Source organism: Mesocricetus auratus, unplaced genomic scaffold, assembly GCF_017639785.1.
Source record: "Mesocricetus auratus isolate SY011 unplaced genomic scaffold, BCM_Maur_2.0 Super-Scaffold_100013, whole genome shotgun sequence".
NCBI classification, from domain to species: Eukaryota; Metazoa; Chordata; class Mammalia; order Rodentia; family Cricetidae; genus Mesocricetus; species Mesocricetus auratus.
In genome coordinates, this window is record NW_024429196.1 from 62,774,618 (window position 1) to 63,039,708 (window position 265,091).

The window sequence follows — 265,091 nt, forward strand, 5'->3', positions numbered from 1 at the left end:
TTTCCTCTTATGTGATCATTTTATTTAAAACAAGGCAGGTTACCCAACATCTTGTAGGAACTCTGGATACTATCCCTTCCCCCTGAATTCTTATTCTTTTATTTAGTTGGCTTTTTTTGTCTAGTAATTTAACTGAACTGCTTCAGGGAGCTCTATTCCCTCTGCCATGTGCAACTGTAATATTTCTCTTCAAAGGGCCCAGCCAGGCATGCATACTCATCCTAGACTGACATTCGTTAGTGGGCTCCCTTTAAGAGTCTCTTTTCCATGGTCTCTCTGTTAAGTTTCTAGCTTGCTTCTGTTGGTATCACAGCCCCATTTCTAGCCCATGTCTCTTGTCCTCCACATGCCTTAGATCATCCAGGCTTGGATTCAGACCTGCTTGCAGAAATGATCTCTGAGGCCAGCAGGCAGTGACATGTGTTTTGATATCCAGTAATGTTCTTCTTGGCCAGTTCTCCGCACCCCCCACCCTCTACCCCCATCTCTTAAACTTCTACCTGGTCTATAGTTTAGCTTGCTGTTGGTCATCATAGGACATCCATCATGGGATGGATGTAATCACTTATACCAACTATTTCAACTGTGCTCTTAGGCTTAAACACTTCCATATTCTACCCCAGATTAACTAGGGTCTCTGCAGAGTGCTTCTGCTCTTATGATCCACCTCTCTTCTCAGCAGAGCTATACAGTGGGAGATGCACTTCATCAGGGGCAGACAGTGGCACATTCCCTTGGAATGGCACTCCCGCCTTACAAGAACGGGACTGGATGCAAGAAATTGTTTCTCAGCTTGCTTTTACTAGCTGTAAATTTCTAATGTAACAGGTTTGCATTCTTTTTTAAATATTTCTAGAATGAGTCAGGGGCAGTGAATGAGTTCAAGGTACCAGTGCTTTCCAGAAACAACAGGACTGATTCACATGTAAACTGAGACTGTGGCAGTGAGAGCCCCTTTCTCAAAAAATAAGATGGAGTGCAACAGAGGAAAATACCTGATGTTGATCTCTGGTTTTCACAGATGTACATAAGAGGTATTCACACACACATACACACACACACACACACACACACACACACACTGTGGGGTGGGATTGTCAAAATACGTGCAAACAGCCAATAAAAACATGAAAAATGTATCAAATCAAAGCTATATTGAAATTCCATCTCACCCCTGTCAAAATGGCTACCACTAAACGCTCATGCTGCCAAGGCTGTAGAGGAAAGGAACACTTATACACTACAAAGTTTCCTGCTCAACTACAATTCTCATTGTGTCTAAGAATATCAATGAATCCAACAGCTCACTCTGTCAAACATAAATCACATTTTATTTGCTTTGGTATCCTATTGTCTGGACTGCTAAAAGTAAATCACATGCATACATTATAAGACCCCAGGAAATAAATAGTAATCAACTATGGTAGGAGTTGAATGTATTGGTGAGTTATGTTATGAATACTGAAGAGGCCAACATCCTGTTGAGCCATGCAAACCATGACACAATATATCATAAGAGGGACTCGGCACATGTTGAGTGACTCAGCACATGGTGACTTATAGGTCATCTTCACAATAGCTGTACTGACAGCCCAACCTGGAGGTGGTCCAGGATGTGCCCAGCTGTGAACAGTGCTTCCTTGGCAGTAAAAAGAAGAAAACGGCTGATGAGACAAGCTTCCTGCCAGGTATGTGATACCTTGAATAAAATTGAACATATAGGCAACTTCATTAATTGGAGATTATAGAAAAGAGTAAAAATTTATAGTAGAGAAAGGGCCAAACTGTAGTTATCTCTGAGTGTAGAGGCAGCGACGACCTGAAACAGGCATAAAGAAAATGTCAGGGGGGGGCAGTTATGTTCTGTCACTGTGATTGTTGTGGTTGGCGATTTGTAGATGACTCAGTGGATAAGACAACCTGCTATATAAGCAAGAGGACCTGAGTTCAAATCTCCAACAATGAGAGGCAGACACGGGGATCCTGGGAGCTTGCTAGTTAGGCAACTTCGTCAAAACAGATAACAAACCTTCTCTCAAGGGAATAGGCAGTGTGCAATAGAGGAAGACATCTGAAGTTCTCCTCTGGCCACCACACACACACACACACACACACACACACACACACACACACACACACACACACACACACATGCAGAGTTGTGGCTGTGGCTATGTGGGCATGACCGTCAGTCAAAACTTAAAATATATTCAAGGGGGAAGAGGGAATCATAGGATCAAATACAGATCAGGCACCAGAGCGACCTCGAGTGATCTAAAGGGATAACACCAATTGGCAAGCTAAGCAATAGTGGAGAGACCACCTCGAATGCCCATTCCTGATAATGAACTTGATGTCTATAAACATCCGGGAGCCTTCATCCTGTGACTGATGGAAGCAGAGGCAAACACACAATTAATCACTGAACTGAACCCAAGGAACCCAGTGACAGAGAGAGAGGAGTGATGAGCAAATTGGCAAAGAATGGGCTGGCAAAACCAGCAGAGACAGCTGATCTGAACAGGGGGGAGCTCTTGGACCCCAGACCGACAGTGGGGAGGCCAGCATGGGACTGATCTGGACCCCCCAAATGTGAGTGTCAGCGAGAAGCCCTGGGAAACCTATGGGGCCCTGAGCTGTGGATCAGTGTCTATCCCTGGTATACAAACAGTCTTCGTGTGCCTATAGCACAAAGAGGGATGCTCTCTCAGCCTGGACTCTTAGGCGAGTGCCTGGACCCTACCCAGAGTAAAATGACAGACTCTGATATCCCCTATGTGGAAGGATTTGGCAATAGGGTGGGAGGGTGGGGGGGAAGGGGAGTGCGGGAGGAGGGGAGGGAGAGGGAACTGGGATGACATGTAAAACAAGCTATTTAAAATTTTAAAAAATGATAAAATAAAAAAATATATTCAACTGATAGTTACTTTTAGAGCAAAAGATATTGTTAACTCCAATGAACCCCAATTCTATTTAATATTTATTGGCACACTTGGGAGGAAGTCATTATTGTCTATAATTTCATGTTAAATCTATAAAATAATGGATGATTGGTGAACAAAGACATGGCTCCAAGATAAACACATGATAACAAAATCAAGCCCATTAATGCGCTAACAGTGAAATCTTGGAGGCATGCACATGAATGTTGACCATATAAGACTTTTAATTTCATAATTGTTTTGAGTTTTTAATAACTCATCTGAAGGCACAGGCATTGGGCTCAGGGCTTTCAGAAAGATATCCAGATAGAGGACCAGAGTAGTCCATAAGCTTTATTCTGGTGAAGGACATAAAATATTTTAAATAAGCAGAAGTTTCATGTCATGTATTTCAATAAAGCTATGTGGATTCGTCACAGCTCAGGCTTTTGTGTTTGAGAGGATTTGACTGAGTAGAGGGACAGCTTTGCGGTGTCAACCAGAATTTTGTAAACAAGTAATCGAGATGATTATCTAATATTAAGCTAAAATCATACACATTAGGAAATTTACAACAGGAGTAAATGCTCATGAAGTCTTACTGTCAGTAAAATTTTACATGTGTAAGTTTAACATATATCTTCAAAGACAAAACAAAGCATCTGACTCATGAAAGAAACTGAAAGTGTTTGAAGCATTAAACATTTGAAATGAATCTAAATATATAACCAAACTGAATTTTTTAAAATTCCTTTAAAATAACTGATAAAACTTGCTAGATTTAACAAGGGAGTAAAATTTGGAAGCTGAGCATAAAGCCTAAAAACCACACTTAAACCCCCCCCTTCAAGGGTTTTGTCATCGTTGTTTTTCTTCCAAACGCTCTTATCTGTGGAAAGAAGCCTGTCTCCCTAAATATTTTTCAAGGAATATTTGGTTCACTAAGATATGATGGCAAGTTGCTTTGCAATGATTTCTCAAAGTTCACAGAAGGTAGCCATCTAATCCTCAGGCAGACTGTCTTTTAAAGCAGTAGATCTGCATTTTATAACTAAGATGTCCCAGGATTTTTATGTGGAATTTAACTCTGCTCATGATAACCAAACCTAGCAGTGGCCCAGAATGCACCCATATATGAGTGGATAAAACAGTGGCGTGTGGCACGCATTGTTACGTGCTCACTCAAAATGAAAAGAAATGATCTACTGTCAAGGGCACTATCAACAGCTAATCTCAGAAGCACTATGGCAGGTGGAAGGCTCTTCATATGGAACAGGATGTGCTAGATTACTGAGAGAAAGCCCTAGGAGAGGCAGCCTGAGACTCCCCGCTGGGCAGTGTTGTCAAAAGACAGCATGGTCTACTCTCTAGTGATGCTGTCTGCTTATTCTCCAGGAATAAGCCGAGGAAGAAGCTGAGCCCCACTCGTTTTCCCATTTAGCCACATTTACTTTCCTTCCACGGACTTTGTTGTTGCTGTTCTAGTAGATTACAGCCGTAAGTCTGCATAGATGCCGGTCGTGAGATACATGCCCATGATATTTGCTGTTAAGCAGTCTTTTTGCTCTGAGGACCTTTGCTTCTGCTTCCAAAGTAGTTTTGCAGAGAATCCAGAAGAGGAAATACTTTTAAAAATATGATTTAAGTAAGCATAAATGTAATGGATTTTATGGTGAAGTTTTCGGGTGGGTGTCATATTCTTTTTTAATCCATCCCATCCCCCATCCACACTGCCTTCACCTTTGCCCTCTCGTGATCACCTTTGGAGTTTCATGACCTGTATACGAATACACATGCATATATACTATATGTAATTTTAAATCTGGGTTCTTTGCCTGAGGAAAAACACATATGGTGTTTGTCCTTTCGAGTCTTGCTTATTTTATTTTGCATAACATAATGATTTCCAGTTCCAACTATTTTCCCTCAAGTGTCATGATTTCATTTTTCTTTATTGCCGAATAAAATTCCATTGTGTATATTTTCTTTATCCATTCTTCTGTTGATGTACGCCTAAACTGGCTTCATCAACTGACTGTCGTGAATAGTGAAGCAATAAGCATGAGTGCAAGTAGCATGAGGGAGAAAATTCTCTGAGATACAGTGAAGGTTGAGTACCCTTTGTCTTAAAGCTTGGAACACAAGGGATTTCGTACTCATGGATTTTTTTAAAATTTGGGGCTACTTGCATAAACATAAGGAGTATTTTAGAAATGTGATCTAAACAGAAACTCCAATTGCAGTACAAACATCCCCTATATACATAGCTTGAAGGGAATGTCGAATAGTAATTTCAGTACACCCATATTTGTCTATTTTCCATTATGCAAGACAGGGCTGGGGATTTTCCACTGTGTCATCATAATGGTCTCAGAATGTTTCATATTTTACAGCATTTTGGATTTAGGAGTTTGGATTGATCCTTCATGAATACTGGGTCTGCATTGGCAAGAGCTGTGCCTTGAATTATGTTATGAAGTGATTAAGCATTACCTTAGTGGTGGCTGTTAGGGAGTTCAAAGCCACATGTGCAAGCATCAATGATCTCTGTGACCCAGGAACCGTGGACTGGGCTCCATTATTTTCTCAACACTTATCCTTACTCACCCAGACCACTTTCACTTCTTGCCTTGTCCTAACAGGCAAAGGCAATTAGACCTCCTAACATTCTTAATATAATGAATAGAGATCAGAGAGATAAGCCTACCTGTGGGAGTCACCGGCAAGGGTCAAATACGAGCCATGCAGAGAGGGAGAGCTGAAAAAGAAAACGGAGCCTTATTTTTAGAACATTCCAAGGAAGCATTGTTTTGAACTGTTTTCTGGAAACAGTTTGGGGGCTGGGAAGTTGAGGGAGTAGGGTGTGTGGTACCTCTAGACACAGCTTTCCTTCAGTCAGTAGACACGGCTCGTTATTCTGAGCACAGTCCACGTGATAAAATGTCCACAGCAAAGCCAATTTAGATTTGGGGGGGGATGCTAAGTACAGGAAATCTTCAGTTATTGTAACTCCTATCTCCTGTTAAATTTAAATCAATCCCACATCTGCTCAGGGAGGTCAAAACCAAGTTATAGTATTGAATCGTCAACCCACAATGCTTTGCTTCTCTCTTCAACATTTTTGTGCAGGAAAAAAACAAAACAAAACAATAAAGCCCCTTGTGGTAGCTGATGCTTTTAATTCAGTGTGTTCCAAAGCAATACCTTTGCAAGTCCAGAGTACAAAACACCTTCCCTTCCACAAGGTTTGAAGGCCTGAGAAATTAACAGTTGTGCCTGTTTGAAGCATCAGAACAGAACCTACTACTGCCTTACACACAGTCCAGCTTAGAGTTAACTATAGCGGAAAGGTGACAGGAGGTACTGGGGTGCTGGCTAAAGCCCAATGTGAGTTGTGACTAACGATGCCTTTGTCCATACATAAGCCTGCACATAGTCAAGTCATTACATTAATTTTTGAACACTCTCTCTCTCTCTCTCTCTCTCTCTCTCTCTCTCTCTCTCTCTCTCTCTCTCTCTCTCTCTCTCTCTCTCTCCATTGCTGGACACAAAACCCGGGACCTTATGCATGCCAGGCAAGTCCTTATCACTGAGCTACATCACTAGCTCCCAGAGTTACACTGAATTTTTCCTTGCTGTCTGCCATTGTCTTTTGTTTCTCTACATCTCCTCTCACTGAATATCATCACATCATACTCAAAATATTTCCTTTATACTCGTATCTCCACCCTTTCAAACATTTGAAACCTTTAAATTAAATCTCTCTCCCGTGTGTGTGTGTGTGTGTGTGTGTGTGTGTGTGTGTGTGTGTGTATCAGGAAATCATTTGCAGTTGTCTTGGAAGAGCAGGATCCTGTCTGCAGTAAGTGTGGCTTTTATGGTTCAGGGTTGTCAAAGTGTGATCCAGGGTCCCTTCATATCAGGATTGCCGATGGTGCACACCAAAACTCTCCTTATCCCTCCCAGCTGAAACCCTCAACCACGGAAGATTCATGTGCATCAAAGTTTGAAAGCCCTTACCCTAGATTGACCCCACCAGTAGTAGCAACCAGAAAATTACCTATATGATGTTTTCTAACCTTAAAGACTCTATTACCCTAATTTATGGGTCACAAGGCTGCTTGTAAATGTAAAAGTCATGTAGGTAATTGCAGTGAATGAGACATGGGGGACAGCAAAGGAATTTCAAAAAACACTTTGTACTTTACTATTCATTTTGAATGTTTTTCTTTAAATTGAGCTTTCTTCATCTTGGCTTCATGTTAGCTTCTTTAAAATACCACCATCTAGGCCACACTCCAGAAGGATGAGTTTGGTGTCTCCCAGGAAGCAATGCAGATATTGGTATAGAATCTTTGGTATAAGAGGGATTAATGGAAGCCACAGAGAGGTTTTTTAAAATTAGAAACAAACTTCTTTTACATGTCAATCCCAGTTCCCTCTCCTCCTTCCCTGCCCCCCCACCGGCCCCCTATTCCATCCCCTTTCTGCTCCCCAGGGAGGGTGAGGTCCTCCATGGGGGAATCTTCAAAGTCTGTCACATCATTTGGAGCAGGGCCTAGACCCTCCCCCGTGTGTCTAGGCTGAGAGAGTATCCCTCTGTGTGGAGTGGGTTCCCAAAGACCATTGTGTACTAGGGATAAATGCTGATCCACTACCAGAGGCCCCATAGATTAACTAGACCTCCAAACTGACATACTCTTTCAGGGAGTCTGCAACAGTCCTAAGCTGGTTTCCCATGAGTAACCCCTGGTTCAGGCCAGCTGTTTCTGTGGGTTACTCCAGCCTGGTCTTGACCCCTTTTCTCATCACTCCTCCCTCTCTGCAACTGGATTCAGTGTTTATCTGTGGGTGTCTGATTCTTCTTCCATCAGCTACTGAATGAAAGGCTCTAGGATGGCATATAAGGTAGTCATCATCTCATTATAGGGGAAGGGCATTTAAGGTAGCCTCTGGACTATGTTTAATTAGTTGGGGTCAACCTTGTAGATCTTTGGACATTTCCCTAGTGCTAGATTTCTCTTTAAACCTATAGTGGCTCCCTCTATTATGAATTATGGTATCTCTTTTCTTGCTCTCCTCTATTCTTTCCCTGACTCGATTTTCCTGCTCTCTCCTGTCCTCCTCTCCCCTCCTCTTCTCCTCTTCTTTTTCTTTTAACTCCCTCTCCCCTCTCCCCATGCTCCCAATTAGCTCAGGAGATCTTGTCCCTTTCCCCTTCTCTGGGGAACCATGTATGTCTGTTTCTTTTAGGGTCCTCCTTGTTTCCTAGCTTCTCTGGTGGTGTAGATTGTAGGCTGGTACTCCTTTTCTCTGTGTCTAAAATCCATATATGAGTGAGTACATACCATGCTTGTCTTTTTGTGACTGGGTTACCTCACTCAGAATGGTTTCTTCCAGTTCCATCCATTTGCCTGCCAATTTCAAGATTCCATTGTTTTTTTTTTTCTACTGAGTAGTACTCCATTGTGTAAATGTTCCACATTTTCTCCATCCATTCTTCAGCTTAGGGGCATCTAGGTTGCTTCCAGGTTCTGGCTATTACAAATAATGCTGCTATGAACATCGTGGAACAGATGTCCTTGTTGTATGAATGTGCATCTTTTGGATATATGCCTAAGAGTGGAATTGCTGGGTCTTGTGGTAGGCTGATTCCCATTTTTCTGAGGAATCTCCATACTGATTTCCAAAGTGTCTGTACGAGTTGGCACTCCCACCAGCAGTGGCAGAGTGTTCCCCTTTCTCCACATCCCTTTCTCTCCAGCATAAACTGCCATTGGTGTTTTTGATTTTAGCCATCACAGAGAGTATTTTGTAAGCAAAGTTTGTTATCAAGAACTGAAAATAACACAAAACAAGACAAAAAAACATGAACTGGGATTCTAGTTCATCTTTGCTCAAATTAGTATCTTCACTGTCATACATTTTTTGTCATTCCTTTTTACTTTTACAATCCTTCCCAAATCCAATTTCTGCAATATATTAATATGTGTGTATTTAATTTGCCATACTCATTATAGTGGAGAAAAATCATAGGAAAAGAGCTACCCTTTCTTTTATATGCATTATGGAAGGCCTAGGGAGTTAGATGGATAAGAATCCTGACAAGCTCCTAATGACTTTAATGAGATCAGCAATGAAAGACTTCTTGGGTAACAATATTGCACAGAATACGAAAGCAGCTCCTTTCCCTTAGTGGCAGAGTGTCACTGCATCAAAGCCAAACTGTGGCTGGGTTAATCGATTCAGAATGATTGTTGTTGAGCAACTGTCATCTCTAAGGGAATATTGATGTGATTTTCTTGCGTCTGTCACTTTACATCAGGTATGAATTATGCTGTATAATGGGTTCAGGTGCTCATCTAAATTGACTGTCATAAAAGCCTCATGTGTGAGATTTCAGTGAACTCATCTCATCCCAGGGATGAAAATAAAGGAACAGAATGGTGTCAAGAGTATGAAGGGGACACTCTACACTGTCACCCTACGCACCTCTGACAAACGTCACAAGCATAGTGAGGAACTAACGAGAAAGACAAGATAGCACATGGTAGTGGCCTATCAGTGTTAAACTAACTGCCAAAGTGGAGTCAAATACACATCAAGGTGTAACACTATATATGCCTCGACTCAGTAATTTCTATTTTTCGAAATTCAACTCAAAAGAGACAATACCAGGTAGAAAAATATTACATGCACATGTAAAAAAGGAAAAGATTATATACACAAGTCTTCATTGTAGCACTGATTCCATTCATAAAACTTGAGAGATGACATAATACAGCAAAGTGTATCTAGGGCACAGATTATGAAAACATCAAAAATGTTGATGAATATCTAGCATTGAGAATAAGCTACCCAATACATCTAACTGAATACAAATAAATGTTACAGAACCACGTATATAGTCGTCTTACATTTTGTGAGATGACATACATACACACCATATACTTATGTAGATCAGAAAAAACCTCAGAAACAGTTTGTTGAAAAGACAGGATCTTGCTCTGCATCCAAGACTAGACTCAGATTCCAGGTTACAGATGTGTGCCAACATGTCTGGATCTTTGTTGTACTTTTTCCTGATGGCTGATTTATTTTCTTTTTAGTCAGGTATATTCAGCAATTTCATAAAACTAATAAAGCCATTTTTTAAAAATTAATGTGATAAGAAACTTTGAATGAGTAAAAATGACCGAGGGATTGAAAAGGTTCTTAGGATTGTGCTACCACTCAGAGATGATGATAATGATGATGATGAGTGAATGGTATAATAATCATGCATGACCAGAAAACACTAATTTACAATTTGGGAGGAGAGGCAACAGCAACACTCAGTGCCATGGAGACAACAGTAATAAATGGAACCGAAATTAAATAAACAAGCACAGGAAAATTTGCAAGCAGATCACATTGGAAGCCTGGGAAAACACTATATGACATTTGAGAAATGTAACATTAAGACTAATGCACAGGATTTAACACCATTATTCGGGGGAGTTTATGTTGGCCCGCGAAGAGCTTTCCAGAGGAAATGAACGTGAGAGGTGATTTTAAATGTGTGAGGCAGACAGCTTGTTGGAGAGGAAGTCAAATAGAATATTCCACAGAGTCCAAAGGAAGGAAGAAGACTATTTTGGCTTGGGAGCTTCAGAGAGGAAATGTGAAATGAGTCTCCATTATCCTATTGTTACTGTCAGGGCCTATGGATGGGCTCTGTCAAATAGTCACACGTACCTTAAAATGCTTTGGCAGGTACACGGTGCAGAAACAACGGTCGAAAAAGATCACCTCCAGAAAAATCACACTGGCGAATGCCCAGGGAAGCCTATGCTATCTTTCTCCAACCACAGAGACATTGCTGTGTCCACAGCCAAAGCCGGCAGGCATGTTCTCAGTTACAGTGGGGTTGTCTTACAGGAGGCAGACGCTGTACCTGCTAGTGTGATGTTACATTATCCATGTCAATCAATTCATTCCCTCTGCACCAGTGTGCTCTCAGCCCCTTAGATTTTTCTTTTAAATATGCCTCTCTGTGTTGTGTGGCAAAACTGCAACTCTAGACAGAGCATAGGAAACTAGTTCCTGGAACTGAGGATGCAACCCAGCCAGTAAGCCCAAGTTGAGCAAATGAGCAAATAGCCAGCCAGGCATGTTGACTGGCTTGATTTTGTGCAGGTCTTAAATGGGTAATCACAGGTGTGAATGAAAGAGGGGGGTTCATAAGGTCCCACTCCTAGCTGAGAAGCTATGGCACTTGATGATTACAGGGGGACGGAGAATCATTTTTCTTCAGGGGATTGGCTCTTGGTAGCTGGCTTTTGCTCCAGTGGATAGATCCACACCCACACACATATAGGGGACAGTAGACCCGGTGGTTTTTTTAAGCCCAAAGTTAAAAGGGCATTAAAGACAAAAAGTTAGAAAGGAGATGATTGGGATGGTGTGTCCCAGAGCAATTGGGTCAAGGGAGTAGGCATGTATATGTTAAAAACGTGTATACATCTATACATTTTCAAAGAGTATTTTTAAGGCCAGGCATGGAGGGATAATGACAGGAGGAAGCCTGGTGATTATTGGCCAGCCAGTCAAGCCTAGCCTAATTGGGAAGCTCCAGGTCAGTAAGAGACCCTGACTCAAAAAATCTATGTGGATGGGTCCTGAGGTATAACCACACGTGCGCGTACACACATAGACGCACACACAGACACACACACACACACACACACACATACACGAGAGAGAGAGAGAGAGAGAGAGAGAGAGAGAGAGAGAGAGAGAGAGAGAGAGAGAGAGAGAGAAAGAGAAGGCGAGCAGCTCTTTTCAGCCAATGATGAAATGGTGACCATTCACGGCTCCCCTATCAGAGAACAGACTACTGATGAATGAAGACAAAGCAAAGTCATCGGAGTGTAGCTCTGTGATAAAAGGCAATCTTTGGGCTAGGGCTTCACACAGAACAGAAGCAGCAAAGGTGTGCATTTCAATAGGCAACAATTTAATGTTATATTCAAATGTCAATAACAGACAAATTAACAACTTGTATCCGAGAACAATGCTTTTTGTTATTAAAGGCATAATTATGCATTGTTGACCTTCCAATCTGGTTAATAAACTCCTCCACAAGGCTTGAATGACACCCATTTTACTTTGGCAAACAAGGGTATACATGAATGGTGCTCAATACACTCGGTAGATAACGACAGATGAATAAGACCCTTTGCAAAGAAAGAGGAAGTATCCAAGGAGTAAAAGGAGGAGCTGAGAGGCAAGTGTTGATGAAAAAAGGGATAGACAGACAACAAAGTGGTGAGTTAATGCTTTGGGACTGCACTTATGAACACACACACACACACACACACACACACATACAAACACACACACAGAGTGTGTCAGCCACCCATACCACAAGTTCTGCAACTCATGCCATGAATTCAATTAATTAATGATTAGAAATGCTCAAGGAAGTACTACACTAGCTATGCTCAAAGTGCTTTAAAAATAATCTTGTAGAGCATGCCATTATCCCTTAAAAATGCAATACAACAAAGAGTTACAGGCATTTCTGCTATATTAACTATTCTAAGTCATTTTAACATGCTTTAAAATTTATGAAAGGTTAGAGGCTCTGGTGCACACTTGTAAAACCAGCACTCAGGATGCTGAGATGGGAGGATAGTCATGAGTCTAAACCTAACCTGGACTACGTAGTGAGTTCCAGGCCAATTAGAGCCATATAGTAAGAGCGTGTGTTGATATCAATGAATGGATGAATGTATTAAAGTATATTGGAGGAAGTGTCAAGACTCTAGGCAAGTACTACATCATTTTCTAGAAGGAATTGAGTGGCAACATGGATTTCAATATCCTACAAGGGTCCCAGGTCAAGCCTCCATGCCTATGAGGAATGGCTTAGAGATATTGTCCTAACCACATTATTTCTAGTTTTCCTGAGATGTAACTTTGAGATGATAGTTGAACTTCCTATACACAAAGCCCAGTAAGCTAATTGATTTACAGATTACAATTTTCAAAGCTCAGGGTTATAGTAAATGTAAGACTATCCAAGATTGACGTTTCCTTTAGACTTGTATTGGCTATATGTATGCTTCAAAATTAACCCTCTTTCTATATTTTTTTACCTTTATCCTAGATTTGGGGGGGGGCTTTTCAAGACAGGGTTTCTCAGTATAGCTTTGGAGGCTGTCCTGAAACTCTACAGACCAGGCTAGCCTCAGACTCACAGAGATCTACCTGCCTCTGCCTCCTGATTGCTGGGATTAAAGGTGTGAACCACCCCCACCTGGCCTTTATCCCAGATTTTAAGTTTATTTCCTGAATGTCAAATGATGTAGGTGTCAAGTTTCTCTAGACTTCAGGTGACTCAACAATACCAGAAAGCAACTATTTCTGTTTTCTTATTATGTATCTTTATTTTCTGCTACATTATCTATAAAATTGGATGGGGTTAGAAAAGAGGTTTGGTGGGTTTTAGCCACACTTCCCTAAACACACATTCATTTAATTAATAAATATATGTGTGTGCGTGTGTGTGTGTGTGTGCTGAATAACACACATATGCTAATTTACTTAATACAAGTATATACACAGACACACAGACACACACACACACACACACACACACACACACACACACACACACACTATAACCCTGCCTCTTCTGGTACTCTAGATTCAGTCCAGGCTGGTCTTGAACTCTCAACAATGTTCTTGCTTAGCCTCCCAAGTGCTTGCGATTACAAGTGTGTACCACCACATCCAGCTAACAGATATATATTGAGTGCTGGGTGTTTCCTAGATATTGGTACTTGAAAACATTTGGGAATAAAATAAATCCCCAGTCACTAACATCCCAATACACTGTGAGCTAGTTTACACCAAAGTTTACTTTAAGTAAAAATCTGCTAAAATGTGAAAAAGAATACAACAATCGTTTCAATATATACCATATCAAGGTGTTCTTACTGTTTCTTATTGCTGAGATGAAGACATGAAGATCACATCTAAGTTCTTAATTACCTGGCTCTGGATGACTCACCAAAACAGCCATTATAGTAGTTGCATACAACATGTACCATTTCCCCAAAAGCCCTGCAGATGTTTAGTACTGACCATTATTTTTCCAAATATTTCTAGTCCACAATTAGTGGGATTTACTACTATAAATTTGAAGTTCCAACTATGTCAGATTTAGTCCTCATGTATCTCAGTTTAGTTCACCCAAAGTCAGACCCAATATTGTGAAAAGACCTCAAGACACAGTGGCCACCATCCACCAAGCCCGTAGGTGGGGGCCATTCCTCATCATGAGAAGTGAGCTCTCCTCCTTCACTCAAACCCAGGCTACCTTGACATGCTCAAACTAAGAGAAAGCTGCTGAAGTAACACCTGGACAGTTTGTGTTGTTATTTGAAGTGAAATGTGTGTTGATGTTCAGACCCAGCTGTTGCTGCTGTTTGAGGTTCCGGAAACCATAGGATGTGGGGCCTTATTAGAGGAAGTAGGTCACCTGGGGTTTATTCTTGAGGGCTGTGACTTATTTCAGCTCCCTCTCTGCTCCGATCTCTGCTTCCTGTTCATTACAAGGCATACAACTTCTGATGCAACTGTCCCCTCCCCAGTGACACACATGCCTCGCCACAGGTCCAGAAACAGCTGAGTGACCAAGGACTGAGACCTCTAAAACCACAAGCCAACACAGACCTTTCCTCTGGTTTTAAACACAGCTCTGCAATAGTGGCTAATACAGTCAGATGCCCTGAGGCCAACAACCACTTTGTAAAGAATCTAGACTCGTGTACAAAAGAATAAAATAAATTAAAACAAGTATAGAAATAAAGGAAAATGAGGCGCTACGTAAAAAGAAAGAGATCACATCGAGGAACTTCTAAGTGTCAGACAAAGCAGGCATTTTGGGGGCTTCCAGTCCTCCAGCTGACATCTGAAAGTAACTGAGCAAGAGACCTAAAGTCACACAGCTCTAAAGACTACCAAGGCCAACCCTGTTGGAATTTCTGACCTACAAACTAAGAGAGGTAATCAACCATCCACCAAGTCACTGCACATGCATTACGGAAGCAGAGCCATCCAGTCCATACACCAACAGTCAGTCACTGGGCATCTACTGTCTACAGTGGTAAGATTTCCTAGGGTAGCGGGCTCTCTGACAGTTGAAGGGAAGGTTAGTGTGTAGCGAGGAGACAAAGTCACAGGCAGGCATACAGGTGGGCTCAGAGTGCCAGAGCTTCCAGAGTCTGCTGCTGACATCCCTTTAACTGGCCTTTTGTGGTTTGTGTTCCAAGGCAAATCTTTGCATCCCTAGAGGTTAGAACTGTGTTTTCTCTGCACACTTGATCCGTTGAAACCTCTAAGCCACACATTTCTTTCCTAAAACATTTAATCTGTTCATGCCATTAGTCAAAGGGAAACAAATCCTAATAGCATAACACTGTGTGTGTGTGTGTGTGTGTGTGTGTGTGTATGTGTGTGGTGTGTGTGTGTATGTGTGTGTGTGTGTGTGTGTGTGTGTGTGTGTGTGTGTGTGTGTGTATGTGTGTGTGTGTGTTTTCTGGGAGAGAACGAAAAGCATAATCCTGTGTCCCAAATCCTTCAAAATCTGTAAGGAGGCAACAGCCAGTATGGGAGCAGCAAGCACCCAGCAGCACTAAGAATGCTTCTGCAAACGTGCCTTGTGCGATGAAAGCACTGTACCAGAAAAGGAATGACTGGGATTTTCTTTGTTTTCTCTTGGTGGTGATGAGGTCACCCAGAGGACCTCCCCTTGTTACCCTGGTAATCAAAAGCACATAATTAAAAGCTGGCTGGTGACAGCAACACATGTGATTCTGTGACCCAAGAACAGTTTTTTTTCTTCTGAGCAAAGCTCATTAGAACATATTAAATTCAAAATAGCTTTCGATTCACACAGCGGGCACTGGAATGATCCTAAGTGGAGGGTTTTAACCTATGAATTCGGTAATCACAGAAGAGGTTTGTAACCTGAGGTTTTTGTTTTTTGTTTTTTTTTTCAAAGTAAAGAACTCACTCAAAAAGGGATTGGGCTCTAACAATCACAGAGAGCCAGGAGTGGATATCTGATGGGGAAGCCTATGATCTGGGATGAGGTTGGCAAATGGGGAGAAAGGAGAAAGAAGAGGAAGCTCTGAGAGGGAGGGGAAGAGAAAAAGGAGGCAATGGGCAGAAGGAGGATGGAAAAGATAGGAGGAGGCAGGAGAGAGGAAGGTTGGTGTTGTGGGATATTGGTACACTGTGTGAAAATGTATAGCTATGATTGGTGTAATAAAATTCTGATCAGCCAATAGCTAGCCAGGAGGTATAGGTGGCACTTACGGGCACACAAAGAGGGAGTAGGAGGAGATAATTAAGACACAGAGAAACCTGGAAAGAGTCAGACATACAGAATGAAAGAAAGGTAAAAAGTCACAAGGCAAAACGTAGATGAATATAAATGGGTTAAATTAAGTTATAAGAGCTGGTGGACAAGCCTAAGCTAAGGCCAAGCTTCATAGGTAATGAGACTTCTCTGCATAGTCATTTGTGAGCTGGTAGCTCAAAGAAAAACCCTACTATGGGCTACGGAACACAGAAAAGGGAAGGGGAGGGAGGGGAGGGAAGGGAAGGGAAGGGAAGGGGAGGGAAGGGAATAGCACTTGACCTCTGGCCAAGGTTGCAGTGAGGCTGGATCACTGCTCTTTGGAAGAGCAGAGCCACATCACTGATGGGCTCTCACCTCAATGACTGGCTCTGGTCACTTCACCAACCATAAGCTGGGACTTATTTTATTTTATTTTATTTTCTTACAGTCCTGCAATTCCAAGACTTATTCATTCACTTCTGTGTTAAGAGAAGCTTTTTCCTTTGCTAGCCGCTTTGGTTTATCCCCCGCCAGTCGCCTGGGCTCTGCCGCGCCAGCCTGGTTCTAGATCCGCATGAGACCCAAATAAACACACAGGAGGCTGTATTAATTATGAAGCTGTTGGCCTTGTTTGTCTCTTACTGGCTAGCTCTGCCTTAAGTAATTACCCCATAATTGTTAATCTAAGTATGTTTCTTACCGGAGAATAGTTCCCGGCGTCCTACCCCCATGGCGTCACATGTTGACTCTCTTGTCTTTCTCCTTCCCAGAATCCTCCTGGACTCCTAGTCCCTCCTATCTAGGTTTTCTATTGGCCAGACAGTACTTAAGGACTTCCCCAACACTTCTGTACCCATCTTTTCTTCTTTAAGAAAATTCTGAAAAAAATTAAAAATAAGTAAAATAAAATAAAATTCTGAAGAAACTGGAGTGGTGGCGCATAGCTCTTATTTCAGCGCTCAGGAGGCAGAGACAGACAGATCTCTGTGAGTTCAAGGCCAGCCTGGTCTACATAGTGAGTTCCAAGAAAGCCAGGGATACACAGAGAACCCCTGTCTCAAAAAAAAAAAAACAGAAGAGAGAGTGAGAAAGAGAGAGAGAGAGAGAGAGAGAGAGAGGGAGGGAGGGAGGGAGGGAGGAGAGAGAGAGAGAGAGAGAGAGAGAGAGAGAGAGAGAGAGAGAGAGAGAGAGAGAGAGAGAGAGAGAGGGGACAATTCTGGGAGAAGTAAATAGCAAATCTCTTGTACTTTCTTAAAAGAAGAGGGGATTGAGTGGGTGAGTTTGGTTTTTGCTTTTCGGTTTTCTTTGTTTCTTTTATTTTGATGTTTTGACCCAGGGTCTCACTGTAGGTCACCCTGGCCTTGAAATCATGGTCCTCCTGCTTCAGGCTTCCTAGTGCACAGCTGGCTCGCACATGGCCAGCATGTGGCTTGCACATAGCTTTTGAGACATGGATCCAAACTCCTGCCCTGGACAGACCTTGGGGTATTCTTTACTCACACTCCTTTGAGGTACTTTGGGAATAACAGTCCTCAGCTGGACCTAGCAGTGCAGTGCAGGTCTGTGACAGACACTACAGTGTGAGCTCAAAGTCGACCTGGGCAACTTAATGAGATGCTGTCTCAAAATCAGAACTTAATATTAGTCAATAAAATAAGCACAGTGATTTCAAAATAAATGTAATTAGTGAATTAGTTACTTTTTAAGAAGTGAAAACTGTGCTCTGGTAGAGACATACGCAAGGCCCTGGTTTCAATCCTCCCAAAAGAACAAAGTCTCTCAAATCCAAGAGGTTACCTACTGCATAGACAGAGAGGGCGCCTATGCATAGAGCAGACGCTGGCAGATGCTCCAGGAAGCCTTTATCCTACATCTGTGCACAGAGGGTGATGGCTCCTCGGGGAGTCAGCAAAGGGAAAGGTGACTTCCTGCTTCTTGTGCTTGACATTGTATGACCTTCTGCCAATTTATTTAGATTCAGCCTGTACCATAGTCTCTGGTTTCTTATACATTGCCCCTTATTTCAGCTGCAACCTGGAGCCTGTCCGAGAACCTTAGCTTCTCCCTCATCTCTAGCAATGATTATGTTATATTCAAAGATATACCCATCTCTGGCAGTGTTCTGGGCTTCTCTCTCCCTTCCATGTTTTGGCAACATGTGCACATGATGTTGGCTTGTGTCTCAACCTTTTTAACCTGTGGGCCCAAAACAGGGCATTGAGAGTTCTGTGAGTCCCATTTTATGAAATTAAATTCAAGTCCATCTTGATGCATTTGAAGGCTTTGGAGGGCAGATGTCCATACATTGAATGCTGGAGTCCCAAGTGGTAAAATGGCTGAAGAGAAACCATGGGGACAGCTTCTGGACACCAACACCCCATACCTTTCTTTGAAGACAGCCGGCTTGCTGAAAACCTGTATTTCAGCTTGGGAGGAGAGGAGGGAGAGGCAAAGGGCTGACAATGGCCATCAGGTGACCCCAGTGGGCCCAGTGGGGAGAGAGTGGGAGCAGCAAACAGGTCTAGATAGCCAGCTGACTCAGCTTCTTGCTGCTGGCCTGGACAAAGCACCTACTTGGAGGTTCTGGCAGCAAGAGTGGGGACAAGACTATCGTCAGAAGCCAAGGATGACCCAGGGGAAAGGAGAACCACTGGGCTCTCAACCTTGCTATGATCCTGGACCTCAGCAAACTGAGTTCTAGACTCAGCTGTCAGTCAAGTGTGTGCCCAAACCTCTGTCCATTATTCAAAATGTATTAATATACTTAGAGTTTCCTCCCAGTTTTAGAATAATAATTCTCTTGATTCCCTGAGTTTCTCAGAGTCTTTCTTACACAAAGAAACAGTTTTATAACTTGTTAGTAGCTATTGGAGAAAGTTACTGATTTCTAGTTAAATTGGAATTTCAGATGGTAAGCAGTAAGTAAATTTTAACATAAGTTCCAAATATTATTGTGGAAATATTTATCTAGACAGTTCTTATATTGCTACGGTTTTACTTAACATCTATTTTTTCTTTTAGATTATTGGAAGGTAGTAGCTAAGTCTAATTTGGATCGTATCTTGGGGGGAATGATATATAGTTAACCTGAAAATAGCATTCAACTGAGTCTTTTAAAATTTATTAGCATATACCCATTGTATAAAGTGATGGGCACAGTGTTGCATGGCTATAATGCCAACATTTGTTGGGCTGAGGCAGGAGGATTGCCATGAGTTTAAGACTAGCAAAGGCTACATAGAAAAACCCTGCTTGGAAAATTGACACACTAAGAACAAGCAAAGTCAGAAAGAGTGGTGAGTTGCTTTGTGATATTCTAATTCATACCACATTCACCTGGCGAGCCTCTTCTGTCCCGCTTCCCTCCCCTTAGGCTCTCTTTCCTTCACAAACAGTGCTAATGTCTAGAACATATAAGGAACCCAAGATACTAAACACGCAAACAAACAATCCAATGAGTAAATGGGCAAATAAACTGAACAGATAGTCCCCAGAAGATGACCACCACCAACAAATGGTCAGGAAATACATGAAAAGCTGCTCAACACCCTCAGGCATCACCAACACACAAATTAAAACTGTGTTGAGACACTATGCGGGCCAAACATTAAGAAAATAACAAAAATGCTGGCCGGCATATTTCAGGGGGAAAACTGTGATATTTTTATTTACTAAATCTGGTCCTCACATTTGTGTACTGTGAGTAAAAAAGGGGTTTGGGGGGTAACAAATTCTATACAAATTTGAAGTTTCAGTATAATGGCAGTCTTGGATTTACAGAGGTCATCTAAACTCTGAAGTTTCAGAAACCCCAGCCCACAGCGTGTCTCCAGCCCATGCCTTATAGGCATCTCTGCCAACTTGGGTCTGTTGGGATTTTGAAATCAGTCAGAGATTTTCTTTTCTGTTTATTTCCTTGGTTTCATATGGTCTTGATGGCAATCTTTCAAATGACACTATTGGGTTGGTGAGCCCATCTCTCCAGCTCTCATTTTAAGTCCCTTTGCTTGCTTTGTAGGGGATGGATTTTTAGGTCTCTGATTTCATCTAAAAATAGATGTTTATAAAAATGTATAAAGTTCTTTTGGATTAGACTGTTTTAGAACCCATGATACTGTTAATTACATAGGTTACTTCACTTGTTTTCTGCATGTTGTGATGTAGTTCTGGAAGAAGAAGCAAAGAATAGCAAATGTTCCGTTCACATAAGAATCCCTTTTAATATTTTTATTTGTTCTTTGAGAATTTTGCAGATGCATGCAGTACATTATAATCATGTCTCATGTCTCTCCTCCAACGTCCCCCTAGAAACTCTCAGGACATCCCCCGCCCAATGTCTCATCTTTTTATACATACATGCTCACAGCAGCTGGAGGTCCATGAGTGGCTACAGCCCCAAAGGAAAATGACTCTCCCTTCCCCAGCAACTACCAAATGGTTAGTGTCTTTTCAGCTAGTGGTAGGGTCTTTGGATCTCCATCCCACTCTACCCTACCCTTGTCCCTGCTGGAATTCTAACTGGCTTGATTCTGTGAAAGTCTTATGCAGGTAACCATAGCTGATGTGAGTGCATGGTTGCACTACCCATGTCCTGTACAAAAGATAACCATTTTACATAGCGCCCTTCTTGTTTCAGCTCTTAGAATCTTTCGACCTCCTTTTCCACCATGTTCTCTGAGTTTTGGTGAAAGGTTGATAAAGATGTCTCTTTAGTGACGAGGACTCATTCACTTATTCTCAGCATTATTTCTAATTATGTGTCTCTGTTGTACCCTTTGGCCACTGCAAAGGAGTCTTCTCTGACCAAGGCTGAGAGCAGCTCAGATCTAGGGAATAAACAAAGTATTTAGCAGGAAATTTGACATACCATTTATCAGAATAGCAATAGTAGGTCTCCTCCCTCCCCGGGCCTATGATGTACCAAGCCATAGGCTTTTGTTCAGATTATATACCAGGCCCCTTTCTGTGAAACAGCCTCAAATTAAACTAGAAACCAGTTGGTTACATCATAACATTTACACCATATTGCACCAGTGGGTATATCTTGCCTGGCAGGTTGGTATTGTAGTATCCAGGGTCCAGCACTTAGTAATAACAGTGTTCTCTTTTCTCCCTTAGTGGTCTACATAGAATCTTCTGGAACGAGGAAAGCTAGCCAGCAGCGAGAAGAAAGATGCCAGGTGAGTGTGAGATTGAATTCTTTTTTATGTTCTCTACCAACAAGTGTGTAGTGTGTTGGACAACAGGGTCCTGTCATCTTGTTATGGTGTACATCCAAAAGCAATGATAATGGTCTGTTATTTTTGAGACCTCTGGACCTTCCTGACCAATAACTAGTAGAGAATTATCCCACGGATTGCACTGTGATCTTCATCAATAACTGTTGTCTTCTTGGAGAAGCCTCCACACATGAACCCTTAGAGAGTTCTTTCATTTTGACTCTACAGGTCATATATATGTACATGTAAATTTAGTATATTCCCACACTCTATGCACAATTATTCTAATAACACAGTCATTTCCATCAAAATTGGTGACTAGTAGAGAAATCTGAAAAATTAGCCTTGGCATGGTGATACATGTTTATATCAAGGCCAGTCTCAGTCACATGAGCTCCCATCTAAGAAAGCATAAAATCAGGAAAATTAGTCAAAATTATTCTGTCTTAGCATATATAAAAATTTGTGAATAAAATGTGGGCATGATTTAAATATTCCATGAAGGACCCACTGAAAATGTTTATTTCTGATTTTGAATTTAAAACTGTAGGTTTACTAAGGATTTTCTTTTACTAAGGATTATTACATAGATTTTACATTAGTGTGGTGTATAGAGCTTGGGGCTTTGTAAATCTCTTTCTAAAAGTGCTAGAAATTGACTTGAGATGTACTATGATAGAAAATAAAAATGATTATAAAAATAATATATCATGGATAATGCCAGTAACAGAGGATGAGGGAAAATGTTGAACAGAATAAGCAGAAAGAAACAGAATGAGCTTTCAATAAGTGAACTCTATTTAGCACTTTTTGAGAACTGAATGGAAAGAAGTTACACAATTTATTAACGGATTTATGATTGTAACTGAATAAACTAGTTAATCATACTGGATATACTAGTTTCTTAATAACATGATGCATGCATTCATCTGCTTGGCTTTTTCTCTCTAAAATATTTGAGATGCCATACATATCACACTCCATATGTGTGTGCAAATAACTATTCAGAGGTGGTGTACCTGTGTGCTGCAATGTGTATCTATTCAGGTATATGTGCAAGCAAGAATGGTAATCTCTCTCTCTCTCTCTCTCTCTCTCTCTCTCTCTCTCTCTCTCTCTCTCTCTGTGTGTGTGTGTGTGTGTGTGTGTGTGTGTGGCCAATAGTGAATGCTATAATCATATCCATCATGGTTTGTATTGTATCAATTAATAACTATAACTAAGGAATACTAAAACTAAGCTGGTGTATACAGGTGCAAACAACAACAGAAGAGACCCTGTCTCCAACAGGTTGGAGGTGAGGACCAGCGCTAGCATCTATCCTCTTACACACACACACACACACACACACACACACACACACACACACACACAGCATACATACACATCATACAAAATTATATTTTGAAATTTCAATTTTGATAGTAATACTTCTCTGTTAGTTTATGAGTTTGTGATTTGGTTATATTTCTTTTCAGACCTTTGTGTGAAGATGCCAGCTGCCTCCTCCTACAGGTGTTATTTCACCACAAACAGTGGTAAATACAAGGAGATGATGACACTTACTGCTCTGATCCTCCTTCCAGTTTCTTCTTCTCTGATGCCCTATCCTGCCACATGGACACTCTACATACAGTCTCCTGATCTAGAATTTCCAAACCCTGACCTACCATGACACCTACCCTGGGTGACACACTTCAACTTTCTATTTTTGCCCATGTACCTTTCATTCCTCCTTTCTCTGCTACCCCTGTCTTCCACCATCTGCACCAAGTCACCTATAGTCAAAGACTCCTTGGGTTTCAATACCATGTGACTCTATATCCATAGCCCAACAGTCTAGCCACCTCCCCCTACTTCCACTCAAGGTGTGTATTAATTACTTGTCTCATTGCTGCAATAAAATACCTCTCAAATAGCATTTAAAGCTGAAGAGTTTGTTTTGGCTTACAGCCAGACAGGATACGGTCCATCATGGTGCAGAAGGTGTGACATCAGGAGCTTGATGACTTTCTACCCAATGGCCTGCTAACACCCTCTAGCACTGTTAAAGCTACACAGCAAGGAGGAAGCTCACACATCAGTTTTCTTCTTGGTTTATTAATGCACTGCAATGAAAGTTCAGTAACAGAGTCTTTATCAAGTTCTGATAGGTAACCAAGAATAGTTGTGGTAGGTAGCCTACAATTGTTTTGGGGGACCTCTGAAGCCTTCCTGATCAAGAACTCAGCACCTGGTCTGGTATTTTCACTTAATAGCTTGTGATTTCTGGAGGCAGCAAAATCTACCCATGGAAGGTATTTTTTTCAGACTCGCATTCTTTATTAATATAATTTTTAGAATGAGATCTTGCCATTATTTTAATATACACTGATTGGTTGATGAGTCGATTGCTTGACTGATGAGTTGGTTGGTTTCTGTGGGTTGTGAGGGTGTGAGTGTGGAGGGCGAAGGAGGACCTGAAGGATACTACTGTCTCCTTCCACCATGTGGGTGCCAGGAAAAATCAGGGTTCTCAGGCTTGGCAACAAATGCCTTTACCCATTCAGTCATCTCACCTTAAGTCATAATTTTAAATTATCTTACAAAATAAGGGGTTTCTGTAGTGTTTTTAATTTATCCTTAATATTGGCTAATCTTCCCATCCTTTAGTGGGAAACATACTATCAATGTTTTGATAAGTGGTCACACTGTCAAACTCTGAAATATTTATATTTATGTTCATATGTTAGTGCCCTTCTCGGCCTTGGTCAGAGAAGTTTATGTTTGCAGTGGATAAGACTCACCAACTGGTCAAAAGTGCTGAGAATGGGAGACTACAGAACTCTTATTCCCAAATGGGACATCTACATTACCCCCTCCAAGGCTTATGGAACTTTACCAATGAAGGGTAGAAAGAGTGTAAGAGTTGGAGGATGGGGAGGAGAGCTGTGAAATGCCTGCTTAACATGACATGGCTACCATATCCACAAACTCTCCAAACTGGTGTTTACCACATAATACCTGTTCAATTTTGAGCCCATCAACATTCCTTCTATCATAAATGGGCCCCACTCCTACCTGAGGAGCAGTTAATTGTTGCTATGGGATAGGGAGTTACATTCACCAGTGTTGTAGTCACTGTTAAGTGACCCTTACTCAGGCAAATACCTGCCCGCCTCCATGCTCATGAAAACAACTAATTAAACATAGTGGGGACACACGCTAAGCAAGATATGAAAGTACAGGGGGACTTGGAAAGAAGGGTTCAGCAGGAATGCAAAGAGGACGAGGGGGGAATTGATAAAAACATACTATACTATATAGATATAGATTCACACACACACACACACACACACACATACACACACAGGGAAAGAATAATTTAACAAACCAGAGTTAGTCTTTGGCTAGTGGTAAATCGACAAAGGCACAGGTGGGATCTGTTGAGTGTACACGCAGATATTAGACAGTGTGAGAATGAGGTGAGAATGAGGGAGCACACAGGGTTTCCAAAACAAACTGGCACAGCCCCTGAAAACACGCTATGCAGCCCAAGGCCATGACTCATTGTTTCCAAAGGAGAAGAACTGACTGGGTGTGGTCAGACACTAGCCTAGGCCAGTGAGAACCTGATTCTAGTTCCAGGAAAGGAGGTTCTTAGTTGAGGCAGCCTTTTGCATCCTAGAATGTCCCAAGGTCAGTATTCTTATTAGGGAGTGATGGCATTCTATGTTTTTATAGAATTGATTATTGTGAGTTTAGAACTGCTATTAAAAATAATGTGTGTAGTGTCTGAATTATAATGGCCCCTATAGGCTCATAGGGGGTGGCACTATTAGGAGGTGTGGTCTTGTTGGAGGAATTGTGTCACTGAGGGGAGGGCTTTGAGGTTTCAGATGCTCAAGCCAGGCCCAGTGTCATTCTGTCTTCCTGCTGCCTGAGGATCTGTATGTAGTACTCTAAGCTCCTTCTCCAGCACCATGTCTTCTTGTATGCCACCATGCTTCCTGCCATGATGACAATGTACTAAACCTGTGAACTGTAAGCCAGCTCCAATTAAACATTTTCCTTTATAAGAGTTGCTGTGGTCATAGTATCTCTTCACAACTATAGCACCCTATTTAAGACAATGTGATGAAAAATATTTGAAAATGTCTTACGTTTAGAAATAAAATTGCTTAGAACCAAGGAGTTTATTTCATACCATAAGCTTTAAAATCAAAGTAGAGAAAGATGATCATTAGCTACAGAGATTTGAATGGCCAGAGTTACAACAGCTGAAGAAAACATCTGCATGCTCACTTGATAGCATATATACATTCCTACTGTTTTTCCTCACAAGAAAGTGAATTCACTTTTAATTTTATTATTACTTTTAATTCTATGGATACAGGTGTTTCATCTGTGTACCATGTGCGTGTCTCGTGCGTGTAAGGCCAGAAAGAGCATTGGATTCCCTGAGACTGGAGTTGCAGATAATTGTGAGCTGCCATGGGAATTCTGGGAACCAAATCTGGGTCCTCCACAAGAGCAGTCAGTGATTTTAAACTCCTAAGTCATCTCTTTCAGCCCCATGAGTCCAATGTTAACCCAGATACAATGAAAACATTAACAGCACTACTGGAGAATGGTCATCTTATTTAGAGCTTAGTTATGTCCATGTGTACATTCATGCTCAAGGTGTATTTGTTCTCCAGACCCTGTCCTGACCACATCACGAATGAGCACAGTACCAAATCCCAAGACCTCAGACCCCTTCGCAAGAAGACACAGTGACATGTTTTCATATTGCAAATCTTATTAGCAAATCTTATTAGTGACAGATGCTAGAGCATAAGTCAACCTGACCTGAAGAACTGGAAATATCATACAATAGAGAGGTGTATACCTCAAAACCAGCAAGTTATCTCTTCAGAGAAAGCAGAATAAATGTTTGCCATGTGCATCTCACTAATGTTGCTGTGATTTTATAAAATAAACAATGTCTTTCCTTAGAATCAATGTGTTTACAGCATAAAAAAATGTTATGTCATAATACTATGGAACCACATTGTCATCTAGTATGAATCTATATCCATATAGGTATATGCACACACACACACACATGCACACATACATGCGTGCATGCAGAGCCATCTATTTTCATGCAGTCTTTCCATTACTCACATGATCAGTGACAAAAGCATTTGATCCCAAGCAGATTTCAAATGTGCAGTCCTCCGGATTAGCTTTCTGGTGGCTGGGGCTGCAGGTGTGATTACAGGTTGCTATCATTTTGTTCTTTATGTGTGTATGACTGTGTGAGTGTGGATTATGTGTACAGTGTAGGCCAGAGCAGGACATCAGGTGTCCTGGCCTACCACTCTGTGACTTATTCCCTAGAGACGGTATCTCTCACTGAACCTGGAACCAGACTCATGGCCAGCAAGCCCTGCAATCCTCTCGTCTTCACTCCTTCCACAATACACAGGAGGGCTGCAACTCTGCCAACACAGGTTTGGGGAGCTGTCATCCTTCTGCAGCACACATTCTAACCCACTGAGCCATCTCTCCAGACCCATCATTTTACTAATTTGTATCAGCACCTATGTAAGGAATATTCATCTTCATTCTGACATTTATTTCACTAGAAAGGTCTAGCTGGTCTTCCACAACCCCCGACTCCAGTTAGTTCTGGCAGTGGTTAGTATCCTTAGTGTGCCCATCATTTTTCTGCCATCATCTGTACAAATCCACAAATTCCTTCTTTTATTCCTAGGCAGTGAGGTTGGTTTGTTGCCATTGTTTTGTTTTTGTTTGTTTGTTTGTTTGTTTTAAATAAAAGACTGCCCTTTTAGGAATAGCTGTGAGATTAAATTCAGTTTATGAGCACTATTTGACATATAAATATTTGCAGACTACTATATTTATGCAGCTTTAACATATGTCTTCTAAAGCCCTCATAAAAATAGTATTAAAAAAGTGTTGGGGAGGTATGTTTATATGAATAAATATTCTTCTCTATAACACCCTGTCCTTATGTGAGCCATTAAAAAAAAAAGGAAGTGAGGGTGTAGGGCCTGGTACTTCCCCAAGCTTGGCATGTTTAGGACCCCATGACCTTTCCATGGTTAAGCTGTTCAACAATAATGTCAAGATTTTATGTACTTTTGTAAATTGCATTGTTTCATGGGGTCTAATGCTGTAGTCTAAAGCATATTTGACCAAGTGAACTACTGAATATTGAAACACAAGCTCTCTTCTCTCCAGCAAGACAGTGGAGGGATTTGTAGAATGTGAAGTCATACTTTTGTTTTGGTTTTGGACATTAATTATCTTTCATGAAAACACATTGCTTATATTAATCCAGTGGTTTATTATTGTTTTAAATTAATTCAATGCCTATTGAAAACATGTCTCTGGTTTAATTTCTAGCATAGTAAATTTTGATAGACGGTGACTTGCATTGTCTTTGGGATGTCCATTTTTTTAATTTTTAAATTTAAATTAGAAACAAGGTTGCTTCACCTGTCAATCCCAGCTCCCTCTCCCTCCCCTCCTCTCATGCCCTCTTAGCAGCCCCCCAGGTCCTCCCCCCAATCCTGACTCCATTCCCCAGGAGGGTGAGGCCCTCCATGAGGGATATACAGAGTCTGTCATTTCGTCCAGGGCAGGGCCTAGACACTCCCCCAAGAGTCCAAGCTGAGAGAGCATTCCTCATTGTGGGATGGGCACCCAAAGTTCATTTGTATGCCAGGGATAAATACTGATCTACTACCCAAAGCCCCATAGATTGCCTAGGCCTCCTCACTGACACCCACATTCAGGGGGTCTGGATCAGTCCCATGCTGGCCTCTCAGGCATCAGTCTGGGGCTCAAGAGCTCCCCCTTGTTCAGGTCAGCTGTTTCTGGGGGTTAAACAAGCCCAGTCTTAACCCTCACTGTCACTGGGTTCCAGGAGTTCAGCTCTGTGTTTAGCTGTGGGTGTCTGCCTCTGCTTCCATCAGTCATTGGTTGAAGGTTCTGTTTCCCAGACTCTCCGTCAGTGGGATTATAGGCTGGCACTCCCCTGATCCATGTCTAAAATCTATATATGTATGAGTACATACCATGTTTGTCTTTTTGTGACTGGATTACCTCACTCAGGATGGTTTCTTCTAGTGCTGTCCATTTGTCTGCAAATTTCAAGATTCCATTGTTTTTTTTCCACTGAATAGTGGGATGTCCATTTTTTTTTAAGTCGGTAGATTTTCTGAGATGAAAACCTTGGAAGATTGTTTAACTACACAAATAGCTGGGGATATTCCTGTCAATTTGGAGATACTTTTAAATACAGATAGCTTTTTTTCTAAACACCATTGCAAAAAGATATCCTAGATGACTCAGAGGGGGAATGTTCCCTGTAGAGGCTTGTAGATTGGTTATCAGATCCATGCACCTGGCCTTGTTTCCTCCTGAGGTTATCTTCAGCTTCTCCTCCAGCTGCCTTGGGGGCAGGAGATGCTGCAGGGGTGAGGGCTCTTGGGTCTCTCGGAAAAGGCTTGCCTAGGTCCTGAGCCCCTCAAACCTTCATCAGTTTTAGCAAGCCTTCCAAAGAAGTCCCACTGTCACCATCTGCCTACCTAAAACCAATCATATTCGATGAATGGAGTAAAAGCAGTCAGTTCAAAAGACATATCTGATTTCTGATTTCGTAAGTGTTATCTGCAATGCATTCTAAATGTAGAGAGATTCTCAGACCCCACCTTTGACCTAAGGAATCCATGACACAGAGATTAGAGCAAACAAGCTCTTCCAGGATTCTTGATGCATGCTGTCTTCAGGAGGCCACAGTCAGCACACAGGATTACAGGGAAAGCCGTGACCAAGAGAGCATCTCATCCCTGCTTCAAACTCAGGTCTGGAGGAGCCCAAGTAAGCAAACCACTGAACAAAGGAACATGGTTCAGGAGCTAGAGCACCTTGGGAGAATCTTTTACAGGGATGGTGACTGAGGGAAGGAAAGAACATGAAAAGGAAGTAAAGAAATGAGAGAAATCCCAAGCTAATAGGAAGGTTCCAGAAGTAAGGGGTCTAGAGTGCAAGATCATCGTTATTTCTGATCCAAGAATTTACTGAGAGTCATTGCTAAGCTCAATATAGATTAGGTAAGTATCCCAAAGTCCAGCATTAGTGAAGAGTCCGGGGAAACATAATAGAGGGAAACCCTGAAAGCCAGAAGGAGAAATCAAATAAACACAACCTAAAATGGCACGTAAGTAAGCACGGAAGGGACCATGGGAGATCTCGGCTAGAAGATCTGAACTAAACGGAGTTCTTACCTGCAAACAGTGCTCAGAGGCAGAACTCCTGTGTAAGTGCACCCAGCCTCCTGACCTGGCAGTTTAGGAGTCAGAGAGCTGGAGGGAGATGTCTCTGGATCTGGTCCATCAAGTACCACCCATTGCTGAGCAACTTACATATCTAAACAATAGCAAAACCCAACTCAGCCAGGAGCAATCTGGGGGCATTTGTGCTCTCTATAACTCTCTTCTTTGTTTGAAGTACCACAGGTTAGTCAGTGGTGTTTGATGAAAAGGAGTTAAGGCACAGACAGGGCCTAAATGGAAAATCAACCCTCATCTAACTGTATTTTATTTTATTTTTTTTTAGATTTTTTATTTTAATTTTAAATAGCTTGTTTTACATGTCAATCCCAGTTCCCTCTCCCTCCCCTCCTCCTGTACCCCCCATCACCATCCCCCAGCCTCCCACCCTATCGCCATGTCCTTCCACATAGGGGATATCTAGAGTCTGTCATTTCACTCAGGGTAGGGTCCAGGCATTCCCCTAAAGGTCCAGGCTGAGAGAGCATCCCTCTTTGTGTTATGGGCACACGAAGTCTGTTTGCATGCCAGGGATAAACACTGATCCACTGTCCAGGGCCCCATAGGTTGTCCAGGCCTCCTCACTGACTCTCACATTCAGGGGGTCTGGATCAGTCCCATGCTGGCCTTCCAGCTGTCGGTCTGGGGTTCAAGAGCTCTCCCCTGTTTAGATCAGCTGTCTCTGCTGGTTTTGCCAGCCCATTCTTTGCCAATTTGCTCATCGCTCCTCTCTCTCATCTAACTTTAAAAGCAAGTTGCTTTAGGAAGGGTTTGAGGTGGTAGCGCTCCCTGTTCCTTGGTTCCACAGAGCTGTCTGAGTTACAGCGTTCACATACCGGCAGTTTTAAAGCTAATACTATTGCATTTCAGTGAAGGCCTCATGAATTTAAGCGAGGTGGTAAATGGTAACATTTAATTTAATGAGTTGACTTTTGGTCGCCAAAATATTTTCAACTTTCACATATTTTTATTGCACAAACAAGATTAGGGTGCTCAAGCGAGTCTTACGCAGATTTTCCAACACATTTACAAGTATAGATCTGTGTGGCAAAGAGCACTTTGAGCATCTGTAGGCAGATATAGTTGGATTCTCAGTCTTTGCAAAGCCCTTAACAAACCTCACCCCACCGCACCCCCAACCTCCGATTCTGAATATAAGAAGGAAAAGAAAGAAATACATGATGCAGTTTTCAGAACCTAGACTGGCATTGAGCTGCAAGTCCTTCGTCACGGATTTGCTGCTTTGAGAGAGCTAGTTCATTTTTTGGAAGCTGGGAGATGCTGTTCACCAGGTCAGATCTGTTTAAGAAATAACCTTCCCCATGCCTTCAGCGGTAGCTCTTCTGAAAGCATGACATCATGTCTTCGATACACTTTTTCTCTCTTTAAATCAATGCTTAAAGTACTTTATGTATTTGTAAAGGCATCTGCTATTTCATAAAAGAATGCAGTGTCAGCTAACTGATTGGTCGGAACCATTGGCATCCTACTTTCCCCCTTTATCCTTTGTATCTACTACCTGAAAGGCCCATGGCGGTAGACACTAAGCAGCAGAGGAAGGGATGTGTGCTGGTGACCTACATGAGAGCCTGCTTGAACTTGAATGTGACTTCTGAGAATGAAGCCCTCTCCAGATCATAGGCTGCAGGCGAGGCCTGTAGCATAATGGGACCCCAGCCTGGGTAAGAAGTGTGAGAGAGAACACCGCAGCTGCTCTGCCTGTGAGCCGAGGACCGACTCCATGACCTGTCATGGAGAATTAGGCCTTGAGAACCGACTCCGTGACCTGTCACGGAGGATTAGCCCTTGTTCGCCCTGGACTGAATTTCCTTTAGGGTGTATTTGTATTTGATATATAGTTTTATATCAGGCATTTGTAAGGCAGGGCGCTATCCCTCTACCCACCCGTCCCTCTGAGTTCCTGTGTGAAGTCTAGAACTTTGTCACTACGAGGCTGATTATCAAGAGAAAGCACATGAGCTTTGTTACATTTGCATTGACATGGATTTCTCTTCAGAGGAATGAAAGCCGAAAAGACATAAAGATTTTCTCTTTTATACTGAAACAATGACTGACACACTTAGGAAGGAATGACAGGGTAAATGGGTCTGTGGGTAGAGTTATAAATTCTAAGGATGTCACCAAAGCTGGAGGGAGATGGCAGTTACTTCGTCCAGCTTCATCAACAGTGAAGCTTCATCACAGTCCCAAGCTGTAGCCCTTGGTAATAAAAGCCACTCTCCCAAGTTAATACTGGAGGACATGCCTCCCAAAAGAATCTTGCTTGCTTCACGTAAATGGTCCTTTTAGAAGTTATAGCTGAAGTGACTTCACTCAAGTTTATTCACTGAAATATCTGTGGAATACCTAGCCTGCTATGCGATCTGTTAATTTTATAATGAATGCATGTTTGATTCATGGAGGGGTCTAGACACATGATCACAGCTATATCTACACTGTGTGTATGCATTTTATTCGCTTATTTGCCTATTTGTGAATTTATACTTGGCTGGAGGGTAAAGGCTGTTGTGCCAGTTAACTTACCTTTGCATTCCTAGACCGCATAGGCAGAGGAAAATCAATATATGTGGAAAGAGTATTAAATCGTACTGACTTCCACAAGGAACTGGAGCAAATTTTAAGTAAAGCATATACACCATCAATCTAAAATTCAAAATATCAGGGAAAACCTTTCAGAAGAAATGGAGAGTTTAAGACACAGCCGAAATAAAGTAGTCTGTAAATTAGACATTGAACTTCTTGCAAGGCAAGGTAAGGAAAATCTGCCTGCGTGTCCTGGTCTAGGTCTGGTGATAATGGTCCTAGATTTTAATGTTTAATGTTTAATTTTAATAAATAGCCATGACTGTGTAATTTCACTATATAACTTTTCTATCTACAATTTTACAACTTGGAATAACTAATACACAGACAAAACAATTTTTGTTTTTATATACACCAGGGACATAAGATAAACATTTCTAAGATTCAAGAAAATAAAAGTTTGTCTTACATACAGTGAAAATTTCACTTATATACAAAATAGATTGGGTTATTTACATCCTTGTTTGAGATTTTAAACTTTACATCCCAAATGGTCTTGAAGAAAACCAAAAACCTACCTCCATCTTCTACCACTGAAATCAACTTACTATCAAAATCGTGGAACTCATGTGGTTGAGTAGGCTGATGTCTTTGGGAAAGTGTGGGCCCTCTGCACAATCTCCCTCAAGCAGTGTTGTAGATAATTCCTGAGTGAGTAGAACCCAAAATGAGCATTTCACTGAACTGAAAGCTGCAGTTGCTGATAAAGAACTGGTGTGTAGATTTTGTTGTTCTTTGTTTTGGAGTTTGGTGGTGGTGCCAGGAGTTGACCCCAGGGCTCAGACATGCCCGACAAACACTCTATAGCTGAGCTACATCTCCTGCTCTGACATCCCAGTTTTTAATCATCTTTCCTTGAACCTCTGAAATGTGTCCTGGTGGGCTTCAACCTCATTCAATAACTGAGTGATTCCACAGAGAACCAACCATACGAAACCTGTTTCTTAGCCAAAAAAATGAAGACCATTATACCTCTCCCATAAGAACTTAGTGCAAGTAAGTGAGATTGTGTATGTGGGCTATACAGTAAGACTACACAGTTATAACTCTGATCTTATAGATTCCAGTGAGGGCATCCCCTAAATCTGAGTTAGAAAGATGTTTTCTTATAATCACACTCATGTGATTAGTCAAACCCATGCAGGTGTGACTAAGGACACTGGCTGCTGAAATCCACTTAATATTTTATTTTTTGCTCTATAATTTAAAAATGCATGTAATTTTAAACTCTCCTAAGTTCAGTGGCTCAAATAAATCTATATTGCAAGACTTATTAAGCAACTTGATATCATCATTTTTTAAAGGTTTCCTTCAATAAGAAGCATGAACTCATGGGAACTATCCATAAATCCAATATCCAGCTATATATTATCATCATAGAAAATAGGTCTATGGGTTTTACTACATTTTCCAGAATATTCTTTTATTATCTTTATTTGCATTTTGTCACTTAATGGTTTAAGTGATCATGCCGTGTTTTTGAGGTTTTCTGAGGATAAAAATGTATATATAATTATACTTTTAAGCCATCTGGTTTGCCCATTCTCAAAGCCAAACCAAACCCCTCCTTCTCACTAAATTTTTCAATGACTGCATTAGCATGTTTAAAAACAGTTAATCAGAAGCAATCAGGTTTCAGATTAAGCTTGAGGCTAAGACAAGTCAGCGAGGTAACTGGAAGAGAATGTTTGGCTTCAGACACTGTGAACAAAACAAACTTTCTAAGACAATGGTTCTCCACCTTCCTAATGCTGCAACCCTTCAATACAGTTCCTCGTGTGTGGTGACCTAATCAGAAAATTATTTCATTGCTACTTCATAACTGCAATTGTGCTACTGTTATGATATTTATCTGATATGCAGGTGATCCCTGTGGGGGTCTCGACACCCAGGATGAGAACTGCTGTTTTAAGTGAAGGCGAAAATCATGGAGTCCTGCACCCATTCTGTCTGTAATTCACAGTAAAGAAGGCTGGTGACAGCTGGAGGACCGCTCTAAGAGGAGTAACCTCTCCCCTCTTGGGGTGCCCTGCTGGCATGCTCAGAGCAGAGGAGCTGCTGGTGAGATTGGGGAGCCATCGATGAGGAAGAAGGCCTCAAGGACTTGAGAGTTTGTAATACCAAGAGGGAGAAGGAATGAAAACTTTCCCTGCTGTGATAGAATCTAAGTGGACCTCGCCTCTGTTGGAAGAGGAAAGTCGCGTGGTACCTGGGCACCTTGAGCTATGAGTCCTGGCCAAGACTCTTTCCTTCCAGGGTTTCCACTGCCCTCTTTGCTTAATTATTCCTTCTACAAGATGTGGGAATTGGGCCAACACTCTACTGAACCAGCATCTTCTTCCAACAAGAGGGTAACACCTCTGGTTGCCAAGGTTTCTGTTTTATTTTTTAACGTTTGCTATTTTATTTTCCTTAATCTATTTATTGACAAAACATCCCACTTTCCTTCATAAAAATAAAATAAAATCTTACCCAAGGTATATTTCTTCCTGTATGTTTAAGTAAAGTGGGGGTCCTGAAGAGCTGGATGCCATCGTATATGTGTAAAGGAGAGATTAATACCAGCGCTTAACCATGCTTACAGCCCATTACTAGGGTGTGTGATGCAGATTTATATTTCTTAATTGGAGTTATTAATCTTGATACTCTGTAAGTCACAAAGGGTATTTCCTTGGCAATAGCAAAGGAAAAAAAACATCATTTACAGTGTTTACAAGTCTTAGCCTCATTTATAAAGATCACAAGCTTATGAGTGACTAATATTCCTAAGAAATCATCTCATTAAAAGTGATACCAGTTACCCTTCAACATCTTAACTATGAGAATGTGTGTGTGTGTGTGTGTGTGTGTGTGTGTGTGTGTGTGTTTCTAGAAGTTACTGGAATGCAAATCTTAAAGAATTAATACATTATCAAAGTATTAAAGTATTAGTATGGTAGATACAGAAATATTTCAGCTGTTCTGCTCTTTTTTTCAGCCTCTATAAAAATAATCATGGTAAAGAAACATGGTGAGAATCATGGTTTGTGGCCAGTGGGTGTGAGGGAAAATGAAACATGCCACTTGCAGTCAAGGTGGGAAAAGCTTTGAATGATTCTCTAGCCTTTCTGAATCTACAAAGTTGACCAAAGTGTTCCAGGGTGGCAGAGACTGAAGCTGCATCCATGGCAACCGCACCAATAAGCAGGATCTCCAAAGCACATAGTGGACAACACAAGAGTAAGAAACTAACCTTAACTATGTTAAAAGCCTGAGATGTGGGAGATGCTTGCTACCACAGCAAAACCTAGCCTGTCCTGATTAGCATAGCCACAGGTTAAGAGTGGCTTCCCAGTATTGAAAGCCACCCAAAAATCCATAGTCTTTAAAGGTTTTCAACTGCATATATTCAGGGTCAGCAAACTTATTATATAAAGGTCAGAAAATAGCACTTTAGGATTTGTAGGTCTGATATTCTCTGCTACAACTTCATCTCTACCTTAAGAGATTGCAAAGAGCCTTGATAATTTGTAATTAGCTAGTGGCATTTGATGTTCTCATTCTATTATAATATTGTGTTTATAAACCAGGTAATGGGCAGGATTTGTACATGGGTCATGGATCCCCTGGTCTCTGTCACATAGCACTTACTATTAAATGTAACACAGTAGATTTGTTTCTCATGTTTTATTATCAAAGTACTACTAGATAGTTTGATATTGGATTTATTTTTTAATTTTCTCATGGTTCTGGAGGCCAAAAACCCACTTTCAAGTCATTGGTCAGTCTGTTCCACGCCCTGCCAAGCACCTCTTGACATCCCTTGGCTGGTGGATGTGTCTCTCCAATCTCTAATTCTCACCAAGCTGTAGACAAATGCTCTATTACCAGCCCTCTGTTTACCATTTGTTGTCAGAGAGGGTCTCCAAAGTTATACAGGCTGGCCTTGAACTCACCCTGTATCCTAGGCCTTGAATTTACCATTCTCCTGCCTCAACATCCGAGTGTGTAACATGTAGTCTTCCAGCCTGCTGCCTGGGCCCTGCCGAGCTGTTTGAGCCCCCAAATAACACACAGATGCTATATCAATTATAAGCTGTGGGCTATTTGCTATGATTTCTTATTGACTAGCTCTGACTAAATATTTTACCCATAATTGCTAATCTGAGTATTTCCATGTCTCTTAGCGGAGAAAGATTCTGGACCTCTTACTTCTCTGGTGTCCTACATTGTGTCTTACTTTGCCTCTCTTTCCCAGAATCCTTCTCAACTCCTAGTCCCACCTATCTTGTTTCCATATTGGCCAACAGTGCTTTATTCAATAACCAGTAAGAGAGACATAGTTACAGAATGACATCTCCCATCACAAGTGTGTTGAATTCAGACTTGTACCATGTTGACTGGCTTTCCCTCTTCTTCTTAAAGAATTCAGACTCCTGGATTAAAAGTCAACCTCATTTGATTCTGGCAATTACCTTATTTCCAAATAAGGTCCAATTTTGAGGCACTAAGGGTTAGAATTTCTACAAGTCTTTTGGGGCATATAATTCAATCTGTAGCCCTTGGCATCTTTCTTTCATGCTGGAAATAGAACCCAGGGACTCACACATACTAAGCAAGTATACCACATCTATGAGCCCATCCCCTAACACTTAGCTTCTTAAGCAGTATATTTCACTTAGTAAATCGACAATATTATAAGTGGTTCTCATATAATCTCGTAGGTCTTGTCTTTCCAAGACAGGTCAATTCATCAGTTTTCTTGATAAAACCTCAGGGTCTAAAAGATCAGTTAAATTAAAAACCATGCTCATAAAATAAATAGACATCACTTTGCCATGCACATTTACTATTCAGCATTATTTCTCAGAATCCTACTTTCTCCAAATCATTGATTGATGCTTTAGATGAGAAAATGTGATTTGATTTACATATGTTATTTCTTGAGATTGTTATTAAAGCACAGCATTGATGAAATGATTATTCCCTAGCGTTCGAATGTAGACGTCTATAAGAATTTGTTGAAGGGAAAAACCCACAATTTCCTTGACAGATTTTGGAACCTTAAATTCTGAAAAGGCAGGCAAGCAATGACACTAAGGCCCAGTGAGAAGGGAGAGGTACCTGAGCTGGGCCCATAAAGGTGGCTGTGGGTTGAATGGAATACATGGGGACAACTGAAATAACCATAGGCAGGAAACTATGTAGATGCATGAGCTGTAGCTATTTCCTGGGAACTAAAACAGTCTGCCCTGCAGGGAAGAGGCGGGCTCCTAAAACTCAAGAAGCTAAGAAAACTCAAAGGCCCTGGAACCTTCCATAGTTACAAGTCTTAAGCCTGAACCTCAGGAGTAACAGCAGGTCCTTAAGGTTAGAGAATCAGTAAATAATTGTCCAGCAGGAGGAGGCTATCCTGTAGAGCTGCCTGCAAGTTACTCAGGGAGCACCTGGAATGCTTTTAGGAATCAGCTGCCTTAGAGCTAAACATATGTGCGAGTAATCTCTGCTCGGATGAGTAATCCCATCGCTGGTTCACATAGCTAGACCTGGGCTTGTTTCTTTCATCTTGTTATCAGTGCTTTATCAGAAGTGAATAGACATCTGTTCCATCTCCCCAGGAAAAGTCCGGCAGCAGGGTATCAGCATGACGTGAGGCATCAGGAAACACATGGACCAAAACAGGAACCATAATTGCAGAATGGCTGAAACAACTATAAAGTACTTTGAGTATCAGCCTGAAAAGAGTTCGGGTGTCAGTCATGAGCTTCTGAGCAAATGGCAACATGCAATCATGTGGCATGATATACAAGATAAGTAAGGCGGTGAACTGGGGGGACATTACAGAAAATGCGGTGGGGAGTGTGGCCAGGGCATGCGTTCAAATTAGCTCTTCACAAGACAATCAAAAGAATTTCAGTAAGTCTTGGCAACTGGCATCATAAGATAACGCAGTGCACTTTTGTTGCTATAACAAAACACTCGAGGCTCAGGTTTTGTGTAGAGAAGAGGCTCATAATTTTGGAGACTGTACATGCTACACCAGGCAGCTCCATCTGTTTGGCCTCCAGGGAGGTTGTTCCATGGAAACTGGCATCATATGGCCGGAGCCTGTGTCCGAACTGCAAAATGTGGAAAGGCCAAATACATGGTGGCCTCTTTCTAGAAACTAGTCTGCTACTCTAAGAAAAGCATGGGTCATTTAGAGAGTGGGTAGGTATCTTAGGGTAGTAGTCTCATCACCTAATTATTTCTTTTTAAAGCCCCCCCCCACTGCTCTTCCCTTACAAGAGGGACAAAGCCACCAGAACATGAATCTCTGGAGAACAGACCACATCCAAACCTAACAGAGACAGACAGTCCCGAGAAATGCAATCCACGAGTGAATGGTAGGAACAGCAGACACAAGCACAAGAAAACAATGTGTATCTAATTCTAGTTACAGAGAAGGCTAATTTGTCGTTTGTCCCTGGATCCGATGTGCTAGTGAGCTTCTACTGCTGTCAGAAATGCCTGAGAAAAATCAACTTACAAAGAGAAAGGGCATGTGTTGGCTCTTAGTTTTGGAGAGTTCTATCTCCAGTAGTTTGGGCTGTTGCTGTAGGGTCTATGGTAAGGCAGGAAAATGTGGCAGAGCAATAACACTGTTCCCTTGGTGGCTGGAAGGTGAAGAGTAAATAGGAGGAAGCCAAAGTTGCAATAACCCCTGAAGGATGACCTTTGACCTCCAATGTGTCCTACCTATGGGATGCACAGGTGACACAGAGATTTGAGGGAAAGGCCAACCACTGACTGGCTCAGCCTGAGACCCATGCCACCAGAGTAAGCCCATCTTTGACATTTTCTGGAGCACTGGGACCCAGAGAATGGATGACCCAAAGACCTAGGATGGAACCAAACGTGACTGAAGAAGAAAAAACTTCAATGTAATCATGCCTAACTATATTCTGCTATACTCACAGATTGGTGCCTAGCCCAGTTTTCATCAGAGAGACTTCATCCAGCAACTGATGAAAACAGATGTTTGACCCATGGCCAAAATGAGGCCCGGTTTGGGGAATCCTGATGAAGAGAGGGAGGAAGAGGGAGCCAGAGGGGTCAAGGACATCTCAAGAAAACTCACAGAATCTACTAATCTGGGTTCATAGGGGCTCACAGAGACTGAACCCACAACCAGGGAGCCTGCATGCGACTGACCTAGGCAGTCTGCATATATGTGATAGGTTAGTCTTCTTATGGGACTCCTAACAATGGGAGCAGGGACTGTCTCTGACTCTTTTTACTGGACTTTTGGGATCCTACTCCTCATACTGGGTTGGCCCTAATACAAGGAGAGATGCTTAGTCTTACTGTGACCTGATATGCCTTGTTTTGCTGATATCCATGCAGTCCTGCTTTTTTCTGAACAGAAATGGAGGGGGAGTGGGAGGGGGGGAGAGGGGAGGTGGGAGAAGGAGAGGAATGATGGGAAAACTGTGGTCAAGACATAAAACAAAGAATAGCCTAACTTCTCACCACAAGTTCCTTTTTAAGTATCCCACAAGTTTCTGGTAATCCCAAAGAAAGGAGGCCTGACTTTAAAGCATGTGTACCTTGGAGGGACATTTAGCATTAATCAGAATAGAATAAGATGCCCATGTGTACAGATGAACTGAATGTCAGGCAGGCAACACAACGCATGGATCCATTTTGTGTCCGGCTTGCACATCTAGTACCCACCAGAAGGAAGCTCTAGCTGCCATATTTGCCCAGGGATCCAGCATAATGGCCATCTTTTTGCAGAGTTGCAGGAGGAGAGAAAGAGCAGAAGAACTCTTAGACATACCCTCCATCCCAAGACTAACCACATGGCTCCAAATCCCCCCACACTAGAGAGAAGGAGGAAGGTAGGAAAGCCTTCAGAATATGCTCAATTCAACCTGATCACAGGGAGGAAGAGAAATCACACATTGACCGAGTAATCAGGAACTCAGCTGAGAAGGAGGAACATTTTCCCGGTGACTGACAACTTGCCATTTTGACCAGGCGGGGATGTCTTCCACCTGAAAGACTCTCAGGCCACTTTTTCTGAGTCACGTAAGTATTAGTGAAAGAAATAGAGGATAGTCCATGATTAAGAAGACAGGTGGTGCTGGGTGTTGGTGGTGCACTCCTTTAATCCCAGCACTCAGGATGCAGAGGCAGGCGGATCTCTGTGAGTTCGAGGCCAGCCTGGTCTAGAAGAGCTAGTTCCAGGACAGCCTCCAAAGCCACAGAAAAAAAATCCGAAGAAGGAGAAGGAGGAGGAGGAGGAGGAGGAGGAGGAGGAGGAGGAGGAGGAGGAGGAGGAGGAGGAGGAGGAGGAGGAGGAGGAGGAGGAAGAAGAAGAAGAAGAAGAAGAAGAAGAAGAAGAAGAAGAAGAAGAAGAAGAAGAAGAAGAAGAAGAAGAAGAAGAAGAAGAAGAAGAAGACAGATGGCAATGCTAGCAACATGGTGTCTTCTTTGGGAAGATCTAGACAGCTTCTACAGAAGGTATTTAAGCTGGTATTTGGGCTGTTAATGAATGGAGCTCATTCTTAGAAACAGAACAATTAATGCAAAAGCATGCAACAGATCTCACTTTGCACACAGAAAAGTTTGTTTTGAGTTATCTACAATTCCACCATCCAGAGAGAATCATTAACTATGTTCTAGGGCACAAGCATTTTCTTTTATTATTTATATATTTATAATTCCTAACTTACTTCAATTTTGTATCCTATATTTTTATTGTTTGGAGGGAAAGTTTTTGCTTTTTTAAGTTTTTTGGTATTTGGCTTTTGAGGCAGGTCTCACAACATAGCTCAGGCTGACCTTGAACTCATTGTACATCTTAGACTGGCCTTAAAGTCAGTATTTAGCCCAAACTGGTCTTGAACTCACTGTGTAGCCCATGCTGGTCCTGAACTCCCAATTTTCTTACCTCTGTTTCTTGAGCATTGGGATTACAGATGTGTGACACATCACAGCACTGTATTCTACAGTGCTTTCCTTGTCTTATTCTCTATCTTATGAGGCCATTGAGGAATTTTGGATAATATAATTTCTAAATGGTGAGAAATAGTAGAACAAATGCCTCTGCCCATCTTAACTCTTCCTTTAGTGCCAACAGAGAGAGAGACACACACACAGAGAAAGAGAGGGGGGGATTATGTGGGGAAGGAGGGGGATAGAGGAAGGTGGAACAAGAGAAGATAGTTAAAGGGAAAAAGGAAAGATAAACCTCACATCTCACATATGGATACACACACAAGACACTTTAACATAGGCAGGGACCTAGGGTAGAAGAAGAGAACCAGTGATGGCAGGGTGATGGGGGACAAATATGAGCTAAGGAAAGTGATATTTGTATATAGAAATGTCACAAAGAAACTGAGCACTTTGTACTAAAAAATTAATGAAAGCGTAAAACACCCTGTTCATAGAAGATATTGCATTCAGCAAGTCACATCTTGAAGATCAGTCAACTACCTTATGCAGCTTACTTTTCTATATTGTGTAAAAAAGATGAAACACACTACCACAAATTCAGAAAATTCTCAACTTGTGTGTGTGTGTATGTGTCTGTATGTATGTGTCTGTGTGTGTGTCTGTGTATGTGTCTGTTTGTCTGTATGTCTGTGTGTGTGTGTGTGTGTCTGTGGTGGGTAGGTGGGTGTGGATGTGAGTGTGTGTAAGGGGCAGGGGCACACAGGGGCACACAACTCAAAGCAAACACTGGAAGGTTAAATACCAACATGTTCCCAGTCCTTAGTATAGGAAATAGAGTTAAATGATCCAACTTCTTCGCAATTTTCTGTATTCTTCACCATTATCTTCAGCAAATTTTGATTTTTAAATATTTTTATCAAAAATTCAGAGATTATTTAACAAATGTTATTTCCAAGAATACCAAAATTTATTTAGCTATAGTATTCAGCAAAGAAGCTAAAAAACCCAAACAATTTGCTGTTAAATATATATAGAAACAATATTTTATAGTTATACTAAGGCAAAGTATTTTAAAATAAATTTAGGAAGACATGCAATAGTTTTATAATAAATTATTATTTTAACATAGCAATGCAGTATATTAGAGTCTACTTTTAAAACATTTGAAATGTGTATGAACATAAATACTGCCTACTTAACTAATACTCATACATGATATAGACTCATACATGTCATATTTGAAAATGGATGTTCCAATGAGAGGAAATGTAATATATGTCTTTCTGAGTCTGGCTAGTTTTGCTTAAGGTGATCTTCATTTTCATCCATTTCTTGCAAAAGAAGTGCATCCAGTTTATCCCCTTTATAGCTGAATAAATTCCATTGTGTGCAGTGTGTGGTGTGGGGTATGCATATGAGTGTGTTATGTATATTTAAGTGAGGCAGTATTTGTAGGGTGTGTGTGTGTGTGTGTGTGGTGTTATATACATGTGAGTGATGTGTGTATGTTGTGTATATGTGAGTGGTGTGTGTTAATGTGGTACGTGCATTATATTACTTCATGCTTTTGTCTGTTGATGCACATCAAGCCAGTTCTGTTTCTTGGGAACAGTACTGCCTTATACATGGATGCCGATTCTATTTAGCTTTTTGAGGCATCTCCATGCTGATTTCCTTAGTGACTGCACTAGTTCTGTGCACCATTCCTGCCTGCAGTGTATACAGGTTCCTTTACCCCCCTACCCTCATGAATTTTCTCTTTTATTTTTTATTTTTTGATAATAGCCATTCTGAAGGTGGCTTCTCAATGTGGTTTTAATTTGCATTTCCCTGACCAATGATGTCGAGCAACTTTTCATGTACATACTGGATACTTGTATCTCTCTCTTAGAACTGTTTAGTTCCTTTGCTCATTCATTACTTTTATGCATTTTGGTATCTTTCTAGTTCTTTCTAAATTCCAGATATTAATCCTCTGCTAAGCATATGGCTGGGAACATTTGTCTTCCATTCTAGGTTGTCTGCCACTCTTCTGACTGTTTATTTGTTATGCAGTAGTTTTATAATTTCATGCCACCCCTGAACGGCTCATTTTCAGTAACTATCCATATTTGATACCTGAGTTTGGTCTTAATTTTTCATCTTGCATTAACATCCTTGTGCATATCTCTGATCAATCCCTTCAGCTAGTTCTTAAAACAAAATGTCATATATAAAGATCTGAGTTCTTTTTACTTTTAATTATTTTGCACGTCAGTATCTGTAAGTAGATTGGGAGAGAGGACTTCACAGAATCGGGAGATTGTCAATATTGTAACATTTTTCTCTTTGACAGATAACACTTTAATTCTAATTTGCCTTGCTTTGATTATTTACCACTGTATCATTATACATATCACTGAATGTCAAAAAGGCAATATTTTTGACAATTTGGTTCCATTTTTGTTGCTGTTAGAAATATTAGGTAAAACTTTAATGATATAAGTATTATTAATAAAAACTATTATTAATCAATACAATACTTATTTAGCATACTGTTAATTTTAATTTTATATAATACTTATTCATCATCATCATTATTATTATTGGGTTGAACTCAGGTCCGTGCTAGGCAAGTTCACTGACTGGACTGCATATCAGTTGACTAAAATGATCTAACCTTTATTGGAACTACCATTTCACTCTCTGTCTTCGTTGGTCCTCGTTGGCTGTCATGCATAGTGAGTCAATCTTTAGAAAGCATAGAGACACTTTCTGAGCCTGTCCACATGTAAAGCATCCAATCTCTTGTCACTATTACTTCTGAGTACCATTTTATGGTTTACAGAATTCTCAGACGACAACCCCATCCCAGAAGATCTGTCACTACTGTTTTGTGGTGTGCAGAGTATTGGTGAAAAACTCTGAGGCTGGTCTTTTTAATGTGTGGAGATTAGCTGTATGTGTCAACTTGACTGAGCCACAGGGCACCTACGTATTTGGTCAGCTGTTATTCTGAAGGTGTAACTCAGTGACAAAGCACTCACTTAGACTACAGTTCCATCCTCAACACTCACACTGACAATGAGCAGGACGTTGAAGCAACTGCTCACATGAGGGTTAGTCCCTCTGTGGAGTATAGACATGGTCACCTATGAGGAGAAAGAAGAAAGGTAGTTGAGGTTTTAGTTGCTTGATTCAATGCTGTGTCTTCAAACTTTATAGCCCCAGGGCAGGAAGATGGCTCAGCACTTACTGCCAAACCTAACAACTTGAGTTATTTCCTCAGGTCCCACAGGGTAGAAGGAGAAAACCAAAATATGTCCTCTGATCCCCTCACACATTCAAGGTACTCATGTGTATGGGTACACACATATAAAAAAATAATATAATTGAAAGTAAGTTCGAGTTCAAGGTCAAACTCTGGACTTATCTCTTCACTGTGGTGGCTGCAGCTTTCCTACTGGCTGCAGACAGCACTGACCGTGGCTGCAATGGCTTGGATTCAGGTGCAATCTAGGTCTAAGTCTAATATGAACATGCTGTACCTTGAATTTAGAAATGATATACTATAGGGACTGGAGGAAGCCATTGTGAAAAGTCTTGGGTGAGTGTGTGCTGTTGACATGAGCACAGCCATGTAATGGACCACAGGGCCTTAGACCCAGGGAGGAACAGCACCCTGACCTGCAGTCCCAAGGGGGTGAGGCTCAAAGAGAAATTGCAAAATCTTCCTCTGGTTCATGTGTGGATGTTGATGGTGTTCACAGAAAGTGTCCACTGTAGCTTTCTCCTCCTCTAACCAAGATTAGCTAAATTGTCTCCTTGATACAGCTGTATACCATAAGTCCTGACTCTGTGTTTGTCAGTATGCAATAACCCCACCTCCTTGTTCAGTGGTATGCAATAACTCCTCCTCATTGTTCAGTGGTATGCAATAACTCCTCCTCCATGTTTGGTGGTATGCAATAACTCCTCCTCCATGTTCAGTAGTATGCAATAAACTCCTCCTCCTTGTTCAGTGGTATGCAATAACTCCTCCTCCTTGTTCAGTGGTATGCAATAACTCCTCCTCATTGTTCAGTGGTATGCAATAACTCCTCCTCATTGTTCAGTGGTATGCAATAACTCCTCCTCCATGTTTGGTGGTATGCAATAACTCCTCCTCCATGTTCAGTGGTATGCAATAACTCCTCCTCCTTGTTCAGTGGTATGCAATAACTCCTCCTCCTTGTTCAGTGGTATTCAATAACTCCTCCTCATTGTTCAGTGGTATGCAATAAACTCCTCCTCTTTGTTCAGCTGTATGCAATAACCCTGCCTCCCTATTCGACTCTATATGATAGACACACTTTGTTTCCGGGGTGTGGAGGTTTCTTCAGTTTCCTGTTCAAGTATCTGAAGGCCTATCTTTTCTTCATTCTGTCACTTCCCCAGTCAGGCATGTCCCTACATGGCAATATACAAATGACTTCTAAGTTGTAATGGCTGTATTAATACACATTCACATTCATCAGAAACCATAATTTGGATTCTGAATTTGCATCTCTTCTGAGGCTGGCAATAGATAGACTTTGCATTTCTTTCTCATGACATGGTGCAACAATAGGCACCACTACTCAATCTGCCATATGACCACAGGGACATAACCAGCAATCCGCAATATTCTGTGTTGCTAAGTAATGATATCTTGTTTTGGTTTTGTTTTTTCAAGACAGAGTTTCTCTGTATATTCTTGGCTTTCCTGAAACTTACTCTGTAAACCAGGCTGGTCTCAAACTCACAGAAATCTGCCTCACAAGTTCTGGGATTAAAGGCATGTGCCACCATATCTGTAAGTGAATATATTCTTAAATAGGATTTATTAAACGTGTTTCAAATTGGGATATTTTCAACTTATGAATTTATTGACATATAAATTCATTAAAAGGTGACATGCACCTGTACTCAAATCCTTTACATCCAGAAACTTGAGCATAAGAATTATTTATAGTGTGTGTGTGTGTAAGTATATTTATATGCAACATGCATGTACATGCAGAAACCCATGGAGGCCTTAAAGAGTCTCTGGAACTAGAGTCACAGGCAGTTATGAGCTGCCCTATGAGGGTGTAAACCTGGATCTTCTGTAAGAGCAGCGTTCTGATTTGCTTTTCTGTTGCTGTGATAAAACGAAAGCATTTTGGAGGGGAACATTCGTTTGACTTATTCTTTCAGGTCACAGTCCATCACTGAGGGATGTCAGTGCAGGAACCCAAACAGGTATGATAGCAGAAACCCTGGAGAAAGCTGCCTACAGGCTTGCTCATTGGCCCATGCTCTGCTGACTTTCTCAAGCAGCCCAGCCCCGCCTGTGAATGCCACCCACAATTGACTGAGGGCTAATCAATCATCAGTTGAGACAGTATCTCACAGACTACCCAGTATAAGCAATAAGTGCTTTTACCTGCTGAGCCAGCGGTCCAGTGCCAAGATACGTACTTATAATTAGTATAAGGTAATCGCACATACACGTGGGGTACACCAAGGCACTTCAATACATTTGTACCCTATGTGGTGGTTAGAGCCTCATATTTGGCATACATTAGAGATGTAACATTTCTCATTGTACTAATCCTTTCCATGTTAGTCAGCTGTCCATTACTATAACAGCATTCCTAATGTAGCCACCTTAAAGCGGGGAAGTGTTTTGGAGGTATCAATCCACATTGCCTTTAGACTTGGGGTGCATCACCACATCTTAGGGAAACACATGGAAAAGAAAGCTGTTCACCTCATAGTCAGATCCCACCTCAGTCTCCACCACTTCCCAATAGCATCACGTGAGGGGATAAGCTTTTAACACACAGGATTTTAGAACCAAACTAAAGCACCGTTTACACACTATTGTGAAATAGTCAAATGATTGTTGTCAACAGTAGTTATCCTACTGTGTTAAAGAATATTTGATGTTAGTATCCTATAACCCCCTTCTTTCCTTCCTGCTGAAGTAATTTCATATACATTTCCACTTAGTAAGTTTTTGTTATGGTTTCCTCTGATTTAACTTCATTAAAAATATGATGTGGGCTGGTGATTTAACTCAGTGCAGAACACTTTCCTACCTGGTACAAAGTACTAGGTCTGATCCCCATCAATAAAAATGTGTTATGTATGTATACCTATATACATAGACACAATATATACATACATGTATATATACTTGTATATACAAGATATACATGTACATTTGAGACTATTCAGCCTTTTAGAAGATGGAAAGTCTGCTATTTAGGCTAGCATGAGTGAACTCAGGGGGTATTATGATAAGCAAAGAATTCATAAGGAGAAACACAGAAACTGATGAGTATACATATGTGTGGAACATAAAACCATCCAACTCGCTAAATGTATGGTAGAGGATATGGAAAAATATGGTAGAGGAGATGGAAAAAGTATGGTAGAGGAGATGGAGAGGTATTTCCGTGGTTAAATGAGGGTATTGCCTTTGAAAATAACCCGAGTCTGGTTCCCAGCACAGACATTGGGTGGCTCATAACCACCTGAACTCCAATCAGGGGATCCGACATCTCTGGCCTCCATGACTTTCTGCATTTATGGGTATATACTCATACCCATACACACACATGCACACATAATTTAAAATATGAAAAATCAACTAATTAATTAAAAAGTAGACAGCCAGGCAGTGGTTGTTGGGAGTAGGGAGCTAATTGGTCAGTCTTGTAGGATAATCAAGTTCTGGAAATTTAATGTGCAGAATGATGACTTATGTGATGATATCTTGCTTGTACAAATAAAGCCTGTCTGAACATCAGAGGATGAAGCTTGCCACTAGCTAACCATAGAGGTCTGGAGGTCTGTACAGACAGGAAGAGATGGCTAGGCACAGACAGGAAGTAAGATGGCTGGGTGGAGAGAGGATATAAGCAGACAGAAACAGGAACTCGCTCTCTTGTCTGCTGAGATGTTAAGGAGGTAAAGGTGGCTTTGGCTTCCTACTAGTGGCACACTTCATACTGTGACCTTCAGACAGGCTTTATTTATACAAGCAAGATATTACCACAGATTATGGTTTTTAACATTTTATATGTAACACTGCTGTCTGGATGACTTAGCACAATTTTTCTGTAAAATAACTGAAGGTCTCATACAATTTTGGAAAGAATTCTGGGAGCCTCTGCTCAGCCACAATGCTCTGGGTGGCAGAGATGCATTTCTATTTGTTTCCTAAGTACTTAGCTTAGCTCTGTCTATCTTATCTCCACTTCACTGCTGAGGGCTCTTAGGCAGCATCCAGCTCCCCGTGGCTTACTTTCATTCTGTCCCGGGTTGTTGGATAAAGCAGAAATAAAAAGAAATATTTCATGTAAACTATGCCCCATAAAAGTGAACCTTGAGAGATGAACAAAGCAAAGCCTTCATGTCAACATCCTAGTTTCCCCCCATCTTAAAGGGCTGATTCAGGGTCCTGGATGCTATGGACAGAATGTCTGCATCCCTCACAACTCCACTATTATAAGACCCAACCAACAACCTTAGGGACGTGGTTAAGTCATGAGACCTCTGCCCTCAGGGATGGGATTAATGCCTTTATAAAAGAAGCTCAAGGGTCCAGCCAGGGCAGCTAAGGGCAGGGGCTTGCAGGTTTGACTACATCTTTATCAGACCCTGCCTCAAAAACTAGAGCAAACAGAAGCTGGGAGAAGGCTCAGTTGAGAGTGTTTACTAAGTCATCATGGAACGTTCACATCCTCAGCACCCGTGTAATCATTTGGGTGTGGCCATGCATGCTCAGTAAGGTCAGTAATGAGAAACTGAGGCATGAGGGGCCCTGAAACACATTGGCTAGTCAATATAGCGAAATTGACAAAACTGACAAGCTTCAGGGTTGATAAGATCCTTTGAAAAAATAAGGTGAACAGAGTAGAAGATACTCAACACAGTAGCTTAGCCTACACACACACACACACACACACACACACACACACACACACACACACACCTGTCCACGGGCATTTATATGTATGTTGGGAGATGTCATTTTGTAAATATGTATATGTGTCTGATTGGTTTGACTAAAGCACTGTTGGCCAATAGGGAAGCAAGATAGGTGGGACTAGGAGTCTGGGAGGATTCTGGGAAATGTAGTGAGGAGATTCATTGAGATGTGATCCCTAGAGGAGAGAACACAAGTCTGGCATTCTCAGAAAGATAAGTCAATATATATATATATATTGGTGATTATGGGTCAATGATTAAGTCAGAGCTAGCCCATTAGAAACCATAACAAACGGCCAACAACTTCATAATTAATATAGTGCTTGTGTGTTATTTGGGAGTTCAGACAGCTGGGCAGGGTCCAGGTGGCTGGCGGGAAGACTAAACATTCCATATGTACACATGCACATATGAATATATACAAATAAAAATACATAGAGAGAAGAAAAATTATAAAGTGATTTGAGTTAGCCCGCTTACTCCTTCAGCCATTTGAGGAGATGTATAGGGAGCTAAGTTTGGGGAATGAAGCCTCAATGAACATGGAATCTGCCAGCCCCTTGATCTTGGACTATCTCCTTCCAGAACAGTATATAGTACCCCTCTGCTACTTGTAAGTGACCCAGGCTAGGCAGTTTGTTACAGCCTCTCTCATGGATTAAGACACTGCATATCCATGGACTTGAGGCACTGATGAAATGAGCACTGTGGAAAAATGTATATGACATCTACAGTAATAATGCCATGCGACAAGCATTATGGCTTTGACTGCTGAGTCTTAGGTGGGAGAAGGAGAGAAAGTGTTAAAAGAGATGGCAGGTCCGGTGTTTGGGAGGAGGGGAGGGGAAAATCTGGCCAAGTAAGAAGGCTTCCACAAGGCAAGGAAATCTCCAAATCCTGGAGCTAGAATGGGAAAATAAACAAACAGACTAAATATTGAGCAACATCTCTAGACTGTCGTCATTTGTGCTAACACTCTTACAACAAATCCAGCTGGGCAAGCCCCAGGGAGAGCGAGGGAGGGCAGATGGGGAGAAACTGATTTCTCCTGACATCCACGTCACTGTACAGCAAGTCGTGGATAAAACTTGAAGCCTTTCCTGTAAGCAGGAGTTGTATGATTTCCCAGATAACAGATGAAAAACATACGCACAAACACTATGTTACTAACCTAATATTATTTTATCAAGACAAGTCACTCATTATACATTTGAACAGACCTAAAACAAGGGGAGCACATTCGGACACACCTGTGATCCTAGCACTAGGGAGGCAGAGATAGAGGATTGTGAGTTTGAGGCCAGCCTGGGCTACCTAGGGTACACAGTAAGACCCTGTTGCAACGGAAAAGGTAGAGACCTAAAGTGAGAGCAACTGGGAACTGATGGTAACGGAAGTACCTTACGTTCATGGAACTGGGACACAACAAAAGCCAGAAATTCAATGAATTTGGAACTTGACATGTATCAGGATATATGTATTCTGCATGAACTCTGGATTGCTCACGTGCACAGAAAAGCTGAATCAAATATTTTTACATCACAGCCAGAGCTGGAGGCCAGCTGAAGATACTGCTAAAGACAGTGTGTGGATCTGCTCAGTCAGCCACAACCAAGTGCCATAGACCAGGTGACTTAGCAGAGGTCCACGATGGAGTTTCAGGCTGTGTGGTTTTCATAAGGATTTCTTCTTGACCATAAGCAGCCGCCTTCTCACCAAGTCTCCCCATGGCAGAGACGGGGGGTGACTTCCTTTCTCCTTTCCTTTTCTTATAAGACTACTATCCTACAGATTTGGAACCCACTCTAAGACCCTCAATGAATCAGAAGTACCTGCTAAGAATCATATCTCCAAATACAGCCACCTTGGGAATTACTGCCTCAGCATACACACTGGAGAGAGCCACAGTTGAAGCCCTAAACAATTGAGATCATTGCTCCATACCCTGGCACAGCCTGGTATATCCACAAAACATCTGGGGCCAGGTAAGACTCTGGATGATACCAGGGATGCGGCTCAATGACAGAGCATTTGTCTAGCATACAAAAGGCTCTGTTTTAATTCTTACTAGGGGAAAAAAATAGACAGGAAACCCCTAAGATGCAAGACAGTTCCTTCTCCATTAATCTTCCGTAAATACTTAGGACAGAGCGTAGTAGCTCAGTTGAAACTGTCTGGTTTCCTAGTCTATTCAGGAACTCCGAAAGCTGTGCCACCTCTTGTTCAGAGTTAAACAGTTTTCTTGAGCCAGTGTATCCCATGGGATGTCAGTGATCCTGGGCCGTCAAGAAGACTCAGATCACCCAGGCTTGTGATTGGCTCTGGTGTACATCTCTGACTGATGGGCTCACATCCTATAACAGGAAGCAAGAACCATTACAGGTAATTTACTTTATAGGGAAATGTACTACAACCTGTCCACTTAGCCATGGCTAAGTCCACTTGGGGATAGCAAATGTACTGTGGGTGCTGGATTCAGCTTACTATGGGCCAAAAAGGCTGGGAGAGTTAATGAAATAAAATTGAGTGGACTTAAGTCATCAGGCCAACCAAAGAGTGAATAAATAATAAATATATTAATGAAATATATATGTATATTCCTTCAAAAATTCTCATGCACTTCATTGTTTGCTGAAATTCTTTTCATTATCCTATTTACATATTTATAAATATGAGTATATATGTGTATATATATACACACCTAACGTTTCTATCTCAGCTCTATCTATATAGCCATAAAAACAGCAATTGAATACAAATAAAAATACACTGTCAATAAACTGAAAATTAAAGCAGACCTTCCAGATAGCTCGTTGTGTGTTTACATGATTATACAAGGTGATAGAGGATTGCCTTTATTCCTCAATTATGAACATCTTACTCCTTTCAGGTTTCACATATTCATAAAGCACTCAATTATATTTTATATAATAAAGTAGGTATTAAGTAACATTTAAGATAAGATTATATGCACTTAAAATATACTTTATCATATAAACTAAAGTATAATGTTACAACTACCTTTTATGACTACTGGTTTCTTTAAAAACAATGAAATACAAAAAAATATAAATGTCAAAAGGTAAATCTCAGAGACCAGTTTAGTGTAATTTTTCTTGTCTCATTTGTAAGGGTCTTTCTATGAAGGCTGGACTGTCCTGGAACTCACTCTGTAAGCCAGGCTGGAACTGAATTCTGAATTCTCCTGTCTCAGCTTCCGAGAGAAAACAGGTGCACACCACCACATGAGGCTTTCTTCTCTGTCTTTTATTTTCTTGGTTTTTAAAATTAATATTGTTATTTGACAATTTCATAAGGTATATAATGTATTCTGATTACTTCCCCCCTTTTATCTCCCTTCCTGTCCTTATGATACTCCCTTTCCCTCTCTCCTACATGTCCTTTTCTCATGACTATCGGTACTCTTAGTGACCTATTTAGTTTAACCAGAGTCAGCTATGTGACAATAGGATTGGAACTTGTCATTGGAGCCTGGTTGGGTCCTCAGTGGGTACACAACTAAAGATAATGATTTCCCCATCCCTGGATCTGTCAATAGATCATTGGTGAGGGGTAGAGGGTTCTAAAGCCCTCCTCATCCATGCCTGACTATTGACAGGCCCAACCTTGTACTGATCGAGTACAGGCATCCAGGGGGGCTGTGAGTTTCTGATTGTAATTGGCTGCCTTGACCCAAAGTCGTTATTTCACAGTCCTCCCCTTGTTTTCCGACTCTCACATCCTTCCCACCTTCCCTTCCCAATGTTCCCCCAGTCTTGGAGGGGATGGTACTAAAGACTTGTTCAGGGATAACACTCATCTATCACTTAATTCAGCACCCTGCACAGACACAAATATCAGCATTCACCACCATTTCTGGAAAAATGAAGCTTCTCCATTTAAGGCTGAGAGTAGCACTGATCTATAATGACTAATATCATTGCTCTATAATGACTATTGTCACTGATCTATAATGGCTATTAGCATTGGTCGATAATGACGGCAGTGGCTGTAACTATAATATTTTGAGAGAGCCCCAACACTATGTCCATTTAGGTAAACAACAGTATTTGGTTCCCCACTAGAGACTATGATCTTCTCTATCATGTTTTTGCTGTTTTAACCATGTTTCTAGTACTGTGCATGTATTTCCGTCTACCGAGTGGGTCTCAGACCCAACCAGAGAGCAGTTGGCTGCCCCCACATCAGTAGTGCCACTATTGTCCAAGTGAGCCCACACTGCTTAACAGATTGTTCCCAAAGATCGAAGGAGCCACGGCTGCGGACTTTTGTTCTACTTTGCCATCTGTTGCCCTGGGAAACTGTGACCAAAAGCAAGTTGGATTAGAAAGGGCTTATTTGGCTTACACTTCCAGGTTGCAATACATCATTGAGAGAAGACAAGGCAAGAACTCAAGTAGCAACGGAAGCAGAAACCATGGGAAGAATGCTATTTACTGGCTTGCTCCCAGGCTCAAGGCCAGCTACCTTCCTTACACAGCCCAGGCCCACCTGCCCAGGGAGAGCACCGCCCACAGTGGGCGGGGTTTTTGGGCATCAATTAGGCAGCAATAAAATGCTGAACAGACTTGCCCACAGGCCAATCCGATTGAGGCAATCCCCCAGTTGAGACTCCCTTAGACAACCAGGGACTGTGTCAGGTTGACAGCTGATGCTAATTAGGAGGCTCTTCTAGCACCTTCTGGGGCTCTTTTAAAATGACAATTCAGGAGGGATAAAACGAGATCGGCAGGTTTGTGAGTTTATACCTGGTACCCTAAGGTTTTCAATTGTCTAGACTTGCCTGGGGGTGTGTGACTTTCAGCATTAAAGTTAAGAAGGTTCCAAGCAAGCAAGGTAGTTGACTTACTCACAGTTTTCTTCTACTCAAACATGTGTACATTTTATTTTAGGCAGTAGCTTCTATTGTGTTCCTTCACTATTCAAAGTTCTTCACCAAGTTTTTCAAGAACCCCTGAGCAAATTGGGAGCAGGGGGAGGGAGGAAGGAGGAAGGTGGGAAGGAGAGAGGGGGAGAAGGGGAGTGGGGAGGAGAACAGGAAAGAACAGGAGGATTGAGACAGGGGAGGAATAAGGGAGGGCAAGAAAGGAGATACCTTGATAGAGGGAGCCAGTATAGATTTGAAGAGAGGTCTGGCACAGGGGAAAAGTTAGGCGATCCACAGGGATGACCACAACAAAGAATCTAGGCAGTGATGGAGAGGCTGCCTTTGATGTCCTTCCCTTATAATGAGATTGATGACTACCTTGATTGCCATTCCTAGAGTCTTCATCCAGTAGCTGATCAAAGCAGAAACAGGCACCCTCAGCTGAGCACTGAGCCATACTCCTGGAATCCAGTTGCGGAGAGGGAGGAGGGATGAGCAAAGGAGCCAAGACCATGTTGGAGAAACCTTCAGAAACAGCTGACCTGAGCAAGTGAGAGCACAGAGTTACTAGTCATAAAGCTTGGAAACCAGCATTGGACCGAACCAAGCCCTCTGAATGTGGGTGCCAGCTAGGAGGCCAGAGCAGTTTATGGGACCTCTAACAGTGGAGCCAGTGTTTATCCCTAGAGCACAAATGGACTTTTGGAGCCCATTCCCTGTGGAGGGATTCTATTGTCGCCCAGATACAAGAAGGAGAGCCTAGGCCCTCCCCTAAGTGATGTGATGAACTTTAATGGTCCCCCATGGAGGGCCTCACTATCCTTGGGTAGTGGGAGGGGGTGGGTTGGAGGGTTCGGTGGGGAGCATGGGAAGATGGAAGTATGAGGGAATGGGGATTGATATATAAATAAGAGTGCTTCTAAAATAAAAGGGGGAACAATGCCCCCCTCTTGTCTTCTGTAATTCTCTGGAGTGAGAATGACATCTTATTGGAAATCCATTGCCATTTCCTGGGTTCTGAAGAGAGAAGTTACGAGGAGGTGGGGTTTGTTCATGTTCTTAGGGCAAAGGTAGGGAGGCTGTCTAGGGTGTCACATGTTAGTGTCCTGAGGACAGTGAGGATGCTGTCCTGATACTTACAAGAAGCCATGCTGTGTGCAGCATGGGTCCCACACATCCTTCATGACTTGTATATCATCAGGTTGGTTTTCATTAGCTTGACACTAGAACTTGTTGGAATCAAAGAGCTCTGGAATCATATAAAAACACCCGACAGTTATTAAAAATAAATCATCCAGATGATACAAATAGTTACGCTAGAATATCATTAAAAATAAGCACATAAAATGTAGTGCTCCTTTAAAAAAATTCTCTTGAGTCCACAGAATATACATCTGCCAAGCTGAGAGTAATTTCTCATAAACCATCTAGGCCTACATAGTTATTATTATTTCCAAAGAACTGTTTTAACATATGGAAAAAGTAGTGATCTTGAGTTAGACTTGACTTGAAATATGCTGGAATTTTAGCTACTCAATTAAAAACAAAAAACATTAATGGTGTAGGAACTAACCACTTAGGAGTTTTGGAGATCAGCTTTTTAAACAAGATCATAACAATGAATAATCACCTGTCCCCTCACACCCAGGAAGTCAGCACCTGTTTTCATTTTACAACTTGAAATACCCTCTATGTTCTCCTGAATATTTTCAATTAATTATCCCATTATATAATCACATGTTCTTGCCATAACATAATTTTTGTTTTGAATATGAAATTCATTCAAAAGGAGACGATTGGCAGTGCAGGAAAGTTTACAGGACCCATTTCAGATAGATTTAGACAGATGTATGGGGACTTCAGTGTTCCCATTCCCTGTGAAGCTAAAGAGAAACCTCAGCTTAATCAATAGATGTGAAAAGAAAACACCAATGATGAAAATCTACTTGGAGGATAATTTTCCTCACTCTATTATTATTGTAAATTTTGTGTTTCAATCAGATCATTCCAGGGCCTGGAGAGATGGCTCAAAGGTTAAGAGCACTGGCTGCTCTTCCAGAGGTCCTGAGTTCAATTCCCAGCAACTGCATGGTGGTTCACTCTCAATCAGATCATTCCAAATCTTCATAGTGCTTTTTGGTTGATTTTTCAAAAGTAATAGGATCTGGGTTTATTTTTGTCTTAAATTAGTTTATTTCTTTTATTAAAAACACTTTTAGCTGGGCGGTGGTGGCACATGCCTTTAATCCCAGCCCTCAGGAAGCAGAGGCAGGTGGATCGCTGTGAGTTTGAGACCAGCCTGGTCTACAAGAGCTAGTTCCAGGACAACCTCCAAAGCCACAGAGAAACCATGTCTCAAAAAAACAAACAAACAAAACAAAACAAAAAAAACTTTTATTTTCTTGGATTGAAGCAAAGAAAACCTTTTTTTTTTGATAAATAGAAAAGATGATTCAGTAGCACAGCAACCATGGAGAATTAGTACTTTTCCTGGAAAATATTACTAATGTCTTCTGCAATCTGAAGGCCCCTTCAAGAGATGAAGATCCCATGGTAAGAACTCATTTCTACATTACTTAAGCAATGGCTCTTTGATGCTTTGAGAGACGGCACTTTAATGGGTCTTTTTTTTTCTCCTTTGTTTTTGTTTCTTTTCTTTCTTTTTTTTTCTTTTTGACAAGTTCTCACTATTTAACTCTGACTGTCCTGCTGGAACAGACTATGTAGACCAGCCCTGCCTCAAACTCACAGAGATCCACCTGCCTCTGCCTCCTGAGTACTGGGCTTAAAGGTGTGTACCTCCAGGCTTGGCATGGTTCTTATTTTTAATCAAGAAACTCAGGTGTAGTTCCAAGTCCCTTAAATCACAGAGTTCTGCCATCTCTAATTTTAATGCCTATAAATGTCTCAAGTCAGGATAAAGACTTGGGACTGACTCATATCCCCAGAGAATAGTCTTGGTTATAATCACCCTTTATACTCATCTCCACTTAAATATTTTATTATAGCTGGCAGGAAGTGAAAAATACATGGCAAATACAAATGGAAGCAGAGGACAGCAGTGAGTCAGAGGCTGGGAAGAAGCAGTCTGTCTGAAGGACGGGCAGGTAATCCTTGTACTTGCTCTAGGAATGCAATGTCTTTGGAACTTTCCATGGGTGTGAAAAGCTCCTGTCTCCCGAAGAATCAGGCTCTATCCACCAGCTTTGAAGTGCTCCTCAAAATCCAAGGCAATGGCCCACTTCACCTTTCATTAGGTCTTTATTCTGCCGGGGTGAAGAACACATGAACTCCACCAAGCATCCTGGATAAGACTTAGGAATTAAACATATTATTATACAGAGGGGGATAACTATCATATGACAGAGTTATTGAAATTCTACAGACAGATGAACCTAAAGGGGGGTTACAGGAACCAGTGAGTCCCATTCCAAATGATGGTCTGCAAATATTGTCCCTGTGTGATTTAGGCTCTAGCTCACAGCATATATGGATGTTCGTAACAGCTACCCATCTCTGAAGGTCACATATAGCATCATCTTACAGAAAACTAAGGCTCATGTTTCAGTGTCCAGACACTTGTAGACACCTCCCTCCGTAGCCACAGTGACCATGGGTTCAGTTAAGCTTCTCCTCTTCATCCCAGCACTGGTCTTCTGAAAGAGAAGTATATCCCAAGTGGTCATTAAGGGCCCAAAGCTCTCCATAGCAAGGGGGAGGACACAGAAGGGGATGCAAATCAGTGTTTCAGCATGCTGCATAATATTGCTTTTCAGACTTAAAAATAAATTGCCTTGCTGGAGGCTGACTCTTCTGTTCCTTGTAACTATGGAAGTTTCAGGTTCTGTGGTCGCACCACAGCCATGGAAGAGGCTGATGACGCTCATGGAAGAGGGGTGGGATGGAGACCACCTGTGGTGTCTCAGGTGGGAGACAGAAGCAGGATTTCCAAGAGTTGAAGGACAGCCTAAACAATGAGTCTGTGGCCAGCTTCAGTTATAGAGCAAGACCTGCTGTGAAGAAGAAAAGGAGGAGGGAGAGGGAGAAGGAAGAGGGAGGAGGGAGACAGAGATAAGGAGGAGGAGATAAAATATTCCCTTTATCTATATTTCTTGTAACAAGCTTATAAGTGCTAGTAATGGCTGGGAAAGCAATTGTATCCGTAACTGTAGACATAAAGCCTGGTAAGGAAACATGATGGTCTTCCATCTTCTAGCTCTGTCCTGATATCACATGCATAGTGTGTGTCTTTGACTGGCTCTGGGTCCTGTTACATACATGAATCATGGTGACTGGATGCTTGACATTTTTTAAGCACAAAAGACTTCATTTATATTGAACAGTGGGTGGGTACCTCTTCTCAGCAGTGACCTGACCACATTTCCTGTCTATGATAATCATACCTGTGACATGTACAATATTAAATTTTTAATCCTGACACCTATAGTTTTATATTTCCATCTAGTAATTAGTTTCTTCCCTTTGGCAACTTAGGGTCCTGGATTTTCTCATTTATAGAATATAGGAATTCAAGAAAATAATATCCAAAACTTTTTCTAACTGAAATAATTCCACAGAGTTATTTGTCACCCTATTGGGTTTGAAAACATGTAAATATGTGACAGCTGAGACTTGAGCTGTTCATCTTTGTAGGAAAGAAAGTCACCAATAAGGGGGAAAGAAGAGTAGAATGGTCTCTGTGGTACTGGATGGATGCTAAAGGGAAAGAAATTAAGAAGGATTAAGATTCTATTGTAAGAATTCTCCCTGTTAGTTGACTAAGTATGGAATTGTGGATGCTTAGTTTGTTTATAAAATCCATACAGCATGTACATTTGCATAAACTAGTATCCAAGCCTCTAGTTCTAGCTATGGAGAAGTTCTAGAAATAGTGACAATCCAGTAGCAACTGGCAAGCCAAGAAGAACACAGATGTTGGTTCTAAGTATCAGTTCCCGATAAAAAGACATCCAGGGTGTGGCAGACCATAGAAGGTGAGCCCAGAAACCCTGTGATGCCAAAAAGAGCAAAGATAATGATACAAAGAGAAAACACCTTGGAGGGGTGCCCATATTTGAAGTTTATGAGTGCTGAAACATGTGATGACTGTCAGATGACAACCCGTTGAATCAAACAAGTACCCACTAGTCCATGTTTAATCAACCAGCAGGGAGTGGAAAATACTCTTCCTCATGATAGAATCTCAATTAGTAATGTGAAAGAAATGGAAATTGGAAATGTCCTGAAGGCATACAGAAGAAAATTTTAAAGATGTTAAAATTAGTGCACAAAACCATAGGAGGGACAAAAATTGACATTTAACTAATTAAGAAGGGAAAATCCCATGTTTATAGTGGAAAAACAGTAAACACCAACTTAGCCAAGTCCTAGAAATTCACACCAACAAGAATACACCCCAATACATAGCATTGACTTACATGATGCCCAAAGAAGACTTAGTGCTTCTGCACTCACTCCAGAAGTGACTAACACCTCTATCTCAACCTTCCCCACCCCTCACCCCCTCCACGCCTTCCTCAAGGCACAAGGGAGCATCATGGAAAAAGGCTCAGAAATAACACCAGAGCCAGAGCTGTGAAATTCAGTCTTCACACACAACTCTCATCAGCAGTGATCAAGTGCACATGATCCACACAGGATCAAGCCAGTTAAATTTCCAACATGGATAGGGGAGGGGCTCCAGAGATGCCACAGCTAGCTGACGGGTCACTGACAGTTGATATCTGCTTCGAGATGGAAAGTCACTTTGTGAATGTAGTTTGACCACTAGTAAATTGTCTATCTCCCAGAAGGTTGCTCCTACCACCAATGAGCATGTGAACAGCACTAAAAAGACTCAATGGCTTATTTAAAAATCTATGGGAATTCACAATCTATTTTAAAAGAACAATAATAAAATGCATATACTGAATAAATAAAAAGTAAATCAACATGGGAATACTTTCACCAGATTAGCAAAAATGTTCTAAGATTATTAACATCTGATGTTGAGAGTTGTTTGTATATAAAGACAAGAATTCACATAGGTTGTATACTAATGTTGACAACACAAATTAATTTCAATGACTGTATCAAACATATACAAACGTGTACAAAGAAAGTATACATATGAAAGATTATTTGAGTTGTTTGCAGTAACAAAATATTAGAAGTAACCTCAATAATCCTTGAAATAGGGATGCTTAAATATTGCAGAACATCCAGGTATGATTAAAATACTGACCAATAAATATAGCAATCTAATGGGAGGTAGGGGAATAATGGAACAGGAAGGGTTAAATGGGGTGGGGATCTGAGGGCAAAGTAGAAGAGGGAATGTGGAGAGGGAAAACTAACTCTAAAGGCTTTTTTTTTAAGTTATATGGAAAGCTATTACTATAGAAGCATGCTAAATATGTATGCAGGTTTTTTTCTTTTCCTCTTTGGTGGCCTACCAGCCAGTTCTCAAATAAATACATGGAGACTTATTCTTACTTATGAATGCCTGGCCTTAGCTTGGCTTGTTTCTAGCCAGCTTTTCTAACTTAAGATATTCTGTTTCTCTTTAACTACATTTTGCCTCTGGGCCCTTTACCTTTCTTTATTCTATATAGCTTTCTTTCCTTCTTACTGTGTGGCTGGGTGTCTGGCCCCTGGTGTCCTCTTCTCCTTTTCTTGTTCCTCCCTTTTCTCTTCTCTAGATTTCTCCTCCTATTTATTCTCTATGCACGCCAGTCCCATCTATTTCAATGTCCTGCCTGGCTATTGGCCATTTAGGTGTTTTCGGCAGGCAAAATAACACAGCTTTACAGAGTTACACAAACGCAGCATAAAACGATGCAACACATCTTTGCATCATTAAATATATATTCTATAGCATAAAGAAGTACTACATCTTAAACTAATGTTCCACAACATATATACATATACACAAAGTTTAAATGGGGTTATCTTATAGTAATACAACAGTATCACCACCGCAGCCTAGCAAATGAAAAGCCAGGTACCAAGAATGGGTCACCTCTTTTAGAGTTGTTATCCAAAGAGGTGCCATAGACCCCTCAACAGTGCATCCTGTTACCTGTGCTCTTGGTTACCTTCCAGAATTTGGCAGTAAAACCCTGTTGCTGAAGACACATCAATTAAGTCATAAAACACAGAGAAATCAAGCTGGTACTAACCCCAAAGCTTTATTTCTACTAGCTAACATTTATAGTGCTAGAAGGTCCTATGCATGCTAGCAGGGGAGAAAAGTCATCATCAATCTTAAAACAGCTGTGAACCCTGCAAGCTATAATACAAGTAGCTTAGCAACTAGCCGGTATGGTAGTGGCGCAAATGTTATGAGAGTAACCAAACACTTTCTGATTGGATTTAGGGTCCACTCCACAAGATGGAACCCACACCTGGAACTATTACTGAGGCCAAGAACGAGTAACAGCATGAACAAGACCTGCTCAAGCTAGTCAAGATCTTAACATGGAGGAGGTAGGTGGGTATGAAATCCCAACCCTAGCTCAGGAGCTGTTGGAAATTAATAGATGCTGGGAGAGGAAGAGTTAGCTTTCTTTAAGGAAGAGACCCCTAGAAGGACAACCACATTCTAGGTATTGGCCTCACACCTAAGAATTTTGGGGCAACACAGATCAGGCTGTCACTGTCACTCTTCTCTCCAACTCTTAAGGCCGAACTTAAAAGGGGAAAAGCTAGTTTGAAGTAGAATATGCAGCTCAAAGTACATATTCGTTAGAGTAAATGAAACATTTGTTTCTTTTATACAGTTCTGAAATGTGAATGACCTCTTTTGAACACATTCAGCAAGCACACATCAGGTGAAATTCTGAAAGGGATATCTATGCAAGCACAATACAACAAATAAGTACATAAAAATAAACCTCTTAAAAAAACTAGGGGAATGTTTGACAACCAGTGAGCCAACGATGGACCCACTGGACACAATTTTTAAATGTGCATTTGAATTCTTCAATACCTATGGGGTAGGGGAAGCCATGCAGTCATAGCACACAACTTTATTCCCAGCACTTGGGAGGCAGAGGCAGGGGGATCTATGTGAATTCAAGACCAGCCTAGTCTACAGAGAGAGTTCCAGGACAGCCAGGGGTACTCAGAAAAACGCTGTCTCAAAAAAACAAAAAATAATTTAAATAAAATTTTTAAAAAATAATTAAATAAACATTTAAAAAGGACCTATGGGGGAACCTAGAAACTTGCAGTTTTCCACCCATCTATCAATTGCTCAAATTAGAGAACCAGGAGCCATTTTTGCTATTTCTCCTCATTTTCCATCACTTTGAGAAAAATTATGTCATGAATTCAACCTTCAAAATATCTCTCAAATCTTCTCCCTGCCTTCTACTGTCAGTGGCAGCACCAGCGTCCTGCAGTGCCCACTTGTCACAGCAAAGACACAATGAACTGACTTCTCAGTGCCACGCCTGCTCTGACCACCCAACCGCAGGGCATCTATGTGATCATCAACGCTGCTCACTCTGTATTCTGGGTGTGCATTCTTTCCCAGACTGTTTAAGGGTTCTGCCCCACCATGCCCTTCAGGACAGACTTCCCTGCCATGAAACACCTTCACTTCTCCAGCTCCCACACAAACCTCTCCTGTTTGCCGAGATAGCCTTTCTTCCTGCCCCTCCTTGCATCTGGACTCAGTGTCCATGTTTCACCCACCATTTTGTCCTCATTGATTCTTCTCATCAGCCGGACCTCAATTTAAATAACAGTTGCTAATCAATGCTTCCTTGACCACAGTGTCAGCATTTTGATCTCAGGTAGCAATTACAGAAATGTGTATTTATCTACTCCTTCGAAGATGTGCCTGTTTAATATAGATTCCCCCTATTATATAGACTCCAAGAAAATAGGGAACGTGTCTGCGTGGTTCACTACTGCACTCCTAGTGCCCAGCCTTGACATATAGTCATTATACAGTAAATGAAGTGATAAATATGCTTGTATAATTGGGTCCACAAATACTTCAAAAGGATGTAAATACATACTAAGGAGAATATCAATAGGAATAACTGTTGTTTGTGCTGTTTAAAGACAGAAGCAGTGTTGTATGGTTAGATATTAGAGCCCTCTATGAAGATTGAATGGTCCCAAGCAACACAGCAGAGTTGCAATGTGTCTTTCTTTCTTTCTTTTTTTTTTTTTTTTTGGTTTTACGAGACAGGGTTTCTCTGTATTGTTTTGGAGGCTGTTGGTCCAGCCTGTCCTCGAACTCACAGAGATCCACCTGCCTCTGCCTCCCGAGTGCTGGGATTAAAGGTGTGCGCCACCTCCCGGCGCAATGTGTCTTTCTACCATGTCTGCTCTATTAATGGATAGAACAATGCCTTGTATATGCAGTCACTAAGAATAGCAACTGATCAATACTGAATAAACAGTATGGTAGATTTATGTGTTCATTATAAAATATAACATTTAAGTCGATTTGATCTGTTGTTCTTTTTTTCAGAAGTATGTGCCTTTGAATCTAGAGCTTCGTGAATATTGGGCAAATTCTCCAAGTTTTATCCTTTGACCCGTTTCTCAGGCTGGTTTGAGCTTACTCTCTAATCCAAAGAGACACTGAATTTATGATCTTCCTGCCTCAACCTCCCAAATAGAAGAGATCTGTGGTATAGACACCAGAGCCAGCTTAATGTGAGCTTTGGTTTTTTATTCAGTTTGGTTGCTGCCTACATGAGCAACATAGATAACTAAATTATATGATTAAATAATTAAATGCACTCACAGGGATTTCTGGTCACACATTACTTATGCAGCCAAGGTACCAGCATTTTAGACTAAGCATTCCATCCTCACAGAGTTCCCTCATTTGCTCTCCAGAACTCTACACTCCTGTTTCTTCTCTCCATCCTGTAACAACCACCTCCCTGATTGGCTCCAGTTCTTCTTTAGAACCATCCCTCTTAGAGGCCCTCCCCTTCATCCATAACTCACTCCATTGTTGATCCCATCCAATCTTGCAGCTTCCCTGTACACGATGGTGGTTCCTGCCAGCCTGATTCCAGAAACTGATTATAGAAAACGTCTGCCTGACTTCATTATCTAGATGCTGAAATCATCATATCCAAAACTAAATTTCTGATACCAACACAAAGCCAGCTCTCTCCTAGCTTTCCTGTCTTAGCTGATAATTCCGAGTAGAAGCAGGGCCCTCTTCGTGACAGGCTAGAGTGCATGTTTGATTTTCCCTGATATTTCCTGAGTAGAAGACGATCTGAAGTTGCTGCTAAGACACCAAGTAAATAAATCCTGGTAAGTCACAGGTGTAGTTAAAAATGTGGAGGTCCCTGGCAACCTTCGTAAGTTTGGGGTTGTGATTAGAAGGCTGATTGGACAAAGGAAAAAAAGCAGGAGGAGACAATGGAAGAAGTGAATACTGTTATGGAACTTGTCCCCTCAAATGCTCCATTGTTATGTAGTCAGCCATCTGGTTTGCACATGTCTTTGTCATGAATTTCTGAGCAAGACAAGTGCTCACACATTTCTGCCTCAGCTTCCCAGACAGATTTCTCGGTGATGTTTCACCTAAACCCTCTTCTGTTGTTATAACCTACTAACCCCATCCCCATGAAGCCAACCTCCTGCCCTTTGCCTTCATCTCAAGTCAAACACTCATCATCTTCTTCACTTAGAAATGTCCCTTGGATTGTTTACAGGTTGGATTTCAGTTGTCCCTACTGACTTGTACAAATATGGCCTCCCTTAACTCCTGGAAACCCTGAGCTGCACAAGGTTCTTTACACTAGTTCTTCAGCATCCATGTCTGACTCTAGCTAGTTTGATTAATGCTATAACCTGGATTCTCCATGATATCACATACACAAAAAGTTGATATGCTCAGCTAAGATCTGTGAGAAACACAAATTCAAAACATTAGTGAGTACTACCACAAATGATTTTTTTTCTCGGTTTACAATAGCTTTGGGTCTTCATAAATTCCCCATACACAAAGCATTTTAATCTGATAGACATGGAGACAGGATGATAGATGACAGATAGCAGGGAGGGAGGTAGAAAAACCACAAGAAATTGCAATGGAGAACTTACATGTACCAAGTACTTATATAGTACCAAAAGTCATCACATGGATTTTCTTCTCCCAAATTAGGTGCAAATGTCTTCATATTTAAACTGAGACAGCTGAGAGTGGGAAAATGTCTCTTTTCTTTGCATACCTCGTAAAGTGAAAATTGGGGCTAGACATCAAGCAACTTCAGTTCACATACTGTTTGCTGGTGTTTCCCTTCACTTAACTGGACTCCAGTAACAATTGTGTTCAAGGGAAATGTCTTGAGGATCTACCGCATGCCATATGCTGCTTGTGAATAGTGCTAGAGCTCCCAGCCTCTGTCTGCTGTGTAGCACACAATCCAGGGGGAACTCATCATGGAGTGGCAACCTTGGAGCAGGGATTTCTGCAAGCATTAGGAGCATGGAAGCATCATTCATGAACAGTCAGACTTCCAAATACCTACTGAGCTTCATGCTGTATGCTAAATGTACACAAATGTAATAGATTACAAAACAGAACATTTATTTTATGTATGCCAACTTCTGGACAGTTCTTGTGAAAACCTCAAGAGTAGCCCTTAACAGTCTAACAATGTAATGGAGGTCTCCTGAAGCCTTGCTTGCATCTAAAGGGAAAGTAGACCAGTTGGCTCAGATGGGATCAGCAGAAAGAAGCCAAGGGATTTCCAGTAAGTGCATGGCTTGAGATTTTGGATAAAATCCAAGCCCCAAATACTTACATCAGAATCATCTAAAGAAAGTAGGGAAAGAATGAGATTGTAACTAACAAAGGTCAAGTCTAATCAATATATCCCCATTCAAACAAACATGTTAAAGGAAAGAATGGTTTGAATAGAGCTTTAAAAGAGATTTAGAAGAATAGCGGTCTAGTTTTTACCAGTGCTAATCCAATATTGTCTGACCCAGCACCAGACATAGCTATGGAAGGCAAAGGTAACCTTTCTCCCTGTTTGTAGGAATCTCTCTTAATATTATCTCAGATCCTTTCCTTTGAATTCCATGTATGTATGTACTCTCCTAACTACTAATACGACTTTGGCATCAGAAATTAGTATCTAGATTCCAGAAAAATGAAATGATTAAATTGGAAGTCTTAACACAGGCATCAATCTTTTATAAATCTGAATAACATTTATCTCTGAGAAGCTGAACTATCACTGAAGGAAAAATCCTACAAGATGCTTAATATCTAGGCTTAGTCATTTTCCAGGACCCAGTACATAGGCTTAGAATAACAGAAAGTGGAAAACTGGGTTATAAGGAAATGGATACCATGCTCTTAGGGGACACTCTGAGGAAACTATTCTGTGATGTCTTTGTAACTGTATTAATAGTCTTCCTAAGACAGGGAAGGTGAAAGAGATGAGGGGAGGAAGAGTTGAGGGATAGCAAGACGGAGTACAGGAAAGGTGGACATGGTGAAAGCATGACACATGCGCATGGAAAAATGTCACAGTGAAAGCCATGCACAAGTACTATTACTGTAATATAGTTTAAAAATCTACAAGAGATAATGCTTAGAAAATGGCATTAGCAGTAAATAATGAGCAACAACTGATTTTATCTCCTTGTTGGCCACTGGAGGAAGATAGGAGAGATATGGAATATTTCTTTACACTGTGTGAATACACTGTGATTGGGTTAATAAAGAAGCTGACTGGCCAATAGTTGGACAGGTAGAGGTTAGGCAGGGCTTGCAGACAAAAAGAAGTCGCAGACAAAAAGAGACAAAGTCGCAAGGAGGTGTGGAGAGAAGGAGATGAACTTGTCATACTGAGAAAAGGTACCCAGCCACATGGCAGAACATAGATAATAAGTATGGGTTAATTTAAAGTGTAAGAGTTAGCTAGTAACAAGCCTGAGCTATTGGCTGAGTATTTATAATGAATAATAAGTGTCTGTTGGTTATTTGGGAATGGCTGCTAGAACATAGAGAAACCCTGCCTACAAGAGAGACTCTTTTTGCCTCCTGGAATATACAGGTAAAAAACAATTGCTGGGACTTTGCTGCCCAGCTCAGCTTTGGTACAAAACCAGCTTCACTGGACTTTGCTCCGGTCATTTTATACGTCACCTTTTCTTTAAAATTTTTACAAGTTTTGTCTTTGTTGCTAAAGAACCTTTTTTTGCATAATGAATTTGCAATGAGAAAATGAAATCAACCTCCATGGAGCTGAGGCACCTGTGTGGATCTGGGATGCCTCTGAAGTGTGCTTCTCTTATGGTGGTGGCTTGATGCAGATGATCACCTGTAGGCAGCTATGTTCATTTCTGTGGCAGGGAGTGACAGTCTCTTCCTATCTCTATCTCTCACAGTGGTTAGGGGCTTACCTTAAGTAGCCAAAATGAATCATTCAAGTGTCACATAGGCTCCCTGAATTTGGTTGTTTAGTAGACAAATATAAATCTAATATGCAAATGATGACCAAAGGAATTTTGGAAACAATACAGTTTTCAAGGAAACTTGGACTTTTTAGTCACTTAGTTTTAATTTCAAAGGAGTTTCTCTGTAGCCAGGCTGGCTTCAAATTTACCATCTTCCTGTCTTTTTTTCTTTTTTTTGAAAATTCACCTTGCTCTTCTCTAAGTCCCTCCCGCAGCCCCTCTCTGTTACCCCACCCCCCAATCCTCTCCTCCTTCATTTCTGTTCAGGAAAGGGCAGGTCTCCCACGAATATCAACAAAACATGGTTTTGTTTGCAGTAAGACTAAGCATCTCCTCATGTTTTAAGGCTGGGCAAGGTGACCCAGTATGAGGAGTAGGGTCGCAAAAGCCAGTAAAAGAGTCAGAGACAGCCCCTGCTCCCACTGTCGGGAGTCCCACAAGAAGACACAGCTACACAACTGTCACATAGGTCAGTCCCATGCAGGCTCCCTGGTCATCATTTTAGTCTCTGTGAGCCCCCTATGAGCCCACGTTGATTCTGTGAGTTTTCTTGTGGTGGCCTTGACCCCTCTGGCTCCTGAAATCCTTTCTCCTCCTCTGCAGGATTCCCTGAACTCCACCTAGTATTTGCCTGTGGGTCTGCATTTGTTTCCATCAGTTGCTGGGTGAAGCCTCTCTGATAAGAATTAGGCTAGGCACCAATCTGGTCCCAGGAGAAACCCCAGTTCAGGCTTATATCTATTATTGTTATGAGCTTTAGCTGGGGTCAATCTTCCTGTCTTTACTTCCTGATACGAGTACCTGATGTGACACATTTCACGTATGTGTCAGCAATGTTCCATTTTGGTGTGTGTGTGTGTGTTACCACAATTAAAAGTAAAATGTTTTAGTCTGGTGTGGTGACACATGTAGTGTAATTCAAGTACTTGGGAGGCTGAGTCAAGAGGATTTGTGAGTTTGAGGTCAGTCTGGGCTACATCAGGAGTCTCTGTCTCAAAACAAAATGGAAAACTATTTCACATAACATAACTAACTTTCTTATTCATTTTAAACAGTAGGGTTAACTGTACTCACACTGTTGTACAAGTGATCGCTAATCCATCTCTTCCATCTTGTAAGACAAAATTATGGACCCGTTAAACAACTCTCCCTGTCCCGTCTCCAGACCCTCAGCTGACACCTATTTTCCATTTCTTTCTGTTTGATTACTTTATGTACCTCATGTATTAGCAGAATCCTACAGTGTTAGCCTTCTTCTGACTGGCTTACCCTGACAGATCCTGCTTCCTCAACTGCATCTCCCTGTGGGTGAGAAGGAGATGCAACTGTGATGATGTCATCATGATGGCAGTTCACTTTCATGTTCATATGCCCATCAGCATGCCGAGCCTCCTTCCGGGGACCTCAGCTGGTCTTCACAACTGTCTCATGCTCAGTCCTTTCCAAGTGAGGACCAGGACTAGAGAGGCCGAGCAACTCTCCCAATGCCACACCAGGAGTAAGTGTTAATGTTTTGTTCGCCTCAGGCAATCAAATCAGACCTCTTAACCACTTGAGCACACTGCCTCTCACCGACATTTGTAATTCGCCTGTAGTAATTCTCTCCCAAGTTAGCTAAATATGCCTCAGATGAGAACCCTGGTTAGGTAACTTCCTGTTTCACAGTATCTTCCAAGCATTCGCCCTCAGAATGTGCATAGGCTGCCGTGTGTTTCTACAAAGAAATTTGATGCAGTTAGTATAGTAGATGCTCTTGCAGCCTCCCTCATTTTGAACTCATCTCCATCTTCCAGGGATAATTTCTAGGTGCCTGATGGTGTCTCACTCAGCTGCTCAGAGTCCTCAAGTACACAACTGTGTCAGCTTACCTAGCCAGCATGCCAGGCGTCTGAGAATACCCGTGGGGGATGCTGTCATCTCTGGGATGGGGGTGGGAGGTAAATATCCCACCTGCCCTGGGTGCAGCTTCTCCTTTGCATTCCTTCACCAGAAATGTGGAGTGTCCCTGTGTCCCAGGATGACTCAATAAGCTTCTTTCCCAAGAAGTTTTCCCTTTGTGTCAAGTCCACCACGGATCAGTCAACAAGCACAAAATGGAATTGCAATGCCGGCCACTCCTCACATTATTATTCCCAGCAGAAGTGTGTCCTCAGAGCAGATGTGTGTTTGGAACATCCAGGGAGACACCATCTTGTGTGTGTGTGGGGGGGGTCCTGGGTAAACACGACTCCAAGTTAAACGCCTAATCTGCTGTAGCATGGAAGCTCTCTGTTCCAAAGGAACTTGCCAGCGTTGTTCAACAGCCCCCTGGTAAATGCTGCAGACACTGAGTCATTTGAAACAACAAACAGCATAAATTAAATTTGAACTGCAGCATACATGTCATTGTTGGCTCTTTGCAGAATAAATGCGATACAAGCTGAGCAGACCTAAAAGGCAAGTCATTTCCTCTGTTTCTGAGGAAGCCACCTGTGGGTCTCTGTTTACGGGTCCTAAGCGTCAAACCTGGAGCACCCTCAGGGGGTGCACAATGGGTCTGCATGCCTTTCCCATTTATACCACTATTGAGATAAATGAGGCATTCATGGGAAATAAAACAGTAAATGCATGTTACACATCGGTTTATAAAAGAAGCACAGCTATTCATCCAAAAGAGAAATGCCCACATTGAACTCATTAGAAAATGATGAAAACACCGTTTTGTCGCAGTCCTAGGCAGCTGGTTCTAGTCGAGGTGAGGGAAAGTTAATCAATCAGAAACAATCAAGCCAACGCCTCCTCTTAGCAAGCAGCAGTCTACAGTGCACCAACAGAAACATGGCAGACAGACCTCATGGACATTAGAATGTGAGAGGAGGGGCTTCAGTGGCCTGGAAGCCCTTGAGTACAAATGATGCCCTGTCCATGAAGACTCACACAAAAACTCAAGAGAGACTTAAGCCTTGTCCAGAACAAAGGATTCCACAGTGAATGTTCATATTTTTAGTTCCTCTAGGAAGTGCACTTCTGGACGAGATGTGCATAACATGAAGGGAGAAAAAGAGAATTTGACTAGAGGATGCTTCTAAGTGATAAAGAAGTTGTTTTTAAGCCACAATGGCTTGGAAAATTACCATGCTATCATCTGCACTGATAAATATCCCTTCAGTGCACCCTTCCATGGCAACTATGGAAAGAAATGTGATAGGGAAACCATAAAATGAGCTCCAAATGAATGATTGCCTCCCATTTCACAAAAGGAAGGAAACCTTGAGAGAAGGGAAAGTGGGGGCTTTTTCCATTTAGTCCGGACTGTCTCCATCTTCAGAATGCTAAACCAACAACCCATTCTGCTGGTCTGCCTTATCTATCACTGGATGTGGCTGTGATGCCTCATTTTAACATGGAAGATTCTGGAGAATGAAAGTATGATTTAAAAATAAATATGATTTAATCATAGAAACGCAGTGATGTTTGTGGGACCGAACTAGAAACAAGTGTCTTTGTGATGACATGAGGAGGGACAGGCAGTTTGCCATGTTATGTGATGTGCTGTCACCATCAATTGCAAGAAGCCTGCCAGAGAACATGGATGCTGGGTAGCCACAGGTAGCCACAGCACCCTCTGCAGGTATGGATGACAGCGTGGGATATTTACCTGTTAGTGAGTGTTGACTCTGGCCTGCCAGTGAAGCCCAGTGCTATCATTAGAGGATACAAATATAAATAAATATAAAAATAGATGCCAGCTTTGTCATCTTACAATACCAATGTCTTACAATTTTAACCTTTTTAAAAACCCAAGTTGAAAATGGTCAAACAGCATGTAAATTATATGGCATATGACCAAACCTTTTTAGGATATAAAAGTATTGTTTCAAGTTAGTGCTTTGTGTTTTGGGAGCATATGAAACTTTGGATGGATAAATATGGCAATAATATTTTCTCAATGCGCTCATACGTTGTATAGGGATATCAATTACTTTTACAGAATGTGGTAACTAAACATATAAAACTCACCTACGAATCAGTATATCTTTATGTACAGTTATGTCTAATACAAAAAGTGTGTGTCCATCCATCTTTACTTTGAAATAACCTTGAACATGTCTGTTTCAATAACAGCAGTATGTGTAGCTATGTGAAAGGTACACAAGTCCTCTGCTTTGTAGAAGAACAATATATATGCAGACATGTTCATCTGTTAGTTACTTTTCTTGATGCTCTGGCCAAATACTTGACACACTGGATCTTGGTTTGTGAGTACAGCCCTCGTTGGATCTCAGTTTGTGAGTACAGCCCTCGTTGGATCTCAGTTTGTGAGTACAGCCCTCGTTGGATCTCAGTTTGTGAGTACAGCCCTCGTTGGATCTCAGTTTGTGAGTACAGCCCTTGTTGGATCTCAGTTTGTGAGTACAGTCCCCATTGGATCTCAGTTTGTGAGTACAGTCCCCATTGGATCTCAGTTTGTGAGTACAGTCCCCATTGGATCTCAGTTTGTGAGTGCAGCCCCCATAGCAGCAGGAGCATACTGGTGCTGTAGTCAGGAAGCAGAGAGAGGAATGGGTACTCTGCACGCCACTTGCTTTGTTTCTTTTTATTTAATCTGGGACTCTCAGTCATGGAATGGCACCCATACTCAGAGTGGCTATTCCACCGTTCACTAGAGTGAAACTCCCACTGGAAATGCCCTCACAGACTCACCCAGATGTTTGTCTGCTGGGAAATTCCAAATCCCATCAGGATTAACCATTGCAATCTGTGTCTTTTTATTTCTTACTTCCTGTAAGAATTATTAACACATCTACTCTGTCAGAGTATGAGTTCACTGAGCAAGAGGACCCTTTTCTCATTTTGAGATTATGCATGTGACTACGTGTGTGTAATCAACTTTTGATGTCTGCAGTAAATACTTGGCATAATTATTTTGTTTAAGAAGAGTTTATTGGACCGGCAGCCTCCAAAACAATACAGAGAAACCCTGTCTCATAAAACCAAAAAAAAAAAAAAAAGAGTTTATTTTCGATCTCGGTTTTGAAGATTTAAGCCTGTGGTTGGTTAAGTCTGTTGCTTTTGTTCCTGATGGGAGACAGTACATGAAGTGAGCTCTTGGAGGTGATTTTGTCAGTGTCATTTGCTGAGACCCTTGCTGAAGTGAGAATAGAAATGTCCTGCAGAAATAAGGATTTAAATATGGAAATGAGCTCATTTTTCATAGATAATAATACAGATAATGTTTCATAAGCTGCTCCAAGAGTGGCCCTAGAACTGGATTAACCCAAATCAGCACTGTTAGAATGTATCTTTGGTATCTGGCTTACTGTTATAAACACAGAATGAAATCCTCACTCTCATCTCAGAGAACATTTCTCTGTGGTTCAGCACAGGTGGCTGAAGGCACTGTCAGAGTAGGAAGCAGATGTGCTGAGCTCTGTGCCTTTGTCAAAGGTTGTTAGTTCTTCCATGGTCAGAACACCACTGTGCCTATGACCTCAGTCAGCTTGCTGAAGTAATTGCCTCCCACTTCAGCTCTCCACAGAATTCTATTTCCTTGACCGGCTTCTTAATGAATCTTTAATGTTTCTTGGCCTCGAAGTTAGAAAGGCAAATAAAAGTTGGATTCTTCTCATCATGAGCCTCCACTAGATATGCCTCCTCTGACAGGCCAAGGAGCCGGTACCAGCCACAGGTTTAGCTCTGCTCAGTGGGTTGAGGGCTCTGAGTCCTGAAGACCCCATTGCTACTTTCTTGCCTCAAGAGAGGGGTGGGCTGTGTGGTTTGTGTTCTGGTCCTTTCTAACTTAGCCATTTGCCAAGACTGAAGTGTTCAAAGATGTCACCTTCCGAAACCTATATTTTTAATTACACGTTGATACTGAGGATGGTGTTTTTAGCGAAGACAAGTACATTCAGATATAAGTTATTTTTCAGCCCTAGTTTCTGCCAAGAAATTCATGAAAATGATTGCTTGCATGCCAAAATAACTCTAGCAAATGGCAAGTGGAGATGGTACACCGGTTTTGTCTCACAAAGGAACATGTATGTGGGGTTTAGGATGCTGGACAGCATTTGGATAGCACACAAGCCCCAGAAAGTCTTTAAACAAAGATCGTGGACATCTTCCCTTTTCCTTGTTCTCTTCCACTCCCCAACCAAGACAAAAGAAATCAGTTAAGGAAATCACCCCCCAAAAATGAAACACTGTGTGCCCGCATCTCTATTTCTTTGAACATAATCTGAGTGTACCTGTGGTTTCTGAGGACGTCTAGAGGCGACTCCTCTAAACAACAGTGACGTTAGCCCTTTCTTTTGGTCCCATCTACGCCATCTCTCACTAAATACACTAAGACGCTCCACTACTCTCTGTTTTCTGCCATTACTGTCATTCTGTCATTTGCCCATCAACCTCTTATGATAGATATGTGACATCCCATTCTTTCCCTTGAGGTCAGCTATGGCCCTTGCTTTCCCTCAACTTCATTGTCATATAATCGACTGGCCATATCCTTTGTAGTCATGCACCATTGTTACTATCCTGACCAGCTCTGTGAATCCCAACATACCAGCAAAATGGGAAACTCATCTTAGATTCTCTCTAAACATCCATTGAATGGAAGACGTATCAGTTACTTTACTCTTTGCTCTTACCAAATTCATGGCAGACACAACCGAAGGAAGGAATGACTGGCTTCAGTCCGTGATCTCAAAGGGTTCTTCTAGCCACCCATTGAGAAAGGCATGATGAAGCAGCTCCCATCATGGAAGACAATGCAAAGAGAAGAGGAATATATTGGGGGCTAGAGCAAGATACAGTCTGAGAGACACCCTGCCCCCCCTCCCCCCAGTGACCTACTTCCTAGAGAGACCCCACCTCCTGCCTTTCAGCACAGTCAATAATATCATCCTATTATTGTATCAAGGATTAATCAGTTGATTAGGTCAGAGCCTTCATGATCAAATTGTTTCTGGCAGTGCTCCCTCAGACACATCCAGAGGCATGCTTCACTAGTCTCCATGGTGATTAGATTCTTGATATCATCAAGTTGCCATCAACATTAACCATCCCAGGAAGGTGATCTGAGTGGCACTTCTTTCTTCAGAGCATTTCGACAACTTGTGAGGAGAGGTGGCAATTTCATCTTCAGACCAGAAAAAAAAAATGCTAACAATGAACACACGTGTGCCTCTTATGCAGAGGGAAACACATATGGCCAAATAGCTTAACCCCAGATAGTATGCAGTAGAAAGAAGGGAAAAAATTAGTTCAGGAGGCTGAGGCAAGAAGATCTCAAGTTCAAGAAGAGCCTGGACTACACAACAATGAGTTGAAGAGAGCCTGGGCTACATAGTCAGACCTTATTTCAAAAGAAAAAAAAATAAGAGGCAAAACCAGGAAAGAATTGGGAAAGTGGTATTTAAATATCAATTAAAGGCAAAAAAAATAAAACCATCCACTTACACCAGGTGAAGTCTGATTACCTCCCTGCCCTCATTTGCCTTTAGGTTTGCAGGAGGTTCTTTCTCACTGGGATGGCAGGAAAACCCTTGGGGCAGCTGAGGCCTCGTGTCAGGACAGAAATGACAGCTATGTCAGTCCAAGCTGGAGCAGACACAGATGAGTTTGGCTGTTTGTCTCTCCTATCTCAGTTCCATGCTCACAACAGTATTTTCTGCATGACCCTGAAGCACACTTTCTGTGCCTTGACAAATTCCTGTCCTCATCTACTATGCTGCTGTCCATGTGATCAGCTTTATTTCACGCTGACCAATTAGAACACACAATAGTCTTTTTTTAAAGTTACATTATATTGTGTGTGTATGTGTATGTGTGTGTGTATGCATGTGTATGTATATGTGCATGTGTGTATATATGTGTATTTGTGTGTGTACATGTGTATGTTTTTACGTATGTGTGTGTGCGTGTGTGTGTGTGTGTGCGCGCGTGCTTTCAGCATGTTCTCCTTTCATGTGGGTCCTAGGAATTGAATTCAGGTCATCAAGTTTGACAGCCATTCGGTACTTTCTATGCATCATTTTGGACAGTGAGTTCAAACATAATGACAGCAGGATTTATCTTTCATTTATACATGCTGCTTAAGAAAAATTCAAATTACTAATAACTCATGTAATTTTATACTCTAATGGCAATTGTATCTTAGCACTTCTTGAAAAGGAAAAATTGTAAGTAATTTTAAGTCTTTTCAGTACCAGAGGGACTTACTTAAATGTTTGTCACTGATAATCACACACACACAAATACCTAAACAATGGCATCAATACTAAAACTATTCAGTCATTTCTTTTGCCATCACTCCCTAGAGAGTACAGTATGACAACTACACAATTCTGCCTTGTATTGAAGATCTTAAGTATCCTACAAATGACTTAAAGTCTAGAGCAGTGGTTATCAACCTTCCTAAAGTGTGACCCTTTAGTATAGTTCCTCATGTCATGGTGACCCCAAACCATAAAATTATTTTTGTTACTATTTTATAACTATAATTTTGCTGTTAAGAATTGCAATGTTAATATCTGATATGCAGGATCTCTGATCCACGACCCCTGTGGGGATCATGACCCACAAATTGAGAATTGCTGGACTCAGCTTGGTATCTGTTACTGTTCCTGAAACCAGTCCCCACAGATACTCAAAAAATATAATCAAACTGAAGAACAAAACCAAGAATAATTTTGAAAATCCTGTATGATGTAACTATTTTTCCTCATTAATGTTAGTATATTTTATTCAGAGTTGATCAAGCTCTTAGATAATTGAAGCCTCTTCCTCTTTAAGTATTTCATCTCAGGTATTAAGCTTACTAAAATTGTACTGATTTTTCTATTTGATGATTTCACCTGTGTATATAATGCACTCTGATTACTCTACCCCACACACTCTCATCACTACAAGGCTCCCTTCTGGGTTGATGACTCTCAGTCCTTCTTCTGACCCCTTTATAACCAAGGCTGTCTGTGTGATCACTGAACTGAAATCCTTTGGAGCCTGCTGAGATCATCAGTGGACATGTGACTGAAGACAATGACTCCGCCTTCTAGGGAGTGATGGCAAAAGAAATGACACTGAATGAAGGCTCTAGGATGGCATATAAGGTAGCCATCAATCTCATTATCAGGGAAGGGCATTTAAGGTAGCCTCTCCACTATTACTTAGTTTGCCAGTTGGTGTCATCCTTGTAGATTTCTGGAAATTTCACTAGTGCCAGATCTCTCCTCAAATGTATAATGCCTCCCTCTATTGTGGTATCTCTTATCCTTCTCTCCTCTATTCTTACCCTGGGTCAACCTTCCTGCTCCCCCATGTCCTCCTCTCCCCTCCTCTTCTCCCTCTCTCTTTTCCCCAGCTCCCTCTCTCCTCCCCCTATGCTTCCAATCCACCCAGGAGGTCCTGTCCCATTCCCCTTCTCTGGAGTACCACGCATATGTTTCTAAGGGTCCTCCAATGGTGTTTTGCTTGCATGTATGTCCTTAAACCACTGGTATGCAGTGTCCACAGAAGTCGGGAGATTCCCTAGAACTAGAGTTATAGACAGTTGTGAGTTGTAATGTAGGTACCGGCCATCCAACCTTGGTCCTCCTACATGCCTCTTCCAGAAGAGCAACCAGTGTTCTTAATCAATGAGTCATCTCTCCAGCCCTGCTACCGTAGTATTGCCATGAACTTTTTGCTATATACTTAGTAAAAACTTCCTTACATTTCACATGCCTTTTAAAACTTGGAATGCATACTTGAGTTACAGTCATTGATGATACTCATGCTGTTTAACTGGACAATCTTGTTCTTCATTGCCTTGCTTTCACATCTAAGGAAAGAATTTACTGATTTCTGAGCTCCAGGGATTCTCACTTACCTGGGCCCTTCTTAGAGTTTTGGAAGGAACTAGTCATGTGCTACCCTGTCCTAACACTTGCTAAAGTAGAACATTCCAGCCACCCTCAGCTTCCTTTATTCTTACTCGCTTGCCCTTATGCCAGACTTCATGCTCAGTGCTGTCAGAGGGCAGTTAAGGTTCTAACTAAAGTTGAGGTCCAGATACATGGGCTTTGCTGAATAGATTTCTATGCTTTGCCCTCATTTCTGACTATAGATTACGTACTGCTAACTGTGTCTCTGTAGGAATACTTCCCAGGAGTAAGTGCACTCTGCTTGAAATACGTTTATAAATACAATACGTTTGAAGTATGATAAAACTGACTGCAACGTTGTAAGCCCAGAGTGTGGTTCTCATCATTGCATAGTCATGAATAAAAGCTCTAGATACTGATATGTAATTCAGCTTTCTAGTACCATAAGCAAACATTTGAGATAACATAAAAAGAGGAAACATCGCTGGGATACCATTCAGTGGGAGAGCATTTGTTTAGTATGGTCCAGGCCATGGGTTCAATCCCCAGCTACTCTAGAAGAGGGGAGGAGGAGGAGAAAGAAAACAGAAGCAAGAAGAGTTTATGGTAGCAAGAGAGATCAGAGTCCCAGATTGCCAATCTTGTTGGAAGGTAGTTCCCCCAGTGACTTCAAATCACCCACAGGTCCCCACCTCTTTTTTTTTTCCCGGTTTTTCGAGACAGGGTTTCTCTGTGTAGTTTTGGAGGCTGTCCTGGAACTCGCTCTGTAGACCAGGCTGGCCTCGAACTCACAGAGATTTGCCTGCCTCTGCCTCCTGAGTGCCACCAATGCCCAGCTGGGTCCCCACCTCTTAAAGGCCTGCGCCACCATCTTTAATAGTACCAAACTGAGGACCAAGCCTCAATCTCAGGGCCTGTGGGAACATTCCACACCTAACCACAGCATTAAAAAAGTGATAATAACCTTTGCTAGATTAAACATTCATACCATAAAACCATTTGCTGTAAATATTTATAGAATATAAAATATTTGGGCATTAAGAAGCAAAATCTAACCAAAAAAACTTACCTAATACTGAAACATAATTTATCAAAAGGAAGAGGTAAATGACTGATAAGCCACAGGATTGTTAGATTTCCCAGCTAATAAAAGGAGTGATCATATTATCAAAGTGAAAAAAAATTTTCTTACTACTTTGTCAGGAACTACAAACATCAGGGAAGATATATGTTTCAGTACCATTGAGGACACGTTATTGAAATAATGTGTGGTTTCAAAGAGTGTCTTAAGGCTAGAGTACAGAAGACAGCCTGGAATGCCCAAGTCTTGTAGTTCATGAGGGAAACAAACATGTGAGGAATGTTTGCAGTTCAGTCATGTGACTGCCCACAGAGAGCTGTGAAGTAGTGGGGAACTTTATCAGTCGGCACAATGACCCCACTTAGGGCAAACAGGAAGTCCAAGGCTGCTTTGTCTTTTTATGAAAGTAATTTAAAACTCCGTTGTCATATAAGGGAAAAATCTCATGACAAGTAACAGAATAAAGCACAAGAGTGTGTTTTTGTAGACATTTAATTTGGGGGAAATGTCATGATGCCTGTGTTATTTACCAGCTTCATTTTCTCATTTGAAATAGAGAAATTATTATTATGTCTCTTCTTCTGCATTCTCGTTCTTCATGACTTTGTTAAGAGCTAGCTCTAAAGTTCATTGAACTTGGTTCCCAGAAAAATCTAAATGCAACCTTGTATGTTTTTGTTTGTGTGATATGTATCGTGTGTGTGTGTGTGTGTGTGTGTGTGTGTGAGTGCGCGCACGCTTGTGTGCGTGCAGAGGCCAGAGGAGGACACACAATGGCTGGAGACATTTATGTTGTATGCCCTCCTCTATTGTTCTGCCTTGACACACGGTCTCTCACTGAACCTGTAGCTCACCACTTCTGAGGTAGGCTGGCAGCATCATGCCTTCCATCTCTGCCATGACCCAGTCCTCACCAGCACTGGCATGACAGGTGTGCTAGGCTTTTAAAGGGGGTGCTGGGAGTCAACTCTGGCCCTAAGGCTTGTGCAGTGCCTAGTCTGACTGATTCATCTCCCCATGATTGGAATATATGGTTGGGAAATTGCCAATAGTTTCAACATCACTACAAAAAAATAAACATCTCCTGTTGCTAATAAAGTTATTGTAGAATGTATAAAACTCTTGAGAATGCCTTCTAGGCCCTTCCCTCCTCCACTGTACTTGTTTTAGTCATTGTATTTTGAAAGCTATTTTTAAAATTCCTTTTCATTATTAGTTTTTTTTGTGTTTTTTTTCTGGATTAGAGTTCATTTTCCTAGGTAAGCTTTGAAATCACCTGATGTACATAATTAAATACTGTACTAGAGGGGCTAGAGAGATGGCTCACAGGTTTACAGGCCTCGGTTTGATTCCCAGTACCTTCATGGCAGCTCACAACCATCTATAACAGTATCTATATCTTCCTCTTCTGGCCTCCTTAGGTACTACATGCAGGTGGTAACCACCACACATGCAAATGAAACACCTATACACATAAAATAAAATTTTTTAAAAATCTAAAAATTTCTGCTGGAAGTCTGGTAATTTGTAATTAATTAGCAAGAACTGCTATTTTATTTTTTATGTACATTGGTGTTTTGCCACAGAACTGGAGTTACAGTTGTGAGCTGCCATGTGGATGCTGAGAATCGAACCTGGACCCTCTGGAAAAGCCATTTCTCCACCTCCCCAAGAACTGTTATTTTAATAGTGCTGAATCTTCTTACCTGATGGATTCCCTTTGTAGCTGTTTGCATTGCTCGGAAATGTTCCAAATCTCTTCTCATAAAGTCTGGGCATTTATGATTAAGAGGTAATCTATGCCATTTATTTTTGCTTTGAACTGTTCTATAAGGAATGGGTCTTTATGTTTCATAAATGGCCATTTATTCAACTTTCTTATTTAAAGAATAATATTGGTATATTATTTGATGATTTCTTTTCTTCTTCTTCTCCTTCTCCTTCTTCTTCTTTTGTTTGCTTTTTGAGACAGGGTTTCTCTGTGTAGCTTTGGAGCCTATCCTGGAACTTGCTCTGTAGATCAGGCTAGGCTCTAACTCACAGAGATCCACCTGCCTCTGCCTCCCAAGTGCTGCCATTAAAGGCATGTGCCACCACCACCTGGATCAATGGCTATTTTTTAACTTATTTTTCATTATATTGACTAACATTTACCAGGCTGTAGTAATTGTTTATGCTAAGTATTTCTGAATTTGATAGTATTATCCCTTAAGAATGTAGGAAGTGAAAGGCATCACTTCCTACATATATCCAAAAGATGCCCATTCATACAACAAAGATGTCTGTTCCACTATGTTCATAGCAGCTTTATTTGTAATAGCCAGAACTTGGAAGCAACCTAGATGTCCCTCAACCGAAGAGTGGATAGAGAAAATGTGGTACATTTACACAATGGAGTACTATTCAGCAGAAAAAAACAATGGAATCATGAAATTCGCAGGCAAATGGATGACACTAGAAGAAACCATCCTGAGTGAGGTAACCCAGTCACAAAAAGAGAAACATGGCATGTACTCTCTCATATATGGATTTTAGACATAGATCTTGGGAGTGCCAGCCTACAATCCTATGGCCAGAGGGTCTGGGAAACAGAAACTTCATTTAGTGGCTGATCGAAGAAGAGGCAGACTCCCTCGGTTAAGTACTGAGCTGAACTCAAGAAAGCCAGTAACAGAGAGGGAGGACTGATGATCAAAGGGATTAAGACTGGGCTGGTTTAACCCCCAGAAACAGCTGACCAGACAAAGGTTAACTCTTGAATCCCAGGCATCAGCCTGGGAATCCAGCATGGGACTGATCAAGACCCCCTGAATCTGGGTGTCAGTAAGGAGGCCTAGGTAATCTATTGAGCCTTGGGCAGCAGATCAGTACCCATCCCAAGTATACACACGGACTTTGGACTCCCATAGAACAATGTGAGGTGCACTCTCACCCTGAACTCTTGGGGAAGGGTCTAGGCCCTGCCCTATATGAAATGACAGACTATGGACACCCCCATGGAGGGCCTCACCCTCCCTGGGGGAATGAGGGGATAAGGGGGGGTTGGGGGGAGGGCATGGGAGGAGGGGAGGGAAAGGGAGAGGGACCTGGAACTGACTTGTGAAGCAACCTTGTTTCTTATCTAAATTTAAACTGGAAAAAAAAAAAGAATGTAGGAAGTGAGGGAGAAAAAAAAGGGAGGAAGAGAGGAAGAGGGATAGATTTTTATCTTTGTAGCTATGTACTTATCTATGTATATACATATATATATAGTCAATATGAACACATTTTCTTGAGCTTCCCTAATACTTGACTAATCCGGGATAATGAACTAGACTGTGTGTTTGGGAGGACACTTATTGAATGATGATATTTTTAAAATAATATGTATCTATTTTAGTAAGTAACAGACTTCTTAGCAAACCACTGTTGGTTCTGAGAATAAACCTTACTATGGTAGTGATTTGTTATTCAGTTATTATATCTGGGCTGATGATTTTATTTAGGGTTTTTCCTCCTCTGTAATCACCAGTGAGATTTAGCTGAAGTTTTTCTCGAACTGTGATAATTTTATCAGGTTTTAGTATGAGGTTAAAATAAACTGGGAAGGTTTCCATCTTTCTTTCTACTTGCATATTTTAAATTGCAAAAGAAATCTGTAATTTCAGAGTCGAAAATAACATCCATAAAATCATCTGGGTTTGGCAAATTTGGGGGGATAATTACCATCTTTTTCAATTTTATTCAGGGTGGATCATCTACATATTGAGCCAGTTAGGGTTATTTATATATTCCACACAAACCATCCACTTCATCAAGAGTTTCAGAGGGAAGTAGCTCCTATTGTTCACCCTTGCAGCACCATCAGTTAAAATGTTTGAGTAAGAACATCCATTGCTTATTCTAACAGCGTGACTACAAAATTGGCTGGCCTGCACTGTAGCTTGTGATACACGGACTGTTTATTTTATTTTATTCTTTGATTTGTGCATGTGGATGTGTGTGTGTGTGTGTGTGTGAGAGAGAGAGAGAGAGAGAGAGAGAGAGAGAGAGAAAGGGAGGGAGGGAGGGAGAGAGAGAGAGAGGGAGGGAGGGAGAGAGAGAGACAGAGAAAGAGAGAGGAGAGAGGAGAGAGAGGGCATGTGCGTGGTACACAGAAACATCCTGCAGGAGTTGTTTCTGTCTCTCCAACATATGAATTCTGGGACCAAAGTCAGCTCATAAAGCTTGGTAGCAAGAGCCTTTATCTACTGAGTCATCTCACTGGCCCCCAGTTTCATTTATTTTTAGTTTTGTTTCTTAAAAAGATAAAATCTCAATATATTCTGATTATTTGAAAAGACCAACTGGTTAGCATCCAGGAGGGTGAACATTCCTTGATCTTCCATAGCTTGACAATTGTGCATGTGTGTAAGACATAGGTGGCAGTCTAACTTATGCACAGATTGTGTGAGGGTCAGGGTCGTTGGGGGCAATTAACATATGTATCATCTAAAACATCAATCATTTCTCTGAGGAGAAATACTCAAACTCCTTCTTTCTAGTTATTTTGAAATACACAATGCACTGTTAGTGACAGTGGGGTGTTATAGCTTTGCACTCATGAAGCCATTTCTCCTCCTCGTCCACCCTTCATCTACTCTTCTCTGACGGCTCGTGTCAATTGCCAAGTAGACAGAATCTGATCAAGGTGGGCCGCTGTACGCCTGGAAGAGATTATCGCGCTTGCCCTGAAGTTGGAGGACCGAGGCACCACTCCCTGGCTGGGATCCTGGCTTGTGTATAAGGAGAAAGAGGGGTGGGCAGCTGCCTGCACACATCTCTCTACTTTCTGGTTGTGAATGGGCTGTGGCCAGGCGCTTCCCACACATGCTGCCTTGATTTCCCCATGGTGATGGGCTGTACCCAGCAACAATGAGCTTTTCTTCCCAAGCTTCTCTTGTTAGAACATTTAAAACAGCAACAGGGAGAGAAACTAAGGCATCATTTCAGAATTTAGTAACCTTTATTCTCTTCCCTACAGCAATGGTATTGGCTTTTTGAGATTCTGTAAATAAGTTCATGCAATATAGGCCATTTTATGCCTACCTCACTTTGTTTAACATGGAACCTTTTCAGGTCTATCTGTGTTGCCTCAAATGACAAGATACTGTCCTTTTTAATGACTGAATAATATTCTATCTCTTCCTGTGTGTGTCTTTTATCACATTCCACTTATACATTCATCTATATATGAGCATAGGTTGATTGCACATGTTGACTGTTTTGAATGGTGAATCCAGGAAGGCAAACACCTCTGACAATTTGACTTTATTACCTTTTGGTAAATACTTGGTAGTAGAGTTGCTGGGGTCATATGGCAGTTATTTTTTGACGGAATTTCCAAATCAGCTATATTACTTTATGTCTCTACCTATAAGAGTTCCCATGTCTTCACCAGCATTTACATCTCATCATTTCCATCAAAATCACTAGGTACAGTGGCATATATCAGTAATTCCAGCACTGGGGGTAACCTGCAGAAACAGGTGATCCCTGAAGCTCACTGGCCAGTCAGTCTGGCCAAATGCAGGAGTTCCAGGTCTAATGAAGGTTCCCTGTCTCAAAAATTAAGGTGAAGAACTAGTGAGAAAGACACCTACCATCAATGTGTATTTATATATATACATATATACATATATATGTATGTATATGTATATGTATGTATATATATGTCTCTGCGTATGTATACAAGTGCACATGTGTAAGAATACAAATACAAGCCAATAAGTTTATAAATATGCAATTTGTGTATTCAGTAATATACTACTGATATTAAAAGTTATCTTTAAGTTTCATCAATACCATCACAATATCATAGCAATTCAACACCATCCTCCAACCGCTCTTAGAACTATGAGTCACTTTTTAATAATCAAAAATTATATTTTAATCCCATTTTTGTTCCTGAACATCTATCCCCATTTCATTTTAAACAATCTTCCCAATATTCTTTTCAATATTTATTTATTATTTGTTTTTTTACAAAACTATGAAATAATGTTTTCTATAATAAGGTAAGCATATGAATTAAAAGCTAATTTTTTAATTAAGAGTGAACATGAAGCTTTATGTGTCAATTGCCTCTTGGATAGAGCTATTATTGCTATTGTTAGTATGTAATTAGTCAAAATGACATAACCATGTCACAAAATTTTATAAATAATTACTAAACAAAACTCAGTGATTAGAAATAAAACATGTTCAAATCAAAACAACTCTGAGGTACCATCTTACTCCTGTCAGAATGGCTAAAATAAAAAACACCAACGACAGTTTATGCTGGAGAGGATGTGGAGAAAGAGGAACACTCCTCCACTGCTGGTGGGAGTGCCGACTCATACAACCACTTTGGAAATCAGTATGAAGATTCCTCAGGAAAATGGGAATCAGCCTACCACAAGACCCAGCAATTCCATCTGGGTCTTAGGCATATATCCAAAAGATGCACATTCACACAAGGACGTCTGTTCTGCTGTGTTCATAGCAGCATTATTTGTAATAGCCAGAACCTAGAAGCAACCTAGATGCCCCTAAATTGAAGAGTGGATAGAGAAAATGTGGTACATTTACACAATGGAGTACTATTCAGCAGAAAAAAAAAAAAAACAATGGAATACTGAAATTTGCAGGCAAATGGATGGCACTAGAAGAAACCATCCTGAGTGAGGTAACCCAGTCACAAAAAGACAAACAAGGTATATACTCTCTCATATATGGGTTTTATACATACATCAGGAGAGTGCCAGCCCACAATCCCACTGACAGAGAGTCTGGGAAACAGAACCTTCAACTAATGACTAATCGAAGCAGAGGCAGACTCCCATAGCAAAACACTGTCCTGAACTCAAGGAATCCAGTAACAGAGAGGGAGGACTGATGAGCAAAGAGGTTAAGACTGGGCTGGTTTAACCCCCAGAAACAGCTTACCTGACAAGGGTTAGCTCTTGAATACCAAACTGATGCCTGGGAATCCAGCATGGGACTGATCAAGATCCTCTGAATGTGGGTGTCAGTGAGGAGGGCTAGGCAATCTATAGGGCCTTGGGTAGTAGATCAGTATTTATCCCTGGCATACAAATGGGCTTTGGGCTCCCATCCAACAATGAGGGATGCACTCTCACCTTGGACTCTTGGGGGGAGGGTCTAGGCCCTGCCCTGGATGAAATGACAGACTATGGCCTCACCCTCCCTGGGGAAAGGAGGGAGTATTAGGGGTGGGAGGGCGTGGGAGGAAGAGAGGGAAAGGGAGAGGGACCTGGGACATGTGAAGCAACCTTGTTTCTAATTTAAATTTAAATTTAAAAATAAAAAAGGCTGTTGGGGAAGTCCTGTTATTTGCCTGTTATTTGTCAATAAAGCACTGTCTGGCCTATAGGGAATCTAGATAGGAGGGACTAGGAGTCCAGGAGGACTCTGGGAAGGAGAAAGACAGGAGAGTCAAGATGTAATGCCATGGGGGTAGGAAGCCCGGAACTATTCTCTGGTAAGAGACATACTTAGATTAACAATTATGGGGTAATTACTTAAGTCAGAGCTAGCCAGTAAGAAACAAGCAAGGCCAACAGCTTCATAATTAATACAGCGCCTTGTGTGTTTATTTGGGACTGATGCGGCTCTAGAACCAGGCTGGCGGGAAGGCATTCTCACAAGAAAAAGCTTCTTTTTACAAAAGGCAACAACAACAACAAAAAAAGAAAGAAAGCATGCTGCGATGAATGGGGGTCACATTACTTTACGTGTGTATAATCATCATTTGAACAGGATGGGACTCACATCAGCTGTGCTCGTGTATTCCATATTGCTAAGTGTAAGCCCTGAGAAACCTTGATCTGTTGGCAGACATTTCTTTCCCATATACCAGTTCCCAAATAATCATCATGGAGACTCAATACTAATTATAAATGCTCTGTCAGTAACTCAGGCTTGTTACCAGCTGACTCTTACATTTCAAATTAGCCCATATTTCTTATCTAGGCTTTGCCATGCGGCTCGGTACCTTTCTCAGTATGGCAGGCTCATCTTGCTTCTGTCTGCACCTGCTGGGGACTCCAGACTCCACCCTTCTCCTTCCCAGCATTCTCAGTTTGGCTCTCCCACTTAACCTTATTCTGTTCAGCTATCGTCCAGTCAGCGTCTTTATTAAACTAATCACAGTGACAGATATTCACACAGTGTAAAGGAATATCCCACATTGCTCTTAAACAAATGGAAGTTCTGCAGCAGCAATGTTGCTGATCAGATTAGACACTTGTAGATCATAAAGTGTCTAAACTTTAGAAAGTGTCATAAACTGTGGGGACACCCAGGGATGAAAGCAGTTAGAGCCTATCTTGATAATGCTAACTCAGTTTTCAATTTTGTTAATGGCAAGGTTTTGATGTGTCACCTGGTCATTAGAACTCACTCCTTTAGGGCTTACTGGTATCTATGAAATGATTAACATATTGGTCAGGTATTGCTGTGTAACAACAAAATGTTAGTAACATATCACAAAGACATCATTTGCAAATATCAAATAGGGGTCTTCTTGGTCTTCAGTGTTTGGGGACATGGAGACATATTTGGTCTATGTATATTTAGCTAAATGTTATTTAAAATAATAAAGTCATGATTCTTTGAATTGAGATGAAGATGGGGAATTACCATGAATATCTTTTATTTTCAAAAGAGGTTTTAAAGCACTTTTATTTTAGAAATGTATTTAAAAGTTTTCTAAACCAATACCATTTAAATGGAGCTAAAGAGATGTTCTTTAAACTATATAACGAATCTTTTGGTTTTTTTTATGGTTTTTCGAGACAGGGTTTCTCTGTGGCTTTGGAGGCTGTCCTGGAACTCGCTTGGTAGTCCAGGCTGGTCTCGAACTCACAGAGATCCGCCTGCCTCTGCCTTCCGAGTGCTGGAATTAAAGGCGTGCGCCACCAACGCCCGGCTTATATAACAATTCTTTAAGTTACATGCTATGGATAGTTTAATGTACTTGCTGTGCACAATACAAGTCTGTCACATAAGTACTTCATGACATATGTGACAATTCGGAAACACCCTGATAAACCCAGTGTATTGTTTTTTCTCCCTAGCAAGTGCACGGTAAAGGGAAGCATTCTTGATTTAGATGTCAGGACAATCCAGGGGTCCAAAGTGAAGCTGTCATGGTTCCCTGGTGACATGGTATCATTGCTATGGACAGCAAGCCATCCATTCCAAAGCCACATTCCACTTATGCCCATGAAACTGGCCAAAGAAAGTCGGAACACCAAGCCCAGTGTCCACAGGACAGGATGAATGAATATCCGTGTCACAAAAGGCTGGAGTGGGGGTGCTTCTTGATCAGTCTAGTGCACTATACCTGTTGGTTATGCTAACATGAAGATGCATATCCCATCCAATCACTCCCCTCCAGCATCCCCTTCCTTCTTGCCTTGGAGATCAAGGACCTTCCATTCAGAAATGACCTGAGTCACAGACTGAGGGCAACGTGATACCAAGATGCACTGGCATCACAGGAGAAAAACGTCTGCCTCTCAAAGCACTGAGATGTTGTGAGAACCTGATCAGTTCACTGCGTTTTGTTTGGCTCCGCTTTTCTAATGCAGAGTAAAGTTTTTTCGACATTTTTTAAAGGAGGAGCCTAAGGTGGATTTCTGATTTCTAGGCCAGCCTGGTCTACAGAGTGAGTTCCTAGACAGTCAAGAACACACAGAGAAACCCTGTCTTTAAAAAAAAACAACAAACCAAACAAACAAACAAAAAAATAAAACATAAACACAGGAGTGTAGGAGGAGAGGCAGACCGCCCTGGTCATCTAATGGTTTGACTTACATGTTTGACAACGGTGAGTTCATTCCATTCTGAGTAGGAATTATACTTCCAGTTTTAATCTGTTTCTGATTAGCAGTGCGAGCTGTGACCCAAAGTCATGCCTGTGTGACACACTTCCCACCAGGACTTTCGTCAGTAATGAATTTACTGCCTTGGTGTATACACGGAGCTAAACAGCTGACATGATCCAACTTCGTGACAGGTCCACCGTCTTAATCCCAGGTCACCCGTCTCCAAGCTCACCTCAGCCTTTGGCGAACAGTCATGTTGCCGTTTCCAATTCCTGACTTTGGCTTTTCAACCTTTCATGCGTACACGCTTCTTCCACATGAGGGGCTCTTCCACAGATGAGTTTGAAAAGTTCTTTCTCGTCACCTTTCATAGACAAACAATATCTCCAAACTTAAATTAATTTTTATCTTATTTTCAACTTTGCTTGAGATGTCTTGCAGATAGCAAAACAAAGACATGTTTAATTCAGTTTGGGAGTCATTTTTCCTTAGTTTTAGCATCAGATATAAAACACCCATGTTTGATTTTTTTTGATTATTTATTCATTTGGTTTACTGGGAAAGGCTCTCACTATATAGTCCAGGCTGGTGCTCAGCACAGGTTCCTCCCGCCTCAGCACGGAGTGCTAGGGCCATAAGCACACAGCACACTGGAATTCTGATATAACAAGACTGCACTGGTTGCTGACATCTAGTTTTCTTTCTTCCTCACATATGACATTTACCATTTTTCTAGATTGTTCTTGTGCTGAACAGCTTTCTATTTTCCTCCTTGACCAGAACTTCCCGATACCAAACAGCTTCTAAGATTTTTTTGCTAAATAGTTGGGATACACATATTCCATACACACTTTAATTTCATGAAGTTACTTTAAGGGTGAATATATAGTCATCAGTGTGGATGAGGTTGGCTTGTGATTTTTATTCTCCTAGTCTATTTGTTGCTCTTTCTCAGGGTGGAGAGGAATGAGGTTCTCAGGGCCTAATGAAGGGAGAAATAGTCCCCTTTTCTGCTCCTTTTTAAAGTTTGATAAGGCTAGTGCTATCTTTTTAAATATCCCAAGGTTTTACTTATAGAACAGATAAGAATGTGTAAATGTCTATGTCTTCTTATGTATATTTCTTCTCTAGACATTTGGATATTTTGCCGACACTTTTGAAAAGCATTGAATTGTTTCCATTAATGTTACTATGATTGTTGTCATTTTCAAGATGAGCTGTGCTACTCTGTGATTCTTGCCTTATTGATATTATTTCCACCTTTGATTTTTCTTTTTTTTTCTTTTTTTATTTTTATTAAAATAAATTATGTCTTAGAAACATGCATGTATGCTTCACATGTCAGTCCCAGCTCCCTCTCCCACCCCTCCTCCCTTGCCCCTTCCCCAGCCTTCCCCCAGCCCTCCTCCCAATCCCCACATCATTCCCCAGGGAGGGTGAGGCCCTCCTTGGGGAAATCTCCAGGGTCTGTCATTTCATCCAGGGCAGGACCTAGGCCCTTCCCCATGTGTCCAGGCTGACAGAGCATCCCTCCATGTGGAATGGGCTCCCAAAGTTCATTCGTATGCCATGGTAAACACTGATCTACTACCCAAGACCCCAGAGATTTCTGAGGCCTCCTCACTGACACTACATTTATGGAGTATGAGTCAGTCCCCTGTTGGCCTCTCAGGCATCAGTCTGGAGTTCAAGAGCTCCCCCCTTGTCCGGTCAGCTGTCTTTGTGGGTTTCACCAGCATGGTCTTGATGCCTTTGCTCATCACTCCTCCATCTCTGTCAGTGGGTTCCAGGAGTTCAGTTCAGTTTTTAGCTGTGGGTATCTGTCTCTGCTTCCATCAGTCACTGGATGAAGGTTCTAGAATGACATATAAGGTAGTCGTCAACCTTATCATCAGGAAGGGGCTATTAATGTAGTATCCCCGCTATTGCTTAGTTTACTAGTTGTGTTATCCTTGTAGACCTCTGGAAATTTTACTAGTGTCAGATCTCTCCTCAAGCTTATAATGACTCCATCTATTATGGTATCTCTCATCCTGCTCTCCTCTATTTTTACCTCGACTCAACCTTCCTGCTCCCCCATGCCTTCTCCTCCCCTCCTCTTATCCCTCTCTCTTTTTCCTGGTTCCCTCTCCCCTCCCCTGATGTTCCCAATCTGCTCAGAAGATCTTGCCTTATTCTACTTCTCTGGGGTATCATGCATATCTCTTGGAGACATCCCTGTTTCCTAGACTCACTGACACTGGGATTGTAGGCTGACAGTCCCCTGATCCTTGTCTAAAATCCATATATGAGGGAGTACATACCTTGTTTGTCTTTTTGTGACTGGGTTACCTCACTCAGGATGATTTCTTCTAGTGCCATCCATTTACCTGCAAATTTCAGGATTCCATTGTTTTTTTTTCCCACTGAGTAGTACTCCATTGTGTAAATGTACCACATTTTCTCCATCCACTCTTCAGTTGTGGGACATCTAGGTTGCTTCCAGGATTTAGCTATTACATATAATACTGCTATGAACATAGTAGAACAGACATCCTTGTTGTGTGAATGTGCATCTTTTGGGTATATGCCTAAAAGTGGAATTGCTGGGTCTTGTGGTAGACTGATTCCCACTTTTCTGAGGAATCTCCATACTGATTTCCAAAGTGACTGTACAAGTTTGCAATCCCTCCAGCAATGGAGGAGTGTTCTTCTTTCTCCACATCCTCTCCAGCATAAACTGTCATTGGTGTTTTTTATTTTAGCCATTCTGACAGCAGTAAGATGGTATCTCAGAGTTGTTTGATTTGCATTTCCCTAATGGCTAAGGATGTTGAGCACTTCCTTAAGTGTCTCTCAGTCATTTTAGACTCCTCTATTGAGAATTCTCTATTTAGCTCAGTCCCCCACTTTTTAATTGGATTCTTTGGTGTTTTGGAGACTTGCTTCTTGAGTTCTTTGTAAATTTTGGAGATCAGCCCTCTGTGAGATGTGGGGTTAGTGAATATCTTTTCCCAATCTGTGTATTGCCTTTTTGTCTTGCAGACTGTGTCCTTTGCCTTACAGAAACTTCTCAGTTTTGGGAGATCCCATTTATTAATTGTCGATCTCAGCGTTTGTGCTACTGGTGTTATGTTCAGGAAGCCGTCTCCTGTACCAATTCGTCAAGGGTACCTCCCACTTTCTCTTCTAACAGGTTCAGTGTGGCTGGACTTATGTTGAGGACTTTGATCCATTTGGACTTAAGTTTTGTCCATGGCAATAGACATGGATCTATCTGCAGTCTTCTACATGTTAATATCTAGTTATGCCAGCACCATTTGTTGAAGATGCTATCATTTTTCCATTGTATAGTTTTAGCTTCTTTGTTGAAGATCATGTGTTCATAGGTTTGTGGATTAATTTCAGGGGGTTCAATTCGATTCCATTGGTCTACCTGTCTATTTTTGTGCCAATACCAAGCTGTTTTCAGAACTATAGCTCTATAATAGAGTTTGATAAAATGGAAAGATCTCCCATGATCTTGGATAGGTAGGATCAATGTAATAAAAATGGCAATTCCGCCTTTAATTTATTTTTAAAGAAATTATCTTTAGCTTTGTTGATATCCTTTATGTTAAGTTTTTATTTCACATCCACTTTAAAAGCTCTTTCTATTTTCAGGATTGGGGCTTAATATATTAACATCAGTCTCCCTCATTTAATTAAAGTATTTGAAGCCACACTGTTCTCTGTGCCATGTTTGTAAGTTGAAATGTGTGCTGGCTAGCTTGTCAATTTGACCAAAGTATAGTCATCTGAGAGAGCTTTGATTGCAAAAATGTTCCCATAAGATGAAGCTGTAGACAAACCTGTAGAGCATTTTCTTAATTAGTGATTGATAGAGGAAGGCCCAGCCCATTGTGGATAGTATTATCCTTGGGTTGTTGGTCCTGGGTTCTGTAAGAGAGTAGGCTGAGGAAGCCATTGGGAGTAAGCCAGTAAGCAGGGCCTCTCCATCGCCTCTGCATCAGCACCTGCTTCCAGGATCCTGCACTGTTTGAGTTCCTGTCATGACCTCCTTAAGTGATGAACTGTGGATGTGGAAATGTAAGCCAAATAATCCCTCCTCCCCAACTTGCTTTGGTCTTGGTGTTTCATCACAGCAATGGGAACCCTAACACCATATACCATGCCTTATTTTTATTTTCTAACTTTCTTCGTAGTATCAACAGGGTCAGTGTGTTATTTTGAACTAATATAGTAGATTTGTTTCTGAATTTCCTAATTTTCAATTGTATGAGGCTTTGTTTTTGTTTTTATATTTTGAGGGGTGTGTTACAGTTTGTTCACATAGAGTCAGAGAAGAGTCCATCCCAATGTGTCAAGTCTGACCTTGTGGCCACTGCCATGTCCTGTTCCAGTGTGTTTGAAGGAGAGTCCCACACAGTGTTTGCACATTAAATCCTCCCCTTTATTGTTAATGTTCAGCTTCCTACACGCAGCCTGACTTTTAGTCTGCTGGTTCTAACTATTAAGAGACATGCTAAAGCCTGGTGGTGGTGGTACACACCTTTAATCCCAGCTCTTGGGAGGCAGAGCAGGCAGATCTCTGTGAGTTCAAGGCCAACCTGGTCTATAGAGTGAGTTCCAAGAGAGGCTCAAAAACTACATAGAGAAGCCCTGTCTTAAAAGACATGCTAAAACCAAAACAAAACATAGGAGCAAACAAAAACCCCTTTTAGCATGGCTTAGCATGTGGAGAGATTAGCCTGTTTTTCAGTGGTCTGCTTACTGTACTTTACATATTGTGAGGCAATACTGAATGGTGAGTTTAAATTTACGTTCTTCCTAGATAATTACAATTTTATAATTGAAGTGTACCATTTCACATCTTCTAAGAAGGACTCGTTTGACAGACAAGGGCCTAGGAACACAGGTTTCAGGAAGCTGACAGTTGTATGGCATATTTTTCTGTTGTTTCATTTTCAGTAACTGAATGTGTACCCTGACATCGTATGTCTGATTTAGGCTGCCTGCTGCCCCACTTTATTCAGACTGATGTCTTTATCTTTTAATTGGGCTGTTCAGTCCATCCCTACTTCATGTAGCTATTAATACTCTGTTTCAAAATCTCCATCTCATTGAGTGTTGGACTACCTGCTTGGTCTGCTTCATGTTCCTTTTTCCTGTCTTTTCCCTCCCTTGAGGCTTAGTCTCTGAGCCTTCCTCTGGTTTCCCCTCTGTTAGTATGAGTGTGTTATACTCATTTGATTATTCTTCTAGTGGTTAGTCTCGAGAAAGAAACAAATATACCTAACTTATCAAAGTCTAGACCCAATCACTCTATTCTCTTTAAGGGCAATGTAAGAAATTACAACACAACACTCTCATTCCACTTGTCTTAGTTTAGGAGTCTTCACTTTTGATTGTTACATGTTTCTGTAATAGGTATGTCTGCTCAGAAAGCTATCCTGGAGATGTAGGTTAGAGATTTTTTTTTTGGACAGTCTATTGTTTCTTTCAATAAACAGAAAAGTGAATGATAAAAGGAGATTTCCTTTATTGCTCTACCTCAGTTGCCTTTTTCTGAACCAAGAACTCATTTCAGGAATTTTTTTTTCAATTGGCTCTGCCCTATCATTGATTGTTATGATGGGTTGCTTAGAAACTCAACCACATAATGCTGAAACAGTGTTTCTCTCACTGAATGCATAGCCTTTTGTTTGCATTAGTTTTGATTCCTCCCATCAAGGTTTAGGTCCTGTTTTTCTACTTGGTTCTCTTGTGACTTGCTTTGACAAACAATATTATAGTCAGGCTTGCACTTTCTACAGGGGAGAGACTAGAGGAGGATATGAGACAATCCTATTGAAGCCATCTTATGCTAGGCAGGCCCAGCCAAGCCCACAGCCAACCAGATAAACAAATGAACTCAGTAGAAAGACCAGAAGGGTCCAGAGAAGTTCACTTACAGTATTAGCCTGCATCGTTGTAGGCTAAGCAAATTATTATTTTAGGCTACTGAATTTTGATATTGTTTGTTACACAGCAAAGGCTGACTGGTAGATAAGTCCTTTCTTATTCAAAACTTTTATTCTCAGAAGAAAGGAGAAAGGAAAAGTTTAGATGGTTTTCAGATTTGGCAAATTAGAATTCTAGCAATCTGGGGGTAGGGAGGGAGGCAATGGCAAGTGTGGGGAATGTCACCAACATGCTAAAGCTGCCCTGTGTTAGTGAACCATTTTCTCAACCAGTAATTCTTGGAACAAAGCACTACAGCATTTTAAATCATTAGTGAGTCACCATGGTGGTTTCATTTTGTGGGATTTTTCTGTTCATTGTCTTGTTTTACTTAATGTCAAGTTCTTGTTTGGCAATGCAGTAGCCAATGATAACACTAAAATTCCAGAAAAAAATATGATTTATTTACAGTTCTGAGGGGCTGGAGCTCTGTGTAAATAAACCAGAAGCTTTAAGTATTAATAATCTGTGGAGTAGAAATTTGGAACGTATGCTTGGAGGACCTAGGTTGTTATAAATTATCAAGAGGGAGGAAAAAGCTCCAGGGAGCTGTGTTTAACTACTGTGTGTGGAGGGGTGGGGTGGAGGGAGGACGAATGAGGATTATAAAAATGAAAGCTGATACTTTGAGTATAAAACTGAGATTCTAGAAACAGGAATGAGAGAAATGGAAAAAAAGACATTTGTGTGATGTTTTGGTTATGCTGAAGACAGGAAGTTTCAGGGCTTATTAGTCATGGTTAGTTTTGCCTGGATAGAATAAAATCAGAAGGAAGTGACACTTTGAAGTCACTAAGAAAGGCCTGAGGTCTGCCTGCCTTCAAAATTAATTCACAATTTGGTCTCATTGCACTCATCTACAAAATCATAAAATACATTCCATTAGCATTATCCAGTACAGTAATGTTAACATATTTCTGGTATTTCCGAAGATGTAATTTAAATCAACATTTACATGAAAAAATATTTATGATTTAGTTAAAGGACGAAGCACTTAGCTAAAATAATGATCAATGCAACAATTTTCTCCAGAGACTATATCTAGGTATATAAAGTCAGCGTAAATATTCACAATCAAGTTTCATATCATTTTACATGTGACTTGGTCCTCAGCCTTGACCTATATTTTTTTTCTTTTGAATGACGGGTCTATTATTAAAGAATGACAAGTTAAAATGTTGTCATTTCACATTAAAATGTAGATCACTGACCCTTCTTCCTTCCTTCATTACCATTGTCCCATATCCTAAGACAGAAAAGGAATCTGTCACCAGGCAGAAGAAAAGAGGCTAAATGAAGCCTATATTTGCCAATTCTATGGTGAGGGAAAACCACAGCTTAACTAACACATAATTGGGCAAAGGCAAATTCTTAGACTAGATAACCTAGACACAGCAAAGTATTACACAAAGCGAATTTCCCCCACCCCTTTTTAAATTCATGCAGATAGTTTCCCCATCCAAATTGTATGTGTATCTGCTGGCAGGCAAGTTCAGGTAATTGCCTCCAGGTGTTTGCCTGCAGGAAGTCATTGAAATTCAGTGCCAGCAACAGCAGATTTCTCAGCAGCAAAATCTAACCTGCAGGAACCTCCCAGGCACAGGTACATTTCAGAACAGCAATGGTAACTGGTTGGCAGGCCCTAGACCCACAATGCCAGACTTAAGAGAGAACAGACAAAAAGGAGGAAGGACTCATTAACTAAAATTTAAGGTTAAAAGCAGATGTTCCCTGGCTGTTAGAAAAGTTTTTAAAATGTTACTCCTCTCCTGGAGAAGATATAAACTATGAACGTAATTACTCTTCTCTTGAAATCTTGCTTTCACACACAATCACACTTTAAAATAATTTCTTGCTGAACAATAAACCACAGCCTTTGGGCACTGTGCCTAGATACTTCCGGACACTCAATTAAAGGTGGTAGACCAGTAGCTTTTAGCTTAATTCCCCCACTCAGAGGACACAAAGCTACAAATGCAAACCAAATATGAGTATACAGTGTAATAAAAACTTAGGCGTGAGGACCAGATCTGAGAAAGAATCTTCAGCTGACTGTGGGGAAAGCTAAACAGCTTCCTTCTCTTGTCTTTTAAAAAAGAATGTCAAAATAGAGATTCAGCAATTAGTATCAGGGTTACCTCCAAAAGTTGCTTTGCAGCTGGACCTCAGGACCCTCTTCTGATCTCTTGGAGTCAGATCCTACCGGAGTTGAGATATTAACTTCCTGGAGTCAGACACACAAGATGGTACTATGACAGGGAGGTAGAACGTTTAACTACATGCTGAAATATGTCATATTTTTCATCCCTTTGTCATCTAGACATCTCTCCCTCCCTCCTTCCCTCCCTCTCTTCCTCCCTCCCTCTCTCCCCCCCCTTTCTTCCTCTCCCTCTCCCCCCCTCCTTCCCCCCTCCCCACATATACATGCACACCAAGAAGCCTTTTCTGGGTAATTTGACCAGCCCATGAGGATGAATCTGAAAATACTGACCATAAAGACTTCAAAAGAAGTGTAAACCAGGCCAACTTTCAGGGAATCTCCTGGTCAGTGCAGAGCAACCACACATAGGGAAGGCTCTGAGTCAGCTTTTTGGGTGCTATTCCTAGTGAGATGGAGGTTACCAGGATCTCAGATGTGAGGACAAGAATTGGAGAAACAGCAACAGGAGGAAGCAGACAGTCTATGGAAGAATAGGAATGGAAAACTGCCCTTAGCATTCCAGAGTAAGATGTTAAGAGGTAGAAGAAAGGGATTTTTAGAAAAAGATTACCGGGGTGTCCTTAGATATTAAAAATTGAGTTGTGAAAATGAAAAAAAGCAAGGAAAATGTTAGAAGACAATGTAGAGAAATTTTCAGATGAGAAGTGAAAGTAAAAAAACAGACAATAAAAGTTAAAAAGACAAGCCAGGTGGTGGTGGCATGAGGCAGGTGGATGGATCCCTGTAAGTTCCAGGCCAGCCAGGTTTACAAAGCTACACAGAGAAACCCTAAACAAAACAAACTAACAAACAACAGAAAGAGATAAGAGGCAGTGGAGATGCCTAGGCAGTATAATGTCTGAATTGTTTTCTGAAAGGGCTCAGAAAAGATAAATAGGAAAATGATGGGGCTATCACTTGAAAAATATTTTCCTCAAATGAATAACATATTTTAAGCCAAAATTTGACCAAGAGAGCCCAAAATATAATAGTAAAAAGAATTAGATATGTCACTGTGAAACTTAGAATGTAGGGATGAAGAGACCTGACTCTGAGCCCCGAGAAAAAAGACATCTCACACAAAGAATGAAGATTCAGAGCATCAGGAAACTCCTCAACAATCTGGAAGCTAGAGACCGTGGATTTAGTGCCTTCAAAATTCTGGGCAAAATGTCTTTCTGTTCTAGATTCTCTCTCCAACTGAAGTGTTAAGTTAAACCTAAGCATCAGATGAAGGAGATATGGAGTAGAAAGTCTCCAAGAGCTTTGTTTTTCACAAACCCTTTCCGGGAAGCCTCTGGAGGGTGGACACACCCAAAATGAAGGGATAAACGCAGAAAGATGAAGGCATGGAATCCAGGAAATGACTGCCCAGCAGGGGAAAGGAGAAGGTGATTGTCAGGATGGCTGTGAAAGGGTATCACAAAACTAGCAAGTCAAACCTCAAAAGCTTGGACAGAAAATAGGCATGGTGGCTCACATCTGTGACCCTAGTCCTCCAGAGAAACTGAGGCAGGTGGAGTACAACTTCAAAGCCAGCTTGAACTACAGAGTGCAATTCCATCACAAGTAAAATCAGAGATAAAACAAGACTAATATTATATACAGTGAATTTAAATGTATTGATATGCTTAGCTAACAGGATGAATTAGTAAATGCACACATAGCCAAGTGAATTTATAAATCGAGGATTTTCTTTAGGGAGCTGAAATCACAGTATGATGTTCAGGTTGGCTTTGAACCACATCCACAGTGACATTCAGGGTCATGAGAAGAACACTAAAAACTGACTGATTACTCAATCGAATGCTGCTCCTCCGGGGCACCTGGGATGCGTGCTGTAGATGAAAGTGAGGTAAAAGCAATCTGCTTGCCAGTGTGATGTCACTATCACTAATATTCAAAAGTCAAAATTCAGAAGGATGCTTGTATTATATTGAGACACTTGCAAATATACAGTGACTGGCTTTTTAAAGAACTGAAGCTATTGCTCCTCGGAATGAGAGAACAGCTGCTAAGAGAGCATTTTGTATCATACCTTACTACCATCTAAGCCTCTAGCCCAACCTTCCTGATGGGCCACCTTTTAATACAGTTCCTCATGTTGTGGTGACCCCCAACGGTAACATTATTTCATTGCTACTTCACACCTGTCATTTTTCAACTGTTATGAATCATAATGTAGACATATGATATGCAGGATATCTGATATGTGACCCCTGTGAAAGGGTCATTTGACCCCTGAACGGGTCAATACCCACAGGTTGAGAACCTCTGCTCTAACCCTTCAAACTTATGAGGACAGGGATGTGGAAGGCACAGGTGTAGAATATTAACCTAATCATCTTTGACACGTCTGAGTTGAACTTGAATAAAGGAATACATATTTACTTCAAAATACCTAAGGATAGAAAAAGGTACAACAGAATGAAAAATTCTCTCTGGGACAGCAGGAAGCCTTTCTGGGATAAAGAGTACAAACAAGAAATGAACAAGATAGAAAAAAGTCTTGTATTCTGCCTTTGAAGACTTTATTGGGTCAAACTGCATTGAGAGTCAACAGTTTTATAAACATCTTTTTAAATGGGGATGGGGTGCGGGTGGCTCACTCAGTAACATACTTGGGTGTAAAACCTTCAGGACCTGAGTTCAAATTCCTAGCACCCATAGTAAAAATACAAGTACGGTGGCACACATCTGCAACCCCAGTGTAGGGTGAGCAGAGACTAGTAGATTCCACCAACTAAATGGTCAAGCAGCCTAGTCACAACAATGGACTTTTCAGTGAGAGACTTTGCCTTAGAAGGTAAGGTAGAGAGCAATTGAAAAACATATTCTATGTGACCCTGACACACATGCATGAAGATAAATGTGCATTTGAACACACATACACACAGAGAGAGAGAGAGAGAGAGTGTGTGTGTGAGAGTCACACAAACACCACACACAGAGAAAAAGAAAATAAATCAGGCTTCATTGTTTCAAGCCGTTTAGGTATGAAAAAACTGAGAATCTAGCAGGGCGTTGGTGGCACACGCCTTTAATCCCAGCACTTGGGGGCAGAGACAGGTGGATCTCTGTGAGTTTGAGGCCAGCGGAATCTACAGAGTGAGTTCCAGGACAGGCTCCAAAGCTACAGAGAAACCTTGTCTGGAAAAACCAAAACCAAGTCAAGCCACAACAAAGGAGAAAACTGAGAATCCATGCATACCCCTTTCTTCTAGCCCTCATTTCACCCTGTTGCTAGCAGTTTTGAATGGATATAATTGATGGGGCAACATTGATCGATTATTACCACTAGTCCCTGGTTTAGACTAGAGTTGACCTCTGTGTTACACAGCCCTACCCAGTGCATTCCAAGTATCTTTTCCTGTTTCATCTAGAAAATGGTTTTGATTCATTGATTCAGCACATTAGAAAGATTAAACCAACAGGTAGATTTTTGAATTTGTAGTACTGTTTCTATATAAGATTCAAAGCAATCATTGAAAGGACCACTTGTTTGTGTGGGGTGTGTGTGTGTGTGTGTGTGTGTGTGTGTGTGTAAGAGAGAGAGAGAGTGCACACGTGCACAGGTATGCAATACTTTTGAATAGTTTCCAATCTGTAGGTGCTAGTCATGTCTCAATGTTTCCTCAAAAAAGCAATTCAAAATAGTTTTTCGTATTCTTACTAAGATTTAATGCTCTGGAAAATATATCACATGCTTCTTGAACAGATAAAGTAGAAAGGGACAAAATGCACATATTGCGTTTGTTCTCAGATTGATGGCTTAAGTGAAAACCAGGGCATCCAGCCTGTGCTCTAGGATAGACAGGGGCCTAGGAAAAGAAAATCTAGATGCTGTGACTGAAGCTTTCCCTAGATCAGAGATGCTATGTGGTTTTCTTCATACCACCTTAAGTGGGAAAACTATGAACCAATGAAGGAGCCCATAAGAAAATGGATTAAAGACTGCCTAAAAACTTGAGTTCTATAATTAAATTTTTATTATCACAAAGTACATGACCAGAAAACCTGTCTACAAACCATAGATTGTACTCTACATCAGGTCCCAAGTAATCTCCTCAGAAGTAGGTACTGAAGAGCAAAATAATTTCAGGGTCAGGGTAGGTGATATACAATGCATATTTCTCAACCAATCAGACAAAATTACATAATCAATTGAATATGACACATTTTCTTAGATGGAGAGTTCATAGCTGATATATATATATATACATACATATATACACACATATATATATACTTGGTTGTTAATTAGTTAGTAAGGAAGACATAATGGGAGTATCTATAATAGAGACATGAATTATCTATACCAGAACAGAGAAACAGAATATGCCAGTCATAGCAACATTGAAGTGACAGGTATACCTAGTTACTGCTACAGTCTGGACCAGCAACGACTACTAAAGACCCCTGTGCTGGAGTGTGGTTGTCAGTTGCATGACTGGGAGTGGGGGAAACCTTCACAGAGTGGGGCTTCCTGTAAGGAAGTTAGGTCACTGAGGGGGGCTGCCTGGAAGGAAAGGAACTATGGGACCCAGCCGTCTCTCTCCTCACCTCTTTTGCTGGACCACTACGAAGTCAGCGGCTTTAATCTGCCACGCACAGTCCACCATGATGCCCTGTCTCACCACAGGCTCTAGCAACAGGCCAACCTTCCATAGAGTGCAGCCTCCAAAGCACTGAGCCAGCTTGAACTTTCCCTCTTTTTATTGGCTGAATGTCATGGTTAATCATAAGCCATCCAATCAAGGGGGAAAAAAGAGATTCATCATCTGCTGGTTGTTTTCTTGAGGTGTGTGTGTGTGTGTGTGTGTGTGTGTGTGTGTGTGTGTGCTCCAGTGTATGTGCGCGTGCGTGTGAAATAGCGGTAAATGCTACTTTATACTACTAACATCTGTGTGTCACCATGCCTTTGCTGCTTTGTATGAAGTGACTTCAGGCTACTGTAATCCATTTGAAGTTAAAGAATCTGAGGTTCTGCTTCAACAAGCAGCAGTAAGAGTCACAAAGTGGATGAGTGAAACTACCTATCTGAGGGGGCCGCTTTCTGCATTGCCATATAAAGCATGAAGGAAAGGCACAGAACAAATGTAAGGGGTGGAGGCAGACATTGGACACAGGAGCAATGTGGAGGTGGAGTGAGTGAGTGAGTGAATGAGTGTGTGAGTGAGTGAGTGAATGAGTGAGTGAGTGAATGAGTGAATGAGTGAGTGAGTGAGTGAGTGAGTGAATGAGTGAATGAGTGAGTGAGTGAGTGAATGAGTGAGTGAGTGAGTGAGTGAGTGAATGAGTGTATGAGTGTGTGAATGAGTGAGTGTATGAGTGTGTGAATGAATGAGTGAGGAGTGTGTGAATGAGTGAGTGAATGAATGTGTGAGTGAGTGAGTGAATGAGTGAGTGAGTGAGGAGTGTGTGAATGAGTGAGTGAATGAATGTGTGAGTGAGTGAATGAGTGAGTGAGTGAGTGAATGAGTGAGTGTGTGAGTGAGTGAGTGAATGAGTGAGTGAATGAATGTGTGAGTGAGTGAGTGAATGAGTGAGTGAATGAATGTGTGAGTGAGTGAATGAGTGAGTGAGTGAATGAATGAGTGAGTGAGTGAATGTGTGAGTGAGTGAGTGAATGAGTGAGTGAATGAATGTGTGAGTGAGTGAGTGAATGAGTGAGTGTGTGAGTGAGTGAGTGAATGAGTGAGTGAATGAATGTGTGAGTGAGTGAATGAGTGAGTGAGTGAGTGAATGAATGAGTGAGTGAGTGAATGTGTGAGTGAGTGAGTGAATGAATGTGTGAGTGAATGAATGTGTGAGTGAGTGAATGAGTGAATGAGTGAGTGAGTGAGTGAGGAGTGTGTGAATGAGTGAGTGAATGAATGAGTGAGTGAGTGAGTGTGTGAGTGAGTGAGTGAATGAATGAGTGAGTGAGTGAGTGAATGAGTGAGTGAGTGAATGTGTGAGTGAGTGAATGTGTGAGTGAGTGAATGAGTGAGTGAATGAGTGAGTGAGTGAGTGAGGAGTGTGTGAATGAGTGAGTGAATGAGTGAGTGAATGAGTGAGTGAGTTAGTGAGTGTGTGAGTGAGTGAGTGAATGAGTGAGTGAGGAGTGTGTGAATGAGTGAGTGAATGAGTGAGTGAATGAGTGAGTGAGGAGTGTGTGAATGAGTGAGTGAGGAGTGTGTGAATGAGTGAGTGAGTGAGTGAGTGAATGAGTGAGTGAGGAGTGAGTGAGGGGAGAGCGAAACACAACTGCAGGCAAGATGGATGGAGCTATGCAGGGAAACAAGGATCTTCAGAGAAAAGCAGCTGAAGAGAAGGCTGGACACAATCTGCTGGATCACGCTGAGGTTTGAAATCTAGCTACAGAGGGCTTTGCACTAGAGGGAAGGGAGTTGCAGGATCAAAGCATCATTGTAGGAGATAATTACGGTGGTGTGCCCGGGTAAAAGAAGCCAGGCATGTTTGGACTCTGGCCTTCTTTGCCAAGTTGATGTCATGGTGGACAACTGCCTTCTCCCCACTGACACCCTTAGGTGTTAATATTGGCAGCCCCAGAGGGTCTTGGGAGCAACCTGCTACTGAGTCTTCTATGAAATGTAATAGAGATGTGTTTGCTTTTCATCTTTATCTATCTTTTGAAGAAGACTGAGGGAAAAAAATTTACAGTGTGTCACATTAGGCCTGTACAAATTTTCTAAATGCCAGAATAAAGCCTAAAGCTGGGGGGGGAGGGGCACGTGAGAAGAGAGGGGGAGGAGGGCTGCTTCTGAGAAAAACCAGACTTGGAAGACACTGTTTGAGCCGAGGTCAGAACTGCAGGATGTAGGCAGTTGCAAAGAGATAATTCTGATTGCAATTAGTCAAGAAATCTAAATGCAAGAAGCCAGGTGTTGGGGCAATAAAGTAAAGGAAAGTAGTATTTCTCATCTGAAGATGAGAACACTTGTAAATATTAATAGAAATAATTATAAGTGGATTTGAGGGCAGATGTCTCATCACGTTCATATCATCTAATGTATGTAGTCATTCTTGGGGTTTGGAATAAGCCATTTACTTCAAATGAGGGAGCAAAAAGGAACACAGGCATGGCAAGTAGGTACAGGTGAGAAAACAAAGGCTTACTTACAAGGGTCTGGGCACTGGAGAGATGGTGTAGCAACTAAGCAACTCATGCTTACAGGGAATGTGAGTTCAAATCCCAGCTCTCATGTTGGGTGGATTGTGGTTCCAGCTCTAAGGGATCCAACCCACACACACACACACACACACACACACACACACACACACACACCAAAGGCTAAAGGGAAAGGTCTTTAATTAGCTATTTATTGAAGTAGGTACTTCCAGATCACTTAAGGAGCACACATTTCTCTCCTGCGGAACATCTCCAGGAAGCAGGTCATCATCACGGTCTATTTTACCCATGAGGACAGTGTAAAATGTTTCTTAACATATTTAAACTTAGGTAATGTATCTGGGTTGGAATTTGGTCATGGAAGTGACATTAAGATATCTTTCTCCTTTTATAACCTCTACATTAGCATAGAAGAATGCTCCTTTTTACTTGATTGCTATCCAACTGGCCAATAGTACATGCCACAGTCTCAACATTGTCATATAGACTGTCACCACAAAAGCAAGGAAGCTTCCAGAAGTTGTCGGTATCAAGAACTCCAGACTGTTCAACTCCATCCAGTATTTCGGAAGCACCTCAGAATTTCTCAATCGTTTTATAATTTTATTTTTAGTCTGTATTCATATGTTTGTTTTTGTAGTGTAGTGGCACAAACCCCATGGTGTGCACATATTAGGCAAGTACTCTACCCACTGAGCTACAGTTCATGATTTCTCAGTTAGACACTTGTCATTCTCACTCAGGCTCCCCATGAGGCGATATACTTCGAGGATCATGAGCCACTATCATAACATTTGTTTTCATCATTTTTCACATATGTGTTTGGTTGCGTTTTAGAAATTAAGACAATCTGAGATTTCTTAAGCAGAAATCTTATAGGTTTTAATGAAGAACAACTTTTGTGAATTTGTTTTTCATTGTATCTAAGTACATACAGGTTTATCAGTTGCTCAGTAGATATGTCCAAAGAATGCCGTTATTGCATCAGTAGAAGAGATGGTTTTGGAAGAACTATTCTCCTCCTGTACATCAAGCCTTGTTAAAAGAGAAGTATACTTTTAGAGTTGTAAAAAACCATGTGAGACATTGGTAGACAGCTTTTGCCTTACTTTCTTGCAAGTCGCTTTATTTTGTTTCATGTGGTGGACTATGGGACTTCCTGAGAGAACACTGTTTCGAAACTCTTGTACCATCCCAGCCCTGGAAGGGAGGAGTACTGTTGTGATTCTCCTGTTACCATGTGAGCCATGGAATTTTAGGACCAGAAGATTCCACAGCAGGTGGGAACCACAGCTGTATTAGTAGCAAGGAGAAGACAAATGTGTGTGTCTTGTTACTCCAGCTCTGAACACTCTGCACTGAGACTGTGCCAAGATTTGCTGTTTGCATCAGTATCTTTTATAATTACCAACCCTTGTGTGTGCAATCCATTAACAGCAAAAGAAGAAGAAGAAGAAGAAGAAGAAGAAGAAGAAGAAAGAAGAAGAAAGAAGAAGAAGAAGAAGAAGAAGAAGAAGAAGAAGAAGAAGAAGAGAAGCCCTTTCAAATAAGATCTATACTGTTTTTAGGTTAAATAACCATCTGCCTAGATGACCTCCTGCTCCAACCTTATTTACATGTCTTATTTTAACCCTTGTTCCATTTATTTTTATCATCTCTCATGAATAAAGTTCCACCTCCTCTTGCAGAAATTAAAATAGTTGAAAATTTTGAAAAGTGTTAGAAACAGATAAAAATTGTCCATAAGCTAGTACTGTCTTGTCATTAGTGGCTAGCCTGTGTTTTTCCTCCTCCAGCTCATCTCTCTAATGGTGAGTTAACACTACCTTTCCATAATATTCCAGTTTTCCCACAAGTTGGACTTTGATTTTCTTGGCTTCCTTTATACCAGTACCCAAAGACATTTTGGCATAATAGGAATTACCACGGTGGAGAGAGGTGGAAGCAACAAAAACACAAAGATGCCAATAAACTCAAAATCACAAATCCATAACCATGGGCTTCTATAAGCAGAAAAATTGACAAACTAGTACAGAATAATACAGTGGGGAATTTAGGCAAAGGGAAAAATTGGTGGCTGAATGGTTATTTGCCAGAAGCAATTCAGTTGCAAAAATCTGATTCAGGGAGCAGGCATGTGAGAAAGGTTGTAGAACCCAGTATTACGAGTTGGAAGCTGCTGGCCTGGGAGGTTTGGGAAAGCGCCATCTCAAAGATGTCCAAGACACTGGGAGTCTTACCTACGGATGAACATTCTAGCAACAGTGTCAACTTTTCAGCCAACCTGAGCGGATCTTGTCTGCTGGACCTGGGATCTGAGAATCTGGAAGAATGGGGCAGACCAAGGTTTAATGCTGTAGATGATCTCACTTCAGTTTTAGAGAAAGCGTAAAGTTGAGTTCAGAAAGACACGATGATCAGAAAAAATACATGTAAAATAAACGTCACTAGGCATATACTAAGTATTAACAGAGCAACCCTTTCCCAGAACTTTCCCAGGACAGATCAATTTAAACAAAAGTGCCTGGCATTTACTATAGATTATATCTGGGAAAGCACAAAAGCAAGGCCATATCCAGATTCAGGGCACATTGACCAGACTGGGCTCTATACTGAAATTCTCACATCTAATAAGAATAAACATGCCTTATAAACTAAATGAAAATGTAAATGTCTGTCACAGGAGGCATGGAATCACAGCTGAGGACAACCCAGTGAACAAGCTGCAGCTGAGGTGAAGACCCTCTGCCTTTCTTCCTGGAGCCTCTCACAGTTCCCCAAGCATCATTCACCATGGGTCGTTCCTTTGACCTTATTCCGACAGAGCAGTACAAGCACTCAGGTTCTCTTCCATTTCTCACTAAGAATGTGTATGCTTTTTAAACCTCTTTAATCCGACAATTACAGCAACCCAGAGAGAAAAGGTGAGACACGTGGGTTGAATTAGGTGGAATTACTTGACATGATTTATTTTTATTTTTATATGTATTTTTTAATTTTATTTAACTTTTTACACATATTACTCTCAGTTCCCTTTCCCTCCCCTCCTTCCCTGGCCCCCCATTCCTCCCAACTCCCCATCCCACTCCATCTCCCTTCTGTTCCCCATGGAGGGTAAGGCCTTCCATGAGGGATTTTCAGAGTCTGTCCTATAATCCTGGGTAGGACCTAGGTCCTCCCCCATGTGTCCAGGCTGAGAGAGCATCCCTCCATTTGGAATGGGCTCCCAGAGTCCATTTGTACACCAGGAATAAATACTGATCTACTCTCCAAGGTCCCATAAATTGCCGAGGCCTCCTCTCTGACACTCAGGTTGGGGGTGGTGGTGGTCTGGATCAGTCCCATGCTGGTCTCTCAGTCATCAGTCTGGGGTCCATGCATTCCCCCTTGTTTAGGTCAGCTGCCTCTGTGGGTTTTGCCAGCCTGGTCTTGATTCCTTTGCTCATCACAAAAATAAGTCACTTTTAAACTTTTACTCCACGGTATTTTTTCTCACTTTTTAATAGACAGATACTTCCTTCATTCCCTCTTTTGTCTGTCTTCCATTTCTCTTCCATTCACACAAAATGCTAAGCTACTGGAAGTCTATTAGACCACGGTAGATGAGAACTTTTGTTTCTAAAATGATAAATGAAGACTATGAGCAGGTGAAGACAGTGGAGCGACTGCTGAGACCAGGGAAAGAGTATTGAGGAGAGCATTTGGGGGTGGGGGACAGTCTGAGAGTTCTCCACGCATGCTCTCTCAGTAGTTTGCTGGTGACAGCATACAGTCCGTGGGGCCATTCCGAATTCCAGCAGCCTCCTCTGTAACCTGAGGAGATCTCTTTAAGCTCTGTTATGCAACTTTGAGTCCAGAAATGAAAGTTTGGAATGATGTTTGTAAAAAATGATGAACTAAGAAAGGAGCTCATTTATATTGACATGGGAGATGAGTAGGATTCAGATTCCAATGTTCTTTCATTGCACAAACATTGTTCCCACATTGTTCTATGTAGGAACAAAAACAGTGGGAAACAAACTAGGCCTGCTTATCCCAAGCCCTGTATTCTATTTTCATTTATTTATTTATGTTTGAGACAGGGTTCTCTGTGTAGCTCTGCTCTACCTGGATGGGATTAAAGTTGTATACTATTATGCCCCTTTTTTATTCAAGGGTTGAGGAATAATATACATGGAAAACAATTAGATAATTTGAGCATGTTAGATGTTATAAAAGAAATGAATGGAGTGACAAGACAGAGTTTGTATGTGGGGGGAGACAGCAACCTATAAAACAGATTTGTTTACCACTGTATCTGTGTACACAGATGGATTTCTATGGGAAGTTTGATAACTCTTCCTAAAAATGTATTTTAAGAGTAAACTGGGTATTGTGGCACACTCCCTTAATTCCAGCACTCAGGAGGCAGACACAAGAGGATCTCTGTGAGTTTGAGGCCCTCCTGGTCTACCTATGGAGTTCCAGGGCAGCCAAAACTACATAGAGAGACTGTATCTCAAAATAAACAACAGAGTTATTTAGTAGTAATTTTTCCTAGTTGCAGAAATCTAGAAGAAAGTCAGGATCTTTACTAAGGCAGGCAATACCCCCTTCCCAGGTTGGCACAAATTCCACTCTTCAGGATGGCTTAAAAAAGCAATTCATTGTGGGCTTGGGTTAAAATTTCCTTAATCCCACCCAGCACTGGGACAGAGGCAAGCACATCTCTGTGTGTTCTAGGCCAGCCTGGGCTACATAGTGAGAAACTGTCTCAAAGAAAACAAAAGAAGCCCCAGAGAAAACTCTTGCAAGACACAGGGCTGATTGTGCCCCCCCACCTCAGGCTACTATATATGGAGTTAGGGACTTCAATAGTAATTGGAGTTAAAATGATGTCATAAATGGAGCCATGGGATTAGTGTTATTTTATTTCTCAGTTTGAGGGTATGGTCCATCTCAGATGGGAAGACACCGAGGCTGTGGTAGGGACAACCAAGGCACCTCGCCATCTTACTACTCCCAGGAAAGAAGCCAAGAGAAGACAGGTAGCAGGGCCTGCTATGAAGCCCTGAGGCCTGCCTTTGGTCACTCACTTCTGCCAGCAAGGCCTTACCTCCTAAGGATTCCACAAGCTTCCCAAACAGAGCCACCAGCTAGATACCAAGTACTTAGGATCTTAAGCCTAAGGGGGTTATTTCACCTTCCATCTACAGAAGCATCCTTATAGGGAGAGTGACCAGAGCCTTCCTCTCCCGTGTGTACAGACCACACCCAGAGAGGCCCTGTGAAGACTCACCAAGCAGGCAGCCGTCTGTAGACCTCAGTAGAAAGCAATCTACTGCAAACTTCATTTTGGACTTCCACACTCCAGAACTGTGAGGGGGATAAATGCATGCTATACTGCCTGATATCTTCAGCCAGTGGCCGTTTGTTATATCAGCCAGAGCAGACTGATACCGGGGCTTGGACGGTTGTACTTGTTTCTACATAATTTCATCACAGGTCAGTAGGGATTGGTTTTGTAGAATGCTGTTCACCCACTTCCAGGTGTTTCTCAGTGTGCCACCTAGGACATGGTTTGCAAGGAATCCTTAGAACTGCATGCAGCCCATCTGTCAATCATAACTACCCTTCTTCCAGACTGCTTAATAGGCAGTACAGCAAATAATATTCATGAAACAGCCATACTTAACATTGAACTAGGTATTTTCCAACTGAGCTAGCAGCATGGAATTAAAGAAATGTGTGTGGGGGTCTATCCTTCTCAAAATTAGATACATTCAAACCCAAACACTTTTCTCTTTACTCCTCCTAGTCTCAAATATCCCAACAATTACACCTTTATGCCACCATGCACCAATGTCTCAGAACTTGAATAGCTTCTTTCCCTCTCTGCTCCACAGATGAGGAATATTATAAAGTTAGTATAGCCCATTTCCCATAAAATACAGCCTTTATGCTTTAGCCATCCGAATCGTCTCTGGATCCCAGTCGTGAATGCACCGTGCACTAACTCCATAGTCCTGGCAGATTATTTAGCATTCTAGAAATGGGGTGAAGGAGAAACGGGAGCAGGAAGCTGGGGCTGCCACCACTGCCACCGTCACAACAGCTAGTGTTACTATCGCTGTAGTCTGTGTACTTCAACCACAACAACTTTGCTTAAAAAGACCATTCTCCGTCCAGATGTCTCCAAACGACTACCAACTGCTTGCAGTATCATGCCGTAATTCCTTCCAAACGATGAATGAGTTGGCTCTTCGCTAACTGCCTGGTGCCAGTTCACTCTGACAGCTACTATTAGAAAAACCAACCAGGACAGCCCAGGTGCATGACTCCCATCTGGGTATGAATAGAGCTCCCTTCCCTCTCTCAGTACTGGCCAGTTTGGGTGTCAGTCACTCCTCTCTCACCTGGGCTTTCTCCTCCAGGGAGAAAATAAGCCCTTAGAGTTCTCTCCTCACTTAGTAGCCCCTTCTCTGGGTTTGAGAACTGTGCTTTATCTTATTGGCAAATCCCAAACGTTCCCTCAAAACACTACCGAGGACTCACCCTCTTCTGGAACTTTCTTTTGGACAGATTTTTTCCCTCCACCCAAAGATCGCTCAGCAGTCATATAAATAACTCAGAGTAACTTTAATTGGCTCTGTTTATAAGCTGTGGCATATATCTATTCTCCCTCCAGGTATTTTTCCATGTGTTTGTGCTGTCTCCATTAATTTGTAAACTCCCAGAGGGCAAGGCCTACACACAGCCTGGCGCTGTCATTAAGGGCATGTGCCAAAGAGGATGGATGAGAGACCGTACCTTTTCCTTTATCGCTAACCTGTTCTATTTCTGATTTTCAAAACATCTTCCCTTAGTAATGGTTCCGAGTCTGGAAACGTAATATAAAATATATATCCAGGTTGAGCTAGTGTGCAGATAAATAAAATAAAACCTAGAGTTACAAGCTTTTCATAACAGAAGGGGGAGGGTGTGCAGGTATTTTGACCCATAGGGGAATCTTTAGTGTATTATTATAGTTTATCATCTTGGAAGTTGTATTCTTGTCTCTTCGAGGCTGCAGGAATCTCTGAGAGAGAAAATAATTCCAAGCTTCCAAAGCTGAGCTCTATAAACTGAACAGAGCCTGGAGAAACATCCCGACGATCTCATTACAAGTTTGTACTGTGAGTGGAAGGGAAAGAATGTAATCCGGAAGACCTCCTTCTCTGATTCCAGCAGGAAAAGTAGCTCAGTTCCAAGACCAAGATCACTAGCTGGGAGAGCCTCCTTCAGCTCAGGTGATGACGGAAGTCCGCAAAGGTCCTTCTTTTCCAGCCTGGGTTAGGCCAGGGATTCCATCTTCTGGCCACCTGCTGCGCTGGCTGCTAGCAGCACCCACAGGGGAGAATATCCGACTCTTACCAGGCTCTGAGCTCAAGGTATAACCCATGTAGGCGGTTCACTAGATAACATCAAAGCTACGAGCAGGGGCCAGAAAGGGGGTGGGGGGGGGAGAGAGCAGCTCAGCGAGGGAACCAAGCGCCTCCCCCAGCGTTTCCTCTCACGCCCACTTCCAACCTAGGAGGCTTTTGGTTTCTGCTTTTGTTGTTTTTAAAATGAAAAGTTGAAGCCAGGAAGCTTGGGAACAGACTTTTTGCCTTGCAGTTCGGTAAGTTTTCTTCCCTCGGTTCTTTTGTCTGCTTGGCTTGGAAAGAGCCCGGTACTAGGGGACAGTTGCTGCGGAGCTTGCGGGGAAGGGCTTGGAGTCGGGTCGCCCCGAGTGGGAGGTGAGGGGGAGGGGAGGGGACTCGTTGGTGGACGGGAAAGCCCAGCGTGCAGGGTGGAGGGGAGGGACTGGCGGCGTGACCCAGGGCCAGCGGGAGGAACCTCCGGGATCTCCGTGTGGCGGTGGCGCTGCTGGCCGCACGGGGCGGAGGGCCGGAGCCGCGGGGCCGCGCCAAGGGGGAGCCCGAGCCAGGCAGCACCCGGCGGCCGCGTGGGAACCCGGGGTGGGGAAGGAGCGGGCGCGGCCACGGCTTGGATGGTGCTCTCCCCAAACCGCTCAGCGGGAGAAATGCGATCAGAGCCCCCACAGGACTCTACTTCTTCCAAGGGGTGCAACATAGACATTTCCATGGCCCGCTGGATAAGAGAGGGGGGCTGGGAGGCTTGGAACCTCTTTGCTTAAATCTAGAACCATCACCGGGATCCCCGTTGTTCCAGGATTTTTGACAGTTCAAGCTGAAGTTTACCACCCACAGGCTAATCGGGATCACACATCCAGTCCCGTTTATTTGCTATATAGTCTGAGGACCTATTATTTACTGTGTCACGAAACAAGCTATTTATATATAACATAGCTGCATCCCCCCCTCGCATTCTGGCATGAAAGGAATCGCATCTAGGGAATTAAGAAAACTTATAAGGAAAGTGTTTTGTATTATCTGTCTCAGAGACAGGTTTTAATATCTGTTTGCAGCTCAAGAAAATATAGTGAAATGACGATTCAAAATCAGATGCAGTTTGTTCAAACGCTCATAGCATTGCTATACCCTAAAGACACACTGGGTTCGTGGATGTTATTTCTGTTGTGTTTAGCAACTATCGCGTTAAAGAATGCACCTTGGCACTTAGCTTTTTTTTTTTTTTGTCCCAAGTAGTACAAACTCGGCTTACGAAGAATGTGTCTTTATCCTAATACATTAGCTATAAGTTCACATCTGTGTGCATGTTTAGCTTTAGATTCAAACAGCCCGACTGGGGGAGGGGCGCTACATTATATGCTTTGTGAATCTGACCCATTGGGTGTTTCATTTAATAAAATAGATGCTATCCCAGTGTAAAATTAAAATGGCACTATTTTATTGTAGGGCTAACATAGCATGTTACCCACCATCGGAACTTTCTAGTTGCATGATCTTTGCTCCTATGACCAAATTTACTTTCTCGTAGGCATATTTTCCCCTTTGCAAAACATTATTTTTGGCTCTAGGCTTGTCATTACTGCATATTCCATTTTTAATCATTTCCATTCTGGGGCTTTGAGCTTTTCTTAGCTCGAATGAGCTCGAGGTAGGACTTCCTCGGGGGATTTTAGGGGTCAACCGTTAGCAGGAACGGCCTGGACATCTTTATGAAAGCCTAAGGGAACAAAACAAGTTTGCACAGATGGTCAGCAGTTAGTAGGCGTATGGTCGTTTAGCAAAGAATATTTTTGTTTTGCGTCTCTCTCTCTCTCTCTCTCTCTCTCTCTCTCTCTCTCTCTCTCTCTCTCTCTCTCTCTCTCTCTCTCTCTCTCTCTTTACACATTTTTCTTTCCAGCTTTGAGGTGGCCCGCTAAATCAGTCACTTCTGCGGACTTTTTAGCGGATGTGTGGAACTTTTAAATGCAGACTGCTAGTGTTCTTTATGTCTAACCTTGAAAACCTGCCTCCTTCCTCAGATTCAGCTCTCCTGATATTTCCAGAAGTTTCCAGTCCCCTTTCTCTAACACTTTCTAACAGCCGGGGTCAAGCTCTGGTTTGTAGTAAATTAATCTGTCTTCCCATTTCACTCCCCCAGAGTTCCAGAAGCCCGCTGGGCGACTCCGCCCCGTACCCCCTCCTCGGCTCCCAAAGTTCCCTAGCGGGTTAGTCCCCCAGCTGTCAGGCAGGCTAGGAGGGGTTAACTGCGCTCGGCTGCTTAGACTCTGGGAAGCACCGGCTCTCTCTGGAATAACCTTGGCTTTCCTCGGTCTTTTAATAGAACATCCGCCACCAAAAAAGTGGTTTCATTTCAGGACTTAATAACACATCCCCTCCGACCCTCTAAACCAACACCCCGCCCCCTTTCTTTCTCTTTTTTTAAAAGTTATTTTTCAAAGTTAATGAGTTTCAAGTTTCACAATGATTTCCCCTTCCCTTTACTTGGAGCTGAGGAAACCCCCTTGGGGTCCCCCCTCCCTCCCGGGTCCTCCTCCTCCCCACTAGGGCCAGGGCGAGGGGCGGGGCTGGGAGACACCATGACGTCACCGGGCCGGCCCACATCCTGCTCTAGAAAGTCAAAAGACGGTAAAGAGAATCGGGCGCCGCCCGGCCCCGCCCCTCCTCCCGGGCCAACCGCCCCCGACTGCGGCCCGGCCGGGCTTCCCCCGGCCGCGGAGCCCCGCCTCCTCCCCCGCCCCGCCCCGCCCCGCCCCTCGGGCCGCGCCTCCTCCCGCGTCCTGGGTCCCCGCGGCGGGGCCTGCGGCGGGCGGGCGGGCGGGCGGGCGGGGCGGCAGGGGGCCCCGGGCCGGCTTCACGCGAGCCCGCCCTCCCGCCGCAGCCCCCGCCCCGCCGCCCCCGGGGATCCCCTGCCGCCCCGCCCACGCGCGGGGGAAGCCGCCGACCTTCGCCCTGGTCGCCCTCGCGCTGCCAGCCGTCCTCACGGACACCCGGGAGAGGTAAAGGCCGCTCTCCCGCCGGGTCCCACCCGGTCCCTCCCGCGCCCCGCTCGCGCCTTGGTGCCCGTCGGCTGCTGGAGCGGGCTCGGCGGGGATTGGGCCGGGAGAGGAGGTTTTGCTTGTGTCCCGGTTGTCAAGTGCAGCGCGGCTCCCGACGGGTGCGGGCGGGGTGCGGGCCGGGCGCGGCGGTGGGGGCGCTGCACCCGGGAGAGCGCAGCGCGGGGGGCGGGGGCCGGGACCACCTCCCCCTGGCGGGCGGGTGTGCGTGTGAGTGTGTGCGCGTGTGCCGGCGCCGACCTTGCGGAGGGGATGCTGCGTGCGGGAGCCGCTTGCCACTTCGGCGGGTTCTGGCCGCACGGGCGGCGGGAGCTGCGGTCCTGCGAGTCCAGCAGGTACGGAGGGCCGGCCTCCCGGTCGCCACCGCCGCTTCTCGCAGGAGGACTCGGCGGAGCTGCGGGAGACCAGGCCGCGGCTTCCGCACCTCCCGGCTTTGTGGCTCGCTTTCCCTTTCGTTCTTTGCCCGGAGTGCCTGTTTACTCCGGGCCACCTGGGTAGTTTCTCTCCGGGTAGGGCGCGCGCCCGCCGCTGGTGGATCGGGGGCGGTGGGCAGGGGCGCGGGGCGGCTCGGGCTCGCCGCGGGGTCGGGCTCCGGCAGGAGTTGCGGCTAGAGAGGGAGGGGGCGGCGGCGAGGCTGGTGCGAGGAGGAGTCTCAAGGCTGCCGCGCTCGCCTGCTCTGTCCTCCTCCTCCTGCTGCTCTCCGCATTCACTCCAGGCTCCTTCCGGAGCTGGCACTTCCATTCCCCCCTCCTTCTGGCATGCGAAGCGCTTTGTTCAGTGCGGCGTTGCAGAGGGGTTTTCCCAGGCTCCGCCCTCTACATTCATTCATGTTTTTTCTCTTGCAACTGTCTTTACGCTTTTTGATCATGTCCTGTTTTTGCACCTTGTAGTATATTTTTCTTTCCCGAGAAAGAATGGTTGATCACTCCTCCTAGTCGGTACAGTGCTGTCGTCTTTGAAAATAACCACTTCTCCTCCTTGGATTTAAATATGGGCTGGACAGCTAGGGACAGGGGGTGGAGGCTGCAAAACCGGGTCGCCCAAAGCTGTTACAGGTTGGGAATTTGCATATTCTACATTTGTGCTTGGGAGCTGATGGGGCGTCACGTGATCGGCTTACAATCAGAGTTTACGCTTTAAAAACTTAGTACTATTGTGATCGCTTAGAAGCTTTAGTTTTTATAAGGAACGGAGCATTCATATGCTTTTTCAATTCTCTGTGCAGTCAAACCTTCTTGAATTCGGTATCTGATGCCTCTGTGGTAACAACGGGAGTTGAGGAGCACTATCTTTTTGTAGGTCATTAGCTGGTGCTGCAAGAGACATCATCCATCGTTCACCGTCGTGTTTCATATTCTTCCTCCTGCATTAGGTTTTATAGTTTGCGCTGTGCCTGTGCTGACTAACAGCTGTGTTAGGAATACAGCCGCAAGCACGTTAGTTGTAGCCCCCTTTTCCTTATGCGTTTTTGCTAAAGTGAAAGCACACATTTCTAAAACCTTATTCTGGGATAGTTAGACACATTCTTTCCCTTAGAGGCGTTCTTCCCTGGAATTAATATTTCAGCATTTTCGTGTGACTTAGTCCGTATAACAACCCTTCTGAGGTGGATAATGTTTCCCGTTTTAAGGCTTGGGAAATCTGATCTTTTCAGAGAGGTTAAGTACCTTGAACAAGGCACTCAGTATGGGATAAAGCCTGGCCTTGAACCCAGTCTGGTTTGATTCCAAAGTATGTCCTCACAATTTGCTGTGTCATTCATCCCTTTGGGAGGGGGTTGTCTAGGGTTGGTAGGTGTTACCTTCTCTGAGGAAATGGGCATGGAGTCATGTGGGGCCACATTCCATAGTTAGTGATCTGAGGCAGATTTCCCAACCTCTTCTAAAACTTGGTTTGTTTGTTTGTTTTGTTTTTCTGTAAAATGGATGAATTGGAACTCTTGTCTCAGTTGTTAGGATTAAATTGTGATAGGTAGAAATTCTACAGTAAAACAAGTACCCATTACCCACTAAGTGTTCTCTTGTGCCCTGTGCTGTAATAGATATGAGAGGTTTTAAACAAAGCGACCTTAGTCTGTTCCTTATGTTTGCTTAGTGATTAAACTTTGTTTCACCTTTAGTGCCAACATAATGGGCTTTGCTTATTTATCAGCATTGTTGCAGGAAGTGAAAGCTAAAATTTGAACTGATTGTTGGGAAAGAATCTAATGGAAGAGACCTGGGTTGCTGATTTGGGCATATGGATGGTTAAGTTTCAGGCACATTCAACCTTCTGACATTGCAACATAATGTCATGGTTCACGAACCTTGCAACAGAGTTACAAAAAAGAAAAAAGAAAAAGAAAGAAAGAAAAAAGAAACCTTGTAATGTTTTAAGTAAGTTTACTATTTTTTGTTGGGTGACATACTTAGAGATCCCCAGTCAAACTTGGTTACTGGCCATGGGCCGTGGGTTGAACAGCCTGATGGATAATTACATAATGGCATGAGGAATTTCAGATTGCTTTTGAAAAGACACAGTCAGGACAGACTAGGTAACGCTGCCGTAACAAGTAATTCCCAGGCCTCAGAGACTTAAAAACAACAAAGGACTGCTTTTTGTTTAGACAGCGTGATCATATTGTGTAACTGGCATTGCAACCCTTTAGTAATATACAGGACTGGAACAGTGCCTGGCCTGTGCCAGAGGGGACAGAATGCTCTGGAAGATCTTTCTTTGATAACTAAGTGCAGACTGCATGGATGTGAGGCATGTCTGTGGTCTACTCAAAGGTCAGCATGCAGCTGCAGATCACAGGCATGTGCAGTCCTGCCTTGAACCTGGAATGGAGGCGTGCCATCACTGGGGAGCAGCCACCATAGCAACTGTGCGTGTTAACTGAGTCAACTGAAATGACATGACCAGGACATTGGGCTTCCTTTATAGATGGGACATGGACTGTGTACAGCATGCCTTTTTGTCACCGTACACTACTATCCTTCATTGTAATTCCAGTAATGCTATTTTCACTCTAATTTATATCTAGTGACTCTTTGTTTCCCTAGTTTTTTTTTTTTTTGTTTGTTTGTTTGCTTTTATTTTTCAAGACAGGGCTTCTTTGTATAGGTTTGGAGTTTGTCCTGGAACTTGCTCTGTAGACCAGGCTGGCCTCGAACTCACAGAGATCCGCCTGCCTCTATCTCCCGAGTGCTGGGATTAAAGGCGTGCACCACCAACGCCTGGCTTTTGTTTCTCTTGTTTATCAACAAGGGGGCCTAGGGAGTGGCAAGATAACCTGTCCTGTGCTTAGTTAGAAGCAAATGATGTTCGCAGAGGTTACTTTTTCTTGTGGTTTGGTCAGCACTGCACTAAGTGCTTCCAACTTTTTGGCATCACCTTTTCTTTTGATAGTGAGATTTACTTCTTTTATCTTTTTCTTTCCAGCACTTGGATTAACTGAGGTGGGACAAGTACATGGAGTCATCCTTTTGTAACCTGCTCTTCCAGAAATTTCTAAGAAGAAAAAGGAGCTCTTAAATCTCAGAAAATGCCTCGAACAAAGCAGATTCACCCCAGAAATCTCCGAGGTAAGGCTCTGTGTTCAGTGAAGAAAGTCTTCCAGTGACCTCAACATCAGTGGCTGTGGGTTCCTCAGACACTGAGCCTGCTTCATGGCCAGCTCCATTGGCTTCAGCCTTCCTTGTCTTACGTAGTAGCTGTCCTTTATGTGTTGGATGAATTAATTCCACAGAATTACAGTTTTCCAGCTCAAGGCTGAGATAGATCATTTCTTAGCAGGAACTATGGAATCTAAAAGGGATGGTTGCTATTTTCTGATAATCGAATTGCTGTGATTTTATCTTCATGCAATAGAAAAATCCCTCTGTCTGTTTTGTGTCTATGAACCCTGTCCTTCAAACGTGTTAGGCAGGTGCTGCATCAGTGAACTTTCTTTCTATATTCCCTTATCTAGCAGAGATTTACTTCTGTAAATTGTATCAAGATGAAGGAGTGGAGAAAGCTGGAATTGACATTTACACAGTATATTGTTTGCAGGTGTCAGAACAAACTGACTTATTTTCAGCAAAGAAGTATCTCATCAATATTTGTATTGAGGTCTAGCTTGAGGTTAGGATGTGGGCTTAACATGCTTGAGGCCCTGGGTTCTATTCCCAGCATCTACAAAACAGCAAAGGATGCATATAAAACACATTTTATACAAACACTAGAGGGTAAATGTTTTTCCTTTAAAGGTAAAGATATTTATTATCAGAAAGAAACAATTTTACTGTATCTGTGAAATGATTTGTACTGTTTTGATGTGTTTCATTCACCCAAAGTAGAAGTTATATTTTCCATTTGACTCCAATATATAAGAATTCAGCATTATTGGACTTTAAGATCTTTCAGTTGGCAAAATGCTTGCTGTGCTATCAGGAGGACCTGCGTTTGGATATCTAGAAGCCGCGTAAGACCAGAAGCGGTAGCACAGGTCCTCTAATCTCAGTGTGTGGCAAAATGGAGGTGGAAATAAAATGCCCGTAAGCTTGTGGGCCAGACAGTTTAGTGTAGCTGGACACCAAGAGGTCTGGTCTCAGAAAGGTGGAAGGTCTGTGGCATGTGCAGACCCCTATTCACACGTACATGCAAAGAGATAGGATGCGTATGTAAAGATTGTAGCAGTGTGAAGGGAAGAACTGCTCAATCAATAATCTTAAGCACAATAAAACACGGTGGGAAATAGATTCATCTCTTAACATTACAGCCACACACAGGGAAATACACTGTTGGTGGTTCTATTATACAAATGTATCCATCCACACATCTTACATGGTCTAGCCTACTGCACACCTAACCTATGTGCTTTAACGTATTGTTCTTAGGCTGCAAACATGGGAATGTGTATTAAGTCTGTATATAGGCAAGGGCTGATTAAAACTTTTCCATTCATATCCTCTTTTCACTGAAGAAAGTTTAATAAGCTCTTGGTTATTATAAGAATATAAAATAGGTGTATAAAGTAAGCATCTAATAACAGTCACAATTTTTAAAAATACTTTGTTTGTATATGTATATGTATATGTGTGTGCAATTACCTCAGCAGCCAGAAGAGGGTGTCAGGGCCCCTGGAGTTACAGACAGTTCTAGGTACCCAGTGTGTGGGTTGGTTGGCAACTGAACTCCAGCACTCTCAGAGATTAGCAAGTGTTCTTAACTATCAAACCATCTCTCTAGTCCCAAATCATAAACGTTTAAAAAATAGCTTCATTAATTTTGTCACTAAGATAAGAGAAAATTTGCATGCTAAATTTGATATGCTTATTTATTTTTACACAAAATAATTAGGTCTCAGATGATCATTTGATACTACAGGATGTGGAGCACCTGTAGGGTTTTCAGTTGATTGATGCTTTGAAGTGATGCTGAGAACACTGTTTCACATGATACATGGTACCAAATGGCAGAAGTATGGTTAGGGCCATGTCAGAAGTCTTTGGAAATTCTGTCCTAACCCCCAAAATTTTCTATTTACTTATTTGTTTTAGCAAACTCAAGTCAGAAACTGAAACAGCAATGTTTACAATCAAATATTTTAACACTAGCAATACAGCACTAAGATCAATACTAATTTGATACATGCATGCTATGATTGGAAAATTTTAAGTTGTCACATGTTTCTAGAGGAGCAGAAAACTTTGGACAGTTTAACAGGGAAGTCTATAACATATAACTGTTTGGAATCTGAGCCCAGATGCTTCCTTGATTGTGTGATGGTGGGTTTGGTACAAAGCACACTTGTTTTGTGGCCAGAGCAAGGCTGCAGTACAGTTCATGCTGAGCACTGGCCCCCTCCCTCCACCCCTATTTTGCGTTCATCATGTATTTGGTTTCCTGTTAATTTTGGTCTATGCATGTTTAGAAATCTTTTTACTGTTGCCAAAGGTTTTTTTTTTAAACCCCCCACATTCAGTTATTAAGAATTAAGCAAGTGACCTACAATTTAAGAATCTAAGCTGAGGGAATTGTAACACAGTGGTGTTTGTATATCAAAGAGAGTAAAAAGTGCAGCATAAAAGGTAAAACTGCTACATTCATCCAAGCCCCTTGCTGTGTGGAGGCTGCAGGCCTTGAAGCTGCCTTGGGTGATGAGAGTGTGGTGAGTGACCCTGATGGCCTGGGGCATGGGCACCAACGTAGACTTCTTACTGTGGGTCAGGCTATGCTTATAAAAATAGGTTACCCTTTAATCTCATAAATGAAAAGAAAACTTGACTTTTTGGCTCTTGTAGTAACAATTAGCATAAAATAGAAATACATTTTACAACTGTCCAAAAATATTTTGTCTTTATACTCTTTTTGTTTTCCTCATGCAAAAGCCAACTTTATTCAGAGCATAAGACAATTTATACTCTGAGTAAGAAGAGTCACCTGAGTATATAATCATAAGGATAAGCTACACATGTCAAAAACATGTTTTACTATGGAGGCAGAGGCGTGTAAACAAGTAACAATAGCCATATGCAGTCTTTAGACTCTTATTCCACCAGTTCTCTACGTGTCTTTGCTTTTTTTAATTATTTATTTTTGTTTGTTTAAAAACTGAAAACACAAACCTGTTGGTGATGCCACACCTTTAATCCTGTCACTCAGGAGGCAGAGGCAGGTTGAGCTCTCTGAGTTTGAGGCCAGCCTGATCTCCAGAGTGAGTTCCAGGACTATACAGAGAAGTCCTGTCTGGAAAAACCAAGCCAAACCAAACCAAACCAAACCAACCAACAAACAAACGAACAAACAAAAACCAAACTGAAAGCACACTTTAGCTGAGACCTACCTAGTGTTAGGAGCATCAGTGGCTCAGGTTTTTTACCTTGTTCACATGGAAGGTCTTTGGGGATCTTTATACAGAACTGTCTTTCTTGGAGCAGTCACCTCCTGTGATGACAGTACTCCCTTCAGGATCCTGTCTTAGGGTTCACCTGAGGCCACTCTACAACTGTGTGTGTGTGTGTGTGTAATAAGTGCATGCGCCAGTAACATTGTTTATATTATTGTTATTCCATAGTCTGTAGTATCTACTTCTGCACGCCTGCTCTGCAGCAGGTTCTCAGTACCAGTGTCCTCACAGTGATGAGACTTTTGCTGTGCAGTTGTTGGGTGACAGGGAATCTTCAGCTCTGTTATAATAGGAAAACGAACCTTATAACACACTTTCAAAGTCAGAGATGTCTTAACAACTAGACAGTTAATTGTAAATGTTCTCGGCAGAAGTATATTTGGCCAGGTATCATAAGGTGATGTTTTGGACATATGATCAATTTTCTGAGCTACTTGAATCTTGAAACAGTGCTTGTTTGCTGCCTGAAAATGCACTAGAACTCTGTGCTGGCATAGGTAACCCCTGGGCTCATGTTGGAACTGATGAGTGTAGTGCAGAGTTTAATGAGGTGGGGACTTAGGTATAGCACATTAAATGTAGCATTTGAGAGTCCGATGGCTCAGAATCACAGAGAAAGCATGGAGCTTGAATATGTGTGCTTCACTCAGAATATGAGCCTTTTGGAGAGGGGACTTTATCTTGTTTACAGCTACAGGCAAGGCTCTCGGGGTAGGGATACTTGCCAAGGTGGGCATTTGGAGGCCTGCCTTTAGAATTTATCTGTCTAGGGAGAACCATGTTCCAGTTTCTATGAGGGCTCAGATAGGCTAATAGCAGCCTTAGCTAGCTAGTAGAACCCAGAAATTTATTAATGAATCCTAGACTTGTAGATTAATTTGTGATTTCTTAGCTTTACAATTGCATAAAGTGATACACAATTAGTAGCGCCCTCTGTAGCTGGTATTGGTGACTGTGGCCTGCACCTGTACTTGTAGCTAATTCAGGAAGCTGTGGTCTAAGGATTCCTGAGGCCAGGAATTGAAAGTTAGCTTGCCGGGCAACTTGGTGAGACACTGTCTCAATCAATGAAGAAAAGACATTTATTTTCAGTAGAGACTGTTGTCGATAGTTGGTTATTAGGATGTACTGCTGGACAGTGGCAGTGAACAGCAGCAGCTAGTCAGTTTGCCATTAGGAAGGACACAGTGGACCCTGTGGTGCCCTGTGCTGCTAGGGACGACAGAGTGGTCATTGTCAAGTATAGTAAATGCACTTTCTGTGTCTTTCTTTCCTGTCTTTTTGGACTGAGGATTGAATGTAGAGTCTTGTACCTGTTAGGCGGTGCTCTACCACCGAGCTCTGTCCGTACCCTTCAAACTCACTTTTAAATTAAATTTGTTCCTCGGTGGTTTCATATTTATATCATGTAATCTAATCACACACCTCCCACCCTCTCACCCCACTTCTACCCTGTCAATACTCCCTGCTCCTAACAGATCTCTCTCTCTCTCTCTCTCTCTCTCTCTCTCTCTCTCTCTCTCTCTCTCCTCTCTCTCTCTCTCTCTCTCTCTCTCTCTCTTTCTCTCTCTCTCTGTCAAACACATTTTCAGTTTAGACTGTTTTTGTTTTAAGATAAGGCTACAATTCTGCTCTGTGTCAAGGTGTATCTGTGTATTATCAATCTGAAGTATTTCCTGGCTCATAAATATTAAAAGTATACCCTCTGTACTATTCAAATATGAGTAAGTGAGAAATAGAAACTTGTGTCTTTTTAAGTTAGGATATTTTTCACTTTTTGAAGAAGACTTGAAATGTTGGGTCCTACCCATCACAGTCGACAGTTGCTTAATTTGGGCTGTTTAGTAAAGGACAGACTGGAATTAGAGTAGCATAGGAGGCCCCGGGATGAGAGCCTTCTGCAGGGCCTGCTTCCTGTTGGAGGAGTCGAGCCCTCTGTGCTCACTGGGCAGGGGCCTGCATGAGGGTGAAGCTCACAGTTGTGCTGGGAAAGGCTGAGTACAGAGAGGCAGATAGTAGAGAGTGCGGAGTTCTCACAGTACGCTCTCTCTCTCTCTCTCTCTCTCTCTCTCTCTCTCTCTCTCTCTCTCTCTCTCTCTCTCTCTCTCTCTCTGTGTGTATGTGTGTGTGCACGTGCACACTTCTGTCCTCAGGAAAAGTTTGGGATTGCAAATATGCTGATGATAGAAGTTACCAAAATTAATTTTTAGGCCCACAAATGAGTATTAGAAGTACCAGATCATTCTGAAACAGCATGTATGATTGCATGGGTCTTACTATTAGGCCAGTGTGGGCCGTGCTTCCCAAAGGGACAGGCCTTGCACATTTTTGCCTTCAGAAATGCTTTAGTAGACAAATCTGAGAGGGCGTGGTTTGGCAAAGGTAGAAAGTAGGTTTGAAGCACGCATGAGGCTGAGTTGTACAGGTGTCTCTGTCCACTGTGGGAACTAGGGCTCCACATCCTTGTCACATCACGTCACGTCACCCAGGTAGGATCATTGTCTCTGCCCTTCTCACTTGCACAGCCCAGGTGGTCCTAGCGTTCTAACACTGCTCTGAAGTGATGGGGAGCTGTGGAACTGTGGAAGGGCACAGGAAAGTTTCCTCTTGAGAGGAGCTGTTCAGAGTGCTGCCCTAGCCTGCCGCCCTCTCTGGAGAGGGTCCCTTCCAGCCTTGTGCTTCACCGACCAGGCTAGGGGGAAGAACAAACAGTGGTGTGACAGATGTCAAGGCCCAGGATCCCACGTGTGGTCCCAATGAGGTGACAGTGAAGCAGGGCCATCTGGGCCACAGTCCGTCCTCTGAGGATGGATGGGCCATCCTCATCACCTTCCGGGAGTCAACAAAGTATGGCATATCAAGTTGAGGCAGGACCAAGCACCTTCCAAAGCTGTGGAAAAGCAAAGCGCTGCTACCTGTTTTTGTTCTGTTTGAGTGTAAGGTTTCAAAGCCTTGCCTTCTGTAAGATTGGAAGTCAGTGTGGAAAATGGAAGATATTAGCCTGCTTTGTTTTGGAAACCATAGTTTGAGAATTTGGTGTGGTCGTTTTTCACTATTATTGGTTGCATGCATTTGACTGTGAACACCTTAAAAAGAATGACCCCTTTTTACCCTCTGCAAATTAACTTACTAAAATATGGTTGGCAGCATTTGGGACTTGAGATCATGAGCGTCTTGTTGGCCATCTACTGCTGGGCATATGGGATCTGCCCTTAAGTGTGGTTTGTGTGCCCAGTGAGACTCCATTGGAAGAAACTTGTGGGTTAGGGATGGGGCCTGTGTCTGTTTCTGCTCTCAGCACTAGGACCCTGCCTGGCCCTGTGTATGCTGCCGCAGTCCCTGAGTTCATGTGTGTCAGTCCTGTTGTTCTGGAAGACACTGTTTCCTTGTCTTTTAGCCCCACCAGCTCTTATAGTCTTTGTCTTCTGACTAATTCCCTGAGCCCTGAGGGGAGGGGTTGATGGAGATGTCCCATTTAGGACTGAGTGTTCAAGGTTTTTCACTCTTTGCACGTGTCCAGCTGTGTGTCTCTGTGTGTGTTAGTTCCCGTATACCAAAGGAGGAAGAAGTTTCTCTGATGATGGCTGTGCTCTGTACTTTTCATTGGTGGCGAAGACAGAGAATTGGGTTTCTTGATATGACCTGAACTGTGTGGTCTTGTGCAAGTTGTTTTCCTGTTCTGTAAAATGCCATTAGTGGGTAAAGGCTAGACCTCAGGGCTACAGCAGTGCTTGTCACATGTCTGGTACAGGGTAAGCACTTGAACCAGAAGTCACCTCCCAGAACTGGCTGAATCAAGCCTCTGGATTGCATGTGTTTCACACACAGAGGACAGGAGAGTCCACAGGGAACCCTTTACTGGCTGCACTTGGTGCTACACAGGTCACTTGTCTGTGCCCATGGAAGGTTATTCTCGTCCAAACTACAGGAGACTGGGCATCTAGAAGATGGCAGCCAGGACAGAAAGTCATCTGGGAGAGGAAGTCCATGCTCACTGCCACCCCTTGAACTCACTCAGTCCTTACCTTTGTTTTGTTTTGTTTTGAACATGTTAAAAGTGGTTAAGCAACATTAGTCTCCATCCAGTATGAGGAAACTGAAAGGTCTCTGATTTTTATTGTACTGAAGTGTTATAAAGTATTTCAATGTGACTCATCACATGGAATTGGAGTGCTATATTATGTTTGGAGATAGGTGCCATTTCTGTCCCCTTTTCCTCTCCAGTGTAGGACAAGAAACCCAACCTCCTTTTCAGGGTTATCTCACTAATGAGAATATTTTCTCTTGTTATCAGTTCACAGGCCTGCTCCAGTAGTGGTTTTTATAAAAGCTTCTATCATGAATGCATGCTTGCCTTGCTAATGTAAGGATTATCTTACTGAGTTCATGAATGGAATTTGTCTAATTCTAATGATTGTCATGGGGAATTCTGTTTACACATTGTTTTACACATTGAAAGTAAGGTCAGCCATTCCAGGCTGACAGCAAATGATTTTCGAGGTCAGGAATCCTGTAGGGAAAACAACCGCTTGGCTTATTTAGAATACTTTTCTGTATGTGACTGAAGCTAGAAAGGAAGGAAGTAATAATTTAAAAACTAGTTTTAGATGATATATATATGAAAAAAACCATTGGTGTTTTTAGGAGCTGTCACATAAATGACTGACATTACTTAATTTGACTGGGATAATATGGGAATAGACTTAATATAGAAAATTGCCCACTTGAGTTTAGAGGTAATTATTTTTCAGTTCATAGTGAGAGGACATGTGATGCTTCTGAATGCTTTTCAACATTAGTCAGGTGTTTCCCCCTTTGAAGGAAAATAAAAAATGTAATAATGTAATCAGCCACAGTAATGATTTTATTTTAGAGCATCTTTGCACACAGTGGTTATGGTGAGGTATAATTTTTTTTTAAACTGTAGACTACAAGAGTAAGTACTGGGAATAAGAACTCCCTTTGTACAACTATTCCAAGCCCCACAACTAGAATGCAATGATTCAAGCAAGTTTGAGTAACATTTGTTCTTGTGTTCAATATTTTATGACTAGATGAAGTGCTTTAATTTTGAATTTGTATTTAAAACATGTGGCAGTGTTTTTTGCATATTAATTTAGGGTGCCCTTCTGAAATGTATTAAAATGCCAATTACAACACATCACTTCATTAGAGCTAGAGCTAGCACTAGAGATTGCTCACTCACTGTGCATGAGAATTTATATCCACAAAGGGTCATTTCACAAGAATGCTCAGTTCTTCAGAAGGCCTCTTGACCATTAGATTTCTAGACCCATACTTTACACAGTTGTACAGGATAACATTATTGTTATTATTTAAACATAATCTTAGTGTGTAGCTCTGTCTGGCCTGGAACTCAGTATGAAGACTGGATGGATTTTGAACTCATGAAGAGATTCCCCTGCCTCTTCCTTCTGAGTGTTGGGATTAAAGTCAAGAGCCACCATGCCTAGCACAATGCATTAGTTTTTTACTCTTTTCATTGCAAAAACTTAGCCATGTTTTGAGTTGATTCTATGATATATTTATTCTATTTTAGAGAGTACTGCAAGACTGTGCTGCTGTGCAGAAGTATTTGAAGTTAGAAAGCACTCCCAGTATGGCTGGATACAATCAGAGTTACACTGTAATTAACTCAGGAGTCCCTAAGTATGAATGGAACCATGGTGGTCTAGACATGTGCAGACCTGTTGATTTGCTATGAAGCCTGATTTGTCTGGTATTAAATGATGAGTATAAATTTAAGGGATTTGCTATTTGGAAGTGTGCTTCCTCCTTCTTGTCCTACAACTTTGAGATTTGTCAGTGAAGAAAAATGTAAGACCAGCACATACCTGCCTAATACATACAATATTCAAATAAAAGTGGCCTAGACATACAGTTAGGGGAGTATTCTACATTACAGAAGTAAATGAAAAAGCATTCATAGCAAGGAACCTGGAAAGTAGTTTCCCAGTCTCAGTGTTCTTCAGATAGCTCACGTTCAAAAAGAGTGGGGGAGATCCTGTCTCATGTTTGGTTCATTCAGCCTTCTTGTACAGATGCACCGCCTACTGGTTTCTTTAGATGATATTTGTGGAGTGTTCTTTCCAATAATTTGGTTTATTTTTGTTTGTATTGAGATGCCCAGGATGGCCTCAAGTCGTAGCCTCAAGTGATGACTCTTGAATGGGTAAGACAAACCAGGCGCCCTGGCTCCAATTGTTTTTAAATCATATGGCTTCCCATAGCTATGGCTGTCATGGGCTGATGGCAAGGAAGAGGCTATTCAGATGGTTTTCTGGTGTTCAGCATAGCTACCCTTTCCACAGGTCTGTTACAGGGCTGTGTGACAAGTGCCTTTTTCACGTGTACTTGTTTCAACTACATGAAGTAGGTGTGTTAAGATGTGTTATTAGCATGTTTTATAGCTGAGGGAAGTGAGGGATGGAGAAATTGTCACTTGCCTAGAGTGTCAAAGCTGGGATCTACATAGCCACCTCATAGCTTCCAACATGCAGAGTCATGCTCACCCTGGCTGATGTTGACAGTGGATAGGTCTTTCCTAAGTTTGTGAATGCCCTCCATCTGTGGAGTAGCAGTGTTAAGAATAGTATACTGGACCAATGCTAGGCAGGTCAGAGTTAGAAGGAGGATGATAAACCTTTTTCCTTTTAAGTCTTTGCTTGTTGAGAATCCATTCCAGAGTTGTTTGTACATATGACTTCAAGTTGAATTTGCCATCACAAACAATCCTGGAAATTTGCAAACTTTGTCTGAGACTAATCAATCCTTATAGATGTTTGTGTATGTGGTTTGCTTTGCTGTGCATAGTTGGAACTAGAGATGTCTTGCCCAAAAGCAAGAAGGGCAGTATTTATGTGAAGGTTTCAGCAGAATACCTTGAATTTCAGAGGTGAACCTATTAAATATTTAACCAAAATGTAACTGCCATTCTAACCTTTCCCTTGTATGCTATGTATCGTGGAAATGAGAACAAGCAGACTTGGTTCATTGTTGGAGGGTCTCCACATTGCAGGTGCAGGTAAAGATGGCATGAAGCACTGGTCACAGGGGACCAGAGTTTGTGGGTGTTGGATTCATTTTCTATTTTACTTCTCGATATAGTGAAATAAAACCTAGTTCCTGCCTTCCTAGTTTTCAGTGGAGCATGTCTCCCAAGTCTGAGAAGAGGTGTAGGAGTGCTGCCACACACAGCTGCAGTGGAATATGTACATGCATTAGGGACACCAGAGGAAAAATTCAGAAATGATGGCAGTGCTGGAGCAGTGTGGCATCCCTGCTTGGAGGTGCCCCCTTCAGGTTTTTGTCTGGTGGGAACTTGACTGAGGAAACAGCTTTGACATAGCTTTTTTTTTTTTAAAGAAAGGAAAGACACACTGGCAGAGAAAATAATTCTGTCAAGTATTGGTGGAAGAAAGAACGTGGTGACAGGACCAGTCTGGGATCCTGGGATTGTTGGTTTTTTAGTTATAATATATTTCTTAATGAAGTTGAATTACAAGGACCCAAAGGGTAAAGACTTCTTGGATTTGATGTTTATAGTTCCTCTTTTTTTCATTTTGGTAATGATAAAATTAAGTTAATGTTTTTATGCTACTAGGGTGGGTGTACTCAAATTTCCATAAGAAGTTAGAGATCAGGTGTTGTTACACACTATGACATTAAAATAAAAACGGAGACTCTACCTTCCATGTATGGCCAAATGGTTTGTTGATACCTAGGGAAGAAGATGAAAGGCAGTATTTTAAAAAATATTAGAAAAGCATCCTGCAAATGAACAAGACAGCAGAAGTGTATTACTTTGGTCTCCTGTTTATGAGTAAGAATGAAATGGCCAAGGCTGAGTGCATAGAAAGCAGATGCCCTGGTTCACTCTTGAGTAGCTGTCCTTTTAGAGCAGGAGTCAGAAAACTACTGGCCAAATCCAGACTCTGTCTGTTCTGAAATTGTTTCTTTAAGACATCCGTGTGTATGCTGCCTCATGTTCCATCTAGGGCCGTTTTCATGGGGTGGCAGCAGAGATGAGGAGCTTGGTGTGGTTGACGAGGCTGAAGTATCTGCTTCTAAGTAGAACCCATGTTAACATAGCTTGGAACCTGTGCAAATCAGTTAACTGCTGATGAGGTATTTTCTTCTCTGGCTTTAAAGTGCGATGGCAACAAATGGCCACACTGACTTCCATCCCCCAGAAGGTTCTGTGTGGGCTTCTGTGGCCCTTCTCTGCCTTGTGTTAGTTCTGTGCAGACTGTGGGGTTCAAGCATTAAAGTGCAAACATCAGTGCTACTATCTGACCAGAGAACATAGCAGACCTTCAACTGACAGCAAGGCAGTGTGTGACTGCATAGCAAGGGGTTTGGGTGCCTTGCTTCATGTTGCTCCTGGCTTCAGTTGGTCTTCTGTGCTTCCATAGGATAGGTAGTGTCCAGTGTGTGATGATCCACATTCTATGCATACAGTATCTTGGAGGAGCTTGATTTTGCATGAAGGATGGCTTTGATGTGAAGCTATTCCACAGGAAAGTTGCATCTTCCAATCTCCAGGTATTAGAGTTGCTGGCTCAGCTACACTTTTATGTAGTCTGTATTTGTGTTTTAGTAAAGCGTGATATATAGTCAGTGAAAGCCAGTGTAAGTGCTGAGTTCAGTAATGGCCTGGTAAGTTTAAAGAATGGGCGGCCTTCAGCACAGTTCCGTTTCACATCATGTGTACGTCCACCTCCCATGTGACCTTCAGCCACTGGCAGTCTGACCTCATCCCCAGCTCCAGCCTAGAAGATGGCTGCCCTGCTCTACAGAGCCTTCTCTGGAAATCAGGTAAAGGGAATCATAAGAGAAATTGTCTTTGTAATACATTTCACTTATATCTGACATAATGTGTTTAAGATTCTTCCACACAGTAACGCCCACCAGGATTTTACTACCTTTTGTTGTGAAGTGGTACTTATACAGTCTGCTTGTGCATTCCTGAGCTGATGGACACGTGGGCTTGCCCATTGTGGTCTCAACTCTGCAAGCCCAGTGGGATTTAACCTCCACTATCCTCAGTGTTACTGTAGCTCATTCTTTGGGCTACCGTTTGGTGTATTCTTTAGCTTCTTGCTTATAGGAACCTAAATTAAACCCTTAGTGGGCAGCCCATTTCTGCAGCTGCTTCCTCATACAGCCTGATGGTAGCTCTGCAGCTTCACATTCATGAATTGTTGTGTTTGTGGCTGCCATTTTGCTGTTCCATTTCCATTGACTTTGAACATTTATTCCTTTGTATTTTATTGGTGTCTGCTAGTGCTTGTGTTGGTTTCCATTTTATGGTCTTAGTGAGTATTCTGAGAGCATCTTGATGCATCACTGTCTAGAAACGATGCCAGCCAAACTCGGGTACAGTGCAGAAGTGTTGCCCGGATCTCCGCTCTTCAGTCTGTGTGCTCTGCCATTATCACCAGTGTTTGACCCATGTGTTATAGAGCCAGCTGGACAGTGAAGCGACTGCTTCTGCAGCCTGATTTTAAATACATCTTAAAGGAAGAAGTGAAAAGAAATACTCAAAAGCCTATGTCTGTCTTCATAGCGGCCATTCTTGGCTCTGTTCTGTGAACTCAGGCTGTGTCTTGTGTCCCTTCAGCTTAGAGTAGGTCTTCCTGAAGCTAGGGCTCTTCCCACACATCCTCTGAGCGTCTTTATTTCCCCTTCATCTCTGAAGCACTGGGTTTATGGACTTGGGTGTTCCTCTCTGTGCTCCAGGCTTCCTATTGTCTGTGATAGGAAGTCACCTGTTTGTCTTGTCATTCTCTTTTTGCTTAATCTCTGGGAGACATGTCAGGCTTTCCACAAGACATTTCATTTCCTTTGCCTTTCAGCAGGTGAGTGTGATGTGTTCAGATGCAAATCTCAGTGTCTCGTCCTTAGATGTCTAGATTATTATTGCTATGATAACTTTATATATTTATTTACTGTGTGTGTGTATGTGTACATGGGCACACACATGCCAACCATACACAGATAGAGGTCTCTTTAGGGAGTCAGTTCTCATCTTCCATCATGCGGGTCCTAGGGATTGAACTTAGGCTTGGTGGCAGGTACTCTTACCTGTGGAGTCATCTCACTGCCGCTACCCCTTTTACTTTGAAATAACTTTAAAATTAGCACAATGTATATATATATATATATATATATACATATATATATATATATATATATATATATATATAGTATTTTTTCTTGTTTTTTTTTTTCCTGGTTGTCCTAGAACTTGCTCTGTAGACCAGGCTGGTCCCAAACTCATAGAGATCCCCCTGCCTCTACCTCCTGAGTACTGGGATTAAAGGCTTGCACCACCACCACCACCCAGCATGTTGTTGAGATATTTTCAAAGGCTTTAGTAGATTTCCCCACCCCACTTGCCCCCCCATTACCCCTAATCCCTTTACCACTGTCTTTTCCTTATCCATATTCTTTGTGACCTTTTGTCCCCCTTCATCCTTCCTCAGGCTCCATTTTCTCTCATCACTCATTCAGTTGTCCCTTGATATATGAAGGAGACTTTTCAGGACTCTGTCTGCAGATGGCCTAGCCCATTGGAGGGCGTGGCATTCCTGCACATGCCTCCTAATTATCTCCAGATTGCTTGCAGTACCTAACGCAATTGTTATGCTGTACTGTTTAGGGAGTGATGGTAAGAAAAACTTGGTGTGTTCCTGTATTGCAGAGCTGCTGATGGCTTGTGTGTGTCCTTGCACACATGCCTGCTGTGGAACTCATGTAGCAGTCAGAAGACAGCATTGGTGTTGGCCCTAGCTTTCCGCCACGATTGAGGCAGGGTCTCTTTGCTGTTTGCCTCTGTGCTATTTTCAGCAGCCCAGCAGGCTAGCTTGCCTGGGGGCTTCCAGGACTCCTGTCTCTGCCCCCATGTTACCTCAGGACCACTGCAATTACAGACTTGCGCGGTTTCTGTTGGGTAAGTGTTCTTGGGAAGGAAAGGCAGGATTTCCTTCATCCGTGAGGCAAGTGCTTTCACCTGCTGCCTAGCCCTGTGTTCATATTTGTTTGCTTTGTTTTCTAATTGATTTCCTTTTAAAGCCAAGGTTCCGAGGGTTGCACTGTATATTTTTGTGTTTGGCCAGACATTGGTTCCTGAAGCGTTCACTGTCCTCAGATGGATCCATGTGAAAACCAGGAGCACTTTCGATTACATGCAGTTCTGATGCTTAACTGCCTTGGCTTTTCCTTTTTGCCAGACATTCTGGCATCTTTGCATGTGCCCATGGTAGCACCGATACACCGTCTGCTATGCAGAGCATCACACAAGGCTTCCTCTCCTCCCATAGCTTCCTGGGAATTCCTCGGAATCTTGTTCATGCTGGACTGGAGCTCACCCTCAGAAACAGAGAGTCTCTGGCCTTCCAGGCTCACTTGTTATGGGATTGCCATTCACCTGCCTGTTTGCCCTGTCTTGGCAGTAGCAGCTGACTTGCTGGTTTTGCAGCTGCCCTGGGTTGAACTGTGGTGCTGACTGAGCTGGTGTTAGGGGACCAGGAACAGCCAGCTTCAGGGCAGAAAGCTCCAGACCCCTGCTGTGCTGATCTTACCCAAGAGGTCAGTACTTGCCGTGAAGACGTGCATCTGGGTTTGCAGATGATGGTGGTAGATTCCCAAAGTGCAAGGAATGCCTGACTGGGACCATTTTCTCCCTCTGGCTGTGCTTCAGGGAAAGGATCTGTGACCTTACTTTATCTGTTCTGGATTAGCCAGGTGTATGTTCCAAAGAACCCTGTGGCAGACAGACAGCATCCTGAACTTTAAGGGCATCCATTGTGTGCAGTGTGTTCTAATAAGCCTCTTGATAAAGGCTCCTTGCAGAACCCCATTAAGTCAGCAGCAAATCTACATGCTGTTTGAAAGATGGAAATTATGAGGTAAATGTGCTGTAAGATACTTGTAGGCATTTCTGATATTTAAAATCCATATGCAATACCAGTATTAGCCCACTAAGAACTTTAAACACGAGTTGTTGTAACTGAAAGAATGATTGAATTGGGGAAAAAGAAAAAAGGAAGGACTTGGAGTTTGGGTTGTGGGTTTGGAAGCAAATGCTAGGTCTTCAGTTTATAAGCTTCGTGAACAACACTGTGCTACTGTCTCTCACTGAGCCTTAAGCTGTGTAATAAAAGTAGCCTTACGGGTTATTTTAGAGATGACCTCCCAGCACACAGTGGGGTCAGTCAGTCCTTGGACTTCTCAGGAGATGGATTCTAGGACTACACAGATCACAGTCTGAATGCTCCAGTACCTTACGTGAAGTGTAGTGTTTCTACGATGCACATCTAAGCTCTGGTCAACTTGAAGCTGTCTGCACATGGACTGGTGTTGCACACAATGCAGATGTAACTAGCTATTATGCTATGCTATTCAGGGAGTAGTAAGGGACAAAAAAGGCCACAAGTGTCCAGTAGTTTCTGTTTTGTTTTTCCCCCACAAATATTTTCAGTCTACTTGTGCTTGAATCTGTGGATATAGAAACTGTGGATCAACCACATATGATGAAGGCTAACATAGCCATGTGATCAGCTTGTGGTTGGGTGGGTAGTTTTGGTGGAGTTTCACTACCTGATTATCTCCTCGTTTTTAACCTGGCCTTGCTTCTCTCCCTTTATAAGTTTTTATTTAATTATTTTTATCTTTATGTGTGTGTCTGTGTATATCTGTTGGTCAGGATTGTCACTTCCCTTCTATCCCAGGGATCCGGGGATCAGTGATCAGGCTTACTGCCCCACCCCCCTCTCTCCTCAAAGCTGTAATTCTGTTTTTCATATACTACATGAAACACACGGTTTTTGTTAGAGTATGTTTTGCTTTAGTGCCCTTTCTACACATTGAGGAATTCTTATTATTCATAGTGACATCTCTATGTCATGGTCATGTAAGTGCCGACAAATTTTTATGCGATTGAAGTCTTGGTGATGAGTCAGCTCATGTAACATGGTTGTTCTGGGGAAGGTCTGTACTGGGGAAGTGGATTTGTAGTTGGACATTCTCAGGCCATCTGTGGGAAGGAACAAAACAAACGCTGTGCAAAGGTTGTCAAGAGTTCACCACAGGCTCTGTCCTATGATGAGTGGTTACTGTGGAGGAAGTATAACTCGCTGATGGCTCTTACATCATCTTTGCTTTTAGGAGGACAGGATGGGCCTTGGCTCATTCCAATCTTCCTCTTAGCATTTGATTCTAAGAACTGAGCAGAAAGCAGTTCCTCTTAGTGTTGGACAAACTCTGGCAGGACATACCTTGTTCCAGGTTATTTTATAATGCTTTTTAATACATTTTTGTCATCAAGTTTCTAGACTTTACCTCTTCCTTGGAAGCCTTTAGTTTGTCCCAAAGAATGTGTTTGTTGCATAGTGTGTGTTTCAACGTTGTTCTTGGAAATCTCGTATTTGGCCAGGTACATGTTTTACAGTGTAGCCATTGACAGGATGTCTGACTCTGAGAATCAGGGTTCAGAGCTCTTTCATCTTCAAGTGAAACCAGGAAGCCCTGGCTGCAGGAAGAGGACAGTAATGGCCATACTTGGGTAGATAGGGTCAACTTAACAATTCACATCTGCCACTCAGATTCAAGCTGTAGTGAGGTGCAGTAGTTAAGTATGAATCTCATAGGTGCTAAATGGTCTTTTGGCACCTACATTTGATGTAGCAGTGAAGTATGGAGTTGTGTGGGTGTGTTGATCTGGATCTCATTAAACCCTGATGTCGGTGTGGCGTGTGAGATGGTTTATAACAATGATTAGCTTTTCTTCCTAAGGCTTTAAAACGTTCCTCTGGTGATGTCATTTGTGGAACAAAAACTTAAGAGACTTTATTATGTGAAGTGCAAGGTTCAACTTTGCATTCATAATGATTGGATATTTTTCTTGTTTGTTCACAATATTGGATAGTCTTATGAGACCCTCTCTGTGCCCACCAAGAGCTATGGAGGGCACCAGAGTGTTTCTGACATGAATTGAGGCCTCAATGATCCTGCAGTTCAGTAAGAGGGATAAGACCAGCTATGAATTATACAACCTCAACTGATCACTAATTGTTCTAGAAGACTTTGCAAGGCTGCTTGCAGAGAAGGTGACAGGCATGAGGAAGCTACTCCTCAACTCCACACACTCTAATTTTTATGTCCTTATTAAACCAGGTCTCCAAGTCTCACTTTTGTGAAGCTCCAGCGCCTGTGTGCGGCCTTATTTTGTGGATGTTCCCAAAAGTAGGAAAGTGGAGTTCAGGGAGTGAGTAACTTGGTTAAGTGGATGATTTCTCAGCTTTTGAGACCAAGCTAGACCGGGCTGCACACTCCTGCAGGAGGCATTCTGACCTGACATGTTGCTAGAACAGCCCGGAAGTGCAGAGGGCGAATGAAAATACATGGAAAAGGTAACTTGCGTAGTTTGGAGCTGAGAATGAATATTATATGAAAGAAGTATGCTGTGAGGGAATCATGCACCTAGTAAATCTATGAGGAGCTATTGACACTCACATGGATGTGAATATCAGTATTCTTATTATAGAAAGCAGGCGTGTATGCATGCTAGGGCTTGTACATGGATGTGAATATCAGTACTCTTATTATAGAAAGCAGGCGTGTATGCATGCTAGGGCTTGTACATGGATGTGAATATCAGTACTCTTATTATAGAAAGCAGGCGTGTATGCATGCTAGGGCTTGTACATGGATGTGAATATCAGTACTCTTATTATAGAAAGCAGGCGTGTATGCATGCTAGGGCTTGTACATGGATGTGAATATCAGTATTCTTATTATGAAAGCAGGCGTGTATGCATGCTAGGCTTGTACATGGATGAATATCAGTACTCTTATTATAGAAAGCAGGCGTGTATGCATGCTAGGGCTTGTACATGGATGTGAATATCAGTACTCTTATTATAGAAAGCAGGCGTGTATGCATGCTAGGGCTTGTACATGGATGTGAATATCAGTACTCTTATTATAGAAAGCAGGCGTGTATGCATGCTAGGGCTTGTACATGGATGTGAATATCAGTATTCTTATTATAGAAAGCAGGCGTGTAGATGCATGCTTTATTATAGAAAGCAGGCTGTATGCATGCTAGGGCTTGTACATGGATGAATATCAGTATTCTTATTATAGAAAGCAGGCGTGTATGCATGCTAGGGCTTGTACATGGATGTGAATATCAGTATTCTTATTATAGAAAGCAGGCGTGTATGCATGCTAGGGCTTGTACATGGGTAAGGGTCATTTGAGTTCAACACATGAACATGAAAGCTCTTCATTATATTTTTATTTCTATTTATTTACTGTGCAGCCCTGGCTGATCTCAAACTCCCAGTGGTCTGCCTACTCTGTTCTGTCTCCCTGGAACTGGGATTAAAGGTAACTAGAATATATCTTTTTAGTGAAATGTCAGGCTAAGTGATAAAAAAAAATCTTAGTTTAGTTTATAGAGCCCTGCTAGTGTACTTTTGTGAGTAAAAACTAGGTAACCTTTAATAGGGACTTGCTTTTCAGGGTTATGGGGAATGACTGGTACAGGAAGTATCTGCCACCGAGATTTTCTGTTTCTAATGAGACACAGAGAACCGTTCAAAGAGGCCAGGACTCCTTAGCAGGTAAATCCAGCAAGCCATCGTCCATGGGCCCTTTCACTTAGCGTGTGTCTCAGCCTGCACAGATACTACTAGTCAGTGGTTTCCAGAATCTTCTAAAGTGGTTCTTCCCTTCTAACATTTACAATTGCAGAATGAGTCTTAATCTTACATAGGGCAGGGGCTTTTTGCAAATAATGCAGAGCTTTAACTGAGTGGGTATTTGGAATAAGGAAGCTCAGCCCATCATGTAAGGCCAGGGCATACAGAAATGCAAGACATAGAAAGTTGGGGAGTGTAGAACATCTTGAACCTCTGTAGAGGCTTGGAGATTCAGAACTTGGGCATAGAAAGCATGGCAGATACAAAAATAGAAGATGATCTTCATTTTCATTGATAGATGAAGGTAGTATTCAAATGTAGCTTATTCTATTACATTAGTTAATTGCAAACTAACCATAAAGTAACACAAGTAATGAAAAATTATTCTCTGTAATAAAATGCATAAATGAGAATAGTGTGAAGATAATTTCACTTTTCAAAACTTTTTGCTAGGTTATTTTTATTTTATGTGTGTGTTGTCCGCTTGAATGTGTGTGCACCATGCAGTGCCCATGGAGGCAGGGTGTGGGATCCCCTGGAACCAGAGTTTAGGGATGGTTGTGAGATATGTGTGGCTGCTGGCAACCTAATGTGGGTCTGCTGCAAGGACATCAAGTCCTTTTAACCATTGAGCCATCTCTCAGTGAATTGGAGTCTGGGCTACTATGGTTTTGTGGAGTAGGTATGGGTCCCTTGTGGTGGTATGAATTTAAAGGGTTTATTTACAGGTTCTAGTTCTTGAAATTTATCCTAAATTGAAGCTAAGACGAGACTGTCCAGAGATTTCCATTTCAGTGTTGTCTGTAATGGCAAGTACCTTGTGATGCTGTAAGTACCTGCCCATTAATGCGGTAAAGCATGTGATCCTGTGTGCTAGCTGACACACACATGAGAACTTCTAAAAAACCATGGAGACAGGAAAAATGTCTTCCGGTTTCTACTAGGATGGCCCATTAAACTCTACTTACTGCATTCAACCGAGTCTTCCACAGTCCACCCAAAAACCTCATGCTTGCTTAGGTCTGTCACAACAACAGCCCACTCCTTGCTACCAACTTGTGCCTCAGTTACTTTTCCATTGCCTTGAGAAGGGAGCTCCAGAGGTATAAGAGCCTGTCACTGTCATGGCAGGGAAGCATCGCAGCCAGCACCAAGCATGGCAACCGGAACAGCCAAGAACTCACATCTTAAAATGTAGATGGGAAATGACGAGAGTACATGCAAAAATGATGCCAGTCTCTAAGCTTTAAAAACCTACCCCCAGTGACATACTTCCTCCAGTAAGACCACACCTCCTATGCTTCCCTAGATAGGGTCACCAAGGGCGGGGGTGGAGGAGTGGGGAGTGGGGGTGGGCACAGTATGAAGCTTTTAGCTTATTGCGGAAACAAGTTGAACATTTGCCAGTTGGTGAGGCTGGGTCCATGCCTCAGGCTACATGCAGACCTCCATAGGCAACTTCATAAGGGCATGTTAATGAACACACACACACACACACACACACACACACACACACACACACACACACACACACAGAGTTGTACAGCTCGATTCAGCATCTTTCTCTAGCAGACTGCCTGGGACCTGGGACTTGAAGAAAGACTCTGAGCATCTAGGTAGATGCAGCAGTGCAGACAGGTGGTGATGTGTGTCATGGCAAGGGGAGTTACAGGGATGGTGAGGTACACGTTGTGGGGATGGGGAGTTACAGACACATGGGTGGGGTGCATTTAGCAGTGAGGAACTTTAGGGGCCACACAGTGAGTGACCAGGCTGGGTTATGTAGTGGACCCGGTGGAAGCAACTCTCACATGAAGCTCTTTCATCTTTTGGCATCCTACCTGTACCATTTATCTCGTCAGAAAGGCCCTGGTCTCCCGATTGCTGAGCATCTTTGGCTGTCTGCTAGTTAAACGAGGTGTAGAGTCAGACAGTATTATTGGCATCAGTGTCTTTGTTCTCACTATTGTGCTCACTCACCCCTAATGATCAATGAATGTCTTTGTCAGACTATAGAATGAATTAATGTCAAAAATTAAAGTTTTCTAACTCTTAACCCATGAAACCATACTCTTTTGTACAGTTTATTGCTGTATGGAAGGTTATGCTCAATGTAAACACATTTGAACAAAATATTGGTTGGTAAACAAATTGGAGAATTTGGAGTCCAAAATAGCTGTAAGAAGTGTTTTTGCTCCATTTTTAAATTTTCTTGATGTGAAGAATGAATATATGATAAATTCTGTTTATTATTTCTTCTGAAAAGCATCCTGGGTGGGAGCTTAGGAAATGTGACGGTGTTGGAGAACATGATGGTGTTTGATTGATAACATATATCAGAAGCTGGCTGTAAGCTCTGGGAGAATTACTGGCCGTTTCTCACATATTTATCTACACTAGTGGTGCTTTCATTTGTCTGTTTTGATTTCAGCTGAAAAAATCAGCTATAATTTCATAATGCAGGGCTGCCCTTATGTAGCTGGAAAGCTTGGCTAGCTAGGCTGCAAGAAGGAGCCTTGGGCTTTTGCCCATACTCATCTGGCACCTCTAGATGGTAGGAGGCAGAGACCCCCATTTGGTTAAAGGCATAGACACACATAGCTTCATCCAGAATGCTTGTGACTCGCAGTGTCATCTCAGTCTTCCCTGGAGCCTGGGACACATGCCTAACCTCGACCACGTGTGTGTCACCCAGTGCCAGGCTGTAACTGCTCACTGCCTTTTGTTCTGGACCACCTGTCCTTTCTTTACCAGGTTCTTTCATTAAAGATTTGTCGGTCATCTTTGGTAGAGGCCTTACCCTTTATAAACCAAAGGTCATAGCCTGAAGTGAAAAAGCAATTTACTTAATTGTTGTGGCTCCCGTGGGGAAACTGTCTTTGTAAGTAAGCCTCCCTTTGGGGTTAGGTTGTAGGAATCCTGCTTTAGTTTTGATAAAAGTGAAATTCTTTCATTTTGCCAGTCTTTCTCCTGTGACAGTCTTCATGTCCTGTGGCTCTTAGACTTCATGCCAAGTTGGATAAATGACAGGAAGTGCTGGTTTGTAGTGTGGACAGGGCTATGTTGGCAGACGTCTGTAACAAAGGAGCTGGGTGGCTTGGGGTTCTCTTAAAATGTGTATGGATGTCTTGCTTGCATGTATTTCTTTGTGTGCCTGGTGCCCACTTTCATGACTCCCCCAAGGCTGGAGCTAGAGATGGTTGTGAGCTGCTTTGGCTCCTGGGAATCGAACCCAGGTCCTCTGGTATTATATTCTTAACTATTATCTGCTGAGCCATATCTTCAGTTCCTAACTCAGTGTTAACTGATTGTAAAAAGTCTGGGATTTTAAACAGGTAAAGAATTTGTGGGAAAAAAATCCCAATTTTCCCCACAGGTGGCTGTCTGTGTTTAAAGATAGCGAATGACCACAAGGCGCTTTGCAGCCAACACATGCAAGATCATTGCTAAGGAATAGCTGGGATCCTTGGTTGGTACATAGGTAGGGAGCACTAAAGTACTCAGTCTAGCATGTGGCCTGGCCTGGCTGTGCTGATTGGAGGTGCAGGGAGAGAGCTTGGCTTGGCTGTCTGTGAGACTCATGCAGCAGTGTGTTCCTTGGCTGTGAGGAGGGAATCCTATTGTTGGGCAGGCATGGGGATACAGCCCCAGGTCGGACGAATGTTTTCTATTGCTGGGCTGTGGGGATCTTTAGACTGTGCTCTCTCTCTCTCTCTCTCTCTCTCTCTCTCTCTCTCTCTCTCTCTCTCTCTCTCTCTCTCTCTCTCTCTCTCTCTGTGTGTGTGTGTGTGTGTGTGTGCAGGCGTGCTCACGCGTGCGCTGCACACACATTTGAATGTCTTCCTGCTTCCCTGCCGACCTGCCTGCCTTTGGAGGGCTAGGCCTCCTTTCAGCAGAGTTCTAAAGGACCTTTGATCAAAAGGCACTAGGCTTCACTCTGTATGAAGAGACCTGGCTGTGTTTGGGGCATTGCACTTCAAAAAAAAATTAATTTATGTTCTTTATTTAAGACAGTTCAGCCACAAAACTGTGAAGAATTGTTGATCTGATTCTTGGTTTTGTTCTGACTTTAATAATAAAAAATGTGGATTATATGTATATTAAAATATATTTACCTAGTATTATAAATCATTTATTGGTTTTTGGGCTCTTGAGACTGTCCACTTTCTTTGCAGGAATAAGCTGAGGAAAGCGTAGTTGATAGATTACTGCTGCTTGACTCATAATATGTAGGTTCTGAAAGCAACCCCAAGCGTCCATAAATAAATGTGTCAATAAACTGATACTTGATTTATATACTGTAGATTATACAAAGACGAAGCTCTGCTGCATAAATTGGCTTGGATGCATTACAAGGGAATTCTGGTGTCCAGAGGAAACAGGATGAACAGTAGTATGTTCGTGATGTTGAGGAGCAGGCAAAACTAAACATAGATGTTGCTGAGAGTGGCTTGCCAGTACCTGCCAAAGCTAAGTATTCTCACAGGAGAGTCTGTCCAAGCACTGATGGCCATGTCACAGTCTACAAAGATACAGTCAAGGGCGCTTTATTTTGCCCCAAGTTGAGATCAACTCAATCCTATACCAGTAGGGAAATAAAAATAGATTTGGTATAATAATCTAGTCTATTCATACAGACTACTGAGGCACAAAATGAATGAGTGCTAGCTGTGTGCAACTAAATGGATAAACTTCACTAAGAAACTGACACAGAGGCCTGTGCACATGATTCCACGTACATACAGGTCAAGAAGAATCTAGAACAGTGGTGATGCTCGGGAATGAATGTTTGAGTAGCAGAAAGCCTGGATGTGATTTCCGTAAAAGCAGGAAAGTGGTCAGCTGGGAGCATGGATGTCAGCAACTAGAGCAGGCAGAAGATGGGCTTAGGAGCTCCAGCATAAACCTGTGTCCATCAAGGCGGGGCCACGCAATGGCTTGGCTAAAAATTAAAAGAGTTCTATGTTTTTACATGCACATTACTATATGTAGCATTGCACAAAAAGGCATAATAGAATACTATTCCATGCCAAAAAATATAAAGTCATTATAAAGAAAAATCTTCTAGGAAACTGGCAGACAAGTGTGCACAGTGCACTTTGGAGCCTTCAGTGGGAGTTGGTTTGTAGAGGTGGAAGGAAGTGCATCCCCTTTGAAGTCAAAGGTTCTTACATTATGTCTTCTTCATACACATTTGAAAAGTAGTTAGTTCTTGGCAGCTTCATACATGTATAGAATGTTCTTATTGCTTCCCCAACCCTGCTCTCTCTGATGTCCCAATAATGCCATATTCTCAACCACCCCTTCCTTTCCCAGATTCATGACCTTTTTTTTTTTAACTTTTAAGGTTATTTTTTCAGTGTTTGTATTGATTTTTCTTATTCTTGAGAATTTGATATCATGTATGTAATAAAACATCGTCATCTTATTCATTCTCCCCTTTAGCTTTCTTCAAGTCCCTCCCATCACTTCCCCTCCTAACTTTATGTCCCCTTTTGCTTGTGTGGCAATCCACTAAGTGCTATTAGTGCTGTCCATATGTGTATGGGGTTCAGTTTCTCATTGAACCTTGAGAAATCTACCAGGGATGACACACACACAAATAATGATTTTCCCTTCTGCAGCGGCTACTAGTTGTCAGTAGCCTGCAGTAAGAAATGGGGCCCAGAGAACAACATCTCCATCTATACAGGACTGTTGGCTGACTTGATCCTGGTCCTTACAAAGGTACTTGGTGGCTGGTGTGAGTCGTGACCCATTTAGTGTAAGTAGGGCCATATGTGTGACAATTGGACTGAGAGTGTCCATTGGAGCCTGGTACAGTCACATAACTGAAAATGGTGACACTCTTTTCCCTGAATCTTTTCATTACCAAATAGTTCATCAGTGAGGGATGGGATCCCCTGACCCCTGGCCTGTGCCTGGTTTGCATACAGGGGATCAAACCCTGGGTCTCACACATTTTTAGGCATGTGCTGTACTATTGAGCTAACTCCAGCCCCCTTGCCTGGCTTTTGCTCCCTTGTTCCTTTGTAGGCTTATACATCTATTAGGACTTCATGATTGCAATCTTTGTGCTTACCCAGAATGCATTTCACAGCCCTTCTTCTTATCTTCCAGCTCTCACATTTTTTTCCAGCCCCTCTCCTATGTGTTCCTTGAATCTTAGAGCTGAGTGAGCATTCGTTTGTCCTTTATTCTTGTTAGCTTATCCAGACATGGGTCTCTGCATTCACTTCAGATCACAGGAGGCACAGCCCCAATCTTTTTCATTTTTAGTATTTTTTAAAATTTCATTTTATTTTTCAGTATGGTTCTTTTGTCTACATGCATGTCTGTTTGTACACCATGTGCCTTTCTGATTCCCAAGGATACTGGAAGAGACGTGAGATTTCCTGGATCTAGAGTTACAGATGATTGTGAGCTGCCATGTCGGTGCTGGGAATGGAACCTGGGTCCCATGGAAGAGCAATTGGTACTCTAAGCCATTATCCTGCCTGTTTCCTGAGTGCTGGAATCACAGGCATGAGTCACTAGCTCAGGTTGTGTTAATCCTCTTACTGGAGTGAAAAAGACCCCTTTTTAATAGCTTTTCTTAATGCAGAAAGCATAAGTGGTTTTAAACTTTGGAAAAGTAATGCCATAACATTTTTATTGTCTTGGGATATGACTTCTGGGACAAGAGGGTCGCTGTGATTAGCTAATGGGGGAATGCTGCTGAAGGAACACAGCTTTTTCATCCCCGTTGTATCCTAACAGCTTAGTGTCACATCCTTGGGAGTGAAGTACATTTCATGGCCAGGATAAAGAGTGTTTTGAGTTCAGGCATCTTCAAGGATAACTTGTACCTCTTTTCTTTTCTCTCTCTCTCTCTCTCTCTCTCTCTCTCTCTCTCTCTCTCTCTCTCTCTCTCTCTCTCTCTCTCTCTCTCTCTCTTTTTAGCTTGAAAGTATTTTGAAAATATTGGATGCACTGGCCAAATTTAGCTACCTACTGACCACTAGCAGAGTCTCTGGGTATCTGTTGCTTAATTTGTGCCTTGCCTGCATGTATGTCTCTATGGTACTGGAGTTACTAGATATTTGTGAGGCTCTCTGTGAGTGCTAGGAATCAAACACAGGTCCTCTAGAAGAGCAGCTGGTGCTCTTAACCATGGAGTCATCGCTCAAGTTCCCTGTTCAGGCTTTTGCGAACTTACTGAGTAAGGTCTTTTGGGAATTGTTGCAGTACCATTTAAGTGAGTTATAGACCAATACTTATCACCCTTTTTGTTATAATTGCTCTTGGTGGAGAAAAAGTAATTGTTTAAATTTCTGCCTTTATAAGAAAAATTAAATACTAAAGAATCCCCTTTTGTTGATCAGGATTATCTTTGGAAGGCCACACACCACAGAACTAGGTAAAAAGTGTTTCACCTTTGAAGAGGTAGCTTTTTGTAGGATGATGTTTTCCTTGTGAAAGAATCCTGATAGAAGCTCTGTTGGGCTGGGACCATTTTTCCATGTGCTGCTGGCCTGTAATAAAGTGAATGGCTCTGCCCCACTTCCAGAGCATGGTGATCAGGTTGTCTAGAGAGATGCTGACAGGAGTAGGTTTCCTGCTTCCCAAGCCCAGTGTTTCCCTAACAGTTTCTTCTGGAGAGAAGTTTTCTTTGGTTACCACTAGACAGAGGTGAGTGACTTCTTGTATTTTCTTGTTTCAATTTTGCATGTTGTAGACTTGCCTGGAAGAAGAAAATACAGTAAAATCATGGTGGCATATATGTTGTCTAAATTGTGTTCAACAAAATCATATAAATGACAGCAAGATTGTACTTTTTTCTTGCAGTTTTATGAGAACAGGGTAGAGTAGAATATGATATGAAAGTAGCTATCTAGTGAGTTCCTTCATTTTTAAGTTGGAGCAACTCAAACTCAGCTTAGCTCTCTGATGGGGCGGGCTGAGGGGTAGCCCCTTGAAGAGGCAGAAGAAGGGATTCCCATTTCATTTACCTGGAAAAGGCGTCCAGTTGTGGGGCCAAGGATCTGAAGTTGTTTAGTCCCCATGTTCTCTCAGCTGAAAAATGGCAGCTCTGTCTTCCACATTTTTGCTTCTAGAAAGCTAAGCATCCAGAGAGAATTCAGATTGCCAATTATTTTGTGCAAGGATGGCCTACCATATACATTACCCTTTGCTTTGTCTCAAGCTAAACCTTATGTGGACTTGCTATAGATCTATACATAAATACATGTATAGACATAGGTATAGGAATTTATATTACAAATATACCTAGTTTGTCCATCTATTTCCTTGGTGGAACAAAATAATTGTGTTTGTTTTCTTTAAAAAGTGCTGCTGTAGTAATTCACTTTGATTATTCTGTTTATTGATTTTGTATGTGTGCATGTGTATGATATGCATGTATAAATGTGTGCGTGCATGGGAAGGCTGGAGGGCAGCCTTGGGTTCTTGCATGTCATTCCTCAGCATTGTCTGTTGGATTTTGTGTGTCTCTTTTATTTGTTTTATAAGGTAGATCCTCTTGCTGCTTTAGAACTTGGCAAATAGTCTAGTCTGGCCGTTGAACCCCCGTGGTTTGACTGTGTCCTCTTCCTCAGTGCTGAGGTTGCAGTCACGTGTCTCCATATCTGTCCTTTTTGTCATATGACTCCTAGGAATAGAGCTCAGGTCCTCATGTTTACAAGACAAGTACTTCACTTGAGTTGTCTCTCCAACTCTATTAACATTTTTATGGTTTTTGAAGACTCAATAGGATATACTTTATTCAAGCTTCCATTGTACAGTTGCCAAGATTATATCTTAAGCCATAAAATAAAGCACAACAAATATAATAGCATTTGAAATAAATGTCTGGGGAATTTAATTTGACCAGAAAGCTATCCCTCAAACTACAATTCAATAAAAGAAAGGCAATATAAATGTTTCTAAAGATAAGTATATTAGCTACATTCTACCATGTAATTCATTAAATAGAATTTTCAAGTAAAATTAAAAAAAATAAAAGTACAATGTATTTTGACATGACATGTGACAAACCAGAGCAGATGGGTAATTAAATACTTACATTAGACATGAAATAAAATCTTGCCTCCTTCATGCAAGAGAGTGTCCAAAATTATTATTACTTTTTCAAATGTTTGATAGACTTCTCCAAAGAAACTTTTAAGAGTTGGAAATTACTCTCAAGGGCACCTAACTTATGAGCTTAATTTCTTTAATAGTTATAAGATTCTTTAGAGTATATAAATTAGTTTATTTAAAAAAATCAACATGTATGCATTTTATATAATGCCGTACTTCATAAAGACAATTCAAGCCTATCATATACATAATACACTGCATACTTACTTCTTTATCTTCCCACCATTTCCACAGTCTCTTGCTTCCCTGTCACCTTCCTACCTCCCTGTGTGGGTATGCATATGTCTTTGTTTTTACAGGACAGGGTCATATGCTTTTATTTTTATAGGACAGGGTCTCCACGCTATAGTTACTGAGGCAAAACATTCCCACACTGTTAGTTTTAGGAAACATAACTCCCTCCTTCTCCCCTTCTCTCCCTCCTTCTCCCTTTCCCTCACTCCTCTTCCCCTTCTCTCCCTCCTTTTCCCCTTCCCTCCCTCCTTCTCCCCTTCCTTCCCTCCTTCTCCCTTTCCCTCCCTTCTTCCTTACTTTTTTCCCTCCTTCTCCCTTTTCTTCCCTTCTTCCTTCCTTTTCTCCCTCCTTTGGGTTTTCCTGTATGTGTACTCACATGTGTGCTCAGGTGTGCCGTGGCATGCATGTGGAGATCCTAGGACCTTGGGTGTCACCCCTCACCTGCCTTGCTTGACACAGAGCCTCTTTGATATTCAGTGTTACATATGCCAGGCCAGCGTGGCCTGCAGACTTCAGGGATCCTCTGTGTCTACCCTCATCTCACTATAGGAGCCCTGGGATTAAGTGCACATTAACACATCTGGCTTTAACATCAGCTGCGGATTTGCACTCAAGTCTTCACACATTAGTGGCAAGCCCCATATTCTGAGCCATCTCCCTAGTCCACAACTAATTTGCTTTCTTTTTTTCTTTCCTTTATTTTATATTCTTTGAGAACTTTGTACAATGTGTTGATCATATTTACCTCCATCCCTCATCTCTTCCCAGATCTACCACATACCCCTACCCACTCAGACTTATGTCCTTCAGTCCATGAGATGAGCCATTGTTAGTGACACATCTTTGTCCTTACCCAAGCCTCACAGTTTTGTATTGGGTTAGGTAAAAGATGGTGTCTTGTGTGGTGTGTGTGTCCTAGCTGGAATGGTCTGCTCCTCCTTGACTCTGAGTGTTGCCTGTGCATGCTTGTCTTGCTGGTGGCTTTCTCACTGGCTGGAAGGGTGCCTCCCCTTGGTGATGCAACTACCCAGGTCTAGAGCCAGGGTTATGAGTCGATCCATCCCAACATTCACCCCATCTGTGATCTGTTGGATCACTTGAAGGGACTGGTCCTGCAAACCCAAAGCTTCTGATCTCTAAAACACGGGCAGCAACAGAACAACCAAGAGGAGTCCTAGTGAGGGACCAGCATCCATGGTATAGCAGAAAGCAGAGACCTTGAGCCAGACCAACAATTCTTTACAATGAACAACTGCAAGTAAAAATACATGGATAAAATGATTTATTGTGTGATTTACTGTGTCACACTACAACTTCCACGAGATTGGCTTTTTTTTTCTCTCTTAAGTTTTGTTTTGAGAGGGAAGGTTGCAAGGATGGAGGGCAGATATGAAGGGGTGGGGAGATGGATGGGATGGAGATGCATGATGTGAAAGACACAAAGAATAAATAAAAAGAAAGACCCCCTAAAACCTAACCAAACAAACACTAAACTCATGTAGCCTTTGATTGAGGGGCGTGTTCCCGGATGGATGTATCCATATAGATGCTGACAGGGTGGAGCCTGGCCCTCAAGTACTGTGGTACATTGGAGCACAGTGAGGATGGTGGTACCTGGAACTGAGCAGCCTGCTCTGCCTGGAGCTGGTCTATTAATTTCTAGAGTAAATTTATGTTGTGTAAACTTGTGGTAATGAAGGGTACCCATCTGTGTTAAGGGAATCTTTGCTAGTAGTGATTACCGAGGAGGGATTGTTAGCGTGGTTTGTAACACGTAAACACCTTTTTATAACACATCTCCAACCTAATTTATTAACAGTTAAAAGCAGTGTTATAATTTCAGCAGCACGTGCCTGTTGAAATGCTCTCTACCTCAACTGTGGTGGTGCCAACATGCCTAACAAAAGTGTGGTCCTATTTCCAAATACTGGGAAGTGTGGAGTACAGCTGCCTTCTATGTTTACCTGTTTGAAATTGAGCACGTAATTTGTATTTTTCGTCCTTGCAGGTTTTTTCTGTGAAGGAATGCGACCTTGGGATGAATATTGAGTGTGTTTTGTGAAGCATCCCTCCCCAGTGGTTACCAGAGGGGACCTCTCACAGTGAGGCACTTCTCACTTTGAAGGATCGTTTTTTTCCTCTCTTTTTTAATCCTTCAAAATACATCCTGTGTCATGCTGGTCTGTAGGAATTGGAAGCTTTAGGCCTTCAGTCAGTGCCTGTCAGAACGGGGACAAAGTTAGTATTCTTGCTGCCTGATCTCCATAGCCTACTACACATCTTGCTGCTGCTGCACTGTTTAAGCTGTGGACATACCATGTGAAGACTTTTAGCTTTAATTTGTAAGTCAGATAAGAATGACACAATTCGGAGTGCTTACAAGGTGTAGGCTGTAAATTTTCACTTTAGGTATCGAAGCAAGGCCTTCTTAGCTACAGAAGGGCTGCATGGTTTTAGACAATGGGAGGCACTTTGCCAGGCCCTGGTTAGAGGACTCAGAGCTGTGTACTTTCCCAGCATGTGCAATAGTGTTTTGGGAAGGCATCCTTGGGGACATGGAAGAAACTGATGTAACTGAATGCTTAACTTTACGACAAGCACCATGATGGGTGCCGTCATGGGTGCTGCTACTTGGCAGTCCTTAGCATGCTGGGAGATAGATTTAGAGTAGCCCTAGGTAGCCTGTTAACTTGTTAGGGCTCCAACAGCCACGAAGGCAGAGCTGTCACTCAGTAAACACCACCAGTTTCCCCATGAGGCCGGAAAGAGCATAGTCCTGGCGTGGGGGCTCATGGTATGTGTGCACTTAGAGCAGTGGCCTCTTGCTTTCATGGGTGAGCACTGAGCAGCATCGAATTCGGGACCAACCCAGAGATCTTAAGTGGCCTGATTGCCCAATGTTAGCGGTTAGGCTGTATCCACACAGTCTAGAATAACTGCTTTAACACTGTTTTGCCCATAGATATTTCTAGACTTTCCTTTATCTAGGCATCTCCATTTTATCCAATTCTTCAGCCTTCTTTGAAGGTCCTGAGTTTTAGGAAAACAGGGGATTCCAGGAGAGAGCAAATGGGACATAGCACTGTATGAGACTGACTTAGGGAGGGCTCCTCAATGGTGTTCACGAACACACCATATTCTAGAGGTCTCCTGAGCTGACATTTTAGATAAAGAAAGGAAACTGCTTGAATAAAGAACCTTGTCTCTTAGGGATCAGAGGATCATTTAGGATTGAGAAGAGATGGCTTATACCCAGCTCTCCAAACACACTGGCTTTCCAGTCCCCCAATACCAACATCTTCTGTCAGACCTTTCCCTGCCTCCCTGCCTCCCTGCCTCCCTGCCTCCCTGCCTCCCTCCCTCTCTATATAATCAAGTTGTTTTTTTGTGATTTCTGGGATATTAATACACTAATACACACACACAAAGCTAACCTGGTATTAGTGGTACCTGAGTATGTACTATTTGGAAATCTGATGTTAAGTTCTAAGTTGCAGTGTTTGTTTTTTAAAAATGCCTGTGTAGGCTGGATGTGGTAAGCCACACCTATAATGCCATTATTTGGTAGTATGAGGCAAGTTTGAGACCACTCTGGGCTACATAGTAAATCTCTGTCTCAACAAATCAAACCAAACAAAAAGAAAATATTAAAGAAAAAAAAGTGCTGTTGCAGTTCATTAGAACAGCTTTAGGGACTGAAATCAGGTATTTTCATTTTGAACATTATTTAGGAAAAATGGTCCTCAGTGTTTCTGAATTGACATCAACTTGTTTTGTGACATCTTCAGTTCTAACTCACCTCTGAACACAGTGGTGATGCTGTCCTTTGTGTGTGTGTGTGTGTGTGTGTGTGTGTGTGTGTGTGTGTGTGTGTAACAGGACTGCTGAATTCAAGAATATCAGGCTGTATAATGTGAGTGTAGTGTAGTGAACATGTTGACTGCTCAGCACATTTTGATGTGTTTGTAATGTAAAATGTAGAAACTGTTCACTATGTTGTACAGCGTTAGACGATTGTCTAACCAGCTCCAGGTATCCAGAGGACCAGGTAGCTGTGAGTGAGGTGTGGTGTGGGGGAGGGCACAGTTTATTGTCTCAGCCTGTTGTGGCTATAGCATCTGTTTTAGTTTCAGGATATTCAGTATCATGAGTACTACTGAATCCAGTATTGAAATGTAAAGATCGTTTAGAATATAGGAGTTTATGAATTTGTCATGGGAGACCTTGCTTCTCCTTAAGGTAAAAGGTCATGCTGGTCCATACCCTCATGTTGGCATCTAGCCTCCTCATTCCTCTGGGATGGGTCATCATGTGCACCCCCACATCAGCCCTTACTGTTTGAGCTTTGGTTGCTGGGTATTTTAGAGCTCAGGGTACCAGTGTGGGGTTCTGAGTTTTGTGTCACAGTTCATCCTGATGGTAATTCTGCCACAATCCATTGCTTATTTGAATGACTTCATTTTTGAAATCTAATGCCTGGGATGCTTCTGTCTCCCATTGTTTCTAACAGGTATCACCGGTAGCAAAGAAGGCATTTTTGAGTCTGCTGACTCTGGTGTGTGCTTTTGTGGGTGGGTGGAAGTCAGGGAAAGGGAAGGTTTACAAGTAACTTGAAGTTGTTTATAGACATTCAGTTAGTGGATTCCTAATTAACAAATTTATTCTTCCTCAACAAAGTAAATAAGATTTTTCTGGAGTGCATTATTTGGGGATTCAAAAATTTTTACTTTGCAACGAGGGAATGTTTCTTTTGTGACATTTTGCTCCTTTTAGATGTCACTAATAGAGTTGGAATTTGATGAATTGTTTGTAACATTAAATGAGGGAAGAAAGTCAGAAGGCTCTTTTTCACCACAAGAATGCTTGAAACTGATTTTGCTGGGCTTTAGTAGATGCTGTGTTGTAGGCCTGGGACTCAGCATGCTCTTGCATGGACCACACTACTTGCAGAAAGTGGAGACATTCTTCATCTACTTCCCTAGTGAGAGCAAGCCATGGTGAGGCTTCAGATTTCACCGTTGCATCCTCTGTCTGCATGTTCCATGCTAAACATTGATGCTCTCACTTGGGAATGAGGAGGGCTCTGATGTCTGCCTCTCTTGCTCTTTCGTGGGCACTGGAAAGATTAAAGCTGACTGGGAGCTGGAGGTGGAGCTGGCAGCCAGGCGGCATCTTCTGGGTCCATTGCTTCTAGTCACCATTGTTTCTGGGCTGGTTTGGTCCTTGTGTTTCCCCCACCCCATAATTTTTGATCCTACAACTGGATCTCCTTTTTCTCCAAAGAACAGTTTGCTCCTGGTGAGGCTTGGGATGACCAGTTGACTCACTCACTAATGTATTTTAGTATTCTGCTGTTACCCACCCCCATTCTGTTTATGTTACACTTTAACACAATGACAGGTTTTTTTTATAAATCATTTTAAATCCGTATTTTATAATTCTTTAAGATACTTATATGGTTCCAAAGTATAATCTAGAAAATAATATACTGCTAAGGAAGCTCGCCTCTGTCTTTGGTTTCTCCCCTCCAGTAAGTGTCCACTTAAAATTTGTGGTTTATTTTATTTTTTCTAATCAAAACATTTTGAGAAAGGTTACACTCCGTAGCCTTATCTGGAACTGACTTACATTTGTTATCTACCTGCCTCACCTTTGAAAGTGCTGGGAATACCCATGTTTAGTCTACATCTGGCTTACTTTTGTCTTTACTTTGTATGTTAGTGTGTATACAAACAGATATGCTGTTTATATAGGTAAAATATAAATGGTGTGTGTGTAGGTCTTTCTCTGTGAGTGTGTCTTTCATATGTAATGGGGAGGAAACCTCTAGCTACACTCATGTACTAGTGTACACACTCAAGCTGCTCTTTCTCTGCAGGCAGAGAGGAATTGTGAGAAAGGGTGGTACATGCCTGAATATTGCTAAAATTGCTCAGATGGATGGAAGCCTTTGGTGTTACTTTTTCACTTTTGTAAACTCTTAGTTAGCTGCTTCCCAGCTCCTCCCCCCACCCATAATTCCACTTGCTAGGCACAATACTGCAGCTGTCCTGGGAGAGAGCCCTGTGGCTCTCTGAAAAACTGTCCCAGATGAGTGACAGGAGGAAGTGCTGTCTCTGGCTTCAGAATGAGCTCTAGCCCTGTGTGGGACTTTCCAGATGAGAAGGTGTTTTAAGGGGCGGTTCTCCTGGAGAGCAAGAGTTCAGCAGCTGGTGCAGCCTAAGCAGACCTCTAGGCTGAGAACAGGGTTTGGAAGTTGCTGCCTCTGGCTTGTGCCTAGCTTGGGATGAGTAAAAAAATGTCTTTCAGGTGGCAGCAGAACTGGGCTTTATCCAGGGACTTAAGGATTGTGTTCTCTCAGTTTATGGTACTCACTGCAGACACATACCTAAAAATCGACGAGCCGCTTCTGCAAGCATGAGATGTGTGTGGAAGGACCTCAGGTGGCTTTGTGCAGGCACTGTCACCATTGAGGGTTTTAGTCTTTAAAGTATGAATGTCTTTTCATAAGATGACCATTGAATATGAAATAAGTGCAGTTATCTGCTATCTGTGCATGAGATATTATTTGATCAGTTTTTAACAGCATTTCTGAAGACAGTAGCAGATGGTAATACTCATTGTGTCTCCTGTGACACATCACTTATCTCAGGAGTCAGAACCAGCTTTTGGAACAAGCCTAAGATACCTTTCTTTGTCAAGAACCAGAATGAGACCCCGGTTATCCTGGCACACATCCTTATGCTGTGTTGCCTGAGCTTGCTCTCTCCCAGTAGAGACACGCCCTGACCATTTCTGCCCTCGTAGCTGCTAGTGCTGTGCTGTAGCCTTTGGTGCTGAAATGGCTGGGAACACTGCCCCGAGAAGACCCGGGCTCAGAAAACGTGACCTTGTGATCATCCCCACATCTTTGGAAAAGAATATGGTTTTCCTTATTAGAAAAGCTGTTCAATTTCTGTAGCTGGACTAAATGCCTTTGTATTTAACAGTTATAGAGATTTATTTCATCTCTCTCTCTCTCTCTCTCTCTCTCTCTCTCTCTCTCTCTCTCTCTCTCTCTCTCTCTCTCTCTCTCTCTCTCTGTGTGTGTGTGTGTGTGTGTACCTGCACCTGCATACCCAAGGAGGCCAGAGGTGTCAGATGCGCCTGGAACTGGAGTTATAGGCGGTTGTGAGCTGCCTCATGTGGGTGCTAGGAACCAACCTCACTCTTCAGTCCCTGCTCTTAGCCACTGAGCCCTTCCTGCAGCACCCACTCTGCAGTTTACTTTCCCTCAGATGAGAAGACTTTCTGTGCAGCTGCTGTAACCCAGTCTCCTGTGAGGTGGAAAAGACCCGCAATGTCTGTGGTGACTATTTCTCTTGTATTTGGTGTTTCAGATCAAAGTGTGGGAGAGCAAGGTAGATAGTTACTGGTCTCCCAGTGTGCCATGTACACAGGTGTGTTTGTGCCCCGCCTAGTGAAATTGTACTCATTCTTTAAAAAATTGTGTCCTAAGTGCCAGTTTCTGGCTCCTTTGATAGTGGAGTTTCCTACCATCAGGCTTGTGAAAGGTCAGAGCAGCAGCAGCAGACAGATGTGAACAATGAGGAAAAGAGGATTATGGGAAGGGAAGTTCAGCAAGTCCACCAAGTACTGGGTGCTGACAGCACTCCGCCTGTCCCCATGGCAAGAGACCTACAGAAGAGACAAAGCACAAAGCATTAGTCCATGGAGTGATGAGGTTCCATGGAGAGCAGGAAGGGCAGAACCAGGTTTTGACTGAAGCCAGGGTGGCAGTAGGTGCTGCAGCTGAGGGTTATACTTTCTTTAGCTGATGTATGTCTGCAGAGAAAATGGCTGTGAGTTTCCCTTCCCAACCCTGTTGGCTCCCTTGCAATGAAGAAGGCCATAGGAATACAGGAGGGAAACGATGCTGGTGGCTGTGTCTTTCAGCTTCAGCACAAAGCAGTTTGAATGAATATCTTGATAGCAACCCAGTGCTTGTTGCCTGTTTAAGAGTAATATTATTTTTCCTCTGATCAAGATTATCACCAGAACAGTAACATGAAGAAGGTGTATGTTTTCATCGACTTTCATGCAGAAATGTGAGCTCCCCATGGTTAGTACCAGAAAAATGGGTCATCTTGCCTTTCCCTGTTTCAAGTAGAGATAACTACACTTGAAAGCTAATAGCTTTCGTGCTCTTACAGCCCATAGCTCTCAGAAGTGTATAAAAAATGCCTACACTGAATTCATGTACTTTAATCTATCAATTTTGGAGGCAATCTGAAGTATTCTGTAGTGTTACACTTGGTTCGATCATTTGCCTAAGGACCCTGTAAATAACTAGCTTGATAGGAGGGTTCATGCCTTAGGAAGAACAGTGTGCTGTCCCTCCCTCTCTCCCTCCCTCCCTCTCTCCCTCCCTCCCTCCCTCCCTCCCTCCCTCCCTCCCTCCCTCCCTCCCTCCCTCCCTCCCTCCCTCCCTCCCTCAGTAGATGTAGAAGAGATTATACTATTCTTCAGCCTGTGCTCATTGAAGAAGAATGGAAAGATCGAATACTGAAAGGATTCTCGTCATTTATAAATGCATCATATAGAAGAAACTGCTAGTGATTGTAGTTCATGTGTGTGTGTTCATGTACATGCACATCTAGACATAGCGTTTACACATTTGTATGTGCATAAATGTGTAAAATACACATGGTATGTCAAGTATTTTTATAATTAATATCATATATTAAGCATGTAAATATATTAAATAATAATATAATTAATATTTTATAATATTATGGATTACTAGTATTGTCAATGCCACCACAATGGCTGCACTGTGTTATCACATGACTGTTGTAACTGGCTTTGTGACTAGATGGCTTCTATTGTATCTACTTGATACTGTGGAACCTTTGTCATTTTTTTCCCTGTTTCTAGTTAAAAAGTATGATTTACTGAAATGCATTTTTTTTTATAAAAAAAACACTTTTTTCTTCTTCATTAGAAGTCTGAGCATTTGGGGCTGGGCTGTGATTCTTTGGTACAACATACACACACGATGCCAGAATCAAATCTCCACAGAGGCTGAACATTTTCTTTGAGAACCTAATTCAAAATTGTGCATTCCATTTTTATTTTGATCTTTCGAAAGTTGTAAGATACCAAGTTTTAGGGATGTGTCTATGTTTCCTTTGTAGAGTTGGGGATGGAGTCCAGGGCCTTATGCATTCTAGGTAGGTTCTGTAGTGTTGCCTACGTCTCCATTTGAACACCATCCTTATGAGCCTGTATCTTCGTGTTTCGCTCACTTTTTCACGGTCTTGTGTCTGTTAGGGCGGCTGTGTAGGGCAGGATGGGAACTTCTGCAGTGCTTGCTGCCTCTGAGCCTTGTCCATGTATCTCTCCTTCGCTACAACCTGATGTTTTTACTGTCTCCATAGGTTACTTGTTCCAAAATGCTACATAGCTCCCTCCTAGAATGATGTAATATTTGATAATTATATAAATTGTTATAGAATCATACTTAAGATGGACACTGATAAGCAAGGTTACAGTGTGCTGTGGACTATTATCTATTTAATAAATCTGGAGAGAAAAAGGAAAAAGAAACTACAGTTGAAACATTTGTTTTTGGGCTAGAGTGATGGCTCAATTGGTATCCTGTCTGGCAAGTATAAGGACCCTAGTACCCATGCAAAAGAGCGAGGTGTGGTGAGTAGTCAGTCAGGCTGATCTTGGCGCTCATTGGCCAATCAGTCTAGCCAATATATGAGCACCCAATTCAGTGAGAGATCCTGTCTCAGAAGACAAGATGGAGAGCTATGGAGGAAGATATGCTATCTCTGGCCTCCATAGGCACGGGCATACAATGTATACATATACCCACACATATCAAAAATTAATTCTTTGGTAATAAAATCTATTATTCACTCATTTACTTATTTATAAATAACACCACCTCTCTGTATTGCTCCAGGAGACCTAAAATTCACTGGCCTCCTGTCTTAGCCTCAGAAGTGTTGAGATTGTTGTTTCTAATTAAAGTAGAAAATATGAGTGTTATATCTGAGGCGTTGCCACAAATCAGAAGACACAGCATGGGAATATGTGTAAAAATCATGTAGTATGGAGGCCTGGAGGGATGACTCATGCTCTTCCAGAGGAACTGGGTTCTATTCCTAGCACCCACAAGGTGGCTGGCAACCATCTGTAACTCTAGTCCTAGGAAATCTGGCACCCTCTTCTGGTCTCCACAGGCACTGCATGTACATGGTGCATAGATGTGCAAAACACCCATTAGCACAAAATGAAAATAAAACGAAAAGTAATACAAACATGTATAATGAAGAACAATCACTAATTCTTTTGTTTGAATATTTGACTTCTAGATTGGACTTTTTAAAAAATGAAAATAAAACGAAAAGTAATACAAACATGTATAATGAAGAACAATCACTAATTCTTTTGTTTGAATATTTGACTTCTAGATTGGACTTTTTAAAAAATGAAAATAAAATGAAAAGTAATACAAACATGTATAATGAAGAACAATCACTAATTCTTTTGTTTGAATATTTGACTTCTGGATTGGACTTTTTTAAAAAAGTCAAAATTTCCGGGTATAAATTGAGTTGTTTCTGTCAGCATCCTGGCAGGAGATTTTAGATGATTTCAAGGCCTTCCTGTGCTTACAAAACAAGTTACCCAACATAAGCAAAATGGCCAAAATCAATGTGTCCAGGCCATAAAACCCAAGACAAGACAAGACAAGCATCCTCTAAGGCTCTGCTGTTGGTAAGTGGACAGTATGAGTGGAGCAGTGAGATACTGTGGAACAGTAGTGGAGAAATGAACCTTTGTTACACATGTGATTGCCGAAGTCATATGTAAGGCCAAGGAGACTGGGGCCATTGTTCTGGGAGATTAGATTAAACCTTGGAGGAGTTTCAGGAATTTATTGCCCATGCTACAGTGGAAAGCTCTATACCCATTTGCCTGCACACAATATTAATTTGACCCCATATATTTACATACACACACACACACACACACATACACACACACACACACACACACGGATGCACATATGCACATGTATTTTTTAAAGAGGACACGAATGTAGGAGGGGAAAGACCCAGGGCTTGAAGGGTGGTAGTGAAGGGTGGATTTGATCAAAATAAAATGTGTTCTTATTTGCAAGGGAAAAAAATGAAGAAATTTGAATACCTATTGCTGAGTGGAAGATGCCAATTTGAAATGATTACAAGCTGTGAATCCAGCTATGCAGCATTTTGGAACAAGTAACCTATGGAGACAGAAAAACCATCAGGTGGTGGAGAAGGAGAGATACATGGGTGGGGCTCAGAGGATGTTGGGTGGTATGACGGGCACCCTTGCTGCCCCAGTGCTAGTGTATAGAAACCTTTTTATAATATGTAGACTGTACACCAGGAAGTAGTGGGAGTGCCAGTTCTGGCTTTGGTGATGGTGACACTTGAGTTTCGGTTCTTTGGCAGGTGGTCCTCTGTGGTGCTGGATGTCTAGATCCCGACAGTGGAGGAAATGCTTGTAGGATGGGGGTGTAGAAGAACTCTACTTTCCAAATGAATTCTGCTGTCAATCTGAGATCTGAGATTCATATTTGATGAATTTCTGATTTTTGGGATGCTCAGCATGTGAATATTAAAACACCGTCTTTAATGGGGATACTCCCATAGTTCACAAGTATACAGTGAACACAGTTCATGTCTTGTGGATACTCTTTCTGTACTTTTGGAAATGATCTGTTTTTACCACAAACAGGTTCTAATTTCATATCATTGTTTTGCTTTGCTCTATCTGTATTGTGAGTATATACCGTGTATATGTATTTTTTTCTGATGTCAAGCCATCCTTACATTCTTTGAGAATGATGCAACAGTGATACTTTAATCATGCATTTTAAGTAAGCCCACTAACGTAGCTGTTTTTATAATTGACGAAATGCAGGTAGATTAAAAATATTAATTTTATTATTGATATGCTTCCCACATCAGTGAAGCTACTGTCACTCGAAGACAGGTTCATTGCTGAAGAGAAAACCTTATGCTTGAGCCAGCAGGCAGTCCACTGCCTCAAAATCAAGTCTCACCTTGTCCTCTTCCACAGTCTCTGTCAGAAGATGGCCTTGCTGCTCGCCCACGTGTCCCACAATCCAATGTGAAAGGATTGAGGGTATCTCACGTTTTCTTCCCTTTCTGTCATCAAAGACTTGAAGGTAGGAGGTCCATGGGACAGCTAGTCTGCTGCTTCCCTGTCAGCAGTGGGCCTCCTGTCCTGGAGTCTCTGTACCATGTGACTAATAGTATTTCCCATTGTGCTCAGGGTTGTTTAGGATTGAGCATTTGGTACTACAACTCTGTCTGAATTGACTAGAATGATGGATAGAAATGTTAGTTCTTTTTGTGGGGGGAAAATGGGAAGAGAAATCTATTTTTCTTTAGGACCCTTTTTAACCATCAGTAGTAAGATGTGGTAAATAGTGAGTTTAAAGTTTGTAAGTCCCTAAAGCCAGTGTATTGAATTGTCCTGTCTCTGCCTCTTTCATGTGTGCAAGAGGGAAGGAATCTAGCACGTCAGACATGCAAAGATTCAAAATAGGAGGTCATTGTACATTGAAAATGACGCTGTAATGGGGAGCACGGTGTCAGTACTGCCAGAGACTTGGAAAATGTGTACAATATCTGTATTAGCATATGAATGCAATACTTAGTGGGAATACTGAAAATGTAGGTTTCTTAAAATAGCATTCACCCAGTCAGTCACGTGCTTAGAGAAACTGATGAGGTCCAGAGAAGGTTTCAGAAGCAGATGATGATGTTGCAGGCCATTTTCTGTCTCTTTTAAAGTTGACTCATAAATAAAATCCAAGAATTATTGACTTTCTAATTGAAAGGAAGGATGTAAAACATCATTTAGAAAGGAGTTTTTTAGGGGGGTATCTCTGATAGTAGGTTTATAAAAATGAACAAAATCTAACTTTTGCCTTTAAAAACTAGCTTGTAATATAGTATATGAACAAATACCCTGGTTTTGGGTATTGAGTTCTGGAAACAGAGCCTGTGGGTAGGAGCTGGATAATCCCTGTACTCTAGGCCCATGTATAGGCTGGGCCTGCAGAGTAGTTTCCTCCAGCTCTCTGAGGTGGCTGCTGCTGGGACGAGTGAGTTAACAAGGGCCATCCTGAGTGGCCTTGTTAGCTCTACAAGGAAGAGCTTCCTAGCATGCATGTGGCATGTGTGCATTTAGTAGCTCACTCCATGCAGTTAGCAGCCGTTTCAGTTACACAGACATTCAGAGTCTCGGTCTTACTTCTGGGGGGCCATGTAGTGGGAGGGGGGGGATATTAGAAGCGAAGCAATTAGTAATTTCTGTGGGTTTTGATCTGATCATGTCTCTGTCATCTGAACTAATATACACTTGCTCTGGACTCAGGGAGAACGTCTGGGTCATTTCATTGTGCTGCACCCGACCTCTTTGCCACTTCCTTCATGTGTCCTGCTTTGAACTTGAACTTTGGAAATACTGGCCTTCTTCCCTTTGGTTTTCCTCACATCCTGCTCCATTTCCAGCAGTCACATTTCACTCTGGGTCTCTTGATTCTGTTGTGGTCTGATACCTCTGGTCACCACAGGTGTCCTCCTGAGTGCTGATAGGCCAGGCTGTGTTTACCTACTTGAGATGCAGCTCCCATGGCCCCAAGTGACCTTCCTGTCTGTCCCTAAGCATCAGAGTGCCCAGCATGTTGATAGGACTTATGAAATGCTTGTGGAATAACTAAATGAAAGTTTTATTTCCTAGTCCATTTTTACAATTTTTTGTGTGTACATATGTATGTAGATGCAGGTGTGTGTGTGTGTGTGTGTGTGTGTGTGTGTGTCATGGGGGAGGGTGGTGAATTCTTCCCTTCCACCATGTGAGTTTCAGGGACGAATGTAGATCATCAGGCTTTGTGGCACATGCATGTAACTGCCGTGCCATCTCAAGGGCTCTGAATAAAAGTTTTAAGTTGTCCCTTTTATAGGACAGTTGAGAAAAGTGTGTGTGTGTGTGTTTGAATAAATAAATGAACTCTTCTGTTGTGTTGATTTCCATGTATATATTCCAACTTGTTTTCTCTTAGGGAAACATGCTTTGTAAAGGTTATTAAAGCCACTATTTGAGACTGCCTCATGCTTTTTCAATTGTAATCCTTAGTTTTAGACAACCCAATATTCAATAACAATGTACAGAAATAGATATTTTTGTTATAGTATACGGGTTAAAGCATATCCTAATGTGAACATTAATGCCTGTCGTTTGTTAATATGATACTGTAGATTAGGACCCTCCGATTGTGATCCCTGTAGCCGTACATATTCAATATGGTTGGTTTGCGTTCATTCTGATGGATGATCAAGTTCTCTTGTCTCTGTCCCTGTAGCCAAATTGCAGGCTAGCTAAGCTCTTAAAGGACTCTTATCTAGGAACCCAGATACAAAGGGTCTTTCTGACTGAGATACTGGATCGGGAATTGGGACTCAGTAAATGCAATTGTCTGTGGATCTTCTGTATCTTCTGTCAGGTTATGTAAGTGGTCAAACAAAAGGATTTCTCTGATTTTCCTAAGTTCATAAAGATGTTCTGGAACATGGAACGAGGAATGCACAGCTGTTACTTTAAGAAGGCAATTAAGTCTGGAGGGAAAGCAGGCTGTTATGACTGCTGACATTTGTGGCCTCCTTTCATTTGCGTAAGAGGTGGACTGGCTTCTCTGTGGCTGCGGTTGCCATGGAGAGCTAGTGGGGGAGGACTCCCAGGACCGCAGCCTGCCAGCCAGTGAGCAACAGAGCTGCTTCTGAGTGTGACGTGAAGGGGCTGGGAGCTCAGGTGTGCCAGCACAAGATAATGAGGATGGCTGACCTGGCATGGCTGGTAATGTGACTGTGCACATACCCCTGGGTGTGATGTGTGTATGCAACTGCCTGAGGTTTGCTATGTGAATGGAGAAGATTGTGTTGTGTGTGTTCCCACCTTTTGATGTGATTTCCTCCACTTGATGTGAGTTGATGAAGAGTTGAAACAGTTAAACCAAATGTGAACCCTATTTAATACTAAGAAACTAGTTAACTTCACCCTGGCTTGTTTGCATCTAGATAGCATCTCTAAGCAAGGCATTTAAATAATACATACACTCAGAAAAATCTAATATGGTAGTCTGGACGGTAACCAGGAAGGAATGTGTTACTAGCTGGGAATATTAACACATGGGCATCTAGAGCAGTGCAGCTCGGTAATGCAGGAGTGACAGCGAAGATAGAAGACATCACAGAGCATGCCCATGGGAAGATGCTGGCTGTGCTGCATCTGGAGATGAGTTTTGATCATTGCTATTAATGTTTTTGAGGGAATAATTTAATGTCGAATACAAAATCATTAGTGGGATGAGTTTGTAATAGGTACTCATAATGGCTTCTATTGCTTTGATGTAAGATGTCTGTTGGACAGAAAGCTACGTTAATTTTAAGTTTGTTTTCTTGTGGGTCGGCAATTTCTTAAAGATTTTATTTTATCTTTAATTATGTGTATATGTCTGTGGAGGTATCCATGGGATTGCACGTGTCCAAGGACACTAGAAGTGTCAGGTCTCCTGGAGCTGACGCTACAGACGATTGTTAGATACCCAGTATGAGTGCTAGGGACTGCACGGGTCCTCTGTAAGAGCAGTGTGTGCTCTTAACTGTGGAACCATCTCTCCAGCCCCGACTCTGAAGTACTGTTTAGGAAAATATTTCTACGTAAAAATAGGCTTCTTCTGAGCAAACAGTCATGTATTAGTTTATCAAAGACAGTGAGCTTCATTTGACTTTTAGTTGTTTGAAGAAATCTAAATGAGGGCTGAAAATTAATTCCGCTTTATAGTAAAATAATTGAAATTGTTATAGATGAGAAAATAAACTTACTCCTTAACACACACTACAGTTTGGTTTAAGAGTGATAACTTATTCTGCCACAAATAGAAAGGAAGGGATGGGTAGTGTACATCTCTGTAGCCCTCAGTAGGTAGAAGCAGGACAGTCATGAGTTCAAGCCTAGCCCATGATATTTAGTCACAGTTGACTGCATAGTCTTTCTTAAAACCTAAGCTGGAGATGCAACTTTGCAATGGACTTCTTACCAAGTATGTACAAGGCTCACTGATGCCCATTATCACCTATTATAATGGAAGATTTGTAGAATGTAAAAAGTGTATCATCTACCTAGAAAGTATTGTTTCAACTTACAGTATCTCAGAAGCCTCAGAAAATATTGAGGATTTTATATATGTAAAACTCTTCTTTAGATGACAGTCTTCCTTGTCATCTTTGGAAATTCTGTTTTATGTTTTTGGTTACTTTTGCGTGCACAATATTGTATCATAAAGCATTTCCTTACTTTTAAAATATGTTGTAAGCATTCTAAATTATTACATGCAGATGCTGATGAAGTCTGCTCTAATTTTCTTAATTTTAATTCTGTGATATATCTTTGAAATTAAAAAGGAAACAAACTGACTTGTTTTCAATTGGGAAGTATAAGAAATAGCAGAGTTTTTATGTAGGTCATCGTTGATGGCACCAACTACTTGCTAAGTGCTGTTCTGAATGAGCCTATGCTTTTGGAGTCTCATGCAACTCTGTGAGGTAGATGGTATCTTCTTTCCTGTTTTATCAAAGAGGGAGCTTGAGTTTGTTCAGTGTCACAAAGACAAAGAAAGGTGCATGAAAATTTGCAGTTAGAAGTCCTTACTGGCAGTGGGGAAAGCTTTCTACTTAGGGGTCCATTCTGTTTAGGTGCCTCCGTTGTCTTTGCTGAGTGAGAAAAATAGTTTTCCTCCTCTGGTTTAGTTTTCTCAAACTTGTGCCAGTGAACACATGTGAGCTACTTTAGTGTTGAGCAGGAAACCACCTCCAGCGGATTAGCTGTTGTTAGCATGAATTGTTTCAAATGATAAAATTCAAGAGACTAATCTCCTCAAATTGTCTAGCCTTCTTTGAAAACAGTTAAAAAGAGGACTAAGAGAGTATGGTAATGCCACACTGAACCTTTTCAGCTGTCACTCACCACTAATTCTCAACACGGTTTCCGTCCTTTGCAGTCAACCGTTGAGCTGGGTTGTCCTTCTGGAGGCTGTCCAGTACCTGGTGGGATGTTGAGCAGAACCAATGGCCTGTTCTCATGGATACCAGTTACAGCTTCTACTCCTCAGCTGTAATAAATAAAAATGTCTCCAGACATTGCCACATGCCCTTTAGGGGACAAACTCCTTCCTGGCTACACCCACAATTTGAGTTATATAGGCAGCATGGATCAATAGCATCACAAGACAATGAGTTGGGATGAGGGCATTGGCAAAGATGGGGCAGATGAAGCTTTCACATGAATGGCATGAGAGAGAAGACTGGCTTGCCTGGCTGGTGTGGCCACATACAGTGTGGAAAGTAGGGCAGCTCAGGGCATGACTGTAGCAGAGAGACCCAGAGAAGTTCTACTCAGGAGGTGGCTGTGAACCAGGGAACTGAAGAGGTCTGGCTTGCAGAGACATTTTGGAGGTAGAAGCAGAAGACTTGGGGTTTTCCATAGTGTTGTCCTCCTAAGAAGGACTAGAGAATGTTGAGCAGTCTATGGAATGATCAGCTATTGGAGGGAAGACTGCTGGCAAGTCTGCCTGAAGCTTCCAAGTATTTTGTTGGATTATAAACTACTGTATGTCTCAGACCTTCATGAGTATTGAAACCTTGGTCTTCAGTCACTGACTGCTGTGTTTAAAATTAAGTGTTGATTTGTCAGGTGGCAGATTAACTGTGATCTTGGGAAATGAAATAGACATAGCCTCTTCTTGGATATCTACTTAAAGTAAATAACTTGTTGGACATCATTAAGTATTTTGTTCTCAAGTCATGACAGTGAGGTTTATAGGTTCATTAAAAAATCTTTTTCTCCTGGGCTTATGATTTTGTTTGCTGGGTTATTTATGGCTCAGGGACTTAGGGCATAGTGAACTTTATCAGTGACACTATTATCAAAGTGATACCATCACATCTCTACTTCCTGTGCTGCCCAGCAGTTGAGTTTCATGGCTCCCCATGCCTGGGCATTTGATAATTCATTTTCCTCATGATTTGCTTAATGTGGCCTCTGTGATACAGTTAGACTCCCAGACTGGTGAAAACGGCTGATAATTGGCTGGCAAGCCATCTTGGGTTTGGCTAGTTGAAATGGGCACATGCATATGAAATTCCAAATCCAATTACTGTTACTTGTGACTCTGAGTTGGCCAAGTGTGTCTTTTTGTGAGCCATATGAAAGAAAGTTCCTCTTGCGGCTGTGATGACTCTCGAAGCACATGAATCCTCAGAGGTCCTTGACCTAGGGAGACTAGATCGAAACTTTCATGCATTGCAAATTTTATCACAAACATTTGTTTAGAGGCACTTAAATGCACTAAAAACGTTCAACACTCATAATTTTCCATGAGCTGTTATGTCAAGATAACAGAGAAGATACACAGAGGCTGTACATATGACATCAGTTGGGATAGTGGCTTCATTCCAAACAAGGGTGTATCCATATTGTATATAGAATATTTGTATATGATACATATACACATACAAGATATATGAACTGTTACTAATTATTTAGGCTAATGGCTGGGAAAGATGATGTTAGTAGATGCAGAACAACATATTTTCCTTAAAATGTGACTGCGTGCATTTTAGTAGGCAGATTGGTGATAATGTTTTATACATATTAGTTTTCTGAAAACCAGTTTAGGGGCTTTGTCAGAGGCTGGTCAGCAATAAAGAGCTGGTCTTTTATTTAACGATTGACTGTTAGTATTAAGAACACATGGTTGAAACTTCCGAGTTTCTGAAGCTTTTAAAACAATTTTCTGTTTTTAATAAAGTGTATCACTTAGTAGCTTACATTGTTTGCATTTGAAGCTATGGCATTTGTAGAAAATTAGTGATTAGAAATAAACATAATCTATTTATAGTCGTAAACAAAAGAATGAAACCCTTGTGACCGTTCCCTTGTGCCTCCCGTGGCAGTCCAGCTGTTCGCTCATTTATCACACTGAGAGGTGGCAAGGGCTATTTAGACACTAGTTAATTTTAAACTTTTTCAGTTTGGATTTTGTTGTTGTTTAGTGTGTGCCATTCTTGCTATAAAATTTTAGTTATTCCCTGCTTTTGAAGAGTCACTTCATTTGTCTGATGCCGCTGTCTGGTTTATTGGGCATGCCGAGGTCCATAGGTCTGTTGGGGTGCTAGGGACAGTGGTGAGAAACACTGCCTGGCCTCTTCCCTTGGGGACTCCGGGTCTGGTGTGGGTCCTTGCAGTAAAATGAAATGGCCACTGTAGAAAAGACACCAGGTCTCTGGAGCTGTGTACCCGAGCATGACCGTTGATCCTGTCTTGGAGAGCTCTGAAGGGGTACAGTGTTTCGGCTGACTGTGATCACAGGTCCCACATAAAAGTAACATCAGTAGCTGATGACTGAAACTGCTAGACCAGCCCGTTGTTTTCGGTTTCTTCCACTTCTACCACCTACATGCAGTGTTTCACATCCTCTCTGCTTCTCATGGTTGAGGGCTTAGCATTCGGAAAATATGCTGATTGGGTTATGTTGAAGTAAATGAACATAGTTCTTAAATGACCTTGGAATGTTGGCTGACATTTTGATTAAATTAAATGAACATCTTACAATAGTATGATGATGGGTAATCTTGTTAACTTGCTGGGGTTTAGAATCACCATGGAAACAAACATGTGGCCATTTCTATATGGGATTTGCTAGATGAGTCCAATTGAGGCAGGCCTACCCATTGTAAATGTGGGTGGCCACAATCTGTGGTCTAGGGTCCAGGATAAGAAGGAGATGTTGCTGAGTGTCCTCATTTGTGTCTTTCTTTGCTGCAGCTGCAGGGTGACCAGCTACCTGACACTCCTGCCACCAGGTTCCACGGTGCTCCCCAGCAGAGTGCACTGTGCCCTGAGCTGTGAGCCAGGACAAAGCCTTCTTCTCATCCATTGCTTTTCTTCATGTATTTCTCACAACGACAAGGAAAGTGACTAATGTGGGTGTCTTAGCTCTTAGAAATTAAAATACCACTTTAACCTGGAGGAGGAAACAGATACCAAATAGATAGTAAAAATGTCTCTTCTCAAACACCTGCAGTTCTGTGGTTAAAGTGAATGTAAAAGCCATACCCAGGAAAATATTGTCACCCGATCACTTATGAAATTTGACTTTATGAAAACCTGTGTGGTTTTAGATGATTGTTGAGTCCCATGCATCTAGTCAGTACCTTTTGAGTTTCTTGGTGATTTTTAAATTTTATTGTAAGACTATTAAAACAATAAATAATTTATAAACATGTAAGTTCATACAATAGAAATACTATTTTAAACAGAATACACATTTGAAATAACCAAACTTTCAATTTCTGTATTAACCAAATATGACATGTACGAACTAGAATCCATTAAAATAAATGAGAAATTTAACTCTCATTTCCCAGTCAGCGTTCAGATGCCCAGCTGTGTCCTGTGCCTGGCGTTCTGTATTGGTGTTCATTCTGGCACCTTGCCCTTGTCTTACATTCCAGGTTCATTACCATGGGTGAGCTTGGCTTTACATACATAGCAAATCCCTGTGATTTTAAATGCACTTTTCAGTTAGTTATTAACCTATTGATTCCAAACGCTTGCAGTTGACCCCAGCCTCCTCTCCCCGTTATCCATAGTACATGACATCCCAATACCCTAATTGGATGCCTAAAAGGTAGTTTCGAACCTTCTGCATCCTATGTTGGTTCCTATACATACACTTACCTATAGAAAGTTTTAAATTGTAAATTAGGGGCAGTATGGAATTATAATTACTAATAAAATAGAATAATTATAACAATACACTGTAATAAATTTAGGAATTAGTTCTGGAATATTCCTTCTGATACTTGGTAACTGAAGCCAGACGAGAGAAAGAGAACCACAGTTAAGGGAGGACTGCTGTGCTCTCCAGTGTGTGAACTGTGTGAAGTTCTGAATGCAGTGCTGGGAACAGGCCACCTTTCTGCAGAGCCTGTAGATGGGCAGCCTTGGTCCTTGGCCTCTGGCCCGAATCCTGCCTGCGTGCTGTGCTTCCTGTCTGCTTAGTTCCCAAGACCCTCTCCTAGTCTTGCTTGCAGCCTTAGGCTTCCCCAGTGCTGTGTTCTCTCCTGCTGCACACCTTCCCCCACTCTCCTGCGGGAGCGTCTGCACTGCCCTGACAGCCTCTGTGTCCAACAGAAGAAAGGAAACTGAGAAATGCTTTTGGGTTTTCTAGGGTGTCCCATGGCAGATAGCTGATTGCTGTATGTAACGTGTATTAGAAAGCAGAAGCTATGGCTAGCCTCTAAACAAAACGACAAGAGCTATGCAAGGGAGGACAGATTTATTTTGACGGCTGGTTTTGGCAGCTTCAGTTCACAGTCGTTGGCTCCTTCCCTTCGGGTTCTACGCTGAGACAGAGCATCCTGGCCAGGGCCATGGATGGAGAGAATCTGCTCTGCATGATGGAGAGGAGGCAGAGTTGCCTGTGCTGACACCCTTCCTCCTCCTTCCACTTTTGTTCCATGTGTGACTCCAGCCTAGTGAATGGCGCCATCACATTCAGGGAGAGTCTTTCCTCAGTTCAGTCCCACATTCCAGTCAACTCTGGACACACACCTCATGGACCCACCCAGAGTTATGAGGCATACCCGACTGATCTCCTGGGTCTAGCTGGCAATGAAGATTATCCATCATACAGTATATTGTAAGTGCTCACACAGAAATCTATTTTATTTTGTGAATATTGTGTCTTTTGTATTAGAGCCCAGGTTCTTAAGGGAAGTCGCTGCCTAGCTCAAGCTTTGTGTACCATAGGCTCTGAGGTCCTGAGATGAGTGATGTCTTCTGTCATGTCTGTTCTCTCCTACTGGCTGGGATGGCATGCTACAAAGGGACAGATATGTATTTCACTTTCTGTTTCTTTCATATAGCTAAAAAATAGTTTGTGTTAATAAGATTTACATTCAGGGATGAATTTGACAACCAAGAAAGATGAAAACAAGCAAAATCCCTAATATTTTTTCAGCTTACCAAGCAGGGTAAGGTGGCACACACCTTTAATCCCATCACTTGGGAGGCAGATGCAGGTAGATCTCTATGAGTTCAAGACCAACTTGGTCTACATATCAAGTTCTAAGTAATCCAGGGCTACACATTAAGCTCCTGCCCCCAAAGTCCCAAATAAACAAATAAGATCTCAGAAAAGAAGGATGACAATGTAGCTTAGGTCAGTATTGGAAGATCTTAGCCTTTCTTGGGTCTTTGTAGGTTTCTGCTGCAGCCGCTGAAGTTGCACAGAGTAATACATGTTTGTGTCTTTGTATGTGGTGCATCGTGTGACTTCTTGAGACTAGCTTTACACTGATTAGGACTTTTTAGTAGGGATGTTCCTAATCCCATCTTGGTTTTTAAATGAGCACTTACTTTAATTGGAATAGTGATAGATGAGTATGGTAGTAAATGGATGTGTTCTTTTAAACCCAAAAGGAAGAGTGTATCTGTGTGATTCTGTATGGTCTTACTTTTTTAGGTATTATATATGCTATAAATATTTAAGTAAGAAAAATAAGTGGGAATGGATATGATAACTGAGACTTAAGAGTCACCAACTTGAGTTGACATGTTTTTTTTCTTGTGGCATATATTGTTTAAATTTCAAAAACAAGTTAAATTTCATAGTTTAATAATTCAGAGTCAATGACAGAAAAAAGTACAATAACAAATGACTCTTTTCTCAAGTTCCCTTCCCCAGATAAATGTAAATGCCACAGCCTGTATATCCTTCTGTGTACACACAAACACACTCAGCATACACATCAATTGTGATATTCTTACCCAAGTAGAAATGTTCTAATGTATTGACCTACTCCTTGCATTTTGTTTTTAACCTTTGTAGCTTGCAAAGTCTTCCAGTCTTCAGGTTCTTAAGTAGAGTCTATGACCCTGCTACCTACTCTATTCATCCCAAAGGAATTAAGAACATTGGCTAGTACACTTCTAGAAAAAAATTTCTACTTTTTGCTGTCTTTCTTACCTTGGTGCATGCAAATCTGCCTCCTAGTGGCAGTTCAGAGGTTATTTCCATGCTTGTTGCCCCAGAGTGTTGGGACTTTTTGGGTGGGTGGAGCTGGGGTGCTTGTTAGGTGCCTGCCATATGCTGGGCTGTGGACATTGACCCCTCAAACCATTTGTACGTCGTTTCTTGCTTAATGTTTTAAAGATAATGATTGTGTGAATAGTGCCTTGCCAGGAGTTTCTGAAATCTCAACAGGCTCCTTCTGGTTCTTTTTAAGTTTGGCATTATGGAAGTTTCTAAGTGGTCACAAAATAGACAGTGATGGTAACTGTGCCCTGGCCTGTTGTCCAGCATGGTGACTGACAGCCCTGGGGCCAGCCCACTTCCACTCACTCCCCTGGCTACTTCTGCCCTATGTTGGCTTCAAGTTAACCTCAGATGTGACATTTCCTTCTTGTTCTTCCATAAGCACTAAAACATTAAGACTCAAGGATTCCACCAGGGGAATTTCTTCATGTGCTCAGACACCCTGGCAGAGCTTTAGTTTCCTTTTGTCTCTAAATAGCTTTTAAACCCTTCTTTGGGATAATCAGATTTCATATATTTTGTCATCCTTTTGTGCCATGAGCACATCTTCCAGTTTCCTCCGATTTCTTTGCAGATTATTTGTTAGGAAATTGGGCTGTCTGTCCTGTAACTTCCACCACTGGGGCTTTGAAAAGTCAGATATGTGTCATTAAAGTTGTTCCAATCAGCACCTTACACTTTGAAGCTGTCTCTAGCTGTCTTGAGGCTGTGGTAGACTGTGTCTTCAGGTTGTGGCTCAGTATAGCTCTGTTTATGACTGCAACTTGCATGGGTCACTGGTAAATGGTCATAGATTCAAAATAGAGAGTGCCCTTTGGATAAAACTCAAGAATAAAATAACGCAGCATGTTAATCGAAGACACAGAGAGCATTGTCCTTCTCTTGTAGGGCAATACCAGGCAGTTAGCAGGTGATTCATGAAGATAAAGGGTATGGGTCTGACAGCTCTGGAGTCTGCAGATGAGGACCAGGTGTTGGCACCTGCGGAGGCCATCTAACTGCACTGTAGTCCACAGGGGCCCTTCTGCATGTCTCAGAGAAGTGGGAAAAAGCACACCTACTCCTGCAAGCCCTGTTTGGTGGCTTGCATGACATGAATAAGCTACCATTAGCCCCCACCTCCTTCTGCTCTTCATTGAAGATTATTTCAAACATGAATTTCAGAGGGGGGCAAAGATATTCAAGCCATAGCAGATACTAGCTCCTAACCATGGTAAAGGTCATATGTACATTGGCTCAGCCATTTGTGAAAGTGGTTCAGGAATGGAAGTGGTTTTTAATGAGAATGTAATCAGCTGCTCTGTGTCCTGTGGAGAGAGGCCTATTGAGAATGTCAGATGTGCACATGGAAAACTGGGACTGTAAATTCTCCATAGATGGGGTTCTTGTTCAAGGGATCCCAGGTATCAGTGAGGAGGCCAGAGCCTAGGAGGAGCCCAGCTGGCTCTTACTGGCAGCTGCTTTTCTTCAGGTCAGTTGTCTGAAGTATTGTTAACCAGACTCACATGTCCTTGGTCCCAATACAAGCACATCATGAGGTAAATCAAGTTTCACATCAGTGGTTTGCCTCTCAGATTATTTTCCCTCTTGGTTGTAGTGGCATCTGTCAGGTCAGGGGTCCAGGCTAGCCCACAGAGATACTGTAGTCTACTGTAACTGGTTACATAGAGCCCATTCTGCATGTGCTGGCAACAGGCCATGCAGGACACCACAAGAGAAGGCATGTTTATTGTCATAGCTCAGGATATTAGGTGGCACAAGAACCTATGTAGATGATCCCAAGATACCTCGTCATGTCTTCTCCTAGTGGGTCCGATGGGGGCAGAGCTTCCTGAAGGAAAGTGTGCCCTCATCACTGCTAACACAGGGAATAAATGCTAAAAATGCTCATTACTAAAACAGAAAACAAATGTCAGAGTATTATTTGAGACCCACATTTCATTCAACTAGTTCTCGAAGGAACATGGTTGCCTTCTTCCCTACACAGTCTTCCATGTATGTGGATTCTGTTTTTAAACCCCAGGGAATGACCACCACATTTCTTCTTGCGCTCTCCACCTCTCCTTCCCCACTGACAGATGTAGGCTCTCTTGAGTCTGTGGTGATGTGGAGTCCCCTTGTGATAAGAGGCTCTTTGCTGCTTGCTGATATATCCCCCATTGAGGGTTCTCATCCCAGATAAGGATCCCACGACAGAGCAAAGTACAGGCACCATCAAAGTCCCAACTTGGTGAACCAATGTGTTTTATTGGGGTTACTCACAGAAATGTGGGTGAAGGGTTATTTAGAGGAGCAGATGATGCAGACAACTGTATCACCAGAGCCCACAGCAGCACGGGTGACAGCTCACAAAGCTGGGAACCTGGAGCACACTGCAGTCTTCAGGTGTGGAGAGTGAATTTTTAGGTACTTCGGGTGGTCTAACCCTCTTCCAGGCAGCTACTCAGTTGGTGTCCTCTAGTTCCAGACGGTCTGCAGCTTGGCTTTGCTGAGAGTTTTCTTTGCAGCTCAGCTTTCTCTTTTCTGAGGGGGAGTCGAATTTTATTATTTACTCTGGCTCTGGTGGGGAGGAGCCTAGAGAACCTGGTCAGTTTCAGGGATCCCTGAGGCTATTTTGAGTAGTTTAGCTTCCTGCTTAAGGAGCTTCCTCTGGGATGGAATGTTTTAGTCTTGGAGGAAAATGTTACGCAAAAGCCAGGAACTTTGACCATAGGCAGTCTGTTAGCCAGCCGGCCAGGTACACACTACTTAGTTTACTATATTTTCACCTAAGCAAACAGACTTTATCTTAGTCTTTTACCTTTGATTCTGGGACATTTTCAGGTTTATCATAGGGGAAACATATGTATTACTTGCTGACAAGAACTGAAGCATACGGCCAGCCATTCAAAAAAAAAAAACAAAACAAAACAGAGCAACACATTGGTAGCTTTGTTTAGTGTTTCAGGTCCATACTTCTCGAATCTCTGTATCCTTAGGTGTGTGTGTGTGTGTGTGTGTGTGTGTTATACATGTACATACATGTAGGCATATATGAGTGTTCAGGGGCTCACATGCATGGTCACATACTTGTTGAAATCCATCCCTGACTAGGTTAGTAACCCATGTGCCATGGACCCAGGCATTAGTGATCAGAGTGAGGATGGTCTGGCTCCGTATTCCTTTTCCGTCCACTGTAGTTACCATGACTACCCCTTCATTTGCTGCGTCAGAGATCCTAGCAGTGAAAGCAGAAATGAGTGTTGTCATACTCTAACCCTGTCCAGTGCACAGTGGGCAAAGCACTCATGATTATTGAGAAGCTGATGGAAGTATGTATTGGAAAACATGTTCATTTCAACGTCTTTATGCAACAGTTGACTGTTTAAATGATTTCTTCATGTTTTAGACATTGTGTTTTCAGCTACAAAATGACTGTGTATAGGGTTGACACTATACTGAGAATTACGGAATCTGTTTTAGTATAACATTACTGAGATTGTATAGCTTTGTGTTTTAATTTAATTAGTAATCCTTAGCTTTTAGGAGCATGTGGCACTTTCCCTCCTCCATCTCCCTGAGCATCCCCTGGCCTCAGTGTCATCATCTTTGATAATGCAGATAGATGGCCTACACAGCGACCCCTGCACCTGCTAACATGTTGTTCACAAAAGCCAACTAAGAAGACTTTTCCTACAGTACCTGTAATTTAGAGCACATTACTTTTCAATGCTGGTTTATTTGGTACAGGGTACAGCCTTGGTGTTAAGATATTTTCTAGGATAGTAATATTAAGTGACCTGAATGTGCACTATTGGGGTTATGTTTCAGGGCTTTATGAAGAGTTGCCAACCCAGGACCTGGAATAGTGGCAGGAAGGCTCAGTCTTGGGCCGTTTTGCTCTGGCTTTGCTCTGACACATGGTCAAAAGTAGCCTCCTGGCATAGCCTCTCCTCTGGGCTCCCGTGAGCACTGAGACAGCTGGGATTGGGGGAAGCTGACCTGACTAAGTGTGTTTTAGGAAACTCATGCTTAGCCCTAAAGTCTCTTCTTAGTATCCTCTGTGGGGTAAAAGGTGCTTGAATTCCTTGCCAGTGCTATACCGCATGTCTATTGAAGACCTCTCAATAGTTGGGGGGCTTCCTCCGGATCCCAGATTAGTCACAAACCACTTACAACACCTGTTTTCCCCAGAGAGGTCATTTTTAAGAAGGGAAGAAAAGTTTTAAGTGGCTGTTTTCTGACTCAGGCAGAAAAACAGCAGCAAATGACCTTGCAGGTGTCATTCTTGGGAATGTGGAAGGGGCGGAGAGGTCTGGGTTAGAATGATCTAGGATGCAGTGGTAAAGGAGATAGAGGATGAGGGAGAAGAGGAAGGGGACAATGGAAAGAGGACAGGGGTATTTGTCCCAGAGGGACAAAGGTCTGCCTCTGATAGAGAGGACAGATGTGGTCCACAGAGAAATGGTGGTTTATAAAGGTAAAGGGGAACTCATGTTTGGATGAGGTGTTAATTTTTTTATTTTTTATTTTTTGTTTTTATGAGACAGGGTTTCTCTGTATTGTTTTGGAGGCTATCGATCCAGCCCGGCCTCGAACTCACAGAGATCCGCCTGCCTCCCGAGTGCTGGGATTAAAGGCGTGCGCCACCACCGCCCGGTTAGGTGTTTATTTTTTATTGGGCATGTTAATTAGGTGAGCCAAAGGGGCTTCTGATTGTTGAACCTTGGCAACCAGCCTCAAGAGGAGGGATTGGCCAAATACGGTAAATAGACCTTGGTGGCTACCTTTAGGAATGTCATCTACTTAGGAAGGCAGAAGGAATGGCAAGGCCTGCCAGAGCCACATGCTCCAGTGGGCTATGATCCTTCATCTGTAATCTCAGTTCTTGAGGAACTGAGGCAGAAGAGTGGAGAACTCCAGGCCAGCCTTTTCTACATAATAGTAATATAATAAACAAATAATAAAAAATGAAAATTAATTTAAAAAATCAAAGAATGCCTCCCCCACACAGTGTTAATGGGATATTTAAACACAATAGCCTCCACAGTTCCTACTCTGCTGATTAAGGCCACCGAGGGGAGAGAGTGATTGCAGTCTCCATAGGAATAATTAGATGTTTATCAAGGGACAAAAACAGTTAGGTGGCTCACCAGAGTATGTTTGCTGTCTGTGTGCATTTTTACCTGTCCCTGACTGGTTTTGATAGCAAGGTAGTCAGGCTTTGCATTTAGCTTACCTAAATTTGAAAGCATGCTGTAGCCCGCCCATATCTGCTTTTCCTCTTGGGATTATTTCAGGGTTTCCTTAGCGCCAGCACTCAGGCAGATTTGGTAAAGGATGTATAAGCAGACAGATGATGTGGTGTTTCTGACAAGAAATTTCAGGGCAGTGTGGTTCACAAAGAATATTCTTTTCTGTTCTACGACTGTTTTTCACAGGAAAGGCAGTTTTGTGCCCACTCAGCCATCTCTACTTCACACAGTCTGTCTCCATGTTCACAAAGCCTTTGAACCCTTCACTAGAAACTGATAGATCTCTGGGTCTACCCCACCTCCTTCCCTTCCTGCCCCAGAAGCCTACATCTCCTGCCCAGATGTTCCTACAACTTCCTTCCCAGATGTTGCCCATCATGTGCAAGTGTAGTCATGGGAACCTGGTAACTTCACGTCACTGAATTCTTTGTCCTTCATGTTGGATAAAGCACCCTCTTCCTTTATTCTACAATGTTCTTCAGGTATGAAGCTGTGTCAGACTTAAATGTCATCACCACAAACTGGAGTCAGCAAGTATTCATGAACTTTCTAGTTGCAGAGCCCGGGGTCTGAGACCCAGTTCCTTTACGTCCTTAGAATCTCTCAGGTCTTGGCTCTCCTCCCCAACTGGTCTTGTATTCATTGCCTCCGAGCCCTTGGGACACTTACTAGGCTCTTTCCCTCTGTAGACACTTATGGTGAGGCAGCTGAACAGGAGCTCCTTCCTGCGGTGGACTTTCCCTTCAGCACCTGGCTGCCCTCCATCCTTCAAGTGGCCTCAGAGAGGAGCTCAGGTGTTCTCTGCTTATGCACAGTTCCCGGACTCTTGGGTTTTCTCTCTTCAGCTTCACCCTCCCATTCTCATGTCCTTTCTCCTGGCCTGGATCCTCCCTGAGGACCTCCAAACTGCCTTGGCAGAGCAGAGGGAGCGAAACAACCTTCCCTTGAGCCTGTGCCTCACCCCACCCCTTACCCTCCTCCTCACTCCTGCCCTGTGGTTTGAAAGGCATTTCTGCCTGGCCACCTTTCTTAGCTCTCTTGTGCCCAGCTTCTTCCCTTGCTATAACTTTCCATTCTCTACCCTGCTATAACTTTCCATGCTCCTTGGTGTCCCACGTGTTCTGGGAAAGTACCCTTAGTGCCATCGTCAACTGTGCCATCCTTTGGGAGCATCTCTAAAAGACTGACAACACTCCCCTGTGATGTCTCTGGACAAAATCCCTTCAGATTCTCCTAACTTTTTCTGGCCAGTCCCCTTTTGCCTCCATCGTGAAGCTGAGGTCATCTTTCTCTTGCCAGTGATTCTTAGCTGAAGTATAGGTTACCCATAAAAATCATTTTCCAAAGTTTTTAAAATGTGCACACCTGGAGTGACTGAGTCAGTAGTCTTCTAGAAACCTACAAGATGGTTCTGCAGTATTGTGCCTTTGGGAGGTAACATTTAACCATTGATTTAACTACTTAAGCATTCAGTAGGTATTCACCGAGCACCTACTATATATCACAGTGGCACTACTAGTTATTCAATTATAAAATGCTTTCTTTGAACAAATGGCCCTTGTTTTTCTCCTTCCCAAGTCTTGGCTAGTTGTTGTTTTTTTTCTGAAAGGGGTCTTATTAACAAGTGGTAATTTCTAAGATCTTGTGGTTAGTTTGAGTCTTAAAGTGTTCTGTTTCTGCATGGAGGAACTCTGTATTGTTTTAACTACCATTTCTCTAAGAATTCTCTGAGATCAGTTTCTTTCCATTTACTTTCTAGATTTCTGCATCCAAACTTCCACCCCCACCCCCAGCAGAATGTTTGCATTTGCAAGCCCTGGGTACTGGCCAACCTGATGTCTCCCCTGGGGACATTGTCACTCCCACAGTTAAAAGCTTTTCATGTGTCTCAGTTTCTTGAGTGCAGCACTTGTCATCCTTGGGCATCCTTGCACTGGTACACAGGAGCAAATGAATGCATTCTGCATATGTTGAGCCATGGATAATAGTTAAGCATCCTTTATCCAAACAATGAGGGCCAGGAGTGTTTCAGATGTCTGAGGTTGGAGATATTTGAATATTTGCATGAACTTTACAAGTTGAGCAGTCTGAAACCTAAGAAAGAAATGTTCCTAAAACTTGAAACTTTTGAGCACTGACATTTCAAGTTTTGTAGCATTTTAGATTTGAAGATTAGGGCTGCCCACACTGAACTGAACTCCTGGAACCCAGTTGCAGAGAGGGAGGAGTAATGGGCAAGGGGGTCAGGACAGGGCTGGTGAAGCCCACAGAAACAGCTGACCTGAAAGAGGGGAACTCATGGACCCCAGACTGATGGCTGAGAGGCCAGCATGGGACTGATCCAGACACCTGGAATATGGACGTCAGTGACGAGGCCTCGGCAATCTATGGGGCCTCTGGCATACAAATGGACTTTGGGAGCCCATTCCATGTGGAAGGATGTGCTCTCCACCTGGACACATGGGGGAGGGCCTGGGCCCTGCCCTGGATGATATGACAGACTTTGGAGATCCCCCATGGAGTGCCTCACCCTTCCTGGGGAGTGGAGGGAAGATGGGATGGGGGGACTGGTGGGAGGCTGGGATTGACATAATGAAGCAGGCTTGTTTCTAATTTAAATAAATAAAAATAAAAGATTAGGGCTGCCCAACATGTAGTATTGCTACATTTTAGAAATTATCCTGCAACTTTTCATGTGATCTATAAATTTGTAATTTAGGATCTATGATCATTGTACTTTAGCATTGTTAGGATTCATTTCTATCAAATTTGTTTGTATTTTTATATTCCTACTCATTATAGGTAATTTAGTAATTGAAGAAAATATAAATGGTAAAATGAAAAAAATTAATAGACTCCTCTCAGATGTGTATGTCTTGGTGTTTATGTGTGGTGGGCCTGCTTATGCGCTGACACCTAAGTTCACATTTGTCTTTGTGGCACAGCATCTTCTTTAATAAGACATCTTGAGTATCTTCCATGAGTAAGTATTTTTAAGGACCATTTGTAGAAGCTAAGTGATGGCATGTGCTGTGGCAGGTTTCTTTAACTAGTCTCCTGTTATGCATGTGAGCCCTCCCCCATGTCATTGTTAACACAGAGACTGCAGTAAGCATTGTTGCAATACTTCATGTGTTACACAGTTGGGACTGGAGGGTCTAGTGACTCAGGGTCTCACTGTACTCTGCTGAGCAGGTGTAGTTTAATGAGGAAAACAGGAAGGCAAGCGTGGAGGAAGAATGAGGGAAGTTGTCCCAGGGTAAGAAGGGAGTTGGGGGTGTGTGCGGGGGGAGCCTCCAGACAGACTTCCTTTAAGGGCTTTGGGTTGAATGGACATCATGTTGAGACTCATTTCTTTGACTATGTCTGTTAATAGTATTTGGTTACTGTGATGCCAGATACTCATTTCTCCAGTATTCAGACTTTTGTTAAGAGTAAGGACAGATGTGGCTTAATCAAGAACCCTTTGGATATTATGCAAGTCATTTTCTGTCCTTCTTGTCCTGCTACTGTTACAAAATTATTTAGCAGTTGAGCATGTCAAGTGGGTCAGAACACCTGTGAATCTTCTTTATTGGAATTCTTTAGAAAATGTTATTTTCTTTAAATTTTGAAAGAATTTGATATCAAAAGTACCTAGGCCTACGGCCTTAAAAAAAAAAAAAAAGCCAGTTCTCTGTTGTAGTTTTCTCTGTGATGTCGTCTAGTCAGGCTTCCTTCTTGTGTCAGTTTGGATAACTGCATGATGTTCTGTGTTTTTTTTTTTTCCCGGTTTGTCACATTTGTTACAGAGTTAGATTTGTGGTTTTTCTCAGTTTTTATTTCACAGTTCTGTAATATGAAACATCAGTAATCTAGAATTCTATTTTCATCATTCCCACGGTGGGTTCTCTTCCCTACAGACATAAGTCAGTCCTGAGGTCATGGAGGTACGGAGCTTGTAAGTTAAGAGGGGTTGCGTGTAATGGCACGTGTACTAGGTTAGGGGTTAGCGAAGACGAAGAACGCTCCTTGTGTTGAAGAGTGCATGCAAATGGTTAAGTGTGCCTTATCATTTGATGATGCTACCCCATGGGCAGTCTGGTGTCACTGAAGTACCTGTGGCAGTCTGCAGATGATATCAGGGCATGTTTTGACAGACGTCGAAGGATGTAGGAGCTGTGCTGCATCCAGTAGTAAAAACTGCGCTCACATCGCTCTTTCTTTTGCTTCTCTTTTTCTTTTCAGTCAGATGACAGAAAGCAGGTGCCTTTTTACAGTTGATTAGGTTCTACCTTTTAATATCTTACTGGTTTGTGAGAGAGGACATTGCGGTCTAGAGACTGTAGGGTCAACCCAAGTAGCAAGAACTGAGCATTAGAATGGATATGGACAAAACTAACCCTGAATGTGTCACTCTATGATGGTTCCGTCCTGTGTCACCACAATGGTGGTGAGGTCAGGTTGGGGGCTATCTTAGAGTCGAATACCCCATCTTTCCAACCCTTTAAGATGTTATTGCTGGGACATTGCATTGGATGTATTTTTGTTTGTTTGTTTGCTTGTTTTTTCCTTTGCATTGCCACCAAAACCTGAAAGTAGCAGCTGACAGCTGAAGGGAAGAAAAGTTTGCTTTGTCTCCTGGTTGGGGAGAACCACAGGCCTTCATGGCTGGGAGTGGCAGGACGGTTGGTGGCATTGTGTGGTCAGGAAGCAGAGAGAGGGGATACTTTCTCTTTTTTGTTTTTAAATTAAGCCTGTGACTCTAGTCCATGAGGTGATGCTGCACACCTTTGCCTAGTTCTCCCCACCCATGAGGTGATGCTGCACACCTTTGCCTAGTTCTCCCCACCCATGAGGTGATGCTGCACACTTTCGGCTGGGTCTCCCCACCCCAGGAAAGCCTGTCACAGGTTTCCCTCCTTTGTGGTTCTAAGGTTCATCATTGACTTTATAAGGATGTGGTGAAGATGTGTTAGCAGATGCGCCCTTCATCATGGCACCAAGCTGTAGCTTGACATCCAGCAGTGACTGTGCTAGGGACATGACTTCGCTTTTAGTAGTGAAGGATGCAAAGGAGAGAGATGTGGAAATGTTTGTCGCTGAGTTATTACTGTGCTCTCGCTCTTGCTCTCTCTCTCTCTTCCCCTAGATAGAATTGTAAAGCTGTTTCCTGCTCTGAGTCGTAGTGAAAAGTATATATTCCATTGTATTGGCAATTCCAATATATTGGCAAATTATCTTGTATAGACTACAAACACAGAATGCTATGTGAAATTTCAGACACTGTTTTGAAAATACATCATGTTTATAAGGAGAATTATAAAGCACAGGTTAAATGTGAAGAGGATAGTGTGTGAAAATTGACAGAAGCTAAAGCTTTGCTAGCTCCCCAATTCAAGATTTTGTTCACCTATTGAACTGGGTGGCGGGTAAAAGTTTACTCTACTGAATGTAGTTGTTCTAAGTCATACACAAATTCATGTAGCATTATTATCAAGAAAAAAGGCAAACTGAAAATTGAATAATAATGACTAGTATTTTATGATAGATGCCAAGGTCATTTTTATAAGAAATTATATGAAATACACATGGGGTGACCAACCTTGGTATCCTAAATAACCACACAGAGGTGGCCAGCCTCCGTTGCCTAAATTACCATTCTTTAAGTATTTGTTAAATCTTAAGTTTTTGTTGCTTTGAGCTACAGTTTAGTCTATTTTGTTTTTCTTAAATAATGTCAAGTTATGTGTGCATAAACTCTAGAAACCACAGCCATTACTACAATGAATAATATAATATACACATTATTATTTATTACTAAGGTTTAGATGGAATTGCTGGCAGAGTAATAATAATTCTTCAGTTAAAAAACAGGTTTTTATGTTTCTTGAGGGCTGTGTATTTAAGTCACATGATTTATTTATTTATAGTTTGAATATCAACATTGTACTTAATGCTTAATTTTGTTAAAAATAGCCTTTATTCTTTTGTCACTTGTATTTATATAAATTTCACTCTTTCCTTCATTTTGTTTGTTTGTTTTTTTATTTTAAAGAAAAACCAATGCTTAATTCTGGGTCTACTTTTTCACACCATTCTAAAATTTATTTATTTTCAATTTTAGCTGGTACATAAAGCTATATAAATTATATGTTTGTGGGGCAACATGCTGTTTCTAGATATGTGACCATTGTGTAATGTTGAAAATCAGGCTAAAAATATCCATTTTCCCAAATGTTTATCATTTGTTTGTAGAAAATTCTCAAAAGTCATTTTTTTCTTGTGCTTGGGGTATGTGAAGGGTCTTGCATGCATTAAGTGGGCTCTATCCCCCAGGTCTATATGTTTTGCAGAGAGAGAGAGAGAGAGACAGACAGACAGACAGAGAGACAGACAGAGACAGAGAGACAGGCAGACAGAGACAGAGAGAGAGACAGAGAGAGACAGACAGAGAGAGAGAGAGAGAGAGAGAGAGAGAGAGAGAGAGAGAGAGAGAGAGAGAGAGAGAGAACGTATAGATGCATGTGTGTACAAGGACAGTCTTCTTTCATCATTTCTTGACAGGTGACTGGTCTGTAAATGAGAATAGTTGTCCTATTTTACAGGTTTCCAAAGCCCTCTTCAGTTACATTCTGAGTCTGATAACTAGGGGAAAACAAGCAGGACATGGCTCTGGGGGATGAATTTGTTTCTTTATTCCTCAGGATAGAAAAATAGTGTAAGGCCTGACGCACACACTAGTTCCTCCTTCCTTCTGTGGCCCCCACTGTGCCTGGATTACCAGTGAGCAGTTGTAAGAAGTTTGGTCAGTGAATTAAAGATGGTTTGAGTTCTGCCTTTCTGAACTCAACAGAGTGTAACAGACGTGAAAGGCCCTCAGACGTGAAAGGCCCTCAGACGTGAAAGGCCCTCAGACGTGAAAGGCCCTGTTGGGGTATGCTCCTGTGATTTGTGTGGAGGCCATTCCTGTGCCAGAGGCCTGTGCTCCTTGACTAGTAGTGATGGGGTCAGTGTTGGTGAAAGTTTTAGGGCTAGTGGTGTGTGGCCGAGGACAGAGGCTATCATACCCTTGGCCCAACATTGTAGAACATTTATCTAAATTATATCTAAAGTCATATGGTTGTTGGCACCATGTTCAATTGAGTATAGAGTAGTAAGTACCCTGGGCATTGTGTGCCTTCTAAATAAACACCAGGACTGACATTGTACTTGAATGAATTACCACCACCATCAGATTTGTACAGCCTCACAAAATTCAAATTAATTGTTGTCAAAGCTGAACATGGATACATTCATAAAACCTAGTTTTCCTAGAGCCACAGATTGATGAACAGCAGACCCTGGGGACACACTTCTCTTCCTTCCTTGTCCTGAAACCACATCAAGTCCATTTGTTTGGTTTTGCAGTGCTGAGGATCGAACCCAGGAGCTTTGTCCAGGCTAGGCCAGCACTTTATCGCTGAGCTACTTCTCAGTCCTACCTACCCCAGCGCTTTTCACTCTGGTCCAGTTCTGCCTGGCCCAGGTGCTCTGCTTGGGCTCTCTTCCTGCCCTTCGGAGCGCTGTGCTTACTCAGTAGCTCCATGGTCTTGTCTGTATGCCAGCCGTCTCTTTGGCATTTCCGATCTGCTATGGCGTTATCAAGGGACAGACAGTATTCTGTCCCGTCCTCTTCAGTTCATCATTGCCTTCAGATTCTCATTAGCTTTGTCTCTCATGCTTGTCTGAAGTCTTGGTATTAGTTCATTTTCTTTTACTGTAGTGAAATACTTCAGGCTGATACTCCTAAGTGAAAAGGGTTTTATTCAGGTCACCATTTTGGAGACTAAAACTCTAAATAATATAATGCTGGCTCTGCAAGAGCCAGTTTGGCCTCAGCCAAATCAGCCCAGGAGCTAGCACCTCATGGCAGATCCCACCTAGGTCGGTCTTTTCATGGGGGGTCACACATCAAAGCAGAGATCCCATGTGAGACAAGTCAGTGCTAGGGAGAAGCCAGGCTTTTCTTTACTGACTCAGCTCCCGTGAGAGCCTCCTCAGTCCCTCTGAGGGCAATTGCCTGTGTTTGAAAGATGACCCCCACCCCCCACCCCCATATTCCCACTTTTTCACTTTTCAGGACCTTTTAACACTGTCCCACTGAGGGTCCTTGGGGGACACTCAGACCATATCTAATCCACAACACCATCTGGCATAGTCAATACTGATCTTAATCTAGTAAGCATTTGTTTTTAGCAAATCCCAGGTGGGTTCATTTCATATGTATGGAAATTATTATTTTTAGATATACTTTTAGCCCACAAAAATACTTATGAGCCATAAAGTTGAGTATCTAGAATACAGTAAGAGGCTGGGTATATCTCAGTTGGTAGTTGCATAAAACCCTAGGTTTAATCTCTACCACCAAATAAAGTGAACGGGGAGGTGTGTGCCGGAAATAAGCACTTTGGAGTGGAAGCAGGAAGCAGGAGGATCATAAGTTCAAGACTGTCTTCCACTGCTTGAGACCAGCCTGGGCTACATGAGACCTTGTCGAATGAATGAATGAATGTGAAGTAATTTGTCTTGAGACATTAATTAAAAGAAGCTCGTCTAACTACAGATTGACTGAAGTTGCAGTTTTTAAGGGAAGTATCCTTAGTTTAAGAGTAAATTTTTCACAGATAAATTGATTGTCAGTCCTTATAAGTAATGTGTTTGTTTTACCATATTCTTTATTTGTTATGATTGATGTGTGCCTTTTCTGTTTTACTTCTCCCAGACAAAATTGAAGAAGCACAAAAAGAGCTTAATGGGGCAGAAGTTTCCAAAAAAGGTAAGTTAAAACCTAGCCCTGTGTAGATTTCATTATTGCAAAGATGCCCATACAGATTTCTCAGCCTCAAAGCCTTTCTTCCAGAAGCTGGTGCTGATGTTGTGGACTCCATGGGCAGTCTCAGCACCTCTCCCTGCACTGTTCTCTCCTACCGGTGTCCGGATGCTGGGAATATGAAAAGCAGATGCAGCTCCTTTGAGAGCGCTGCTGGACCCTGCCTTGTAATAGCATAGACCATGTGGACACCATGACCCATGTGCGTTTCCTGGTGTAATGACAGAAAGCAGTGACATTTCACACAGTCTGAGGCTGAAGAGCAGTTGAACATTTGTAAGAGGCATATTTGATTAGAGAAAATCATGCAGCTTTCTAACAAAATGTTAATTATTTCAAAGGATAGTGATGACTTTGTTAAGTAAGAAGTAAACCTGTAATATAGCGTATAAACTCTTATTTTTTGTGAAAGCAGTCAAATCAGGGCTGTGGCCTCATATGTGGACATGTGTATGTATAAACTCACTTATGGAATTGGAAAGTTTGGAAGGGTTTATTTTTGTATATGTGCTTATGAAGTGGGAGTAGAGAGATCACTATATTGTGTTTATGTTACTCTCAGTTATACATTGGCCATAATTTGTGTTAAAAATCAAAACAGTATGCAAATGTTGGTCTCATGTCAGAAAGTATCTTGTCTTCTAGGTGCTAGAATCTACAGGACAGGAGAGCTGCATGGGCAATAGTGGGATGTGTCCATCCAGCACTGTTAGTGAGATGGCAGCTAACCTGCAGGACAGGAGAGCTGCACGGGCGAGGATAGGATGTGTCCATCCAGCACTGTCTCCTGGAGAGATGGTGGTGTTTCTCTGATGTTGGGGAAAGTGAGACAAGGTTCTCTTAGTATTCATTTTCATGAATTAGTGTTTACATTTCCTTATTATATTTTCTAATTTGAGTAGACTAGTTGACAGAATAATTTAGCTAACTAAGACCCCAGTGGAAGGCCCCCCTCCCTCCCCCTCTTCCTCTCCTGCATGCCTTCTTCCTCTCTTTTCTTCTTGTTTTTCTTTCTTTTAAGTCAAGACTGATTACTGACTGGGTAATTTCAGAGAAAAGAGTTTTGTAATCTCTCATTCTTCATTCCTTGGAGCAGCTTTGTGCCTGTTCTTAAGCGGCCATGTAGCAGCTTTAGTGTTCTCCTTAAACCCTGCCCCCATTCCTGTTCCAGGATAACTCCGACAGGAATCTGACCCTTGGTGATTCTTGCAGAAAAGCCAGACCAGAACGGGTACAGGTTGCCACAGCCAAGGTGTCTCCTTGAAAGGTTGCTGACCAACTTTGCCCACATTGCCACAGAGGCCTCTTCAGACATTGTTAGCCAGTTCTGCTCACAGCCAGGGGCAGGCTGCGCAGCTCCATGCAGAAGAACCAGTATCACATGTGTTCTCTGCTTTTCTCCATACCAGAAAGTTCTCACAAACGTGAACTAAATGCTGAGAGGAGGGAGGGAGGAAAGACAACAAAGGCTGGAGGAAAGAGGCTGGGTAATGAGCCTCTGAGTAATTGAGCAGCTCTCCCTGGCAGGTGGCTCTGAGGCCAGACCCAGCATGAATAACAAATGAGGGCGTTCCTTCTCTTGGATGCTGTCTTCCGTTTTTTCCCATACAAGTTCTGAGCAAGTGAAAGAGAACGGCTTCCCTTCTGCAAGGAAGTAAGAATACCAGTTCCTCTCTGTCACCCCATCACCCCGAGGGGAGGCCTTTGTGTAAGAGCAGTGCTGAGGTCTCATTTCTTGGTGGCTTGTCTGTTTTTCATGAAGGAACTCCACTTCTTCCATGAAAAGAGGCCGTAAAAGCACAGACTCACTTGGTTTTAGTGATGGTGAGCCATCATGATGTGACTTTGTCTGTGAACTTTTGACATGAAAAGCCGTTTTTGTTTTGACCTTTTTGTTTGTTGCTCCACGTGGTAAATGGTCCTGAATGCTTCGTGTGCATTGAAGAGCCTGTGGTCCTCACCTGATCATGGCTTCTCCCTCCTGCACCCACCACTGTGCTGCTGGCTGGGATGAGTCACTAACTGATGCTCAGTGGGAGCCAGGGTAGCTGCAGCTCTTTCAAAACAAAACCCAACAAAAACTTGTTCATTGACCAAATTACAATTTTTTCTACTTTTTAGTGTATTAAGCAAGGGCAAGTATGTTCAACAGAGACCATGACTTTGCCAGTCATTAATCAATAGAATAAAGATGTGACTTAAATTGGGCTGGAGGGATGGGGTTCAAGGTTAAGAGCACTGGATACTCTTCCAGAGGACCCGGATTCAATTCCCAGCACCCACATGGCAGCTTGTAACTCCAATTCCAAGGGATCTGGCATCCTCATACAGACATACTTGCAGGGAAAATACCAATGCACATGAAAAGAAGTAAATCTTTAAAAAAGAGGGATATATATATATATATATATATATGTTCAATATTGACCCCGACTTTGTCAGTCATAAGCCAGTAGAATAAAGAAATGGCTTAAATTATGCTAATGTACGTATTTTACTCTTTTCTATCTGCCTATGGATAAAATCTAAGCCACTTTGATTTATTTTGATTTTGAATCAGTTAGTGGTGGGTATGTGAACGCGACATAGTCACGCCATCCCCATGATCCTTATTTCCCACCTGACAGTGAAGCAGATTCCAGAGAGATTGTATTTAATATGTGCCTACTGCAGAACAACAGAGAAATTCAGGTGGTCGATGAGAAGGGAATTATTTCCAAGTGTAACATTTAAATTAGCTATAAACTAAGTCTGCTTGCTCTTAACATGTCAGACAGGATTTAAGTAAAATGCTCTCACGGACATGGTAATGGAACATAAGAAACAGATCCATTAGGGGGAGGTGTATCCTGTTTCTTTGCTTAGTTAGATGTTTTGTGTAAGTGCTCGATTCTGTTCTGGAGCTAGTCCTCGATGTGACCAGTTGACTTCAAAGTTGTGACCCTCCTGCTGGTCTTCTAGTGGGGTTTCAGGCGTGGATCAGCACACCGTTTGGTTGTATGCTGTTTCTTGAATCACCTTTAATACTTTGTTTTAAAATAGTGTTCTGTGGTATTTGTCACGCGTATGTAAAACATGTAATCATTGATTGTAAAGCCTAAGCAAGGTGTGGTAATCCCAGGCACTGACACCCGCAGGAAGATGATCTTCCCATTTCTTCTCACTGCCTCTCTCCCTCCCTCCCTTAGTCTCTCTGTCCCTCCATCTTTTCTGTCCTGCTCTGTAGCCAAATCTAGCTTCTAATTCACTAGGCAGTCTTGCTGTCTTGGTATCTCAGGTGCCGGGATTACAGTTATGAGCTTTTGCCTTTGAGTGCACATAAATTCTTGATTCGGTTCCCCTTCCTCAGTCCCTGCCCTCCAAACCCTGGGTCTATAGGCCAGCACCCATGCCCAGCTTTGTCATTTGGGTATTTGGTTTCTAGGAAGACACATTTTCCCTACCACAAGATCTTACCTCCTTCTCCTGTATTTTTCTTCTAGATTTCTACATTTCAGATTAAAAATACTAATCAGAGTTGATTTTAAAAATACATTTAAACAACTCTGATTTGGCTCAGCCGGTAAAGGCATTTACAGCCAACCCTGATGACCTGAATTCAATCCTCACAACCCATGTGACAGAAAGAGAGAAGTGATCCCCAAAAACTGCACAGTCCACCCTCCACAGCTGCACTATGGGGCACAGCCCCACACCCATACTAAGTAAATGTAAAACTATTTTAAAATGTGTTTGTTTTTAATAATGATTTTCAATTTATTTTTCCCAGATGACTAACCATTGCTGATATTTTTCCTTTTCACTACCTAAGATTTTTAAATTTAAAAATAATTAATTTTTTAAATTTAAAAATAAATAAATTAATTGAATTAATTTCCCAGGTGGCACATTGTTGGGGTAGCTTGTGCTTTGATAATGCGTGTAGCATTTAAATCAATTGGGCAAAGGCACCTTGTCACCTGCAGCTGTCTTACTATGTAGGCAGTACCCCGCAGAACTTGCTACTCTCCACAGCCTCAGAACCACGTTCATTTCTCGATGTCTGTGACATCTACTTCTTCAGATTTCACATTCGAGTGATGGTGAACAGAAATGACCTTTTCTGTGCCTGGCTTACTTCACTTAGCACAATATTCCCCCTGTTCTGTTGAAGTTATTACAAATGCAGGCTTTTCTTTTTATTGTTGAATAGTATTCCACTATGTGTATACTACATTGTTCACATTTTCTTTATCCATTTACCCAATGCTCAAAGCTCTGGCGCTTTCTTAGCTGTTTAAAAAAAAAAAAAACTCCTGTAATAAACATGGAAGTGCAGATGTCTGTGGTTATAGTCCAGGAAACATTTATTGGATTCTCCGTCTCTGTGGCTTTTCAATTTTGATGTATAACTGGGTTCATTAGATTTTGTATTCTGTTTGTCTGTGTTGATAATGAAGTGTGTGTGAACAGTGTTGGGACCGTCAGGCTTTGTTTTCAGATTGCTTTGACAGTAGAAAGAAGTTTTTCACACAACTATGTACATTTTTTTTGAGTTAGGAAAGGCAAACTAGCCATTTTTGTGGACTGGATCTTGTTCTTAAAGATGGGCACAGTTTAGGGAATTTGGTAGTCATTAATGTCTTACACTTTCTTAATAAAGATCTCATATATATATATGTATATATATATTGTTGATTTTGGGGAGAGGGACTTTATGTAGTTTTTTTTTTTTTTTGCCCATTCATTGAATTTATCGTATTACTGAGCTGTATTACCAGCCCCACTAATTTGACTATTTTTTAATTAATTGGGTATTTATTTAGTTCCACTTTACTAAAAATTATGTTTTAGTTCTTATTGGAAAATAAATGCCAAATAATTCTGTAGATATCTTTCTATCTAATCATTCACTTGAATTCTTTCTTATTCTGGTAATATATATATTGGTATGTTTTTGTCATGCTAGTTGGGAATAATCAAAGTTTTATTTTGCTTTTTACATCATTGTCACTTTTTCGTTTTTCGCCTTCTTCGCTTGGGTTAGAAAAAATGATGACAAAATAGTAGTGTGTAGGCCAGTGAGATGGCTCAGCAAATAACAGTGGCTGCTGACCCGTGATGCAAGCCTGGTGGCCTGCATTGAGTCCCCAGAGCCCACATAGAAGAGAAAGGAAATAACAGAATCCCACAATGCTGCTCTCTGACTGCTACAGGCACACCCCTGTCCCACCCCCACATTAATAATAAGTCAAACACATTCCAAAATAGTGATGTAGTCTTCCTTGTCCTTTAAAGAAAATGTACCCACATCTCACTGTTAGATTGCTTGCTGTCTAAAAGCAACCTTTCATAAAATAGAAACTATAATCTGTGGTTTTTATTCTTTCATTAGAATATTTCATTCTGACTTGTATTTATTAGATGTTTAGTCTTTTTTTTTTGTTTTAATCATACTGCTAGATTCAATTTCTTTAACTGTCATACTGAAGAGTTCTACCCTTGATCAAGACATACTGGTTTATACTTTTTACAGTTTTTTTTTTCCCTGTGAGATTTTGTATGGGAATTGGGCCTAGTTCAGGAACATAATCTGAAGACTGTATATTTCTGCGTGTGTGTGTGTTTGTGTGTGTGTGTGTGTGTGTAGGGGCGGGGGTGTAAGTGTGTGTGGTGTTTGTGTGTGCGTTTCTGTAATGTGAATGTTTCTTGGCCTGGCTAGGTCCTGCAACCCTTCTCTGTCCCAAAAACTCACACATATGCTATATTAGTTACAAAGTCATTGGTCGGTGACTTGAGCTTCTTATTAGCTAGCTCTGTCTAAATTATTAACCCATAACTACTAATCCATGTATTTCCATGTAGTCTTCTCTTACTAGAGATTGCTGGACCTGCAGCTTCTTTGCCTGCTACATGATGACTGCTCCAGCATCTCTGCAGAGAAGAGAACAATTTCCGGTTTGTCCCTGCTTATATTCTGATTCTGCCCAGCTACATCACTTCCTGTCTGGCCAATCAGCCAATAAGTGTTTTATTCATTAACCAATAAGAGAAGCAAATATACAGAACATTCCCTGTGTGTGTGTGTGTGTGTGTATTTTATACTTAAGTGACTCTTTAATGGGGCTTCTGGAAATATTCTGACTTTTCAGAGCAGTGGGGTCAGAGTATTTTTCTACCATGTTAGTTCCAAGAAGCTGCATTTTCTTCGGATCTATTGCTGCTCTCTGAACTTTTACACTTGTTGGCAAAATGAATTCACAGCATCTCTTGTGTTGTTGCTGGTTCTGTAGTGATGGCTGCAGTTGCTCAGGAATGCAATGTCATTTACTAAGCCTTTCCTGAACATCACCAGAGATTTGTATGTGCTTTATTCTTTTTAATGTTTCAATTTCCAAGGTTTTTTAAATATATCCTTTTATTGTCATTGTTTCATTATGCTTTATTTTTACTGTCTTTTTCCTTCTTTTCTTCAACTGGGAAAATTTTTATTCACATTTTTGATATTATAAATGGGGCTCATTGGCTTTTATGCCCTTGTTATTTTCTGTTGAAAGCATCAAAGCTCATTACTTCAAAGTGTTGTTTTTGATGATTGTAAAGAATTTGATGTTTGCTAGTTTTATAAATTTATGTTGTTCTTACCTTCACTCTTTGCTGACTTTCCTTTTCCACATAGATTGGAATTTCATTCGCTTTTCATGATTTCTCACTTAAACACATTGTAATATTCTTTTTTTCCCCAAAACTACTCACAATATGTAAAGTTACTTTTTGTGCTTCTTAATTATGTTACAACCAATATTTTCTAATAGTCTACAAAACTATTTCCATATTCCTGTGCTAGAAATTTAAAATTAAATTCACCATTTTGCAGAAGTGAAACAGTTGGGCTGTATGGTCCTAAAATGCATGTTTGAATCACTAGAACTCCTAAGTCACTCCTAAGTACCTTCCAAGTGATGAAACTGTGGCAGCATCCACCTTCAAAAATGTAGTGACTGAAGAATTAGGATTCAGTTACCAGTGAGATGGGTCAGTAGGTAAAGGAACTTGCTGCCAAGTGTGAAAACTTAAGTTCAGAACCCACTTGGTGGAAGGAGAGAACCAACTCCACAAGTTACTCTCTGGCTACCACATTTGCACACAAACAAACAACAACAACAAAGAAGTAGTTAAAGTTAAGATCCCGATACGGGTATAGGGAAAGGTGGATTTTCTTGGGTCAGTGTCTGTCTTGTATTTTTTCTTCATGTGATTCTTTCTCAGCATCACCGGGGTTGTCCCCCCATGTCTGGCAATCTTTTCCAGCAGAGCTGTATTATTTCTGACACTTTGGAGTCTAGCTACTGGAGGGTTTTATTTTAAAAATAACATCCACAAACCACCTTTCTGTATGTGAGCAAAAATAGGGTTGGCAGGGGCGAGTGATTTGTGTGAGTGAGCAAAGACGGGGAATGGAGGTGGAGACTGAGTGACATGCAGAGGCCCACGGCTGGTTGACAAGCAAGGATTTGGTTTGGTTTTGTTTCGTTTCCTTTCTTTCTTTTTTTAAACATGGCCAGAATTTATGTACTGGAATATTCTTCAGTTATCAGGGAGCTTGGGGCAAGGTCACATATCTCAAAAGTGACAGTGGCAGCCAAGCAGAGAACAGGAGACTTGTTCCCGGGCTCCAATTAGTGTAAATAGGAAAACAAGAGTTTCCTTGCTTTCCCAAATGCTTTACGGTCTTTGCAGTATGAGTGCCTGTTTTGGGGGAGTAAAAGATTGGTAATTTGCTTGTCATGTTGTTTTCTAAACACATTGTATGTTTTTAAAGGTGATGGCTAACCTGGACCAAGTGCACTTTAGTGTCAGTGCTGATGTTAATAAGGACAAACCATAATGGCGTTCTCCTTAATGAATGTGCGGAGTGTAATAATTAAGATAACTACACAAGCTTTGCAGACCCCGCCGTCCCCTGTCGCCTCTCTTTGCAGCCATGGTCAACCCCACCGTGTTCTTCGACATCGCGGCCGATGGCGAGCCCTTGGGCCGCGTCTCCTTCGAGCTATTTGCAGACAAAGTTCCAAAGACAGCAGAAAACTTTCGCGCTCTGAGCACTGGAGAGAAAGGATTTGGATATAAGGGTTCCTCCTTTCACAGAATTATCCCAGGATTCATGTGCCAGGGTGGTGACTTCACACGTCATAATGGCACTGGCGGCAGGTCCATCTACGGAGAGAAGTTTGAGGATGAGAACTTCATCCTGAAGCACACGGGTCCTGGCATCTTGTCCATGGCAAATGCTGGACCAAACACAAATGGTTCCCAGTTTTTTATCTGCACCGCCAAGACCGAGTGGCTGGATGGCAAGCACGTGGTCTTTGGGAAGGTGAAAGAAGGCATGAACATTGTGGAGGCCATGGAGCGTTTCGGGTCCAGGAATGGCAAGACCAGCAAGAAGATCACCATTTCCGACTGTGGGCAACTCTAATTCTTCTGACTCGCCGGCCTATTACCCACCAGACCATTCCCTCTGTAGCTCAGGAGAGCATCCCGCCTCCACCCCATCTGCTTGTAATGCCCCGTAATCTCTGCTCTCACTGAAATTCTTTGGGTTCCATATTTCCCCTCAAGTCTAGCTGGATTGCAGAGTTAAGTTTATGATTATGAATAAAACCTAAGTAAAAAAAAAAAAAGATAACTACACAATATTGTGTCAGCAAGAATGACAGAGTCCTCATGTAGGGCAGACATTTGGGTGACATAATGGAAAAGTTGGACAGACCATTAAATTAAAACATACAATTTTAATACAGCTCATGGTAAGATGAAAATGATTTAACCATTCTAGGGAAAGTATACACAGTAAAAACACTTGAAAAACTCCATTTTGATGTTGTAAATTGGAAGGACATTAACAGTTTTCATAGTAAATATTCATATTCATAGTAGAAAGTAGTATCTGACTCATAGTAGAAAGTAGTATCTGGACTCCAGAGTACTTTCAAAGGTTAAGTCTGCTTTTCACTTTTAGTGTCTTACTGAGGCTAACACATGTCTAGATATTGCTGAAAAGCTGTGGCCTTTAGGTTTACAAATAACTATTAGGAAAAAGGAATTTTTACGCCGGGTGGTGGTGGCACACGCCTTTAATCCCAGCACTCGGGAGGCAGAGGCAGGCGGATCTCTGTGAGTTCGAGGCCAGGCTGGACCGACAGCCTCCAGAACAACACAGAGAAACCCTGTCTTGTAAATACAAAAAAAAAAAAAAAAAAAAAAAAAAAGGAAAAAGGAATTTTAGTGAGCACCTTTGATGAGAATTTTAAAAAAAAAATAACAGTGGTTGCAAATCCTACTCTTTTAATGTTAAACATTCCCCCCAAAATCATCCATGTTTCTTATGAAGTTGTTAGTTTCTTCCTTTTAATGAATGTTTATTTCGTGTCGGCATTCTTCTGCCTAAGTCTTTGCAACCTTACAAGAAAGGACCAAGTCTGAACCCTAAGGGAACCCTATGGCCTTTACCCAGGGCTTGCCCAGATGTTGACATCTGCACTGCTGCAGACATGGTTTTCTCTATGAGCCTGCTGCAAGACACAGTGCTCAGAGAAAAAAGCAACAGATAATGACATTTTTATGGAAAAGAGAGTCTTTCAACTTCCTATGTGCACTACACAGACACTTCTCCTGTGCACTGCACAGACACTTCTCATGTGCACTGCAGACACTTCTCATGCGCACCGCACAGACACTTCTCATGTGTACTGCACAGACACTTCTCATGTGCACTGCACAGACACTTCTCATGCGCACTGCACAGACACTTCTCCTGTGCACTGCACGGACACTTCTCATGTGCACTGCACAGACATGTTCACTGTACACACACTTCTCATGCACACTGCACAGATACGTCTCATGCGCACTGCACAGGCACTTCTCCTGTGTACTGCACAGACACTTCTCATGCGCACTGCACAGACAATTTTCATGTGCACTGCACAGGCACTTCTCATGTGCACTGCACAGACACTTCTCATGCGCACTGCACAGACAATTTTCATGTGCACTGCAAGGCACTTCTCATGTGCACTGCACAGACACTTCTCCTGTGTACTGCACAGACACTTCTCATGCGCACTGCACAGACACTTCTCATGCGCACTGCGCAGACACTTCTCCTCTGTACTGAACAGACACATGTCATGCACACTGCACAGACACTTCTCCTGTGTACTACACAGACACTTCTCGTGTGCACTGCACTGATACTTTTCATATGTGCTGTATTGGTTTCAAACCAGAAAATCAGGTTCATGATCTCTTCTCCTATATAAAATATAATGCAGTGATCTTGGGCTATAGGAAATTACTATTGGTTTAATATTCTCTGCTGTATTTATAAAGGTATTGTATGTCAAGCCTGTCAGTTGTTTCGAATTTAAAAATAACATGTCACAGATCAGTACAGATGAGGTATATAATGACAGGAACAAAGCATTCTTGGTACTTTCAGTATAAAATAAGTGTCTTTAACTGTTCTATCCTCACAGTCTTAGAGTATAAAACCATGAAGTTTGTGTGAAATACAGGAGGTAAAATCTTCTTAAGGGTTTTCTTTTAAAAAAATTTTTAATTCTGTGTGTGTGTTTTGCCAGCATGTATGTTTGTGTTCGACATGTATAGTGCCTGCAGAAACCAGAAGAGGATGTTGTATTCCCTCAGGTCCTCAGAAAGAGCAGCTTGTGCTCATAACTGCTTAACCATCTCTGTAGCCTCTCCCCCTAATTTCTAAGGATGCCACTGGGTGTCTGTGAAGCTGGTAATTAAATTGGAGATTTAGGTAGCTAACATGATGTTAATTTCATGAAGTAGTTCATTAAAAGATGCAGTTTGTGCATTTTACAGCATATCATTCAGCAAAGTGCTGTTGACTATAAATTGCACAGTAACTTTGTTAAATAGGAGACAAGTCACTACCAATTTCATTATGACACAGTGCTCTTATGTTTGCTTAGCAGATGTATAGAAATGAAAATGTTTGAAAATCCCGTCTGCCTTATATTCTATTACATAAAATGTTTATTACTATGGCATCAGTTTTTTGTTTGCTTGTTTTTTGAGAAGAGTAATTAAAATAAGGATGCATGGCCTGATGGCAGTATCCCTGAGGATTATAGAGTAGCAGATCTTACATTCTCCCTAAATTCCTGGACCAATGATGGGGCAGCCACAGTTTGTTCTTAGATATTTAAGTTCATGCCGCACACCTCAGTATTTTTTAAATAAATGTTATAGATTAACTCAAAGAGATTGTGTGCTGCTCTTTATCAACTTAAGCTATTCTCTATCTTTGTGAGTGTGGCCTCTGTAAATAGATAAAAGAAAAAGCAAGCTCAGACCTGGGTTCCTAAATAGGGACTCGTTTTTGAGTTTTCCCAAGAAAACAACAAGAAAAAAAACTGCAGATGTGTGAGGAATACAATTCAAGGAGGGGAAAGAATAGAAATGAAGGAGGGAGATGAACTGAAGTCAGATAACTAGAGATACAGAAAGTAAACTTGAAAAATGCAAATAGCGGAATATGTTGGGAGTAAAGTGCCATTTCAACAAAGCCATAGTACTCTTTCTCTGTTCTGCTCCACAGCATCCCACAGGCTCTGCTGTTTGTAGGAAGGTAGCATATTGGAAGGATAACTTGAAATCTGTACTGGCCACCAAGGCTCTGGTATAAAACATTTCATTCTGGGAAAGGTTGGGAAGCAGCAGATGCAATGCAATTGGATGGATGACCAGGATGGCAAGAGGTAGATGAGGATCTGGGAAGCCAGTGTGTGTTACAGCATCTAGACAGTGCCCGTCCCTACAGGCCCAGTACACAGTGTTGAGTCCCTCATTTGTTGTGATTTTCCATGTCTACATTTCTATGATGAAGGTCAACAGAAGAAATTAAGACCGATCAATAATAGAGTCCTTATAGCAAGGTACTATGACTTATGCAGTGTTCATTTCTAGAGTTTTCTAAGTAAAGTTTTCAAGTGTGGTTACTCACAAATAGCATAAACTAGGGAGAGCAAAGCTGTGGATAAGCACTATACTCTATGGGGACAGAGACTGCAGGGGTTTAGCACCCCCAGTTTCCCCTCTCATCCCATTCCCCCTACCCCCAGCACCATCTCCCACCCAGACTTAAGAGGGATGTGGCAGTTTCAGCTTGTGGGGTATGGCTTATCAGGCCCTCCATTGAGCATGCCCTTAGACTCTTTGGGACTGCTTAGAAGACCTTTCTCCTGTCATGGCAGAACTCCCTAAGGTGACCCTCAGGTCTTCATCTCGCTGTTCTTTATCCCTCTGCTTATGGGCCCCCTTCTACCCTACCCCTTCAATAGGTATCTTCCTGTAATCCCTCCAGCCTGAGTTTGCCCGTAGTCTATCCCAGTGCCCATAGATACCTGTGCATTGGGAAGGTCCTTGGCAGATGCTGAATCAACAAAGATGGATGGGGAGTGGGAGAAGATGGATTCCTTTTCCCTAACAGGCAGGGCTTGTAAACAGTGTACACTATTGCTTTTATTTCTCTAGTGTAGTTAAATAGCTATTTATTTCTCCTGGTACATGTAACCTAGATTGCTTATCTAAAGCAAATTGTTTCTTTTAGTATCTCCAATTATCTGGCACAGTGATGCATACAAACCGTTGATGTTTGTCACACTAACAAAAAGCTTTGTTCTTTAACCTCTAATAGAGTCTATGGACAGCTACAAATTGTTCTTTCTCAAGATTTCATTTAATCATGAAGAATTAGACTCTTCTTCTGTACTTGTATTGTGATATTAACATCTTTTTAGCCTGGTGGGTGTGAAACTATCAAGTCAGGATTCCAGATTTGTGACAGTTTAGCACTAAATATGCAGGAAATTCTGCATCTTCCCATCTTCATAAGAGATGGTATCATACAGTTTATAACTTTCCTGACCCTAGGGGTCAGTATCAGCATTATCCTGATAAACCACTGAAAGTAGGGGAGCGAACACTTTTTAGCATCTGTCAAATTGGTAGACATAGCCCTGCTGTAATAAATGTCAAGCTACCAACTGTTCTGAGCTGAGGTTTCCCTCAACTATGTCATCTGATATGAGTGGTCCTGAGCACATGCTACTGGGACAAATGACCATCTCATGTTGCTCTTGTGGACTCGTCCATAGTGTGATGATTCCTGGAACTGGATGAAAGCAACCCTATAGTGTAGAGATCGTTGGGCTTTCTTAAAGAAATCACCAAGGTTTTTGAATCTTTCTCATGAAAGCAGAACAACCAAAAAAACAACTGCAAAGACTTTTGGGACAGGGAAATGCAACTTTTTCCTTACAGTTCATGTCTTAATCAAAGGTAGAGTCAGCCTCCTGTTAGTATATTTTGTGAACCTGTGAAATACATGAGGATATTTTGGCTTAGACTTCTTTTTGTTTCTTTTTAAGTTGTCCATCTGTGTGTATGTATGACATGTGTCAGTACTCATGGGTTCTGGAAGGAGGGGTTGGAGCTTTTAGAGCTAGAAATTCAGGCCCTTGGGAAGTACCTGACAGGATGAACTTAGGTCCTCTGGAAGAGCAGGGCATGCTTTTACCTGCTGATTCATGTCTCTAGTCTCCCTCCATCCCTTCCTTCTTTTAAGAAAAGGTCTCACTATCTAGCCCTGTCTGGCTTGGAACTTGCTATGTAGATCAGGCTGGCCTCAAAATCACAGAGATTCACCTGCCTCTGCCTTCAAAGTGCTAGGATTGAAGGTGTGCACCACACCAACTTCATTTGTTTCATTTCTAATTTGTCTGACTCATTATTCAGAGTTAGAGCCTGTTAGAAAAAAAATAGAAGATAGAGTTATCTCATTACACCTGGTATTAGTGCTTGTTGATCTTCTGTTACTCTCTTTACCAGCCTTGCTGTAGCATAGTCAAAGAACCTGTCTCTAGAGGCACAGATGTATAACTTTCTCTTTGGTGCTTCTGGAAAAGGTGAGATGGCTAGGACCAGCACTATTGCCAGCTCTCCTCTTTAAAAGGTAGCTGGATAAAGTAGTACCCATGGCAAAGTATTGTTAGGATGCAACATATAGAGATATGGTGAGTAGCAGAAATTCCAACAGGGACAAAAGAGAATGCCACATTAACACAGGCATAAGTATTGATCCTGTCACTACTTCTCTCCTCCTTTCTGGGCTGATCCGTTCACCTGCCTTTGACTCCCCCATTGTTATCCTGTGTTTACATTCTTTGTCCTTGATTATGTTTCATGCAGTTTGTATAAGTTGCATTCTGTCATGTGGACAGAATGTCATAGATAATAAACATCAGGGAAAGTTTTCTTTTAATCCCTAGTTATGGAAGATTCAGGTCATGGTTGATTGGCTCGAATGGTTTGAGTCGGGGAGGCACATCATGGTGGTAGTGTAGAGCAGAGGAAGCTGCTCTCTTAGTGGCAGCTGAGAAGTTGAGTGTGCACAGTCCCCTTTGGAGGACATGCCACTGAAGACCTAAGACCTGTGTCCTTGGAGATTATACCACCACCCAGTGCCAAGCTGAGGACAGCCTTAGAGCACCAGTCTTTGTTAGATTCAGTATGTACCATAGTTTTGGCATCTTGGCTGATGCACCCATGAGTCACTGTTTTGCTGTTGGTTTGCCTTATGTGAGTTTCACTCTAAAACTTCGCTTTTGTTTGAAGAACAATGTTGGATTTCTCTGTTAGTGTTGAATTTCTCTGTTAGTGTGTGTCTGTTATATTGAATTCCTGTGTGTTGTCTGTTGTGTTGAATTTCTCTGTTATTATGTCTGTCGTATTGACTTTCTCTATTAGTGACTGTCATGTAGAGTTTCTCTGTTAATAGGTGTCTGTCGTATTGAATTTCTATTTGTTTCTGTTGTGTTGACCTGTCTACCAGTGTGTGTCTACAGTGTTGAATTTCTCTATCAGTGTGTGTCTATTGTGTTGAGTTTCTCTATTAATATATCCCTGTTGTGACAAATTCTCTAAAGTATCTCCTTCACCTTCAGTGTGAAGAACTCTTGCTGGGTCAGGAAGATAGGAATCTGGCATGGAAGTTCCTTTCCTTTAGGGCACTTTGTAATGTTACATGTCAGCTGTTGGTCCTTAAAAGCAATCTGCTTTTCAAAATTATCAGTGTGCTTTTCTCATGAAGAATGTTGTCTTTGACTTTTACAGTTTCACACTCTTAAGTGCAGGTGCATTCTCTCTGTTTATCTTGCTTGTGTTGCATAGGATGCTTTTAAAACTACAGTGTCTCTGCTATAGCCTATGGTCTCCTCTAGACCTTTAGTATTCTTTTTCAACAGAATAAACATATACAAGTCTTTACTTGTTCTGGCTTACTGGCTCTCTATCACTCCATTTTTGCAAATGGTTTTTTCTTGCAGAATTTTTTTCTCAGGTTACTGGTTATCTTTGAACTCACTGGACATTTTGTTTGAAAACTATGGAAGTATTTTGAAGACTAAATTGAAATCTTTTCTCAGAGAAGATTGGTTTTCTTCTTCCCAGGCTTCTGAGAGAATAACAATCTAAGATGATCTTCATAGTTTCAGGTCTATGATTTTGGGAGCCATGAATACTGATCTGCAGGATATGCAGAGCTTGCTTCTCATACAGTTCATTCTCAGTCCTAGACCAAGAACCCTGAAGCTCCCAGATAGGAGGCCATTCAGGACTTAGCATGCACACCATTCCTAGTGGGCCTATAGTCTGCCTTTCTACTGTTGTTTAGACAGCCAGAACTGCACAGCCTTATTCTCCCTCTTTGATTATACCAGCCTGTCCTGGGGGAAAGGATACTGGGATTCTGAGTTGGGAGGACTTTAATCCCTTGGGGATCTTGACTTGGTAACTTCATTACCTCCAAACTAATAATACTGGTGTTTTGTTTAGCTAACCAGCTCTCAGAGAAGGTCTTCATTATTTAATTTTCCTTTACCAGAAATTCCACATAAAAATTGTTTATACATTACTCTATCTACTAACTTTTCATCTACTACAGATACATTTCTCAGTTTTTATTTTTTACTTTGTATATATTTACATATATTACATACCCAGAGACTGCAGTTTTAGTATATTCAAATCACTTTTCTTTTGTTTGCTTTTTAAAAAACTTAGTATGTTTCCAGCATAAGATAAGCCAAGAATTCACCTGTGCTTTTCTAGCAGTCTCTCTGCTATTGGGTTTATTGGGTTTATTTTTTACACGATGTTCGCTTATAACCTACATTTATTTTATCATCTCATATGTGAGATCAGAATCTTATATTGAAAATGGTGCCATTCTTTTTCTAAGGTTTTGAACTCTGGCTTTATAACATATTAAACCTTTATAAGTTTCCATTTCACCACTGATCTGATCTTGGGGAAAAGTGCTGTGTCATGGCCATGATTTGTCCTTAAAGTCCTTTGCAGACCGCCATTGTCTAATTTAGGTTTATTTTCCTGAATAAACACTGTGGCTTGTCAATTTAGAAACTGAAGAGTTTTTTTTTCCTTGAAATTTTATAAAATTTGAAAAGAATTGAGCTGGCACCCTCACAATATTGATATATTGATATTTGCCAAAGGCATGGTGTGCCAGCCCCCACCCCCAACTTTTTTGAGACTGGTGTTTCTGAACTTGCATACACCCACTCCTCACCTCCTACCCCACCTTCCATGTTCCAGGTGCATCAAACATAAGACTTGCATTTTCTGCATGTTTTTAATACTTAGCATAAAATTTACTTTTAAGAGTTTCCAGGTTTCTGTTATAGATTAAGCATTTTCCATTGTATTTTCTACCTGCTTTGGTGTAAGTAAAATGGTTGATGTTTGTTAAGTTGGTAGGGAGGTACCAGTCAAGACTTTTGGTCAGTTCTTTGGGGCTGTGTGGGAGACTGTCCCCACAAAATACTGCTCGTCCCTATCATCACTCTGACTTATTGCAGAAGCTGGATGGTCTCAAGAAGTGCTTAAGGACAGCAGTAGTTCTAGCAGAGTTCCTCTTGTTCCAGTGAGATGTCATTGGCCTTTGCTTCTGAGTGGTGGTGCATGACATTGTGGTGGTCTGTGACATTATGGCTGTGCATGGAATTGTGGCAGGGCGTGGCATTGTAGCAGTACATGGCATTGTGGCAGTACATGGCATTGTTGCAGTATTATGGAATTGTGGTGTGTGGCATTGTGGTGGTGTGTGGCATTGTGGTGGTGTGTGGCATTGTGGTGGTGTGTGGCATTGGTGTGAAGCAAATACTCATCACAGTTTCCTAGTTTGCAAGTTTTGTTTTGATTTTTCTCGTTTCCCTGGTGACATCGTTTTCCTCTCTAGCTAGTTAGAATTGCATTGCTTAATTTCCATACAGCTGGAGATTTTCCAGTTATCTCCTGCTATTTATTTCTAGTTGAACTTTGTTGTGGTTAGAAAACATGCTGTGCTCAGTTAACTTTCAGCAGTGTAGTTTGGCCTTAGCAGAGACAGTCTGCTTCTATTGCTCTAGACAGTTAATTTTTATTTTCATTTGCTAAGATTATTATTATTAACATTGTGATGCAGTGCATTGAACCCAGTGCCCTGATTCTTGTGAGGCATTTACTCTACCATTGAGTTACACCCCTGAACAAACTAAGCAGTATAAAGTACTCATTGTCCTGTCGTTATATCAATAGAGTGGACTCTATCAAGATATCAGAGGTTTGTTTCTTTCTAGAGGTGTAAGGATAATCTGTTTTCTTGCTCATTGGTCCTGTTGGCAGGATTCAATATTGTGGCTATACTTCTTAGCTCTTCCTAGGTTGATTTGTTGTCTCTCAACTAAGGGCCCCTCCCAGTTTCTTCAAACCTCTCCATTCATTCGATCAATGTTTCTTTTCTCCATTTACTCATTCATTCATTTTTTGGTGTCCCATTATTTCCTTTTTATTTTGGAGGAGAGCAAATTGAACCCAGAAATTTGCCTATGCTAAGTACATGTTGTTTCAGTTAGCGATGCTTGCTGCACAAAATACCCAAGATCTAGTTTAGAGGACAGAACGCTTGTTTTGGTTCACAGTTTCTGGGTGGTCCAGCTCCATTTCTTTGGGCAGGAGCTAAAGCAGAGAATCCTGGAGAGACTGCTTACCTCATGACAACCTGACACCAAGGGCAGAACTGTCTCTGCTCTCTGAAGCCCTGCTGTGCCATGATGCATCTCACTATGTGCCCATTAATTGACCAGTCTCCTGATGGAACCTGAGACCCCATAATGCAGTTGATTCTCCAAAGTTCCACCTGGGTGTACAGTTGCCCAGACCTTCAACACAGGAGTCTGAGGACACTCAGGGTCCAAGTCTACCATGTGCTTGCACTCTGAGGGACTGCAGCTCTGTAGGCATCAGGGCCAAGTCAGGTCTCAAGGTCCAGTCTCTTTCCTGGCTGCTGTTTAACCAGAGTCTGCTGTGAAATTTGAAAGGATCCCATTACAATTCAGGATACTCTCCTCATTGCAAAGTCCATATCTCATCAGGCTTGCACAGCCTCTCCATCACTGAAAGAAGCCTGCTCTTGGTCCCAGGGATTTGTGGCCATTGTTTTGCTTTCCACGTGGCCCTGTGGAAAATAGAGCTTCATGATAACATCTTTAACATGGTGGACTTCAGAGAGGTGGCGGCTTTGCCAATCTCTTGAGGCTTCCTTTCCCTGTTCACTTCCAGAGCTTGTTTATGTACTAGATGCAGATTAACGGCTTAACATTTCAGTATATGTCTGCAGGCAAGGATGTCTGTTTTTCTTTTGCTGATTAAGCCTTCCTTTGTATGGGATGGTATAGGTAGATGGACATGTTCATGTGTGTGTATTGCATGTGTGCGTTGAGGGCAGGGCCTATCACTTTGTTTTCTTCCTCTATCATTCTTGTTTGCTGAGACAATTTTTTTCACTCACGGAACATAGAGCTCATGATTCTGCAAGACTATCTGGCCAGCCCAGAAATCCTCCTGTCTCCACTTTCCCAATGCCAGCATCACAGACATACATTGCCACACCCAGGTTTTTTCTTCTCTTTTCTTTTCTTTCCATCTGTTTTCTTTTCTTTTCCCTTCTTTGCCTTCCCTCTCCACTCCCTCCTTCCCTCCCTTTCTCATGTATGTGGATTCTGGGGATCCAGATTCAGGTTTTTATTCTTGAGTGCTAAACACCTTATTGACTGAACAGTAGGATCCTGTTCCATGTTTAACCTTCTTTGCTGAAAGCTGAAGGTTTCTCAGTACCAACTTTTTGGGTGATAGTTTGATTTTCTTTAAGCATTGTAAAACTGGAATAGATAGAGGTTGAGGAGATGGGTGAGATTTAAGAAGCCACCACCACATTAATATTTCTCAATCATATTCCTGGTGGGAAGAAAGGGATTGGCAGTGAACCGCTGTGGTTTCCTGTTTCCTACTGTGCAAATTCCCACCTCTTCTGTTTTGTATTCAGGGCTGAGCAAAACCTGCTGGCAGAACCCCTTCCCCACTGTGTCCTCCTCTGCTCTTGACATGCCCCAGGCCTTGCTTGCTGTTTCCTATGTGTGTCCTAAACACTTTTCTGCACTCCGTGTTCATGAAACCCCTTGATTTGAAAGGGCTTCCCTCTGCCCCCTTCAGGCTAGGAGTGAGTCAGAGATGTTCCCCCTCGGAAACCACAGCTGCCATTTCTTTATGTCCAGCACAGTCAGTCAGTTTTCCTCAGTACAGCATATACTGTATATGAAGTACACCTCTTCACCATGCATTTGACGTTCTAGTTCCCCATTTTGCATTTCTGTCTTCTCTCCTCCGAGGGTAGCTTTCTATCTACAAGAATACTCAGTCCTCTTACCCTGAGAAATTTCTTTTTTTTTTTTTAATTTTATTTTCCAGTTTAAATTTAGATAAGAATCAAGGTTGCTTCACAAGTCAGTTCCAGGTCCCTCTCCCATTCCCTCCCTTCCTCCCGTGCCCTCCCCTCCCCTCCCCCCCCGTTATCCTCTCATTTCTCCAGGGAGGGTGAGGCCCTCCATGGGGGTGTCCATAGTGTGTCATTTCATATAGGACAGGGCCTAGACCCTTGAGAAATTTCTTTTCTTCTGCCCTGGTAATAACACCTGGAATTTTTCCTTCATAGCTGTGTTTCCTGGAAACAGTCTGCTTTAGCTGGCCTCTGTGCTCTCCCTCCGCCAGACACACACCCTGTGGAGGAGATGGGTTTGACCTCTGGAACCCACTTAACATGCTTTTGGACATAAGGACATCCTTTCCATTCCCATGACCAGCAAGCCTGGTGCCCTCTCCTTGATACCATCCTGTATGTTTAACTCTATTGGCCACTACAGCTGCTGTGTGAAAATTGTCTAAACTCTGCTCCCCAAGCACTTTCTCTATCGTGGTTTTCATGTCTTTTGAATTCCTCCTTGTTCCTTCTTACTCCTAGCTCACCCTTAACTGCAGCAATTACCTAGGCCTCTGATGTCAGACCTCTCTCTCTCTCTTTGGCTGGCCATTTATTTACTTTTACAAAAACAGCTCTCACTATGTATTTCTAGGTCTCTGCCTCTAGCCCAGACCACTCTCTAGGGAAAGAAAAGAATATGCATGTATACTTCATGTATCATAATTTTCAGATTGCTGTGTAATCTCAGTAATTATTTTAAATGGTTCCGTAATATTATGTTAACTGGCTCTGCCATAATTAGCCTAACCATTTTCCTACTAAAAATGACTTATCCTGAATTTCTAGCTATGGATCCCAGGCCATAAATGCATATTGAATTTTGGTTCTGAGGAATGCCAAGTGAAATGACCACCCCCCCCGCCCCAAAACTAGCTCAGTGCTCCCATATAAAGACAGGAAATCTCTGGGAACTTTTAGCAAACTGTTTATAGGCTTTGCATTCTGCCTCTGTGAAAAGTCCTGAGATGCAGGCAGCTTTTTTACCCCGACACAGCCCAGGAAGAACCCCTCTACACATCACTGTCACCGTCTGCCCTCCGAACTACCTATGATAGAAATATAACAAAACAAGAATGGGCGAATGCACCTTGAAAGGAGACCTAGAATGTGTCCTTGAGTAATAGCCCCTCTCCGTAGTTTTAGCCAGAGAAAGGCTATGAGAATGTGAAAGACAGACCAAAAACAGTTTTCAAAATAACAGAAGTAACTTTAAGTTAATGACATCATAAATATTGTAACAAAAGCTGGGACTTAAGAGAATGAAATGGGAAATAAAAAACTAAGGGAATAAAACAACAACAGCACTCCAAAGCTAACAAATGAAATCAAAAGCGTTAAGAGCGTAATGGCTTGAAAATGAAATTGTTGGCATAGAGGAAAAGCATTAGGGAATTATAGAGAAAGACGAACAGAAGAAACCAAAGAAAGAAAAGAGTAGAGGTGAAAGCAGTGTAAATCATTGTGAGGGTGATCACAATAAGTGAGTTGGCATTAAAGAAAAGAACCTTACCCCAAAGAAAAATGTTCTAGAAAGTATGTTGGGATATATGCCAGAAGGAAAGTTTCCTTAGGTAAACTAAGCTACCAGGGGACAAAGGAGAGCTTTGAAGGGAAGAAGTGTTTATTAGATGCTAAGGTAGATGCAAGTGGAGACAGGCCTAGGGGCACATACCTATAATCCTACCACTCAAGAGACTGAGGCAGGAGAATCACTGAGAGTTCAGGCCTGAAATACTGAGACCATATATCAAAGCCAAAATGGGCCAGCCTAGTGGCTCAGCATGTAAAGCAGCATGTAAAGGTATTTGTTTCCAAGCCTGGTGAATTTTATCTCTGATATACACATAGTTGAAAAGAAGAACCAATTCCATGAGTTGTCCTCTGAACTCTACATGCTTCATGGTACATAGATGTTCACAGACAGACACACACACACGCACACGCACACATAAGTCAATGCAATACATAAATACAATACATTTAGAAGGAGGGTTTGAAGAGATGGCTCAGTGGGTTAAGTGCTTGCTTTGCAAACATGAGGACCTGACTCAGTCCCCAGCTACCATAGGAAAACTGGGCATGGTGGCACATGCCTCAAATACCAATGCTTGTGGTGCAGAGACAAGAAGATCCTAGGTATTTGACAGCTAGTCAGTGTAGCTCAAATGACAAGATCTGATTCAGTGAGAAACCCTGCCTCAGAAATTATGGTGTAGAAGTGTAGAGGAAGACCTAGTCAATGCAAACTCTGGCCTCCACATTGTACTTATGGGTACACCTACACATAGAGGCATACAACAACTCCATCGAAGGTCCGAAAAGGAAACACTATTGCTTGAGTAAGCAGGAAGTTCAAGTAAGCGATTTCCAAAAAAATGTGAGAAATGACAGAAACAGCTGGCTGTGTAGACAGTCAGTCACCCAAGGTTCCTCTAAAATGTTGGGGCATCCATCTTTGGCCTTCAGGCCTAGCATATTTGACAGACTTTTCTGTGAAACAGGATGTCCTGAAGGGCTGTCCTTGTTTTGGCAAAGTTTGGCAGTCCTTTCTTTTGTATCCTGTTTGTTCAGTTGGGCAGCGTGCTGTCAGCAGTCAGGGCAAGAGCACTTTCTTGCACAGTGGCTGACCTTTGCCACAAAGAAAGTAAACTCCATGTGGAGTTTCTTTGATGCCCATCTTCTTCTCTGAAGTAGACTAGTGCTGCTAGGAGTAGACATGTCTTCTTGTCATAAAAAAAAAGAAAAGAAAAGATTATCTTGTTATAATCTAACAAATAAAGCATGTCTGAAGATCAGAGTGCAGAGCTAACCACTAGCTAACCATAGAGGTCTGGGGCAGTCTCTACAGACAGGAAGTGAGATGGCTGGGCAGAGAGAGGAATATAGGTGGGAGGAGACAGGAACTTGCTCTCGTTTAGTCTGAGGGATTTGTAGAGGTAAGAACTCCAGTGGCTGGCTGCTCTGCTTCTCTGATCTTTCAGCTTTCACCCCCTATTATATGGTTCCAGGCTTTTATTGTTAAGATCTATTAGAACTCATGTTACAACTCTTATTTAAAAGCAACATAATTTTGACTATTTACCTATAGGTTGATTCTTTGCAATGCCAGGCACCATTTAACTAAAACAACAGAACAGTCTGACATGGTAATATAAATAAATAATCCCAGCACTCAGGAGGCAGAGGCAGTAGGATCCCAAGTTCAGATCTACATAGCAAGATCTTATTTTAAAAATATGAACACTTGAAAACAGTATTTATTATTTCACAAAGTATATGAAATAATAAAATTATCATACACACCAGTGAGGACTTTGATGAGACTTTGTGTAGGCAGGGTTTCAGCTCCATGGGCCACCCCTCCTGAGTGACTTCTCATCCTTTCTTGTAAAGTTATTTTTAGAGCCTGATGACTTTCTCTTTTGTGACAGCTCATCTCCTGGCTTTTGAGAAATGGGTGAGGAAACTACTGCCTCTTAGGGTGATCATTACTTCTCAGTTTGTCACCCTTATCTAGTAGCTCAAAGAGTTCCACAAGCAAGTCATGACTTGTTTGTTGTATGTATTAGGAGAAGCCCATGAGGAAAATGTCACTTCGTAACAAGAGTGCCTAGAAGAATACAAAAAGCTTGCTCTGTAGACACCAGCTGGTCCTTCCATGCTGCTTCACTGCAGTGCTTCAGTGATGCTCCTGCCTTCCCATCATGCCCCTGGGGAGGAAAGGGGTCTACAATGAAGTTGGTATCTTCCCTTCACTCAGTGTATCTATGAGTGCTCATACATGCATGCCACAGCAGGACTAGAACATTTTATGTAAACTTTCATCATCATCAAAGGCAAAGTGGGTATTACAGTGCAATGTTTTGGTCCAGTATGAATTTCAAGTATGTGCATTATAGAAATTATGTGAAAGTAATGAATTAAAATATTTGGCTTTTCTAAAATAAGTATACATGGCAAAATAATTTCTGGTTATATGCCCAAGGATCCAACAAATCAAAATCAGACTGAATCATAGTGAATGATCATTACGTAAATGCGTAATAGTTTAGAGAAATTGTGGATAGTTTATGCCATTTAAATTGATTTGTTTCCAAAGCAGTTTAAAATGTAGTCAGTCTCTTCTTTACTGCCGTGGGTTTTGTCTGTCTGTCTCTCTATGTCTACCTGACTTCCTTTTCCTCATACATGCAAAGAAACATATGCAATGAATAGTTTGTTCAGTTATATAGATAATTTTTATTAAACCAAGAGCCGTCACAATCTTAGGGCTTTCTCATTTCTTTGGCAATAAACCACAAAGGGATGTTTATTTTTGTAACTTTCATTGATGCAATCTCTGTGGCCATCATACTTCCTGATCCCACCAGAGGTCTGTCTGTTCACTAATTCATTCCTATACCCATTTCATGCATACAAACATGAGCATCCCTTGTACAGAAGCTTCCCAGAGCTTGCAGTTAATGGTTATGAGGGCAGTAAGTTAGATACCCCCATAAAAAGGCTAGGTTTTCTTCTTTGCCTGGCCAGCCTTCTCAGAATGTGGTGTCAGTAGTCCCCAGGTATTTGAGCAATGGGGAAGGATTATCTCCTTGTGAAAGGTCTAGCTCCATGACGTAGGTTCCCCCAGAAACACTCAGCATGACCTTTGTATTAGTGTTTCTGTAGGTGTTGCCTGGGAACCTTCTTAAAATGTCCACAGTGTGAACATGACTCTGTTAAAGGAGGCTCTCACCCTCTTGATAGTAACTGCAGTTGTTAAACAGTCATGGCACATGTACAATTTTAGCAACCGGTTTTCTATTTTGTCTTAACAGAAATCCTAGAAGCTGGCATTAAAGGAACCTCTGAGTCTCTTAAAGGTGTGAAACGAAAGAAGATTGTTGCTGAGAATCACCTGAAGAAAATACCCAAATCCCCCCTGAGAAACCCTCTCCAGACCAAACACAAGCAAAACACAGAAGAGTCGTCGTTCAGTGTTGTCCAGAATGCTTCAGAGGCTCATAAGAAACACAGCTGTGTCCTTGCTAAAAGCGGGAAGCAATGTACCAAGCAAAATGGAGAAACACCTGGGATGACTGCTGACGCCTCAAAATCTGAAGACTCAGTCTCTCCAAAGAAGGTGTCATTTCCCCAGCACAGGTCAGAGCTGCGGAGATGGAGGTCCGAGGGCTCAGACCCAGCCAGGCTCAGTGACCCTGATGGACAGCAGGACTCCAGCTCCTCTCCTAGTGTAACCAGGACTGACAATAGTGAATGTAGCTCTCCTTGTTGTAGCACCACGCCCCTCTCCTACACAAGTACCGCGTTCGATGTCTTATTGAAAGCAATGGAGCCAGAACTGAGCACCTTGTCACAAAAGGGCTCATCTTGTGCAATTAAGACAGAAAAACTGAAACCAAATAGAACTGCCCGGCCTCCTTGTAAATTAAAGAGCAGTTCCCCAGATGCCCCAAATCCTACATCTCAAGAATTGGTGGCCGCGTCACAGTGTTCTCCGTGTACCTCATACCCAGTACATGTGGCCTCTGCTCAGAAGAATGAGCAAGTGGCAACTCAGTCTCTTTCTCACCTGTATAACCCACACGACCACCAAGTTTCTAAACCTAGCCAACAGAATCAGCAGCTTCCGGGGCGTCTGGGCTTAACAGGGTCCCTGACAAATCTGCACACCCATGAGAACACTAAACTTGAACCGATTCATAATATAGCAATGACATCCACTGTAGGTCCCCCTCCTCCCTCCAGTAGAACTCAGGCCACTCCTCCACACCAGCAAATGGATTCCATGTCACCTTCGTCAGTAAGCCCCGGCAGTTCCACACAGTCGCCCCCAGGGCCAATTTACAGTTCAACTCATGTCGCCTCTGTTGTCAGTCAAAGTGTGGAACAAATGTGCAATCTTCTTCTGCGAGATCAGAAGCCAAAAAAGCAAGGCAAATATATCTGTGAGTATTGCAATAGAGCGTGTGCAAAGCCCAGCGTGCTTCTAAAGCACATCCGCTCGCACACTGGCGAGCGGCCCTACCCCTGTGTGACATGTGGGTTTTCATTTAAGACTAAAAGTAACCTATATAAGCACAAAAAATCCCATGCGCACACTATCAAACTGGGTCTTGTCTTACAGCCAGAGGCTGGTGGCTTAGAGACTGGTGGCTTGTTCTTGTCCCAAGAATGCCCCAAAGCACTTAGTGTCCATTCAGATGTTGAAGACAGTGGGGAGAGTGAGGAGGAGGGGCCTGGAGATGGGAGGCAGAATGACCCAGGGGTCATGGATCTACAACCTGTGCAAATAATGAAGAAGATATCAAATCCCGAAGCTTTACCCAAGTCTGTTTTAGGCAACTCAGATCATGTGGTCAGTGGCTTCTCTTCACAGGACAGACCTTCAGAGTCACAAGCCCTGACAGAGTTACCAAAAGTTGTGGTCCACCCAGTAAGTGTTTCTACACTAAGAACTGACAGTCCGCAGGGGGCCAGTCCCAAGCCTGAACTTCCTAGCACACAGAGGCAGAAGGACCTTCACGGTGCAAACATACTGTCACATCCAGCCAGTGTATCTTCCCTAGAGACAGATCAGAAGTTCCATCAGAAAGGGGATATGAGTCAGTCAGATGGGAAGCAAGAGTTTCACAGTGGGGCAACACATGCGCAACTCCAAAGGCAGCAGGCCACAGACGACTCCCAGGAGCAGCAGGGCAAACTGCTTCTGAGTCCACGGAGCTTAGGAAGCACGGATTCGGGCTACTTTTCACGTTCTGAAAGTGCTGATCAAGCTGTGAGTCCACCGACTCCATTTGCCAGAACTTTTCCCGCCATGGATCCAGAGCCCGCTAAGAACAGCGGGCCCCCGGGGCCTCGACTCAGTGCTCCATCACCTGCTGCATTAGCGCCTGGAGAGAAGCCATCAGCGTTAGCAGGCCAGATGCGCCCACCCTTGGCAACCAAAACTCTGGAGGAAAGGATTTCGAAGCTGATCTCTGACAACGAAGCCCTGGTCGATGATAAGCAACTGGATAGTGTGAAGCCCCGGAGAACCTCACTTTCCAGGCGGGGAAGCATTGACTCCCCCAAATCATATATATTTAAAGATTCCTTCCAGTTTGACCTAAAACCAATGGGCCGGAGAACAAGTTCCAGCTCTGATATACCAAAGTCCCCATTCACCCCAACTGAGAAGTCAAAGCAGGTGTTCCTCCTGTCTGTTCCGTCCTTGGATTGCCTGCCTATCACGAGAAGTAACTCCATGCCAACCACAGGATATTCAGCCGTCCCCACAAATATGATTCCTCCCCCTCCGCCTCTAAGAGGAAGCCAGTCATTTGATGATAAAATCGGCACCTTCTATGATGATGTCTTTGTGTCAGGACCCAACCCGTCCATGCCTCCGAGTGGACATCACCGTCCCCTGGTCAGACAGGCAGCTGTGGAAGACTCGTCAGTCGGTGAGAACCACATGCTGGGCTCTGGGCAGGCTGTGGATGAGAGCTGTCAAGGATGCCCAGCCACCAGTGAGCCCGGGCCAGTGCCAAGCAAAGCAGCCCAAGTGCCTCACCTGGAAAAGAAGAAGTCCCATCAAGGACGGGGGACCATGTTCGAGTGTGAAACCTGTCGAAACAGGTACCGCAAACTGGAGAATTTCGAGAACCATAAGAAGTTTTACTGTTCAGAGTTACATGGGCCCAAAACAAAGGTGGGTGTGAGAGAGCCTGAGCATGGCCCTGCACCTGGTGGGACACAACCCCAGGTTCTCCACTACAGAGTCGCTGGTCCCACAGGTGTGTGGGAGCAGACGCCCCAGATAAGGAAAAGGAGGAAAATGAAGAGCGTAGGCGACGATGAGGACCTGCAGCCGCGGGAAAGTGGCACGTCTCTGGAAAGCGCTGAAGCCCCTCAGTTACAGCCTGCCCTGGGCTCTACTCCCAGTCCATCCAAACAGGCCACTGCCACAGCAGGTGACCAGGCGCACAGAGGTGTCCAGCTGCAGAGCATTCCTGTTCAGCTTGTGGCCAGGGCCCCTGAGCAGGCCCTACACCTAAAGCAATGCCCTGTGGTTGAACAGCAGCTAAATTGTGCAGCTCAGGACAAGATGGAGGTGAAGAGACAAGGTGGCGGCATCTCTGTCATCCAGCACACCAACTCCCTGAGCAGGCCTAGTTCATTTGACAAGGCAGAGCCCTTAGAAGGAGGCACCACCCCTCCTTTGCAGGAGCTAAGCAGAGCTGGCATGCCTGGGGCTCTGAAGGTGATAGGGATTGCCCCAGAGGAAGGTCACCCACCTAAGACAGCACTGTCACAGGCCCTTAGAGGAGAGCCACGGGAATGTTCTAGAAAGATTCCAAGTGAGCGGTATGTGTTAGGACAACCCTTGAGACTGGTCCGGCAGCACAACATCCAGGTCCCAGAAATTCTGGTCACTGAAGAGCCAGACCGGGACCTGGAAGCCCAGGGCCATGAGGAAGAAAAGTCAGAGAAGTTCAGTTGGCCTCAGCGCAGTGAAACCTTATCAAAGCTGCCAACAGAGAAACTGCCGCCCAAAAAGAAAAGGCTCCGGCTGGCTGAGATAGAACACTCTTCAACCGAGTCAAGCTTCGATTCCACTGTCTCCCGCAGTCTCAGCAGAGAAAGCAGCTTATCCCACGCATCCAGCTTCTCAGCCTCCTTAGACATAGAGGAGACTTCTAAATCAGAGGTGTCCCCCAAAGTTGATTTTCCAAATAAAGCAGAGTTTCTTCTGATTCCACTGGGCTCGAACACACTGAGTGTCCCTGGCACTCACAGGGAAATGAGACGCGCTGCATCAGAGCAGATCAGTTGTATGCCTGCACTGATGGAGGTCTCTGATTTCCGAAGCAAGTCATTTGACTGTGGGAGCATTCCTCCTTCCCAGGCAGCAACGGCAGCACTTGCTGAGTCACAGCCCTCCAGCTCCCCTTCTGGTGTTGGGGGCACCGGACACGTGCCCCTTTTGGAAAGGAGGCGGGGCCCCCTGATCCGGCAGATATCTTTAAACATAGCTTCCGATAGTCACCTCTGCCCTGTTAGTGCATCATCTTACCAAAATACTGCTCTTCCTAGTGTGAATGCAGTGGCATGTCAGGGTCCAAGGCTTCCCGACGCATCTTCCACTGAGTTTCCTGCACATGCTGTGCACTCCCAGGCCCTGGCTAAGGATCTTCAGCCAGAAAAGTCAAGTTCTAGCTCTACTGACACTTTTCCTCCTCAACAGCTTCTTGGTGTCCATTTATTAAATAAAACTCACACACCCCTTAGTCACCAAAACACACCACTGTCTCTGCCAGCATCTGCACAGGGTGGCAAACCAGGTGCCCATCCTAACATGTGTGCGTCTTCTGTGAGCGGGGACAGCTTTGCTCCTAAGTACCAGCTCCAGTGTCAAGCATTCACTTCTGGCCAGGGTTGCTCTTCTAGTCCTTTGCATTCTTTACCTAATCAAGTTCTTCCAGATCAAACCGGAGCAGATCCATATGTGGCTTCAGTAGCACTGTCAGCCAAACTAGTTGATCCTGTGTCTAAGTCATGCCCTCTGCCGTCACTGGAGCTCAGGCCACTAAACGATCAGGTGCAGAAGGGACTGCCATCGTTTTTGCTGCCGGTGCCCCAACAGACTAGTGTTCCTATGTACTGCTTTGCTACTGTCACATCGCTGCCACAAATCCTAGTCACCCACGATCTGTCCAACATGCCAATTTGCCAGACTAATCAAAGTAGAGTGCCAGTCAGTGAAGAACAAAATTCCATGCCGGAATCACAGAACCATCTTCAAAATGCATTGCCAACACCAGAGAAGGATCTTGCATCCAAACATCATCTTCCAGAGATGGGCCAAAATGCTTCAGTTTCAGAATCCTTGACAACAGTTCAGAAGATGTCTGTTGGTAGACTGTCCCCACAGCAAGAATCCTCAGTCTCAAGTAAAAGGATGCTTTCCCCAGCAAACAGTTTAGACATTGCCATGGAAAAGCATCAGAAGCGGGCTAAAGATGAGAACGGGGCTGTTTGCAGCACAAGCGTTAGACCTTTGGAGCTGCCGAGTTTAAGAGGTGATGGCAGTAAACAGAAGAAACCAGTGCTGGTGAGGCAGCTTTGTACCACAGAGCCCCTTGAAGGAGTCACACTAGAGCAGGACACGTTTTCCGCGCCTGAAAGGAACTGCGAGACTGCTAATTTGACACAGGTTTTACCAACTGATAATTTGTCATCAGGACCCCCTAAGTTTATAGTCACAGACCTTGTCAATGAATTGCAGGAGTTTAAAAATCCCAAGACATCCCCATTGTTGACTCTTACAGTGCAAAATTTACCTGTCCCTTCAGAAAGTGCCTGTGTTTTGCCTTTGAAAACTATAGACAACAACCAGGAAAAGGAGTCACCAGCAGTTAAACATCAAGAAAATAGAGAAAACATACAAGGAGAGAGTCAACTTTCAGTCCCTGCTCTTTCATTGTTAAGCAGTCCAGACACTCAGCCATCATTCCCCAGCCTCAAGACTGCTACTAATTTTACATGGTGTTATCTGTTAAGACGGAAGTCATTGCCTTTGCCTCAGAATGACCAGAAAACTTCAGCCTATACTGGATGGACAATGAGTTCCAGTAACCCAAATCCACTTGGTTTGCCTACAAAAGTTGCTCTTTCTCTTCTTAATTCTAAACAGAAGAATGGAAAGTCACTGTATTGCCAAGCAATAACCACCCATTCAAAATCAGATTTAGTGGTCTATTCAAGCAAGTGGAAAAGCAACTTAAGCAAGGTACTTGAGATATAATTTCTCTTCATACGTAGTTTGTGCAAATTGGTCTCAATAAGTCTTGATACCTTTAAGTGTCTTACTTACAATAAGTATTTTAATTTTGAATGACAAGTTGTACTATGTGATTATTAGAGGGGAGGTAACATTCTCCCTAGGAAGAATCACCAGTGTGACTGGCAGTGATTCAGTCTGTAAATATTTTGCAAACAATAACTTCCTTGGGCACCAAGTGTTGGTTTGTTTTTGGTTTTCCCTTCAGCTGGCTCTGTTCAATTGGAATTAGCATTTTGGTTTTTCTCTTCGTTGAGGAGTTGTTAGATGAGAGAAGATCTTGGCTATAATCTCTCACGGCTAATTTGGAAACACTAACCTATAGGTTACCAGAGGTGGTTATATTCTGTTGTGAATTATACAAAAAAACAGTAATTTGTCCTGTGCCTCCTGTAGACTAATTTGCTCTCACCATGCCCACTGCAGAATTCTAAGTGAACCTCTGAGAGCCTCTAACAACTGCCAAAAAATATATATAAAAACTCCTGCCCTTATTAGTTGATTTGATCAATATTTATGGAATAATTTAAGGTCATGACATTATAATTTGGAATAATGGGTGGAATTCTCACTAGAATTTATTGGCTTTATAAAATGAGGAAATCATTTAAGCAATTAAATAAATAAAGGTATTACATTAGGCTCCGGTCATTCAGAATTATTGATGAACTCTTTGACTTTTGTAGGTTCCCAAGCACATAGTGCTGATCCATAAGCATTTATGAATCTATCCACATGAAATATCTGCATTACTAGCATTACTACTGCATAGTTCTAACATGGCTGTTGTGTAGAGTTATGGATACAGCAAGGCACTCCAAGCTGGTGTTACTTCAGCGTGGCTGATGGTGGCAATAGCGATAGATACTTTAGACAAATGAGATTTTTTTTAATTAGTAGATCTTTAAGTCATGTGGAAATGAGAAGTTGGTTTACTTAAAGTCTGCAGGGACTCTGGCATGGGCTGCAGGTTTCGTAGAGTTTGAAGTTGACAACACAGGTGAAAATCAAAGGCTTTGCATGATGATGGAGACCATCTGTGCCAGGGAAGGAAGGCATATCCACAGATTTAGAGATTTCGTTGTTGTAACTTCTTAGACCCTGGGCTCCCTCGGTTAGAACCTTAGTTGGGCTATAACTCCCTGTGAGAATGTGAGCAGATCTAGGTTTATGTTCCTAATGTCCCAGTGAACCTGGTTCTCCCAAGCTGGAGCTGCACCTCAGTGGTGAGCATGCGTAAGATACTCTTTTCCATCCCCAGAACCCAAGGGGAGAGTTAAAAAGCCTTGGAAGAAGTCCTGGCACTGTGTACTTAGATTTCAAATCTCTCCGGGGCGAACAACAGGTGGATGGTCTATCCAGAGGTCTGTCAGCTTGCAGGAATGACTGCAATTGTTCAGAGGGAGGAGAATTGAGAGTTGAGGAAGAAAGTCCTCTCAGAAATTGTTTGTAGGAAGAGCGCCCCAGAGGGAAATGGTAGCAAGCACAACTCAGAAGAAAGTGTTTCAAGCGTTAAGAGTAGTGGCATCATGTAAAGGTGCTGCAAGAGGCTGTGCACTGTACGTTTTATCACTGGAGACTTGAACCCATGAACAAGTGGCTCAGGAGGCTTGGGCACCTAGCTGACGGTTAGATATAACCCTTACAGTAATACATTCAGGATTCAAAATGGAAAGAAGCAGATGGGTGGTAGAAAGTGAAAACAAACGCAGTTTCGGCAGTATCCCGTGATGCCTTGGGGTGCACCAGCACACCAGAACTGTTGAAATGACAGTTGTGAACCATTTAACTCCTGATGTCTTCAGCAAGCACAAGCTGGATTTGATGGTAGGAAAGTGAGCAAAAGGTACTGGAGTTGAGGGCTGAGGCGTGCTCTTGGAAAAAAAGACCTTGCTTAACGTGTGTAGGTTCCAGAATCCATCTCTTAAATGCCCCCCACCAGCGAGGGGGGTAATTTGATATTGAGAAGAAAGCAAGAAAGACCATGCTAAAGGGGTAAAGTCAGCACTAAGAGTTTGTGTGTTCTGCTTTGTAGAGTATCTGGTCTGCTTGCCTCCTGGGGAGCAGAAGAAAGCATGCGCAGTGTCACCACTCTCCTCTTCTATGGACTGGTCAGCAGCCTTTGCTTGCTGCTGCCATTGTCAGGACAGGGCTCCCAAGCACTTTTCTAGTGGACACAGCCGCTCCTCCACGATGCACATTCTCTGATTGAAGGAAGTCACTCCAGCCTTGCTGAGTCCCACTGTAGGAAAGGAACTCTTCCTGATGGTAGTTGTGCCTCTTGTGAAGGCAAGGACAGGACTTGTAGCCTTGCAGTTAACACTTGACTTTGACAAAGTGTCATAGCCCTATGAAGTCTTGTACACAGCTTAAGGCGGTATTCCCTCTAGGATAGCTATACCAGCTTTGTCATTTTGACGTCTGCTCCCTTTCCCAAAGATTTTATTGTCTGACTTTAGCTTGACATGAGTTTCACGCTAACCAGTGTTTGACTTTTGATAACCATTCTAGAAAGAGAAGCCATGTTCTACTTTAAAGGAACGGGAGAGGGGCAGGCTGGAGACTGGGAAGTGGGGCTTCCACTCCACTATGCAGGCTCTCCCAGGCTAAAGGGGTTTTAGTGATATCTTTGAGGGACCCAAGACTGTATTGTATCGAGAGTTAACTAGTGATTTTCCATCTCCAAAGAAATAACTCTTTAAGAGATAGACTTTAACCCAGCAGTGGTGATGCACACATTTAATCCCAGCACTCAGGAGACAGAGGCAGGCAGATCTCTCAGTTCAAGGCCAGCCTGATCTATTAGAGAGAGTTCCAGGACCCCCAGGGCAGTTACACAAACAAGCCGTGTCTCAGGGAAAAAAATAAAGGAAGGAGAGAAAGACAAGAAATAAACTTAAACTATTACAGGGGGCCAGTGAAACAGAAAGATGGTTGAGTCTGTAAAAGAAGAATTTCTGTCAAGTTCCTGACTCTCACTTGAGGTGTCATGGACTGTGGTGGGAGACTGGAGGAAAGATGGGGAGATGGCCTTGACCTCAGCTACCTCCTAGGGGTGTGCTTCATTGAGCTAACCGCTTGTCTGTACTGTGTTATGCTAATTGCTAGTGAAACTTTCTTGTGTTTGTGTTTCCAGCTTAATGAACGTAGTTTCTCTTTTTGTTTTTCCCTTTCAGAGAGCAGTAGGTAATCAAAAGTCCTCAGTAGTTGAATTCAGCAATAAAGATGACTCTGAAATTAACAGTGAGCAAGATAAAGAAAATTCCTTAAGCAAAAGTGAACCAAGAAGAATTAAAATATTTGATGGAGGGCAAGTACATGTTTTCTTCTTAAATGTACATTTAAACTGGCCTTTTAAATGTACATTTGCTGTCCTGTGATGAAGACCTGCCAGGGGTGATTTTATTTAAAAGGTTCCTGACAACATGTGTTAGTATTCTAAGTAATACCATTTGATAGAGAAAATGATGACTAGGAAAAAATGTAAATCCTGGAGGCCCGTGAGAATAATAGCTTGAAAGTAAGCCTGGCTTCCACATGGACTTGCAGCATGGGATGGCTTGGGAAATTTCTTTAAGGTAGTTGTGTATTGCCTTTTGCTATCTTCCTGATTTAGCTCAAGAATAATGAATAAGCTGTAAGAGCCGGTGTCAGTTATGATGAGAAAAACCAGCTGCAAGAGCCAGTGTCCGGCAAAGCTTAATACTCTTTCAGGGTTTACAGTCCTGTGCTGAATTTAATAATGAAAAAGACTTCAACCTGGCATCTTCAAGTTGTGGAAATATTTAAGAATTAAATGTCACATTGAATGACTACAAGTAGAATTAGCTGTCAGAAATTGGAAATCTTTCTTAAATGTATATAAATCATCGTTGTAGATTGTGTATAAAGTTGTGCTTTATTTTTTAGGTTGAGTTTTCATCAATAGTTTCTCAAAGACACAGTGTCCAATTTCCCTGCTCATTTTTCCCCTTTAAATTAGATATAAGTCAAACGAGGACTATGTATACGTCCGAGGCAGGGGAAGAGGAAAGTACATTTGTGAAGAGTGTGGAATACGTTGTAAGAAACCTAGCATGTTAAAGAAACACATACGAACCCACACAGATGTCCGTCCCTACCACTGCACATACTGCAACTTCTCCTTCAAGACTAAAGGTATGACATGCTCATTGCCACACTCCTCCTGTCCCTTTACACAGGAAGGTCAAGGTCCAGCTGTGCGTTTTCTCTGTCAAGGATAAGTAGCTTCCATGGGCTAAGTTCCATCCTTCCAACATTGTAGTGTTTGTTCTTTATGTTTCTAGGTCCTCTGAGCAGAGTACTTCTAATTACAGAGTTTTAGAAAACATAAGTAAAAGTAGCATTTTTAAAGGATCAGCTGTTTCTATATTTTACTCCCTGAAATATTGTGTCTTAACAATGCTAAGACTTACTTTGGGGCTGAAGAAGGAAAATAAGTTTTTGCAATCACAAGTAAATTTGTTTGGGTTCAAAAAGATTCAGGTAGGGTTCTAAATAATAATCAGAATAAATTTTCATAGTTGCTATTTTATTATCTGATTTTACCCATAAATAACTATCTTTTATGATAAACTTTAACCCAAATTTAATATTAAATTTCAGATTTAAAGTTTTCAAACATTTTCTACTATTAAATGTTTTTAATGGGCTTGCAGAAAATTCTATTTAACATGCTTCTGTTTTCTGTTTATTTAAAGCATAAGCCCTTATGATGAAGTAATTTTACCCTGCACAGGTTTCTTGTTATGTGTAATGAATATACTATTATAAAATGTTTGCTCCTTGTTCACAGATCATTATGTAATAAGTCATTAAAGATGGCAGTTTCATACACTGCCCTTTACAAATTAGGACTTTCTTCATCAAAGCAGTCTAATGTGAGGATGCCTGGCTTCAGTAGCAGTGTCTGGAAAAAAAATGATCATTTTATTGAAAATGTCTCTGTTCCTTTCAAGTTCACAATTGCCTGTATTGTTTTTGCTACTTTTATGGGACTGGCTCTCTTTATAGTTCTTTGGTAATGATAAATCATCTCTTTAGCCAGTTTTGGTGCATTTCTGGCTCAGATTTATTGGCATTTAAAGAAAGTTACAACTGTAGCAGCTAGATGCTTTTACATTTGCTCAGACAATAGTAGGCGCTCCTTCCCTTAGAGATGACCAGGGAGGCAATGGCCAGGATAAATCTTCAGTATTATCTGAAAACAGGGACCTTTGAACCATTTACTGCTCTTTCCTGGGTGGACACTGTGATTTGGGAAGTATCTATTAACTTGGGATGTGAAAGCAGGAACATGTTTACAAGGCTAATCTTAATAGTAAAGCGTTAACCACCCATGCAAGGATGATCAAGGTATAACCTGAAACAAGTACATCCTGCACATGTAAACACAAGGTTTTATTTGTTTGTTGGTTTGTTTATTTTTTTAGCTGTTTAGGGAGTTGATCGATAATAATAGATCAAGCTATGAGAGAATATGTATATTAAAAACTTAAATTCCCAAATCTACCCTGGCACAGTTCTGTATTAGTTTCTTAGCATAGACCTTGCTCTGTCTGTCTGTATGGGAACCAAAGCTTTTAAAAATGAACAACTAGTGAGCCTTTTAATTTGTCTTAGATAGTGCACTACTCTGAAAACATTTGACTTAGAGATGGAGATCTCAGCCACAGCAAGGCGGTTTTTAACCACTTGTTTATTTATTTTACTTTTGTATTTATTTTTATTATTTTTAATGTGAAAACTTTGCCACTCTTACAGAAAAGTAGAGATTTATATAATAACTACCAGTTTTCCCTGTGTATCTTAATGACTCTTAACATTCTGACCTATTTTTCAGTGTAATGTAAATGTCAGGCACAGGCAGACCTTTTAAGCCCAGGATGTTATCTGTGGGATACACCTGGCAGCAGTCAGCCACTAATACCTCTTAGCGATCACGTGCTTTGGAAGCATCTTAGACTTGGACTTCTTAAGCACTTGGCTTTGGGGTGCTGTGTGGTTGTTTGACAAGAATACACCAGGTAGTGCCAGAATTGGTGAATGCAGCTGTGACCAGCTTTACAAACTCTGCATTTATCAAGCAATTGAAGCTGTATAAATCCAACAGATGTGCGTAGGCTTCTAGTGCAATCCCAACATTTAGAACAAGGATTCCAACGTTTTAAGCATTTTTAATTTTTTTCCTGCCCTCCAAATTTAGTATTTAACTTTTGTTCTGTGTTTTTTCAAAAGAGATAGTGTGCCCTTGTTGGCAGTGTTTTTGGGTATAGCACCATCCACTCAGGATGGCTGGGGTCCTCAGGAGACTCTGAGCTGCTCTCTGCCATCCATGGTCACTCCAGGCAGGCATGTCCTGTGTACCTGTGATACTCACATAGGTGGCCATGTTAGCTGCCAGAGCAGATAGCCTAGAGCTGCTCCAGATGCTTTTGCTCAGTGCATGGGGTGACAGTGTTGAGAGGTTCTCTCTTTTGTGTCACATACAGTGCTGTTAATGATGCTTAAAGGCAGCCCTGAGTAGTCATCAGCAGTCAGACTTAAAAACTGCAAGTGCTCAGGTGCCAGGAATAGGAGGAACTAAAAACTAGCACATCGTAGGGGAGTCAAGGCAATATTCATGCTGGATCTGGGGTTTAATACCTGTCAGACCCCCGGAAGTACACCTGCCCCCCCCTTCCCATTGACTTTGGGCCATATGGGAAATAAGCAATTGAAAGTGTCCTAAAATTAATGAAACTGTTAAGGTCCCAGGTAGATGAAATTGTTAAGGTCCCAGGTAGAAAATTCTTGTAGAGGTCCTTTTACAACTTGGGATCCTTAGTAGTCCATAGAAGACCATATTACTGTAGATAGACTTAAAATTAAGATGAAAACACGTGCAGGGAAGTGAGCAAGCCAGCATGAAATGTGTGTACTCGTAAGAAGTAACTGGAGAATAGGTACCAATGGGCAAAAGTAGCTACCATCAAAATAGACAAGGCAGGTTTGAAAACAAAATGCTGTCTATCACTGGTGAATACAAGGCTCATTGCAACTGACTGTAAATATCAGTGTTTTCTTGTGTACAATTTTAGTTGTTGGAATTGTTTAACCACCGTGTATATGTTTGTTTTTAGCAAGAATAGAATTTTCCAGAGTTGACAAATGCAGTATTAGAATAACACTACCTAAGTGTAATAAACATTCTTTTCCCTTAAGGAAATCTGACAAAACACATGAAGTCCAAGGCACATAGCAAGAAGTGTGTGGATTTAGGCATCTCGGTGGGTGTAATAGATGAGCAAGACACAGAAGAATCAGGTAAGCCTCCACTTGTGTTCTTCAGAACACTGTTTACAGCATATGAGTTATTTCCCATACACACACCCCTCTTTTATTCACCTATGCTATGGACTCCTGATCGGTGTTTTCATCTACAGTTTTCTACCTGCTTCTCCTGCCCCACTGTGGAAGAAACAGCATAGAAAACTATAAGTTAACTCTTAAGTGCTTGATTAACCATCCAGAGGCATGTGTCTGGTCATCCTGGTCCTTGGCCAACATTTTGAATTGGCTTGAATGTACTAATATAAAGTGCAAATCACTTGAGAATCCTCAGAATGCTGTCTGCTTCTTCACTCTTCTTGTTCTCACTGTTCTCATTGTCCTCACTCTTTTTTCTTGTCACGCAGGCTCACACTTGAATGTCCGGTGTAGAGGACCCTCTCCCTGGTTCAGCCCTCCCACAACACCCTGCACCCCTCACTGGTGCCCCAGCCTGCACTGGTCACATTGCTACTTTCTTTTCAATGTAACAGGGCCTACTGCTGTTCAGAAATCCTGTCTGATTTTCCCTTGCACGGCCCCTGCAGGAAACATTGTCCTTCTCTGATCTCCTGATTCTTAGGAGTTTCCTGGGAAAGCCTTTGACCCGGCTTCCTTGTGTGATTCTTCCATTTCCCTCTGTCCCCTCTGGGCTGCTGCAGTGTGGCAGGAACAGAGCCCACTTGTCTACTTCTCTGACTGTCAGCATTCAGCTCAGTGCCTGGAGATCACCACTGGTCCTGCTGTTGTCAGAGACTGGGAGTGTGGCTCAGTGGTAGAGCCTAGCATGCTGGGGGCCTCCATTCAGTCTCTAAGCCCCATGCTTTCCTAGTGAAAAGAACAACAAGGGGCCACTATAAGCTTTTGAGGATAAAACATTTTACTTGTTGAGAACACTTATTGTTTTGAAAAGGTATCTTTCCCCTTAGTACTGTTAACAAATATAGATAATTATTTCTGACCAATTTAGAGGGGAAAACAAACCTTTTAGCCTATTCTGACCAGTCAGAGCACAGAAGTGTATTTTTGTAGTTTCTGTTTTTAACCCAAGAATTTATCAATTCATTTAATCCAACTTTCCAACCAGTCATAGATTGAATGGATCACCCTGAGTTAATTTCTAAACATGCAAGAGCAGTGACTTGGTCTAGGTAGCAAGAGCAGATCCAATCTGAAAAGCTAGGAAGAACGTATAAGGATTTGAGTGAAGGTATTTACCAGCCATTGACTAGGAAAGGTCCAAAATGAAGGCTATAACAAGCCATGCTTCCATTGTGTACACTGCTGTGTTTTACTTCAAGATGAGCCGTAGGAGAATGAGGTAACATGTGCAGGTTCCTCTGAATTCTCAAGGGAAACTGGTATTTACATCCTAAACGCACAAAGAAATGTAGTTCTGTGAATTGACCATTACTAGGTGAATTGACTTGCTAGCCCATGTACATATCTACCCGTTCACTTTCGTATTTTCCTGTCATTCCAAAGTTGCCCTTAGATTCCAAGTCAAAATTCATATGTAGCATGGTTCACTGTTAAGACAAAACAAGCTTCTTTTACCAGTTGGCCTTTTTTCCATTTATATTTTTTGGATTACTGTATTTATGGGAAGTGAACTTAGTTTTGTCTGCTTTTATCAAATAGTAAAGCATAGTCCCAAGGGCTAAATCCTAAGTGCTGTGTCATGTGGGAGGCTTACAATTCGCCATCACTGTGCCACCAAAATACAGCCTTCCCTTTGGCTGGCTTTGTTACAGGCTGACAGTGTAAGCATAAATATAATAGGCTGCTGTTTTAAACAATTGATCTTGTTTTTTCTATTCTGTTTTTTCCATTTAAAAATATTTTAAATACATGTATTTTGTGCTCATGCTAGAGATGGTGATTATAAATATTTTAAATGCATAAGTGATCATGACTGAGATGGTGGTGATAAATATTTTCTCACATCTACCTCATCCTTCTCATGCATCCAGTAAATTTCTTTGAAAGTGCCACATGCTCCCTTGATTAATTCCAGCTGCTCTCCTCTTCCCGTCACAGACAGGATTTCCCTTTGATTTGTTTAATATATATTTTATATTCATGAGCAGTGTATGATTTTCTTCATGCTGGTGTTTTTAATTTGCAGAAAAAATAGTACTTTGTATGTCGATCCATAGCAATAGTATCTGTTCATACAATATTATTTTCCAGAAGCAGCCTGCCATTTCCCTACCTCTTCAGTATGTCATTGTCTGGATTGGGCAATTGGACTGTTTTCAGTTGGACTGATAATAGTTGTGCATTTTCTTAATAATTGATGCTTGGCCTCATATTCTTTCTACAGAGTTTTCACTCCATTAAGATGATGATAGTAACAGATGGGATCTGCATATGTAGAGGCATAGGTTGGGTGTGGTATATGGGCATATGTGTGTGCAGGTGGGAAGGTGAGAGGAAGAATTAAGGGGTGCAGTTCTGTCACTTGCTGCCTTATTTCCTTGAGTTGGGGCTCACTAAACCTGGAGCTACATTAGTATCCAGCAAGCCCTGGCCATCCTCCTGTCTCTGCACCCCACCCCTGCATAATGGTTACAGGTATATGTATGTCTGGTGTTCTAGTTGCTGTGATAAAACACTGACCAAAAGCAACTTGGGGAAGAAGTATTTTATTTCAGATTTACAGTATACCGTCCATCATAAAAATCAAGGCAAGAATTCAAGAGAAACCTGGATGGGTGGAACTGAAGCAGAGGCTAGAGAGGAATGCTGGCTCCCCATGCCTTGCTCAGCCTGTTTTCTTACACAACACTGAACCACTTGCCCAGGGGTGGCATCACCCATAGTAGGCTGAGCTCTCCCACATCAATCATTAATCAAGAAAATGTCCCCAGGCTTGCCTACAACCCAATCTGATGGGGGTATTGTCAGTTGAGGTTCCTTCTTTCCAGACAACCATAGCTTATGTCTAGTTGGCAAGAAAACTAACAATGTCTGGCTTTTTCTATGGGTTTGGGATCTGACCATAGGTCCGCAGACTTGTATCGGCAGCTCTCTGACCACCTGAGAAATCTCTCTGTCCCTGTAGATTGAGATCTTTTTGCTCATAGCTTTCTAAATGTTTGGTGAGCAGGACTCGGGAATGTTTGTCCAAAGGCTGTACCAGTCTTTAGCCTCCCCGTAGCCTACACTGTGCTGGGTATTCTTTTACGAGTCCTTGGCTGGTTCCTCTGTCTCTGGAGCCTCTACAGATGTTTCCCAGGGCTGAGCCTCTGACCTGCTCTTTCCTCACTCCCACAGGCCATCTCCTCCAGTCTTTTGTTCACTCTCTGCCAACTTTGCCTGCACAGCGTCTCTGCTTGGCTGTCTAGTGGATGTTGAGGGTTAGTGTATCCCACCCCACTGCGTCCCCTCCCCCTCTCCCTTGTGCTGGAGGCACACATCCCTCCTGTGTCTTCTCTCAGCAGTGTAACGCAAACCTTGGAGTTGTCTCAATATCCATCTTCCCCCATTTTGCCTCTAATATATCAATAAAGCCTCTTGGTGCTTCCTACAGGGGCGAGAGTGGCTCAGCAGTTATGAGCAGTTGCTGCTCTTCCACAGGATTGAAGTTCAGTTCCCAGTATCCACATCTGGTAGCTCACAACCACCTGTAACTCAGGCTCTAAGGGATCTGACCTCTGTGCTGTCCACTGTGGGTATCTACACATGGTGCACATCGTGGGTGTGGGTGTGGGGGGCAAAAATATCTTCAAAATCCTAGTATTTTAATCTGACATCCTACTCTGTCTGTCAATTTTCCCATAACTTCCAGTGGCTCCTGAGTGCTATCTGGTTCATCCTTATGCCAACTGATTTCCACAAGGCAAGATGCCATCTTTACTCTTCCTACTGCCATATCTCTGAGGCTTGGCTCCTGGTCCTCCTTCCTTCACTCACTCAGCCTCAGCCATAAAAGCCTGACTTTTGACTGAATGCCCCCAGACTTCTGTCCCAAGGCCTCTGCACTCCTTTCCATGCTGGACACTGAGGCTTAGCTCCCTATGCTTGCAGTTATGTACCTAGAGGGCCCCTTATCTGCAAGGCCTGCCCGAGCCTCCTGGTATAGTTAGAAAGTATCCGTCCCCTCTGCTATTGTCACTCACACCACTTCTCTTCTGTTTGAGCATGCCCCCTCTTTGTACATATTGCTCTGTATGTGTGGGGTGTGTGTGTGTGTGTGTGTGTGTGTTAACCATTTCTAACAAGTTGAAGATATATTACAGGACGATAGGCTATTGTTTTGTTCACTGCCTAGTGGTGTTGATTGAATTAATGATGGGTAGAAATGCCGTATGACCTCATAGAAAATACTTGATTAATAGTGCTTGTACAGGTTGTAATCAAATGGTAATTGTAATATACTATTTAATACCCTTCCCTGTCTGTTATGTTTGTTTATTAAGTTGTTGTGTTTTGATCATTAGATCAAAACACCAGAAGTTTTAAGTCTCTGACATTACATATTCTCATCTATGATAATGATCTCTCCAGATTAGTAAAGATATACTCCATTTATTCAGTACCTTCTACAAAGTAAATGTGTTCCTTTGGACTATTGACAACACAGGAACATACAAGGCTGGTCAAGTCAGGGCCTGGCCTTTTCCCCAGTCCATTCTGTAGGAACCTGCTCTCTAAACTTTCCACTTTGTCTTTATGCATTCATATTCATTTATTCACCCACACAAAATTGGAGTTACCAAAGGACACCACATCTGATCCCCACCCAAAGGGGAAATTAATTCTACCTGTCAGAGAATAAGGGATCTGATCCCTTGAGCTGCTCTCTTAATAAAAGCATCCACCTACTTCAGGTTCACTGTCATGTAAATCACTGCTACACATATTACTTGGGGTTTGCTCTCATGTTAATCTCTACTACACATGGCAGTGTTACTCCATGTTTGCTGTTGCATTAATCTCTACTACACATGACAGTGCTACTCCATGTTTGCTGTCATGTTAATCTCTACTACACATGGCAGTGTTACTCCATGTTTGCTGTCGCATTAATCTCTGCTACACATGGCAGTGCTACTCCATGTTTGCTGTCGCATTAATCTCTACTACACATGACAGTGCTACTCCATGTTTGCTGTCATGTTAATCTCTACTACACATGGCAGTGTTACTCCATGTTTGCTGTCATGTTAATCTCTACTACACATGGCAGTGTTACTCCATGTTTGCTGTCGCATTAGTCTCTGCTACACATGGCAGTGCTACTCCATGTTTGCTGTCGCATTAATCTCTACAACACATGACAGTGCTACTCCATGTTTGCTGTCATGTTAATCTCTACTACTCATGGCAGTGCTACTCCATGTTTGCTGTCGCATTAATCTCTACTACACATGACAGTGCTACTCCATGTTTGCTGTCACGTTAATCTCTACTACACATGGCAGTGTTACTCCATGTTTGCTGTCATGTTAATCTCTACTACACATGGCAGTGCTACTCCATGTTTGCTGTCGCATTAATCTCTACTACACATGACAGTGCTACTCCATGTTTGCTGTCGCGTTAATCTCTACTACACATGGCAGTGTTACTCCATGTTTGCTGTCGCATTAATCTCTACTACACATGGCAGTGTTACTCCATGTTTGCTGTCATGTTAATCTCTACTACACATGGCAGTGCTACTCCATGTTTGCTGTCGCATTAATCTCTACAACACATGACAGTGCTACTCCATGTTTGCTGTCATGTTAATCTCTACTACACATGGCAGTGCTACTCCATGTTTGCTGTCATGTTAAATCTCTACTGCACAAGGCACTGTTACTCCATGTTTGCTGTCACGTTAATCTCTACTACACATGGCAGCAGCAGCTCTCAGCGTCGTCACTACCCTCAATAATGCAAAGCCCAGGGTCACAGATGAAAAGCCAAATGATCTTTGCCTCCACATTTCTAGAGCATTTGAGAAAATAAAATTATGTAAGATTTAAGGAAATAAGCAGGATACATGAGTCTAAAAAGGCTACAAGGTTTTCAGTTGATGTAAAACAAAAGCAAATCAAAAGAAACAACATACATAATTTTAGCTACTTAGAATAAAAGTCCTGACAAAGGACAGCTATCCAACATTATCTTCAGGTATAAAAGCTTGAAGCCATTGAATTTTACTGCCCCCAGCAGAAACCCTGAAGATGTCAAGTGTCATATCAATAAGAAGTCACAGTTAAACTCACAAAGTTTCTTCCCACTCTGATTCCCTTGCACAATATTCCAGGCTTCCCGCCCTTTCCCTGGTTGTGGCTCAGCCTGTCTTTACATCCTCTGTCATTCCTAAGCCCTCTTCTTTCCTTCATTCTGGGCACCTTTGCCCAAAAAGAGCCTTGTCTACAAGGCTTAAGTTATCTACCCCCACACTAAGACATTTTCCAATAAAGCTATGGAAGGATGAGCCTACCTGCCTTCCTTCTGGGATACCTATGCATCCTTGCCAATGAGCCACATCTGGATTCACCCCCAATATCTAAGCCATGGGACCAAGGCTCCTGGAGGACAGAAGTGTTCATACCTGGCCTTGTCTACGCAGTGCAGAAATAATGCATAGGTCAGAAAGGCCTGAGTACATGCCATCACAGTCACCACCATGCAGGGCTGTAGTTATGTGTGGAGAGCTGCACCACACCGTGACTTAAAGATGGCGCCGGCTTCCGCATTCTACCATCCTGACGGTGAGTGCGCTCGGTAATAAACAACTCCTTATTTGGCCTGCTCCCATCTCGCCGGGGTCACGCCATCATCATCAGATTGCTTATGCATTCAGGTGAGCCTATGGCTTGCGCACACGTAGCTGTTCAGGGTTGGCTGGCCTCGGCTATTTAGGGAGCAGGAGGGGTTTCTCCTGCGGCTGCCTTTTCGACTGTTCATCAAGGTCCTGAATAAACTGTCTGCAAGAAGGGTTCCTGAGTCGCGTCTTCCTTGCTGGTCGAGGTGGTCGTGACAGCTGGTGGCCCAACACTCCAGTACTAGAGGTGGAATTCAGGGCTTCCTATAGGTTAGGCACATGCTGTACCCTCAGTCTAACCTTCAGCCCTCAGAGGCCTCTGTTCTGGCTTAGACCTGTTCCTACTATAGCATATCAGGCTGAGCTCAGTGAAACTGGAAATCTGAAGTAACCCAGTGAGTTCCTTAATCCCCTGGGTATTTGCCTCTACACAGATAAAAATTTTCATTCAATCCTGACAACAGATTGCAACTATCCACTGTGTAATGCAGTAATGAAAGAAGTAGCCAGATTGAGCCATATGTCATTTCAGAAACCAATACTAGGAAACCTAAGTCTGGAGTAACTGGAAAATTGTGACATCATCATCTTGAGTATGGTGACAAACTATAGTCCTAGCTACATGGCAGGCTCAAGGCATGCAGATCTCCTGAACCCAGAAGTTTTCAGGCCAGCCTGGGCAACAGGGATAGACTATCTCAATAAAATAAAAATACAATAAAAATCCCTAAACAAAAGGTTTTCTCTAGGTCTCACTGAGAGGTGCCAACAGGCTGGTAGTTATGCCAGTCACTGGGTCCTGCAGTTATTAAAGAAGGACTGTTAGACTACTGTTGAGTTAGCACCATAGGTAATGTGCTTGCTGTACAATATGAGAACCTGAGTTCAAATCCAGAACCAGCCTAAATGCTATGCATAGCAATGCATGCCTGTAATCCCAGGGACCTGCTGGCTGGCCAGTGTAGCCGATGCAAGCAAACAGTGGTAGACATTGTGTCTCACTGTGAGCAGTCCAGGAAGAAAACTAACACTGACCCCTGGCAGGGGAGCGCGCGCACACACACACACACACACACACACACACGTACACCACATATACACACAAAGAAACAAGAGAATTAAGAAGGCCTGGTTACATTTTGTACACATCCATGAAAGTCACCAACTTACACAAAAGGACCGTGAGGATACATGAAAGTGCTCCTCGGTTTTAAGTCTTGATTAAGAACAAACAGAAGGACATAATTCAGGAGATTGGACTTTTCTAGAAGCCTCAGAACAGTGCTTTTATATTTAAAAGGCACATTTAGGGCCCTGGTTATCAAACTGGTTTTTTCTCTAGGACATAAAAAATCATTACCAAAAAGTGTCCGACTTTTTCTTTCTTCATTAAAGGAAGACATGGTAGACACTCAGATGCACCTGCACTGTTCCTGTTCTTTGTCCTTTAAACACCATCACCATTTGGTAGCATTTTGCTTAACCAAACAGCTTTCTGGGAAAACTACACATTTATAAATATGCTTTCATTGAGTTATTGCTTTACAGTTGCCTTGTTTGTGTATTGTTGAGATTTATTGTTAGATTATGTATATGCATGTTTGACTGTAGGTTTGTGCATGTGTGTGCAGTGCTCTTGAGGCCAGAGAAGACACTGGATCCCTTGGAGCTAGAGTTAGAGGAGAGCTGCTTGACACCGGTGCTGTGACTTGAACTCTGGTCCTCTGCAAAAGCAGCACCTGCTCTCCAGCCCCTGTGTGGTTTTCATGGAAGGTTTTCGTCTACATTATTCCAGCTGAGCTTCACTGTCTTCAAGGCATTACATTTAGTCTCTCCGGGCATTCTGTGGATCAGCTGTTTTCTGTCATTCAGTAGCACTGCCCAAGGTGACAGATGATAGGTTTCTTATGCACATTCTCCAGTGATAGTATTCATGAAGCTCAAAATGACACAGGGTGAGACAGAGCCAGAGACCCCTGAGCTTCACGACTCTATTGCCTTAGCCAGAGTGTGCTTCACAGCTTCTTCTTTCATCCTGTCACATGACTCCATGATCGCATTCTCACTGTAGCAAGCTCAAGGGTGGCAAATCAACCAGATCTGAATATATATTTTTATACACCAGCCATTCTAATTTGGACATTTGAAATTTAGAAGTTGTTTCCAGTTAGCTTAAAATTAGCAATGCAAGCTATAATTGTAGTATACGCTCATGATAAGTTGGTCCTTTCCAGCCCTCATACTGCACATTATTCTATTCTTGCCATGTAAAATTATATAGCCTTGGGAATTTGTCCTCGTGAGTTGAGGGTCTTAGGGAATATGTCTTAGTTTGCACCTTTGTGTCAAGAGTGGGGGCACTAGCAATTTGCTTTTCAGCCTTTGATCCAAAGAATGTTTTCATCGACAGAAGCTAGACTTCAGCACGAGGAATGTTAATGTGTGCCCTCAGCTGCCACCACAGGGACAACAGCCCCAAAGGGCAAGCGCAGGGAGAGCCATGCTTTTCAGTGGAATTTTAAGTACTGACCTATATGCATGGATAATGATTCAAACCACAGGTTGGAAAGCCTGTATCATGTTTACTGTTAGAAACAATTAGTGAGTTTTAGAAAAGTACTAGCAATATTTTCCTTCTAAATGAGGCCTATAGACTGCCAGCACTAGGATTCTTATACAAACATCCATTGCTTTTAAGAAACATTTCTTTGTAGAATATGAAACCGTAATGGTCCTTAAGATGTATACTTAAAGCAGTGTTAATAGCAATTGTTTATGAACAATACAGCAAGGGTGGTCCTTTGGTTTATTGCCCAAAGCTAACAGATCTGTAGTTCTGACCTGCTGTGTTCATATAGGTTGTTTTCATAATTTAAGTAGAACTATTATTTGCAGGCTTTACAAAAACGTTCCCCTGGTTGCTGTTGTTTGGCTTTCAACCTAGTATTTCCTAGCCCAGGAGGAAAATAAAACCAGACTAGCTATAATAACAAAAGAGTTGGGGAGGGGGCCCTGTCTTCTGGGCTGCTGCTGGCTCTGGCTCTAGCTCTTCCAGCAGGTGTCACTGTCTGGCAGCAATGGGGGCAGATTGTGGCTCATCCAGGCAGCCTTGGGAAGAAGGTTGTTTCCCAAATAAACTTTCAGGGAGTCTTGTTGCAAGCTTAAGAGAACATTCCTTTTGGAGAAAAAGACATTGCTATGTTAAAAGATTCCCTTTCCCCTCTTAAGTTAAATTGCACAAGCAAAAAAGGAATAGTTTTGTGATCTAAAGTTTGTGTGTTAGAAACCTTTACAATGAATGAAGAATGTGTCTAGAGGAACAACTTGCATGGAGCTTTTAAGAGGCATTTATTTATGAATTTGATAAGCAAATGTGGGTGTCTTATGCCTTTTCTACAGCTTCCAATAGCTACAGAAGGATAAGCCATAGCATTTATCTTCCTGGGGTAGTAGCCTATATTGTACACACCAAAATGAGTAATGACTGCAATGTGATAGGAAGAAGGCAGTCTATCATGTTGGAATAGTAACAGGAGATCAGGGTTCACATGCTGGCTCTGATGCTTTCCAGCTGTGTCAGGTGGGTTATCTCCTGTCATAGCATGGTGGTTTGATTTTGACTTGGTAATAGGATATGAACAACTGACTACCAGCAGCCTCTTCCTGTAATGGGTAGTAAATATCTCAGGCATGCCAGGCCATATATTCTCTGGTGTTTGTCACTATTAGCAAACTTCAGCTGTACTGCAGCATACAAACAACTGGCTGTGTCTCCACCAAACCTTCTTTACACAAACAGGCGGTGAGCTAGATGTGGTAGTGACCAGAATTGCCAGGCCCTGGTAACCAAGGCACTGAGAATGCTGTAATAGTTTCTATGATAAATAGCCCATGCAATTTCATAAATTCATACTTGGTGAGTTTTGGGGGAAGTGGTCAAGTCCATGCCATCTTCTCTGGCTTACTGATAAAAGCAGGTCTAGGAAAATGACTCATCAGTTAAGAACACTTACTGCTCCTGCTGAGGATACAGGTTTGATTCCCAGCACCCACATCATGATGGCTCAAAGCCTCTGGAAATCCAGTTTCAGGGAAATACTAGGGTCTCTTCTGGCCTCCATCAGCATTGCGTACACATAATATACATACATAATGCAGGCAGAATACTCATACACATAAAAATAAATATTTCAAAACATTTTACATAAAATAATAACCAACCAAGCACTTCTGTGGACACAACCTCTGATTCATTGTCGGCAGGCATCTCTGGAAGCTGACCAGGCTGTTTAGAGTCCCGCTGTGAAACTCTGTTGTCAGAATGTGACACGGCCATTGTCTCCTTGAAATTAGAGCATCTGTCCTTATCTATATGAGACAAGATGGAGCCCACTCACATTCCTGGTTGAAGTTATAGAGTTTATAAGGTTCAGCTGCCATGTACGAGGCTTTTCTCCCACCCAAGGATATCTGGGAGGCCAACAGTTGTTGGGCTTGGGTTGACTCTTCTTAGTGTTGTAGCTGCCCATATATATCCTGGAAATAACACCACTTCAAGCAAGCTGGACTCAGGTGGGATGATCCCTGAGGTCTGGCTATCTATGGTTCTTAGAGCTTTGTTCAGATGTCTCCAGGAGCCTATATCTTCTTCTCAGGTGTGTTACTTACCTTATCATTTTATTTCATTCCAAAATAGTGGCCTTGTTTTACAAATAGGTGATGATCCACTCTTCATTTTTAGATTTCCAAAACTTTGACAGTGGTCTTTCCCTTTGGGAAATTCCAGACACTGATTCTGAAAAAGAAACACCCTTCTCTCCAAACCCTGGGAAGGGACCTGTAAGAAAAGAATACCAGCCTCTCCTTAGGTTCTTTCTCCATTTTAGGTTTATGCCTCTGTCTAGGAAGACAGAGCAGCCATTCTGTGGTTACAACTAACCGTGATAATTCACTCTTAAACTTTAATAGTTAGGAAGACGTAGCATTATTATGAAATTAAGTTCAATTATTAGTTTACATTCTCCTTGGAGACTGTGTTTCGTATAGTCCGCTATGTATAATCAAATAATTATATGAAGCTTTTAATGTCTCTTCCTATAAACAAGGAGCTCATGTGTATCTTTAATAAGTTAGCTTAATGACTATAATCTATTGTTGACCTTTCAGATCATCCTGTAGTCAATTTTAAATATGGATGAATGGAAGTGTTTAGCACAGACAGCAAGGATTGAATCTCTCGTCTGACACTTGTGAGCTGTAGTGCAACAATAAAACTAATTAACAGCATTTTCACTTGTTCTAACCCTTAATTAGTGCTTGTATTAATTATGATCAGGTAGTGCTGATTGTATTTAGTGTTGAAAGCTACGTTCTTTACTTGTATAGATGGAATGAGAGTGGAACCATGTTTGCCTTTATATGTATAACTGGATAAGAAATGCAAGAAGCGTAAGAACTCTTGTATAGGTTAGGGCAGATATCATAATTTCTAATGCCTCAGAATTAATCAGTATAAGAGTTAGGATTCATTTAAGAATTGACTCCTATTAAACAATGGGAAAATGCTTCCCAGAGAAGTCTTGATGTGACCGCAGGGTCTAGAGGATCTAGTTGGGTTTATGAGACAAAGTCAAGACCCAGAAGCATGGACAAGTCTTTTTTAACTTTTTTTAAAATATATTTTCTATCATATGGGAAAATTATAAAACTGTCATGGAAAGTTCCTGAACACTCTTTACCCAGCTTCCCCTGTGTGGTACCCTCTCATGACCATAGCACACCTGTGGACACTGGAGTTGATCTCGGCTCATTATTGTTGACTCATGTGACACAAATCTAAGGTGACATCTGTTAGGACTCTGTACTGAAAAGTTTGTCTTCCCATCATAGGTACTGAATACCTGTGGAAGGCTTTGAAACCATGCATATTCTGTTTATCCAAAGCTGACCTTGTCCATGGCATCACTGTGGCTTTATTAACTGAATTTTCTACAGAGTTACTTTCTTCATCCGTCCACTTGTATCTGTGGACTCAGAATTCACTTTATTCCTTGAGTCATCACTAGGTCCTATGGTTAATCAGTGTCTTACTCAGGTTCCAGCATTGGCCATAGACAGTAAGAGCCTTCAGGTCTGACCCAAACCGATCATCTTTTCTAAGCAGTTCCTTTCTTTAGGACCCATCCCAAGAAGTTCTATCCCCAGAGTTATGCATTTCTGGTCCTTGTTGCTGGAGGAACCAAGACCTGGCTGTTGGCTGGTATACTCATTGTTACCAACTACACCTCTTTGTGCATCAATCATTAGGCAATTGATGTGTGCATATTGCAGCATAAACAAATGTCACACATTGTTGCCTAATTAAACAAATACAACATAAACAAATTCAGCATACCTTTACATAGTTAAAGTAATATTCTACAACAACTCACCCCAGGTCCTGCTTCATTGTTTTAGTTTACGTGTAATCCAGTGTACTCACTGTATATAGTACTACCAGTTTTGACAGTGTATAGGATTTGTGCTCATATGCCCAGTGCCATTTAGGATAGTTCTGTCACCTGCAAATCCCATGGGCCACTTCATATAAGCCTTTGTAACTACTCACCTAGCTTCTTTTTACAGAATGACATGGAAAATGCAGCATAAAATATGTGCTTTTGGGGTCTGGAGGGATGGCACAGAGTCCTTGCTGCCAAAGGACTAAAGTTTGGTTTCTGTCACTTATGTTGGGGGAGGGGTGGGGGCTCACAGCTACCTGTCACTCCAGCTGCAGTGGGACCCAAAGTTTCGGCCTGCAAATATGCATTCTTCTATGCACATAATTAAAAATAATAAGAGTAAGTGTTAAGTATGTATACCGAGTCTTGCCTCTTTCGTGTAATGAAACATGAGAATTACAGCACGGAGTCAGTGCTGCTCTCCCTGTCACTGAGCAGCGTTCCATCAGCTGCAAGCTGCATCTCATTACCCACCTGCCCACGCACAGATGTCTGAGTCGCTTCTAGTTTTTGGAGATTATACTATAGAAACTTTAGTGTGACTCCAGATTGGAGTTTGAGACCTAGAAGTCACACATAAGTCCAGTCATGTTTGGAAGAAACATCCACTCTTCACCATCACCCATCATTCTCCAACAGTGGTAGAGTTTTTGCATTTCCCTATCTTTAAAGTCATTTTCAGTTTGCATAAAATTCTGCGTTTGTCAGTTCTCTTACCCCTGTTATTACAGCATTTTTCTTGCATGGCATTTTCTCTTTCAATTTTTCTAATGGTACTAAGAGTTAAACCCAGGCCTTCTCATGCTTGCTTACTAGGCAAGCACTCGACACGGAGCTACACCCTTAATTTTGTTTAGCTTTTTAGATGGGGTCTTCTGTTTCTTAGGCTGCTTTCAAATTTTTCTAATTGGTGGGAACTGGTGGTGTATACTGCCAGTCCTAGTGTTATAACGTTGGTTACTCATGACCTGGTTTCCATCTCCAGCTGAAGCTCTTATCAGACGTTGCATGTTAGTCCTATTTTCCCATTAAAGATTTTCAAATTCCCTATCAGTTCTAAGTCTATGTCATATCTATCTGACTAGTTCTAAAGGCTTGTCTCTTTGGAGTGTTTGGCATTTGCTTTTTTGTAAGCCTGTGGTTTTATGTTCAAAGTTGACCATCTTATGTTCATGGAAAAGTTGTCTAAGTCATTTTCATGCTTGGTATGGGCATGCCCTGCTGACTGTGTCATCAGTGTCAAACAGGCACAAGATTGCCTGGGAATAACTCAGGCTGCTGTCTGTGGTCACTACGCAGGGGTTTCATGTTAAAGATACCTTGTGCCTTGGGTGGGGGTTTGTTTATAAGAATGGTATCTGTTCAATATTTCAATTGACAGTCTTCCTTTGGGGCTGCGATTCACTCTGCTACAAACCTCCTTGCCTTTCCTGTCCTGGGAACTGTCTTTCAAAGCTCCTTAGCTTGGCACTGGGTGTAAAAATAAAAGGTAGTGCACACTTGTATTCTCACTGGGTTCCATACATGCACTGTGTTCTTGGCTTCCTGGGTGCTAGTTGCTTAGGTCCTCTACCCCTCTCCAGGCTCAGCAATAGTCTTGTTCTTCCCACAAGAGGGAAGCTCCATTTCCTCCTGTCTCTTCCATATTGCAGTGAATGTCACCAGCATCTGAGGTCATCAGTCTCTGTTGTCCTCCACCTCGTAGATCAGACTTTGTTTCTACAGTGGAGAGTGGAGAGAAGGGCCCAAGTAAAGTTCTTTGCCTCTCCTTAGACTGCTGCTCCTCTCCCAGATTGGAGCCAAATCGAACACTTCTTAGCATTCTGCACTGAGTGCCTAGATAGGCTTCATGGTGTAAGTACCTAAAGAGTCCCCGAGCTGTTAGTCTTAACAACAGACACCTGCTGGAAATAACTGAGTCTGTTAACCATTTTTAATTTTTTCTTTCATTTTACATACTAACCTCAGGCCCTCACTTCTCCCCTCAAGACCTTACCCCGCTGTCAACCACTTTTGATGAACGCCTGTGGCCAGTACTCTGCTAGCTCTACTCCTAGTGACGCACTCTTGTCTCTGTGCAGACACTGTCTTGCCTTAGATTTGGGCTGCTGATTGTCCCAAACTTCAGTTCTTCTACTCCCTCTTATTTTCACAAGGCAGCAGTTTTCAGGTTAAAGCAGGATCCAGCCTAGCTAGACTTTGCAGAAAGTCAGCATTTGATGAAACTTTCTTCTTCAGTGGCCTCTTCTGGCCAGCCAGTTCCTTGTTGTCTTTTCTGTTTCTCCATTTCCTGAGGCACCCAGAGTTTCCAGGTACTCATCCAGAAATCACTCATTTCATCATGGGTGCTGAGTGGGACTCAACTAATTAATGTTGTTCTATTTTACAACATAATGGTAAAACCTTGAAAAAAATCTATCTTTGCATGTTTTATCTTTGACTACTTCAATTGTAAAAATAACATTATAGTCTTTTCCATCCCTTAGAAATCACCCTCCAGTGTTTCAGTACATATTTCTGTAACAGTTTATCTTTGTAAGAATTTATTGCCATGCAGAAAGAATATTAACATAAATGAATATTTGGGAAGTCCAGTAAAAAGATCTACTCCATATTTGTTTGTATTTTTCCAATTTCAAAAATTAAGAGTGGGCTCCTTTTCCAGGGGTAATACTTCCCCAAAACCAGTACGTGTCTGGAACCTCAGCTAGTGCTTCATGCTGTTTTTCATGGACACAGTAAAGAATTGGCAGCAATAGCACATAGACTAAAATGGTTATACCAGTATACTATAATAATGAAAAGTATGTAGTGTACCTACAGAATGTATTTTCTCCACTGTTTCACACTTCTTCCTGTGGGAATATGATGCATGCAAAGCTCCAGGGCTGAGATGAATGGTGTGGGTGTTGTTTATATAGCGTTAGACATTGCAGTGACACAGCAGCCCACCTGACGTACCTGACACTCTGTACATCCTCTTACCAAGACAAGCTACTAAGTGATTAGCAGACAGGTATTTGTTTACCACTGGACAAAGGGCTGATCCATGTTACAGACAAGACAGAGCAAGCTGGCCATAATCTTATCCCACTGTTCAGAACTATGCATAGGATAAAACCTATTATTTGTGGCTTCCTCTGTTTGTTATTTTTTTTTACCACAGTCCAAAACTAAAGCCAATGTCATAGTTTAATAAAGAATTGGAATGCATCACATATAACAAAGCCATATATGGTCTGAACCCATATGGGCTAGTGACAAAGAAATAGTGTAGATATTTTCCCATCCTTCCCTTAGAACATTGCCTTTCTACTCTGCATGATTTTAAATAGTGAAGGTTTTTTTTAAATCAAGTTCCACATGAATGCATGAGAATTTTGATACAATTACTTGAATATCTTGAATAGTTCTTGAAAAGTGATGTTAGTATTAGTGATAATATTTTTAGATACTATTTCAATTTTTTGTAAGAAATGGGTCAAATCATACAGAAACAAGAACTATCAGTAAATTATGAAAAGAGGTGACTGTGATGATTATGTAGTGAGTAAAGTGTTTGCTGCACAGGTGTGAGGACTGGAGTTCAGATCCCCAGCACCCATGTAAAAAGCTGAACACAGCAGCTACACCTGTAACCACAGTGCTGGGAAGTAGACATAGGCAGGGTTTCCAGAGCTTCACCAGCAAGCCAGGCTAACTGAAACAAGTCTTGGGTTCAATGAGAGACTGTCTCAAAAGGAATGGTTGAAGAAGCCACTATGTCAATATTCAGCTTCCCTGTGCATCTGCATGGGTGACTGATCTCTCTCTCTCTCTCTCTCTCTCTCTCTCTCTCTCTCTCTCTCTCTCTCTCTCTCTCTCTCTCTCTCTCTCTCTCTCTCTCTCTCACACACACACACACATAGAGAGAGAGAGGGGGGGGTATGGCTTTAAATATCAAATGGGGATTATTACTAGGAAATCAATTAAAACATCTGATACAATTCAAATTTAAATTATTATCAAAGTGTGAATGTGCTAATTTCTTTAATAAAAGGAAGATACAGCCGTATAAACTGCTGACATGACCACTCATGGGGAAAGAAGGTTTTCATTGTAGGTCTGAGAGAACAGCAGAGACATCTGGAAGCAGATGTCTAAAGCAGAGAGAGAAAGCGAAAGCGGTAGACTGGGCCTGGCCACAAGAGAAGTAGGAGCCAAGCAGAGGAGTGGGTGGGGCCATGGAGAGAAAGAGAGGGAGAAGGAGGCCAAGAGGAAGACAAAGAGAGTGAGAACCTTGAAAATAGCAGCATTCTAGAGAAGAGTACCTGGGGGAGGGAACCCATGAGCTAGAGAAGTTTAGGGTGGAGGCAGAAGTAAGAGTGGCTAGGAAGGACTTTGAAATGTGTAGTAAGTATGTGTAATACTGAGGAAGCCTAGAGGGCCAGCTTGCTATGCTAATGGGCACCACAGATAGCCATTTGTCTCTTCTGTCTTTTGGAATTTGGGGAAATGGAGTTTCCTTTGAACCTCACAATAGGAAAGTAGAAAAAAGCTTAGGAATAGTTGATCTTTTTATATTTTTGTCATACTTAAGAATTTTTCAAATATATTTGAGGCTTTCCTTTCATTACATCTCACACTGTGCTTGTCCATTTCTCTTTGAAGGCTCATTTCATGTGCTCCCCTGCTCCCCTGACCATGACCCTTACCCTCATGTCCTTCTCTGAGTCCCTGCTACTTGACCGGCTGCTTCTCATCACTCTGCTGGTGTGCGCTCTGGGTAGCCCATCTTCTGTATGCTTCACAGAGTGTAGCCAAGCTTCTAAACATGAAAAGACTTTTTGTGTAATTGCAGAGCATTCTATAACAAATCCTCTTGGTTGTCATTAGATGAAAAGCAAAGATTTGGTTATGAGCGGTCTGGATATGATCCTGAGGAATCTGATGGCCCTGATGAGGACGACAATGACAATGAAGAGGATGATGAGGACAGCCAGGCAGAGTCTGGCCTTTCAGCAGCACCCTCAGTAACAGCCAGCCCACAACATCTTCCATCCAGAAGTGGCCTTCAAGACCCTGGGAGTGTAGAGGAGGACCTTAGAGTTCCCAGTTGCTTCTCAGGGGTACACACAGACCCCATGGACAGTCTACCTAGAGCATTACTCACCAAGATGACTGTTCTGAGCACGGTACAGCTTGACCCCAACAGGACAGACTTACCAATAAAGACCAGGCACCATGCAAAAGAGGAACATGAGACGGTTCCTCATGTCGACACTCCCAGGTCCCCAGACGTTACCCCCAGGTCTCCCAGCCATCAGATGTCTGTGGATTACCCCGGATCTGATGTTCTGAGAAGCCCCACAGCTGCACAGACTGTTGCTTCAATACAGGTAGATGAGCGGTGGTGGGGTTTTGTTTTGTGTTGTTTTGTCTTCATTTTCTTCACTTATTCCATTAGGAAAACCTAATAGATTAAAAAATTAGTTCATTTCTGATCATATGAGTGTGTACTTTTTTGTTGTTATAGTCAATGACAGAATTCATTTATGTCTGCTAAAGTCTTGTTAATTATCTTGACAAAAATCCACATACTGTATTATAGCCTGTAGTGCCTCTTTAAAAATACTCCTTTATTTGCTGTTTTTAGAAATTATAATAAAATATGTATGTATTAATGTAAACTCACATCCTGAGATTTGAAGATCACGTGGTTGACTCGTTTTTCCACTAGTGTGGATATGGTGGGTTACAGCATGTTATCCAAATTTTGTGCTTTGTTTGCTCCTGTTAACAAAATAGCTGCCAGGCTTCATGACAAAATTAACCTGACACAAAAATGATTCAAGAATTCATGTTTGGATGAGCAAACTGCTGGGAGCACTTGGGAAAGTTTTCTTCCAGGAGAAAGCTCAGGGCCAGACACCCAGCTCCATATGGAAGACACACAGGAAGTATGCTACATGCTTTTCCATGGCTGCCTCCTAACGAACAAATAATTTTGTCTCTCCCTCACAATTCTCTTCCCTCTCCTATGTATTAAATAAGGCAATAGGGTTTATTTCTTAATGGGAAAAGATGCTTCCCACTATTATGTTACATACTAGCCTCAACTAATTTACTGTCAATTTGGTATAGAAATTGAATTATGTGAACTAATGCAGCTCCCTAACAAACACACACATAGTCATACACAAATGCATGTATATGATCAAGAAAGGGGTAGTATTTAGATGAAATTCACAGGTGAAAGGGAGGGTAGGCAAGATTCATCCCTCCCTAACATTGTGTTCTAACTGCTGTGTCTCAGCATCTCTCACATAACTACCGGTGCCTAAAAATTCAGTCTTCAGTAGACATTTTATCAACTTACGAATCAGTGAGCAAATAAATGAACAACTGCAGACCTTTGTCTTAATAACAGCTCTTCATTTCATGAATGAATAATTTTTCGGTTAATTTTTTTCCCAGTTGAGTTGATGCTCACAGCCAACTAATATGGCAATTTCTCAACATTTCCTGGTCTCTAAAATAAATGCTGCTGGTGATGCCAGAAAAATAGCATCAACATAAAAATATAGCCATGCTCATCTATTATTATAAACTGATAATACCCAGGAAACTCGTTTGCAAATTACAAAATGCTTTATAAAATATTTTTCTGGTATTGTAGTAGGAAAGAATTTTAAAATGAAGATTTTTGTTGTTGTTGAAAATAGTTTTTTAGCAAGCCAACAAATGTAAAATAGAAACATATACTCTTGACTCATTGAAAAAGAACAGACTGAATGCTAGTACTTTCATCATGATGAAGGAGGCTCTGTTATCAAGGCTCATTGTCTCTTGTCTTTTAGGATTCATCATCTGTAAGACTGACTCCTGTTGTAGCCCAGCTCAACCCTCAGCCAGCAGCCAGGATTCCTTCCTTAGTCTCACCACACTCTGACAGTCAAGAACCGAAGCAGCAGATAACCCTGCAGCCTCCTCCAGGCTTGCCTTCCCCTCAGACACATCTGTTCAGCCACCTCCCCTTGCATTCCCAGCAGCCATCAAGGACCCCATACAACATGGTTCCCGTTGGTGGTATCCACGTGGTGCCTGCCGGCCTCACATACTCCACTTTTGTGCCCATTCAGGCCGGACCAATGCAACTTACCTTCCCCGCAGTGAGTGTTATTCACAGAACCATGGGTACCCCTGGGGATACCATCACCCAAGTTTCTGGCACTACTAATCGCCCCACCGGAGTGGCTGAATTGAGCAGTGTTGTGCCATGTATTCCCATCGGCCAAATCCACGTGCCAGGCCTGCAGAGCCTCAGTCCCCCAGCCTTGCAGTCGCTCACATCTCTGGGTATGGAAACCGTCAACATCGTGGGCCTGGCCAACGCCACCGTGGGCCCGCAGGTGCACCCCCCAGGCCTGGCCCTCAACGCAGTGGGGCTGCAGGTTCTGGCTAATGCGCCTGCACAGAGCAGCCCGGCCCCACAGGCGCACATCCCAGGTCTCCAGATCCTCAACATCGCCTTGCCCACCCTGATCCCCTCGGTGGCTGTGGGCACCGCGGGAACCCCCGAGACTGCGGCCTCCAGCAGCAAAGCCCCGGAGCTGCAGACGCCCGCAGCCCAGGGAAACAGCGCCAAGCCGCCTCAGGGCTCACCCGAAGGCCCTCAGGAACCCCCCGAAACGGTGCCCGGTCCCTCCGCAGACCACACAAGGCCTGAAGGCCCAAGCAAAATGGACACCAAGAAGGCTGCCTCTGGGAGTCACGTGTTGCCCGGGTGCTCCTCTGCACAGGCGCAGGCGCAGCCAGCACCTGCACCGGAAGCTTCACAGCAGGCTGCCCCTTCAGGTCCTCCATTGCTCTCTGCAGACAGACCAGCTCCCAGGCCCCCAGTACCCCACAGGCAACCCGTTGTGCACTTCAGTGATGTGAGCAGCGATGATGACGAGGACAGGCTTGTCATAGCAACCTAGTGGTTTATTTTTTATTGATTTTTTTAATAACAGGTTTTTTTTTAAAACCCTCCTTTCCTTAAAGCACATTTTTCTGACATAAACTCATGACTAATCTTTGTGCAATCATGAACTTTTGACCAATAATTGTTGTTTTGTGTCAACTCCAGCCATTTTTGTACATGTTGTATAGACAATTGTGCCTTTTAGGAGTTGTATGTTTAGAGTCTGTACAGATGGTTGACTATATATATACAAATATGTTATATATGTATATGAAAACCAGGTAGTTGTGTTTAGTAGGAACTTGTCAAATAAATCAGATTATTAAATTATATGTTACACTGTTAAATGCCAATTTTTATGGCTGTGGGGCAGTTTCTGTGTATAAATTAGTATGTAAACCCCATATTTATTGTATTCATATTAGTCTTTGCAAATGGATCTGTCATTGTGTGAGACAATAACTGTACACTTCAGACAGATTTTCTGTGTTATGAACTGTTTCAGTAAAATACTGTTTACTGATTTTAGTTGTGCTTAAGTCATGTCTTGCTGTCTTTAAGCCTCTTTGGGAAAGTAGCCCCAAGGCCTGTGCCTTCCACAACCGGTCCTTAGTTCTGAGAGACAAGGGTTTGGTGGGTTCTTTCCCTGTGAAACTGGATAGAGCCCAACAATGGGGAGTTAAAGGTAGTGTTTTCCTAATTGTCAGGTATGGTTTTATAGCTATTTACTTGTTAGAGGATTGAATTCTTAACATTTTCTATAAGAGAAAAGAGCTATGGGAAACCCTGGAAAATATGAATTAAGTGAAAAACCAATCCTGAGATTCACAATGCTCCTTCTCCCTGTGTTCCTTGGCCAAGGGCTCCTGTTACTACACATCTGCTTTATAGAGAGCTCTGATCTGAGGAGAAAACCTAGACTTCTGATTTCAGTGACTCTAGAAATGCTTGCTCCTATCTTGAGAAATGCAACTCAGTCGTTTGGGAAGATGGCAAGTGGTGGGATGACAATTCTCACTGCAACTATTTGCCTTATTATCTAAGGATTGCAGGTGGCAGGTTTGTGTGAAAAATATTTCACATTGGGATTTCAATATTTATCACAACTTTAGGGCATTGTATCACAGGCTTAAATGTTCTCTTCATGAAGCCAGTGAGACTATCTTGGACAGGAGTGTGCAAGGACATGGGGGACACCCTGCTATCCATCTTGAAGATCATTTCTGTGGCTTTGGGAATGGCACCTAGAACCCCACCTATCTGCCTTGTAGTTAGGATAACCAGCCTGCACTCCAGTGACAAGTAGGCTCTGGATCTATGGTGCTGTGGACATGTGTTTTATTTTGTTTGGTTTTGTTTCTCACACCAGTACATTTTGCAGCTTAGGTCATTAAATATCCACAAATAGTGCAGACTTCATTTTGAAAAGAATCCTAGAAAACTCAACTATAGAAGTTCCATTGCTGTAACCGTGTAGTTGAAAACAAGTTCTATTGCCCAGTTTCTCACAATCATTGCTTTAACTTCTTGTCATGACCATGTATTCTCCTTTTGTCTAACATTTTAAAGCAATATATAAGCAACACTATGCAATAAGGACACTATAGATGGGTCTATGAGTTCTCGAAACTTAAAAGTCATGCTTGCTAATTTTAGCACTGGGGTTTTCAAATGGTTTAAATAGAGTATTTTTAATTTGGAGGATTTCTACATTTAGCCATGAATTAAATGTTTTATACTCCATGCCTTTTGGAAATTTAATAATAATCTAGGATAACTTAATCTTATTTTGTACTTTAGATGTTTGAAGATTCATCCCATTATGCACATACTATTAACGCTAATGACTTTCTTGTTTTAATGTGGCTTTTCAAGTATTTTCCTAATGAAGTTAGTCACTGTGATTCAAATTAAGGTTTTCAAACTCTCCAGTTCATTGTCACTTGGGACAATGAGGCAAAAAAAAAAAAAAAAAAAAAAAGGAAAAGGCATTCTCAAACTGCTTGGAATTTGGATTTTCCCTGGCTAGCGATAAACTGGATGCTGGGCAGCAGCAGTGACTGCAGTTTCCAGTCAGCCTTGCAATCCCAAGGGTGAACAACAGAAATTGAGTATGCTATGTTGCTGACCTAGATTGCCCAGAAGGGTGGGTGTGTGCAATAGCTGCATTTTTAAAAAATTCAACAATGTTTCCAACTCGTGGCAATTTATCAGGAGGCAATTCCATCATAGCTGAGGATCATTTTGGCCAGATGTAAAGCATTTCTAAAAACCAAGTCATTGTATTTGAAGTAATTACATGCACAAAAGCTGTTTCTCCAGTAACCTTCTCAAGGAAGCTCAGTCCACTTGATATTCCCAGATATGAATGATTTGCAAATAATGTCGGTCATAGAGCTCGTGACACTGCATTAGACTTCTGTCTTTTTACACTTCCTGCAAGATCCAGATTAGTAGAAAACTAGGATGTAATGGCATCAAATTCCTGTTAAATTATTGGTAAAAGTAAGTGAAAAACAGAATGTGAGACTTGACATGTAGCTCAGATAGAGTGCTTGTCTAGCATACATTAAGCCTCGGTCAGTGGTTCTCAACCTGGCAAATCTCTGTCTCCAAAAATATTTACATTGTAATTAGTAGCAAAATCAGTTATGAAGTAGCAATGAAAATAATTTTATTGTGGGGGGGTCACCACAACATGAGGAACTCTATTAAAGGGTTGCAGCATTAGGAAGGTTGAGAACCACTGCCCTAGGTGTTCAGCAAATAGAAATTTAAAAGCAATATGAGTGCTAATATCTTCTTACATGAGTCTACCACCATACCACTACCAACAGTGTTGGAAAAAACACTGAACTCAAGGTCATTTTTGTCATTTTCACAGATGAATTTACCTGTTAGAAAACTCTACTATGTGTTAACATAAATCAAGGGCACTGAACTAACTTGTTTTCATGCTCAAAACTTTAGCCACAGTGATAATTATCCCTCTCAGAATGATAACTAACTGATATTTAATGTAGAGATTTTTGCTTCTTGTTTTTATAATTCAGCTATGATTTTCCTTTCACAGAAGTGGTGTAAATAACACTTTCCTCATTTATCTCTGACCTGAATTTTAAATGACGTCACTTAACAAGGATTAGCGAGTATGATAGATACTTTTGTTTGAAGATTGTCAAGTATTTTTTCTCTTTTTGATAAATCTCAGATCAAAGTACACCATCTTCCTGGCATTTCTACTTTTGACCTTGAGCTTTTCCCCTATTAATTTTTCTGAATGTGTTTCCCAACTCTGAAACTTCCTACAGTGTATTTGGATCATCTTCCTGGCCTCCTTCCTTTAGTCCTGGATCCACTTTGACCTCCCTACCCCCACCCCAAGTTCCTGTCCTTCTTTTAAATTTAATAACCCATTGACTCCAACCTAAGCTGTCTATACTTAACCTCTTATTTTTGACATCAAGATTAAGCAACACCAAAATGGTGATTTTCATTTAAAACTATATAAATGTTTAGGGTAGTAAATCTTAGAACAGGAATTGTCCTTCAAAGCAACTTCCTATGATTGTTGTCTTATTTAATCTTCAAAGATACTTATTAGATATGCATTTATAATATTCAAATGACAACATCTGTCTACTGTAGTTTGAAACTGGTGAGAAAGCATTTAAAGCAAGGATAACAAAATGATTTTTCTCTATAAATTACATAATCTGAAAATCACATGGACTTACTATCTGTAAACATTGGGTTCCTTATCCTTTCATACAATGGTCAGTCTACAGCCTTGCACATTCTGTGGGAAACACCTGCATGCATTGCTACTCAGATGTTTTCTGAATCAGGGTTGGACCTGAAGATTCTCAGGTTTTGAAAACTAAGTGATGACCTAACTAACATCCAATTCCTAAACTATGAAAGTTACACCAGAAAATACAGTTTCCAACCCAAAGGAGCACCTGCTTGAGTCCATATAAACTGGGGAATCATATTAAGCCATATACAATTTGTTGGAGCCATAGACTTTAACCATATGAGAGTTAAAGTTATAAAGTAATTAATTATTTAAGTGTGATGGGGACTACTGTACTTTGAAGGAAGTGTGGGATTTGAGGTTTTAAAATAATCATGATGCCAAATGGTAGGACAAGAATAGTCATAGAGACTAAGAAAAGTAGAATAGAGAAGAGTCGCTTAGAAGTTCAATAAATATTCCATACCAGCAACATAGAAAGTCCTCTGCGAATGCAATTGTAATATGAATTAAATGGCATCTGCCCTTCAGGAACTTGAGCTCTATAGAAAAGTAAGTAAGCAAAATGAATAGAATCTTGAGTGGTCTAAAGTGCTATAAGGTGCAACTGAGTAGAATGCAAATGAGGGAAATTCTGGCTGGGCTGATCAGCAGATGCTTCAAGGAGGTGACATTCAACCTTGGCCCTACAGAGACCCTGATAAGCAGAGAAAATAAATCAGTGGGAAGAACAGTACAGGTAGGAGGGATACCTGGGGGAACCAGACACCAGACATAACCAGACACACACCATTTGTGATCTCATTTGTTCCTTTTGATCAGGCTGGGTCTTCTCAGGTCTTAAGCAAAGGGGCTGTGTCTCACAAACGTTATGAAACCCTGCCCTGCTGGATTGAGCAGTGCAGCAGCATTCTTTATATGTAAGCCACTTATTTGGGATTCAGCTCGGCATCTGACAAGGCTGTGATGGCATTCTGGAGAACAAAGGCTAGATCTAAGCTTGAATAGCACTGTGGGCGCCAGAGCCCAGGGTGCTCAGCAGGTCATGTTAATGGGGAGAGCAGAGCAAGGGCTTAAGCTCCAAAGAGCTTCCTCTCTTCTCTGGTGGACTAGTAATTTATGGCACTGACAAGACAGCAGGTAGGGAGGAGAGGGTGGGGATGCAGAGGAGGGAGGGAAGCAAGCAAGTACCGTTTGCCAAGCTGGCCACAACATCATTTGTTTTCAGTCAGTAGGCTTGGTACTATTACAGAAGACACTTTTCCATGACACAAATGAGGGGCTCGGCAGGCAGAGAGATTCCAGCACCTGAAGAAATGGGCTGAATTTCAGACAGAATCGAACAGGAAAACTTGGGTTGAAATTATACCAATTACCAACTGAGTATCTGCAGTTCTCCCTTCCGTAGCCCACCAGGAAAAGTGTAATCTGTGGGGATATTGAGAATATGCTACTAAACCGGGTGGTGGTGGCGCATGCCTTTAATCCCAGCACTCGGGAGGCAGAGGCAGGTGGATCTCTGTGAGTTCGAGGCCAGGCTGGACCAACAGCCTCCAAAACAATACAGAGAAACCCTGTCTCGTAAAACCAAAAAATAAATAAACAAATAAATAAATGTTTAAAAAAAAGAATATGCTACTTAGGGAAACTGGGGATACGGTTCAGTGAATAAAGCACGTGGCTCACAAGCAAGAACACCACAGTTTGGATCCCCGGGACCCACCAAAAAATAAAAAAAAAATAAAAAAGCTAGACTAACATGGCAGATATATGTAATCCCAGAACTTCAGAGGTAGAGACAAGGATTTGGTCCCTGGCACTAGCTGGCTAGCTGGACTAACCAGAATTAGTGAATGCCCAGGTTAGTAAGAGACCCTGCCTCATAAATAGATAACAACTATAGAAGACACCTGACATCAGCCTCTGGCCTCTACATACAAGCACACATATGTGCAGGTGTACCCCAACATGTAGGCCCCCACACATACAAATAAATATAAGTATACACATAAACACAAAAAGAATTACATTTTAAAAATCATGTAGTTTTCAAAGGCTAACAAAATAACTCATACTAGACTTTTGTTTGGAGGCTATGTGTAAATTGCTCTATTTGTATGCTACTATATAGTATTAAACAAGTGACACAACATGAATGGCAATATTGTAAATGATTGTAACAAATAAAACATGATGTTATCTCTGTTTTATGGTTGTGAAAGTAGCTCAGAGTTACAAGCTAGCTGGATAGTGGGGCTCTCTGACGTTTTCCCATTGGCCTGTGCTGCTTTTCCAGACATGATTTTCAGTGGTTGAGCTATAATATGTTCCTTGCTAGGTGAAACTCTGTTAGTATTCAGAAAACATATTATTTACTTCAGAAATTAGTATGTCCAGTACCACGCATATTTGTGTAGATAATAGATTTTTATAACCTTTTTCTGTGCCCTGTCTCATACTTTGTATAATAGGCACCATAAAAATATTTAGTTATAAAATATTTCATTCAAATAGCAGGAGAGAAAAGGGTATCCAAAAGTGACAGACCTAATCAAGCATAAGACATGTAAATTCCTATGCACATTAGGTTTCAATTATTAATCATTATATAACAAAATGTCTTTGCTACATATCTTATGATGATAAAACTTAGTTGGAAAGGAAGAAAGATGAATGTGGGTTCATACTGTTTTGGTTCCAGATGTGGTTGAAAAACACCCTGGCCTGTTATAATAATGCTATAATGTCCCTAAGTTTTATCCTTTCAGAAATATTTGTAAAAGGAATGGAAAAAATTACCAGTACTTATGATGAAGATGACTACTGGAACACATACTCCTGTGAGACAAGGCATCAAATTGTGCTTCTTTTAATGCACAGAAAATTTAAAAGAAAACAAAGACACTCCTCATTGCTATTTCTGAAAGCAGCAAGAGAGAGGAAGTGATAGCTCATTGCAAACGCTCCTTGATATGAGCCACTACACAGCATTTAGCCTGTTTCTTTCTCTCACTTTGGAATTGAGGAATTTGAAAGGAAATAAATTGCCTTGCTTTGATTATTCATATATTTGTGGGTTTAAAAGAAACTTTCATGTAGACCAATAGACATTAGCTACTTTTTATTCTTACTGGAAACAAACCATCTTTTATTCATTTGTTTTCAGTGACTTGAAAGACAGTGTGTTTAATTGTTTACCTATGTGTGTTGCCAAATGGGATCTAAAGAAGCCAGTCTAGATGGAAGACATCAGGCTTTACATTCCTGGAGGTCAGTCATGGAAGAAAAAGTCAGCTTTGAGATCATTCAATTAGCCCAGCATGCTTAGTTTTCTTTGCTAATAGCAAGGCTTATTTTTGCCCAGTAGGGTCAAATGTTAAGACTGCTTCTGATTTGCCATTTGTATTCTTTGACATATTTGGATTTAGTTATTTTGAAACATCTTTATCCATTAGACAGCAAGGTATGCTCAGGACCTTTGGCATTTATATTCACTGGAAGAATTTTACAATTTCATGCAAAGAGTCTAGTTACTAATAACCACTCATGCAATCATAATTATTGATTCAAAAATCCAATCTTCATTAAAAGCATATTAACTATTCTAATGAATAGTTAATATAACTCATATAATTTCACAGTCTACAACGGTTGAGACATTTTGTATTCATGATGCTGATAAAAAAAAACCCTCAAAAATATTCTATAATAAGTATGAGGAGAAAATTATTTTTTAAAAATTTACTAAAAAAAGACTCAGTCCAAAACTAATAAAAATGTCCATGTATTAAAGGATGGAAAGTATATAAAGTTAAATGTTTAATGCAATATTTCTCTTGGCCTCATCCTGTGTTGGAAAAAGTATAAAACATTCCGTGTATGGTACAGCAGCCTCCTTTGATGCTTAAGCAACCGGGAGTGCCTCAGGTCAGAGTTCTGAAGTCCCTTAAATAGAGATAATGATCAAACCTGACACCAGGACCCCAGGACCTATCCTAGAAAAAAATGTTCTGTTTGTTTTGTTTTGTAACTAAACAAATTCCTTGAACCCTTTGTTATCCTTTTTCTAAATCCTTCAAAAACAGAAAAGGTGCAGGGGGTATGAGTGCAGGGCGGGGAGGATTTGAAAGACACAACACATTCAGGCGTCAAAACATGTAAAGTTTCTGCCCTGGGTCCAGTTGTGTGCTCTTTAGAATCACAGCTGAAATAGATATGTCCGTGGCAGGCACTCATTACTGTCTCCCAAGGTACTGAAAGCTTTTGTTCTTATTGTGTCATCTTAGCTATTTAAACAACTACCACTTCAGCAGGAAGACTACATGCTAAATGCATTTCTAAATGATTTTCAGTGTAGTAGCGTATTAATGGTTTACAAATGGACAACTTACAACTTCTGTGCATTTCTTTAATTCAGAGTGTAGAGTATAATCAACTTTAGTTCAATCACTGCTCAAGGTTTAAGTGGCCATAGACTGTATTCCTGTTATACACCATCTCACCAAATCATGTTAGTAGAGTGTGAATAAGAAAGAATGCATTAGGAAAAAAAAGCCTTCATTGCAGCAACATCATTGGCTATGGATAGTTCGTGATTTATCTGTTCATCAAACAAAAACAAACACTGCTGAAATTCAGAATCCAGGTGGACAGCCAACCAGCCAGTTGTCCAAATGTATGTTTTCTGTGCCTCAGTTTTCTCTTTCATCAGTTGGCAAAAATAAGTCCTTACCTGAGAGGGCATTTGGGGGAAATTAAAGAATTGGTACTGTGATGTCCTAAAGGATTCTTAGGGCGTGGTAATATGCAAATAAGCATTAGCACTGTAGTGATACTTTATAATGCAACAGATATTAACAAATACTCAGGAGCAACTGTAAGATGGCAGCCATATCTTCATCTTCATTTGAAGTTGTGTTAAAACACACATATACACACACACACACTTTAACATACTGTGCCTTATTCAAAGTGTCCCCCCTCAGTGTTCTACAGAAAAATCAGACAATCAGATTGCATTTGTTACTTTTCTGTTGCTGTACTAAAACACCAGAAGCCGCTTACAGAAGGAAGATTTTTCTTCTTGGTGGGGGGTGGGAGGATAGAGATGCTTCTTACAGTTCCAGAGGGACACAAGTCCATCATGGCAGAGAGGCACAGTGGCAGTCAGGAGGTGGAGTGACAGGAACAGTGCCGTGAGAGCTCACATCCTCAAATGGAAGCAGAGACCACCGAGAAATGGGGAGAGACTGTGCACACTCACAGCCAGCCTCCAGTAGGCCCTTCTTCCCCCAAGACTCCATAACCTCTCTCACTGGCAATGCCACCAAATGAGGACTAAGTGTTCCTATATGGGAGTCTTTGGGAGACATTTCTCACAGACACCACCACATAGACATTAAATGATAAAATCAGATAGGCGGTCCAGAGAACTTACATGAGGTCCTCTTCCTAAAAGTTTGAAAAATGGAGTGTTCTGGTGTGTCCTCAAAGAGAAGGGCTTCACCAGGCAAAAGAATGTGACGTCAGACAGCAGAATCAGGTACCCAGTCCTGGGCTCTCCTGTGGTGCACTTTGTTTTTGGCTGAAGCTAGCTGAGCTCCCTTGCAGAGTCCAAGACTAAACTGATCAAAGCTCATGGAGGTGTACTCAGCCCATTGGCCTCTGCAGTTAGGGATATACTGGATTCCTAACTCCCCATCAGCTCCTGGCATATCCCAGGTTTTTCCCAATGGGGAAAGCAGAATTCAATTGCTCAGCATAATTGGAAAGTGATGAGACAAAGAGATGTGCTGTTTGACTCTAGGGAATATTATTTTGTTAAGTCCTGGTGATTACCAAGATCAGAATTCTATGTGTAAAAGAAAAACTTGAGCTAATGCTTTCAACTCTTATTTAATAAAAAATTAAAGAAACTAAGGTCCAAAGAGAGTAGAGAATCCCCCACCCTTAAAAAAAAAAGATGCAAAAGGGATGACAAGATTATAGCATTTGCTTACCATGTACAAGCTCTATGTTCAATCCCCACTACCACAAAAAGAAAGGAGGGGGAAGGGAGAGGAGGAGGAGGAGGAGGAGGAAGAAGAAGAAGAAGAAGAAGAAGAAGAAGAAGAAGAAGAAGAAGAAGAAGAAGGAGAAGGAGAAGGAGAAGGAGAAGGAGAAGGAGAAGGAGAAGGAGAAGGAGAAGGAGAAGGAGGAGAAGGAGAAGGAGGAGAAGGAGAAGGAGGAGAAGGAGAAGGGGAGGAGGAGGAAGAGGAGGACGAGAAGGAGAAGGGGAGGAGGAGGAGGAAGAGGAGGAGGAGGAAGAATCTGGCCCCAGCTACATGGGATAACAACTTTCCTTCTTAACTGATGGGCTTTCTAAACTGGAGCGTCATTACTGAATCTTTTTAATGGGAATAATAACAGCAACTTTAGATTAACTGCAATCTCATATACCGTGTGTCATAAAGCTGCCTAGCCTCTAAACAAGTGTTCAATTAAACTTACCTCTTATTATTGTTGCTATTTTAGGGGACAACCAAAGCTAGAAATTTGAGAACAAATGACAATGGAAGACAAACACCTATTCCTACTGCTCTGAGATTTTTGACTCTGGAATTACTGTACCTTTTTCTCACAAAGGAGTTAAATAATAAACATTTTTATACTGTACCAAAATAAAATTTTTGGGTTTTTCTTTTAATTAATATGCCTGTCAGGGCAGTATTGAAACTCAGGGAAAACTGATATATAAAACTTCTATCTGTGATGCTAAACATTTTAAATAATTGTGATTATATGTGTAAACAATGCTTAAGAGATATTAATTTACTAGGTCTTTGCTCCCTTTTCATTCAATACTGTCTCATTATGTACCCTAAGTTGGTCTGAATCTAAACATGTTACCACCATATAGTCCATGGTATATGCTAAGTCTCCACAAATCTTGTTTGTCTCCAAAGTGTTGAAATTATCAGCATATAGCACCATATCATACCACCTAGATGTATATTTCTTGTGACTTTAATTCAAAATGCTCAAAATGGTATTTCAAAATATAACTATAAAGTGGGAGGCTATATATTTATCAGAAAAATATAGAATAATTTCTCTAGTTTAGATCTTAAGTGTTTTCTAAAAGGATCAAGGACTAAAAGCTTGGTTCCTAGCCTGTGGTGCTGTTGGAAGTATTAGGACCTTGAGGAAGTAGAACTGAGTAAAGTGTTGGCACAAGGTTCTTCTCTAAGTTCTTGACCTTACTAGCCCCTGGAAGCTGGGTAGGTTTTCATTACCAGAAATGATTTCCCACCAACTTCTAAATGCATGATTGCTAACTTTACTCTAAATACTTATACCTACATATAAGTGTAGCTCTCAGCCTTCATCAAAGAAGCATCTCTTTGTAGAAGATGGAGACAATTACAAAATACTACAACTAGTCAAAATACAAAGAACAACTCATCATGTGGTACCCAGACCCAGTGGATGCATCTACAATAAAACTCCTGCATCTAAGTTTCAGGTAACATCACAGATGAGGGAGCCAAAAGGTTGTAAGAACCCGAGGACCAAGAAGTCTGCTGTGAGATGTCTCTTAAAAATGATAAGGAAGCTGCATCCATGCTATGTTAAGAAATGGCTGCCTAAATAGGACCTAGCAACGAAACACCAAGACATGTGATTGTGGAAGGGGGAAATCGCACAGGCCCCACTCCTAGACAAAGAACTACACTTTGCTCAAACACAGGCTGCCACCATGACATTATACCTCATCACAGGACCAAACAAAAGCATTATGTGACCATGGACTGAAACTTCTGAAACCATGAACTAAAAGAAACCTTTCCCTTTATGCGTTATTGTCATAGTTAGTGTTTCTATTGTTGTGATCAACACCATGACCAAAAGCAACTTGAGGAGGAAGGGGCTTATTTCATCCTACAACCTGTAGTCCATCTTTATCCAGGAAAATCAGAGCATGAACTCCAGGTATGATCCTGGAGATGGGAGTTGATGGAGAGCTTATGAAGGAATGCTGCTTTACTGGCTTGCTACCTATGGCTTGCTCAGCCTACTTTCTTATACCATCCAAGACCACCTGGACAGGAGTGGCACCACCCACAGTAAAGTGATCCCTCAATCATCATCAATCATCAACTGAGAAAATAACCTACACACGTGCCTACATGCCAATCCTGCGAAGACATTTTCTCTATTAAGAGTCCTTCTTCCCACAAAAACCCTAGCCTGTGTCAAGGTGACATAAAAACTATACAGCATAGTTATTATCGCAAATATTTTCCGATGGTGATAGAAAGCTAATTAGATTGACAACATAGGGCACAGAGTAAACCAAAGAGCTTTTAGGTGATAACTAAAATCAATAAGGCTCATGAGCTCAAGTTGATCAACATGCAAAACTTTGGTACTGCACAAAATCATAATAATATTTAGAAGATAACTTAGGTTAGGAAAAGATAATGTCTCAGATATCTGACAGGATTCTTATCCTACACATAATAAAAATATTTTATAAACCAGTGTGGTGGTTTGAAAGAAAATGGCCCCCAAGAAGTGTGGCACTGTTAGGAGGTGTGGTCTTGTTGGAGTAAGTTTATCATTGTGGGGGAGGCTTTGAGGTCTCACAGATGCTCAAGCTGTGTTTAGTGTAGCACACAGTTCACTTCCTGTTGCCTGTGAATCGAGATATAGGACTTCCAGCTCCTTTTCCAGCATTATGGCTGCCTGCATGCCTCCATGTCCTGCCATGATAATAATGGACTAAACTTCTGGAACTGTAAGCCATCCCAATTAAATGTTTTCCTTTACAAGAGTTGTAATGGTCATGGTGTCTCTTGGCAGCAATTGAAACTACGACAGGCAGTAATAAGTCAAATGATTCAATAGTAAAATGCTCGAAAAATTGAGATTATGCATAGCAGAAAAAAATACAAACGATCAACAAATAATTGAAAGATAATATGGATTTTAAATGAAAATGAGGTGACTGGATACTGAAATGAGATTTGAAAGCCTATATATATTTGGTGCAGTTGTGGGATTGAGGATGAATGGAGGGGAGAGTATCCTCGGGTACACCGGACAGAGGGAGGTCTTAGTTGATGGAGTCACCTGGAAAGAAAGTTTTGCAGCATTCATTAAAGTAAGACTGCAAAGTTGATGTTCCTGTGACTTCACTTCCCTATATTAGTCTTAGAGTAATATTCACCAGCAGGACTGGAAAGCCTGGAAATGACAAATACAACTCTCATAGTTCTATGTGTGTCCTGGGAGAAGCACTAAGGATGACATTGAGGTAATTATTGTCTTTTTATGAGGCATATGAATAATACTGTTGTTTCTTATCCAAGTTGAGAACAAACTAGCAGGTACACAGAGACTAAACTACCAGCTTTGGAAAAGACTAATGTAGCAAGTTTCTTAAGTTCATGTCCAACTGTGCTTGCTGCAGTCTCCTTCCCATACGGTCCATCATTCTATTAGGCTAAGCCATAGACACTCTCCAATAAATGAGTCTGGTTTTGCACAAACTCACAGTGGTCAAAATCAGAAAATAAGGAGACAAATCCTCAACTTCAACTTTCCATGGATTGACTCTACTTACTTGGAAACAGGCCCAATGACCTTTGCTAACAATGAATAGCCTATTTCTCCTTCTCATCCCTGGGAGAGTGGATGATGTTGAACGCATAAATTCAAGCCCATGCTTGCTCTCACTATTGCTGTATTTGTTGTTATTAATACTATCATTCCATGAACATGGCAAGTGTTTTTCTTCAAGCAGTATTACTTAAAACCCATGTCTTAATTTATTTTAAGGAATTTTAATTGGACCAAGATTCAAATAGAAATCTACAATGATGTTGGACGTTTTTCCTAACTATAGTTCCATAAAAATAACAGATTATTGTTTCCAAAATGGAATATATCCTCATGTTATATCTGTGTAATAAACAAACAATATGGAAAACAACATAAGATAATAAATAGTCAAGATGTAATCTTCCTTTAAAAACCTATGAGATTTAACATGAAGGATTGTAAGTAGCTTTCTATTACTATTAATACTCACTCAAAAGATGAAATAGCATGCGTGATATAATGAAATAAGTATTAAGGTGCATGTTTGCTTAAGATGTGCCAAACATTCTGTCATCCATGATGTTTCTTTCATTTAATCCTCTTATTAGCTGTTTTGACACATTTTGTGTTACTATAACAGAATATATTACACTGGGAAAATTTATAGGAAACAGAATTACTTCTCAGAGTTCTGGAGAGAGGAACAACTGAGACTGAGTAACTCGCATCTGGTGAGGGACTTAATGATACATCGCCTCACAACAGAAAGTGGATGCTCAAAAAGCAGGACAGAGAAAATTCACAATTTCATATACTTTTGTAACCAGTTGTAGTTAATTTATGAGGGTGGAGTTTTCATTACCTAAGTACCCCTATGTGGTTTCCTTTGGGGATTAAATGTATAATATGTTCCCTGAGGAAGAACACATTTAAACCACAGAATTAAGACCCTGGAGTGTGTGTCCGCATTGGTGGTGCACACCTTTAATCCCATCATTTAGGAGGCAGAGACAGGTAGATATCTGTGAGTTCGAGGCTAGCCTGGTCTACGGAGTGAGTTCCAGACAGGCTCCAGAGCTACAGAGAAACCCTGTCTCAAAAAAAACAAACAAAACAAACAAAACAAAAACAAAAACAAAACAAAACAAAAAAACAGAAAACAGAAACAAAAACAAAAACAAGCAAAAGACCCCAGAGGTTACATTTGTTTTCTGATAATGGTAGTGAAGCTTAGAATGCATAAGCATTTGACCAAAATGCTAGAAATCCAAGCTCTCTTCTAGAAGGTATTTAATACTATAATTTGTTTTCACTCATATTTAGTTCTAACCACCAGGCTCATCATTGATTGAGGTGAGCATATGCATTTAAATTAAAATTCAGTTGTTTTCCTGGCAATCTGTGTTTGCAGTGATTCACAAACTTTAATCTTCATCTACCTAAAATTGAGAGTCCTTCATCTTATAAACTGTAATTATAACATTCAATATTTTGAAAAGGGAAAATGTGTCCATTCATACCAGGTATTTAGTAATCACCTACAGATTCCTTCTAATTGTAAGCTTCTGTAAGATTACTATTGTTTCTAAAATTCTTAACAAGTAATTATAGATAGATCTAATAGTATACAAAATGAAAATGAAATCCCTTATTTCTTGTATTTCATGAACACCATATAATTTCCTTTTGTCAAAGTTTTACTCAAATATTGAAATAACTTTAGCTCATTCCAAATTCTTTTTCTTTTATATTGTCCTAGATCTTGACCTAAAATATTAGAAAATTACATGAAAGATGAATATTCAAATATATGAATGTGTCTTTACTTTCGCATACAGCAGAGTCTTTTATTGTGAATAATATTCAATGCTGAATAAGCAGGAAAGTTGTTCATGTGATGAGTGAACATTATCTGATTTCACTGCAGTAGGCAGAGCTATCATGATGCTACTGCAAAATCAGGTTCCTGAGCCAATAAAGGTAACCCAAGGTAGTAGCAGCTGCTTTCAATATGCAGATAACTTCATCATTCTGATTAGAAACATGCTTAGCTTGGCTCATGAACGTCATCCAATCTGATATTGTAGAGGGAAGCTAACAAAGACAAAAGACTAACCCCTGGGGACTTCCAATAGATTCTCAAGCCAGCAAAAATACATTCAGATGCCAAACTGAGGACTCTTTCCCTAAAATCGGGTCATTGAAATGTGATTTTTACATATACTAGATGCTAGTAGACTAATGTGAGTAGGAACGGTGAGAGCTCATATTGTCATGTTGAAGATTGGCTGTCATATTATAAAACTCAAGGCTTTATATATGACGAGCCACCATAAGTATGTTTGCTTTCTGTTTTGTCAGTGACAATACTGAGACAACTTGGAAGCTTCATTTTTATCTGTAGGCGGGGGTTGTCATCAGAGCCAAGAAAGATAAACAATGGAAGATGTTATGTTCTGTCTTTCCAAACCAGATTCCCTGATATCCAAGGGCAATTCTTCTGTAGTCAATTCTCAGCCCCTAAAATTAAAGAGGTAGACAGCCCATGCTTTGGACCCAAATTGTGAGAACTCCCTGAAGATAATGGTAAGGAACAATGACATGGTGAAAAGAAAAGACACAATTTAAGACGCTGGTTAATGAGATCTCTAGAAGTCTACTTTGGAGATTTGACACATAAAAACAAACAAACAAAAACATAACTCCTGGACATCATTGTCTTCTCTGTTAAACAAAAGCATCTTGCTTTTATGGAAAATAAAGGAAAATGTAAGAGGAAATTTAAAAGCTGCATGATGAAACTCACTCTGAAATTGCTTCTTCATGCTGTGCTTAAGGAATGGGAAGCTAAAAGATACCGTCCATCAGTGTCTAGATCAGAAAGCCAGCAAGGTGACTGTCAGCTGTAATGCATCCCCTCTGCTAACAAGTAACAAAAATTCTAATCATGTGATCTACTGACAGGAAATTGAATTCCATAGTGATTTCAAATAGTCTTCTTTTTAGTTTAGGAATACAGAAAACAGCTGTCTCTTCAGAGAGGAAAGATAACATGACATAGTGATCAAGTCCTGGCCCAGAAGGCAGATCATGTGGGCTATCACTGAAAATCCATTTACTTCTTCTTAAAGAATAGTATTTGCCTTACTGTCTCACAAGAGTCTTGTGAGGAAAAGCTAATGAAGAAACAGGCTAGATTCATCTCGTGATGTAAACACCACTGTGCAAACAGACCATGTCTTTACACATATCAGCCTTTCTTAGTGATTCCTGATGGGGGTGACTGTGTGAGGGCTGACTGTGCTCCCAGCTCAGGAGGTGGCTTTCCACAGTGACAGGAGAAGTACATACATCTTAACACTGAAAAAAGCTTTCTTTCTTTCTTTCTTTCTTTCTTTCTTTCTTTCTTTCTTTCTTTCTTTCTTCCTTCCTTCCTTCCTTCCTTCCTTCCTCCCCCCTCTCTTTCTTTCTTATGTAGATGCAAAAATGATGCCAAAGACCACACAGACCCTTTAACTCAGCATGTTTGAAAAAAGAATAGTGCCTAAGCAACAAAGTGCACTCTCTACTAGAATAGCTAAGAAGCATGATCTTTATAAAAATTCCAGGAAAAAGTAATCCAAAATGAAATGAGAAACTAGAGAGGCTGACAGTCCTAATTTCCATGCATTTGAAAGCCAGGGAAACTTGGGAACAAATGGGTGCATCAGTATAGTCAAACAAGGCTGCTGTTTACTGATCTTTGCCTCTCTTGCAGAACTGGAGACATTGCATGCTCAGAAGGGAAGGAGATAAGGGGGGTATGGAGGGGGGGGACACTTAAAGGATCCAATACTTTTTTTCTTTTCCATGGAACAAACTGCTTCAGCATCCCCTTGTGTTTGTTAAATATCCTGTACAAATGTCTGCACTGCAAACCACACATGGAACTCTTAAAAAAAAAAAAGTGTTCTGCAGGGCTCCGTCAGATAAAAGCCCCTGTTTTTTTTCCCCCTCAATATATATTTGTATTTAAATTAGAAACATGAATGCTTCACATGTCAATCCCAGCTCCCTCTCCCACCCCTCCTCCCTTGTCCCTCCACCAGCCCTCCCAACCCCCCACCCAATCCCCATGTCATTCCCCAGGGAAGGTGAGGCCCTCCTTGGGGCGATCTCCAAAGTCTGTCATTTCATCCAGGGAAGGACCTAGACCCTTCCCCATGTGTACAGGCTGAGAGAGCATCCCTCTATTTGGAATGGGCTCCCAAAGATCATTCATACACCATGGTAAACACTGATCTACTACCCAAGACCCCAGTGTTTTCTGTGGCCTCCTCACTGTCCCCTGTTGACCTCTCAACCATCAGTCTGGGATTTAAGCGCTCCCCCTTACCCGGTCAGCTGTCTTTGTGGATTTCACCATCATGGTCTTGACCCCTTTACTCATCACTCCTCCATCTAAAAGTCCCTGTTTTATGACAGAAAGGTGAACTGATAACTAAACTTTTATCACTGAATTTGATTCTGCTCTACTTCCATACTAAGACTTCCTGACTCCTAATCTTTCGATCACCTTTTAGCCACCCCCAACATTTATAAGATTTGATCATCTGAATATGGAACATTGATTTCAGCTCATTTTCAAACCCTGCCTAGTTCCCATCACTCCAAATCATATTGTAGCAATACTTTCTGGAGATGGGAGTTAAAATTCAGTGTATATCAGTACTTTTGTTGTATCTCTTGATATTGGAGAGTCTATGCTTGTCTTTATCTGTGTAAAGCCCATACAGTGTTCGAAATACAGCTAACAAAATTAAAATGAAAGCTTCCAGAGTATTAAAGATTATGTTATTTTAAGGGAGCACAGTGTCAGAGCTTCTAGACAAAATCATATTACAAATACAAATGCAGTCATAGATACACAGGCAACAGGCAGAGGCAGATTTCAGTCTTAAGGAAGTGGGAGCTATTTGTCAGAATTGAAAACGAAGCCTGTTACAGTCCTCTGTCAGGTCATGCAATTTAGAAACATAAGCAATAAAGGACTGCCTTTTTATATGGCCGCAAGAAACTACAAGCAGAGCAGTTTAGGCCGAGACTCTCATTCTATATCTCTTTGTATTAAGAATATTATTGTTGAGGGCTCAAGAGATGATCCGTGGGTAAAGTGTGTGCTATGTAAGCATGAGGACCTGACTTTCTCTCCAGCATCCTCCTTAGAAACTAGGCATGATGGGACACACCTGTCATTCCAACGCTGGGAAGCAGAGACAGAAGATCCTTGTCTAGTCAATGTGGTCAATCAGTGAGCTCCAGCCTCAGAGACCAGCCTTGTCCCAAACAATAGAACGGAGAGCAATAGAAGCAAATAGCTAAGGTTGACCTTTGACCTACACACACACACACACACACACACACACACACACGCGCACGTGCGCACGCGCGCGCACACACACACACACACATATGCACACACGCATGCATGCAGGCACACAGGCACGCACGCACCACACCCTAAACACAAAAACAAAGAATGAAGCTGACATACGTCTGTCTACCTCCTAGACTGATCTAGAATTTTTAAGAATGCTAGCTACTAAAGGTTTACATATAATGTCTTTAAGACCACAACACAAATGTCAATATTTTCTGTCACCTACTCCAATTATACAGTCATTACAGTAAATACAGATTCAAACAAACTTCTTGCTCTTCTAGAAGTGCATACAAAAACAGTATATTTTGATCTGTATTCATTGCCATCTATTAAGTAGCATTCACAAAAATTGCATTTTGGCAGACTATATTTGCATTTTAATTTCATTATGATCAGGATAATGAGGCTGTTGATGACTTCTTCTATTTCCCCTTTTATTAGCCTCTTAAATTTGAACTGCAGCTCTTTTGTATATCAATCTGTTGTCACAGATGGGATTTTCTAGGATTCACTTTCTATTCTATGAAGCAGTTAGAGCAGAAAAAAATCACTTTATACCCAGATGCTTAAAATCCCAGCAATAAAATAGAAAAGTTTTATATGGTCTTATTTAATTGTCCTACACAGCAATGGGTTCAGATGGAAAATAATAGGTATTATTTTATTGCAACACTAAAAATCTTCCTAGGAGTCATTATCTATTTAAAAATGAAAATCACTAAGAGAACTTTGGAATATTCTTCAAAGTTTCAAGCTAAAACTTTGATGCAGACACATTCATTTTGACTAGATGTACATATTCAGAAATAATATTAAAATATAAGAGATTTCCAGTTATAGTCATTGCCAAGTAACAGGTATTGGATCTAGCCATTCAATGTGATCAAGCACCACATGGACAAAATATTTGCAGCTAATATTTTTAGGCATCTGACAGTGTACTACACATTCTGCCATGCTCGTGGTAGGCATGGAGAACCAGCTTACCTTCATCTCAGCTCCCTCCCTACCTGGGGCACTTTCCCACTGTCCCATAAGCAAGATAACCCAGTTTGAGAGTGGGAGTCAGGATGGGTAGAGGAAGCAGGTACAGCTAGGGGCTGCTGAGGTTACTATGTGTGCAGAGGGTGTCCAGATCCGGGTCACTGCTATTTTTAACACAACCCTGAAGGGTATATGTGTTTAATCAGTGTGATGGCAGTTCTTGGTTGTCAACTTGGCTACATCTAGAATTAACTAAGATCCAAGCAGCTGGATAGACTTATGAGGGATTTTTTTCTTAATTGGATAATTTAAAGTGGGAAGGCCCACCTTTAATTTGAGCCACACTTTCTGGTGGCTGCCCATATGAAAGCCATGGAAGAAGGAAGCTTGCTCTCTGCCTGCTTGTTCTCATTCTTACTGGTGAGTTCACTTCTTTACTAGCTTTAGAGCTCATTCCTTCAGGATTGCAGTGAATATTGAAGACCATCTGGGACATCCAGCCATGTGGCCTGAACAAATACTGGATTATTGGACTCCCCATTGGTAGGCAGGCATTGCTAGACTAGCCACACACAGCCTATAAGCCACTCTAATAAATCCTATACAGTCTGTTCCTCTAGAGAGCCACAACTAGTACAATCAGGAAAAAACAAATGATAATTAAAAATTGAGAAAGGAGGAAGCCGTAATACTGACATTTGTAAATTCTACCATTGTGTATCTAGAAGCACAAAAATTAATGAATTAATAAAACATGAATCTAATATTAAAAATAAATTACTTGTATAACACTAAGAAATATGAAGGAAATTATTCCATTCATAAGATAAATTAATATAGGAAATGTTCTAGTTTTTTTCAGTTTCTGTGATAAGACATTCTGAACAAAATTAATTTAGGGAAGGAACAAATGTATTTGGCCTTAGCTGCTAGGTCACAGTCCATCATTGAGAAAGGTCAGGAGAGAAACTCAAGGCAAGGACTTGAAGCAGAAACCATGGAGGAATGTTGTTTACTGGTCTTTACAGGCTCATGCTAAGCTAACTTTCTTTGTAGTCTAGAACCATTTGCAGGGAATGGTGTGACCCACAGTGGGCTGAGCCTTCCTACATCAATTAACAATCAAGACAGTTGTATTTCAGGTTTCTAGTATAATTATAAAACACCATAAACAAAAGCAACTACAAAACCACTACAGTAGAAACCTGAAATAAGAGCTTCTTGGTTGTTAATTGATGTAGGAGGGCCCAGTCCACTATGGGTCACACAAATCCCTGGGCAAAAATGGTCCTGGGCTATCAAAAAAAAGCAACTTGAAGATGAAAGGGTTTATCAGGCATATGCTTCCACATGACAGTCCATCATGGAAGGAAGTCAATGCAGAACTCAAGACAGGATCCTGGAGGCAGGAGCTGAGGCAGAAGTTACAGAGAAATGTTGTTTACTGGCTTAATTCCCAGGGGTTGCTCTGCCTGCTTTCTTATACCACCTAGGAGCACCTGCCCACTGGAGGCACCATCCCCAGTGGGCTGGGCCCGTGCACATAAATAATTAACTAAGAAGATGATCTAAACTTGCCAAAAGCATGCTGATGGATGGTTTTTCTCTGTCTGTCAAGTTGACAAAGCAAGAAAAACCACAGAGATGCCTACAGGCCAGCGTGATCTGTGCAATTCCTTACTGAGGCTCCCTTATCAGGTGACTCTACGCTGTGTCAAGTGGATAGCAAAGCTAACTGGGATAAGAAATAACAAAGATCTACAAGAACAAATTGTTCAAATGTCACTAATATAAAAATAATATTCATTTAAATGGAAAAATGTGCCCTGATTTTAGGTAGTGTCTTCCAGTATTATAAAACTCAATTTTCTCAAAATTAAATAATGAGTTTTATGGGATCACAAATAAATATACCAGAGAAAATTTTCAGGTAACTGTATTCATCTTCAATTTAATAGAAAAATAAGGAATAACTAATTCAGTTATAAAGATAGATTGGCTTACTCACTTTCACTGGTTCATGCTTAGCTAGTGTTTTTATACAACCTGGGACCAGTTTATTATTATACATTGTTAATTACTGGAAATATAATTCTATAAATGGGCATGATCACAAGTATAAAGTAAATACATATAGAACCTGTATTTTGTATATAATATCTGAATGATGGCTTACTGAGCAAATAATCGTGAGATAATTTTGTGGTCCATCTGGAATAAATGAATTTGAAATCTCACCTTAGTTTTTTTCACCAAAACAAATTCCAAGTTGATTAAATGGAAGTATTTTCAACCATGAAAAGTAGCATAAAAATGCCAAATAATTATTATTTATAATGTTATTTTACTTATTTTTTCTTTTTAATGTTCTTTTTTCTTTAAATTTCTTTTCATTTTACATACCAATCTCAGTTTCCCCTCTCTCCCCTTTTCTTGTCCCCCCACCTCCACTCCCATTCCACCTCTC

At 41.9% G+C, this 265,091-nt stretch overlaps 3 protein-coding genes and 1 long non-coding RNA gene across 13 annotated transcripts; 3 read left to right on the forward strand and 1 right to left on the reverse strand.

Moving 5' to 3' along the window:
- Positions 1-21,384: 21,384 nt before the first annotated feature.
- On the forward strand, positions 21,385-23,457 carry LOC121143788. Its single transcript, XR_005881113.1, has 2 exons — positions 21,385-21,497; positions 23,015-23,457. It is a non-coding gene; the product is annotated as an uncharacterized LOC121143788 (long non-coding RNA).
- Positions 23,458-90,820: 67,363 nt separating this feature from the next.
- On the reverse strand, positions 90,821-115,206 carry LOC121143628 (basic proline-rich protein-like). Of its 4 annotated transcripts, none has more exons than XR_005880894.1 (4): positions 114,152-115,206; positions 106,056-106,138; positions 96,619-96,704; positions 90,821-90,867 (listed from the first exon to the last, which is right to left on the reverse strand). XR_005880894.1 is itself a non-coding variant. In XM_040755890.1 (3 exons), the coding sequence occupies exons 1-2, from the start codon at positions 115,001-115,003 to the stop codon at positions 106,091-106,093; spliced, it is 900 nt and encodes a 299-aa protein (XP_040611824.1). In that variant the 5' UTR covers positions 115,004-115,206; the 3' UTR covers positions 93,087-96,704; positions 106,056-106,090. The 4 variants fall into 4 exon arrangements, 2 of the variants coding, with proteins under 2 accessions (XP_040611824.1, XP_040611826.1); XR_005880893.1 differs by lacking the exon at positions 90,821-90,867 and adding an exon at positions 91,999-92,328; XM_040755890.1 differs by lacking the exon at positions 90,821-90,867 and having other exon boundaries at positions 93,087-96,704.
- Hivep1 (HIVEP zinc finger 1) lies at positions 92,454-243,404 on the forward strand. Of its 7 annotated transcripts, none has more exons than XM_021224969.2 (10): positions 92,454-92,566; positions 106,499-106,739; positions 117,686-117,828; positions 183,456-183,509; positions 208,329-214,285; positions 217,513-217,646; positions 218,319-218,494; positions 221,561-221,662; positions 239,807-240,309; positions 241,771-243,404. In XM_021224969.2, exons 3-10 carry the CDS (start codon positions 117,789-117,791, stop codon positions 242,890-242,892), a joined length of 8,088 nt encoding a protein of 2,695 aa, XP_021080628.1. In that variant the 5' UTR covers positions 92,454-92,566; positions 106,499-106,739; positions 117,686-117,788; the 3' UTR covers positions 242,893-243,404. The 7 variants fall into 7 exon arrangements, with proteins under 7 accessions (XP_021080628.1, XP_021080629.1, XP_040611823.1 ...); XM_021224970.2 differs by having other exon boundaries at positions 106,499-106,657; XM_040755889.1 differs by lacking the exon at positions 183,456-183,509.
- LOC121132789 (peptidyl-prolyl cis-trans isomerase A) lies at positions 191,465-192,239 on the forward strand. Its single transcript, XM_040755893.1, has one exon. It carries the CDS (start codon positions 191,527-191,529, stop codon positions 192,019-192,021), a length of 495 nt encoding a protein of 164 aa, XP_040611827.1. The 5' UTR covers positions 191,465-191,526; the 3' UTR covers positions 192,022-192,239.
- Positions 243,405-265,091: the final 21,687 nt, after the last annotated feature.

Excerpts from the sequence above, each read along its gene's own strand:
- LOC121143628 (XM_040755890.1), bottom strand. The coding sequence starts at position 115,003 with ATGGAAGTGCCAGCTCCGGAAGGAGCCTGGAGTGAATGCGGAGAGCAG. Across the intron at positions 106,139-114,151 it reads CGAGGGCGACCAGGGCGAAG|ATTCTCAGATCCCAGGTCCA; the intron begins GTCGGCGGCTTC and ends CCATTCTTCCAG.
- Hivep1 (XM_021224969.2), top strand. The coding sequence starts at position 117,789 with ATGCCTCGAACAAAGCAGATTCACCCCAGAAATCTCCGAG. Across the intron at positions 217,647-218,318 it reads ATTAAAATATTTGATGGAGG|ATATAAGTCAAACGAGGACT; the intron begins GCAAGTACATGT and ends CCTTTAAATTAG. Across the intron at positions 221,663-239,806 it reads GCAAGACACAGAAGAATCAG|ATGAAAAGCAAAGATTTGGT; the intron begins GTAAGCCTCCAC and ends GGTTGTCATTAG.
- LOC121132789 (XM_040755893.1), top strand. The coding sequence starts at position 191,527 with ATGGTCAACCCCACCGTGTTCTTCGACATCGCGGCCGATGGCGAGCCC.